The sequence below is a fragment of the Mustela lutreola genome, chromosome 3, assembly GCF_030435805.1.
Source record: "Mustela lutreola isolate mMusLut2 chromosome 3, mMusLut2.pri, whole genome shotgun sequence".
Classification (NCBI taxonomy): domain Eukaryota; kingdom Metazoa; phylum Chordata; class Mammalia; order Carnivora; family Mustelidae; genus Mustela; species Mustela lutreola.
The window spans coordinates 154,391,488-154,679,845 of record NC_081292.1 but is presented as its reverse complement, the minus strand read 5'-3'; the positions used below and the strand labels follow the sequence as shown (position 1 = coordinate 154,679,845).

The 288,358-nt window shown below is 37.1% G+C and overlaps 3 protein-coding genes across 13 annotated transcripts; 1 reads left to right on the top strand and 2 right to left on the bottom strand.

Annotated features, from left to right (window-relative positions):
- Nucleotides 1–51,741: 51,741 nt before the first annotated feature.
- On the bottom strand, nucleotides 51,742–53,781 carry LOC131827186 (septin-2-like). The gene is given in 2 exon segments (XM_059167264.1): nucleotides 51,742–53,525; nucleotides 53,528–53,781. Coding segments are annotated over 2 exon segments (1,074 nt in total). The 5' UTR covers nucleotides 53,721–53,781; the 3' UTR covers nucleotides 51,742–52,644.
- An 11,773-nt stretch (nucleotides 53,782–65,554) lies between these two features.
- Nucleotides 65,555–115,035, top strand: MARCHF7 (membrane associated ring-CH-type finger 7). Of its 9 annotated transcripts, none has more exons than XR_009351934.1 (11): nucleotides 65,555–65,741; nucleotides 84,164–84,328; nucleotides 92,982–93,177; nucleotides 94,798–94,965; nucleotides 97,704–98,811; nucleotides 101,096–101,265; nucleotides 107,281–107,390; nucleotides 110,640–110,753; nucleotides 112,337–112,385; nucleotides 112,869–113,049; nucleotides 114,908–115,035. XR_009351934.1 is itself a non-coding variant. In XM_059167252.1 (11 exons), the coding sequence occupies exons 2-11, from the start codon at nucleotides 84,176–84,178 to the stop codon at nucleotides 114,918–114,920; spliced, it is 2,106 nt and encodes a 701-aa protein (XP_059023235.1). In that variant the 5' UTR covers nucleotides 65,555–65,741; nucleotides 84,164–84,175; the 3' UTR covers nucleotides 114,921–115,035. The 9 variants fall into 9 exon arrangements, 5 of the variants coding, with proteins under 5 accessions (XP_059023235.1, XP_059023237.1, XP_059023234.1 ...); XM_059167252.1 differs by lacking the exon at nucleotides 112,869–113,049 and adding an exon at nucleotides 114,534–114,558; XM_059167254.1 differs by having other exon boundaries at nucleotides 112,995–113,049.
- A 1,278-nt stretch (nucleotides 115,036–116,313) lies between these two features.
- Nucleotides 116,314–249,527, bottom strand: LOC131827183 (CD302 antigen). 3 transcript variants are annotated; one of them, XM_059167249.1, is made up of 39 exons: nucleotides 249,349–249,522; nucleotides 243,420–243,791; nucleotides 237,092–237,262; nucleotides 234,282–234,446; nucleotides 226,814–226,924; nucleotides 225,539–225,682; nucleotides 222,945–223,136; nucleotides 221,699–221,856; nucleotides 219,980–220,090; nucleotides 219,337–219,425; nucleotides 219,018–219,187; nucleotides 216,502–216,701; nucleotides 214,684–214,826; nucleotides 204,954–205,035; nucleotides 203,848–203,916; nucleotides 201,094–201,208; nucleotides 196,608–196,643; nucleotides 196,051–196,226; nucleotides 194,744–194,811; nucleotides 194,391–194,470; nucleotides 193,663–193,802; nucleotides 191,372–191,477; nucleotides 190,985–191,145; nucleotides 183,453–183,582; nucleotides 181,836–182,062; nucleotides 178,020–178,185; nucleotides 176,180–176,344; nucleotides 174,265–174,381; nucleotides 169,108–169,302; nucleotides 166,673–166,899; nucleotides 165,102–165,270; nucleotides 162,611–162,760; nucleotides 159,694–159,816; nucleotides 157,470–157,637; nucleotides 133,063–133,173; nucleotides 126,784–126,900; nucleotides 125,344–125,517; nucleotides 123,950–123,976; nucleotides 116,314–119,182 (listed from the first exon to the last, which is right to left on the bottom strand). In XM_059167249.1, the coding sequence occupies exons 1-39, from the start codon at nucleotides 249,440–249,442 to the stop codon at nucleotides 118,980–118,982; spliced, it is 5,622 nt and encodes a 1,873-aa protein (XP_059023232.1). In that variant the 5' UTR covers nucleotides 249,443–249,522; the 3' UTR covers nucleotides 116,314–118,979. The 3 variants fall into 3 exon arrangements, with proteins under 3 accessions (XP_059023232.1, XP_059023231.1, XP_059023230.1); XM_059167247.1 differs by lacking the exons at nucleotides 116,314–119,182; nucleotides 123,950–123,976; nucleotides 125,344–125,517; nucleotides 126,784–126,900; nucleotides 133,063–133,173 and adding an exon at nucleotides 153,632–155,190 and having other exon boundaries at nucleotides 249,349–249,527; XM_059167248.1 differs by lacking the exons at nucleotides 157,470–157,637; nucleotides 159,694–159,816; nucleotides 162,611–162,760; ... (29 more) ...; nucleotides 243,420–243,791; nucleotides 249,349–249,522 and adding an exon at nucleotides 146,809–147,066.
- Between the last annotated feature and the right edge of the window lie 38,831 nt (nucleotides 249,528–288,358).

The following is a 288,358-nucleotide window of genomic DNA, read 5'->3' as shown; positions in this document are numbered from 1 at the left end:
AATTTCTTTAATTTTTCCTGCCTCCTTCACCTGTCCTCTTTTCCTATGATGACCATTTACATGTATGTAGGGATACTTAACACCGTTCCACAGTTCTTTGAGATTCTTTTCATTTTTCCTCAATCATTGTCTCTCTATAGGGTGATTTCAAATGATTTTCCAGTTCACTGATTCTATCTGCTGCTGAGCCCATCTAGTGAATTTTTCATTTCAGTTATGATAAACTGGAGCGCTAGAATTTCTATTTGTTCTTTTATTATACATTGAATTTCTCTATTTAGATTCCTTTTTTATTGAGTTCTTTTACTATGGTTTCCATTAGTTCTTTATTTTAAAAAAAATTTTTTTTTCTTTTTATTTGATGGAGAAATCACAAGTAGGCAGAGAGGCAGGCAGAGAAAGATAAGGAAACAGGCTCCCTGCTGAGCAGGAAGCCCAATGTGCACCTCGATCCCAGGACCCCAAGATCATGACCTAAGCCGAAGGCAGAGACTTAACCCATTGAGCCACCCAGGCACCCTCCATTAGTTCTTTAAACATAACTTTTAAATTATTAAAAAGCTGTTTCTAATAGTTGCTTTGAGATCTTTGTTAAATCTAACATTTGTGTCCACCCAGAGTCAGTTTCCATGGACTGCCTTCTTTTCTAGTATTATCATTCTGTATTTCTTTGCAAGAAGAAATTAGTTTTTGAAAACATTTTAGAGAGCATATGTCAATTATGGATTCTGTTTTATTTACCGTAAAGTTTTGTTAAAGCAACTTGCGTGGACTTAAACTGCAGAATGAATCTCTACAGCGGTGCATACCATTGATGACGCTGCTCAAATTTAAAACAAAATTAACACACTTTGTGGGGGAGCAGCTTTATTTTTTAAATTTTTTTAGAATTAATTAAAAAAATATTTTATTTATTTTTTTTGACAGAGAGAGATACAGTGAGAGAAGGAACACAAGTGCGGGGAGTGGCAGAGGGAGAACAGGCTTCCCTCAGAGGACAAAGTCTGATGCAGACCTAGATCCCAAGATCCTGGGAAGATGACCTGAGCAGAAGGCAGACGCTTAATGACTGCGGCACCCAGGTGCCCCTGGGGTGCAGTTTTAAAGAAAAATAAGGAAAAGTATAGAGCGTTCCCATATATGCCCTCATAACCTTCTCTAATTTCCCCTATTATTAATATTTATATTAATTTTATTAATACTATTAATATTAATATTTTGGATTACTATGTATATTTGTTAAAACTGATGTGTCATATTGATACATTATTTTAAACTACAGTCATAGAGTACATTAGTTTTCACTATTTCTGTTATTCATTCTATAGGTTTTGGGTTTAAAGTTTCTCAAATGTTAGCAACAGAATAAAAATAGGTCAATTGGACTGAATCAGTAGAAAAACTTTTGTACTTTAAAGGACAATATCAGGAAGGTAAAAAGACAGCCCATAGAATAGGAAAAACATTTTCAAACCAAGTATCTATTAAGAGACTTGTATCTTGAATATGTAAAAACCTCTTATAACTCAATAAGTAAGACAAAAAACTCAAATTGAAAAATGGAAAGGGATCTGAATAAACTTGTAGCGTAGCAATGGCTAATAAGCATACAAAAAGTTGTTCAGCATCCATAGACATTAAGGAAATGCAAATCAAAACCACAGTGAGATACTTATTCACTCCCACTAGGTTGGCCACTGAACAAAAAATTAAGAAAAAAGTGTTGGTGAGAATGTGGAGAACTTGGAACCTTTCATACATATGTTGCTGTTGGAAATATAAAATAGTTCAGCAACTATGAGAAACAGTTTGGCAGTTTCTAAAAAAGTTAAACATAGAATTACCATATGACATAGTAATTTCACTCTTAGGTACATACTCTGAAGAACTTAAGCTAAATATTCAAATACTTGTATACAAATGTTTATAGCAGCAGTATTCATAATAGCCAAAATGTAGAAACAACCTAAGTGTACATCAGTGGATAAATAGATAAGCCAATTGGCATACAGTCATATAATAGAATATTATTTGGCTAATAAAAAGGAATGAAGTAGTTACACATGCTACAGTGTCTATGAGACTCAATAACATTATGCTGGTGAAAGAAGCCAAACACAATAGGCCATACATTTATTTATGATTCTAATTATGTGGGATATCCACAATGGATTAAATCCAGAGACAGAAAGTAGACTGATAGTCACAACTGGTTCGGAGGAGGGAATACACAAAAACTACTTTGTATGAGATTTTATTTTGGGGTGATGTCAAGGTTTTCCAATTAAATAATGTGATGGTTACACAATATTCTAAATGTACTAAATGCCACTGAATTATTCCCCTCAAAATAGTTAATTTCACATTCTGTGAATTACCACAGTAACACACACACACACACACACACACACACACACACATATACATCAAGATGCCTCTACACAACAATTAGAATGGATAAAATTTGAGCATAGCAAGTTCTGACATGGTTGTGGAGGACTTGGAACATTCATTCACTGCTGATGAGAATACAAAATTGTGAGACCACTTTGGAAAACAGATTGACAGTTGTTTAAAAAGCTAAACATATACCTGCCACCTTATTTAACCATTCTACTTTAAGAATTTACCCAAGTAAATGGGTGCCTGGGTGGCTCAGTGGGTTAAGCCTCTGCCCTCAGCTCAGGTCATGATCCTGGGGTCCTAGGATCGAGCCCCACATCGGGCTCTCTGCTCAGGGGGGAGCCTGCTTCTCCCTCTCTCTCTACCTGCCTCTCTGCCTACTTGTGATCTCTGTCAAATAAACAAATAAAATCTTGAAAAAAAAAGAATTTATGCAAGTAAAAAGAGTATATATCCACATAAACTCTGGTTCTAGAATGCTCCTACCAGTTTATTTGTAATAGTTTCAAATTGGAAGCATCTGAAATGTTTGTGGATAACAGGCTAGTGGATGACCCAATTGTGATGTATTTATAAAATGGAATACTCCTCAGCAATATTTAAGGATGAAATATCAACACACACATGACAATACGAATGAATCTCAAAATCATTTTGCTAAATGTAGGAAGCCAAGAGGTGAGGGGAGGATACATATGATGTCATTTATATAAAACCCTAAAAAATACAGCCAAATCTATAGTGACAGTAAACAAATAGTTGCCTGGTGCCAGAGCTGCAGGCATACGGAGAGAGAAAGGGTTTCAAAGGGGATGAAAACATAATGGGGTGAAGGATATATTCACTCTATTGATTGTGATGATGGTTTCACAGGTGTATTCATATGTCAAGACTTATCAAATGGTACACCTTAGATATAAATATATATCAGTTACACCTCAATAATATTATTTTTATAATAACAAATACTGAGAAGGTTATGGAGAAATTGGAACCCTTCTAGAGGGGATTAAAAAATGGTATAACCACTTTAGGAAAGTTTGGCAGTTCCTCAAAAGATTAAACACAGATCTATCAATTCTACAACAAATTGAGAAGTGAAAACATGTGCCCACAAAAGATATTTCAAATATTCATAGCAACATTATTAATAATAGACAAAAGGTGTAAACAAGCAATTCTATCACATAATGAATGGATAAATGAATGTGGTATGTCCATAGGATGGAATATTATTTGGTCACAAAAATGAATGACGTATGATATGTGGTTCAGCATGTTTGACCCTTGAAAATATACTAGGTAAAATAAACTCAAACAGAAAAGAACCAATACCTCATTATTCCACCTATATGAGGAATCTAGAACAGGCAATTTCATATCATCAGAAAGTAAATAGAGGTTGCCAGCAACTGGGAAGAAGAGATTAGGACTTAATTTTTAATGGGTACAAAGTCTGTGATAATGAAAATTTTCTGGAAATAGAAAGTGATAATAGTTATGCAATAATGTGAATATGTTCAATGCCACTGAATTGTATACTTAAAATAATTTAACAAGAGAAATTTACGTTTGTTTTACCACAATAAAAAAGTAACACATGAAACTATTATAGCCTAATTAATAGAGGACTTTCAGTTATGGTTGATGCTTCCTCTCCACAAAAGAGGAATAAGTACAAAAGTGGAAAAATTACAGATATTCTCATCAGAATAAATAAATAAATATGTGAGGTGATGGAAGTAATAATTAACTAGATGGGGAAATCCATGTATACTTTAAATATATTATAACTTTATGTGTCAATTATATCTCAATAAAGGGGAATTTTTTTTAAGAGTAAAATTTAGACAAAAATCAATTTCAGGGCACTGGAAATCAACCAAAAGCATATAAAATATGAGAAACATTTATTCCTGAAAAACTAATGCAATTTTAGATATTAATACTGGAGGTCTATGGCCTTGTTATGTGGAGAGGTTTCTATTACCATTCCCCAACTTGGTGTAGAAGAATGGTAGTTTTACCATTACATATTGATCAGTCATAGAAACTACCACATTTTGATGTCAGAGTAGTCCTCAGTTACAGATGAGGAGTGAAAACTTGTGTCTTTGCCTGCTAAGATTATCAAATAAGATCAGAAATAATGGGGAGAATCCTTCATTTTGCTACCCAGAAGTTGTACATCCAGTTAGGGTGAAAGGTGGATCAGCCAGAAATTTGATGGGCTTCCCTAGAAATAAGATAGGTATGTAGGGGCTCTGCATAGTTCTTTGGTTAGCTCTACACACATGCAAGACAATTCCAGGAGCACTCGGTGAAAGGTGAAAAGATAAAGGAAACAAGAGAGTTAGGTCAAACATTAAAAGTGTTCTGCAACCCATAAACAGATTAATGGGCAAAACATACAGTTCTTATCAAGTCAAGATACCTGAACATAACCTCTGGCCAAATCATTAGCTGACCACTAAGTTATGCCACAACAGAGGCAACTTCTAGTAAGCCACATTACAAAATAATAATAGGAATTTACAAAAATATAACAGCATCATTCAAGTAAAAAATTATACCAATTCTACCCTCTCTTCCAAAAGACAGAAACAAAGGTAATATTGACTAACTCATTCTGTGAGCCTCACATTAACCAAATAACAAAATCCGACATACAAGTTGTAAGAAAGGAAAGCTTTGGGTCAGTGTGTTTGAGGAATATAGATGCAAAATCTTCATCAAAATTTTAGCAAATTGAATCCAGCAGTGTGTAAAAAGAATTATATATGATGATGAAGTGGGATTTATTTCAGATATGTAAGAGTAGGATTAACATTCAGAAATCAACTAATGTAATTCATCACATCAACAAGTGAAAGAGAAAGAAGAAATATCATATGATCATATCAATAGATGCAAGAAAGGAATTTGAGACAATCCTGAATCCATTCATAATAATAACTCATGGAACTAAAAATAGAAGGAAATTTGGGGCACCTGGGTGGCTCAGTGGGTTAAAGCCTCTGCCTTCAGCTCAGGTCGTGATCCTGGGGTCCTGGGATTGAGCTCCACATTGGGCTCTCTGCTCAGCGGGGAGCCTGTTTCCCTTCCTCTCTCTCTGCCTGCCTCTCTGCCTGCTTGTGATCTCTGTCTGTCAAATAAATAAATAAAATCCTAAAAAAAAAAAAAATAGAAAGAAATTTACTCAACTAGATAAAGAACACCTATTAAAAAGAAAAGAAAAGAAAAGAAAAGAAAAGAAAAGAAAAGAAAAGAAAAGAAAAGAAAAGAAAAGAAAAACCTACAGCTACCATCATACTTGATGGTGAGACATGACATGCTTTCCAATGAAGATCAGGAACAAGGCAAGTATATCCATTCTCACTACTCCAGTTCATCATCATACTGGAGGTCCTAGCTAATACAATAAGACAATAAAGGAAATTAAATGTATAGATTGGGAAGGAAGAAATAAAACTGTTTTTCTTCTCAGATCCAAAAGCAACCAAAAGCCTTTTGAAACTAATAACCAATTGTAGCAAGGTTGTAGAATACAACCCTAATATAAAAAAGCCAGTTGCCTTCTTAAACAAGCAATGGATGCTTGGAACTTGAAATTAAAAACACAATACCTTTCACATTGCCATCAAAAAACCATGAAATATTTAGATATAAATATAACAAAATATGTGAAAGATATATATGAGAAAAAACTATTAAACTCTGATTAAAAATATTAAAGATCTATGGGGCGCCTGGGTGGCTTAGTGGGTTAAAGCCTCTGCCTTTGGCTCAGGATATGATCTCAGGGTCCTGGGATAGGGCCCCACATTGGTCTCTCTGCTCAGCAGGTAGCCTGCTTTCTCCATTCTCTCTCTGCCTCCCTCTCTGCCTACTTGTGAACTCTGTCAAATAAATAAATCTTCAAATAAATAAATAAATAAAAATATTAAAGATCTAACTAAATTGAAAACTAGTTTATGTACATGGATATGAAGACTCAATATTGTCAAGATGTCATTTCTCCTTAACTTGATCTATGGATTGAATGCAGTTCCATCAATCAGTTATTTTCTGGATACTGACAAAATGATTTTCAAGTTTATATGGAAAGGCAAAGACTCAGAATAGTGAACACAATACTGAAGGAGAAAAAAGTTAAAGAACTGACATTGTATGATTTAAAGATTTACTGTAAAGTTACAGTACTCAAAATAGTGTGGTACTGATGAAAAATGATAAATTGAGGGGAACTTGGCTGGTTCAGGTGGTAGAACATGTAACTCTTGGTCTTGGGGTTGACTTTTGATCTCAGGGCAGCTGGTTCAAGTGCCACATTGGGCACAGAGCTTAAAAAAAAAAAAAAAGAATAGATAAACTGATAAATGGAACAGAATAAAGAACCTGGAAATAGGGGCGCCTGGGTGGCTCAGTGGGTTGAGACCTCTGCCTTTGGCTCAGGTCATGATCCCGGGGTCCTGGGATCAGGCCCTGCATCGGGCTCTCTGCTTGGCAGGGAGCCTGCTTCCTCCTCTCTCTCTCTGCCTGCCTCTCTACCTACTTGTGATCTCTGTCTGTCAAATAAATAAATAAATAATCTTTAAAAAATTTTTTTGGAAAAAAAAAAAAAAAGAACCTGGAAATAGTCCCACAAAAAATTACTTAACTGAATTTTGGAAAAAGGAGCAAAGATGAAGCACTTCGATGGCTCAGTTTTTAAGTATCTGCCTTCAGCTCAGGTGATGATCCCAGGATGCTGGGATCAAGCCCTGCATTGGGCTTTCTGCTCAGCAAGAAATCTGCTTCTCCCTCTCCCACTCCCTCTACTTGTATTCCCTCTCTTGTTGTCTCTCTGTGTGTCAAATAAATAAATAAAATCTCAAAAAAAAAGGAAAAAAGACTAGTCAGTGGAGGATAGTCTTTCAAAGGGTGCTGGGACAACTGGACATATGCATGCACAAAATTGAATCTAGACACAAACCTTATAATTTTCACAAAAATTAACTCAAGATGAAACAACTCAAAATGGATCATAAACCTAAATGTAAGATGAAAACTATAAAATTCCAAGAAGATAACATGGGAGAAAAATCTAGGTAACCTTGGGTTTTCAGTAAATCTTTTAGGTACAATAACAAAAGCATAATTCATGAAACAAAAAATTGGTAAGTTAGACCTTATTAAAATCTATGCTTGCTCTGAAAAATACACTGTGTTAAGAGTATGAAAAGACAAGGGGTATCTGTGTGGCTCAGTGTGGGTTAAGTGTCTGCCTTTGGCTCAGGTCATGATCCCAGGGTCCTGGGATCTAGCCCCACATTGGGCTCCCTGCTGAGCACGGAGTCTGCTTCTCCTCTATCTCTGCCGGCTGCTCCCACTTGTTGCTCTCTTTCTCTCTGTCAAATAAATAAAATCTTAAAAAAAAAAAAAAAGTATGAAAAGATGAGCCATAGACTGGAAAAGATATTTAAGAAACATGTATCTGATAAAGTACTGGTATTCAAAGTATACAAAGAACTTTAAAAAAAACAATAAGAAGACAACACAATTCATAAATGGGCAAAATATCTGAACTAACACCTTATCAAAGAAGGTTTATAGATGGCAAATAAGAATATAAAAAGGTGCTCAATATCATATCATTTAGAGGTTGTAAATTAAAACAATAAGATACTACTGCACACCTAATATAATGGTCAAAATCCAAAACACTACACCAAATGCTGACAAATAAGTGGAGCAAGAGTAGCTCTCAGACTATGGACTCTGCAGGACAATCTGAGGGTTTTGAAGGGGCGGGGGGTGGAAGGTTGGGGAAACCGGGTGGTGGGTGTTGGGGAGGGCACGGATTGCATGGAGCACTGGGTGTGGTGCAAAAACAATGAATACTGTTACACTGAAAAGAAATAAAAAATTTAAAAAACAACAACAAAAGAATAGCTCTCATTCATTGCTGTTGGGAATACAAATGATACAATTTTCCACTTTGGAAAATTAAGTTTGGCAGTTTCTTAAACAAAACTAAACATACTTTTACTGTATGATTCAGCAGTCACACTCCTTGATATTTACCCAAATTAGTTGAGAACTTATGTCTACGCAAAAACCTGCTTTCAGATCAACCAAGATGTCTGTTGTTCAGTACGGGAATGGATCAACAAACTGTGGTATATTCATACAATGGGATATTATTCAACATTAAATGGAAATGAGCTGTCAAAGTAGTAAAAGCCATGGTAGACACTTAAACACATATTGTTAAATGAAAACAATCTGAAAAGACTACTTACTGCATAAGAACAAAATATGTGACACTCCGAAAAAGGCAAAACTATGAAGACATTAAAAAAAAATAATAATCAATGGCTGCCAGGGTTTGGAGCCAGGAAGGCAGGGATGAATGAAAAGGTGGAACATAAGGAATTTTTAGGGCAGTGAAAATATTTTGTGTAATACTCTAATGGTGGATACATGTCATTAAACATTTGCCAACCATTTTCAGATGTGACTAAGCTACAACATTTTATGTGTCCACCAGAATTTAAGAGTTTTAGTTGCTGCAAATTCTAACCAATATTTAATTTTGATGCCTTTTAAACCTGAACAATATTAATGAGTATAAGAGGGGTCTCATTCTGATTTAAATTTACATTTCTCTGTTGACTAATGATTTGAGCATATTTTCTTGTGATTATTTACCAATTCATATATCTTTATGATGATATGACTGTACAAAACCTTTGCCCATTTTCATTTATTTATTTTTAAAGATTTTATTTATTTGTTTGACAGAAATCACAAGTAGGCAGAGAGACAAGCAGAGAGAGAGGAAGGGAAGCAGGCTCTCCGCTGAGCAGAGAGCCCGACTTGGGGCTCAATCCCAGGACCCTAGGATCATGACCTGAGCCAAAGGCAGAAGTTTTAACCCACTGAGCCACCCAGGTGCCCCCCTTTGCCCATTTTAAACTAGATCATTTTTTAATTAATAGGTTATAAGTGCTCCTTTTATTTCCTATAAGCAAGTCCTCTTATACACGTTTGTAGATATTTTCCTTCATAAACGCACTGCCTTTTCATTTTCTTAAAAGTGTTTTCAAAGAGCAAAATTTTAAATTTTGATTTTAAAAAGGAACTTATTATATTTTCTATTATAGGTCACGTTTTTTGAGTCCTCATTAAAAATCATTTTCCCACCCCAAGGTAGCAAAATTGTTTCCCCCAAAATTTAGAGTGCTAAGTTTACATTTAAGTCTATGGCTCATTTTCAGTTAATTTCTCCTCATGATATGGAGTGGATAGCCATACGGATGGCTAGTTAGCCACATCATTTATTAAAATTATTCTCCATTCCCTCACTGAACTTGGTACTCTTAATGAAAATTAGATAATTATGTATGTTTGGGTTTACTTTAAGATTCATTTCAGTTCCACATCCTCAGGCTGAGCATTTTACCAATAGCAGGTAGTCTTTTTAGTTTTTTAAAGATTTTATTCATTTTAGAGAGAGAGAGACAGAGTGTGCAAGTGGGGCAGAGGCAGAGGGAGAGGGTGACGCTGGGAGTGGAGCTTGACATAGGGCTTTCTCTCACAGCCCTGACATCATGACTTAAGCCAAAATCGAGCTGGACGCAGAAGCCCCAGAAGTGGTCTTGCTTACAGAAACTTTATCTGAAGTTCTAAAATCATTAGAGTAAAATGATCCTAATTTGTTTACCATTTAAAAATTGCTTTGCTGGGGTGCTAGGGTGGCTCAGTCATTAACCGTCTGTCTTCAGCTTAGGTCATGTTCCCAGTTTCCTGGGGTCGAGCCCCACATCGGGCTCCCTGCTCAGCAGGAAGCCTGCTTCTTTCTCTTTCTCCCCCTACTTGTGTTCCCTCTCTTTCTGTCAAATAAATAAATAAAATCTTTTTTCAAAAACTGCTTTGCCTACTCATGTTTTCTTCTCTTGCATTTCCATATAAGTTTTAGAATCAGCTTCTCATGTTCTACCAAAATAGTTGGGATATTAATTGAAATTGTTTTGATATACTGAAAAATTTGGTTAGAAGTGTCATGTGAATAATCTTGAATGCTCCAATCCATGAAGACTGTATAGCTCTCTATTAATCTTTAAATTCTCTCATCAATGTTTTGTAGTTTTTAGGGTAGAAGTTGTAAATGCCTTTTGTTCTATTTATTCCTAAGAATTATTTTTTGGTGTAACTGTAAATGGAATTTATTTATTTATTTATTTATTTATTTCCCTTAAGTAATTTCTATTCCCAATTTGGGGTTTGAACTCACAACTCTGAGGTCAAGAGTCGCAGGCTCTATAAGCAGAGCCAGCCAGGTACCCCCCGTAAATGGAATTTTAAAAAATTCTAATTATTTGCTATTAGTATATTAAAATACCACCAATTTTTTATCATAACTCTATATTTTGTAACATTCTTTTATCTTTTTGTTCTTTTAGATGTTTCTCACATATAGCACTTCATTAGCTTTTGATGTAATGTTCAATGATTCATTACATGTAACATTATTAAATTCATTTGTTTTTTCTAGTTGCTATGCAGATTCCTTCATTTTCTAGGAATCAATCTTATCATCTGAAAAAAATGTACAGTTTTACATCTTTCTTTATGAAATTTATACACTTGGGAGCTGCCCAAAGATATAATCATGCTGTCAGACTTCAGAGTGATCTAAAAATCCTTCACCTCATGTTTATCCCAGGAATCCTTTGCCTTGTGTTTCTGTATATAGTGTTATTATGTTAGAGTCAACATTACTAATTCACTTTTCATTAAAAAAAAAAAAACAACATTTTATTCTTTTCCATTGATCTATGTGTCTGTTTTTGTGCCAGTACCATGCTGCCTTGATGATGACAGCTTTGTAATAGAGCTTGAAGTCCGGAATTGTAATGCCACCAATGTTGGCTTTCTTTTTCAATATCCCTTTGGCTATTCGAGGTCTTTTCTGGTTCCATATAAATTTTAGAATTATTTGTTCCATTTCTTTGAAAAAGATGGGTGGTACTTTGATAGGAATTGCATTAAATGTGTAGATTGCTTTAGGTAGCATAGACATTTTCACAATATTTATTCTTCCAATCCAGGAGCATGGAACATTTTTCCATTTCTTTGTGTCTTCCTCAATTTCTTTCATGAGTACTTTATAGTTTTCTGAGTATAGAATAGAGAGCCCAGAAATAGACCCTCAACTCTACGGTCAACTAATCTTCGACAAAGCAGGAAAGAATGTCCAATGGAAAAAAGACAGCCTCTTCAATAAATGGTGCTGAGATAATTGGACAGCCACATGCAGAAAAATGAAATTGGACCATTTCCTTACACCACACACAAAAATAGACTCAAAATGGATGAAGGACCTTAATGTGCGAAAGGAATTCATCAAAATCCTTGAGGAGAACATAGGCAGCAACCTCTTCGACCTCAGCTGCAGCAACATCTTCCTAGGAACAACGCCAAAGGCAAGGGAAGCAAGGGCAAAAATGAACTATTGGGATTTCATCAAGATCAAAAGCTTTTGCACAGCAAAGGAAACAGTTAACAAAATCAAAAGACAACTGACAGAATGGGAGAAGATATTTGCAAACAACATATCAGATAAAGGACTAGTGTCCAGAATCTATAAAGAACTTAGCAAACTCAACACCCAAAGAACAAATAATCCAATCAAGAAATGGGCAGAGGACATGAACAGACATTTCTGCAAAGAAGACATCCAGATGGCCAACAGACACATGAAAAAGTGCTCCATATCACTGGGCATCAGGGAAATACAAATCAAAACCACAATGAGATACCACCTCACACCAGTCAGAATGGCTAAAATAAACAAGTCAGGAAATGACAGATGCTGGCGAGGATGCGGAGAAAGGGGAACCCTCCTACACTGTTGGTGGGAATGCAAGCTGGTGCAGCCACTCTGGAAAACAGCATGAAGGTTCCTCAAAATGTTGAAAATAGAACTGCCCTATGACCCAGCAATTGCACTATTGGGTATTTACCCTAAAGATACAAATGTAGTGATCCAAAGGGGCACATGCACCCGAATGTTTATAGCAGCAATGTCCACAATAGCCAAATTATGGAAAGAACCTAGATGTCCATCAACAGATGAATGGATCAAGAAGATGTGGTATATATACACAATGGAATACTATGCAGCCATCAAAAGAAATGAAATCTTGTCATTTGCGACAACATGAATGGAACTAGAGCGTATCATGCTTAGCGAAATAAGTCAAGCAGAGAAAGTCAATTATCATATGATCTCCCTGATATGAGGAAGTGGTGATGCAACATGGGGGCTTAAGGGGGTAGAAGAAGAATCAATGAAACAAGATGGGATTGAGAGGGAGACAAACCATAAGTGACTCTTAATCTCACAAAACAAACTGAGGGTTGCTGGGGGGAGGGGGTTTGGGAGAAGGGGGTGGGATTATGGACATTGGGAAGGGTATGTGCTTTGGTGAGTGCTGTGAAGTGTTTATACCTGGTGATTCACAGACCTGTACCCCTGGGGATAAAAATATATGTTTATAAAAAATAAAAAATTTAAAAAAAAAAAACAAAAATAAAATAACATTTTAAACTTCTGTATATTAGAAGGTTTTTAGTGGCAGGACGCCTGGGTGGCTAAGTCAGTTAATCATCTGCTTTCAGCTCAGGTCATGATCTCAGAGTCCTGGGATCAAGTCCCACATCTGGCTCCCTGCTCAGCGGGGAGTCTGCTTCTCCCTTTCCCTTTGCCCCTCCCCAGGTCATGCTCTTTCTCAATTTCTCCCAAATAAATAAAATCTTTAAAAAATTATTTAAAAAATCAAGACTTATAATTTTGAAGATAATGATTTTGAACTTCCAAAAACATTGAAGATAAAATAGTACAACAACCATGAATATATTTTAGAATTATGACCTACCTAACTTATACTACCCTATTAGTTAAACACACAAATTGTAAGCTTCTAATCAAGGAGCTCATTCTAATTCTAAAGAAGCTCATTCTACATAAATAATCTTCAATATCTGTTACTTATTTTTACTTTTCTTTTGTTATAAATCTTTCAGTTGGAAAGAGAATCACAGAAAAATAGAATTCTACAGTTTTCATTAAAATAAAAAAGAGGTAGATATTACACAACACTACATCTAGTACAGCATGTTGTGTCCTTAGAATCCTGGAGGAAATTCACAAGTGCCAAACAAAGTGACAGTTTTTCCAGGAATAAGCAGCATTTATTTTTGAGGAGGAAGGGGAGTGTTATAGCTTCCTAAGTTTTCCCACTGCTTGAGATTCTGGGGTATTTGCCAGCTAACTTGGTATAAGTATATGCCATACACCTAACATATTTCTGAGAGTTTACTGGGAGGCAGGTAATTTCAGGTCACATCTCAAGCTCCCCAGACAATTTTTTTAAAGCTTCCCCGAAAATTTGTCCAGATCAGGCCCCAGATTCCTTTAAAGATCTCTCAATATACTTGCAACCACACTTGTATTTGGGAGGTTCTTATATTAAGTATTGTCTAAGAACCACAGATACAAATTCATTACTCCACAGTCAGCTCCTTGATTCTTGGTGAGTTACCAGTTAGCTGGTAATTGTAAAATATATATTTTTCTATATTTTGTAACTGGAGATCATAGATCCCCATACAAATACATGTATGATTTACTGAATACAGTTTGTTCCTTTTGAACATAATCATGGACTTTTTACAGATTCAACTGGCTCATGAGTTTATTTTCTAAGTTTGAATTATCAAAATTTGGCATCTTTGTCAGTACTTCCAGACATTTTAGAAAGTATTTTTTCTCACAATAATAATATATTTCAGACTTGTATTATTTTTTTCAGACTCCATACATGAAAGCAGAATTCCCTAAAGAATTCTGGCTCCTTTTGGTGCACAATACTATTTGTAGAAGGCCAAATATTAATTCTACAAATATTATTCTATAAAATATAATTCTACAAATATTATTCTACAAAATATTAGAACTCAGTGGGCCTTCGAACACACACTGAGATACAGATAATGATTCTTAAATACAATTACCCATCAAAATAACCAGGGCTTCTTGGAGAAATGGCTCATTCTACAGCTAGGATGAAAAATGTATGAAACAGATGTAGAATATCTTAAACAGAAAGAAAATAAGTACTCAAAAAATGAGATGCCAAAGAACAAATTTAACAAAAGAAGAGGAAGATGTGTACACTTGAGTCTATAAAATATTGTTTTAAGAGATTTAGAAATAAATGGAAAGACATCCCATTTTCTTGGAATGAAATATCTGACATTTTTATAGTAGCAATATTCCCCAAATTGATGAAGAGATTCAGGACAATCTCCATCCAAATCCATGCTTTCTCATCACCCCCCTGCAGAGGTCAACAAGCTGATCCTAGTTTTCTATGGAAAACAAGGAACCCAGGAAAACCAAAGCAATCTTGTAAAGAAAGAATAAGGTTAGAGAACCTATACTTCTCATTTTTGAAGCTTACTATAAAGCAACAGTAATCAAGACACTGTGGCACTGGCCTAATAACAGACATATATATCAACGGAAAAGAATTCAAATTAAATTAAAAAGAGGGGTGCCTGGGTGGCTCAGTGGGTTAAAGCCTCTGCCTTCGGGTCGGGTCATGATCTCAGGGTCCTGGGATCGAGCCCCACATTGGTCTCTTTGCTCAGCGGGGAGCCTGCTTTCTCCCTCTCTCTCTGCCTCCCTCTCTGCCTACTTGTGAACTCTGTCTGTCAAATAAATAAATCTTAAAAAAAAAAAAAGATTCTCTTTCTCCCTCTACCACCCCCCCAAAAGAATTTTAAAAAAAATTATATATATAAAAAAAGAAACCTTTACAACGATGTTAAATGGATTTTCAGCAAGATTATCAATGAATTATCAATGTGAATTCAGTAGGGGAAGGAAGAGTATTTTTAAGAAATGGTACTAAGAAAACTGATATCCAAATGCAAAAACTAACTCAGAGTGGATCACAGACCTAAATATAATAGGTAAAACCATAAAACTCCTAGAAGAAAACAAGGTCATAAACATTTATGATCTTATCTTCTGCAACAGGATCTTAGATACAACACTGAAAAAGCACAAGCAACAAAATAAAAGGTAGATAAATTGTACTTTTTAAAAGTTTTATTTATTTAGAGAGAAAACATACAAGCTGGGGGGGAGGAGGATGGGGAGACAGAGAGAGGGAATCTCAAGCAGACTCCCTGCTGAGCATGGAGCCTTAAATGGGGCTTGACATGGGGCTCAATCTCATGACCCTGAGTCATGACCTGAACCAAAACCAAGAGTCAGATGCTTAACTGATTACACCACCCAGGCCCTCCTAAATTATTTTAAAATCAAACTTTTGTGTTTCAAAGAATACAAATAAGAAAGTGAAAAAATAACTCACAGAATGCAATAAAACATTTGCAAATCACATAACAAGCAAAGGACTTTTATCCAGAAAATACAAAAATCTTATCAGTCATGCTCCCACAGAAAAATGAGCAAAAGATCTAAAGAAACATTTCTCAAAGACATGCAACTGTCAATAAGCACACGAAAAAATGGTCATTATCCTCGGATATTAGAGAAATGCAAATCAAAACTAGTAATATACCACTTCACACCTACCAGGCTGTCCCTTTACCTCTCTTTATAGTTAATATAAAAACAGCAGACAATAACAAATGTCAATGAAGATACCAAGAAACTGAAACACTCATACATTGCTTGCTGGTGGGAAGATGAAATAATGTAGCTGCTTCAGAGAACAGTTTGACAGTTCGTCAAAATGCTAAAGGTAGCATTACCATGTGACACAGAAATTACACATACTCAGGAGAATTACAAACATATGCTCATACAAAATCTTTTCCACAGAAATATTATTCACAATAGCGAAGAAGTGGAAAAACCTAAATGTTCATCAACTGATACACTGATCCTCAAAATATGGTATATCCATACAATAGCATATTAGTGGTAATAAAAAGAATGTCATATCAATACACGCTTTGACAAGTCTGAACACTGAAAACATTGTTAAGAGAATGAAACCAGTAAAAAGAAAGAAAGAAAGAAAAGGAAAAAGAAAACCCCCACATATTTATGATTTCATTGTCTAGAACATGAAAATCCATAGAAATAGAAGTAAATTAGAAGTTGCCTAGGGCTTGGATGTACAGGATGGGGAGATGAGCAGGAATGACTGATAATGCCATTCAGTGGGTTAAAAATGTTTTCAAATTAGGGGCATCTGTGTGGCTCAAATGGTTAAGCATCTGCCTTAGGTTCAGGTCCTGGGATCAAGCCCCACGTCCGGCTCCCAGCTCAGCAGGGAGTCTGCTCCTCCCTCTCCCTTTTCCTTGCCCCTACTTGTGCTCATTCCCTCTCTCTTTATTAAATGAATAAATAAAATCTTTTTTAAAAAGTCTCAAATTAGCTAGGAGTAATGGTTGTACAAGTCAATATAGTAAAAACCACTAAACCTTACATGTTAAGAGGGTCAGTTTTATGGTATGTGAAATATATATTTTTTAATTTTCTATTATTTAAAGATTTTATTTATTCGTGTGTGAGAGAGACACAGCGCAAGCAGGGGTAGTGGCATGCAGAGGGAGAAGCAGGGTCCTGGTTGAGCAAGGAGCCCAAAGTGGGACTCGATCCCAGGACCCTGGGATCATGACCTGAGCCAAAGGCAAATGCTTAACTGACTGAGCCACCCAGGTATCCCTGTGAAATATATTTTAATAAAGATATGAAAAATGTATAACGTGAATTTAGTAAGGAAACAAGATAAATCTAATTTTAAATAAATTCTATAAAACCCAATTAAACACTTTAAAAATGTCCCTTCCATAAACATCAAAGAAAGACTAGGGAAGTATTCCACATTTTAAAAGACTAAGACATGACAATTCATGTAATGTGTGACTATACATGAGCAGACAATTGTTATAAAGAACTGGGACAAAAGTGACAGGGACTGCATGTTATTAAATACTAATATTGTGTCAATGGTGAACTCCTTGACTTTCATAATTATACTGTAACTATGTAAGAAAATATCCTTGTTTTTATGACATGAACACTGAAGTAAAGGAAAGGGGTCATAGTCCAGCAAAATCAATAATAATAGTAATAATGTATGTGTACAGAAAGAGAGATAAAGCAAGTGCAGAAGCTGCTAATACTTATGAATTGAGGTGAAAGGTATAGAAAAGAAAATTCAACAAATTTGAAAGTTGAACTTTTTATTTTTCAACTATTTACTATTGAATTTTGAAAATTTGAAAATTTGAAAATTTTGAAAACTATTTACTATTGCTATTGAAAATTAAGTCTTTTACATTTTATCTTCTAACTATTTACTATTTACTATTTGTGTCTATGTGAAGGTGTTAAAATTCTTTTTTTAATTTTTAAAAATTTAATTAATATATAATGTAATATTTGTTTCAGGGATGCAGGTCTGTGATTCATCAGTCTTATACAACGTCCAGTGCTCATTATTAAACATACCCTCCCCAATGTCCATCGCCCAATTACCCTTCTCTCCTCCCCTCTCCCCTCCAACAACCCTCAGTTTCTATCCTTTGATTAAGAGTCTCTTATGGTTTGTTGCCCTCTCTGGTTTCATCTTGTTTCCCTTTTTCCTCTCTTTCCCTATGATCCTCTGTCTCGTTTCTTAAATTCCACATACCAGTGATATCATATGATAATTATCTTTCTCTGATTAACTCATTTAGCTTAGCATAGTATCCTCTAGTTCCATTCACATCATTGTAAATGGCAAGACTTCATTTCCTAATGGCTGCGTGATATTCCATTACATACATACACTACATCTTTATCCATTCATCTGTTGATGGATATCGGAGCTCTTTCCATAGTTTGGCTATTGTGGACATGCTGCTGTAAAAACTGGGGTGCAGGTGCCCCTTTGGATCACTACATTTATATCTTTGGGATAAATACGCAGTAGTGTGATTGCTGGGTAGGAGGATATCTCTATTTTCAACTTTTGAAGAACCGCCATTCTGTTTTTCAGAGTGGCTGCACCAGCTTGCATTCCAAACAACAGTATATAAGTTTCGCCTTTCTCTGCATCCTTGCCAATATCTGCCCTTTCCTGACTTCTTAATTTTAGCCATTCTGACTGGTGTAAGGTGGTGTCTCATCGTGATTTTTAAAAGATTTTTATTTTTATTTATTTGACAGACAGAAAGTACAAGTAGGCAGAAAGGCAGGCAGAGAGAGAGGGGGGAAGCAGGCTTCCCGCTGAGCAGAGAGCTCGAAGCAGGGCTCGATCCCAGGACCCTGAGATCACGACCGGAGCCGAAGGCAGAGGCATTAACCCACTGAGCCACCCAGGCGCCCCTCATCGTGATTTTGAATTTGTATTCCCCTGATGCCAAGTGATGTGAAGCATATTTTGATGTGTCTGTCGGCCTTTTGGAGGTCTTCTTTGGAAAAATATCTGTTCATGTCTTCTGTCCATTTCTTAATTGTATTATTTGTTCTTTGGGTGCTGAGTTTGGTAAGTTCTTTATAGATTTTGCATGCTAGTCCTTTATCTGATATGTCATTTGCAAATATCTTCTCCCATTCTGTCAGTTATCTTTTGGCTTTGTCAATTGCTTCCTTTGCTATACAAAGCTTTTTATCTTGATGAAGTCCCAATAGTTCATTTTTGTCTTTGTTTCCCTTGCCTTTGGAGACGTGTCTAGCAAGAAGTTGCTGCAACTGATGTCCAGAGGTTGCCACCTGTGTTCTCCCCTAGGATTTTGACGGACTTTTGTCAAACATTTAGGTCTTTCAACCATTTTGAGTCTATTTTTGTGTATGGTGTAGGAAATGGTCCGATTTCATTCGTCTGCATGTGGCTGTCCAATTTTCCCACTACCATTTGTTGAAGAGACTGTCTTTGTTCCACTGGATATTCTTTCCTGCTTTGTTGAACATTAGTTGACGACAGAATTGAGGGTCCATTTCTGGGTTCCCTACTCTGTTCCATTGATCTGTGTATCTACTTTTGCTTTTGTTTTTTTTGCTAGTACCATACTCTCTGGATGATTACAGCTTTGTAATACAGCTTAAAGTCCAGCATTGTGATGCCACTAGTTTGGGTTTTCTTTTTCAACATTCCTTTGGATATTTGGGGTCTTTTCTGATTCCATACAAATTTTAGGATTATTTGTTCCAGCTCTGTGAAAAAAAAAAAGTGGATAGTATTTTTTTTTTAAGATTTTATTTATTTACTTGAGATAGTGAAAGCAGGAGGAGGGGAGGGTTAGAGAGAGAAACAGACTCCCTGGTGAACAGGGAGCCTGATGCAGGACTCAATCCTGGGACTCCAAGATCATGAACAAAGCTGAAGGCAGTCGTCTAACTAACAGAGCCTCCCAGGCACGCAAGCAGATAGCATTTTGATAGGGATTGTATTGAATGTGTAGATTGCTCTAGGTAGCATAGACATTTTAACAATATTTGTTCTTCCAGTGCATCAGCATGGAACATGTTACCATTTCTTTATTCCTTCTTCCATTTCTTTCATGAGTGTTCTACAGTTTTCAGAGTATAGATCTTTTGCCTCTTTGGTTAGGTTTACTCTAAGGTATCTTATAGTTTGGGGTGCAACTGTGAATGGGATTGACTCCTTAATTTCTTTCTTCTGTCTCATTGTTAGTGTATAGAAATGCAACTGATGTCTCTCCATTGATTATATATCCTGCCACTTTACTGATTTCCTGTATGAGTTCTAGCAATTTGGGGTAGAGTCTTTGGGTTTTCCACGTAGAGTGTCCTGTCTTCAGCAAAGAGAGGTTGACTTCTTTGCCAATTCGGATGCCTTTTATTCCTTTTTATTGTCTGATTGCTGCGGACCTCTACTACTATACTATACAGCAGTGGTGGTAGTGGACATCCCTGCCGTGTTCCTCACCTTAGGGGGAAAGCTCTCAATTTTTTCCCCATTGAGAATGATATTCACTGTAGGTTTTTAATATATGGCTTTTATAATTGAGGTATGTACCTTTTATCCCTATGCTGTGAAGAGTTCTGATCAAGAAAGGATGATTTACTTTGTCAAATGCTTTTTCTGCATCTATTGAGAGTATAATATGGTTCTTGTTCTTTCTCTTATTATTGTATTGTATCACACTGATATATTTGCAGATATTGAGCCAACCTTGTAGCCCAGGAATAAATCCCACTTGGTTGGGGTGAATAATCTTTTTAATGTACTGTTTGATCCTACAGACTAGTATCTTGGTGAGAATTTTTCCACCCACGTTCGTCATGGATAGTGGTCTGTAATTCTCCTTTTTGGTGGGATCTTTGGTTTTGCGATCAAGGTAAGAAGAACAGGTATTAATTCTTCTTTAAATGTTTGGCAGAATTCTCCTGGAAAGATTTCTGGCCCTGGGCTCTTGTTTGTTGGGAGATTTTTGATTACTGCTTCAATTTCCTTGCCGGTTATGGGTCTGTTCCTTCTTCCAGTTTTGGTAGGTTATACATGTCTAGGAATGCATCCATTTCTTTCAGACTGTCAAATTTGTTGGCATATAGTTGCTCTTATATTTTTTTTAAGTTTTTTTTTTTTTTAATTTATTTGACACAGAGAAGAGAGCGAAAGGTCACAAGTAGGCAGAGAGGCAGGCAGAGAGAGAGGAGGAAGCAGGCTCCCTGCTGAGCAGACAGCCCAATGTGAGGCCCGATCCCAGGACCCTGGAATCATGACCTGAGCCGAAGGCAGAGGCTTTAACCTACTGAGCCATCCAGGTGCCCCTGCTCATATATTCTTATAATTGTTTTGTATTTCTTCGGTGTTGGTTGTGATCTTTCTTCTTTCATTCATGATTTCGTTTATTTAGGTCCTTTCTCTTTTCTTCGTAGTAAGTCTGGTCAGGGGTTTATCAATCTTATTAATTCTTTCAAAGAACCAGCTCCTAGCTTTGTCAATCTGTTCTACTGTTCTTTTGGTTTCTATTTCATTAATTTCTGCTCTAATCTTTATTATTTCTCTTCTTCTGCTGGGTTTAGGCTTTATTTGCTGTTTTTTCTCCAGCTCCTTTAGGTGTAAGATTAGGTTGTTTGAGACTTTTCTTGTTTCTTGTGAAGGGTTTGTAGAGCTATATTCTTGCTTCTTAGGACCACCTCTGCTGCATCCCAGAGGTTTTGAATAGTTGTGTTTTCATTTTCATTTGTTTCCATAAGTTTTTTTTTAATTCTTTTTTTTTTTTTAAGATTTTATTTATTTACTTGACAGAGAGAAATCACAAGTAGGCAGAGAGGCAGGCAGAGAGAGAGGAGGAAACATACTCCCCACTGAGCAGAGAGCCCGATGTGGGACTCGATCCCAAGACCCCGGGATCATGACCTGAGCCGAAGGCAGAGGCTTTAACCCACTGAGCCACCCAAGCACCCCTTTTAATTCTTCTTTAATTTCCTGGTTGACCCATTCATTCTTCAGTAGAATGCTCTTTAGTCTCCCTGAATTTGAGTTCTTTCCAACTTTGTTCTTGTGATTAAATTCAAGTTTCAATGCATTGCGGTCTGAAAATATGCAGGGAATGATCCCAGTCTTTTGATACTGGTTGAGATCTGATTTGAGACTCAGGATGTAATCTATTCTGGAGCATGTTCCATGTGCACTTGAGAAAAATTGTGTATGCTGTTGCTTTAGGATGGGATGCTCAGAATATAACCGTGATGTCCATGTGGTCCAGTTGTCATGAGGGTGTTAATTTTTATAAGTTGAAGTTATAAACTGCTATTTAAATTCTCTTATTGTTTTACTAGGTTTTCCATTAATTTTTCTGGGTATTTTTAGATACAGAATCATACCATCTGTAAACAGGAGTGGTTTGCTTCTTCCTTTCCAATTACAGTGAGTGCAAATTCTGTCTTGTCTAAACCTTTCATAGCAATATTAAGCACCCATATCTTTTCCTGACTTAGTGGCAATGGTTCTATTGTTTTGTTGTTGTGGTTGTGGTAGTGGTGTGGTGTATTTTTGCTTTTGTTTTTAAATATGCTCTCTGCCCAAACTGGACTCTGAACTCATGACCCCAAGACCAGAAATCTTATGCTCTAGTAACTGAGCCAGTCAGGTGTCTCATAATGTTAATTTGTTAATAATGGCATTTAATACAAGGAATTAGCTGAATACAAACTACCGGAAGGGCTGGAGGAACAGATTCTAAAAAAAACTCTTTACCAATGACTCCCAGGGGTGCCTGGGTGGTGCAGTTTGTTGAGAGTCTGCCTCTTGGTTTTGGCTCAGGTTATAATCTCAGGTCATAGGATCAAGTTCCATGTGGAGCTCCATGCTCAGAGCAGAGTCTGCTTGATATTCTCTCTGCCTCTCCCTTTGCCCCTCCTGCTCATGCTCCCTCTCTCTATATAAAATAAGTAAGTCTTAAAAAATAAGTAAATAAAAATAAAAATGACTCCCAGAACAAAATCACTGAAAATTTTCCTGAACATGCTGCCCAGTAGTGACAGCCAAGAGGAAGAGAAAAGCAGCCTTCACTTAACTTCTTCCTTCTAAATTTTGTAGGAATGCATATTATTGAAGGGGCTTAATGTGTGTCCAGAACCCTAGAAGCCAAAGGATTCTGGAAATACAATTCTTATCTTTCCCATCTCTTTAGTACAGGAAGGCACAATATAATGTAATTTAATGGAAACTGAATGAGCCAAACAATTCAACAATTCCTCTGATCCTTCACTCAGGGATAGGAAAAATTTGTATGTATTAGTAAACTATTCTGCATTTATACTCAGGATATGAGGGAATAAGTGAAAAGTAAAGAATATCATAGCAACATAAGTAAAACATTATAAAGAAAAACCCTTCCAGTTATAGAATTATGAAATCCAAGAAAGGTCATCTCAAGAGATATTAAAAAATAGATCAAGTAAATTTTTCTGGAATAATTAAGAGTACAGTTTTACCTAAAAGAGTGTACAGAAAAATGGTTTCTCAGGTTTCCTCAACTGATTTAATCATTATCCAGTATATTTTTATATTTACCAGCATATCAGCTTATTACAGAAAATAACAAAATTTTAGCTTTTTAATTTTTTTATTTTAGCTTTTTCAAGTGAAAGAATGCACTTATCTCTATCACCAATGTTGTTCAATATACCCAGTTATAATATGAATCAAACTATTATACTTAGTATAGACATTTTTACAAGGATTCCACTCATTTGTAGATTTATCATGTATCTTTCCATTCCGCAACATCAAAACATGAAGCATTTTATTAAATTAGGAATCATCTAAATTCTTTCAGAAAATTCTAGGTGTGGACAGTTAATATTTGACCAGTCATTAAAATTCTCTATTTACTCTTGTTCAGAAAACTCCATTTTCATTGTTCGGCTTACAGTGCAAGCACGCCCGTCCTTTAAAAATAATTTTATCTGAGGGGCGCCTGGGTGGCTCAGCTTGGGTCGTGATCTCGGTGTCCGGGGATCGAGCTCTACATCGGGCTCTCAGCTCTGCAGAGAGCCTGCTTCCCCCTCCCATTCTGCCTGCCTCTCTGCCTACTTGTGATGTCTGTCTCTCTGTCAAATAAATTTTAAAAAAATATTTTAAAAAAATTTTTATCTGAGAGGCAGTTTCTTAAAAGATCAGTAAAAATATTTTTATGCTATTTATTTGCTGTTCATTTTGAAATTTTTCAACGAATGTGTCTTTTTTTAAAAGATTTTATTTATTTGACAGACAGAGATCACAAGTAGGCAGAGAGGCAGGCAGAGAGAGAGAGGAGGAAACAGGCTCCCTGCTGAGCAGAGAGCCTGATGTGGGGTTCGAGCCTAGGACCCTGGGATCACAACCTGAGCCGTAGGCAGAGGCTTAACCACTGAACCACCCAGGTGCCCCTCAACTAATGTGCCTTGTGTATGATTTGAAACAGTTAAATGGAAGAAGCTTTAAAATGAAATGTATTTTAGAGTCATTTTTCATTCTAATTCATATACCTCTATTTATTTTGTTATACTGTTTTATTACATTTGCCATCTTAGTGTGACTAAAATGAGGGCCTTAAATATATATATGTATGTATAGATGTATTATTTCCTGATTTTTGTCCCAATATGAAGCATGTCATAAAAATTAAATAGAGTTGTGAGTTCTCTTCTTCCTGAAAATACTAAGGAAATCCTAAGAATAAATAAGATGCTTAGTAAACTTACTGAAATAGGTAACTTGTTTCTTTGTTATGATTCAGAGCTATTTGTGTATTTGTATTAGTGTACACAGTACTTTATTTCTTCCAAATAACTTTATTTCTTCCTTCACCATAATTTCTAGTCATGTGGAAAAATTAAAAATGTAAAATTATACTAAAATCAAGTTTTTCAAGATAAACTCATAGAGACAGAAAGTAGATCAGAGGTTATCAGTAGCTGGGGAAAATGGAGAGTCATTGCTTAATGGTTAGAGTTTCTGTTTTTGGTGATGAAAACAGTTTTGCAAACAGCAGATGGTTGTACAACAGTATGAATGTAATAAATGCCACTGAATTGTACATTTGAGAACAGGGGAAAATGGTAAGATTTATGTTATATATATATTAAGCACAGTCTTGAAGTGATTATTCACTTAAAATAATAGTTATTCCCTTAAAAATTGCTGCATTTACTTAACTGAGATATAAATATTAAATAAATCATAGTCCCAGATCTTCATTTCTGAGCTGATTTTACCTGAGAATTTCACAGATATATAATAATCTCTAATTTATCCCTATTATCCTAGAAATTGACATACTTTCCTTGTTGAATAAATCATTTAAATTATAATACATTTGCTAAACCTTTTAATTCTAGTTGAGTCAAAATACTGATGATGAGTACTAAGCAACCAAAAATCTAAGATGGACTCCTGAAAGAAAAACAGGTGTCAGCCCTTATTGAACAGAAATCCTGTACCATGGTTAACAGTAATCTTCAACAGTGATATAATGTATACATACCAAAGCCCACATAATTATCAGTAATCATGTTCACTTGCTTAAAAAGTAATAAAAACATGCAGTATGAGAGAAAAAAATTCTCAAGAAATAAAAAGACAGTTTTAATTCCTGAAAATACAGCTTTCCTCATTTTAGAGGTGAAAAAGAACTTCTCATTCCCCTAATCTATTTTTTCTAAGCACTCTTAAAAAAAATGATCGCAACAGAGCGCAATGGTATTTTATTATAGAGCAATTTTTTAAAGATACTCTTAATGTTCTTAATGTAGTTATGTTTTTGCTAATTATATGTAGAAGACTAAAAGACATGGATGGGACTGGAGAAGATTAAGCTGAGTGAAATAAGTCAAGCAGAGAAAGTCAATTTTCCTATGGTTTCACTTACTTGTGGAACATAAGGAATAACATGGAAGATGCTAGGAGAAGGAAAGGAAAAGAGAAGGAGATAAACCATGAGACACTGTGGACTCAGAAACAAACTGAGGGTTTTAGAGGGGAGGTAGGTGGGGGGGATGGGTGAGCCTCTTGGTGGCTATTAAGGAAGGGACATATTGCATGGAGCACTGGGTGTGGTACATAAACAATGAATCTTGGAAAACCGAAAAAATAAAATAACATAAAATTTTAAAAAACAGTCATAAGACATGAAATTAACATAATTTTAAACATATCTTTAAAAGAGGTAAATGATCATTCTTTTTTATAGTATCAAAAAAAGTATTAAAAGACAGGAAATTATAATATACCTTATTAAATTTTATTTTATTTCATATCTATCATTAAACATGTATTAGAACAAAGTAAGCCCGTAAACCAACAAATATCATATATTGCAACAATGAGATGTCAACTAAAGAAACTGTGGTTTTAGAGTATGCTATTTCAGCACAGATGATTTTATTCTTATTTCAGGGGCTTCACTTTTCCCAAATCCAGACTACCATAACATTTAGAAATATAAAAATAACTTCTCTTATGGTTTTTTTTTCTTCCCTCTTTTCAGGGAATTACGCTTATGGCTGTACCCTATCAAGTTCTAAGCAGAAGGGAAATAACAAATGCTGTATTGTTTACATCCCCACCTAGTGGTCTTAAATTTTTAGTTGGCATAGTATTAAAAAATGAATACTTCAAACATGAAAACTCAAAAAAGTGATTTGACAAAAATTTAAAACAAACCAAACTTTACAGCTAGGATAAGTATTATTAAGGTCATCTAATTCTGTGCTATTCCAACTGGGGGATGTAATGCTGTCAGAAATTATGTGAAACCATCAGAAAAAAAAAATGGAGCATTTTCTCAGAACATCTGTTTTACTTAATGGTACAAGGCCAATGCATATTCTGGAGTAAAATGCTTCTGTATACCCTTTCCATTACAAAGCATAAACCAAGTTCATGAGACACTAAATACTAACCCCAACTGCCAACTTGCTATACAATGTGGGGTTTTTTTGCATATATAATTTCTTAGATATTTTTTCTAATCCTCAGAATTTTCCTTTCACTTCATATCATAGCACATATACAACCTGAAGCCAATTCAAAGTCCTAGTCTAGATACTTTTCTACAATTTATTTAAAATTTTAACTTGGTTTTTAGAAGGAGCAGATAGTTCTATGAATTTTAATGCATGTACAGAATCTTGTTACTATAAGCACTATCAGGATACAGAACACTTCTATCACCTACCGTCAAAATCCCTTTTACTATACCTTTGTAGTCACACATTCCCACAATCCCTAGCCGTTGGCAACCACTGATCTATTTTCTATCAATATAGGTTTGTCTTTGCAAAAATAGTTTATAAATGTAATCATACATAATGTAACCGCTTGAGAAGGGTTTCTTTATTTCACCATCCCCTTTGATATTCAAATTTTTTGTTATCAATAGTTCATTTCTTTCTATTGTTTTTTTAATGCATTTCTTACTCTTTTTATTTTTTTAAAAGATTTTATTTATTTATTTGACAGAGAGAGAGAGATCACAAGTAGGCAGAGAGGCAGGCAGAGAGAGAGGAAAGCAGGCTCCCCACTGAGCAGAGAGGCCGAGGAGGGGTCTATTCCAGGACCCTGAGAACATGACTGAGCTGAAGGCAGGGGCCCAACCCTCTGAGCCACCCAGGTGCCCCATCTTATTTCTTTCATTTAAAAAACTTAAAATAAAATAAAATAAAATAAAAATAAAAATATAAAAAAAATTTTTTAATCTTAATTCCAGTTAACATATAGTGTTATATTAGTTTCAGGTATACAATATAGTGATTTAACATTTCCATACCTTACCCGGTGCTCATCATGATGAGTGCATTCCTTAATCCCCATTGCTGTTTAACCCTAACCCCCTCTCTTTTCTCTTGTTGAATAGTACCCTGGAAAACAGTATGGAGGTTTTTCAAAGTTGAACTACCCTACCACCCAGTAATTGCACTACTGGGTATTTACCCTCAAAATACAGAAACAATAATCAAAAGAAATAAATGCACCCCTTTGTTTATTGTAGCATTTTTTACAATATTCAACTTATGGAAGCAACCCAAGTGCCCATCAATAGATGAAAGGATAAAGAAGATGTGGTATATATATACAATGGAATTTTACTGAACCATAAAAAAGAATGAAATCTTGCCATGTGCAAAGACCTGGATGGAACTCTAGAACATAATGCTAAGTGAAGTAAGTCAGTCAGAGAAAGACAAATACCATATAATTTCACTCATATGTGGAATTTAAGAAACAAAAAAGAAAAAAAGAAAAAAACAAAACAAAAGATAGTCTTACTATAGAGAGCAAACTGTTGGTTACCAGAGGGGAGATGGTTGGAGTATGGGTGAAATAGGTGAAGGAGATTAAGAGTATGGTTATCATGATGAACACTGAAGAATGTACAGAATTATTCAATCACTATATTATATACCTGAAACAAACATAACACTGTATGTTAACTATACTAGAATTTTTAAAAATCTAGAAAGGAAATGGTAAATAACCAGGCCACTATTACCTCTTCCTCTGCTCATGGCACATGTCAATAATCAATCAAGACACACTTACATTTTGAGCTTTGATGTGGCCTCAAAATGCTCAATGCACAGCTCTAAGCTGCCACTACTACATGAATCAGAGTTGGGACTCTAGTTGTAACAAATGTTCCCTTTTCTATTTAGGAAAAATTATTCTCAACAAACAATAATCCTTATAAAATTATTTTAACTTTCTAGGAAAAAAATAATCCCATTCTTAATCCTTGGCCTATTTACAAATGTGAGCTTTTTCACAAGACAGAGCAAGAGAGAGACTGATGGGGTAGACTTTTGTACCAGAACAAAATCCAAAATATACAGGGAAAGGAGCTAATCTTGGAAAATGAAGGAAGAGGAGGAGAAAAAAGAGGAGTAAAGAGAAGGTTACAATCTGTTGAGATATTGTTAAAATCTTATTTGTCACCTACTGTATTGAGCTATTCTTCCAGTTTTGCATTTGGTACTTATTTGTTAATAAGTTCGTGTTTTTAAAGTCTTCATACTACCTATTTGTTAGACATCTATGTTAGATTCTAATCGTGTAAGTACATACTTTGGTTCCCTTCCTATATCCCAAACACATAAAAATGGCAAATAAAATTTTAAAGAAAGCGGGGCACCTGGGTGACTCAGTGGGTTAAAGCCTCTGCCTTTAGCTCAGGAACTTCCCAAATAGGAATGGAAGAACAGGATGAGCAACCAGCGCCTCCAGCTCTTTGGGGCATGGTGTAAAGGTACTGCCTTGGTCTCATCCCACCAAGATCAGCAAAGATGACACTTGAGATAGTTAGGTACAAGGAAGAAAATCAGAGGCTACTATTAGTAGACACACAGCGGGAAGTGACCTAGGTTCAGAGATCTGCTCTGTAGACAGACTCAGCATATTTCAGCTAGACTAAATCACTGAGTGGAGAAAATCAAACCTTTGTGCACTGTTGGTGGAAATGTAAATTGGTACAACTACTATGGAAATCAGTATGCAAGTTCCTCAAAAAATTAAAAATAGAACTGCCATATGTTCCAGCATCTGATTTCTGGGTAGATATCTAAAGATGAAAACAGGATCTCAAAAAGATTATCTGTACCACCATGTTCAGTACAGCATTATTTACAATAGCTAATATATGTCAACTTGGTGCCTTAAAAACACAAATACTCCACATGTGAGAAGCTTGAAATGAATTTTTCTTTTTAAGATTTTATTACACACACACACACACACACACACACACACACACACTTATTTATTTTTTACAGAGAGCACTCATGTTGTGGAGGCAGAGGGGAAGGGAGAGAGAATATTAAGCAGGGTTTACACCCAGAATGGAGCTCAACATAGGGCATAATGTCACAACCCTGAGATTATGACCTGAGCCAAATCAAGAGTCAGATGCTTAACTGTCTGAGCCACCCTAGCACCCCTAAAAAATTCTATTTTAAAATCATCTTTATACCCAATATGGGGCTCAAACTCACAATCCTGAGATCAGGAGTTGAATCCTCTACCAACTGAGCCAGCCAGGCACCCCTGCAATGAGTTTTAAAGGGCTAAAATTAAGGTGTTAACATATCTATCTCCTTAGGAACTTTGAGGAAGAATCTGTTTCTTGCTTCCTCCAGCTTCTGAAAACTGCCAGTATACCTTTTTTCCTGGCCACATTATTCCAATCTTTGTTGTCCCATTGCTACTATCTCTTGCCTATATCTTATAAAAGCTCCTGTGATTACTTTGGGGGTTCACCCAAATGACCCAGGATAATTGCCCATCTCAAGATGTTTAACTAAATTACATTTGCAAGTCTGTCTTGCCATGTAAGGTAACATTTTTTAGGTTCTAGAAATTAGGATGTGAAGTACCACAGTAGTCAACTTCTCTGTCACCCAGCCACTGGCAACCACTGCTATTTTAACTTTTCCATAGTTTTACCTTTTCCATAGTTTTACCTTTTCCAGAATGTCATAAAAGTACAATTACTACAGTATGTAGCCTTTGGAGTCTGGCTTCTTCATCTAAGCATAACACTTTATGACATTCATCTGCGTCATTACATAAATCAGTACTTCCTTCCCTTGTATCACTGAGAAATACTCCATTCCATGGAGATTCCACAATTTGTTTATCGATTCATAAGTTGAAGGATATTTGTTTTGTTTCTGGTTTCTGACAAGAATAAATAAAACTGATAAAAACTCTCATGTGCAGTTTTTTGTGGGAAACAGTTTTCATTCCCTTGGGTAAATACCTAGGATTAAGATTGCTAGGTTGCATGGCTAGCATGTTTAACTTTCTAAGAAACTGCCAAACTGCACTCCCCTGTGCCCCTACTCCTTATATCTTTTCTTTCTTTTTTTTTTTTTTAAGATTTTGTTTGTTTGTTTGTTTATTTATTTATTTGATAGAGACACAAAGCAAACGGTGAGAGAGGGAACACAAGCAGGGGGAGTGGGAGAGGGAGAAGCAGGTTCCCCCCTGAGCAAGGAGCCTGATGTAGGGGCTTGATGGGGGGCTCCATGCAGGGCTCAATCCCAGGACCCTGGGATCATGACCTGAGCCAAAGGCAGCTGCTTTAATGGCTGAGCCACCCAGGAATCCCTCCTTATATCTTTTCTGATGCACATAGTTACCACATAAACAAAGAAAAAATGTTCATGAAGAAAGAGTGGAGGAAATAGTTTTTGGTTTGACAACACTATTTACCAAAGTGCTACACTGAATTCTCAATAGAGAAAGACAGAAATAAAAATAGGAAAACACATTTAAAAGACAGGATAGATAGTTCTAAAGACTATTCATATATATCTAAAAATAATTCCAGAAATTACTTAAGAGAATAATAGAGGAGCAATATTTAATAAAAAATAGGTGAAAATTTTCCAGAATTGAGGAGACATTTAAATCCACAGGTTGATAACGTAAAGCAGAATAAAGAGTCTTACCCAGACACATTATGATAAAAATAGTTAGGACAATAAGGATAATGAGAAAATTTTAAATTTACCAGAAAGAATAGATTACTTAAATGAATGAAAATCAAGACTGAAAAAAATTTTACCAGTAGCAGAAGCTAGAGGACAATAAATAAATCTATAACATTTTATGTGAAATATTGGGACCAGAAATATTTCAGAATTCAGATTTTATGAGGGGAGAAAGGATATTAGAAAATTAATAGGTCTATATCCTGTACATTACATGGCACCTCCGTTAGGACATTTAACCAGCTCTAAGGAATAAGACTTAAGTAGTAAGGTTAGAGAAAGGGGATTTTTATCAGGCTCCAAAAGCGTCCATGGAGAATATGAAGAGATACATCATGGGAGTGGAGATCTGACAAAATTATATTAACTTTGTTTTGGAAACCACAAATTGGATCACCACTTTGCATGGTTTTACCGTCTTCTTCTGTACTGTTTGTGCAAGAGTATAAATCAACGTTTTCAGACCTTTACTTTCCAAATCGCTCTCCTACTCCTCAGAGGTCCACTCTTAAGTGTTTTGGTCTACAATTCTAGAACCATATTTTTAAAAATACTTTTTTTGGCCTAAATTCAATATAAGAATGTATTTACAACTCTCAAATCACTTGCTCATACACATAAATACCTGTAACAAAAGTTTCTGTAACAGTAATTATATTATGTTGGCATTTTGTTATCTTATTTAACTTGAAAAAATGTGACTGACTAAGCTGACTTCATGACACACCAACTGCTAACAACCTGCAGACTGAAAATGATCTAGAAATTTTTTTTTTTAAGATTTTATTTATTTATTTGACAGACAGAGATCACAAGTAGGCAGAGAGGCAGGCAGAGAGAGAGGAGGAAGCAGGCTCCCTGCTGAGCAGAGAGCCCGATGCGGGACTCGATCCCAGGACCCTGAGATCATGACCTGAGCCGAAGGCAGCGGCTTAATCCACTGAGCCACCCAGGCGCCCCTGATCTAGAAAATTTTTACTCATGTTAAGTTTCATATAAAAATAGGATAGAACCATAGGGTGCATGGGTGGCACAGTTGATTAAGTATCCAACCCTTGGTTTTGGCTCAGGTCATGATCTCAGTGCTGTGAGATCAAGCCCCATGTGGGGCTCCATACTCAGCGCAGAGTCTGCTTGAGATTCTCTCTCCCTCTTCCGCTGGCCCTCCTGCTCATGTTCTCAATCTTTCTCTCTAAATAAATGAATGTCTTTTTTTTTTTTTAATGTGGTAAAAACATAAAAACTGTTATCTATGCTACATTGTATTTTTAAGTTTTAATTTAAATTCCACTCAGGTAACACTGCAATATCGGTTTCAGGTGTACAATATAGTGACTCAATACTTACATACAATATCCAGTGCTCATCACAAATGCTCTCCTTAATCCTCATCACCTATTTAACCCATCCTACACCACTTTTCCTTGGTAATCATCAGTTTGTTCTCTATAGTTATGTCTGTTTCTTGGTTTGCCTCTCTCTCTTTTTTCCCTTTGCTCATTTATTTTGTTCTTAAATTCCACACAAATGAAATCATATAGTATTTGTCTTTCTCTGACTGACTTATTTTGCTTAGCACAATACTCTGGCTCCATCCATGTTCTTGTAAATGAACATTGTAGCTGTCTTTATTCACATTCTTTTTGGATTATTTGTTAATATACTCTTAGTGTCACTAAGACCTAAAGCATATCTATATCCTCATTTGTGTTTTCCGTACTTGTGCTTATATTCAGGAAGAAATAATATATTTTCTAAAATGACTTTGTAAGGGGGAGCCCGGCTGACTCAGTCAGAAGAGTTATACGCAACTGATGAATTATTGAACGCTACATCTGAAACTAATGATGTACTCTATGTTGGCTAATTGAATTTAAATAAAGATTAAAAAATTTTTAAAAAGAGCATGTGACTCTTAATCTCTGAGTCATGAGTTCAAGCCCCACATTGCGTATAGACATTAGTAAAAACAACAAAAACAAAAACAAAAAACAAGACCTTAAAAAAATGAATTAAGATGATTTTCTAGGATATAGAACAAAAGTATCTGATAGATCAAAGGGGTATATCTTAAAACTTCCATGAGAGATGATATATTTTTATATGGAATTTCCTGTCAAATAGGCGAAACTGTCCACATCATGCTTATTCACTATAATGGAATTTGAGGTTGGAGGTATTATTACTTGAAAGAGTTATGAGTGATGTCAAGATCTCCTTCCTTTATGCCTCTGCTATGCCCTTTTATGTATGCATGTTAGACTAGACTGCTTAGTTATTAGTTTTGTTATGTAAATAGTTTCATGAATTTAATCACAGACCTCTATACTTTTCATAAGATATGGAAATATGACAAAGTATTTCTACTTTAAAAGAAGTACAAATAAGATGCATAAAAATGTTCCACTGAGTTGTATAATTTTTATTTTTTATTTTTTAAAAGATTTTATATATTTGACAGAAAGAGATCACAAATAGGCAGACAGGCAGGCAGAGAGAGAGAAAGGAGGAGAAGCAGGCTCCCTGCTGAGCAGAGAGCCCAATGCGGGACTCGATCCCAAGACCCTGAGATCATGACCTGAGTTGAAGGCAGAGGCTTAACCCACTGAGCCCCCAGGTGCCCCTTAACTCATTTTTTTAAATTATTTTTTATTTTGAAATAATTTCAGACTTAACAAAAGTTACAAAATAGTACAAACCACTCAGTGCCAAGACCTTGGTTTCTAGATACCATTCTTCAATAAAGGGAAGAAGTCTCTGGAGAAATAGCCCATTTAGGACCGGGATGAGGAAAATACAAGATAAAGCCAAAGCATTTTATAGTACCAGAAAACAAGGAAATGCTCACAAACCAAAAGGATGGGGACATGTCAAGAGGCCACAGGAGTCTACCAAGATTCCCAATGATTAAAGCTGGAATTATTTCAGTGATAAATAACATATTAGATTTAACCCAAAGAATAAAATAAATATACATGAGACCATAGAAATATAAAAAATAAAGAAGAGTCAAATATTCATTATAAAGGATATAAAAACTATTCTGTCTAGGAGTTGAGGCTTAACCTGCCCTCCTGCCCCTGCCTTTGAGAGTGGTCTGGACTTGGTGACTATCTCCCAGAGTAGGATAATTTGGAACTTTTTGTATACAGAGGAGAAACCTGGCAGATACTACCTTACCTAAAATAATCAAGATTTATATCACCAAAGGTACCCTGTTGATATCATCTACTCTCTGATATGATGTGATGAAAAGGGTACTTCACTTCTACAGTATTCTTTCTAAAAAGCCATAACTGTCATAGACAAACACACACACACACATACACACACACACCAAACCAAAATTGAGGAGCATTCAATTTCACCAGTATCCTCAAAACTGTCAAAGTCATGAAAAATAAGGAAAGATCGAGAAACTGTCACAGACCAAAGGAGACTGGAGAGCGATGACAAATAAATGCAATGTGGTGGGCTGGATTGAATCTTTGAGTAGAAAAGGAACATTACATGAAAAAATTGTAAGATGTTATTAAAGTCTGAAGTTTAAAAGTTCATAGAAAACAGATGAAATCTGAATAAAATCTGGGGTTATTTAATAGTAGCATGCCAATATTGGTTTAGTTTCCAAAAATGTACCACTATAATTTAAAATGACATTAAAAAAAATTAAATTGGGTGAGGGGTGTACTATCTTTTAAACGTTCCTATAACTCTCAAATTATTCCAAAATTTAAGTTTATGTTTTAAAAAATAGAATTTCCTTAAACCTTTCACTCAGATTCCCCAAACTTAACATGTGCTTTATCTGTCTCTTTTTCCTCCCCCACAGACTTTTCTGAATTTGAAAATTCGGACTGCAGACATCGTTTCTCTTTATAAATATTTCAATGTAGTTCCTTAAAAAGTACATTTATCAAAAAAAGGAAATTACTATTAACATAGCACTATCCAATTTACAGACATTCACATTTTGCTAATTGTTCCATTAATATCCTTTATGAAAAAAATAATAAGATAAAATAAAAACAAAACAATAATTGTTTCTATCTTGGCCAACGACTCAGCCCAGAGTCATACATTGTATTTTATTGTAACATCTCTTTAATCTTTGATCTGAAACAAGTTCCTTATTCTTTTTCTTGACCTTGATATTTTTTAAGAGAACATCCATTTTTTGACAAATTGTCCCTCAGTCTGGGTTTGACTGATGTTTCTTCATGTTTAAATTCAGGTTACATTTTTTTTTTTTTTTTGTAAGTTGGCTTGCATTTTATTTTCTCCTTAAAAATAACACACATATACACACAGAAGAAAGCAGATCCACTGAAGATGAGAGTGATATCCAGTCAATGCTCTTAGTAGGACGGGACAGGGTTTCCACTTCTGTGGCCTGAATGAGAAACGTTTTGCATTTGTCTGGCTGCATCAGTTTCACCATTTGGTGTTCCAGGTGAGTCTTTCAGTTTTGGTTTCTCCCTGAAAGAGACCCCTTTGGAGTTCACTGTAAGGCCCACATGTGTTTGTTTCTGCTGCTGAGCTGGAACTGCTCAGATGACAATATGGCAAAGGCTTCCACATTTCCAGCTGCCCAGAGTTTCTTTTTTTGTTGTTGCTTGTTTTTATTTTAATTCCAGTATAGCTAACATACAGTATTATAGAAGTTTCAGGTGTACAATGCAGAGATTCAACAATTCTATACATTATTAAGTACTTATCATTAAGTGTACTCTTTAATGCCCATTACCTACTTTCACCATTCTCCCATCCACCAGCCATCTGGGAATCATCAGTTAGTTCTCCATAGTTAAGAGTTAGTTTCCTTGTTTGTCTCTCTCTCTTTCCCTTGTTTGTTTTGCTTCTTAAATTCCATAAATGAGTGAAATCATATGGTATTTGCTATTCTCTGACTGACTGATTTCACTTAGCACTGTACCCTCTAGCTCCATCCATGTAGTTACAAATGGCAAGATCTCATTCTTTTTTATGGCTGACTAATATTCTATGGTATGTTCATACTACTTCTTTATTCATCTATTGATGGCTACTTCCAAATTTTGGCTATTATAAGTAGTGCTGCAATAAACATAGGTGTGCATATATCCCTTTGAATTGGTGTTTTTGTATATTTTGGGTAAATATTCAGTAGTGTGATTACTGGATAGTACAGTAGTTCTATTTTTAACTTTTTGAAAAACCTCCATACCGTTTGCCACAGTGGCTGTACCAGTTTGCATTCTCACCAACAGGGCAAGAGGATTCTTTTTTCCCATATCCTCACCAAGACTTGCTGTTTCTTGTTTTTGATTCCACCCATTCTCACAAGTGTGAGGTGATACCTCATTGTAGTTTTGATATGCATTTCTGTGATGTTCAGTAATGTTGAGCATCTTTTCTTGTGTCTGTTGGCCATCTGTACATCTTCTTTGGAGAAATGTCTCTTTGGATCTTTTTTTGAAATTTTTCATTTAAATTCGTTAGTTAACATACAGTGTAATATTAGTTTCAGTTGTACAATTTAGTGATTCAACACTTACATACAACATCCAGTGCTCATCACAAGTGTCCTCCTTAATCCCCATCATCTGTTTAACCCATCCCCCAACCCCTCCCCTCTGGTAACCATCAGTTTGTGCTCTATAGTTAGGAGCCTCTTTCTTAGTTTGTCTTTCTCCCTTTTTCCTCATGATCATTTGTTTTGTTTCTTAAACTCCACATATGTGCAAACTCATATGGTATTTTGTCTTCCTCTGATGTATTTTGCTTAGCATAATATTCTCTATCTCCCTCCATGTCAATGCAAATGGCAAGATTTCATTCTTTTTATGGCTAAATAATATTCTTGTGTGTGTGTGTGTGTACTGCTCTATCTTTTTACAAATTTACTTACTTTAGAGAGAGAGAGAGAGAGAGCAAGTGATCATGAGTGGGGGCAGGGGTAGAGGGAGAGAGAGAATCTCAAGCCCAATGCCCAGTGCAGAACTCGATCTCATGACTCTGGGATCATAACCTGAGCCAAAATCAAGACTGAATGCTTAACCAACTGAGCTACCCAGATGCCCCTGTACCACTTCTTTATCCATTCATCAGTTGATGGACATTTGGGATCTTTCCATAATCTGGCTATTGATGATAATGCTGCTATAAACATCAGGGTCCATATATCCCTTTGAATTAGTATTTTTGTATTCTCTGGGTGAGTAGTACAAGTGCCCAATCACAGGGTGGTTTTATTCTTAACTTTTTAAGGAACCTCCATACTGTTTACCAGAGCGGTTGTATCAGTTTGCTTTCCTATCAACAGTGTTAAGAGGGTTCCCCTTTCTCCACATCCTTGCCAACACTTGTTTCTCATGCTATTAATTTAGCTATTCTGACCAGTATGAGGCAATATCTCATTGTTGTTTTAATTTCTATTTCTCTGATGATGAGTGATGTTGAGCATCTTTTCATATATCTGTTGGTCATCTGTATGTCTTCTTTGGAGAAATGTCTCTTCATGTCGTCTGTCCATTTTTTAATGGAATTATTTGTTTTTTGGGTGTTGAGCTGGGTAAATTATTTATATATTTTGGAAATTAAGCCTTTATCAGATATGTCATTTGCAAATATTTTCCTGTTCTGTAGGTTATCTTTTAGTTTTGTTGATTGTTCCCTTCATTGTGCAGAAGATTTTTATTCTGATGTAGTCCCAATAGCTTATTTTAGCTTTTGTTTTTCTTGTCTTAGGAGACAATGTCAGGCCTCAGAATAAAATCAACCCTGCTGACACCTTCAACTCAGACTTCTAGCCTCCAGAAGTGTGAGAAATGAATTCCATTGTTTAAGTCACTCAGTCTGTGGTATTTATGATGGCAGCCCTAGTAAACTACTACATAAAATATACAATTAAATGGTTTTAGGTATATTCACATGTTTATGCAACCATCACCATTGTGTAATTCCAAAGCATTTTCATCACTCCAAAAAGAAACCCTGTATCCATCAGCTATCACTCCAAATTTCTGCTTTCCTCAGTCCCTGGCAACCACTAAATCTATTTTCTATCTCCTTACATGTTGATATCCATTTGTCCTAGCACCCATTCTTTTTTTTTTTTTTTTAAAGATTTTATTTATTTATTTGACACAAGTAGGCAGAGAGGCAGGTAGAGAGAGAAATAGAGAGAGGAGGAAGCAGGCTCCCTGCAGAGCAGAGAGCCAGGTGAGGGGCTGGATCCCAGGACCCTGGGATCATGACCCAAGCCAAAGGCAGAGGCTTTAACCCACTGAGCCACCCAGGCGCCCCCTAGCACCTATTCTTAAAAATACTTTTCTTTCCCTATTGAATTGTCTTGACATCCTTGGTGAAAACAAACTGACCATAAAGGTTTGTTTTTGTTTTTTGAGAGAAAAGAGGTGGCAACTGTGCTTGTGCACAAGTGGAGAGTGGGGAGGGGCAGAGAGAGAGGGAGAGGCTCCATAAGCAGGATAGAGTCCAACATGGGGCTTGATCTCATGACCCTGAGCCAAAATCAAGAGTTGGATGCTTAACTGATTAAGCCACCCAGGAACCTCTATTTCTGTAATTTCAATTCTATTCTATGGATGTGATGTATTCCATGTCTATCTTTATGTTTGGGTTTTTTGCTTGTTTTTTTGTTTTGTTTTGTTTTTGTGGAGGGTGAGGGGTAAAAGACATTTTCATCAACTCAATTTTTATTCTCATTTCCTTTTTTCTTTTGAAATTAGTTTTATGTAAAGTCCACATTGCTGTCACCTCTATAATTCTGTGAATAGGACTGACCAGAGAAGTTTATAAGATTCTTGTATCTTACACCAGATAGAATGTTCTCTGCTTTTAGTAAAAAATTATTTCTTTACTGATTGGATTTGGAGGGCGGGGCAATGTGAAAGGATTTGTCCTTCTGTTTTTAATATTCTTCTGGGGATGCTTGGGTGGCTCAATCAGTTAAACACCTGCCTTTCACTCGGGTCATAATCCCAGGGTCTTGGGATCGAGTGCTGCATCATTCTCCTTCTTCAGCGGGGAGCCTGTATCTTCATCTGCCTGCCATTCCCCCCTGCCTGTGTGCTCTCTAAAAAGTAAATAAATAAAATCTTTAAAAATTTTTTAAAATAAAAATATTCTTCTGTCTGGGGTACCTGGGTGGTTCAGTTGGTAAAGCATCCAACTCTCAGCTTTGTCTCAGGTCCTACATCATGGCTCCTGAGATGAAGCCCCTCGTTGAGTTCTGTGCTCAGCAGGAAGTCTACTTAAGATTCTCTCCCTATGCCCCTTCCCCCACTATGTTCTTTTTCTCTCTCTAAATAAATGAATCTTAAAATACATTAAATATAAATGTAAATATATATGTGTGTGTGTGTATATGTATATATATATATCTTCTGTCTTACAGGATCATAAATTTTTCTCTCATGCTTTATTTTATTCCTTTTAACTGTTTAGCCTCCAAAAGGCATATTTCCCTTCCTTTTTAACCCTCCCCCCTCAATGCCTTTCCAATTGCTTCTGTGGGTCTTTAACAAACATGTCAGTCCCTTCCCTATAGTGTGCTCTGATCTATAAGTAAGCTTTTTTCAGAACTACAGTGTTTAGGGAGGAACTCCTTTTCCTGAAAGTGATTTTAATCACTCTTATGCCTGTCACTAGCTCCTTCTTCTCCTCTGCAATTTTATGCAGACCACCCTTGCTCTCCGCCATGGCTTGCATAGGGGTATGAATGATGGCTTGTTATGATTTGGTATACACTTTTCTATTTACAGATAACATGTAGTTTGAACACTCTCTTTGTTCTAGTTATGTTAAAACGTGGGCTATGTCTAGTTTTATTTGTTCATCTTTATTGTTTTTCGGAGGATACGTGGGAGATTCATTTGTTGTTGCATTTGTTGTTACTCCAGTTTTCTAGTTCTTAATATTTTTGCAATTATATTATTTGTTTTTCCTGGATGAAGAACTATCAGGCTCTTAATGGTTTGAGATATGTTTACTCTAGTACCGCAGTAATACTGCTCGGAAGCAATACTACAAGTGACTAATCACTGACTCAGTGGTATAGTATAAGGAGAATTATAAGATACTGTGCTCTTAACATGGTATTCAAAGAATTCAGAAACCATGTGGTATGTAATTGGTAATGACAACTGTAGAAGAAACATTATTAACTAAAAGCAAAATAACACAAGTCTTACATTCAAAAGGAGATACTTTCTTTTTTTTTTTAAGGTTCTCTTTCCACCAGGAAAATTATTTTTCTTTAAACAGTTAAGTTCAAAAATTAGTAGTTTATCATAATTTCTATATGAGAGTATCTTATTCATAGTCCATATTACTTTTGGCTTTTCTTAGCTTTATTTATCAGAACACAGCCCATGTGAAAAATCTAATGACCATAATATTAGAAATAAAATGTCAAATGAAATTACTATTTCCTTATATTTTAAAGAATGTTTACCTACAATTAATAGGAATTAACCTAGAATTAGCTTTAGTGAAATCCATTTTGTTTTAGTTGTTGCTTTAATTCTGTGTCTTAGTATTTTGATTCTTGGAGCTACAATAGCATTCCTTAAGTGGTACTGCACTGATTTTATTTTATATAGGAGTTAGAACTGACCATTGGGAATTTGGTGCTATTGGAATATAGGTTTTATCAGTTAAATAATACATGATCTTAGGTAAATAACTTTGCCTCTTTCAGCTGTTGTTTTTTCATATGAAACATGTAATTAATTTGATAATATCTATTATGAAAGGTTGTGGAACTTTTAGTCTTTCCAAAATACTTCTAAATATTTGAATGAAAAAACTCAATGCAAATTAACCAATAATTATCATTTGAGCTAGTGTCTACTCTGCTAACCACCGTTGCCTGAGCACTCATTGCGGTATCTTATGAAACTAAGTGTATAAAAAACCTACTATTCCCCTCAGTATAAAACCATTTTACTAATAGGTATGGCTGTATCTTATATATATATATATAAAATACATATTATATATATATACATATACATACATTTCTTTCTATCAAATATCATGTACTACATAGTATTATAAACAGTCTTCTTTTTTTTTAAGATTTTATTTTTATTTATTTGACAGATAGAGTTCACAAGTAGGCAGAGAGGCAGGCAGAGAGAGGAGGAAGCAGGCTCCCTGCTGAGCAGAGGGCCAGATGCAGGGCTCTGATCTATAAGTAAGCTTTTTTCAGTGGGTTAAGCTTCTGCCTTCGGCTCAGGTTATGATCCCAGGGTCCTGGGATCGAGGCCCGCATCGGGCTCTCTGCTCAGCAGGGAGTCTGCTTCTCCCTCTCTCTGCCTGCCTCTCTGCCTACTTGTGATCTCTCTCTCTCTATTTCAAATAAATAAATAAAATAAAAAAAAAAAAAAAAAAAAGAGGGCACCTGGGTGGCTCAGTGGGTTAAAGCCTCTGCCTTCAGCTCAGGTCATGATCGAGGGTCCTGGGATCGAGCCCCACATCGGGCCCTCTGCTCAGTGGGGAGCCTGCTTCCCCCCACCTCTCTGCCTGCCTCTCTGCCTACTTGTGATATCTCTGTCAAATAAATAAATCTTTAAAAAATCTAAAAAAAAAAAGAGTCAATAGTATCTTAAACTAAAGATTTCTAAGTAACAATATTTATCTATTCAAAACATTTAGTGAATATGCACTACTACTAGATAGTTACCACTTAAGTTCTTTAAGCAACTTACAAAAAACAAAATCCCTAAACTTTCTTTTTAGCTCATTTAACATTTTCTGAGTGCCCATAATTTGCAAGGACTGTCTCTGATTATTCCAGATATTAGAAATAGCATGTGGTGACAAAGCAAGGAATATAGGATGGAGTTAGACATACCCAGTATACTCAGAAGGGACAAAGACACACAACCGAGGAACAATCTCCAGTATCCCTTATTAAACTGAGCATGCCATTCCAATGGACATTGTTGGATCATATAGATTAAATCAATATTTCAGTTGTCTCAAGCATATCAAAGCTATTATTTAAAAAAAAAAAAAAAAGCCATGGTTATGGGACACCTGGATGGCTCAGTCAGTTAAGTGTCTTTGTTCAGCTCAGGTTCTGATTCCAGGGTCCTGGGATCGAGCCCCATGTTGGGCTCCCTGCTCAGCAGAGAACCTGCTTCTCCCTCTCCCTGTGCCCCTCCCCCAATACCATGTGCTTAAAAAAAATCCATTGTTAGAAATAAACCCTGAATTTTCAGAGTCTATTCTTCATGGAGCATAGAATAGATGTCAGTGGATGAAAGAATAATATTTTGTCTTCATTCTTTGATTAATCAGTCACCACAACTGCTTCTCACGTCTATTCGAATTCTATCCCTACTGCTGGGTCCAGCTGTAACACCACATCCACAAAGTCTACAATGGATTATATTCATCCTGTGTTGTAATGCATCCTATCAACCTATGTATTGATCTTAGCTACTTATCTCAACTACAGGAATCAACAGTCCTGGGACTTTTACTCATATGGCATTACAATACAAACTCCTTACTGGTATAAAAAGTTAAACATGTAAAAATCCTAAGAAATTGTTAAAAAATTTAAAATGTGAAGTAAAGAAAATGTGACCACCTTCAAATTTTCGAATCTGAAATATATGAGCTGTCAATACTATCTTTCATTGCTAGTATAAATCACTTAATCAAGTTATCCTACAAAATTTTCAAAGTGTTTAAAATAGGAAACTGTTTTAAGATACTTTTAAAATGTTAATGAAAAGCATACTATATATATATGTTAAATTGTGAAACCACAACGCAGCATAGGATATGAGCATAAAGTTTTCCAATACTGTGTCTTACCAACTGCCTTACCAACTGCCTCAAAATAATGAATTTATTTTAAATAGGCCATAAATATAAGTAATCCCAGAGAGCTGTCTGTTCACCTTCTAGATAAATGTTCTTTTTAAAAAGGTTTGAGAATTTGGCATTAATATTGTATTTCTATGTCGTATCTTTAACATCTATGATAATTTGAATGACATGTAGAAAGTTTTATTCATATATTTTGAAAAAAATTGTATTTTGCATTTAAATACAAGGAGTAGACATGCAGGTTTCCAGTTAAGAGAATATAGTCAATAGGATTATAACAGCGTTGTATGGTGACAAATAATAGCTACACTTGTGGTGAGCATTGCATAAATACAGTTATTCAATCATTATGTTGTACACCTGAAAGTAATGTAACATTGTGTGTCAACTATATTTCAATAAATAAATAATGAAAAATACTGTACTGTACAGTTCTCCCAGGAAGAAAGGAAAAGAAGCAATAGGGCATCTGAAAAAGATCAGTCTATTAGAATAGCTTTTTATATGAAATTTAGAGTATGAACTACATCTTCAATGTAACTATTTAAAAGTCTTTTTCAAACCGGGTCCCTTTAAAATTTTAAATGTCAATTTCTTCCTTTTAAATTACAGGAAGATACTAAAACTCGATGAGTTGTTATTCAAACACATAGACAGTAAATATTTGAATAATGATTTGCTATTAAACTCAACAGTTTATTTGTAAATGGCAGTTTCTACCACAAACACAATCATTTAAATAATAAAGTCTGTTTGCAACAACATGGCTGGAGCTAGAGACTATAATGCTAAGTAAAATAAATCAGTCAGAGAAAGAGAAATAAAGTGATTTCACTCCTATGTAGAATTTAAGAAACGAAACAAAAAACAAACAAACAAAAAAAGGCAGAGGAAAAAAGAGACAAGCCAAAAACCATTCTTAACTATAGAGAACAAACGGATAGTGAACCAAAGGTTGGTGGGTGGGAGGATGAGTGAAATAGGTGAAGGGGATTAAGAGTACACTTGTTTATAAAAAATATATGTTTATAAAAAATTAAAAAAAAAAAAAAAGAGTACACTTGTCATGATGAGCACTGAGCAATGTATAGAATTGCTGAATCATTATATTGTACACCTGAAACGTCTATAACATTGTTAATTATACTGGAATTAAAATGAAAAAAATGACAAGTAATAAAGTCTGGCAACTCAAAGATTCTACTTGTTTCTTAATATCAGGCAGCAATTTACAAAATAATCATAAAAGAGTAAATTTTGTTAATGGTAAATTCCACTTAGAATGTTTTCATACTATTTATTTTATATTACTATTATTCATTACTACTTACCTATACCATTTTATTTAGTTAGCTGGAGTTGCTGTAACAAAAATACCATAGACTGGGTGGCTTAAACAACATCTATTTCTCATAGTTCTGGAGGCTGGGAAGTGCTAGATGAACGTGCCTGGTGAAGCTCCACTTCCTGGGTTATAGACTGCTGCCTTGTCATCATGTATTCCATGGTTCCCTCCTCCTCCTTCTTCTTCTTCTTGTAAGGGCACTAATCCCATTATGAGGGTTCCACCATAACAGTCTAAGCCTAATTATTTCCTGAAGTTCCTACCTCTTAATACCATCACATTAAAGATTAGGGTTTCAACAAATGATTTGGGAGGGAGGGCGGGCATGTTTATCACAAGTCATAACACTAATGGACAGGATGAAAAATTTCTCAATCTCATAAGCCGGTGTAGTCTAATTTTCTTTAGAAAAAGGATGTTCAGGAGCGCCTGGCTGGCTCAGGCTGGTTGGTTAAGTCTTTATCTACAGCTCATGAGGGTCATGATTCTGGAGTCCCTGGATTGAGCCCTGTGAAGGGTCCCTGCTCAGCGGGAAGTCTGCTTTTGCTTCCCCTCCCTACTACCTACTCCTGTTGTCTCTCTCTCTCTTTCTCTCCCCATGTCAAATAAATAAATAAAATCTTTTTTTTTTTAAAGATCTTTTTTAAAAAAAAATCTTTTTTTTTTTTTTTTTAGTGAGAGAGTTCAGAACGCAAGCAGGGGGAGTGAGAGAGGGAGAAGCAGGCTTTCCCACGGAGCAGGGAGCCTGAGGAGGGGCTGGATTCCAGGACCCTGGGATTATGACCCAAGCTGAAGGCAGACACCCAATGACTGAGCCACCCAGGCACCCTAATAAATATAATCTTAAGAAAAATGTTCAAATAGAATTTATATTATGTATACATATTGTGTTGCGTAGACTTTATGGTTAAATTAAACATGATCTGATTATGAAAAAAGTTAGAACAAATTTAACTAACAAACAAATTTCGATTAAAGTAGCACCTGGGTGGCTCTGTCACATGGGAGATCAGATTCTTGATTTTGGCTCAGGTCATGATCTCAGGGTCATGAGATCGAGCCCTGCATCAGGCTCTGTGCATAGTGCAGAGTCTGCTTGAGATTCTCTCTCTTCCTTTTCCTCTGCCCTTCCACTCTCTCTGTAAAATAAATAAAATCTTAAAAAATAATAAAAAATAAATAAAAATAACAAAAAACTTCATTTTGCTGTGAATAGACCAATGCTTAATTTTTTTAAAAAAAGTTTTTATTTATTTGAGAGAGACCAACTGAGCCCACAATACTTCATTTTTAATAAAAACTACAGATTTCAAAAATTTCTAATGAATGGCAATCCAAAATATTATAAAGTATTCTATAAGTTAAATCTAAATGTGATTAATGTCATAATCAGCCACCAAAAGACCAAAATAAAATTTATACATACATCCCACAGTGCAAATTTTTTTTTTAAAGATTTTATTTATTTGACAGAGAGAGATCACAAGTAGGCAGAGAGGCAGGCAGAGAGAGAAGAAGGGAAGCAGGCTCCCCGCTGAGCAAAGAGCCCGATGTGGGACTCGATCCCAGGACCCTGAGACCATGACCTGAGCCCAAGGCAGTGGCTTAACCCACTGAGCCAACCAGGCACCTCCCACAAATATTAAAAGAGAATGCATTCAGTTACAGATACAATTCTACTAATCTTTAAAATCTACTGATTTTTAAAAATCATTTATTTATTTATTTGAGAGTGAGTGAGAATGAAAGAGATCAAAAAGAGGGAGAGGGAGAAGAAGACTGGCTGCTGAGCAGGGAGCCCAATGTGGGACTCGATCCCAGGACCTTGAGATCATGACCTGAGCCGAAGGTAGCAGCTTACCTGACTGAGCCACCCAGGTATCCCAAGATTTTGTTTTTAAGTAATTTCTACACCCATTGTGGGGTTTGAACTTACCACCTGGAGATCAAGAGTCACATGCTCTACCAGCTGAGCCAGCCCAGTGCCCCTGATTATGCATTTTTATTTTTTTTTTTTTTTTTTTTTTTTTTTTAAAGATTTTATTTATTTATTTGACAGAGAGAAATCACAAGTAGACAGAGAGGCAGGCGGAGAGAGAGAGAGGGAAGCAGGCTCCCTGCTGAGCAGAGAGCCCGATGCGGGACTCGATCCCAGCACTCTGAGATCATGACCTGAGCCGAAGGCAGCGGCTTAACCCACTGAGCCACCCAGGCGCCCCTCTGATTATGCATTTTTAAATAAAACACCAAAGACATGGTCCATGAGAGAAATAATTGATAAGCTCGACATCATTAAAATTAAAAACTTTGGCTCTATGTAAGATGGTGTCAAGACAGTGAGAAAGTCAAGCTACAGACTGGGAGAAAATATTTGCCAAAGTCATGTCTGATAAACGGTTCTGCATTGGGCTCCTTGCTCAGCAGGGAGCATGCTTTTCTCTCTCCTCTGCCTGCCACTCTGCCTGCTTATGCTCTCTCTCTGATGAATAAACAAACAAACAAATAAATAAATAAAAATAAATAGATAGATAGATAAATAGGTAGATAAAAATCAATCTTAAAAAATAAAAGGCATAACCATATCCATGGTCTCTAGGTTTTTTCCTGTTTTGTCCTCTATAGTTGTATAGTCTTGCCATTTTATATTAGGCCTATGATCCATTTTTTTTAAGAGATTTTTTTTTTTAAGATTTTATTTATTTATTTGAGAGAGAGAGAGAAAGCATGAGAAGTGGAGGGTAAAAGGGAGAAGGAAGCTCCTGCTCAGCAGGGAGCCTGATGCGGGACTCCAGGATCATGACCTGAGCCAAAGGCAGTCACTTAACTAACGGAGCCACCCAGGTGCCCAGTAAAGTGTGTATCTAGTTCCCCCCCTTTTTTTTTTTTTTGGCATGTGGATATGCAGTCGTTCCAACACTATTTTTGAGGCAACTATCTTCTTCATTGTATTGCCTTTGCAACTTTGTCAAAGATCAGTTGACTTATTTATGAGAATCTATTTCTGGGCTCTCTATTCTGTTCCACCGATCTATGTTTATTCCTTTGCTAATAAAACACTGCTCTAATTACTGTAGTTATATAATAAGTCTAAAATTTTGCTTTTCTTCTCCAATACTACATTGGTTATTCTGAATTTTCTTTTCTTTTCTTTTCTTTTCTTTTCTTTTCTAAGATTTTATTTATTTGACAGAAAAAGACTGTGAGAGATAGAGGGAGAGATCATTAGCAGGGGAGATGGGTAAAGGGAGAAGTAGGCTCTCCACTGGGCATGGAGGCCAACGCAGGGCTCAATCCCATGACCCAGAGATCATGACCTAGGCTAAAGAGAGATGTTTAACCGACTGAGCCACCCAGGCACACTGTTCTGAATTTTCTGAATAAACTTCAGAATCAGTTTGTCAATGCCCATGAAATGACTTGCTGAAAATTTGGGGGGACAGCACTGAATTTATTAATCAAGTTGGAAAGAACTAACCTCTTGACAATACTGAATATTCCTATCCATCAACATGAGATCTTTCTCCACTTATTTAATTCTTTGTTGATTTGTTGACCAGAATTTTAAAATTTTCCTCATATAAAGCTTATATGTATTTTGTTAGAATTATATCCAAATGTTTCTTTTGGAGAGTATTTCTTTTTGGAGATAATGTCAATGGCACTGAATTTTTTATTTTAAACTCCACGTTTTCATTTATACTAGAAAGCAACAGACTCTTGTATAATAATCTTATGTTCTGCAACCTTACTATAATCATGTATTAGCACCAGGAGGTTTTTTTGGTTCTTTCTGATTTTTTACATAGACAGCCATATCATCTGCAGATGAAGACAGTTTTATGTCTTTCTTAATCTACATACCTTTCCTTTTCTTTTTCTTTCAAATTTCAGCTTTATTAAGGTATAACTGGCATATCATTGTAAGATATTTAAAGGATACATCATGTCGATTTTGTATACATATATAGCATGAATCTGTAAATTTCCATGGAATATGTAGTGATGTTCTCTCTTTGGTTTCTGACGTTATTAATTTGTATCCTCTTATTTTCCTTAGTTAACCTTAGCTGGAAACTTAGTGATTTTATTGAACTTTTCGAAGAACTGGCTTTTAGTTTTATTTTTTCTGTTGATTTCATTGATTTCTGTTCTAATACTTCTGCTTACTTTGGACTTAATTTTCTCTTTTTTTCCTGGTTTCCTAAGGTGGAAACTTACTGAATTTAGATCTTTTTTTTTTCCTAACATAGGAATTCAATGCTATAATCTAAGCATTGCTTTGTTACTTCCCACAAATTTTGATTAAGCTGTATTTTCATAAAGTTTAAAATTTTTTAAAAGGTTTTTTTTTTAAAAGATTTTTATTTATTTATTTGACAGAGAGAGAGACAGTGAGAGAGGGAACACAAGTGGGGGACTGGGAGAGGGAGAAGCAGGATTTCCTGCAGTGCAGGGAGCCTGATGTGGCGCTCAATCCCAGAATCCTGGGATTATGATACGAGCTGCAGGCAGACGTTTAACAACGGAGCTACCCAGGCACCCCATAAAATATTTAAAACTTTTTTTGAGATTTCTTCTTCAACTTCTATGTTTAGAAGTATACTGCTTGATCTCCATGTATTTTAAGATTTTCTAGTTATCTTTTTGTGGTTGATTGCTAGGTTAATTCCATTGTGGTATCCAAGCAGACATTGTATTTCTATTTTAAAATTTGTTACTGTGTGTTTTATGTCCTAGAATGTGGTTTATCTTGGTGAATGCTCCATGTGAGTTTGAGAAAATATTCATTTTCCTGTTTTGGATAGAGTCTATATATGTTAATTATACCCTGTTGATTAAAAATGCTGCTGAGAATGTCCACAATAGCCAAACTATGGAAAGAAACTAGATGTCCATCAACAGATGAATGGATAAAGATGTCGTATATATACACAAAGGAATACTATGCACCAATCAAAAAAGTGAAATCTTACCATTTGCATTGACATACACGAAACTAGAGGGTATTATGCTGAGCGAAATGTCAATCAGAGAAAGGCAATTACCATATGATCTCCCTGATATTAGGAATTTGAGAGGCAACGTGAAGGGTTTGGCGGGGTAGTGAAGGAAAAAATGAAACAAGATGGGATCGGGAGGGAGACAAACCATAAGAGACTCTTAATCTCACAAAACAAACTCAGGGTTGCTAGGGGAAAGAGAGTTAGAGGGAGGGTGGTTGGGTTATGGACACTGGGGAGGGTATGTGCTATGATGAGTGCTGTGAAGTGTGTAAACCTGGCAATTTACAGACCTATACCCTTGGGGCTAAAAAAAATTATATGTTAATTAAAAATTAAAAATTAAAAAAAAATGTTGCTGAGTTCAAATATGTCCTTACTGATTTTCTGTCTGCTGGATCTATCCATTTTTGAGAGAGGAGTATGGAAGTCTCCAACTATGATAATGATTTAATTCTCTTTGCTTCATGCAGTTTGATGCTCTCTTGTTAGATGCACACATATTAAAAACTGTTATGTCTTCTTGAAGAATTGACCCCTTTATCATCATGTAATCCTCCTCTTTATCCTGTAGCTTTATTTACTTTGAAGTCTGCTTATAAGCATAATGCACATATATTTAAAATGAGTATCTTGTCGAAAACATACAGTTGGATTTTGTTTTTCTATCCGTTCTGATGATATCCTTTAACTGGTGCACTCAGACCACAGACATTCAACATAGCTACTAATACATTTGGATTACTATCTATTACATTTGTTACTATTTTCTATTTATTGCCCTTGTTCTCTGTTTTTTGTTTGTTTGTTTTTTTTAAATAGCCAAACAATAGTGTTTTATTGATAAAAGGCTACCCCTTAGTAAAACAATTATCTCTAAGTGAAAGTACGTTTTTAGATTTGGGCAGCAAAACAGAGGGGGGCCATAGACGTGAGAGGATATAGGTCTGCCCACCCAAATAGCCCTTATCATGTGACTAAGGGCTGGCCCTAGCAGTTCTTGCAAACTTGGCAGGCGGGGGCTGCAGCCACCACGCACAACTTTTAAATGGCTTTTATTTTTTTTTTTTTTTTTTAAAGATTTTATTTATTTATTTGACAGACAGAGATCACAAGTAGGCAGAGAAGCAGGCAGAGAGAGATGAGGAAGCAGGCTACCCGCTGAGCAGAGAGCCCGATGCGGGGCTCGATCCCATGACCCTGGGATCATGACCTGAGCCGAAGGCAGAGGCTTTAACCCACTGAGCCACCCAGGCGCCCCTTAAATGGCTTTTAAATGGCTACCTTTTAAATGGCTTTTCCTAGTGTACTTAATGCCAACGTAACCCAGATAGATGGCCTTACACGGAGGTGCTTTAAAGTCAAACACTTTACGTTTCCTCTTGATGGATCTTTATATGACTGTACCTGAACCTAAGGCTTCTTTATGCAACAATGAGAAGACAAAATTCTTGAGAACACCCGATTACTGTCTGTAGCCCGCCTCTGTGACTAACCCCTTTGGACCACATCACTTTATTTTGGCCCAAGCAAAAACTCTTCCCATCTTCAGGTGAAGCATTTTCTGCATCTCTGCCCCTCCTGTTAGAGCTAAATGAAAACACAGAGTCAACACCTGCTCCCTCCAGGTGTCCTTTCACCTGTCACTTTCTGGGGACCAGTTTCCTAGTGTCAGTAGAAATGCTGAAAGAAGCAAGCCCCAGAGCCCCTCAGTGCCCCTTGGAGGGAAGGGAGCGGCCAAGGCCACAGAGCACAGAAAACCGATTGGACTGGTAGCATTGATCAGTCCCACACTATGGCACAGATTTGAAATGTCTTTCAGTCTCACCCGACACAACAAAGGATGTGATGGTAGCTGAAAATGTACAAAAGTCTCCACACAGAAAAATGATTGCTCCTATCTGCCTTTCAGAAAACTATTAAAAATTTTAGAGAACCAGTTAAAAGAAAGCCAACTCGGCATTCAGGCATTATGGGGTCATGAGCCTCAGGGCCCAGGACAGGTCTGGGTTCAGAGGGCTACCCTCCAAAGGACCCCGATTCTCACTGCTGAGGCAGATCTTACAAGCCTATAGTTACAGAAAGCACATGAGAGTGCCATAGAAAAATATAAAAAAGGCTGGTTTCTAAATATATCATTTATTAATTTTCCTTAAAAAAGTTACTTTTCATGTTAGTTGAGTAAAAATCATTTATTGGCTCTGTGTGGGTAAGAATTGTTGCTGTAATATGAAAACTGGAGCTCACGGACACTCGCTGTCATAGCGGGGTATTACCAGTATCAGTGGGGAACACTACAAAACGTGGCTTGTGGTGTTTTCTGCAGAGCAGCTTAAAAAATTACCTAGCACCAGAAGCCAAAGACTTAAAATTTGACCCTGATTACCTGTTTTTAAAAGAGCTATTTAAGTATACACATACAATATTAGATAATAATTCTGTTTTACTTGGTAAAAAAGCAAATGTGCAGATGAATTAACAGTACTGAATTACAGCAGCAAAACTGGTTTTAGGTATTGTGCTCAAAGCAAAGTGAAGCAAGGGAGAAGTGCCATCCTGGTGACCTGGCAGGTGAGTGCCCTGAAGATGCCAGCTCACCTTTCCCCATCACTGGGTCCACATTGCTAGCACCCAGGCACAGGCTGGCTACATCCGGATGTTCTAGAAATGAAATCAAGAGTGCTCCTCAACAACTAGTCAGGCCAGCCAAATCAAAGAAATTCAATGTTAATTATATATAATGACTGATCCTGGAAATCAGCTCCAACATTAGTGGTTAGTCAAGGTGGAAGAAATATGAAAAATGCAAGGTTCACCTCACAAAATATAAAGTATAACATAACAACGAAATATAAATGTTAAAAGCACTTCATACAAAACAACACATCAAAAGCTTTAAAAAAAATTAAATTCTCAGGCACTGGTACTGTAAAATGTGGATGGGCACCCTTCCAATGATCTCTCGGAAACACGCAGCTGTAGAATTCATGTGGAATGTTTTCTCTATCTTGTAAAGCGTTTTCTCACACATGATGCCCATGGGCCCCGCTGTCGCCATCCCCACCCTGCATTTGCAGCTGCATCTGCGCCTGCATCCTGGCGATCATCTCCTGCATGCAGCAGAGCTCTGCTTCCTTCTCCAGCAGGATCTGGTCTTTATTCATGTCCTCGTTTTCCACTTTCCTGCTGCCTCTCTTGAGCCTCTCAGAGTGGAAGTTTTCATAGTGAAGGTCCTGAGTCACCTCCTGGAGATCCTGCATGTGGGTGATGAGCATCGTCCGCAGCTTCAGAAAGTCACTGTGCTCCGGGTTCTCCACCTCCACAATGCCCAACGGGTAGAGGCAGCCTCTGACCTTCTTGCCCTTGGCTTCAATCAACTGATTGGATCCAACCACAGAGAATGGGATACTGGCCTTGAGAAGTCTAGTCTGCTCTTTAAAGTCCTCATCTTCATCTGATTCTGCATCAGGTAAATGATAGATTTTGATGTTATGTTCTTCAATTTCATCCAGAATCCTCTTCTTCAAGTGCTCCCGTTCCTTCAGGGTGAGCGTGTCAGCTTTGGCAATGACAGGCACGATGTTCACCTCATTGTGTATTGCTTTCATAAATGCGACATCTAAAGGCTTAAGTCCGTGTCCAAAGGGCGAGATAAAGTAAAAGCAGCAGTGCACTCTATTATCAATGATGTGCCGTCTGTTCAAGCCACTCTCGTCATGCAGTTCAAACTGCTCATCGATGTAGGAGATGATGGTCTTAAAACAATCCCTGCAGTTGGTGGCGTCCCCATAGCCAGGCGCGTCCACCACTGTCAGGCGTAGCTTGACCCCTCGCTCCTCGATCTCCACAGTTGAAGCCTCAATCTGGACAGTTCTTTCAATTTTCTCTACAGCTCCGGGGATGATTCCGGGTAAAGGTCAGTGAGGAACAGGCTGTTTATGAGAGTTGATTTTCTAAGACCCGATTCACTGACCACCATTAGTGTGAACTCAAAACCCTTTTTCACTGATTTTCGGTGAACTTGATTGGGAAGATGTGCAAATCCGACATAGCCAGGAGTTTCTGGATTTATAAACTGAGTTGGCTGTTGCTTAGACATCTTCAGTGAAGTTTCCTTGATCGATCCCGCCGCAGACCCGCCCAGTGCCCAAGGGACGCTTGGGCTCCGCTCTGTCCCACCTGGTGCTCGGATCTTGTTCTCTGTTTTTATTGTCTTTCACTGTTTTCTGCCTCTTTTAACTGAATGTTTTACATAATTCTATTTTCTCTTTCTTAGCATATCAATTATTCTTTTGTTTTCCTTTTTTTACTGGTTACCCCTACAGTTTTCAATATACATTCACAACCAATTTACTTTCATGTAACAGTCTACAACTTTAGAAGTAATGTATCTCATCATAACAAAATAATCCTAATTTCTTCCCTCCATCTTTTATGCCATTGTTGTTATTCATTTTGCTTACATATAAGTACACAGAAGCACTTATTTCACATACATAGACACATACATAAGTACATATAACAATATATTGTTGTTATTATTTTGAACAAACTGCTATTAGATTAAAAAGAAAAATAAAAGTTCATATTTTATCTTCATTTTTCCTTCTTTCGTGCTCTTTCTTTCTTCACATAGATATGAATTTCTGAACTATATTATTTCCCTTCTCTGTAATGAATTCCTTTTAACATTTTTTGTAAGGCAGATCTATTGTCAACAAATTTCTTCAACTTCTGTTTGTCAATTTCTCCTTCAGGTCTTGAAGGTAATTTTACATGGTATAGAATTCTGCATTAGTATGTTTTTTTTCTCTCAATACTTTAAATATTTCAGTTGACACTCTTGCTTGCTGGTTTCTGAGGAGAAATTTGGTGTAATTCTTATCTTTGTTCCTTATCTTTGCCTCTATGTTGTTCCTTTGGTTCCTATAGGGTGTTGTTTAACTCTGGCCTCTTTCAGGATTCTTTTATCTTTGATTTTCTTCAATTAGAAAGTGATCTGCTGGGCGCCTGGGTGGCTCAGTGGGTTAAGCCCCTGCCTTTGGCTCAGGTCATGATCTCAGGGTCCTGGGATCGAGTCCCGCATCGGGCTCTCTGCTCAGCAGGGAGCCTGCTTCCCTCTCTCTCTCTCTCTGCCTGCCTCTCCATCTACTTGTGATTTCTCTCTGTCAAATAAATAAATAAAATCTTTAAAAAAAAAAAAAAGAAAGAAAGAAAGTGATCTGCTAAGTTGTAGTTTCCTTGGGCCATTATCCTGCTTGGTGTTTTCTGAATTTCCTGGGTATCTTGTTTGGTGTCAATTTGGGGGAAATTTTCAGTCAATTGTTTTAAATATTTCTTCTTTTCTCTTTGAGATGGTCCCATTACACCTATGTTGCATCTTTTCTAGTTGTTCCACCACAGTCCTTGGATATTGTGTTCTGGGTTTTTTTATACTTTTTGTTCTCTTTGATCTTTGGTTTTTAAGAGTTCTATTGTCATACACTGTAATTCAGAGATGCTTTCCTCAGCCATGTCCAGTGTACTAATAAACCCATCAGGGATGTTCTTCTTTTCTGTTACAGTGTTTTTTTCCCTATCTAGCATTGTTTTTTTTTTTTTTTTTTAAAGATTTTATTTATTTATTTGACAGAGAGAGATCACAAGTAGGCAGAGAGGCAGACAGAGAGAGAGGAGGAAGCAGGCTCCCTGCTGAGCAGAGAGTCCGATGCGGGGCTCGATCCCAGGACCCTGAGATCATGACCTGAGCCGAAGGCAGCGGCCCAACCCACAGAGCCACCCAGGCGCCCCTCTAGCATTGTTTTTGTTGCTGTTCTTTCTTACTATTTCTATGTCTTTGCTTATTTTCCTTAGCCACTTTTGTGTGTTATCTAGTTTATTCATTAGATCTTTTAGCATATTAATCAATCATAGTTGTTTTAAGTTCCTATTCCGTGAAGAACATAGGTTAAGAATCTCAAACTTCAGAAAATGTGCATGATGTGAAATCAGGTTGCCATGTTAAAAAAAAAAAAATTACACACACACACACACAACAACAACAACAAAATTCCACCCAACTCCGCTATGTCTGGTTCTGATGCTCTCTTTAAATTGTGTGGTTTTTGTTTTTTGTTTTTTGGAATGCCTTGTAATTTTTTCTTAAGAGTGAGACATAATATGCTGGGGTAAAAGGAACAACTATAAATAAATCTTTAGTGAACGTAATGGTGAGAGCAGGGAAAGGAAGCACTGTATAACGCCATGACTAGGTCTGAGTGTTTTAGTGAGCCAATGCCTATGGGCTGTGAACTTCAAAAGAGCTTTTCAGTTTTGTTTTGTTTTGCTTTCTTTTGCCTTAGGTGGGACAGGATGGCTAGAGTTGGCTGGAGTGGGTATTTTCTTCTGCAAGGAAGGCTAAAGCTGGCTATAATGGGGTATTTCTCCTACCCAGATTAGTTAGGCTCTGATAATACCTCAGCAGGTTAGGTTTTGGTTAACTAGCTTTTCCTGAAGGCAGAGTTTGTTAGGAACACAGTGATCCGGTGTATTTTCAAAATGGTTCCTTTTCCCCTTGCCAGAAGTCCAAGAGTTATTTACTTTGGGAATCTGTTCTAGCTCCTGAAGGTGAATCTCACAATATTGTGGCAGCCTATGATTGGGTCTCCCTGGAGGTGTTATGTCTCAGAATTGTCTGCACTGAGCCTCCAGCAATTGTAACAATTACAATGCAGGTTTTTCTACCTAGGCACCTGTTCCTGTGGTGGTTTCAGCTCCTGAGTCTCTACTCCTATAAGTCAAAACTCACTGTATTTGTCTAGGATCTCCCATCTTAGGGGTAGTGTTTGCCTTGTATCCTTCTCTCTCTTAAAAAAATTTAAGAAGACTTTAAAATTTAACAGACTGCTGATTTTTCAGTCTGTTCAGGCTTTTACATGTTACGATGGAGTAGGGACTTCCAAATTCCTTACACATGTAACCAAAAACTATTCCTTGATTTTTAACAGGAATACATGGTCCTATTCTTCAAGACTAAAAACCTGTGTCATTTGTTTTTTTCATAAATAAAGGTAATTTATTCATTTATCTATATGAGTTGACAAGAATGCTAAATTAAAAATGTTTTTTTCAATTCAGGAAAAAAGGGAAATGCTCCCTTACTATGAGTTTAAAAATAACAATGTAATGTTTAAAAGTTGAATCTGTATTTAAAAACTTATTTATATTTTATTCTTAAAAGCATTTTTTCATCTACTTTATATTAATAAGGTTTTGTTCTTTTCCAAAACATTTTCCTGAATAAAATAAGTTAGAAACATTGCAAAGACAGTCTGTGCCAATTTTGTTTATGGACAAAGCTTAAATTCTTTTTTTTTTTTTTTTAAAGATTTTATTTATTTATTTGACAGAGAGAGATCACAAGTAGGCAGAGAGGCAGGCGGAGAGAGAGAGGAGGAAGCAGCCCCTCCGCTGAGCAAAGAGCCCGATGCGGGACTCGATCCCAGGACCCTGAGATCATGACCTGAGCCGAAGGCAGAGGCTTAACCCACTGAGCCACCCAGGCACCCCAAAGCTTAAATTCTATACATGGTTCTGCTAGTAAGAAAACAAAAGTCTTCTAAATAGGGTATGTAAACTTCTACTCAATATCTAAGAGTTGCTTTTCTCTCCCTTTAGCTGATTTAGAAGCAAATTCTGTTGCAGAAGTATATTTAGGTCGTTACATACATTTTTTTTTCCATTAAATTAAATAAATGCTAGTAGCTTCCATGTGGCTTGATTCCGAGCATAGGTAAGACTAAACACTAAGAGCTTTTATTTCTGAACATTATCAGGAAAAATTATGAAATTTAACTTTAAAGTCTTTATCAATTAGATACAATTTTCATCTGTCCAATTAATTTCTTAATGCTATAATCTGATTAATGTCTTATTTATGCAGATTAAAGATTGATAGTAAGGCCCATTAAAATCCTGATATATGACTTCATGAAAAAATTGTATTTTAGAAATACTCCAGCTATTTGTAACATGATGACTAGTAGCAAAATTGACATACCAAGAAAACATCTGGTTATCAACCTAAAGAAATGATGTCTAAAACAAAACAATCACATCAATATATTTATAAAACCATGAAGAGAAACCAAATATTCATTAAAGTTGTAGTTCATATTTTCATTCATATCTTAGGACCCTAATATGAAAACACATGTTCAAAACTTTCAATTGAAGAACTATTTGAGATAAAGTTCATAAGCTCTAATAAATGGACTTTAAAACAATAAAATAATTACTTTTCCTGAAAAAAGCCTTTCCATAATTTAAGCACAATTAACTGTCTACAAACAAAAAAATACTGAATTAGCATCTCCAAGAACTGAATTAAAATATAATGTTTTTAAAGTAGAGTGTTCTTTGGTTTAAAGAGAATAATAATCAAGCCACAATAAAAAACAACCACCAACAACAAAATGAGTACTCTGTTAAAGCTAAGAATTACAAACATCAACTATAAATGAAATATTTAAAGCATTGCACTGTTATCATAACATTTATGACATAATACAGAAAAATTTTGGAATCTTCTGTATTGTTTAAGGATACAAATAGCCCACTTGCTGTCAAGAATGGCCAATGCTACCTGGTGAAAACTGAGACTGGACTCTGGGATGGAAAACAGGGTTAAAAAGCTAAGTAGTATAGGGGCACCTGGGTGGCTCAGTGGGTTAAAGTCTCTGCCTTCAGCTCAGGTCATGATCCCCAGATCCTGGGATGAAGCTCCACCTTGGGCTCTCTGCTTAGCAGGGGGCCTGCTTCCTCCTCTCTCTCTGCCTGCCTCTCTGTCTACTTGTGATCTCTGTCTGTCAAATAAATAAATAAAATCTTAAAAAAAAAGAAAAAGGGGGCACTTGGGTGGCTCAGTGGGTTAAGGCCTCTGCCTTCAGCTCAGGTCATGATCCCAGGGTCCTGGGATCCGGCATCAGGCTCTCTGCTCGGCGGGGAGCCTCCTTCCTCCTCTCTCTCTGCCTGCCTCTCTGCCTACTTGTGATCTCTGTCTGTCAAACAAATAAATAAAATCTTAAAAAAAAAAAGAAGCTAAGTAGTATAAATGTGCTTATGTGTATAGTTTTTTAAAAAATTATTGTGAAATACAAAAATATTGATAAGGTGTTTGTTTTTTTTTTTAAAGATTTTATTTATTTATTTGACAGAGAGAAATCACAAGTAGATGGAGAGGCAGGCAGAGAGAGAGAGAGGGAAGCAGGCTCCCCGCTGAGCAGGGAGCCCGATGCGGGACTCGATCTCAGGACTCTGAGATCATGACCTGAGCCGAAGGCAGCGGCTTAACCCACTGAGCCACCCAGGCGCCCGATAAGGTGTTTTTATATAATGAAGTATATTCAACGGCTTTAGCAAGTTGCTGAAAAAAGTTAATGAATAGTGGGAAAATATTAAGATAAGTCCTAGGCAGGTTAGTAGTATAACATGCATTGTCTATAATACAAAGCTAGTTAGGTATCTTATTGGGTGATTCTGGAGGAAATAGTTACCATTTCTTATTATTGAATACTTGGGTGACCAAAATGCAGAACAGTATCAGTATGTGAAAAGGATTCAAAAGGGACCTAAGTGATAGTTCTCTGCACAGTTTCTAGTTCTGAATTGTTCAGTTTTCACAATAGGAAATCCAGAAATAAATCTGGTATAAATTTGAACATTCAGTGTGTGACTCATTCATACATAAAGATAGGATTATTTAAGAAATGCAAAACTGGGGGCACCTGGGTGGCTCAGTGGGTTAAAGCCTCTCCTTTGGCTCAGGTCATGATCTCAGGGTGCTGGGATCGAGTCCAGCGTTCCCCGCAACCCCCGCATCGGGCTCTCTGCTCAGTGGGGAGCCTGCTTCCCTTCCTCTCTCTCTGCCTGCCTCTCTGCCAATTTGTGATCTCTATCAAATAAATAAATAAATAAAATCTTTAAAAAAAAAAGATGCAAAACTGGCTATCCATTGAATAGAACATAAAATTGTAGCCTATCATCTTATTGCATATATAAATATTAATTTGAGTTTAATTAAACATAGTCTAGAAAATCTAGGATACTACACGATACAATCCAGGGATAGGTATTTTAAAAATAAGCTAGAAACCCAAAAGTTACTGAAGAAATCAGAGACATATTTTATCATATGAATGTATCTTTGGCAAAAGATACTAAATAGCAAGTCAAGAAAAAGATGAGAGAGCTGAAAAAACACTATGAAGACAGGACAGAGCGGTAATAGCTATCACAATTGAAAAGAAAGGATAAACAATATAAATAGGGATGTAGATAAGAGGTACTTTTGGTTGAAAAAAGCAAGATGAATATGCATATTTAAATGATGCTATTTTATAAAATAAATGGTTAAAAAAACTATGAGTTCTCTGTGTGGAGAGAGAGAAGGAGAAAGAGAGCATACCCGTACATGTGGGTTATAGAACTATTCTTCTATTTATTTATTTATTTAGGAAAAGCTGCACATGCAATGGGTGGAGAGGGGCAAAGGAAGACGGCGAGAGAGAATCCCAAGCAGGCTCCGTGGCCAGTGCAGAGCCCATCACTGGGCTTAATCTCAGGATCCCGAAATCATGACCTGAGCTAAAAGCAAGAGTCGCACACTTAATCAACTGCGCCTCTAAAACTATTCTTTTAAGACTGTGTGATCATGCAGAAAAACGTGCAGAAAGACACAAATTTTGTAAGGATATTTGTACAGTAGTTTAGAGGCAGGAGAGCCATATTATGAAGTAATGGGGAAAAAAGAAAGAGAAAAGGCCTGTACTAAAATAGCTAGTATGCATAATCACATAACTACATTGATATAAAATCATACACATGAAAAAAAATTAAGAAGGGGAATTAAGAAGGGGATAGTGACCAAACTTGCCAGAGGAAATACCCAAGGAATTTATATAAATATTTGGATGCTCTTCTGCTTATAGTCTTATTAAATGTAAACTGAAGTAGCCATAGAGGCCAAATATTATCATTCTGATGTGTATGTGTTTAGCTTGACTGTTACTAAAGGAACAGTCAGCTCAATATAGTTTCACAGTTAGTATAGTTTTACTGGAGAGGTCAGCAAACTTTCTATAAAAAAACAAATAGTAAATATGCTAGGCTTTCTGGGCCATATTGTCTCTATCACAACTAGTCAACTCTGCCACTGTAGGATAAAAGCAGTCATAGGTGGTGATGGTTATTTTTAGGAGTTAACTTAGTGAATACAGAGTATCAAGTTATTTAATCAAACATTGATTTAGGCATTGTTGTGAAGAGATTTTGTAAATGTGCTTAACATTTACAATATGTTGACTTTAAGGAGATTATCCTTGATAATACTATGGGCCTCATCTAATCAGCCTTGTGAGCAAAAATAGCTTTTCTGGAGAAAAAATTCAGCCTCAAGGCTATACTATCCATGCTTGTTGGGAGTTTCTGGCCTTCTGGTCTACCCTCCAACTGTGATAGCCAATTCTCTAGATACATAGATAGGTAGTACTATTATATACTATTTGTTCTGTTTCTCTGGCCAACTCTAATACACAGACAATACGTAAACATAGCCAGCCTGTGTTCCAATAAAACTATTTGCAAGAATAGGGAGTGAACCAGATTTGGCTTGTATACTATATTTTCCCAACCCCCAGTACTATTAATAATAAAAGATACTTGCTTTTGTTTAAAACCATGTTTCAGGCAGTGTGAAATATGCTTCACATATGAATTCCAAGTGTCTAATAAATTGGTTATTGCTTCTGATCAGCTCATATATTTTGGAGTAGCTATATGAGCAAAAATTATATTCCTAGAACCAGTGAGCTCTTGATCATGAGCTTAGGTATAAGAAAGTAAGAAAGGGTTTCTCAGAGAGGTGGGTTGTATCCACCCCCATTTTTTTTCAGTGAGGGTTTTAAAATGGTACTCTTTACTTGTTTTTATATTGTTTCATCTATCAGCTTTGGGGATTGAAAATTATTGCAGCAGAAATCAACCAACAAGTGTCTTGGATGTTTATTTATTAAATGTGGTACCTTTTGAAAAACTCAAATTTCTAAGATTACCTTTAATTTAGGGAAAAATTAAAATTCATGAAATCACTAAATCACGGGGTTATCATTTTTGGAATGAAAGGGATTCTTCACATCAAAGATTTAAAGCACAGAATCCTTAAGTAAGAAGAGTCCTAGGGGTGCCTGGGTGGCTTATTCATTTAAGCATCTGCCTTCAGCTCAAATCATGATCTCAGAGTCTTGGGTTGAGCACCCTGTGGGGAGTCTGCTTCTTCCTTTCCCTCTGACCTTCCTCCTGGCTTATGTTCTCTCTCAAATAAATACATAAAATCTAAAAAAAAAAAAAAAGGATGAGTTCTCAATCTATGATTAAATAATATTACATATTTAAAATTATCTATACCTTGGGGCACTGTGTGGCTCAGTCAGTGAAGCGCTCAACTCTTGCTTCCAGTTCAGATCATGACTCCGTCTTGAAATCAAGGCCTGTGTCAGCTCCACTCAGTGTGGTCAGCTTGGGATTCTCTCCTTCCCCAGCCCCATGCATACTTGGGTGCTCTCTCTCACTCAAATAAATAAATATAATCTTAAAAAAATAAAATTACCCATAACTTTTTAAAAAAAGAGAGAGAACATAAGAAGGGGGAAGGAAGCAGGCTCCCCACTGAGCAGAAAGCCCAAAGTGGGGTTCAATCCCAGGACCCTGGGATCATGGCTTGAGCTGAATATAGACATTTAACCAACTGAGCCACCCAGGCACCCCAAATTACCTGTAACTTTAAATAGTTGATTCCCAAATTGGTTGATGCTACAAGGCTTCCTTTCCAGGGATTAAGATTTCCATTTAGGAAGAAATTGGCATCCTTTCTCTTCAACTTAGGGACCTCCCTATAACCACTCTTTTCTCATCCCCAGTATTACCTCCTGTAAATCAAAAGTTTAAGAAATAACCTACATTTAAAAATGATTTATAAAAAGCAAACATGACCACACTTTTTCAAGATCACATTGTTTATTCAAAGTGAAGAGTATCTATAAGATTGCCCTCACATAGAGAAACTTCTTAGAAGGTTAGGTTGTAGAATGACAAAAAAGGAACACTGGAACTTTTTTTTTTTTAATTTTTTAAAGATTTTATTTATTTCTTTGACAGAGATCACAAGTAGGCAGGGAGGCAGGCAGAGAAAGATGGTGGTGGTGGGGGGAGCAGGCCACCTGCCGAGCAGAGAGCCTGATGCGGGACTCGATCCCAGGACCCTGAGATCATGACCTGAGCTGAAGGCAGAGGCCTAACCCACTGAGCCACCCAGGCACCACACACTGGAACTTTTAAATTCAATATCTGAAAGAGAATTTTCTAAGCTATTAGATAGTTGAAGAAACGTTTAACCATAAGAGGAAAGGGCTCTTATAACCATGACCAAATGACAAATTTATAAAGTAGAAGGAGGAAATTCATAATAGTAAATAAGACCCTAATTTAGAGAAGTAGCCAAGTTCAGAAATGGGAACCAATGAGTGGTGTGGGCAAGTGAACCAAGATCTTTAGATACGAAAACATATGTCAGAGTTGGTCCAAGGACAAAAACTTTAGCAAAGGAAGGTCAAGTAGGGGAATTTTGTGGGGGAAAAAAAAAAAAAAAAGACAATTATGGAGTCTAAATTGATCAAACAGTTCTGAATTCAAAAATTTGGCCTGTCAAATCATTTTGTACTGATTTTTAGTTCAGAAAATATAGTCACCATTGTAACTCATCTGCATCCACAATTTCCATCAAATTGTCTTTAACACAGGAAAATCTCAATGATTATTTGTTAATAATGATAATTACGTGGAAACTCAAATCAGAGAAGGTATTTTAAGAAACAATATCTAACCATTCTTAAGGAATAAAAACATAGTTATCAGTGATCTTTATCCAATTACTAGAGTCGCTAAGAAATTAGAGTCTGGAAGATATGTTTTGCACAGAAAACTGGTGCCACACTCACCTCTGCTGATATCATCAGTTCTGGGTGGGGAGGAAGCCATAATCTGCCAAAATCTGAACCATTCTTGCCAGGTTTGGGGATTCTGTAGAGAAGTTACTGCTATCAGGTCTGACTGCCATAGCTCAGGAAAGTGGTGCAGCCATTCCTCTTAGCGTAGAAAATACTTGAGAAGATGTTTAAGGGACCTAAAATATTAAGCCCCAGAAACACAGTATTAGGAGTGGTTTAGAGGCGGAATACAATAGGTAATAGTTATGGAGTGCTTACTATGTTCCAGGAACTGATGCCTATCTCATTTAATCCCTTCAACAACCCTACGGGGTACGAGCATTGTTATCAACCCCATTTTACAGAAACAAGTTTCAGCAAGGTTAAGGAATTGCTCAAGACAAGAAAGGTAGTAAGATAAGAGGCACAACTAGGATTTGTACTCATGCAGTCTGGTGCTTCAGGTGTGAGTATCAACAGCCGCAAAGCTAGAGGTATATTCAAACAGGCTGAGGAAAAAAATGTTTCCTAACGTAAATAAGACCCTAATTTAGAGAAGTAGCCAAGTTCAGAAATGGGAACCAATGAGTGGTGTGGGCAAGTGAACCAAGATCTTTAGATATGAAAACAAATTAATTTTGTATGTACTCTAAAGTAACATAGGAGGTGCTCTTTAATTCACATCCTGAAAAGATAGACTGGCATTTACCTGCCAACTTTAAATGATAATAAACTTTAAATCTTTAAAATTTACATTTTACAATTTATTTATAATAGTGAAGCATGGACAATCTGTTAGTCTCCCAGAGTGAAATGGGAGAAGTGATAGCGCGTTCCCTTCAGATGAAATGACAAAAAACAACAACAACAACAACAAACAAACAAATAAACAAACCATATAAAACTCATTGGTCATTAATTAGAATTACTTGAATGCAATGCATTGCTTAAAACCTAATAAAATAAGTCACTTTAAAAAATCAGGTGCCCTGAGTAAGCCTACAAGTTTCAATAACTTATCTTTACCGGTAAAGAACTTTTACGTTTGATAAATTACTCAAAATACGCACAATATCACCTGAATCCACGTAATATCTAAATCCACATAAATTGTGGCTTTCTTCTCTTACTCCCTTTTATTTTTTACTAAACCTTTATATATTAAGTTTACCACACTTAGAGGTTTTTGGAAGTTTCGCCTCATTTTAACCAGACCATTTACTTTACAATTTTCTTCCAAGTGAATTTTTACTGCAAAATCCTACACTATCAAGGATCGGTACCAGGATTTTAAAAGACGTAACTGTAAAAATACACCACCACCAAGACTTAATGACCACCAACAGGGAACGGTCCCGGAGAAACCCGCTCCTACCCCGAAAGGGGAGGGCTCGCAGACCACAGCAGGGCGGGAAGGGAGCGGGAGGAGGGGAGGTCGGATGAAGCAGTGCTTAAGTCAATAAACATTCGCTGCGCCACTTACCAGGAGACAAAAAAAAAAAAAAAAAAAAGAAAAGAAAAGAAAAAAAATAGCTGGGCGGTACTTCAGCAGTGGGTCCTGCAGCTTTGCGGGAGGGGGGCAAGAGCCTGTAGCGGGGACTCGGGCGCCTGGGAGCGGTAGGGCTGGATCAGAACCTCTCGCCAAGCAGGCGAGGGCGGCCAACTAGGGACAGGCCTCTAGCGCCCAGCTCCCGGCGTCCGCACCCTCACTGGCCCAGCCGCCAGCCCGCCAGCCGACCCGCCGCAGCTGCTTACCAGTGGCGCCTCGCTGCCTCCCCGGGGGCAGCCCTTCAACGGTTGCCGCAGTCAGAGCACCACCCCGCGGTAGGGTACGTCGAGCCCGCCCGCAGCTCTCAGGTCCCCGCAGCACCGCCCCTCTCGCGAGAAGTCGGCGGAGTCTGTGAAGTTGGGGGCGGGGGAGAAGAAGGGAGGGGCTTTCAACGGTGGCGGCTGGTTCTGCGCCGGATCCGGGCGAGGGGCGGGCGCCATTGTGCTTCTCTGCCGAGTGCTCTGGTTTATTTAGGAGCCCTGATCTCCGAGGAAGAAGGCAGTGGTCGCTTCGAGCAGGACGCGCCCTGTACAGTGCCAGCTTGGGAAGAGGGGTAATAAGCTGCGGCTCTCGGGCTTCTCCCTCTGGGGGAGTTGGTTCTAGCCAAGGCCGCGTGGGGGAGGGGAGAAAACGAAGTGCAGGCCTGGGGACGCGGAGGCTGCTTCCCTCGTCTTTGGTTGGGGCGGAGGAGCGTGATCGGCGCCGCGGTTACGGAGGGCGGCCGGGCGCCGGCCTCGACCGGTGGCCTTTTTGTCTCGTGGTGGAGTTTGTGACGGGTAGAGGGGCAGATTGTACGTCTTCCTGATGAACGTGTGGTCGGCGAGGGCAAGGGGCTTGGGTACTGCATTGGCCTTTGGCGGCCTCCTCTTGGATGGGGGTAAGGAGGATCCTCCGGAACCCTGCGGGTCGGGAGTGTCACGAGTGAGGTATTTAGTGAGCGCCGAGTGGAGGGCGGGGAGGGTTGGGACTCCGCCAACCCGGTCTCCAGTTGAAGGGACTTCGCCAGCCCTTAAGTTGCGGTGAAGATTTGGTCATTGATCGCTCCATTTCTTGACTGTCGTGTTACTTTGGGAGTTTTGTATCGTGGGAAATTGTATGTCCTTCAAATTGAAATAGTTGATGGTGTATTTGTAAAACGGACCTGTTGGCCTAAGAAGTGAAAATCTGAAAGGCATCAGTTGTAGATATTCTCTCATTTTGATGGAACCGCGTAGTGAAGATGAACACGTACGGAGAAGCACCATAAAATACTACAATTTTTTTTTTTCCCTACGTGCACATGTAGATAGTAATAAATGGGGGAAAATCTGTCCTGGTAGTGGATTCGTCACGACTAGTGTCGTTTGGCACTACTGAGAGTAAATGTGCTAAAGTGAAATTGAATTTAGTAAGGTTTTTTTTTTTTTTTGTAGGACTTTAGGTTTGTTTTGTAAATATTTTAAACTTCCCCGTACTCCTTTCTCACTTTTCTGTCAAGAGCTAAGGTAAGGTTAAAAATGAATTTTTGACTTAAAAACCAAACCGTATACTTTTATTAACAAGGCAAACACATGGTGTAGCTAGATTTTTCAAGAGGATAAACATGTTTCAGGAATGAGGATCAGTATTTCATTTACAGCTCTACAGCCTCTTGTGAAACAGTTGTGTCTGAGGGATTTAGAGTCAGAAGATCTGGGTTTGGGTCTTAATTTTGCCAGAATTATTTAACCTGTGTTTTCTTAGAAACATAGTACTTTTCTTTGAGTTGAGATGGGAATTAGATTAGGTGAGGTAGCTGATAGTAGTCTAACACCTAGGGGGAGTAATGCTCTGGGAATGAATTTTTAATGGATATAAAACAATTGGAATTGATACCTGAAGTCCAGTTGTTTATATTCTGGTCAGAATAACCTTAAAATTTTACTCTGCCTGTGGTACCCCTTCCCTCCATTAATATAAGTTCCATACTACAAATGTTTTTAGATAAGAACTTTTAAAACTTTTCCTTTGCTGTAAATTTATACCACAGATGTAAGCTTGTAAGCATGGTCTTGACTTTTTTCCAAAGTTGCATGCGGGGTCAGATGTCTTGAGTAAGAATGATTAAAAATTCCTACTTTCTTAAATACAGGTGATTACTTTTTTGCTGCACTGGCAAGAGAGCTTATTTTCCAAGATAAAGCACAGAGATTCCTTTATATAGATACACACCTATGTTCTACATGAAGATGTCAGGTAATCAACTGACACGTCATCCATGGCTCTTGTACAGCCTATTTTTAATGAGCTCTATATCCATTTCACACAACTCTTCATCTCGTGTATGTTTAGGAGTTGCCAATGTTTTAAAATTTTAGGAAAATAATAGTGCAGAATTATCAAATTATGTGAAACATTTTTTGATAATTTGTTATTGATTGTATTCTGGCTACTAGACCAAGGCTTCATGTTACAAGAATGCGCTTGACACAGCATCTGCCTTCCACAACTCACAGTTCAGTCATGAGACTAATGTATAAACAACTACTGCTGTTATCACAGGCTAAGAACATGGTAGTACTGTGGGAGCAAAAAATTGACCAAAGTTTCAGTCTTTGGGGAAATTTTTTACAGGAACTATTGCTTGAACTGAGATGTTAAGGGGACTAGCAGTTTGATAGGAAATTGCAAAGTCATGGTATGGTATTTTGTTTTAGGAATGGACAATTTGTTCCCATAATTGCAACAAATTAGAAGGTGACATGAAAGACCTACTGTTTCAGAAAGTGCTCTATGCTATGGGAATGCAGAGTTATTGCGTCTGTAAGCCCAATAAAAATGATTTTTAGATTATCTTTACTGACAGCATCCTTCTGTTACTGCAGATAATTAAGTGCCAGTAATGAAGAACAATGGGAAATGCACAAGTGGAATGCAGACTGAAATGCTTGTGTTAAACTTTGTTTTTTTAAGCAACAAATTTAACTTAACTAGTGAATGTTTTAGCTCTTAAATTTAAGAGAAGTAACTGATCACATTAGGATTACAACATAAAATAAGTAGATTTTGAATTATTGTAAGATCTATTTGAAATCACTAAAGCAAAATTCTGTTGTAATGATTTATAATAACAAATTATTTTATAGAGACTCTATCTTTAATACAATTGCTAATAGTAAGATAAACCCAAGGGTGGGTACAAAATTCTAATTTGAGCATGGCTGGGGTTTAATTTTCATTGATCTTAATTAACTTTTCTATTCTGGTCTGAACTCATGTGGTCAAAACTGGTTTTTCTTGCTCTCAAATACATTTCTTTGTAGCTCTACCAGTTTAACTACATGTTGAACATCTGGTTTTGAAATCACCTACTGCTCTACACCCAGTTTTGTCAACAGGTTTAGAAGAGGGCAAATTTTGAACCTTAAAAGCTAGGGTCTCACCTTTTATAGGCATCTTTGCACTTAAAGTGTTTCTCCCCTTCCAGAAAAAAAACCTTAACGTGGTGTCCACTCTGAATGAAGATTCAAACTTGACATTTACAGATTAAGTATACTTCAGAGGAGAACAGATTGTCTTATAAAGTAGCATAGACTTAATAGTCATATTTTCTCGTGAAGACATTAAACACTTTTTTCTGATTATTATTTCAGGCATGGGTATATCTTTGTTTTAAGGATCTGTCATCTAAAAACGCAGAGGCTTGGGGCTCCTGGGTGGTTCAGTGGGTTAAAGCCTCTGCCTTCAGCTGAGAGCATGATCCCAAGGGTCCTGGGATTGAACCCCACATTGGGCTCTCTGCTCAGCGGGGAGCCTGCTTCCCCTCCAACCCCCAGCCTCTCGGCCTACTTGTGATCTCTGTCAAATAAATAAAATCTTTAAAATTAAAAAACAAAAACGCAGAGGCAGTTTTTAAGAAGACTCTCTGTCTTCTTTTTTTTTTTTTTTTTTTTTTTTTTTTTTTTTTTTTTTTTTTTTAAAGATTTTATTTATTTATTTGACAGAGAGAAATTACAAGTAAGCAGAGAGGCAGGCAGAGAGAGGAGGAAGCAGGCTCCCTGCTGAGCAGAGAGCCCGATGCGGGACTCGATCCCAGGACCCCGAGATCATGACCTGAGCCGAAGGCAGCGGCTTAACCCACTGAGCCACCCAGGCGCCCCGACTCTCTGTCTTCTAACATAGCTTCCACATCTCCATATTCACTAGGATCAATAAAACACTTGCATTTCCCATTTAAGTATGTATCTGTTTTTTCCTCCAGAAGCAGATTTTTTAAAGAAAAGGCTATACCAAATAGAGGTAAATAATGGAATTATGTTCACAATTCTGAAAGACTAGTGGCTATTAGAATACATAAGTATTTTGTGTGGTAACTCTGGCCTTTCATGCCATGAATTTATTGTATAGTAGTATTGTGCTCTTGGTAATTCACTAACTTCAGCTCCCTTAGATGTTTGACAAATTCTGAAATAGAATCCAATTTTTCACAGAATCTGGGTACATAAAGATACTTTGTAGAAACATTAAAACTAGGGTGAGTTATGAAACTTTATTGCTTCATAGAAAACCACTTCAAAACCTAGTGGATTAAAACTGCTGTTTACTATTACAATTCTGTGTACCAGTTAATCAGTTCTGTTGGTTTTGCCAGGGTTCACCCATGTAACAGCATTCAGCTATAGGATTTCTCAGACTGGAAAGGCCAAGATGGTGTTACTCACATGTCTGATGGTTGGTATTGGTTGACATTTAGGCTTTACTCCATGTGGCCTACTGACACGTGGGTCCCAAGACAGCATTCCAAGAGAGTGAAAGTGGAAGTTATAAGACTTTTACAGCTTTTCAGATCATACAGTGTCACTTAACACTGCATTCTCTTAGTCAAAATAAATGTCACAAGACTAGTCCATATTCAAGGGGTGGGGAAAAGTAAGATTTTACCTCCAGCAACATCACAGTATAAAGAGGTATGTGTACTTGGGAGAAATTTGGAGCCCTGTTTTGTAATTTACCACAAGTTGCTTAGAACAGTTTTCAGTACAGGCAGTCTTACAGATGTCCTGATTGGGAATTGATTTAAAATGGAGGATGATAAAATAGATTATAAAATAGGTCAGATGTTGATAATTGTTGGAGACTGTTGATTGGTACATGGAGGTTTATTACTGTTTCTAGCATATGTTTGAAATTTTTTTTTTAAAGATTTTATTTATTTATTTGACAGAGATCACAAGAGCCACCGGCTCAGTGGGTTGAAGCCGCTGCTTTCGGCTCAGGTCATGATCCCAGGGTCCTGGGATCCAGGCCCACATTGGGCTCTGCTCAGCAGGGAGACTGCTTCCTACTCTCTCTGCCAGCCTGTCTGCCTACTTGTGATCTCTGTCGAATAAATAAATAAAATCTTAAAAAAAAAAAAGAAGAAGAAGACCAAGTACATTAAAGAAATTTTGGAAAACCGAATATAAAACAGAAAACAAAACCCAACCAGAGACAATAATAAAATAATAATGCTTATTTTTCCCAAATTTTTTCATACACTTAAATAGTCAAGGTATTTTTTTAGATAATAATCCTCCCATAATAAATCTGAATGACTTTAAAAAATCTTTTTACTATGTGTTAAAGACAATTTTTAAAAAGATTTTATTTATTTTAGGGAGGGAGAGAGCGCAGGGATCGGAAGGTTGGGGAGCAGAGGGAGAGGGACAAGCCGACTCTGTGCTTAGTGCAGAGCCCTATGTCGGGTTCAATCCCAGGACCCTGTGATCATCACCCAAGCTGAAATTAAGAGTGGAATGCTTAACTGACCCGAGCCACCCAGGCCCAGCAAGACAATGTCTACTAAACTGTATGAAAATCTTTAATGGTGATAGCATTGCCTAATAGTAGCGAGTATTTGCTGAATACAATACTGTGTGCCAGCAAAGTTCATAATACACCTTTGAAGTTGGTACTATTATTATCACCATCTTGTAGGTGAATAAATATTAGAGAAATTAAGCCTAGAGTCATACGAAGTAAAGGACAGATCTCATAGCTTGCATTCTTAACTGTCATTTTTGCAAATAGAAATGGGCTGGTGTGCTAAAAATTGTGCAATGCTTAATTTATCTTTCCTGGCCTCAGTTTCATACTTATTTCTGTTAGTTAAATTAAGTAATTAAAGGGAAGGTCTTAAGTGTGCCCATACTGTTTGTTACTGTAGATGGGCCTGGGGCCTGTTTTGTTAGTCTGGTTGTTTGGTTTATGACTACTGTGTGATTCTTGACAGATCCTGACCAACACTGTTTAATGGAAGAGAGTGGTCTAGAGAGTAATGGGAAAGGATACGCGTTGTTTGAGAGATCCCCTTATAAGCAGAATTAGCAAAAAAACTTAACATTGTGCTTTCATTTTTCTGATCTTAGTCATTAATAAGCTTTCTAAATTAGGTAACCAGAAATCCAAGTCATACTTCTTAATCTGTGGTAGTACCCGAAAAAAGCTTTACTGTTATGTAGGGAAATATGTAGAACTCCTTTAGTCTTAAGCGTTTCCTTATACTGCCTGAAGCTTTTCAATTCACTTTTTCATAGTGCCCCAGATCTACTCATTAGGCATAATCAGTGGAGAGTGACCTCCTTAGGCTGACCATACAGAAAGGGACAGTGAAATCAGAAGGCATGGGTGTATGGGTAGATAATGTGAGTGATTGAAAATCTGTTATCACCTCAGCTTGCTCTCTGTTTTCAAAACTGTTTCCACCATGCTTCTAGACCTCTTCTGTGTACTTCAGACTGTTTCTTTAAAACTCATGCTTCTCTGTGTTCTACTCTGTGAATTCCCTGCCAAAAAAGAAAAAAATGTTTGGTTTTCATCAGTATTCTGAACAATTCCTCCCCACCCCCATAGAATTCTTTTTTTTTTTTTTTTTTAATTGTATTTATTTATTTGACAGAGATCACAAGTAGGCAGAGAGGCAGGCAGAGAGAGAGGAGGAAGCAGGCTCTCCACGGAGCAGACAGCCCGATGCAGGGCTCTATCCCAGGACCCTGGGATCATGACCCGAGCCGAAGGCAGAGGCTTTAACCCACTGAGCCACCCAGGCGCCCCTAGAATTCTTTTTTATTTGACATACTGAATCTGCTTTCTTTCTTTCTTTCCTTTTTTAAAAAAAAAAAAAATTTATTTGTTTGTCAGAGACGGTGGGGGTGTGAGGGAGAGGCAGAAGAAGCAGGCTCCCTGCTGAGCAGCAAGCCCTATGCAGAACTCTATCCCAGAATGCTGGATTATGACCTGAGCGGAAGGCAGATGCTTAACCTACTGAGCCACCCAGAATCTGCTTTCTGTTTACTTTTGGGACCTCATTAATTTGCCTCAGAGCCAGTATATTTCTTCCTAATAACCTGTCCTTAATTGGGGACAAACTCGGAATTTTTTTTCTTTGTTTTTAGCTGTTGGTATCTCAAAATCTTGACTAGTTTCTGAGCCTATAGCCTGTAACATTAGGTTGTTCCCTATTATTCCACAAAGGTAGTAAAATTAGTTACTAACTTAATTCTAAGAAATGCAGGAATATGTATATGAATCTGTTATTAAGGTTAGGCAAAACTAGATAAATGTTTCATTTTCGAAAACACTGTTTGTCAGGAATATTATTTCTGGGGTCCTAAAGGAAAAAAATAATATTAGTGGTAGTAAAATTAAAAAAAAAATAGTGGTGGTAAAAGCTTCAGAACCATTACCTTGTTAAAGTATAAACTCCTGAGCTAAGGACCCGAGATTGCCTTTATATAATATGGGTCTGATTTTATGTATTCATTCCCTTCAGAGACCTTTCTGTTTCTCTCTCCTCTTCTATGCCTTCAGTTTTACTCTGACGCTCAGATTGTTTTCTTTTTTCCAGTTCTTTAACATGCTTTAGCAAGTTTATGCCTTATTCCTTTTTCTATTTTTATTCTTCAAAGGTCATCTCAGATGTAACTTCCCCTGAAGTCTTTTGCATCTGGAACTTTGGCTATTCCCAGTCAGTGCTCCCATGGCATTTTCAAGTTTTTGTTGTTTATAAATGAAATTTTCATAGAATTAAGACACAGGAAAAAGGGGCTCCTGGGTGGCTTAGTGGGTTAAAGCCTCTGACTTTGGCTCAGGTCGTGATCCCAGAGTCCTGGGATCAAGCCCCACGTTGGGCGCTCTGCTCCGAAGGGAGCCTGCTTCCTCCCCTATCTCTCTGCCTGTCTCTCTGCCTACTTGTGATTTCTCTCTCTGTCAAAAAAAAAAAAAAAAAAAAAAAATATATATATATATATATATATATCTAAAAAAAGAAACAGGAAAAAATAAAATAAATACAGTGGTGTATCTGATGTAGAAATTGGTATAATTGCTAATTCTCTTTGGTAATTATTTTAGTTGGGCTTTCTAACTCTTATCCTTTTGTCAGTTTTGAAAAAAATTTCAGGCAGTATCTCTTCAATTTTTTTCTCTGCCCTGGTCCTTTCCTTCTGTAAATCCAACTAAATGTACAGTAGACTTCCTTATTCTTCTCTCAGTGTCTCTTAAGCCCTCCCATCTGTATTTATTGCCATCTGTTCTTCCATGCTTCATTCTGGATTGTTTTTCTTTTAGCTTATTTCCCCTAGTTCTTCAGTTTTGCTTACTTTATTGTTAAATGGATCAATTTTCCATTTTGCTGACATTGGGGCCATATTTATGTAGTTCTGTTGACTCTTGTCTCTTGGCAGTGGGTTCATTTTTTTCCTTATATTTTTGTGTGTCTGGTAATTTTTGGTTAGTAAGTTTAAAAAAAAATAGAGGCTGAAATAAATAATATTTAAGCCTGGATATAGACATACTCTACTTCTGTCAAATTGTGTACTGTGATGGGTTGAGTTGGTGTCGACTAGTTGAGCCAGGCTTAAACTTTATCATCACTTTATTTACCTTCAGAGTTCTTCAGTACTAGACTGCCATTACTTAGTGCTTAGTGTGAGGCTGGGGTACTGGAGGATATCTTACAGTAGTATTCTTTTACAGTAGTATTCTTTTACTATCCTCAACTTCCTGCAGGCCCTGCGCATCTTACTATAAAAGTTTTTGTCTCTCTCTCTCCCCCTGGCTGTTGTAACTTCCTCAGCAGTAGGCTGTCTTTGTTTCTTATTTGAAGCTAAAGCTCATGGTAAAAGGGGGTGTTCTCAGTTCTGTATATCTTTCTTTGGTCTTAGGATGGCTCTCTGTGCCTGGTCCTCAGAGGTGGGGCTGTCTCAAATTTCTGTTCTACCTGCCTCTTGGAGTCCAGAGTGCATGCAGTCCCCTGCCATCCCTCCGCTCCCTCTGCACCCCAAAAGCAACTAATCTCTGCCTTGTATTGATGGAAGATCTTGGGTAAGCATTCATAGCCCTTCCTCAGTGGCCACAGACCTTTTGCCTTGTATTAGCATAGAGTCTGTGCTGGAAGTGGGTTTCATACCTTCTTTCCTAGCCACAGCCAATCCCACCTTGTACTCTTGCAGGTTCTGGAGCATGGCTAACCTTCTTCAAGTTCCCTTTTCTTAAGCATAGGCAGACCCTGCATGATCATACTATAGAGAATGAAGTTTTCAGCTCTTCTGTTTGTCCTCATTCTTTCTTACGAGTTTTCAATGGAAGCCTTTGGAACAAAGACTCAAACTTGTGTCGAGGCTCCCAGAGTTCCTAAACTGTCTCACACTAGCAAATATTTACCTTTCAGTATTTAAGAATTTGATCAGTTTTGGCTGTTTCTTATCAGCCTTTCTGTGACCACCTTTGTTTTATTTCTTCTTGTGGAGGGGCTTACCATTCTTTGTTGTTCAACTCATCTGTTGCCTTGTAGCCTCCACTCTGGTAGACTCGAGAAAAGTGATTTAATAGATTATTTGGCTTACCGTTATGTTAGGAGTTAGAGTGATGTTCTCTTATATTTTTCTATGCATTAAGCAGAGAGGGGAATATTTAAGCCCAATTTTTGTTTGTTTTGTTTTGCTTGAAAATACTCAAGCAAAGTTGGGAGACTAGTAAAATATCAGTATACACATAGACATGCCTTATGCATGTCTTGAACTTCGATTTCTTATGCAAGACTGGTAAAATTAAAATTTAAACTTTCTAGAAATTACAAGTGCTTCCAGGGCAGAAGTGGCTTTTGTATTTTCATATCTCTTAGAATGCCGTTTTCCCTTCATTACTGGCGTAGTAATTCTTGTCAGTAAGACTTCATTGCTTTTAAGAGGATGGTCTTTATATTTTATTTATTTTTATTTTTTATTTTTTTTTAATATTTCTTTCGTGGTCCTTGCCTTTTCTTTTTTCTTTTCTTTTCTTTTTTTTTTTTAAAGATTTTATTTATTTATTTGACAGAGAGAAATCACAAGTAGATGGAGAGGCAGGCAGAGAGAGAGAGGGAAGCAGGCTCTCTGCTGAGCAGAGAGCCCGATGCAGGACTCGATCCCAGGACCCTGAGATCATGACCTGAGCCGAAGGCAGCGGCTTAACCCACTGAGCCACCCAGGCGCCCCAAGGATGGTCTTTATATTTTAATCCAACATTTTTCATTGTTTTGAGGAAGGATTGCTTTGAGTAATCTGCTATCAAGAGCTTCTGGTTCTTGGGGCACCTGGATGGCTCAGTGGGTTGAGCCTCTGCCTTCAGCTCGGGTCATGGTCCCAGGGTTGTGGGATCGAGCCCCACATCGGGCTCTCTGCTCAGTGGGGAGCTTTCTTCCCCCTCTCTCTCTCTGCCTGCCTGTCCACCTACTTGTAATCTCTCTCTGTCAATAAATAAATAAAATCTTTAGGAAAAAAAATCTTCAGGTTCTTTTGCATAGCATTTTGTATATCTTTGTTATTTATATCACAGTTACTTATGTACTTGCTTATTTTTATTCCATTCCCTCTACCCCTGAAATACGAGTTTTAGGAGATAGGTTTTATTATTATATTTGTAGAATTCAGCATCCCACCTGGTATATTGAAAGTACTCAGTAACTTTTAAAAGTTTTTTAAACTTTTAAAGTTTTTAAAACTTTTAAAAGTTTTTTATTTTTTTGTTCTTGTTCTTGTTGTTTTCATTTTTTTGGTGGTAATTGGACATTAGGTGGAAACAGTAGGTTAGAGTTTTGGATGCTGGGCCAAAGAATTTAGATTTTTTCTATAGGTAAGTACTAGGAAAAAAAGTTTGATTTGACATGACATCATTGCTAGTAGAATGAAATAAAAAAGATGAAAATGTGAGTTCAGTTTAGATAGAGCCTAGCATGGTATTATTAAAGACTAACTATGTTGGTTTACCCACAGTAGCCCTGGTATCCAAGTAAAGTTTTCCTGAAAACATTGTAAAATTCAGCTTTAATTTGTTTGTATTCCAGCATAAGTTGTGATACAGTTTTTCAGTTGCACTTAATATGTAATTATGAGATACTAATAATTGCAGATAACATCAGGCACAGAATTACAGAATTTTACATGTCAGTTGATGATAGAGAATTCCTTTAGGCTTTTTATCTGAACTGAGAGGAGGCTTAAGGCAAAATTATTCCCACAGTATAGATTTGAATTGTGCTGTTTATAGGTAGAACACTTTTTTTGTCTGAAGATCCTTTATAATATTTAGCGGGTCACTGGAAAACATGAACTTGTTTTAAAGAGTGCTTCAGAGATTTTCAGGAAGCCCAGTAGAATGAAATTATCTTTAGGCGGGGAAGAAGTGCCAGTTTTCCTAGTAGGTAACAAGTCACAGGTTTATGAGATGAACAGACTACATAAATTGTAAAGTTGGTATGAATATCTCTTTTCCATTCCTGTTGCTTATGACAGTCATTTTTAAAATGCCTCAAGGTGAGGAAGGTATTCTTAACAGGCAGGGTAAAATCACAACCACTTAGGTAAACTAATAGTTCAATATCTGCTCCAGAGAATTTTTACCCAAGTGACCTCGTTTCCAAAGCCGACAAGTTCAGTGGAAGTCTCAAAGATTGATCAAAAGATTTTTGTAGCTCATTCTCTTCTTCCCATGTTCAAACCAAGTCTGAAGAATGGAAAATCAGCCCCTGGGAGCCATCAGTGCCTCAGTTTACTCAGATATGTTGATAAGGAACAAGAACAACTAATTCCATCAGGTGGCCCCTTGATGCCTAGAACTTGCATGAGGCTTAAAGAGAATACAAATGGTGTTGTAGAAATCTCACAGCATCATGAATGCTGTATACAACTTCAGTGAGAAGGCATGGCAGATAATCCCATTCCATTCTGCTCAAGCTCATGTTGCACTGTCCTATGTGACTTACAAAACACAAGTGCAAGGGTACGTACGTGGCTCAGTTGGTTAAGCATCCAACTCTTGGTTTCGACTCATGAGTTGAGTATGGAGGCTACTTAAGATTCTTGCTATCCCTCTCACTTCCCCCCTGACTCCCAAAATAAGAAAAATTAAAAAGTAAACCACAAGTTCAAGGATGAAATTATCAAGAATTTCAGGATGTCAGGAGCGAGCTTTCAGTCAAGTGCAGGGTCTTGTCCTGCATATGTCACACACCTATGAAGCCAGCCAGTTCATCTAATTACCAAATAGCTGTCTAACTCAAGAATCACATCTTAAGAAATTTAGATTTAAAGGCATACAGTGTTAGAAAAACAAAGAAACTATTCTAACCATTGAGGCAAGATTACTTAGGAACTGTTTTGTACTGTACTCTTTAAGTCTTGGTTAAAAGTATTAAGCTTCAAATACCTTTTCCTGATAGTTCTCATACGTTTCTTTTACAGCACTTAGAACAATTTGTGTGGTTTGTTTGTTCTTTGCCTGACTACAGTATTTTCCTAGTCATTATCTAAGTGTTTACATTCAGCACTGTCCTCTCATCTCCTCATGTTCAGTATTAATGTGCCTAGCACACACTAAATATGTAGGCTTGAAAAGATGTCTCCATAGTACTCTGTAAGTTTGGTAGCAGTCTTTCAAGGACTGCACATTTTATTTTTTTTCTACAGTTTTTTTGTGCTTTTGACCTACAACTTATGCAACCAAATTATATAAGTTTTCTGGTAACACCTACATTGTCAGAATTCAATCAGTTTATGTAGAGGAGTTTCCAAAAATAGTTTCATAGAGTATAAATTCTGTATCTCAGAGGACTCTGCCTCTTTGCCTTCTCCCAAGAGATTATTTTGAGCAGATTTCCTACTAGGTTAGTTTCATTCTGCAAGTAAGTCTGCAAGTAAAAATTGAGTATAAATACAAAGTAAACTATAAGGTATGATTAAGAAGCGTAATTGTTATAGAACCATCCTTAGGCCTGTATCTCTTAAAAAAACATTTTGTCTTTCTGTTAATACCCTCATCACAAATAGTCCCTTGTTTAGTATTTTTTTCTTAAGATTTTATTTATTTATTTGACAGAGATCATAAGTAGTCAGAGAGGCAGGCAGAGAGAGAGGAGGAAGCAGGCTCCCCTCTGAGCAGTGAGCCCTATGCGGGGCTCGATCCCAGGACCCTGGGATCATGACCTGAGCCGAAGGCAGAGGCTTAACCCACTGAGCCACCCAGGCGCCATGTTTAGTGATTTGTTTTTTTTTTTTAACCATCCTTTATTTAGTATTTTTATAACCATCTTAATAAAATAGTAAACCTACTACTTGTTGAATCATTTATGGGTTTTTGCATGTCAGTATTTAACCATTGATATTCTTGTTACTAATGTATACCTTCTTTGAATGTCCAATTCATAATTATTTCTTTTCAATGAAATCCTGTATGGATGTAGTATAAATGGTTTATAAAAAGCTGAAGATGGCCGGCGGGGGTGGGGGGTGCCTGGGTGGCTCAGTCTGTTAAACAAATGCCTTCTGCTCAGGTCATGATCCCAGGGTGCTGGGATCAAGCCCCTCGTTGGGCTCCCTGCTTCTTCCTCTCCCTGTGCCTGCAGCTCTGCCTACTTGTGTTCTCTTTCTGTCAAATAAATAAAAGCCTTTAAAATAAAAATTTTAAAAAATAAGTTAAATTAAAAGCTGAAGATAAGGGTGACTGGATGGCTTGTAGTTTAGGTGCCTGACTATTGATTTTCTGTTAGGTCCTGACCTCAGGGTCTTGGGATCGGCCCTGCATTTGGCTCTGTGCTCATTGGGAAGTCCCCTTTGGGATTTTCCCTCTGCCCCAACCCCGCTTGCTTGCTCTCTTTCTCTAAAATAAATAAATCAGTCTTTTAAAAAAAAAAAAGGCTAGAAGGTAGAAATGATTTATGTTAGGCAACTTTGTGTGCTTTATCATCCAAACCAGGCCACTTTTTTTTTTTTTAAGATTTTATTTATTTTGACAGAGATCACAAGTAGGCAGAGAGGCAGGCGCTGAGAGGGGGAGGGGAAGCAGGCTCCCTGCTGAGCAGAGAGCTGATCCCAGGACCCTGAGACCTGACCTGAGCCTGAGGCAGAGGCTTAACCCACTGAGCCACTCAGGCCCCAAGGGCTATTTATAATTGTCCTGGGGTAATGAGCACGAATTAGGACTTTTCTGGAGATACTAGACAAACCAGGAGATCTGGTCATCATATTTTATTTTATTTATTTTTGATCATCATATTTTCAAAAGGGAAAGAAGAGTACTTTGCCCACCCTTCATTCCCAGTGTCTTTCCAAAGGTACTGACCCTCAACTTTGTAGCTGTTCTGGGATTTACCTTAACATTTCTAGAGAATGTTTATACTGTTCATGATTTTTCATAGTATTTTCCTTATTCATGCTTGTTGTTACTTTCCTAATCATCTCCATCCCATAGCATGTTTGTAGCAAAATTGTTGATTCAATACCTTATTATAATACATTGTAATACATTATTGTAACTAGTAAATATTCACCCACGTTTCACCCAGACACCCTGTTTCTTTCTTTTTTTTTTTTAATTTAAAGATTTTATTTATTTATTTGTCAGAGACAGAGGGAGAGAGAGCGCAAGTGAGCACAGGCAGGCAGAGAGGCAGGCAGAGAGGCAGGCGGAGGCAGAGGGAGAAGCAGGCTCCCCGCAGAACAAGGAGCTGGATGTGGGACTCGATCCCAGGACCCTCGGATCATGACCTGAGCCGAAGGCAGCCGCCTAACCAACTGAGCCACCCAGGCGTCCCGTGACACCCTGTTTTTTGAACAATATCTGTTTCCTAACAGAAAATTTTCATTTGTTCTTTGTACTTAGCAATTTTTCTTCCCCAGTTGTATTATGGTCTCTGCCACATATGCCAAATAGTATCCATAGGAGTCTCCCCCAACCACTCTCCGAAACTTTGCTTTCATTATTCAGTCCTGCTGCTGTCCATCTTATCCTTCCTACCTACCTTTGGAACTATTTCCTGGGTTCTGTGTCTGGACTTCCCTTTCTTAACTGTTTTCTGGGTTCCATGTCTGTTTCTTTCATTCTTTATACTCTCAATTTCGTAGGACATACTCTTCATTGATCTTCCTTTGATATTTGTCTTGTTTTTTGATCTTTTTAAAAGATCTTACATGTCTGAAAATGTGTCCTATTCTCCACCTCACATTTAATTGTTAGATTAGAATTCAAGGGTAAACATTTTTCTCAGTACTATAGGCATTGCTTCATTGTCTTAAGACTTTTTACAGTTGTCATTAAGAAGCCAGGGCAAGATCTTCTCTTCTTTTTTGGTGTTATAAAATTTCAAGGTGTTAAATTGTGCTTAGTGTTGGTCTTTTTTTTCTTTGATCCTGCCGGGTTCTCTGGAGCTCTTCCAATGTGGAGATTTGTATCCTTCAAATATTTGTATCCTTCAGTCCTGGAAGGGTTCTTTTATTTCTTTAGTAGTTTTCGTTTTCTTTCCATTTTCTTTATTCTCTATTAACCATGGCTAAAGTAAGATGATAATTCCCCTGGTCAATTCTCCTATTTTAAAGTTGTATTTTCTACTTCTGAGAGGTTTCCTCAGTTTATTCCCAATAATTATGTTGAATCTCATTGTATCACCATTTTCAAAAAGAGTATCCCATTTTCAATGTCCACAAGCTCTTTATTATACTCCAGTTGTTTTCTTAAGCACCCTGTTATTTTATGAATGGATGTCTGTTGATCTCTGAGGGTAGTAGTTAGCTATTTTCCCCAAATTTTCTTTATGTTCCTTTCTTTCCTTTTTTTAATCCTGGAAAAAGGATTTGATTGGTTACTTAGTAATCCTTAATGTTTATCTGTTTGAAGGAAATGGTAAAAAAAAAAAACAGTAGAAAACTCTTGGTGACTAGTGGACTTTGCTGTGGGGGAGGATGTTCCTGTGGCAGTCTAGCTTGGTAATTGGGAGCAGTCCAAATACCAGTGTCCAGAAATCTTTGTCCATGTTTTTGTTTGGTGATCCAAGAGTAAAATCCCTTAATTTTATGGCAACATTGTAGAAATAGGGTTGGGAAAAGTTCTCAGGTCTCAACATTGAACATACAGATTTTATTTTTCACACTTAGTCCTGCAGATTTGATTATATACTTGGGTGGGATGGATTACATCTGAAATCCTTATTCTGGAGAGAATAAATACTTTTGGAAGATTGAAGCTAGGGGAAGAATTCGTTGGTTTACTGTTTGAACTACATATTTGACCTCAACTCACTTTTAACGCCATGCATCTTCCCTTTTATGGTGGTATCTGGTACCCTCAGGCTGCTTTTTTGTGTACTAAGGCCAAATGCTTTGCTTCTAGTTTCTACCTCTTAAGGGCCTAGGGTGTAGTTTTATCTTCTCTGTTTAATTATTGTGCCTTTACTCTTCCTTTGGATTTCCAAATACACATTGAAATCTCTTGCCTTCTGTGGCCCCCTTTGGATTCATTACCTATCGTTTTATCAGGGTTTTAGAAAGGGGCAAAACAGGTACATAAGGATAATCTCTTGTGTTTTAACTGGAAGTTCTAAACTGACCTTTTTTGATAAGCTTGCTTTGATTTAGTCATATTCATTGTAACTTTTACTGTGGTTTGTCATTAGGTGGACATTTTTAGTGGAATAATTTTAATTGATAATGAGTTTGTGTTACATCTTTTTCATGTTTGTTGTGTATCTCCTGCTGTAATATAGACCATATGTTTTAGTGTTTTTTTCCTCTTTTCAGTCTCTTTTCTGTTATTGCCTGATACCGTGTTTTTAAAGTAAATATCATAACGAAAGGAAATTCTTTTGTAGTAACTTTTAAGGTAGAAAATTGCGATTGATCCAGAGTTGGTGAGTTAATGAGATTCCATGCCAAAAATAGATTAGGTATTTTTACTTTAAATTTGAATTTTTTTTTCCTTTTTCTTTTGTGGGGAGTAGGGGTGGATGGTTGGGGTGGAGGGACAGAGGGAGAGACAGAGAGAATCTCAGCAGGCTCCATGCTCAGTGCAGGGCCTGATACAGGGCTCCATCTCACAATACTGAGTTCATGACCCGAGCATAAATCAAGATGCAGATGCCTAACTGTCTGGAGCCACTGAGGTGCCGTTGAATTTGAATGTTTTAATAAAGCACATACGCCTTATCCAAGTGGCATATCAGATAAGCGCCTCTGTTTGTAGTTACTTTAATGTCGTCCACTACCAGAATAAGAAGGAAATTTTTGACCCTTCTTGAAAGTGGGTAGGGAAAAGTTGAAGAGATTATTGTGATTTTTTAAATTTTTTTGATTATAAAAGTAATGTCTTCATGGCAGCACTGTTTGTAATAGCCTAAAATTGGAAACAGTTCAATGTCCATCTGCAATACAATGGACAAATAATTTATGTGTATTGATAACAATGAAATACTATATAAACCAGTTAGAGTGAACTTATTACAGCTACATGCTACAATACAAATGAATCTCAGAAATACAACGTTGAGCAAATAAACCAGACATAAGAGAGTACATGTTCTATCATTTCTTTCGTATACGCACAGGTGTCCACCCCTATCCAAAAGTAAGAGTATTTCTTTGAAACCTTTTGTAGGCTAGAATGATGTAAAGTGAAGAAGCAGTTATTAGTTTATATGGGAAAACTTTCTGAGTTTTCCCAGACCCAAAAATATCTCGTCTCAGACTTTTCTGTTACTGTACACCATATTGTGCAAATGGATACACAGTACACATTGAGATAAAGCACAGAAGCTTGCAGACAGTTTAAAGTTATGGCGGCTTGATGCTAAGATGAGGAGTGTAGTTCCTGGGGAAGGAGGTTGGTGTTGGCACTTGCTACTCAGGGTATACACTGCCTCAGTGCTACAAAACAAATGTTGAATGCTGTTTTTTCACTTTCCGTTCCCTTTTTATAAAAGCAAAAATTCTCTCTGGATTTCTTATGCTTAGCAAAAGCAGATACTATATATAGGTCTTTCATAAAAAGGGCATAATGTGAACTTTTGAAAAGTGGGAGGTACCTGTATATTTAAAAGATTACACATAGCTATTGTGACTCTTGGTCTAGGTTGAGGAATGTTTACTAAAGAAAACTTAGAAATTATCACTTTTGAAAAAGGGAAATAAAACAAATTATAGCATAACTTAGAGTGTCTCAAAGTATGTACAGAATAGAAGCACACAAAGAAAAATGATGAGTGTTTTCATACTATGACTAGGAATTGAATGGGGAATGTACAGAGTTTCCATGTGTGTACAAAGTCTGTGAAAGTGTATTGTGATAGGGGAGTGCAAATAGTATAGCTAATGCTCATGGTATGAGTATTAAGCACTAATAATAGGTAAGGATAGCAAGACAGTCAAGAACAAATTTGTGTTGGATTCCATAGAGACAAAATTGAGTAAGGAAAAGAGCCCAGGCTTTGGAAACAACCTCAGTTCTTCATCCCTCTTTTATCAGTTTGCTTCATTTTATGGACAGTGGGAAGCCTTTGAAGGACTTTAGACTTCTGCCTTAGAGAAGACAGGGTGTTGATAGTCTCATAATTCACCATGTCTGATATAGTTAATTTGCATGGTTAATTCTTGATTCGAGCTAATGATTAAGGAGGATTAAGAATCTAAGGTTTGCGTGTTTTTCCAAAGGCAATTATTCAAAATTTGCATTTCACAGGAAACCTCAAGAATGGATTCTAAACCGTCAAGGATTCCAAGAAGAATTTCAGTTCAACCCCCCACCTCTTTAAGTGCTAGGATGATGTCTGGAAGCAGAGGGAATAATTTAAATGATACCTATCACTCAAGAGACTCTTCATTTAGACTGGATTCTGAATATCAGGTAACATCTTAATTTGGAATATATGTACATAGTTTCTTTGAAAACTATGATTTTATGGTTTTATGGTTTTTAGATTTTAGGAAAGTAATGAGTATAATTAATAAGACGCTCAGATGGATCTGAGGCATCCTGTAATAAAATACATTAATATATCCACAGGAAAATGAATGATTATTCACACCAAGTAGCAAAAACTCAGTGTTTTTAGTCTTTGTGGATTTCAAAATTATGAAGGAGGCATTGTGGTCTTAATGTAAATCATTATGCTTTATTTCAAAGACTTGGAAACCCATTTACTTAAAAACATAAGTATCAGTTTAAGTATAAATTTGACTGCATTAAACAATGTGGATGACTTGGTCAAAGGATAGAAAGTGCATCCTTTCTTAACATTGTACGTATTCATCTGACTTTTTCTCTGCATGTACAAGGCAACAGTGGAGTAATGATTGTTAAGGGTTTTTTTTAGTATGGCTTCCAAATATTTTGCTTTTAGTGGCAGGTGATTATTAAATTGACAGACTGTCTTGTGAAGATGTATTACTAACAATCTTTTAGACATACTTTGGGACTTTATTTTCATGGTTAATCTAATGAGTTTGCAGATTTATAATGTACATTAGCTACTCTTATATATTAGTTTTCCTTTGGATTGATAGCACTTAGGGTTTTGAAATGGTTTATTAGTTATACTAACTGTTATACATATAACAGTTATGTTATAAACATAACAGTTGTAAAAAAAAAGTATAAATCTCAGAAGCATGATTTCTAGGTTTAATTCAATTCCTATTGTTCATCTTTCAAATTTCAGGTTATTGCATTGTTGACTAAAAAAGCTAATTAAATCATATGTGGACAAGTCTGATGTTAGGTAACTTGAATCTAAGAGAATCCTTCAGTGAGAATTTTCATTTACGCATTTATAAATGTATATAACATGTGATATTCTACATGACAGTCATTTTTTAAATGTTTCTATGCAGTAATAAGCATATTACAAAATACTCAGAGGAAAAAAATTCCCTAAAATGCATATATCACATACTTCCTCATTTTCTATGAACTATTACTGAGTCTTTTTTTTTTAATTTTTAATTTTTTATTAACATATAATGTATTATTAGCCCCAGGAGTACAGGTCTGTGAATCGCCAGGTTTATACACTTCACAGCACTCACCATAGCACATACCTTCTGCAGTTGACTGAGTCATTTTAAATGCTGGTTGATAATTGTATGTATTTTTTTTAATTCTGTTGATTGACAAAAGGACACTTGCCAGAGGTACAGAATCATGAGACTATCCTGTAGAAAAGTTCTGGGTTACATGATTATGACTTATTAAGAGCAAAGATTGTTTTTTCCCCCTGATTTGTCTCCATAAAAAATTTATCTGTAGATCTTTTTCTAATTTTTTCACAGAGCTTTTTAGTGAGGAGCAGACTCTGAAACCAGACTATACTGTTCCACTACTTACTGTGTGAATGTGGGCAAGTTTCTTTATTACGTCCTTGTTATTTTCTGTATTAGGTTGTTAGTGTTAGATGAATTATTACACTGAATGAGAATACTGCCTGTCACATGATATACTATATAAAGTTAGCTATTACATTTGTTTTTATTATAATTAATTACATTAGCTGCTAAAAGTCTTAGCTGTATTTAGAAAATTTATTGACATTCACTTTAAAAGACAAGAATTTTCAAGGCTATTTCTTCCAGCTTTTTCTTAAAGTCCTAGATTACTTTAAAAATCTCGGTTTTCATTGTGAAAATTAAACAAGTACAAGCATAAAAAACCACTTGATGTCTTACTGATTCTTAATAAGATAAATCAGCATTGGAGTTTTTCTTAGTTTTTCAGTTGCTTTAAATGGCATCCAATTTTTTTAATGGATTATAGGAACATTTCCAATCTTAAATCGGTTACTTCTAGCTTGCTTTGCTCTTTAGTTTTGATTTAAAAACAGACTTCTGTGTTCTTGTACAAATTATTTTATATCTGTGTTTCTTCTTTTTACGTGGTTTTCACGTGGCTTTTATTAAGCTTTTTTATTAAGCTTTTCACGTGGTTTTATTAAGATTTACTGAAAGAAATAACACATTAAAGCACCTAAAACAACTCTGCCTGGAACTTAGTAAGATGTGTCTGTTTATAATAATGATGATTGTGATTGCTATTGTTATCATTATTTCCCGACTTTATATTGGCTTAAATGGGTATTTTTAAGGTATAGTATAGTATGTTGTCAGAATATTAAAATTACATATGACATATTTAGTTTTATATAATATTCTTAATACTACTTAACAAAATATGTTTAATGAATGAGAACTTTAAATATCAAAGGGAATTTTTTTTTTAATCGCTGTTTCCTCACAGCTGTTTGCAATATAACACTCCCCTTCTCTCTGAAGCTTCAGAAATGAGGGTCAGGACTAGGCATGCTCAATTTCAGTTATGTTAAGGATTAAATAATAGGGAAATACTTTATATAGTGCTTAATATTTTATGGAACATTTTTTGCTTTTAATTTTAGTTAAGTAGGATAATACTTGTGTCATTTTGAAGATAGGATCTGAAATCTGGGAAGAGAAGTGGTTTCCTTCAGTCACATGATTAGTATATAAGTACCTGAGTTTAAGAATCTAAGACTTAGGGATAGCATTGTTTCTTTGGGAAAATACAGATTCTAAGTTCCGAACAATTGATTTCTGAAGATCTTTTGGTTCTCAGCCATTTGTAAGCTGGGCTGCCTCTGTTATTAATCCTACTGGTATTTCTGTTGCTTCATCTTGGAAGTTTTTGTTAAAATTTGAATGGTTGAATACTATGATCATCTTATCTCTTTGTGAGCAGTAAGTAGAAATTTAAATATTGTTTAAAAGAGAATTTAATTCCTTTAATTCATATTGTTAAAAGTAAAAATTTGGGAGCATTCTGTGAATATGTAATTGTTTATATAACTTTCATGTATATTTCTATAACTCAGTTTAAGAGCTGCTAATCCTGTTACACTTTTCCTTTCTTGCTTTGAGATTAATTACTTTTAATAAGAAATAATGAGAAGCTTTTTATTTATGTGTTTTCGAGTTTGTAGATAACTTACAGAGCTCAGTACTATTTGCATATTTTACATACTATATTATGTCAAAAATTAAAAGAACCGATAGTCATTAACATGTTTACTACAGGGTTAGCTTCCAAGGAACTAAATATATGCATGCATACATATAAATAAAATTAGATAAGAAAATTAGAATAGTTTTAAAATGGTATCAAGAAAAATACAGATAGAGTACTGAGTAGGTCAAATTTATAATACTGATAAGCATTTATAAGCCCTGCAGTGTTTTAGAGTTAACTTTGGACTTTTGTTTTGGGTATCAGGAACGTCACAGGAAAATAGAATCAGATCTATAAGGTGTTTTGTTCATAAGAAAAACCCAGTTCCTCCAAGAAAGCAGTGCTTGACAGTTTGGTCTGAAAGGGGACAGTGAATGATACAGTGAACATTGTCTTCAGTGTAATATTAAAATTATTAGTATATTGCTAGTTTACTCAACTTGTTTCTTGGTAAATCTCAGCGTAAGCAAAGGACCTGATGCCAAAGTGTACAGCTCAGTGAAAAACAGTTCTTTCAAGGAACAGTAGAGTGATCTGAATACCAATTTTCTGGTAGTCTTCATTTATTTATTGGGGAGTTTTGAGTAATGAATGGACTCCAGATCCTTCTCTCTTGTGTATGTATAAGGTTTCTTACCTGGATTTGGGCATGAGTGAATTCATAAATCTTAAAATCCACTAATGTCTTTTTCTTTTCTTTTTTTTTTTTTTTATTTTTTTTTTTTAAATATTTTATTTATTTATTTGACAGAGAGATCACAAGTCGGCAGAGAGTCAGGCAGAGAGAGAGAGAGAGAGAGAGAGAGAGAGAAGCAGGCTCCCGCTGAGCAAAGAGCCCGATGCGGGGCTCGATCCCAGGACACTGAGATCATGACCTGAGCCGAAGGCAGCGGCTTAATCCACTGAGCCACCCAGGCGCCCCTCTTTTCTTTTTTTTTAATGAGAATTGAAAAGACTACTCATTCTGAAGAGAAAGTAGAAAATAGTACTTCAAATTTAGTGTGGCAGTGGATGCTCTAGCATGTGAATATTCAGAAGAGGTCAAAGTTCCATGGTGTTGCCTATGGCTAAGATAATTTAGGTCTGGAAAATTTTTGAAGCTGGGATTAGCAGTCATCACAGTCACAGCATTGACTCATTGAAATGAGCCAAAGAATAGCATTTCATTCTGGATTTGCCTCTGTTACTGTGTATAAAATGATTTCCAAATGATTAAGCATTGTCCAGTGGGTAGCATTGGTTGTATTTTCAGTAATTGTTAAGGTTCTTTTTTTAAGAATAGCTTTATTGAGTTAAAGGTCACATACCATATGACTCACTCATTTAAAGTATACAGTTTGGTTTTCAGTACATTCACAGAGTTTTGCAAATCACTACCACGGTCAATTTTTAAACCTTTTTATTACCTCAGGAAAAAACTCCACTGCACTGCCCCTCCCTCTCAGCACTAAACAGCCAGTAGTCTACTTTGTCTCCAGAGAATTCCCTATGTTGGACTTCCATTTACATTGGTAGAAACATACACTGCAGTCTTTTGTATTAGCTTTTTTCACTTAACATGCTTTCAAGGTTCATCTGTGTTATAGCATATATGAGTACCATATTCCTTTCTACAGATGAACATAGTCCATTGAATTGGGTATACCTTTTTTATGGGTACATAATCCATTTTTTGGGTATATCACATTTTGTTTATCCATTCATCCACTGATAAGATATTTGTGTTTCCTTCCTTTGGCTATTATGACTAATAGTGCTGTAAATAATTACATGCAGTTTTTATATGCAGTCTTACATTTTCAGTTTCTTCAGGTTTATACCTAAAAGTAGAATTGTTCAGTCACGTCATATAACTTTGTGTTCAGTTTATTGAGGAGCTGCCAGACTATTTTCCAAAACTAGCTAGGCCATTTTATATTCCTACCAGCAATTCTGTGAGGGGGTTCTGATCTTGCCACATCCTCGCTTACATTTATCTTTACATTTTGATTCTAGCCATCCTGTCATGGGTGTGAAATGTCTCATTGCAGCTTTGATTTAGATTTCCTTGATAACTTGTGGTTTTAGAGCATCTTTTCATGTGCTAATTAGCTACTTTTATATCTTTGAAGAAATGTCTATTCAGATCCTTTGCTTATCTTTAAATTGGGCTATTTGTTGCTTTATCATTGAGTTGTAAAAAAATTTTCATTTTAAATTCCACTTTTTCATTACTGGTATATGGGAAAGTGATTGCTTTTTTTTTTTAATATATTAACCTTGTGTCCTGCAACATTACTCTGATCCTTTATTGGTTCTACAATGGATTTTGTTGTTATTGTTGATTCTGTGAGATTTTCTACATAGAGGGGGGCCTCTGCAAATAAAGATAGTTTTATGTCTTCCCAATCTGTGTACATTTTATTTCCTTTTCTTGCATTATGCATTACTTAGAACTTCCAGTGCAGTGTTATAAAGGAGTGGTATAAAGAAGAACCAAGTAAGCCCAAAGTTAGTAGAATAATGGAAATTAAAAAGATCAGAAGGTAAATTAAATAGAGACTAAAAGAGAATAGAAAAGATAGGTGAAACTAAGAGCTGGTTTTTTTGTTTTGTTTTGAAGCTAAATAAAATAGACTAACCTTTAGCTGGGTTCACTGAGAGAAGAGGAGAATTCAAAATCAGAAATGAAATAAACGATACCATAAAAATAACAAGGATCCTAAGGAACTTCTGTGAACAGTTATATTCCAAAAACTGAACAACCTATAGAAATAAATTCCTGGTAACACACTACCCACTAAACCTGAATCATGAAGAAATAGAAAATCTGAACATATCACTAATGAGTAAGGAGATTAAATCAGTAGTAGATAATAATAATTTTTTTACTATTTAACCTGTAACCCATGATACCATGATCTGAGCTGAAACGAAGAGTCAATGTTCAACTGACTGAGCCACCCTGGTGCCCCTTTTTGGTTTTTATGGAAGCTTCATTACAGAGTCAAATTGACTAAATCATTGGCCATTGGCTTCAGCCCTTCCCTTTCTGTTCCCTGGAGGTTGAGGAAACTGGTATATGGGAGGTATATGGGAGGTAGGACTGAAATCTTTCTTTCCCTAAAAAAAAAATAAAAAGAAAAGAAAAATTCTTAGTTTATTTAATTGTTAAAATAATTTAGAATGGTAAAAAGTAAATGATTCAGACCAAAGATACTTGAACAGTGAACCAAATTGATAGAAGCCAAAAAAGATTTTGGTTTTGAACTTAAGCCAGCAGAAATACTGGTCAGAACCTTTATTTTTCCTTTCCATATATTGATATTAACAAGCATTTTGTTTCTGGGATGGCATAATAGGCTGCATTTTAGAATTATGAGTCATGAAAATTGTTTTCTGAACAGTGAGTATATCTTTTTTCTCATCAATAGCCAATGCCTGAAAACTGGGTTGACTTTAGACCTTTTGTTCATTTCTCACTGTGTCTCTAAATTTTGATGAGTTTTTGTCTTACAGTTACTGTCTTCCCATTACTAGTGTCACAAGGACTATTTTCTGCTATTTCAGTGACTTCATGGTTGATTTTCTTTCTGTTCATTTCATTTTTTTCATCTCCACAATGCTCTAAGGATCTTTCTAAGAAGTAGTGGATCTGATGGTATTTTCCTCATTCAGTTTTTCCCAAAGTTATATTTACACAGTTTGTCTGGTCCATGCAAAAACAAGAAAAATAAGGAAAAGATTTTGTACAAGTGAAGTTTATTCACTTAAAAATCTCTTTTTTATTTTGTTAAATCCATCATGTTTTGGGAACATTTAAAATGCCCCTCTTAAAGGGACGCCTGGGTGGCTCAGTTGGTTAAGCAGCTGCCTTCGGCTCAGGTCATGATCCTAGCGTCCTGGGATAGAGTCCCACATCGGGCTCCTTGCTCAGCAGGGAGCCTGCTTCTCCCTCTGCCTCTGTCTGCCATTCTGTCTGCCTGTGCTCGCTCTCTCCCTCTCTCTCTGATAAATAAATAAAATCTTTAAAAATAAATAAATAAATAAAATGCCCCTCTTAAAAACTGGGGATGGGATTAGATGGCATTTGCTAATTTTGATTTACTTGTCAAAAATGGCAATTCTTGGGGCGCCTGGGTGGCTCAGTGGGTTAAAGCCTCTGCCTTTGGCTCAGGTCATGATCCCAGGGTCCTGGGATCAAGCCCACACTGGGCTCTCTGCTCGGCGGGGAGACTGCCTCTGCCCACCCCCACCCCCCACCTGCCTCTCTGTCTGTTAAATAAATAAATAAATCTTTTTTTTTTTTTTTTAAAGTGGCAATTCTTTCTAAATTATACATTAAAACAGTTTTTATTTTGGTCTCCAAACTTCAAAGGTCTTAGAATCACTGGCCTGTAGCATATGGTACCTAATAACCCTATGGCACATGTGATGGTTTGGTTTTGAAATACTTAATGAATTTCACCTCTTATGCTACTCCAGTTGATTGGTTGAAGACACATTCCGTTAGCAAAATACCTTCTGTGCAAGGGATGAATGAAATCCTGATCTGGTCCACTCTTCCTTATTCAGCTTTGCAGCTTCTGCTTTTCCATGTGTGCAAGGTTCATTCTGTAGAGTTACCATGAACTAATGTAGTTCCCTGAAAACATGCTGTATGCTTCTTGTAATTGAAGCATAAAAGAAAAAGACACTTTGAGCAGTTATGGTTGAAATACTGTGTTCTTACAACCTACATTTTTAAGGTAATGAACTAATCCTTACCCTTTTTATGCCTTATATTGAATAAATTGCTTAACTAATTAAAGAAATTACGCGGGAGTAAAATAGTTTGTACATTCTAAGTGATTTTTGTGTTAAGGATTGTTTGTGTGTATATACTTACATATTAAAGGAGAAAAATTTGAGCTAAGAGTTTTAATATGTACTGTGTTTAATATGTACTCATTTATCAGTTTCTTGCTTCACTGGTAAAAAAATTTTCAGGTCTGAATTTTTTTTAAATATCATTTATTAGTGATGTATGAAGCGGGGAGCATACTTCTCCTTCTGCCTGCTGCTCCCGCATTTGCTCAGTCTCTCTCTTTCTGACAGATAAAAAAATAAAATCTTTAAAAAAGAAAACAGAAAAATCTTGTTTTTATAGTAGTTTTCCTAATAAGTTTATATAATAGTATTCTTCTGCTGTTCTGTTCACTTTTAGGACTAGGAAACCAGTTCCACAGGAGTTGGAAATAGTAAACCAAGATGACAAAATGATTATAAGATTTTTGCTCTTCAGTTTTTCCTGACCAGCTGTTTATATATACAGTTACATGGAAGAATTAATCTAAATCAGATTGATAACCCAGCAACGTCCAATTACAGTATAAAGTAAAGGGACACATTGGTAGAAAGGAACAAAAACTACAAAAAAGCCTACATAGTAGAAAAATTTGTGCTTATGAGGAATGAATGAAATTGGGGATTAAATTTAATAGACCGAAAGCAAGCATTCTATTCTTTCATCAAAACACTTTTTTTTTTTTTTTTAAACTTATAGTCTACGTCAGCATCAGCATCTGCATCACCATTTCAGTCTACATGGTATAGTGAATCTGAGATAACTCAGGGAGCACGATCAAGATCACAAAACCAGCAACGGGATCATGATTCAAAAAGACCTAAACTTTCCTGCACAAACTGTACATCTACCTCAGTTGGGAGAAATATTGGACATGGTTTAAATGCAGTGTCAGGTAAAAATTAAATCTGTTTAAGAGTCACTATATATGCATTTTGGACTAAAGCCCTTTTTCTAAGACATAGTGGTATTAAGCAAGTAGAACACATGTAAGATAGTGGGTCAGATGTAGTCGAGTTTCTCAGGTCTTACCTTAAGTTAGTGCTACAACTGAAATAAACTCTTTCATTCTGGATTTATATTCTAAATTTGATGCAAATATCCTACACAAACAGGATTAGCATATTTTGGTTAATTAGAATAGCTGATATGTCTGATAATTGAATTGGTAAAAGTGACCTGTATTTTGCTGGTTATTTTGAGAAGTCAGTTTTTTAATTGTTATACTAGGAAAGACAATTTTACTGATAAATATATTAATATTTCCTAACCTAAGCTTATCTTTTGTAAATGTTGTAGTCTATACTTACTTTTCAAAAACAGAAATTCTTTAAACAAAAATAGTTGGTATTCTAGTAGTTCTGTATAAGGATTCTGAAAGAATTCTAGCCATCTAACTAGCTATATGGCTGTAAGTCAGTTAACCATTATGGAATTTAGATGTCTTATCAATAAAGCTCCATATGTGGTATTTTGTACTCACAGACACACATTTGTTGCACAAATTGAAAAGCACTTTCTTTTCTGTAGGAGGTCAGGAGGCTGCCTCCTCACTTACATCCTCTTCAAATGAAACACTGGTTTTAGGGTGAGACAGAATTTGTGATGACACAGTTGGAAGATAAAATTATTGAAATGCTTATGTATTATCAATCGAATTAGTGTAAGTGATTCCTTTCTATTTTGATAGGCAGCACCGCCTTGGGAAAGACACTGCCCATCTAAAGAATATTAAGAGTAGTGTGATGGGTAAGAGCAGACTGTCCTTAACACTGTAGAGAAACACCTTTGTGCACAGATATTTTTGGTCCCTTCTACCCTGTGAAGGCGTAGCATTACATACTTTGGGCCATTTCCCTTAATGAGTAGGAATCAATAAGTCTATTGGGACTAGGAAAGAAAGAACCAAAATTTTCAGGGTAAATAGTCAGGGAGGAAAGTTTTGAGACTTTCCTTTAATTTATTTTGTTAGATATGATTTCATTTAAAAATTTAGATTATGATTGCAATAGTACTTTAATTCTTAGAATAAGAGGAACCAAGTGTGATGTCAGTGGTAATATTTCCGATAAAATATCGTCAATGTCTGCAGCAAAACATTTTCCATTTTGAGATGGCTTGATTTGAATTTTGGCTGTTCTCTCTAAGATCACTTTCATTGACTTCAGGAAATTCTGCATCGTTGGCAAGCTTCACATTTTTGTTCTGTAATCATTTTACATTATACTTATATTGTGTGGTCAGATGTTCTAGAAAGTAACTGAGACATTGACATCACAGATGGTGTTAGGTTTTAGTGTTAGAGAAGAATGTGTTTGAGTAGGAAATAATATATGAGTGATGAGTTCATTGATGAATAATTTTATGTTTTGCTGAATTTTGCTTCTGATTGCAATTCTGTAACCTTGAAGATTCCTATAATGGATCACAATAACCTCCCTGTGTAATACTGAAGATTTGTCATCAGAAACCTTGAAAGCTTTCTCTGAATTAAAATGTCTTCAATTATTTTAAGATTCTTCATGGAGACATAATCAGGTTCCCAGATCTTCATCAATGGTACTTGGATCATTTGGAACTGACTTAATGAGAGAGAGAAGAGATTTAGAGAGAAGAGCAGATTCTTCCATTAGTAATCTTATGGATTATAGTCACCGAAGTGGTGATTTCACAGCTTCGTCCTGTAAGTGTAAATTGTATTGTTACGTATAACTTACCTAAAATGTTATATTTCTCTCTTTGTGTAAGTCATTAAAATCATAGTACAAATGAGTACATGAAGTGCATCTTATGAAGAATTCAAAATAGCTTAGTATGTATTCTAGTACCGTATTTGTTATATTTTAAAAAGTAAAAAGTTTAGGGGTGCCTGGGTGGCTCAGTGGGTTAAGCCTCTGCCTTCAGCTCACATCATGATCCCAGGGTCCTGGGATCGAGCCCCATACCAGGCTGTGCTCAGCAGTGAGCCTCCTTCCCTGCCCCCTGCTTGCCTCTCTGCCTACTAGTGATCTCTGTCAAATAAATAAATTCTTTAAAATTAAAAAAATAAATAAATAAAAAAGTTTAAAACAGATGTAAATTCGTATCTGGGGTCTTCTGGTAATTTTCTTACTTGTGCTTTTCCTTTTAAGAATGCATATATTCTAAAGTAAACTAAATAATTTTTATTATACCCCAACATCATTTGCCTTGTACAGTTGACCCTTGAACAGTGCAGGGGTGAGGGAACTGACTCCTATTTCCACCCCTCCTCCAGTATTAGTACTTGAAAAATCTGTGTATAACTTTTGAATCCCCCAAAACTTTAGTACTCAAACCGTACTGCTGACTGGAAGCCTTACCAAAAACATGAGCAGTTGACACATTTTTTTAATGTTCTATGTATTATGTAATGCATTCTTAAAATAAAGCTAGAAAAAGTGTTAAGAAAATCATAAGGAAGAGAAATTACATACATAATACCTACTGTGTTTACTGAAAGAAATCCACATGTAAGTGGACCTGTACAGATCAAACCCATATTGTCCGTGTCCAAGTATGTAGTGTAATAACTACTTATAGTTAAATTCTGACCTAATTAAAGCTTGAAATCAACATTTTTTTAAATTTATTTTACAGAGAGAGAGATCACAAGTAGGCAGAGAGGCAGGTAGAGAGAGAAGAGGAAGCAGGCTCCCTGCTGAGCAGAGAGTCTGATGTGGGGCTCAACCCCAAGACCCTGAGATCATGACCTGAGCCGAAGGCAGTGGCTTAACCCACTGAGCCACCCAGGCACCCCGAAATCAACATTTTTTTGAAATCAACATTTTAAGGCATAATTTTTTTTTTTTTTAAAGATTTTATTTATTTACTTGAGAGAGAGACAGTGAGAGAGAGCATGAACGAGGAGAAGGTCAGAGAGAAGCAGACTCCCCATAGAGCTGGGAGTCCGATGCGGGTCTTGATCCCAGGACTCCGGGATCATGACCTGAGCCGAAGGCAGTCGTCCAACCAACTGAGCCACCCAGGCATCCCAAGGCATAATTTAGAATTACTTTTGTTTAATGTGAATGTGCCTTTTTCATTCACTTGCCATAAAGACCCACACTAGTTCTGTCAGTGTACATTAAGCTTAAGTTTTTCAAAATTAAATACCATAAAACAAAAATGCTAAAAAATCAAAGAGCTTATTGAAGTTGACACATCTAGCAGGCAAAAGTAGAGTTTGATTTGCATAGAAGAAAATACATTTGTTCTTCAAAGGTGTGGGTTTTAGGGGCACCTGGGTGGCTTAGTGGGTTAAAGCCTCTGCCTTCGGCTCAGGTCATGATCCCAGCGTCCTGGGATCGAGCCCCACATCAGGTTTTCTGCTCAACAGGGAGCCTGCTTCCTCCTCTCTCTCTCTCTTTCTCTCTGCCTGCTTATCTGCCTACTTGTGATCTCTGTTAAATAAATAAATAAAAATCTTTTTTTAAAAAAGTGTATGTTTTATTAAATAAGCTTATTTTGGCAAGCCTTTGCTTAAGACCAGTGAAAACATCTTTTTTATTTGCTTGGGTTCAGATAGAGGAGCTGTTGTAGTATGTAGTGTCAATACCATCTATGCTTGGAGGTCTACAAGTATAGGACAGAATAGATTTAGCCACTAACAGTTTACTCCTTCATGAGGCTCCATGTTTTAGTGCAGCAGCATCTCACTCTTAAGCTAAGTGTATGCATAAGTATTCTTTTATAAAGGGATGCAAAAGTATTTCTCATCCCATTTCAAGATTTGAACCACCAGTGGTATAGTTTTCAAAACTGCAACTACCAGGACCCTATTCTAACTTAGAGCTCCCAGCAAGTTAAGAAGTAGAGGTATGTCTGATGAGTAACCAGAGATAACATCCACTGCTCTTACTTTGAAAGGAAAAAGATTGGAGAAAGTTTAGCTGTTAGCATGGTTTGCCATAAAATTATAAAGATGATAATATTTGTGTGAAATAAGTTTTATGCTTATTGCAGAGTAAGAATTTCCAAAAACACTGTCTCTTTAGGATGATTTTGCCTTTATTTGTTAGAATCATTTATGTTGAATTATTTGTCCCATTTAAAATTCCTTGTCCATTTAGATATTATTTTACCATATCAATTTCTGATTAACAAATTGTGACTGTTAAACAAACCTTCAAGAAGTTAGTAGATTTAAATGTTTGTTTCATAAGCTGTGACACATTTCTTCCTTTTCAGTTTACAGTATTGACTTAGCAGCAGTACTGTATTTTATCAGAGGTATAGAAAGAAGTATATGTTTTTTTCTATAATAGTTAAGATGTATATTATAATATAGCAGTATTTGGTTTGAATCCAGTTTTTCAGTTTACAGTAATTAATAAATGCAAATTTAATAATACTCCAATTTTATTTCATGTCATTGGTATCTTTCTTTTCTTTCAAAAATAGATGTTCAAGACAGAGTTCCTTCTTCATATTCACAGGGAGCAAGACCAAAAGATCACTCCGTGAGCACTTTACAGTTGAATACATCATCTACAAACCACCAAATGCCTTCTGAACATCAGACCATACCATGTTCTAGGGACTCCAGTAGAAATTCTCTAAGATCAAATTTTTCTCCAAGAGAATTGGAATCTCCCCAAAGCAGTACACAACCTGGATTTTCTTATATTTCAAATAGAGATGAAACCTCAACCATAAGCAGTTCAGATAGGGTTGGTTCATCTCAAAGATCATTTCAAGAATCTTCTGACAATGAAGGTAGACGTTCAACCAGGAGATTGCTGTCGCGTATAGCTTCTAGTATGTCATCTACCTTTTTTTCACGAAGATCTAGCCAGGATTCCTTGAATACAAGATCGTTGAGTTCTGAAAATTCCTATGTGTCTCCAAGAATCTTGACAACTTCACAGTCTCGTAGCAATGCAGCATCATCTTCTGATGTCCCTGATAATAGGGCATCTGAAGCTTCTCAGGGATTTCGATTTCTTAGGCGAAGATGGGGTTTGTCCTCTCTTAGCCAAAATCATAGCTCTGAGCCAGATTCAGAAAATTTTAACCAGGAATCTGAAGGTAGAAATACAGGACCATGGTTATCTTCCTCACTTAGAAATAGATGCACACCTTTGTTCTCTAGAAGGAGACGAGAGGGACGAGATGAATCTTCAAGGATACCTACCTCTGATATACCACCTAGATCTCATCATATGTTTAGAAGAGAATCAAATGAAGTGGTTCACCTTGAAGCACAGAGTGATCCTGTTGGGGCTACTGCCAGCAGATCACAGGCATCTGCGGCTTCGAGTAATGCTGGTACTGGTGGCTCCACATCAGATTCAGCCCACAGTGGAAGAAATACAGGAATAACAGGGATCCTTCCTGGTTCCTTATTTCGATTTGCAGTCCCCCCAGCACTTGGAAATAATTTAACCGACAATGTCATGATCACTGTAGATATTATTCCTTCAGGTTGGAGTTCATCTGATGGAAAAAGTGATAAAACTAAAAGTGCACCTTCAAGAGACCCAGAGAGACTGCAGAAAATAAAAGAAAGGTAAATTTGAATACCTGTCATAAGTTGATAAAGCATAGAGCAGATTAGAGGAAGGAGTCCTTTTCTAAAATGGCTTCTCATAACATTGGTATCTAAGGTTTCTTCTCCTTAAAATTTATATCCACTGAGATGTTAGGTTCTCAAAGGAAATGGATGAGAATTAATAATGAAGGTAGACACTGGGAGTATAGATGGCATCAATAAATTGTCTAAAGATTATTTTTAACCAGCTTTTGATAAAGATGCACAAAAGTCAAAACTCTTAATCTCTTACCTCTTTCTTGATATACCGCTGCTAAATGGGATTGGTAAAGGGGCCTCAGTGGTCATGGATTATCAGAACAATCTGTCTAACCTTTAGTAAGATTTATTTACCGTTTATTTTTATTATCTCAGACTGTTTTGGAATGAGGTAAAAATCATTTACACAAATTATTTTACTTTTGAAGTCCAGGTATATACTGAATATTCTTTGTATATTATGAATATTTGATGGAAATACTAGTTTAAATTCAGGACTTAGAATCTTCTTATGCAAATGTATCTTTGTAGCGTTGAAGATTGCTTAAAAATCTCTGGTAAAAGAGTAAAGATAAAAATGAGAAATTTTAGTCCCAACTTGATTATTTTGTCATGTTATGTACTTAGTTTTTCAATCTGTTAAGATAATTTTTATAAAAAATAATTTTCCTGATAAAAACAGATTAGGATAGTACATGTAAAACACACTTCTCAGAAGAAGAGACTTAGGTAAAGTGAAGGCTGTGAGGTATTCTGCGTTTTTGTTTTCTCTTGTTCATAAAGGCCTAATGTAATGGCATTGTTGGGAATCATAGTTGTTACTATCCTTTTAGATTTTTTAAAGAACAAATACATTCAAATCTAAACCTCTGGGGATAAAGGGGAGCCTAAGATGTTGGACATTAGGCCACTATATTCCCTTTTCTCTTTATGTAGGACAAATTGTACCATGGGACTATTCTCTTCCTGCACTTAAAGTTTGCTGTTTTTCCTTGGAGAACGATTCACTCACTGTCCTGATAGTGTTAGCTTTAATGTCATTATAGCAGCTTCCTCTCATTACAAGCTGTCTGCTGAGGAATTCAGCAACCAGTGGTATAAACAGAGAGCAAAGCGTTAGTTTAGTAATTATCAGAGAGAAATTAAGCCAGCATCACTCTATCTAATTAGATAGTTTATAAAGTAGCATTTGTTGGTTATTTTGTCATAAAAACTGTGTGTATTCCTTTATTATATATTTTGCTCATACCTGAAGATTTTAAGACACTCCACAGGTAAATGAATAAGAATCTAAAAAACTGAACCCCCCCAACTAAAAAAAAAATTGAAACTGTAAGCCAAAGAAGGTTAAATCTGAAGGTAAAACATAAATATTTATGGTTGAGGTTATATCTCTGGTTCAGTTAGAGCATGATAGTCACCTAATTGTTATGCATCTAATCCTCTTTCCACACATCTTTTTCTAAATTCATTAGGAACCTGTATAATCCACTTGTATTTCAGTAGCAGTTTAAGCATTCAGTTGTGAGTACTCTTTCATTCCAGCAATAGACTAAGGTAATGGGGATTTTAACAAAAAATTATATATATACACTATCATCTTGCATTAAATTAAGCAGTACATGTTGGCCTATTAAATAGAGAACATAGGTTAATGGAAAGTCTTCACACTTTAAAAGCCTGCCCTATAAAAATCAGGGTAATTGAATAACATTGCTGTGGGAGGGGGAAATGGAGAATTTAAAAGCCTGTTGTCTTTTACTGTGATTAAATACAAAAAGTTTTATCAGTTTAAATATATGTGGTTCTGATAGCATGTAAATGAAAAAAACAAGTCATTCTTTATTGACTTTTTTGGGGATGTGGGGGAGAAAAGTGGTAAGTATGTAAGTAAGTATATTCCTTTATACTGTTGGAATCGAAGGTAGTCTGATACAGAAATTAAAATCTCTTAGGTATGTTTGTAAAGTAATCATGAAAAATAAGAAACTTAAAGTGTGTTATCAAAGAGAAAATTACTTAAAGCATTTGAAGATAATAGGATATACCCTGTTCTGTTTATCTTTAAAATATAATTTTTATTCTTACTGAACTGTGTTTTTTTTTTTTTTTTTATGGTGGTTGCTGTTTTTTAAGGTTTTTGCTTTTTTCTACTCAGAACATGAGTAGAAATAACAAAGACGTTCGAGATAGGTATGTTTGGAAATGACCAACCAGGATGAGTTATCATAACTCTGTTTATGAAATGTTCCTTCTTTTCTAGCCTCCTTTTAGAGGATTCTGAAGAAGAAGAAGGTGACTTATGTAGAATTTGTCAGATGGCAGCTGCATCATCATCTAACTTGTTGATAGAGCCATGCAAGTGCACAGGAAGTTTGCAGTATGTCCACCAAGAGTGTATGAAAAAGTGGTTACAGGCCAAAATTAACTCCGGTGAGATTTATCTTTTTATGTATTTTGTTTTCACAGGTTTTCTAAGAGATATACATACAAATGTATTTTAGTTAGTAAATCTGATTATAATTAATTGTCAGAGTTACACTCTTTTCAAAAGAATGTTATTTTTTGAAGCAAAAGCGTTAAAGAGCACTCATTAGGGGCACCTGCGTGGCTCAGTGGGTTAAGCCGCTGCCTTCAGCTCCAGTCATGATCCCACGGTTCTGGGATCGAGCCCTGCATCGGGCTCTCTGCTCAGCGGGGAGCCTGCTTCTCTCTCTCTCTCTCTCTCTCTCTCTCTCTGCCTGCCTCTCTGCCTACTTGGGATCTCTGTCTGTCAAATGAAAAAATAAAATCTTTTTTTTTTTTTTTTTTAAAGCAGTCATTAGTCTTGCTTCATAAATTTTTCGTAGTGTTTCTTGTATTTTATTAACCCAACAAACTACTTTTTCATAGATGTTGGGTAACTATAATTGATTATCACAGTTGATCCTTATGTAAAATCTTTCTGAAAAAGTCATGCTTACTGTTTACCAGCTATGTGGCCTTGAGAAATACTTGTTTCTAATGCTGTTGTGGAGTAGTAATAAGGTTACTATAGGGATTCATTGTTAATTGAGTACCCATTAGGGAGCCAGGCACAGTTCCAGATGTGGGATCTAGAATGGTAAACAGGACAGACAAGGCACTTGCTTTTGTGGTGGTATGGGGCGTTAAAGGGATGCCTTGTTGAGGTGAGAACATTTGAACTGAACAAAGAGGAGCTAGCTGTTCCAAAATGAGAGCAAGAGCATTCCAACTGAGGAAGCTTTTAGTGTGAAAACTTTCAGGTAGTAGGTAATATGACAGGTGTGTTTGAGGAACTGAATGAAATGCAGTGTGGCAAGAGTATAATTAGTGGACAAGGAGAAGGGTGATAGTTGAGATTAGCAGAGGTTATGTCATTTAAGACTTTTAAAACTAATGTCTGAAATTTAGATTTTTGTCTAAGTGTGATGGGAAGCCACTTAAAGGCAGGGGAGTAAAATGATTTTATTTTGACTGCTTTGTGGAGAATGGATTTTAGGGGGACAAGAATAGAGGTAGGGAGTCCATCCAGGAATCTATCTTAAAAGAGATGGTGAGTGGAAATGATTGGATTCTAGTGTGTTTGGGAGGTAGATTCTGTATGACTTGCCAATAGATTGGATGTGGTGAAGGGGAAAGAACAGTTTGAGAAGTTGGTATTTTTGTGTCGAACAACTGAGTACATGGTGGGGCCATTTCCTGAACTTAAAGAGTAGGAGTGGAATAAGTGTGGGGCAGGAAATAATTCTGTTTTAGACGTAAACTGCTTATTAGAAAACCATCTAAAAATGTGATCTAGGCAGTTAGCTAGACAGACCTGTTGTTTCAGGAAATCATTAGTGCTGCAAGTTACATTTTGGAGAATTAGAGCACGTAAGTAATAATTTTAAGCTATGGGATTAAGTAAAGTCCCTAGAGCAAGAACAGGTGTCAAAGGAATAAGGCCAGGACAGAGGCCTGGGGCACCCACGTATTTAGTGGGAGCAGAGGAGATCTGAGAAGCAGGCACAATCTGGTAGGAAGAAAACTAAGAAAATGCAGTGTTGTGTAAGCCAGAAGAAGAAAGTGTTCTAAAGAGGGTATGATCAAACATACCAAGTATCCCAAAGAGATTCGAACAAAGAAATGGCAGTTGGTAGCATGAATGTCCTCGGTGGTTTCAGTTTTTGTGGAGTGATGGAATCATGAGCATGATTAATAGAAAACAAGGTAAGACAGGAAACAGCCACATAGACCCCTCTTCAGTAAGCTTTATTGTTAAGGAGACTGGTGATAAGTTGGAGGAATTAGGGAGTAAAATAGGGTCATAGGATGTGTTTTTGTTTCAGTTTCAAGTGGGAGATTTTAGGGCATGTTTTATTTTAATGAAAGATAGAATGGAAGGAAAAAAATTTTAGCCTTTAATAGGAAAAAAAATTACGTTGTATCTACAAGGCTGGTGTAGATATGAATGTTGATCAGTTTGTTGCTTTGATGAGAGGATTCTTGCTTGAATTCCTGTATAATTGCTTCTGTTTTCTTAATAAAAGGAGGTAAGGTCTTTAGCTGATTGTAGGACAGGTTAAGAGATTTTGATGTATAGGGAAAATAATACTTAAAGACATTTTTTAGGGTTCTGGAAGTACTAGTGTCCATAAAAATCTGTGGCTGTGAATATGATTAAAAGTGAGATGTACATTTTTTAGAAGCAGTTTGCAGATGGCTGGATATAGACAGGGATTTGGGGTCACTGGTGTTGGGACCTTTGTTAGGCAAATATGAAGGGAGTTAAGGATATTTGTAAGGACATAGTTGTGGTGGCCATGGAAATGAAAATCAAGAGGGGGAGTAAGGACATCAGAAAGTGGTGTAGGGTTAGAAGTCTTTGAGTCTCATTGACATTGAAGACAATTGCCAGAGTAGGTAAACTGGGCTGATGAGAAATTTTAGGTACACTGGAGAAAATGCCTAAAATACAAATTTAAGGGTAGTGCAGTAAACTATGATGACAAAGTCAAGGATATGACCATAGTGGGTGGCAGGGTGGGGAAGGGTGATACTTAGAAGCACAGATATTGAGGAAGTGTGTGTGGATATTGAAATGGCCAAGAAGTAAGTTGATAAAGTTGGAAAGCCAGGTGCTAAAGTTATTAAGAAAGAGGAGGGACTTAGAGTTTCAAAATAGCAATAGGTATGTGGTTATTTATTTCTACCTCTTGGTCCTGAGGTGTAAAGGGTTGTGGGAAAAAAGTATGTAATAGTCTAGAAGAGCACTGTGATTTAGGTGTGAAGTCGAAGAGATTAATCAAAAAAGAGACTGGTTATGAGAGAAGTTTAGACCATGAGTACCAGAGAACATAGTGAAAATAACTAGTAGAGTGAGTAGGTGGGAAATTAGATCAGATTAATAAATGGACACAGTATGAGATTGACAGTCTTGCAGTTGGTGACTTAGGAAAATCATTTGTGAAGTATGATGGCATTAATACAAATTTTAATAATCTTTTGAAAGCATTGGGTAACCTGTTTAAGCTAGAGATTATGAGGCTCCTGGGAAAATTTTGTTTGTGTGTAGCTAGGTAGCAAGGCCTCCATGGGGTAGGGGGTTTATGTTTTTGTTTTAAGGTAGTCTGATCGCAAAGCTGTGGGACAGATGCGTCTGATTTGTAGCAGCCTTTTCTTAGCTGTATGGTGTTACAACCGCCTCTTGGCTTTGTTATCACTGCCCTTGGGCCTTATTAAGATGAAATGAGTATTTGTCATGGAAGCGTTGGTTCTTGACAGTCAGGGCCCAGGAATGTTAGCCATTACCAGAATGAAAAACAGTGTGATTCACCTTCTGCTAATATTTGCAGTTAGATTGTTAGTGTTGTGTAGGCAGAAAAACAGATAATACAGTGTTAAGAACATTGGCATTTTGGAATTATACAAGCCGAGATTGGCATAATGGCTCTAACACTTAACCTGGAGGATCTCTAGTAAGTTTGTTAACATTGGTTCTCAACCCTGGCTGCTGGGTCACAATTACCCAGTAGAGTTTTTAGATACAAAGATGCCTAGATCTAGTTTTAGACACTCTTAAGTAGTTCTGGGATTGGGCCTCAGTTCCGTTATGAGTAGAACTACTAGTATTTACCACACAGGGTTGTTGTGAAGGTCAAATGAGATGATGTTTATAGTTTCTCACAGTACTAGGCATGTGGCAAATACTCAGTTTGATGGATTTTATCAGATTATAATAGGTACTTTCTAAGATACGGTCAAATGAATGTAAAGATCTCAAGATCTGAACCTTCCTGACAAATTTTCACAAGCCTTTCTCATACGTACATGAAGACCTGTCTGGTAGAATATTCATTCTGGTAGAGATTGATACAAACATTTATTAAGCAGCTGCCATGTGTGGACTGTTAAATTCTGCAGGATGTGCAGAGATGTATAAAGCAAGTTTATAGACCTATGAGTTTAGACAGATGCAGTCAGGGCCTACTGAATGAGGTGGGGTATATGTGGAAAGAGTCATGGACTAAACAATGTAGGTATAAATGGACTTTTCTTAGCTATATATGACCTTTTCGAATGTTCTAGAAGTCACTTAACTCCTAGAAGAGAAGAAATGAATCCCTAAGATGTGTAACAATTTGTACTACCTGGTCTGTCTCCAAGGTCCATATTTTATAATAATACTTGGCTTCTGAATCAGAAGATAGTTTTAGGAAATGTCTGCTAAATTTTATCTTTCACATTCTTTATATTCCTCTTCAGATCATAATACAAACTTTCCCTGAATTTAGTTGTCAGTGGTATAATACTAATTTTTTTACTAAAATATTCCAGATGGCATTTTAATTTCAAAATCTTTAAGTATGTTAGACTCCTAAAATAGCAGCAACAGTCACAACTAGTTTTTATTCATTCCTTGAAATACTGTGAATATCTTATGTAGTTTGACTACAGGACATTTTGAGACAACATATTACCTCACAATAGCACTCACTTTCTATTGAGTATTTTCAAAAGAAAATGCATATAAATTACCATTGCTGTCTTGGACTTCATGCCAAATTTACTGTTTTAAGAGGTTTGAGAGCTACTTGAAGACAACAGGGTTTACTACCTTTTCCTTCTAAATCTTAGCACATAACAAAGTCAACAAATGTTAGTTGAATTGAATCTAAACCTCTACCCTGTTAATAACGTGACTTCTTAAACTTTTAGGACATCTTTTTCGGTTTAAAGCTCTATCTAAAAATAAAAATGGTGGGGTGGAGGTGTGGAAATGGCTATGTTTAATTAGATTATTACCTATTAGACCCAGAAGCTGAGGAGTAACCAATAACTGAATGTATATGGGATAGAAGGAGCTTTTTTTTTTTCCTTTTAATTTTGATAAACTATATATATATAATTTTCCTTTTGACCATTATTAAGTGTACAGCTCAGTAGCATTGAATACGTTCAGAATGCTGTATGACCATCACCACTGCCCACTTGAAAAATTTTATCATCACCCCAAACAAAAACTGTATCTATTAAGTAGCAACTTCTACCTCTCCCTTCTCCTCAGTCCCTGGTAACTTGCTCATTTTCTCTCTGAATTTGCCTGTCTACATAATTCATATAAATAGAATCATATTATAATATTTGTCCTTTTTGTATCTGCTTTATTTTACTTAGCAAGTTTATAGGGTTCATCGGTGTTGTAGCATGTATCAGAACTTCACTCCTTTTGTGGCTGAAAGGACAGAAGTGGATTCCTTTTTTCCCCTCATTAGGGAAGGTACATTTCTTAGAGCTCAAAAGGTCTATATTGTGATATCAAAGATACTGCCCTGAGTATAGGGTAACTCATTTGTTTGGGATACTGTATTACTTAAAATTGTTTTCATGGCATCCTGTCAAGCTATTTGAGGAAGTGGGAAGTACAGACGACATTCCATTGTCAGCTTCCCACCATCAGGGGTGGAGATGTACGTGCATTTCTGGGAGGCAAAAAAACAATAGATACCTAAATAATGGGCTGGGCCTAAATACCGTAGATTAGAACCTGACAAGCATATCAGTGTTCTCAATGTAGTCTTACTTCCTTTCTATATATTGATTATATATATTGATACATAGAATATATATCTTAATATGTAGAATGTATTTATATTTTTATTATATATTGATGTATAGAGTATATACTTATATGCTAAGCTTAAAACTTTACAAGGAGGGGTGCCTGGGTTGTTAAGTTGGTTAAGCAGCTGCTTTTGGCTCAGGTCATGATCTCAGTGTCCTGGGATCAACCCCCACATTGGTCTCCCTGCTCGATGGGGAGTCTGCTTTTCCCTCTGCCTCTTCTCCACTTCCCACCCTGCTCAGGCTCTCTCTTTCAAATAAAATCTTTTTCAAAAAGAACTTTACAAGGAAAAATATTTGTGGAGACATAGCAGAACTAAACTTTACTTTTTATTTTACCAGGTTCTTCATTAGAGGCCGTAACCACCTGTGAACTCTGTAAAGAGAAGTTGCAGCTTAACCTGGAGGATTTTGATATTCATGAACTACATAGAGCTCATGCAAATGAACAAGTTAGTATATTTTGCCTAATTTGGTAAGTGTCTATTCTATGCTTAAAGGACAACTCTTGAAGAAAAGATTAAAACATGGTCAGAAAACCGACACTGAAATAATAATAGTAATGGTTTTAATATAATTCTCTGTTATTACATTAGGAATTATATGATTTTATAATTTTGTATTATTTTTCCTCTAACTTTTTAAAACGAAAGGCAAATAACCAAGTCACAGATTCTGGGTTTAAAATAAAATTCATCATACGTCTTTTAAATAAACCTGAAAATAATAAAAGCTTAGAAAATTAGTCCCAAAGTAGTAATACCAACCTTCTCTCCCCATAGCTGTCTCAGTTGTGAATGCCTCTTGAGTACTGGAAAATAGTTAAAACACCAGTCCCCACATCTGCATCCTAGTTCTATATTTTTTATGTTAGGAATAATTTTTTTTATGAATCTATCTGATGCCCCTTTTTCTTACTCCTGTCTGGTTCCCTCTACCCTTCCTATTCCCCACTTCCCCTGCCCTGTTCCCACTCCTACCTTTATGTTGAACAAGTTATCTTACATGAAATCATTTATTCCAAGTTCACATTGTTTCTCTTTCCTTCAGAATTGTATCACTACAGTCATGCTATTAATTATATAATGAATAATGTTGGGATTTCTCTGATCATATTAAGATTTTATTTCAAATATTTTCCTCATTTCTCAGATTTTTTTGGTATGTATTGATCACTCCTCCCCACCCCCACCCCCCATTGATTTGATCAGTTTTTTTTCTTGAAGCTTAGAGCTCAGTTTTTTCCCCTTTTTAAAGGAAAATTCAGGGGAAGAGGGAAGATGTTGGCAGAGATTACAAAGGATGGCTCTAGGGCTATATTATCCAAGTGTGCTTAGCATATTTTTGATAAAAAGATGATGAGAGAATGCATGAATGCTTGAAAAAGCACTTTTTAAATGAAGGAGTAATGAGCACCTTCCCCCCCCCCCTTTTTTTTTAATATTTTATTGATTTATTTGACAGAGAGAGATCACAAGTAGATAGAGAGGCAGGCAGAGAGGGAGGGGGGAGCAGGCTCCCTGCCGAGCAGAGAGCCCCGATGCGGGGCTCGATCCCAGGACCCTGAGCTGAAGGCAGAGGCTCAACCCACTGAGCCACCCAGGTGCCCCCCCCTTTTTTTTTTAGCTGAAGTGAAGTTTATATAACGAACTATTTTAGGGTAAACAGTTTATTGGTACTAATACATTTGCAGTGCTGTACAACCATCACCTCTACCTAGGTCCAGGACATTTTCATCTCTAAAAGAAAATCGTATGCCCATTAAGCAATTGCTCCTTCCCCCTTCTCCCATCCCCTGGCAACCACTAATCTGTGTTCTGTCTCTGGATTATCTGTTTTGGATATTTCATACAAATTGGATGAAATTTGGATATATTCATACAAATGGAAACATGCAATATATGATCTTTTATGGGCATGCTTCACTTTTTAAATGTGGGAATATGGATACCCTTTGAAAATCTGGATAAAACCAGAAACACACCTTACAAAATATACATATACACAAAATCTGTATATAATTTTAGGGATTCCCAGATCTCTTGAAGCTAATTGCTTACCTCCAGGTTAAGAGTCACTGATTTAATGAATGAAACATTAGGCAGTTCTGTAGTATAGATAGAACTTTAATGTTAATTATTGTTTTACTCTTTCTTGAAGCACAATCTAAAATGTACTCCAAAAGGAATATCAGTCTGAGTAATGCATTGTCTTAAATTCTTAAGACGTCTCTGTAGACAGCTGGACATTGGTATTTTATAGAATGGGCAGGGGGTGTGGAAAGGTGGAATAATGCAAAGAATTTTGTGGTTTTTTTTGTTCTTGGGTTTTTTTTTTTTTAATCTTCTCAAAATTAGTGTAGGTTTCAAAGGATGGCTTTCTCCTGCCATTCTTTCTTAGGTGCTCCATCATGTCTCTTGAAGGTGGTTTTGACTTTTCATATAGCGAGGAATGTTTTTATTGTTCTTCAAGAATTTTAATGACCCACTTCTTAAATAATTTAGAGGTGTTAGGAAATACTGGGTGGAGTCATTATAAAAATGACAGTTGTGATTAAGCTTCTTGGCTTTAACATCTTTGTTCTTTGTGAATCATGGATTCTAGTGGCCTGACAACTACCTTCATTTTAAGTACAGTTTAGTTTTTCATTATCCAGTGCCTTCATCTTTTTCAAGGTGATAACCATTAAATTCTTTTTTTAAATCTCCTAGATACATGATTACCTTTGAGTTAAAAATAAGCAGTTAATGAAGTATTTAGAGAAACTTTTTATCAATTTGAAATTTGTTGAGTATTCTGAAGAATCTCTATAATCAGTAACTCGCTCAAGTTCGTACTAAGAACATACAATTCTTAATTTCAGATAACTTTATTATGAGAAAATGATGCAATTTACAGATAATTCACTGTGTAGCAATTACATAACAGTTTAGATTTTTAATAATATTATATTCATGTTTTGTATTCTTACTTTCAAACAGCAGAACAACTTTAAGCCAAAGAACTGGTTTTGCCCACTGCAAATTTCTATGCAATATCTGGAAGTTACTTTACTATGCTTTTTTTTTTTTTTTTTCCTTAAGATTTTATTTATTTATTCATGAGAGACAGAGGGAGAAGTATGGACTCGATCCCAGGACTCTGGAATCATGACCTGAGCCGAAGACAGACAGATGCTTAACTGACTTAGCCACCCAGGCGCCCTACTGCCTTTTTTTTAAGTTCATTTTTGTATTTGTTGTTGCCTTGAAGTTAGTTAAATTGTATAAGAAACACTTGACCTTTCAGAATAGGATTTTAGTTATGTAATATATTGATACAGCTATAGATGAAATGCTAATTTTTAAGTAAACAGTTACAGCCATCTGTGCAAAGAAATCTATTTTGAGCTTTATAGGGAACCAGAGCATTTATTTTACCATCACATGATTTTTTTTCCCCACTTTTATATAAATAATTACATAACGGAAGACTATATGAGAATAAAGAACACCTATTTGAACACATTATATAACATTAGTAAAATTTTTCGAAACTAACGAGGGATGGCTTTTTATTTCTTTTTTAATAGATGGCAGTGTATCTCTTCCTAGAAACTGATTACAAATACATTTCCTCTAGCTTATCAGTATACTGAGTATCAATCTCATTCTACTAATTTTTCATTCTCCGTATTTTTCTCGTTTGCTTCCCTGTTAAAGGCTGAGTATGAGTTTATCAGCTCTGGTCTCTACCTAGTTGTGTTATTGCACTTGTGCGAGCAAAGCTTTTCTGATATGATGGGAAATACAAATGAACCAAGCACGCGTGTCCGAGTAAGTAATATTGGAGTGGGGGGGAGGGTGCGATGCTGCAAGTGTTTGCTTTGGAAAGCACTGTTTTATATGTTCACATTCTATTTTTGGGGGGGTGGCTCTTATATTAAAATGTATCTTAAAAATAAAGATATTACAGATTTAATAGTAATTGCTGTCTTCCTTACTTCTCTATCAAACAGCCTAATTTTTTTCATTAAGCTTTTTATAGAAGTAATTTCCTAGCTCTTGAAGGTAATTGGAATATATTTCAGTGAAAAATGGGGATGAATTGAAAACACCTAGAGGAAATGCTCTTTTTAATTTGGAAGGGAACATCCAGCTCATTATTACAACTTAGAAACCTGACATTGAAATTGAACTTCAAAAACCAAGAGTTTGGGAAATTAACTTCAATTTCATTTGTTAGTATCCTATAAAAGATTGCCAGTGAACTAATTTTTAAGCATTGACATTACAAACTACTGAAGATACGGACTATTGTGTGTTTACTCTGTTTACTCTTAACACTTGAGCTAGGTGTCTTTTAGGTGCTCATAAGTAAAGTGATATAAGTTACCTCAGTGTACCATAGGAAATTTATACTCTGCTGCCTGGCCCATTTAATGTGGCAGGGGCTAGGGTCTCCATCTCATTACTCTAGCATTGTGAACACTTCATATCTTAAAACATGTTCATAAAGATATTATTTCAGACTTTTTAAAATAAATGTTCACTCTGATGATTAAAAATAGATCCAAGTTTTTGGTGAAATGTAAATCTGCTTGTGAATAGATTTGGTAAAATGTAAAATCTGTTTTATTTTGAAAATTATCAAATAACCAATACATATACTGTTCCTAATTGGTTAAAAAATATTTTTCTGTAATCATTATGTGAACATTATTCTTGTGAGCCTTTTGGACAGATTAATATGATTAAGAAAAAAAAGAATGAGCTATCAAGAGCATTCAGAATTTGAGCAGAGCTGTCTTGATTTCTAAGGCCTTAAGAAATCATAGAACCTAAATTTAGTAAGTGCTATAAAATTATTTCTTAGAAGGTGACTTACCTTGTCAAAATGAGTAAACCTTATGTAATGCATATAATAAGATCTGTTGGATGCCTTTGTGAAAGATACAGACAAATTATATTAAAGGGGAAGTCTTCACCAGATTAAAAACACTTTTGGAGCTATCAAATTTAGGCATTATTGTTCTTGTTTTATTCTCCTTTTTTTTTTTAATTGACCACTAAAAGTGAATTCATTTATGTCCAAATTATAATGGTTTTAATTTTTTTCTCCATAATTTTTTGAGGTGTTGCAAGAAGACAGAATGCCATTGGATTAATTTATTGTATCTGTTTTCAGTTTCTACATGATTCATGATATCTACATGGCCATTTATATAATGATTATATACAACATTTAAAAGATAATATCCTAAGCTTGTAATTTGTGATGTGGGGGTAGAAAGACCCCTATTTAAAGGCTTAAAATGGTGTTTGGCTTTCTTAAGTAGAAATGAATCTCCTATACTAATCTCTTTTTAGATACATTTGCAACATTTAAACTACTATATTTCTTTCTGCATTGTTTCTAGTTTATTAACCTTGCAAGAACTCTTCAGGCACATATGGAAGATCTCGAAAGTAGGTGGAATTTCCCCTTCCCAGACTTGTTGAATTTACTTTTGCAAATTAAACCCACAGAGCAAAACCTAATTGTATATTCTTTCTATCAAATTAGAGCTTCATTTATAGGCTTAATAATAGCAAAATAATTGATTTGGGAAAGATGGGTAGAGCAACTGACATTTTCTTAAAAGCATATATTCTTTTAAATTCTATTTTAAGGTATAGGATGTATTTTAATATTTTAAATAAAATTTTATTTTTGAATGTCTTAGTTTTAAAACTTTTAATCAAAAAGAAAACATTCACTGCTCAAACCACACTTCTAAATCTGTTCAATTTGTGTGTGCGTGTCTATGAAGTTTTACTTGCTACTCAGCTTTGTTAGATCACTAAAGGTTTTCCCTGGGTTTGTTTGTAGTTCTAGGAAAATAAGGGTGAAAGATTCCTAATTCTGAGTCTATAACAGAAGCCATAGTTTTTTTTTTGCTCCTTGTTCAGGTCCTCATGGACCTTTAATAGGCAGCCAGCTCCGCCAGCAGCTCCAATCTCTTAAGATCACGTTCCAGCATTAGGACTTCTGCCTGGGCTCCTATGTGAAGGCACTTAATGCCCAAATCTTTACAGGCATCTGCACAGCTTAACCTCAAAGTCCTACAACCTCCAGGGTGCTTCATATCAGGTGGGCACAGATATCAGTAGCTGTGAAACAATCCCTGAGAATCCAAGATTACCGTACCTTTTGTACCTTTTCACCCAAAGCAACTGGCTCCCCACGGTCAGATTCCATCACACTCTTTGAAGTGCTTTAAAATATGTAATCTCCACTGGATTATCTTCTGTACTCATCTTCAAAACACTTGGGAGTGTTACCTGTAGTTTGCATAATGTTTTTACCTTTAGGGTAAGCTCAGCATCCTTTAAAGTTTGGGAAGGACTTGGTCTTCATGGGAACCTTTTAATGCCTTGAATATTCTAAGACCCTGATTTTTGTCATTAAGTCTGTATTGTTTTTAAGTTCTGAGAGGATTAGATAATGCATTTTCACATTTCAGTATTTGTGAAAATGGTATATAAAGGAGTAAATGGTATATAAAATGTGAATTCATTGGGTATAAATACTTTTTCTTTTATACCTTCTTAGTTTAGATCCCTTGTGTTGTCTAACACAACAGTCTCTTTTTTGGTAAATTATAATTAATACCTTGCCAGATGTGATGATAGTGATTTGTTTCACTGTATATTTTCCTCAGATTGCCTGTTTTGTTTTTTTAAAATTAACATTCTCATTTAGAATTTAGTTTCTTAAACATAGCAGTGTCTCCTCCCAGCATGTGAGAAAGATGGAGGTGAAATACACCCAAATTCAGCTGTGAGTGACAGATGTGGGTGCTGCAAGCTTAATCCTAAGTACCAAAATTTTCATGTTCTAAGAGCTAGTTCTGACTGAATTTTCTTCTTCTATGGCTTTAATCAAATAGAAAACATGAGAATTTCCCTGAAGAGCTGTTTTACTTTTTAGTTTGATATTTTCTGTGATACAGCATAAAACTTAACTGCAGGATCTACTCATTTATGAGCTGAGTACATGCTTGATACCATTTATTAAAAATGGACTTAAGATCTGCAAGATAGGTAGACTAAGGAAACTTAGGTTTCATCCATACATATAGCATAATTTTTTTGTTGATTCCATTTGTTGGGTACTCTTAAATATTGGGTCCAGTATTAATACAAGAAGAGTGTACATTTAACCTTTCTGCCCTTGATATTAGGGAAATGCTGGTTGGGTGTTTATTTTAGTGAACTTCCATTTTTCTGAACACACAACAGTTTATAGAATACGTAGTTTTTTACTTATGTCCTTCCTGTTGACATTCCAGGATGTGTATTTTAAACTTCTGAGCTACTTAATAATAAATTGATGTCAGAAACATTGCGCAAGTGATGTTTCCAATAATGTGGAGGCATAGGAATAATCTCAAAAAAAGGTTTTTATTGAATCCAATTATTTTAACTTGGGCTGTGTCTATATAAAGCTTTTTTGGCTAAATAGAGCTTTTCTTGGCATTGTATAGACAGAGCTTTGATGTAAATTGGAAGAACATCCATAACCTATTCTGTGTACATTTTTTTTCATTCTCATCGGATGCATCAAACATGCAGCAGTAATAAACCAGATTCTTCTCAGGTGTGTGAGAGCACTTGCCTTAAGTTCATTTTTTCTCTGGTGTCTGTATCATTAGCTACTATGAACACAGATTGGTCTCAGTTGTTTAGAAGATGTTTCTTGAAGCACATTTTAAGCATTTTCATTTTTATAAAAACTAACCTAACAAAAAGATGTGGGGGTGGGAACATTGTGGATGGGCATCGCCCACAGTCAGACCACCCCTAACCCTATCATTTACCATTTTGATCAAACAGTATACTAAATTGGGATTTTTATTTTACAAGTCATTACTATTCTGGCTTCATATTTACACTTCCATTCTCATCCCCCTAAAATCATTCTTGATCATCCTGTTTTCTTTCAACAGCTTCAGAGGATGATTCCGAAGAAGATGGAGACCATAACAGAACATTTGATATTGCCTAACTTCATATAAGACAAATGGGTGATCTGTGAACAAGTGTTTATTAAAAGTGGCAATTAAGTATGAATTAATTTTGTGGGGGAATGCCTATTGAATACATTGACTATATATATATATACACACACACGTGTATATATATATATACACACACAGATGTCTTGTGTGTGTGTGTGTGTGTGTTCATTCTCAAGTATTGTTTAATTAAAATTTTGCTGGACCTTTTAACATGGCCAGTGAATCTGATGTTTGTAAACTGGTAATCAAAAAGTATTTTTCTTTTAGGTGAGTGGGAAAGTGTTACCCTTGTTTTAGATATCTAAGCAATGCTGACGACTCTTTTTTGTGTTCTGATTACTGTAGTCATATTTATTAAAAAAAAAAAAAAAGTTCATGTTTTAGTCTCTTGCTAGTGAAAAAAGTGGGACAAAATATGCTTTTGAAATAAAATGGCAAATGGCACCTAATTATTTTTCCTTTCAAAATGCCTTCTGTTGCAGTCTCATTTTCATAATCATTTGCTTCCAGTGTTTCTAAAAAATCAATTGGGAATAAGGTATAAAAGCATTATATTAGGTTTCCAAATTTAATATGAATTCTAAATTCATTTAGCAATAAAACCTAATTTTTTAAAAGTATATAAATATGAAATATAAATGATGGATAAATTTTTGTATTGATTTGCAAAATGCAGATTATATTTGATAGGCCATAGTATGTAGATATTCCTTTTAGGAATATTTCAGCTGTAAAATATATCAGAATTGCCCATCAAATGTTATTTGGAAAAAATTATTGCACTCTCAAGTTAATGGAATATTTTTAAATCCCACACTTAAAGTTCAAAACACTGGTTTTCAATGTGTTTTTTAGTGTTGTCACTTCTTTATAGATAAATATATAAGTAACTTGTTTGGATCCTGGTCGTTTTTAACTGTTCCTTGGTAATTCTGAGCATTTATTTAGTGACTTAATGTTTTTCACTACTTTTGGAGAACAGGTGAACATTACCTATTCACCATGAATAGCTCTACACTGTGGTCATGAATTGTGTATACTTTCATAACACTGTATATTTCCTCTGTCACCAAGTGTATCTCTTAGGATACACTTCTAAACACCTTCAGGTGGTTTTCAGATTAAATAAAGTCTTATGTTATGGCAACGAACTACATTTTCCGAACCTAAGTAGAAACCATGTAATTTCTCAAACGTGAATCAGCAGTTTGCCCACACATAGTTTGTTGGTCTTAATGTAAAACCTTGGCTGGAAATAAAGTGCATACTGATTGATTTACTTTATAGTTTGAAATGTTTCCTTTTAAATTGGTGCTCAAAGTAGACGTCAAACCTTAGAGCCAAGAACTTTATTAAAAAGTAAAATCCGGTTTCATACAAAAATATATAACTCTTTCTAAAATATTGCTCAGCTCAGCAGTTACCTTTGCATTGCCTTAAAGAAAAAATACAAAATTTAAGAATGCCAGTTTGAATATCTTTCATCTGGGTCTTTAGGGATGCTTTGAGTTTGAAACAGTTTCACTTTGAATAGAACTCAGCATGAAAAATTATCTTCTTAACCCACAAAACTTTTTATTTAAAAAATTTAGTAGAAAACATTCCATTGGCATGCAGTTTATAGTTTTGTAATGACAGAGATACACAGTGGCTTGAGCTTTTATAGTATTCTTGTCGTTCCTTAGTACCACTATTTCATATTTCAGTATTGTAAAAGCTTCTAGTAAGTGTGAATTAGAGGGAATAAGGAAATAAGGAAGTCTTTTCATTGGTTATTACTTTTAAACCCTAAACAGAGACCATATCCCATTCACTACAAGAATGCAAATTACTAGGAAAATGAAGTTAAAAGTAATATTCTCTCTAGATACTTGCCAAATGTAAGAATTTATATTGTCCTTATTAGCTAGAACCAAGATGTTCAGAAAAGCCGTTTATACATTTTGAATATAAACAAGCACATTTATGTTATTCTTTATGTGAAAAATACAGATTTGAATGATCCAGTTAGCTGTTGACCACGGAATAGATACAAGGGCCTATTAACAGATGTCCTGATATATGAAGAAAATTAAGATTTAACACTTCAATACCAGGGATCTCTAAGAACTTACTTGAAAGATGAAATAAAATATGGAAATCAGGTTAAAAAGGCCATTTTGGAAGAGCTGCCACTGGGTAGAAGTTATCAAAATGAACAGAAGAAAATAAGTCCTATGGGAGTTAAGTAGGAAGAGGAGATTCTAGAGCAGCACTGTCCGATAAAACTTGGTAATAATAGAAATGTCTATAATTTGTTTTGCCCAATATGGTAGCTACAGTAACTACATGTGTTTTGAGCATTTAAAGTGTGCCTAGTGCTACTAGGGAACAACACTTAAACATTATATTTATTTAAATAGCCACATGTAGCCTGTTGCTGCCATATTGGGCATTGTAGAAATTTGACTATTAGAGGAATTTGACTATTAAGGAAGAGTTAAGATCACTCCCAGTTCTTAAAGGACTGGTAGAACTTGCATAGAAAAAGTAGGACTGGAATTGTCTGTTCACCATTTTTACCACTCTTAATAGCTTATCAATAATAAAATAAGACAATATCCAAGACCTCAGAAATTTAAAGCTCTTGTAATTGTTTTGTGTACTACAACTAGTGTAACATCTGCTTGTTTAGTACCAGTCCTGTCATCACTTCGTTTTTCCTGTGTCAGTAAACAATAGTGCCATAAGTTGTGATGAAGGATGTTATTCATAGTGCCAGAGGAAACAGATGGCACATGCTGGGACTTCATTGCCATTGGTCAAGCATGAGAGTGTATCTCCCCAAAGTATTCCCCATAACTGGTGGCATGTGGGTTAGGGAGAGAGAGGACGACTTTGAGCTTTCAAATTTACAAATACAATAAATCTGATTTTATGTGAACTCTGTATATTTTTTTTTTATCTTTTCAGATTCTTAAGCTGTAAAGGATACTAAGGAAAATCACTCTTGCTTCAGCTTCATTTTCATTTTTTATCCCCAAAATGATTTACTCTTTTCACCTTTTTCTTAAGACGTACATTTTACTGAAGACTTTGAGCATCACCACTGCAGTAGTATGTAGTGTTTTTCTACAGTTTTTGCTTACATAGTTTTCATGTCATTGAATGGCTAGTTCATAGTAGTGGAGAGCATAATACACCTTGTGTAGGAACAGTTCTGGTAGTAGGAGAAAGTCCTTAAACAGGCTCTCTGGTGAAAATGTTAGCCTCACTGCCAGCCTCCTCCACATCTTCCTAGTGTGGCTGTAATCTTATTGATTCAAAAAATGTATTTCATTGAAATTCTAACCATTTGTGATCAGTGCTAAATACTGTTTCTGGTCCAAAGTGATGTTCTAAAAGTGATGAAACTGGAAAGTTATGTGGAATAGGGGCTCCTTAAAATCTACAGTATTTTCTACATTTAACTCAAAAAGGAAGATAAAAATATTAAAAGAATTAACTGCGATAGTAAATGGCATGTGTGACATCTGAATGTACAGGATCTATTTAACAGTCTTTGATTTCCCATATCTTGTTTATTAATAAAGGAGCAAGACCTAGAAATTGGTAAAAACCTGGTGATTGGTAAAACTACAGCGGTATGTAGTTTTTGTTTTTTAATTCAACTGTAACCTATGGTGGTTCAACTAAATGGGAGGGAAGATAGAGGAGTAGACTGGGTTTTTATCTGTTTTACTACTTTGGCCTTTATTTAAACTTCTTCAAGTGAAAGGTGCATTTTAAGGAAGTGGTTAAAACTACTAAATTATATCTGATAATTTTTTAAAAATTTTGTTCTTAGAAGAACCTAAAGATCAATTTTTGTCACAGTGATTACATGAGAATAATGAATGCTACTGGAATAAGGAAATACACCATAAAAACTGTAATTTTTCATCGTCAAGTTTTACATTAAAGTCCTGCACAGGAATCACTGTCAAAGTATTTGATGTCTTAATCTGAGATTTCCAAAATCTTAGTCAAATTGAACAGCATACTCGTTTTCTTCTGCAACTACCAAAACACAGTCGTCATTATAAGGTGATTGGGGTGCAGTTGAAAAAACTGTGGTGAAACCGGCATCCGAATTTCTTTTGTACAGGAACCAAACGATTGCTCCCAAAACTGTTAAAATTACTGTGCTAGCAATCACCAAAGCTGATATTAAAATGTGGTTATCTGAAAAGAAAAAGACAAAAAATATATATAGAAATCACTTAACCTCTTTTGCGGGGGGAGCACAAATACAGTTTCATCATGTATGTATTTGCCTATTTTAAGGATTTTCCCACATTGATAAAAATAAAAATGAATTTATTATGTTTCTTAGCTTGAACAACTGTCATTTCAAGATTTCAACTAAGTTTTACAATTGCCACTTTACTGTAAGATTCTAAAATGGAAATTATCCACACTTGGCATACTACAGTTCTTTTTGTCTCCGTTTTTTACTTCCTGGTCTAAGACTTTATATTTAATGCTCTTTTCAAGGCTAGATGTCTTGAGAGGTTTGTTTACCTTAATGAAATTTATTGGCTCATCTGGTGTTTGGCATTTAAAATTTGTTCCACTGAAAAAACCAGGAATGGCAATAGAATATCCACCCCCCCCCCCTTTTTAAAGATTTTTTATATTTGAAAGAGCATGAGTTGGGGAAGTGGCAGAGAGAGGGAGAAGCAGACTCCACATGAAGCAGGAGTTCTGGGCTCTATCCCAGGACTCTGAGGTCATGACCACAGGCACCCCTGTTTTTTGTTTTAATTTAGTCAAGTATCTGTGTGTATTCCTTAATGATGTACAACCTTAACAGTTCTTGGCTTTTCAACACCCTTGTAATCTTTTAGTCAGTCAGTCCAGGGAAATTAACTCAGTTGAGGAGTTAGGAGACAAATGCTTTGGGGGAGGAAGGTATTTGTATTTAGTAGCATCCAAAAGACCTCATTATTTTCTGTTTACAGATGAGTTTTTACATTATGGTTATCTGAACAGACTTTGAGCTGTACTTTTAGAAAGATAAAATGTAAAGCTCAGTGAAGAAAATCTGGCCAAAAGCTACTTGTTAAAGTGAGGGAGAGCCATTGATATTTTTAAAATATTGACAGTCTTTAAAAAATAACACAGGAGGAGTTAGGTAAATAGCCACAGCTGAGTTCGCTCCTTTTTGGTCCTAAAATAAAAGTTTGTAGTGGTCACAATTTGTTAAGGTGTAGGTTGTATTCTTACTGGAGACCATCAGCTAAAAAAAATGTGTATCAAGAAAGCAAGGCACATAGTGGTTACACATATTTATGAAATCTTTGTATTTCATATATTCAGAGACCACTCTGGATCAAATGCTGCCAGATCTTTCAGCTATTCCTAATAGGGTTTTGAGAACCACTTAGACCTACCGACTCTTTCCTACACATTTCAATCTGCATAAATCCTTTCCCCCTCCAAGTATACATGTGTGTAGCTTAAAATTCATAGTTCTACAAGATAACATAACAAAAAGTACTGTGCTGCTCCTGCTTTACCACTACTACTCACCCTGCATTCCCAATGCTGTTAACTTGTACTTGCCTTCATGCTTGTAAATAACGTGCTTACATGGCTTTTCTTGATTCAATTTTTTGTTTTTAAGGTTTTTATTTGACAGAGATCACAAGCAGGCAGAGAGAGAGGGGAAAGCAGGCTCCCCACAGAGCAGTGAGCCCCTTGTGGGGCTCAATCCCAGGACCCTGAGATCATGACCCGAGAGAAGGCAGAGGCTTAATCCACTGAGCCACCCAGGCGCCCCTCTTGATTCAGTTTTTTAATGTAAAATACACATAACAAAATTTACCATTTTAACCAGTTTTTAAGTTGACAGCTTTACAGTTCACATTGTTACAGAACAACAGTCCACATTGTGCTGTGTCACCATCTATCCACAGACCTCTTCATCTTTCAAACCTGAGACTCTGTATCTTAAACAGTAATGCCCCATTCTTCCCTCCCCTCATCCCTGTCAATCAGCATTTTACCTTGTGTCTATGAGGTCAACTACTCCAGGTACTTCATATAATTGGAATTGTCCTTTTGTGACCAGCTTATTTCACTTAGCATTTGATGTCTTCCATTTTCGTGCACGTTGCAGGATGCATCAGAACTGCCTTTTTTAAGGCTAAATAATGTTCTGTAGTGTATATACACCATATTTTCTTATTCATCTGTCGATGGACACTTGGGTTGGCAACTGCCACCTGTGACTTGTGAATAATGCTGCTCTGAATGTGAGTGTACAAATCTCTCTTTGATACCCCTTTTCACTCTGGGTATATACATAGAAGGGGATCATAGGTATTTCTATTTTTAGTTTCTTGAGAAGCTACCATACTGTTGCCTGTGCCATTTTACATTCTTACCACTAATGCACAAATGTTCCACTTTCTCCATATCCTTGTGATCACTTGTTTTTTGTTTTCTTGCTTTTTTTTTTTTTTTTTTTTTTGCACATAGATACCCTAATGGCTATGAAGTGGTGCCTGCCTTGATATTTTAAGTAAGCTCTACATCCAGTGTAGTGCTTGAATGCACTACCTCAAGGATCAGATCCATGTAATCTGCCAACTGAGCCAGACAGGTGCCCCTTTGCTCTTTTTTTATTTTTTTGATATTTATTCCTCCTATGGAAGAGTGAGAACTTGATTCTCCATTATCTACATGAACTCTTAAACACGTTCATAATAGTTCTAGCAAGCCCCCAACTGAAAGAAAAAATAACGATATATGTGACAACAACTATCCAGAATTTTACAAAACTACCAATCAGAAGGGCAAACCAATTAGAAATAAGGACAAAAAACCTGGATATACCCTGGAGGTATATCACAAAAGAACACATTGAAATGTAAGTGTGTAAAAGTGCTCAACGTTATTCATCAGGGAAATGAAAATTAAAATGACAGATCACTACACATCTGAATGACTAAAATCAGGTTGAGTATCATGGGATGGATGTGTATAGCAAATAGAGCTTGGATACATTGACGGTGGGAATGTAACAGTTAAGCCAGTTTAAAAAATTACTTGATGGTTCTAATAAAGCTAAACATGTTAGCTACGCTATGACCTTGCAATTCTACTCTTCAGAAAATACTCCAGGAGAGTGACAAGATAGGTCCAAATGAGAATGTTCATAGGCAGCTCTTAACATAGTATAAAACAAGAAATCCAAATATATGTAACTAGAGATTGGGCAAATTGTGATATATTTATAAAATATTATGCAACAGTAAAATAGGTACAGTAGATACTCATCTTGGGTGAATTAAAAAAAAAGCTAGTAGATTTATATGTTAACAGCAAGCAACTCTATGATGAGAGAACTCAATAGTGGCTAAGTAGGAGACAATGGTAGGGGATACATGTACTGGGGAAAAAGCATGAGGGAAATTTTTAATGTAACAAATGTATTGTTTTATTTATTTATTTATTTGACAGATAGAGATCACAAGTAGTCAGAGAGGAGGAAGCAGGCTCCCTGCCGAGCAGAGAGCCTGATGTGGGGCTGGATCCCAGGATCCCGGGATCATGACCTGAGCCAAAGGCAGAGGCTTTAACCCACTGAGCCACCCAGGCGCCCCAAGAAATGTACTGTATCTTGACTTGAGAGGTAGATAGCCAGGTGTATACAGAGGCAACCATCAACCTGTACACTTAAGATCTACATTTTTTTTTTTTTAAAGATTTTTTTTTATTTATCCGACAGAGATCACAAGTAGGCAGAGAGGCAAGCAGAGAGAGAGGAGGAAGCAGGCTCCCTGCAGAGCAGAGAGCCCGATGTGGGGCTCGATCCCAGGACCCTGGGATCATGACCTGAGCCGAAGGCAGTGGCTTAACCCACTGAGCCACCCACCTCAAAATAGATTAAATGGGGCTCTTGGGTGGCTCCGTTGTGTCCGATTCTTCATTTCCACTCAAGTCGCGATCTCAGTCATGAGATCGTTCGTGCCCTGTTTCTGACTCCACGACAGCCATGGAGCCTGTTAAGAGTGTCTACCTCTCCCTCTTCCCGTTGCCCCTACTCCCCACCCCTGGTGCATGCACACACAGATTCCAAAAAAGACAGATTAAAAATTACACTACCAGTTGCCAAAAATCCACAAGTTTTGTAACACGTTTTTCTGCAAATGCAAAATGGTGCAATTCCTCTTAATATATTGATCCAAGTTCTATATCCATTTTCCACCCATTTACAGGGACTCTTATCTTTAGATAATATCTATTTGTGCAAGATAGGTTCATGCATTGCAGCACTGTAATAGCACATGTTTGGAAACAAAGAGATTAAAAAGGGTCTGGAGCAGGTTAAAGAACTACACATATCCATCCAATAGAAGAGTATTCGGTTGTAAATTCAGTTGTAAAGAAGGAAGTTCAATCTATAGGTAATGATTCGGAGAGATACCTAAAATATATTAGTGAATAAAAGGGGCAAAATAAGTCCTCTATCTCAGTTTCCTTATTTTGGCAAAAGAAGCGGACATTCAAAGAAGAAACTGAATGGGAGCCCAGTAAGGATAAAGTTAGAATAGGCTAGATGGGGGCAAGAAGGGAGACAGACTTTGCAGTGTTTGCCTTATTTTAATGATGCTTTTTGAGCTACATTAATATATTACCTGTTTTTAAAAATGCATTTAGTAAACCTTTAAGACAGATGCTGAATGAATTAAAACCATGAGGTCAAATTTTTTTAAATAAAAGGTTGCAGAGTGACTGCCTACAAAAACAAAATGGGAAATATTTTTTGGTGTTTAAAAAATTTATAACTTGCAGTTATATTTAGAATGTACTAAGCTGAGACCTTTTTAAATTCTTACAAAAATTGTTCTACTTTATGTTATACAATTAATTTTTAGGGAGTCTCTAATATTTTAACAGAATCATTTTTGGGAAAAATTTTAATAAAAGACCATTACTTACCTGATAAATATTTCTTTTCATATGGGACTAAAATACAAAAAAAAAAATAAAAATTAATATTCAAGTATGATTTATTCTAAGTTCACCTTTAAACATCTTCAGAATAGTTAAAAATGAATCCCTTATTTAATAGTTTAATATTATCCATATTTCTTTTGGTCAGTTGTGCTTTCCATTTGAACAAAGGTTTTGTTTGTTTTTAAAGAAGATATAGAGGTCTAATGTAATGCATTAGCTTGGCTGGTGGAAAAGGATTAGGTAACTCAAAAAGTGAGGTAAACAAGAGAGAATTTTGGTAGAGTCTGTAGAAAACAAAGCTAGGAAAATTAAAGTGTACACCTGTGACCTCCATTAGTATAAATTTGTAAACTTTCTGATGTTTCAAAGTTTTAAAAACATCTGGCTTATAATAATGGTGCCCTGAGACTTCATATATGAAAAGATCCAACTTTTTAAAAATCCTAATACTGGAGGTTGAATTCAGCTACCATAAAACTATGAGGAATTTAATATAGTCACTATAAACTGTCGTTAAGAACCCTGCTAAGACAAAAAAGAAAAAAATGTAAACTAAGATGTAAAGGGAAAAATAGCTTTGGTTTACAGAAGTAGAAGGGGGTAAATCCTAAAGAGGCAAAATGGGCAAATGGCCAGTGTGTCTCAGGCATCCTGGATTTTGAAGTTCTTATTTTGAAGTTTTAAGTGTTTTTAATGAGAACACAGTTCTAAAACTTAGAACATTGATGTTTAACAATAATATCAAAATACTGTGGGACACAATAATTATGTTCATTAGAAAGCATTCTGATGGGGAGGAGGGGACCGCTGGAGCCGGCGGGGGGGGGTGGCGGTGATGGATGGGTAGAGGGGCAGGGGCCAGATTCAGAGTTCACCCTTTGGGAAAAAGGAAAAAAGAAAAGCATTCTGATGGGTCAGAAGGAAAACTACACTTTAGTCCAGAACAAATTATAAACTACAATGTGGTTTTTCTTCATTTGTCTAAACAAAAGATGACAGTACTTGTACAGGGTCAAATTCTTTGTAAAGAATTTGAGTCAGGAGTCAGTATTCTTCACATTTCTGTTTAATCAAACCAAATGCAAGGAAGCTATGGTAATTCAAACAACAGAAGAAATTTTTAACTTCTTGCAGGCTCTTAAGTTTAGCAGATAGAATAAAAGTATGCCTGGTTCACATGATCTGGTCATACTTCTGAAGTTTAAGAGAAATACATTTGACTTCTGGGAGACTTGACAGCAAACCATCCTAATATGTTCTGAAGTCTTTCTTACTCCCTCTAATTTACTGAGGCATACCTGGCTCAAAATTATTTTAAAACCAGCCCTACCTTCCCTATCCTCCAGGAATGGAAAAAAGTCTTCAGTTATACTTACTAGCTGCTTTACAAAGGGTTCCTCCCATAGAAGAAATTTCACAATTTCTTTTTTTCCATTCACCCGTCTTGGTGTGCAAAAAGGCACAGGTGTCAACTAGGTCTTCACCATCTTCTTGGTCTGTCCACTTATCAAATGTCATATTTGACTTATCAAACCACTTGAAACTTGCATCTGTCAGTTAAGAATATTTTAATTATTATGAAAGTTTTAAACTTAGAGCCATAGAAAAGGGTCTAGGATTAAAGGTGGGAAGTTACTAAGGTATGTCTTATCAAAACTTGATTGTAGGATTTGAATTAGGAAGAGTATATCTTGTGTACAAGCAAATCAAAGGTATTGGTTCAAGAAGTGCCTGGGTAGCTCAGTTAAACATCTGCCTTCAGTTCAGGTTATGATCTCGGGGTCCTGGGATGGAGATCTGAATCAGGCTCCTTGCTCAACAGGGAATCTGCCTCTTCCTCTCTCCCTACCCCTAGCCCTCAACCCCACTCAGGCTCTCACTCTTTCTCTCTCTCTCCTGCTCTCTTTCAAATAAAATCTTTTTTTTTTTTTTTAAGATTTATTTATTTATTTGACAGAAATCACAAGTAGATGGAGAGGCAGACAGAGAAAGACAGAGGGAAGCAGGCTCCCCGCTAAGCAGAGAGCCCGAGGCGGGACTCGATCCCAGGACCCTGAGATCATGACCTGAGTCGAAGGCAGCGGCTTAACCCACTGAGCCACCCAGGCGCCCCTTTCAAATAAAATCTTAACCAAAAAAAAAAAAAAGTATTGGTTGAAGAAGGTCCATGGATGAGTGTATGGGTGGCTCAGTTGGTTACACATTTGACTCTTGATTTCAGCTCAGGTCATGATCTCAGTGTTGTTGTCAGATCAAGCCATGTGTTGGCTCTTTGAGGGGGATGGAGCCTGCTGGGTTTTCTCTCTCCCCCTTCACCTTCTCTTTAAAAAAAAAAAAAAAAAAGTTCTTGAAAAGAAAATAATACAGTAACATTTTCATGGGGAAATAGCCAAGAAAATTAAAATATTAATAGTAAACTTAGTAGTTTCATTTTATTATCTATGAGCTTTCTGTTTTCTACAGGGACACTAAATACATATTGTAACTCTGATAGTTCAGTTTAGCTTTATCCTGTTGCTGACACAAACACTAAGATTTATGACCCTCGCATATTAGAAAAATTTGAGCCTAGAACCATATTTTACGACAGACAAAAGAATCAACTTTGATTCTTCTGTGTGAAACACACTGAGCTCTTCAGGGAAAAGCTGCAGTAAGTGCAGGTCAAGTACTGGGTATAGGATGCACACTGAATATACTATACCTGGACACCACAGAAAACATCAACTTGAACTAGAGAACTAAAGAATCTCAAAGTCATCAATTTTAGTACCATTTTAAAAAAGTGATTTCCTACAAGGGTAAATATTACTTACCATCTGTGTCAAAAAACATGCCTAGTAGGATATCGTCTGGACCCTTCCATTGCTTTTTCAAAGTATCCAGTATAAAAGCATTTTCTTCTTCATTATGTATGCTTACCATGTCTGCTCCTGAAATTATTTTTAAAAGGGAAAAACAGCATGTTTCCAGAATCAATGAAAATTACATGAAGTATGTAAGAATTATGCATTGTTATAATGCATAATTATAATATAATGCTCTTGTAATAATTACACTTTTATACCTTTTTAAAAATTTAGCTTGAGAATATGCACATTTCTGAAAATATGAGAAAAGTTAAAATGACAGCATAAATTGGGCAGAATCATTCTATACTGTTTCATTCACACAGAGTTGGTAGGTATTTTACAGACAAGGGAACAAAACCTCGTGCAAAACTTGAGCAATAAACACATGTTCTGCATCTCTCAACTTTTCCCCATGACTACTGCCGCTAGCACCCATGGTTTCTCCTGTCCTCACTTCACTACAGTAAGGAAGACAAGTTCTGACCATATCCGGGAAAATTGAAAAGTTCAAGGGCAACTTGCCAGAACAACTCCAAGACCCTATGAAGGTCAAGCACCAGTCTCTCTGACCTGCCTTCCCATGCCTGCTGCCCAAAGCCTTGTGCCTTCCCATATTTGTCTGTGTGGTCCTTAAAAAGTCCTGGCTTTGGGAAGTGGACTGATAGAAGAGGTCCTCGTTCTCATTGGCTAGCTCATTCTTCCTGGGACTCTCTCACATGATTCCAGAATAAAGAGCAGCAGTCATCCATACTGTACGTCTCACCTACATGCGCTGCTGTTGTCCTCACAGTCTGTAAGCTACCTGTCCATATAAGCACCCTATAAATATCAGGAGTAACTACTTTTCTAAGAGACACTGAACCCTATTTCTTAACCTAGACAAAGATTCTCTTTCAAATTAAAAAGCATTCCACTTTAAAAAAAAAAAAAAAAGATTTTATTTATTTGACAGATGACAAGTAGGCAGAGAAGCAGGCAGAGAGAGAGGGGAGGTAGCAGGCTCCCGGATAAGCAGAGAGCCCGATGCGGGGCTCGATTCCAGGCCCCTGAGACCATGACCTGAGCTGAAGACAGAGGCTTAACCCACTGAGCCACCCAGGCGCCCCAACACATTCTATTTTCTATACTCCAACCAATACAACTACATGGAGAAATGAAGAAAAAATCTTGCACACTCTTAAACTGCATACTTCCTAAATCATCTTGACTTCACAAAGGCTCCTGAAATCATCAGACTCTTAGTTCACCTGGAGCAGGCATCAGTGTCACCTGGAGGGCTTGTTAAAACAGCGCTCCGCCACACCCCAAGTTTCAGGTTCAGCCAGTGTGAGATGGGGCCTGAGAATTGACATTCCTAACAGATTCCAGGTGATCCAGGGACCACATTTTGAGGATTATAGGAGCTTAAATCATAGTCTACTATATTTATGACATCACACTAAAGTTAATAATATTTTCCTAAGTTAACAAATGGAAAAGACAGAGCTCCTGTTACGTACTGATAATGGTTTAAAAAAAGAAAATTTGTATTAGGTGACCACTTCTACATCTTTTAAAAGAGGCAGACAGAAATATTTAACTACAGGGGAAAGAAAATTACTACAGGGCCAAAAAAATCTCCCCAAAGTTATACTGTATTATTAAGAATATCACAAACCAGCAGACTAAAGCTCCATTATAAACAAAGAAGGAAATACTTTAATAGAAGAAAAAAAATGGTTTCAAGACTGTAAAAAAGACAACCTCACAGAAGCAAATAAAACAAATGCGTAAAAATGCAATCTCACTGGTAAATCAAAATTAAAATAAGCAGACTTCCACGCTTACAGATTAAACAGTGCTGGCCTTGGGTATAACAAAACAGGAATTCAAAAGTGGTTAGGTGGAGTAAAAGTTAGTATAGCCTTTTTGGAAACAATTTGGCAAATGTGTCAAAAGTCCTAAAAACACATTAGTTGAGCCAGCAATCCTTCTGATCTATAGTTAGACACGTTATCCATTTTGCCACTGGCCCTCTTTGACCCAGCAATCCTTAACAATTATGCTAAAACAATCGTAAGCTCTGTGCTCATTAAACACAATTATTAATGGTCATCACATATTTCTGACAAAGACTGAAAATAATAGCCAATATTAGAGGATTGATTAAACCAGTTATGGAATTTCTATATACGAGATTAATGTACAGTTGTTAGGAAATATGCATTGTATTTTTACTGCCACAGATATTTTTAAGGGAAAATGCAGATTATACAGCAGTTTGCCAAATACGATCCCTTTTCTTATATATATATTTTTAAAAAGCATTTGATATAAATTTGCCTAGGGGGGAAAGTCTTGGATACTTACCAAAATGTTAACATTCATTACATTTCCTTAGAGTGGTGCAATTTAGGGTGATTTTGTTTTATCTTATTTTCAAGATTTATTCATTTATTTTAGAGGAAGAGAGAGTGCGGTGGGGAGGGGCAAACAGAGAGGGAGAGAGAACCTCTGGCAGACACCCCGCTGAGCAAGGAGCCTGACAGGCAGCTTGATCCCACAACCCTAAGATCACGACCTGAGTCAAAATCAAGATTTAGATGCCCAACCGAGCTACCCAGGCACCCCTGATTTTGTTTTATTTTTAAAATATCTGCACATGTTTTTCTCATTTTTTATAGTGACCATGCATAAACTGTGCAATTACCATAAATCTTTAAAAGAAGAAAAATAAGATTGACCTTTAAAACACTTAATACTTTAATCCAAAGTTAGGATTCAATGAGGTTCCCTGAGTCATTGCTTGATTTTTAAAAACTCTGTGATGGTTTTCTTATAATTTCCAGCTGCCTGTCTATTGAATGTCATCCAGACTTTTAATCTGTTTCACCCTGATACTTACTTGTACTTACTTGTGAAATGTGACCAGAATGCCACTCTAGAAAAATTCTCAAGGGAAGTATTTAACTAGGTTATAGTTTAGGCTTAAGTGTTCAGAGATGAGTTTTTCATCCTTTTCTTTGACCTTGTGGCAGCCAATGGAACTTTAATGATTCTTAACACTGTAATCTAATTAAATACTGTATAAACTTAAATTACTGTGTCAGGCAAATAAGACACACTTTCATTTTCTTTAACAAATGACAGCATAAGTCCCTGAAGAATGCATGTGCTCTAGAAAATTTTTTTTACAATGCATTACCAGTGACAGTACCTGCTGAGATGTAATTTGGGTCTTTAATTCTTTTTATATCTAGTGACATAGCTCACAAATCACAAAAAGGAAAGACTAAAAATATTTATTTTTTTCTATTATAATGATAACATTATAAATTAAAGGTAAATGTTGCAAAATAAGAAAAATTTTAGCTTCTTACAATTTTTTTTCCTCATTATGAATAATGAGAGGGTAATGTCAAGTAAATTTGCAAAAGCCCTGGGAATATTTCTAAATATAGCTCTCTATAGCCCAAAAGGTTAACAAGTCATTTGTTTTCTAAACCCCTAATGATAGGTTTAAGGATTTTATACAGCTGGGAAGATTTTATAAATCCAAATGTAAATATTCTAGTACTCCTTATGCTTTTTGTTCTTCATAGCAAACCCTGAATTCATGTCCACCTACTACTCTAAACCAAAACAGTACTCTAGCCAAAAATAAATATGAGCATTATTAATTAATTTTAGCTAATTGCCTAATTCATCAAAGAACTGGATATTTCCAGAGTGGAAATGAATACAGAGGATTATCAAATAAATGGTAAGGTTAACAGAAACATATGAGAAAGCTTAAAAAAATCTAATTAGTAAGACAAACTGAATTTATAAATTTTAACTGGGGAAAAGAGAGAAGTATTTTTTTAGACACAAGATAAATTTTATAAGCAAATTTGTACATAACAATTTAAAACCTCCAAATGGCTATCCTGCTTGGACAAGTAGAATTAATGGACTCCAAAACAAGTCACAAAGTTCCTGGGTGTTTCCAATTTTGTTTTGCTTTGTTTGCTAAAGAAAAATGGCAAATATGAAACAAAAGAAATACACCTCACTATACACTGAGTTGTAGCAGTCGGCCAACAAGTATTAATTATACCTCTATACTGTAAGCAGTTGCTTACCTGCTTAAAAGAAGTATTAAAGCCAGACAGTGAACCTTGTGCTTCATACAAGCATACGAGTACAGGAACGTGTCTCTTCTTGGCTCTCAGACTCCAATATAATTTGAATTATAAATCTATATCTAAGAATAACTAATATAAGTGATTTTTTTTAAAAGAGAGTAGAAAATTATTATGGAGGAACCCCATTTTAAAAATCCCTATTATTTGCAGCACCTGGCTGGGTAAGCCGGTAAATCATGCGATTCTTTTTTTTTTTTTTTTTTTTTTTTTTTAAAGATTTTATTTATTTATTTGACACAGATCACAAGTAGGCAGAGAGGCAGGCAGAGAGAGAGAGGGGAGAAAGCAGGCTCCCTGCTGAGCAGAGAGCCCGATGCGGGACTCGATCCCAGGACCCTGAGATCATGACCCGAGCCAAATGCAGCGGCTTAACCCACTGAGCCACCCAGGCGCCCATGCGATTCTTGATCCCAGGGTTGTGAGTTTGAGCCCCACGTTAGGTGTAGAGATAACTTAAAAATAAAATCTTTCCAAAAAAGTTCCTATTATTCAATTTCTTTAAAATGAAGCCATACTGGTAGATTGGAACTTTTGTCTTGTTCTTAAAGAATCAATATTCCACACCATTTGGCAGGTATGAGTTTCTCCAAGGGGAACAATATGTATTGAGTACTATGTGGCACTTAATAGGATTAAACACTTCTTTGCTTACATTCATTCCTTCCATAATTATGATTTGATATTCTTCCAAAATGTCATACTGGTTGGTTGTCAGGAATTGTGGCTTTTTTTTTTTTTTTTTTTTTAGGTAAAGGGCATTTTAAAATGCTGGAGTTATTAATAAGTCTAAGATAAAATTTAATGAAATGATCAAGAGATTTTAGATCTCATGCAGTAATAAAAAGCACTTCTAGAAAATCAAGGACTCTCCTATCACCATCAGAGAGATTTCCACCGAAGGAGATGTTATTTCACATCCTAGTTTCGGTTTGAACTTTTAAGAATCACAACAGTTGGGCGCCTGGATGGCTCAGTGGGTTAAGCCTCTGCCTTCAGCTCAGGTCATGATCTCAGGGTCCTGGAATCGAGGCTCGCATCAGGCTCTCTGCTCAGCGGGGAGCCTGCTTCCTCCTCTCTCTCTGCCTACCTCTCTGCTGACTTGTGATCTCTCTCTGTCAAATAAATAAATGAAATCTTAAAAAACAAAAATTAAAGAAAAAAATAAGAATCACAACAGTTTGAGGCTTAACAGCAAGGATGTACTTTTGGCCAAACAGCCAAATATATAAAGAGTACCCAGCACACGTTTTTTAAAAATGACATTTTCAGGGGCGCTTGGGTGGCCCAGTTGGTTGAGTGTTGGCCCTTGGCTCAGTCATGGTCCCAGGTCCCAGGTCCCAGGATCAGTCGAGGGCAGGCTGTCTGCTCAGTGGGGAGACTGCTCCTCCTGTTCACGTGCTCTCTCTCAAATAAATAAATTTTCTTAAATGACATATTTATTTGAAATATTTAACAATGTAACGTTGTAAATATATTTTCCAGGGAACACTGAGTGTATCTGCTAGCAAATAGCCTTTTGCTTCTTTTTCTCCAACATACACTTCGCTATCACAGCTTCCCTTCATGGCCCCATCGGACTTCCGCCCACACTGCACACCCGAAAAGCACTACCAAGGGCAGAATAGCAGCAGAGCGATTAACAGCTATGGCCCTAAAATCTGATCCGGACCTGGTTTGAATCCTGGCTCTGTCAATTACTATCTGCATGACTTTGAACAAATAACTGAACTTCATTTCTCCCCTTGATTAAAGGAGGCTAATATAAACCACCTGGTAGTTATGTAAGGATAATCAAACCCACCTGGTGCCTGGCACAGGGTACGCACGTGAAAAAGATACTGCTATTGCTAAGCTTCTATCACACAGCTCTGGACAGGACTGTCTAACAGCTGTCTTCCAACTCAAAGCTTAAATATATACCCAACTCCACAGTGTGGCTGCTGCATTATATAATAAAAATTGTTCATTTATTACAAGGACCCAGGTGTAAGTGAGATATGCCAAAACCATTTTTTGAAGAAATGTGTGAACACCATTTATGGCTGTGGAAAAAAAATAAGAAGAGTAAGCGCCTTACCATGGTCAGTACACTGATTTCTGACGTCCTCTATGCTTTCTACTTTGATGGCTTCTTTAAGAAAAACGTAACAACTGTCTTGGAACTGAACCCAGGCAGATGAAGGACAGTCTATGTGGAAAAAGAAACACTGTTAAATAACTTGGGAAGAATTCCGTGAATTCCTAAGGATACCAGATATTAAATATTGAAAGAAAAAAGGAATTTAGACACAGAGCTCTGTTAAAGTAAGAAATCGACTAGTGTGATGGGAATTTATTTTTTTCCATTCTACATTTGGGAAAAGAGAAATGTGCCAATGATTCTCTTCTGACTTGACAGAGCAAAGTTACAAGCCTTTAGGGTGTTTATGAATTCAGACTTGTAAATTACAGCATTACCACCAAGGCAACAAACTATCAAGAAGGACAACCAATCGGAATTACCAGCTCTTTTTGAAGGTTATCTTTGCAGTATTTAGTAACAATTTCAAAAGTCTCAAGAGTTCTGCAATAGCCTTTTTAAAAATTATACTTCCAAGAGCAGAGACAAGTTGCCAAATTATGAATAGACAAGTTTTCATATTGCACAGGAAAACAAGATTGATGTTCTTATGAACCTTCTTAGTTTAAAACCTCATCAAAGCAGATTCTTTGAATTAGTTCTATGAAACAGAATCATTTCTCTTCCTCGTAGTTGTGAGTAGAATGGCACCTCCTTCTCTATCTTCATCTTTTTGTTGTTGTTGTTCATTATAAATGTGTACATTTGTAAGCCATGGCTCTGAAATGTCATTAGTTAGCATGAGCTTACTTTCCAAAAGTAAGCCTTGAAGAGCTTGATTTCACTGACCAGAATGGAGAAAAGGGGAGGATTTTACTGAATTCCAGTGACTAAAAAAAGCTTAATCTAAATCCCTATTCTCCTAGGTCTATGTAGGAAAATCGCTACGACTTTTACCTACAATTGTAATTTTAATATGAACAAGTAAAAAAATGCCCTACTATAAAGATCAGAATTTAACCATCAGCAATGTTAATCTAAACTCCACAACCTTGAGTTTACCAAACTCAGAACATGGCAGAGACCATTAGTTGTCCCCTACTTGAACCCTTTTTCATGCCCTGGTGTATTTTTTCTATTTTATTTTATATTTTGGGGGGAGGTTTTTTGATATCAGCTTCTCATATAGCACAGAATACATGTCCACCAAGCTAAATTGTTTTCCAGTCTTCCAGTAACTTCTGGATAATGAGCTGTGAGCTGAAGCAAACCATGCAAATTGCCTTTAAAAGGAAGGAGTATGCTCCCTGGATCATATATACCCTTTCCCACTGGCCAAAATGTACTCAGCCATCTTCAATCATGTAAACAATGGAAATAGCCTAGGAATAACAAAGCAACAAGGATCCTACACGGAACCATCATATCATACTCAGATTAATGAGAGAAAGAAATAAACTGATTTGTCAAGTCGTCATTAATTCAGGTCATTGTTGTTACAGGAGGTGGGTCCACAACCCGATACTAGAGGCTACTTAAAACTGTCCCCATGGTGAGACCTGAATTTTCCCCAGCCTCATACTTCTACATTTAGTGGTTAAATCCTCCAAGGTGGGGGCTCAATCTGTGGAACACGTCATTCCTGATCGCGTGATTGTAGGTTCGAGCCCCACCTTTTATGTCGAGGATACTTAAAAATGAAAACTAAATCATGCAAGATGTACTGAGAGTAGGCATCTCAAGTTACAATTTATTTTGTATACAGGTTTTTTCCTTCCTGCTGTCCTAGAAGTACTTGCATTACACATGTGACTACCTTGGCTTGAACTCTGGTTGGAATCTAGAACTCTCTCAGTGTGGTGGCTTAAAGGTAGTTGTAGGGATATTCCAAGAGCATTTACTTAATAAAACACTAAGTTAAAAAAAAAAAAAAAACCTGGGTGTAAAATATATGTGCAGTACAATCCCAGGAGTTAAAAAGCAAGGAAGTCCAGAAATGGTTAGATGCTGGAGAGGCCAGACACGTCTGGAGGCACAGGGTTCAGGGAGGGTGAAAACAGGATGTGCGGGGCAGCTAGGGCCTTGGACTCTCCTCCTGAGAAACAGCACTCAGCCATCGTGCTTTCACCTGGGCTGCCCTCTTGGCAAATGTGGTCCTTACTTAGAGGAACTCTTTTAGATTTAACAAAGAAGTGAAATCATGGTATTTGTCTTTCTCCGTCTGACTTACGTCACTTAGCAGTGTACCCTCCAGGTCCATCCATGTTGTCACAAGGGGCAAGATCTCGGTATTTTATGGCTGAGCAATATTCCAGGGCTTGGTGATGTATTGATCTTTATTCACCTGCGGATGGACCCTTGGGCTACAGCCATATCTTGGCTACTGTAAACTATGCTACAATAAACACAGGGATGCATACGCCTTTTCAAATTATCTTTTGTTTTGGGGGGCTAAATACCCAGTAGTGGAATTACTGAATCACAGGGTAGATCTATTTTTTATTTTTTGAGGAAACTCCATACTGCTGTCCACAGTGGCTGCACCAGTTTGCATTCCCACCAACAGCGCATGAGGGTGCCCCTTCTCCACATCCTCGCCAACACCTGTTATTCTCAAGGTATTTTTAAATTTCCTCTTTGGTGTCTTTACTGACCCATTGGTTGTTTAGTAGCATGTTGTTTAGTCTCTAAATGTTTGCAGGGTTTTTTCCCCATTTTTTTCTTGTACTCGATATCTAGTTTCATACTAAATATTTGTTGGAAAATATGCTGATAGGATCTCAATCTCTTTAAATGTATCGAGACCTGTTTTGTGGCCTAACATGAACTATCCTGGAGAAAGTTCCACGTGCACTTGAAAAGAATGTCTGTTCCGCTACTTGGTTCCTTATATGTCTGTTAAGTCCATCTGGTCTGATATGTTGGTTAAGGCTGCTGTTTCCTCATTGATGTTCTGTCTGGATTTCTTTCTGTTGATGTAAGTGGGGTGTTAAAGTCCCCGTCTATTATTGTATTCCTGTCAATCTCTCCCTTCAGGTCTGTTAATATCTGCTTTATATATTTGGGTCCTCATATATTGGGTGGACAGGTATTTGTAATTGCTGTATTCTCTTGCTGGGTGGATCTCTGTCTCATTATGTCATGACCTTGTCTCTTGTTATACTCTTTCTTTTAAAGACTGTTTGGTCTAATAGAAGTATTGCTACCCAGCTTTCTTTCCATTTGCATTTGCATGTAATATCTTTTTCCATTCCTTCACTTTCAGTCTACATGTGTCTTTAAGTCTGAAGCGAATCTTTTAGGCAGCATATAAATGGGTCTTGGCTTTTGTTTTTGTTTCTTTTAAGTAAGCTCTATGCCGGTGTAGGTCTTGCATTCACAGACCCAAGAACAAGAGTTGCATGCTTTACCAACTGAGCTGCCAGGCAGGCGCCCTGGTCTTGTTTTTTTAATTTTTTTTTAATCTAGTCAGTCACCCTGTATCTTTTGATTGGGGCATTTAGACCATTTACATTTAAAGCAGTTCTTGATAGCTACGTACTTACTTACTGCCATTTCTTTCATTGCTTCCCGGCTGCTTTCATAGTTCTCTCTGTTCCTTTCTTCTTCTCTTGCTCCTTCCCTTGTGACATGACTCCCTATAATGTTGTGTTTGGATTCCTTTCTCTTTAATTTTTTGTGTACCTGTTATAGGCTTTGGGTCTGTGGTTACCATGAGGCTCATATATAAGCATCCTATGTAAACAGCAGTCTATTTTAAGTTGATGTTCGCTTAAGTTGGGACACATTCTAAACACACTACATTTTTACTCCCCCCACCACATTTTATGTCTGACACCACGGGGTACAACTTTTTATTTTGTGTATCCCTTGACTGTGGATATAACTGACTTTACTACTTCTGTCTTTTAACCTTGGTACCAGCTCTTAGTAGTAGTTGATCCCCTACCTTTACTCTGTATGTTTCCTTTGACCCATGAATTTTTTTCTTCATAATCTTACTTCTATTTGTGGCCTCTCCTCCCTAAAGAAGTCCCAGTTTAGTGGGACTTCTTCTAAGGCCAGTTTAGTGGTGATGACCACATCTCGGCCCTTCCTACCCTTCTCAAAATGGCTTTTCTCCCCCATCTTTAGTTGGGGAAAGGTGCTCTACTAGTCTTCAGGTTGTTGACAGAGATGGTTGATCTGCATGTTGTTGTAGACTTGCTGTGCCCGTGGAAGGGTTGAGCTCAGGATGCTCCGACTCTGTACCTTGAACTCCCAGCCTCTGGTGTTTCTTTAAGTCGTTCTTTAAGTATCTATTAAAAATTCCCTCAGTTTTTTATTTTCTGCAAATACCTTTATACTGCCCTCATGTTTTAAGGATATTCTTGCAAATACAGAATTCTAGATTGTCAGTTTATTTTTTTATTTAAGATGAATTTTATAGTTTTGGGCTTCCGTCATTCTTATTGAGAAATCAGCTGTCTGTCTGATGCCCTTTCTGACTGCTTGCAAGATCTTGTCTTTGTATTTTAGCAGTTTGAAAGTAGTATGCTTAGTGTTGTGTGTGTGTGTGTGTGTGTGTGTGTTTTAAATCCTGCTACTAATTCAGTGCACTCATTGAATCCATGGCTTATTTTCATTGATCTCTTTTGGAAAGTTCTTGGCCGTTATTCCTTCAAATAACACTTCTATTCCATTTTCTCTCTCCTCCGTTTCTGGGCCTCAAATTATGTTTATGTCAGACTTTCCATCATGTCCCAAATATTCCCGTTGCTCCTTTTCATATTTTTAATACTTCTGGCTCTCCATACTATTATCTTGTTCTTTCTGGTTTACTAATCTACTCTTTAGGTTTTAACAAATCTGCTGTTATACCCGTCTATTGAGTTCGTAATGTCAATGCTTCTTCAGTTACAGAATTCCAATTTGTTTGTATTTTTGTAGTTTCTGGACCTCTGGTGAAGTTCTTAATTTTATTATCTATATTCTTGAACTTCTTAGTTATTTTAAAGTCCATTTCTGATAACTTTAATTTCTGGGTTGCCTTCAGTCTATTTTTGTTTCTCTTTTCCTTTGGCCTATTTCTTGTTCTGCCTGGTATATGTTTGGTTTATTTTTAAATCAAGTACCAGACACTGTGTAGGAAAAAATGCAGAGGCTCTAGATGATACTATTCTCCTCTGGAAGGGACTCCAGTAGGAAGGTTGGGTATTGACAATTACCTTAACAGAGTCAAGGTCTGAGCTGACCTGAGGGGGTGTTAAAGCCTTTAGGAGGCTCAATATCCATGGATTCCAAAGAAAGCCTGGATACTAAGTATAGCCTCTCTTCTTTGGCAAGTTAAAACTCAAAATTCTATCTCCTTAACACCATGAGAATGCCCAGAACTCTGTTCTTCCTTTCGTTGCCTAAGATTCTGGCAACTCTCCTAGGGGGAAAAGTTAATATACACAATGTTGGTCTCACCTCAACAAACAGCCAGAGCAGCTCTCTGCTGCCTGCAAATATGATTTCTATGGAATTTTATCTAGAACTCCTAGTTATTCTCCCCACCTGGTTATAGCCAGAAGCAGAGTTCCCTTTTTCACATCTTTAAACAAGTTATTAATAATTGTTCATCCATCTACCCATTTACTGACCAACTCCTTTATGTCAGATATAATGGTCAGTGCTAAGGGGTAAGGAGAAAGGGATATAAAGAGGAATGAGTTTTTCACGTAAAGTGGTCACTCTGATGGGAGAGTTAAATACACACACATAACAGATATTACAAAGTTATGATGGATAAAATATAACACAAGGGGTGCCTGGGTGGCTCAGTGGGTTAAAGCCTCTGCCTTCAGCTCAGGTCATGATCCCAGAGTCCTGGGATCGAGTCCCGCATCGGGCTCTCTGCTCAGCAGGGAGCCTGCTTCCTCCTCTCTCTCTGCCTGCCTCTCTGCCTACCTGTGATCTCTGTCTGTCAAATAAATAAATAAAATCTTTAAAAAATATATATAACACAAGACAATAAAGAGTAAATAACTTATAAAGTTAAGAAACACTTCAAAAAGAAGGAAGTAATTTGAGCTACAACTTACAGGATAAAGGAGTTTGCCATCTACGAAAGGAAAAAGGAAAAGAAATCCCAAAACAGAAGGAGTACCACAGAAAGCACAATGATAAGCACCTACTAAGGAGCCAACACATAAACTATTATCATTATCAGGTAGGAGGAAGCAGAAGAGGGAGGAGACTGCCTACTTCACTCATTCAGTATAAGTGCAAGACATGATAGACAAAATAAACAGTTATTTCCAGAATGAAACCCAAATAGTCACAAGGGGAGATACTGTCAACTGCAAATTTTGATTTTCATCTTTTTTTTTCTTCTGTTTTCTTCCGATTCCGTTTGTTGCCTTTTCTTTATCCTTATAAAATAAAAAAAAAAATCTTAAAAGGAAACAGACTCCATTAGCATGTTTGATGACCCCTAAAACGACTTTCCGTATCACTGGAAGTTCTTGAATCACTAGCTGACAAAGGCTGTCATATTATTTCCAGTCAAAGCTACACATAATATTTTCTACTGATAATACATAAGAATATAAAAAATAATTTTTGCAATATGCTTTATATGGAATAAAGCAAGTCTATTCAATACACAAAAATATAATCAACACCAAATGAGGTCAATTTATAAATTACTTCTTTGTACACTTGTAGTTCCTATGTTTTATGAAAGCTTTAGAACTCTGCTTTCTAAACCACCTATTGATTAAAGTATACTCTTACTTCAGGGGCAGCTTGTGGGTCAGTTCTCTGTGGAGTGTCCAACCCTCATCTTCCTGGAGCCTCAGACTCCTCTGAACTTCGAACTTTCTGGACTTTGCATTACACCATGGAAGAGAAACCTTCCTGGTTACAAGGAGTAAAGACCTGCTCAGGTTACCTCAAATGATAGACATTTACTGTATGGATACATAGGATAACAAGACATCAGAAGACGCCATCTCATCAAATAGGCCTCATAAGGTTTTTTATACTAGGAACTCCCTTGAGTGGCCGCCTAGCCTAGAATAATCATCCTTTGATTTAGGTTAATTATCCCTCTTTTGATTAGTTGTGGCCCTGGCAGTGAGGCTAAGATGACACGAACCACGAGGACCTATGCATAAGAACCACAGGTTGCCATTATTCTTGGAAAAGGAGCTGCGTTGCCTTTGATAATCAACACTGATCAAATCGCCCTCTATGACAGTTATCTGATATTTACCCAGTTTTCCCAACTGGATTGTTAACTGCATGACAACAGAGACCATTTCTTAAATCTCACTGTACCCTCAATAATAACTATCATAGCACCTTACACATAATACAAGACAGAACACAGAGAACTAGAACAGGGTAGGGTTCTGGTAAGAACGTTAAGCTGCAGAGAAGTCTGGCTCTGACCACATCATCCCAGATATGTTACTTAATCTCACTGTGCCCTAGTTTCCTTATTTGTAAAACAGGGATAATGACAGTATTTATTCTCACAGGGGGTTGTTGTGAGAAAGGTGTTCTAGGTTCTAGATGCCATAGTGAACAACAACAACAAAAAAAAACCTGCTGCCATCCTGGAGCTTATATTCTAGTTGAGGCAGATACACAAAGGCAAAATATGTTAGATGATGTTTTATATTCAGATGATATATTAGCGAACTATTGCTATGTAACAAACTAGCAACTCAAGACAACAAAAAAACCTTTCATTATCTCACACAGTTTGTCTGGGTCAGGAATTTGGAAGCAGCTACCCAGCTGGGTGATTCCGGTTTGGGGTTTCTCATGAAGCTGCAGTCAAGCTCTTTGCCAGGGCCGCAGCCATTTGGAAACTGAACTGGGGTGGGAGGAAAAGTCTCTAAGAAGGCTGCTTCATATGGACAATGCGTAGGTGCCGGCTGTAGGTAAGATGCCCAGATTCTCACCATGTGGACTTCTCCACAGGGTTGCTTGAGGGTCCCTGTGACATGGCAGGTGGCTTCTCTCAGAGCAAATGATTCTAATCCAGCCTTCAGAGTCACACTGTTATTTCTGCAATATCCTACTGGTTACATAGGTCACCCCTATTTAGTGCTGGAGTAAGCTACACAAAACTACGAATACCAGCATGAAAAAATCATTGGGGCCATCTTGGAGACGAGCAACCCAAGATGGTGATAAATACTGAGGAGAAAAGTTAAAACAGAGAAGCAAGATCCTGGGTGTAGGGTAGATGTGACGGCTGCAATTTTAGAAAGGTGTCTAAGAAAGATCTCATCATCAAGGTGACATATAAAAGTCTGCATAAGCCCAAGGAGAAAAGCCATGTGGAAATCTGGGTCAGACAGGGAATAGCAAACGCGGACCCCTGAGATGGGAATGAGGACGAGGATGGTGACGATGATGATGACAACGACTCAAAGACCACTGTTCAATAATTAAATAAGCAATACGTGGTAAGACAACAAAAGTAAGACTCTATAGGCAGAAGAATACAAAACAAACTGTTAACTTCACTACCTCAAAATTTCAACTGCCTTGTCCTTAGGTTCATTTTAGCATTAGCAGTGACCTTCAGTTAATTCACCCCCGAACCCTCCTTCTCATGCTATCGGTCAGTGGGTGCCCTAGAAACCAGCTCTAAGCACTACTCAAGACATATATTTTTACTTTGAGAGGAAACGTGTTCAAGCAGAGGCTGGATACCTCTTGTGAGGAAAGCTGTTGAGGTTCATGCACTTCATGAGCAGAAAGCTAAGCTAAGCCTCCTTCGATGCGAAGTTATCTCTGCTATAACCCCATTCTCATTAAAATCTTGTTTCCATCAAATGAATAAGTAAAATCTTTAAAAAAAATAAAAATAAAAATAAAAAACCTTGTTTCGCTAAAATACTGCTGTAAGTTTTCAATTAGAGGTTCTATAATATCTTCTGTAAAAATATATTTCAACATATAAGCTTCACACACACACACACACACACAGCCTGCCCACAATGCTCTCTGCAAAGTGCTTTTCTATGACTCTTACTTCTTCACAGCTGTCCTGAAAGATAGGTAATTAATAATGCACCTAAGTGACTCTTTATGGATTTTGACTTTATAATTCTGTTGACTCCATATATATAGAAATTCAGGAGCCTGATGAAAATTTTAAAAGCTTGTACTTAAGATTCTTAAAGTTTCTATATAGATCCTCTGCCTAAAATTACCATGTGCTAAAGAATAAAACGGCGTATCTACAAGGATATTTGGCATTACCGATCAGTTCTAGCAGAACTCTCTGTTCCCTTATAATTTCTTAAGCAACCAGGCACAGCACAAGAGGAAGTGATCCTTGGAAACACTTGTTCTGAATGTTAACAAAGTGAAGGCAAAGACTGCATTTTTTCCCCTGGTCAATAATAAAACCTTTGCCCCTCTCCCACTAAGATATGAGTCACAGTGACTTAGCTTCCGCAAGAACAACTGTGGCAGAGAGACAAAGAGGACGAGCTGTTTATTATGTTTATTACGCAAGGAGGCAGGAGTGGGGCTCCAAGTCCCTGACTAATCTAGAGGGCCTGTGGCTGTACTCTGGGTTGCAAGATCTCCCTGAAGCACAAGAAAATTCAGACACTCTTGACATTCCATTCCCTCTCCACATCACCCTCCCCAACTCACACTCCCTGATGTCTACCTCCATCTTCTCCTCTCCATCCCTTTGCAGAAGAGCTATCATGAGATTTATTTATACAATGGGGGTGCCAGTGTTACTCTGCACCTTTCTCCCTGGGCATCTCTGGTCCATTTTCTTATAGATTCAGTCTCGAGATCTGCCCTCAAAATCCAAAATAATCCACAAAAGAAATAAATACTTAATAGGTATCATAAAAAACTGTGGACACTGACCCTGTTGCAAAACTAGCTTTCAACAGAGAAGCACATTTTTGAATACTTCTCAACAATGAAAGAAGTCCTGAAATAATACCTAACTGTAATTTCACTTTCTCATTAGAAGAAAAAGAAACATTTATTAATGTTTCAAAATTTACAAAAACTATCTGAGATAATTTCCCGTAAAACATCACTGTGCCATTTACAAGAATTAGAAAAAGTTAGGGATGCCTGGGTGTCTCAGTGGGTTGAGGTCTGTCTTCCACTCAGGTCCTATCCTAGGATCCGGCACTGCATCAGGCTCCTTGCTTGGCTGGGAGCCTACTTCTCCCTCTGCCTGCTGCTCCCCCTGTTTGTGTTCTCTCTTTCTCTCTTTGACAAATAAATAAAATAAAAAAAAAAAAAACCAAAAACAAAATAAGAATTAGAAAAAGTCACATCAAAAGATTAAATGATTTGATGCTTCAAATTCAATTATGATATCAGTTCATGACAGAAGTAAAATAATTTGAAAGAAACTGAAATCTCATTATCCCCCTTATTTTAAAAATCATTCATTTAAAATTCTTGGTCCTTTTGGGGCGCCTGGGTGGCTCAGTGGGTTAAGGCCTCTGCCTTCAGCCCAGGTCATGATTCCAGGGTCCTGGGATCGAGCCCCGCATCGGGCTCTCTGCTCAGTGCAGAGCCTGCTTCTCTCTCTCTCTCTGTCTGCCTGTCTGCCTACTTGTGATCTCTGTCAAATAAATAAATAAAATCTTAAAAAAAAAAAATTCTTGGTCCTTTTATTATAAATTACAATAAAGTGCAAAGATACAACTCAAAACAAAACAAAAATTCCTAAGACATTAAAGTCTCTGCTATTATGTATCTTCCTTCTGGTAAGCGGAAAAATAAGCATAAGATGATGAATAATCGGAAAGATAAGCAAGAAGATGATGAATAAACAAGATGCATTCAGACAGCATCGAGTGCTCTGAAGAAGATACAATATGGACATGAGAATGCGGGGCATTCAGGGAAGGCCTGAGGAGGTGAGATTTGAATGATGTGGGTGGGGGCAGCCATGGCAAGGACAGGGGAAGGGGAGGACAGTCTGGGCAGAAGAGCCTGCAGGTGGTTGAGTCCCCAGGGGCCCAGTGTGGATAAACACCAAACGGCTAGAAGAGCAGTGAAAGATAACCTCAGCAAGGAAGGCGGGGCACCCTCATCCAGGGCTTGGAGGCTACGGCAATTCAAAATCCATATCCTAGATTCTGACCCACATGATGACCAGAGAAAGAAGACTTACTTTCACCAAGCTTATATCCACTCATCTCATGGGCGATCACCTACCTAGTAAACACAGTGATCAACTACTATGTGAAAAGTCACCATTACAGAAGAACTTTCGAAAAGGCATGCCATGGAACCTTACTTGAGAATTGAAACAACAGTTTGTTCATCGTGCTTTTCAAGATAATGATGAAGAACATAAGATCACTTACACTAATGAACTCCAAAGTAACAGAGAACAGTAACAATGATTTCCACTTCACTGTTAAATTTACACTTCATGCAATACCATGGGAGCTTTGCTGTTAAGATCTTGCCACTCAGCTAATTCTGTGATAACCTTGAAAAGCTCTTTCTTCACTTAGTTTTAAATGTAATAGGATTCCTGATCTTGTCTGGGTAAGATATTGTAAAGCACTGTGATGAAATCATCAGCATGTATATGAATGTGCTCATTAACCAGAAATATCCAACCCACATAAAATGGCACTCACAATGTCTTCTAGTCACAATAATTACCCTTCATTTTGTATGAAGAGAACAAAAGGAAGGACACCACAATTTAGCATGCCTACAACAGGTAAGAGCCAGAGTTCTCCCTTAATGCTCGTTATAGTCCAACAGGGTATTCTCTCCAAGTGCAATGAGTTAGGTAACTTTTTCAAAGCCATATGGTTTGTACCTAACTCCAAAGCTCATGTTCTTTCTTTCTTTTTTTTTTTTTTTAAAGATTTTATTTATTTACTTGAGAGAGAGACAGTGAGAGAGAGCATGAATGAGGAGAAGGTCAGAGAGAGAAGCAGACTCCCCATGGAGCTGGGAGCCCGATGCGGGACTCGATCCCGGGCATGTTCTTTCTAAATTAATCCTTAAAGCCTCCTGACTGATAGAAACTGGTTAATTACCTGCATTAATTTATTCAACATGTACTTCTTAAGCTCTTGAAAAGCCTATTTGACTGTACTGGACTTATAAAAGGAAAAAGAAGACAATTTTTCAAAGAGAGCATGACCTGTTCTACTGTTCAAAACAACTTCTCTCTGGGGCACCTGGGTGGCTCAGTGGATTAAAACTTCTGCCTTCAGCTCAGGTCATGATCCCAGGGTTCTAGGATCAAGCCTTGTATCCACTCTCTGCTTAGTGGGAGCCTGTTCCCTGTACCCGCACCCCTCTCTCCCGCCAGCTTGTGATCTCTGTCAAATAAATAAGTAAAAATCTTTAAAAAAGAAAACAAAAAACCCAGCTTCTCTGAAAAAGAGAGATACCAACATCTAGAAATTTTTTTTTTTTAATGTGACAACAAAAGTAAATTTTGGCTAACCTGAAGTCTGAAGGCATGGCAAACCCAGAAGGTGGGTTAAAGGACATTCAGATGTTAATGGCCAACATATGAGGGTGTGGATGGGGGTGTGTGTGTGTGTGTCTCAAAACCGTCCAGTCTTGTCTTAGACAAATCCAACATGCTCAGTATGAAGTGTGAAAATGAGCACATCTTGCGTGTGGCTCCTTCATATGCAGCAGATGGCATAACCAGTCATAAATGCTGACCCACAAGGCCTTCCAGGAAAGGAGCTTTGAGTTAGGAAGCAAGTTCTGAGCTGCTTACTCTACTGCCACCTCCAACAGAGACCCCTTACAATGTGCCTGCCTGTCAGCAGGCTTCCAGTAGGAACTTATAATATGACAGAGAAATTCAAGGGAGGGAACCCCCCCCCAAACAAAAAACAAAACACTCGCATAAGCATTTTATTCAAACCCACACAAGTATTCACTGAGTTCTTGTTTATTCTGTTCTTTAATTCCTAGAATGGTTTAATCAATAATGTTTTTGGATGGAAGTCTTTCCCCCATTCAGTACTTTGGACATGCGTGTTCAAAAAACTTGTTAAAAACAAACAAAAGACCCACCTCACATATTCAACAGATTTGTCTATTTTCCTCAGGAGTCATTTGGGAAATGCCTGACTAACCATGTGTAACTTTTTTCGGGTGACCCTTGCATGACCGCAGAGCAGACTTAAAGGCTTTTTCAAATCACACGACTTAGGAGGAATCGAAGCTTCGCCTGCTCGCGTCCCACTTCGATCCAGGGGTTATTTGGCTGAACTGTTTTCCTGTTTCAACAACTCGAACGCCAGGCAGCGGGACCAACAGGGCGGCGAGCGCAGGAGGGCCCGCTTCCTCCCACCCCTGCCCTGCCCCCGCCGCGCAAAGGGGAAATCTCCGCAGCCAACTTCCCCGCTCCTCATCCCCAAATGGCCCGGAAACTGCCCCGGTGCGCGGCCCTGAGTCCCTCTGCTCTGGTCAACGAGCTCCCCGTTTGGAGACCGTCCCCGCGAGCGGGGTCTGCGCGGAGGCTGGGGGCACGGTGGGGGAGCCAGGGCGGGCTCGGGTCCTCGGCGACCCTTCCCGGGGCGCTCTGTCAGAACCCGCTGCCCGGGGTGGCGCGCGGGGCGGGTGGTGGCCGGACGCAGGGCCCCGGGGGCGCACGGGGGTGGGCGCGCAGGGCAGGGCGAGACCCTGGGGCGGCCGGCGGCTGCGGAGTCACGCGGGGCAGGGCCTGAAGGCGACCGCTCGGGGTCGGGCTCAGGGGCAGGGAGGGAGGAAACGCGGCCGGGGGCAGCTCACCCGCGACGGCGGCGGTGACCAGGCCCAGCAACGGCAGCAGGACAGCGGGCAGCGCGGGCCGGGGCATGACGGCGGCTGCGGACGCCGAGGGCGGCGCTCGTCGGAAGTGCGGGGCGCGGACCAACCCTCCCAGGCGGCCGGCCCCGGGGGGCGGGGAGGGTACGAGAGGGGCGGGAAGGGGAGGGGAGGATACGTGAGGGGAGGGAAGGGGAGACGAGGGGGCCCGAGGCGGGCTGACCTCCCCGCCCGCCCGCGCGCCGCCTCTTCCACGTCTCTCTCTGGTATTTGAAACTTGTCATTTGACCTGGCCTAATTTCGGACTCTCAAAAATGTTACAAAAAGAGTCCGAAGAATTTCGTCACCCTCAGCTAGCTTCTCTAAACGTTAACACCGTGGAGAACTCCAGCAGAATGGTCAAAGCTGGGAAATTAAAACGCGTGTGATACTGTTCGCTGGTCTTCAGCTTTTGCAACGTCTCGTGAATTGTCCCTCCGGTGGCCTTTTCTGTTCAAATCCAACCCGTCGTTATCCAGGGCGCTGAGATGTCTTGTCTCCTGGGTGCCCTTTAATGGGAGACCGTTACTCGGTCACTGTCTTTACGACATCTCCTTTGAAGAGTACTGGACGATCCTTCTGTAGAATGTCCTTCAGTTTTGGTTTGTCTTAGGTTTCCTCTTAAGGGAGATTGGAAGAACGGGATTCAGGTTTTTTGTTTGTTTGGCGAGAGTACCACAGAAGTGATGAGTCCTGCTCAGGAGAGACACCGTGTCAATCTGTCTCACATTGGTGATGCTAATTTTGATCACTTGGCTCAAGTGTCTGTAAGATTCCTCCTTTGAGGCTAATGGTCAGAAACCTTTTCAAAGGCTCCTCCAGTTGGACTATGTCCCTTAGACAACATTGTTTTTTAAAAATATTTTATTTGAGAGGGTGAGAGAGAGTACCCACGCACAGGGGTAGGGGCGGAGGAGAGGGAGAAACAGACTTCTTGCTGAGCCCGAGCCCCAAGTGGCTGGATTTGAGAACCCAGAGATCATGACCTGAGCTGAAGTCAGACACTTAACTGACCAAGCCACCCAAGTACCACCCTCAGACAACTTCTGTTACCATCATCTTGGATGAAGGATCTTTAAACTCTGCTTGCACAGCCCTTGAAGGAACCAATTCTGCCCATACCTTGATCTTGACCTTCTAGCTTCCAGAAATGTGAGACAACAAAGTTCTGTTGTTTAGGACCCCCCCCTCCAAAAAAAAACTATGCTTGCTATATGTATAAAGTAGAAAACTGTAAATTGGGGAGGACATCTGGAACCAGCCAACACAATTAATAAAACAGGGCCAAGTAAGACCCTGACACAGTCTTATGTCATTAGAAAAAGGGTGCTTTTTCTTATTTATTTTTTTTAAAGATTTTTAAAATTTATTTGACAGAGACAAGCAAAACAGGGAATACAAGCAGGGGGAGTGGGAGTGGGAGAAACAGCCTTCCTGCTGAGCAGGGAGCCCAACGTGGGGCTTGATCCCAGGACCCTGGGATCAGACCAGAGCCAAAGGCAGATGCTTTGCAACTGAGCCACCCAGGCAACCCCTAAGAGTGCTTTAAAATTGAGTCTAAATTCAACAATAAAAAGCCAAAGAACTCAATTTCAAAATATGCAAATGATCTAAATAGATACCTAACCAAAGAAGATATACAAATGGCAAAAAGGGTATGAAAACACTCGGCATCATATGTCACTAAGGAATTGCAAACTAAAACAAAAATGAGATACCACTGTACACCTATTGGAATGGCTAAAATCCAAAGCACAATGCCAAATGTTGAAGATGAGGCGTAAAAGGAGCTCTCATTCATTGCTGGTGGAAATGCAAAATGGTACAACCACTTCAGAAGACAGTTGGCAGCTTCTTGCAAAATTAAATATATTTGTACCATATATTTCAACAATTGTGCTCTAGTATTTACCTGAACAACTGCATAGGTATGTTTATAGTAGCTTTATTCACAGTTGATAAAACCTGAAAGCAACTAAGATGTCCTTCAATGGGTGATGGACAAACTGTGTTATCTCCATACAATGGAATATTATTCAACATTAAAAAGAAATGAACTATCAAGTCATTAAAAGACAGGGAAGAACCTTAAATATATAGTACAGTATTATTAGCTATAACCACTATGTTACACATTAGATCTCCCAAACTTAATCACCTTATAATTGGAACTTTGTACCCTTTGTCCAACATCTCCCCATTTCCCCCACCCCCAAGCCCCCAGTAACCACAGCTCTATTCTGAGTTTGGCTGTTTTCGATTTCATATATAAGTGATACCATATGGGATTTGTCTTTCTTTGTCTTACATTTTTTTTTTGTATTGAGATATAAACTGACATATATGTTTATTTCAGGTGTACAACATAATGACTTGATGTCTGAATATATTATGAAATGATCTCCATGAGTTTAGTTAACATCCATTGCCAATATAATTATAAATTTTTTTATTGGGACAGCTGGGTAGCTCAGTTGTTGGGTGTCTGCCTTCAGCTCAGGTCCTGATCCCAGGGCCCTGGGATTCAACCCTGTGTATGGCACCTTGATCAGCGGGAAGCCTGCTTCTCTCTCCCCCACTCCCCCTGCTTGTGTTCTCTCTCTTGCTGGGTCTCTCTCTCTCTCTCTGTCAAATAAATAAATAAATAAAATCTTAAAAAAATTTTTTTTTCCTTAAAAATAAAGAAGTTTTTTCTTGTGATGCTGACTTATTTCACTGAGTATAATGCTCTCAAGTTTCATCCATGTTGTCACAAAAGCAGGTTCCTTCTTTCTCATGACTAAATAATATTCCATTGTGTGTGTATGTGGGAGATATATGTATATACATAAATTTTTTTTTATCCATGTATTCATTGACAAATACTTAGGTTGCTTCTATGTTTTGGCTATTGTCAATAATGCTGCAGTGAACACGGGAGTGCAGATATTTCTTCAAGATCTTGTTTTCATTTCTTTTGAATATACACCCAGAAGTAGGATTGCTGGATCATATGATAATCCAAGCCCTAAAGTGGGGCTTGAACTCATGACCACAGATTAAGAGTTGCATGCTCATGGCCACGGTCACCAAACTGTGGAAAGAACCAAGATGCCTTTCAACAGATGAATGGATAAGGAAGATGTGGTCCATATACAGTATGGAGTATTATGCCTCCATCAGAAAGGATGAATACCCAACTTTTGTAGCAACATGAATGGGACTGGAAGAGATTATGCTGAGTGAAATAAGTCAAGCAGAGAGAGTCAATTATCATATGGTTTCACTTATTTGTGGAGCATAACAAAAAGCATGGAGGACATGGGGAGTTAGAGAGAAGGGGGTTGGGGTAAATTGGAAGGGGAGGTGAATCATGAGAGACTATGGACTCTGAAAAACAATCTGAGGGGTTTGAAGTGGTGGGGGGGGTGGGAGGTCGGGGTACCCGGTGGTGGGTATTATAGAGGGCACGGATTGCATGGAGCACTGGGTGTGGTGAAAAAATAATGGTACTGTTATGCTGAAAATAAATAAATGAAAAAAAAAAAAAAAGAGTTGCATGCTCTACTGACCGAGCTAGCCAGGCACCCCTGGTGATTCTATGTTTAATATTTTGAGGATGGGGTCTTTTCTTTCTTCTTCACAGATCCCTGTACCTCAACTTTACTGAAGTACCCAAGGACTGGTAGGGGAAACCAATCAATTTTCTTGATGGTTGTCAGTACAAATAATACGGCTTTTAATTGTGTCTGGGCCCTGTGTGCCTTTTCTGTGATCCTTTTATTTGTCTTGGTCATTGCCCTTTCCCATCCTCTAATCAGGTATTTCAAATTTTTTATTTTCCTCTTCAAGCTGAGACCCACTTTGCTACTCATGTTTCTCATCAGAACACCTTGCTTTCTACTCAGTAGAGACAGGAAGACCATCATGCGTAGAAGAAAATCTTCAATACTCTTCCCTTCTCTTCCGTGCAGGTCTTCCCTGTGTGGCTTCAGAGAGGAAGGTAGGCTTCCCCAATCCATCCAAACTTAGTTCCTCTTTCTGTGGGCTAGGACCTGCCCCTCGCCTCCATTTTCCCCAGTATCTTCTTCCGTGACTTCATCTCTCTCTCCCCTGCATCATTACCTCCTCTCAGTCCACTCTTCGGGGGTGTTTTGATTTGTTTTGTTTTTTTCTCCTGTCAGCTTCTGAACCTGTGAACCTCTTTCCCCCTTTTTTGGAAAAAAACCTTCTTCAACCCTCCTCCTTCTAGCTATGACCCAATCCCTGTCCTTTCCTTCTCCGCCATACTTTTTCACAACTTCACTTTCCCCATTTCCTTGTTTCCCTTTCACTTCAAAGCTCACTCTGGATTCTGGCTCCACTAGCTACATTTCCACTAGCTTAGATCATTAATGGTTTCCTAATTTCCAGAGTCCAGTTTTATCGGACTTTGCTTTTCTGTTGTTGGTAATTGGAACAATGTTGACTTGATCTTACTGGGCATTAGCCAGGAAACCTAAGCCCTGGGGCTTCCTGGGGCTGATTGTCAGCACACATAAGGTTCTTGGGGAAGGTGCCTGGGCTGAGCATTGCTGAGATCTCTTTTGGCCTGAGATAGGGAGGAAGACTATGTAACATTCGGCCAAAACACCGAATGAGACCTCTGTGTATTTCAGCTTCTGTACGCCCAGGGGTGGGAAATATGGGATGAAAAGGAAGGAAGGGCTGATGAGGAAGACCACTGAAGAGACTGCTGCAAATCATCCAGGAAAAATGATAAAGGCCTGAAATTAGATAGTTGATAATGGAGACAGCCACTCTGAGAAGACTGAGGTAGAATTGACAGAATTGTTGGATTAAGGAGATGAGAAAGAGAGTATTTGAGGATCAATTATGGGATTCTAGCTTAGGAGAAGAGGGGTATGGTGTCTTCATATTGTTTGAAAGAGAATATAAGAAGTAGAACTGGTTGGTGGAAATGGAAAAAACTTTCTAAAATTCTGCTTGTGATTAATTTAGCTTGGAAAAAAGAGAAGTATGTATATTAAATTTGTTGAAATGTAATATTGTAAGAATTTTTAAATTTAGAATATGCAGGGAAGTAAATATAACTTTGTATAGATCATGAGGTCTAGTAAAAAAAGTCTTTGAGATCTAGTTAAAATTTTCTTCTTAAACAAAATTATTGTACTAATAACAATTAAGGCTTCATTTTTCCAAAAGGGTTTTAGGATTAAATGAAACTAAGATAAAGGAATCTGAATCTCTTTCCCTAGCCTAAACTCAGCAGTGGCGTGAGGATTGGGGGCTACCAAACTACTGCAGTCATTTGCAGAGGGGAGCTCCCAGATAATGGCAGCATCTTGCCCTAGGATCAGGGAGGGGAACATGCTGTGTGGGGGGGGTGCAGGGAGGAAAAAGAGGTTGACTGTTGGTATCACTTCTACATTTGTCCCCTGTACCTGATCATTAGGTGTATTTACTTGCTTTTTTTAGGTACTTGGTTTTGAGAGCTCAATTTTGTTAGATCACGTGCGGGGGTCAGATTCACTAGGGAGGACTGGGAAGGGCTGTTTTCAGTTCTTCTGACACATCCCCAACAGTGAAATGGGAAAAGGAACACAATATGAGCATTTCTGGTCATGAGAAGGACTGATGTCGATAGTCCAGTGGAAGTTAGAAATATGAGTCTGGAACTGAATATGTGACCTATTGACTTAGAAGGAGGTGACAAAAGCCTTGGGTTAGGCAGTGGGGGTGGATCTCCTGAAGAAGCACCAAAAAGAAGAAGTAAGTGAGCCATAGTTGGAATTTCTGCTGATCCATAGTTAAAAGACTTGTTAAGAATTGCTGAGTCAAAGGATCTGAAAAAGAGACTCAAATCAAACATTCAGAGTTATAGGATGATTATATTTTTTTAAAAATAATTTATTTATTTATTTTGAGAGAGAGAGAGAGTAGGGGGAGGGGCAGAGGGAGAGGGAGAGAGAAACCCAAGCAGACTTTGTGCTGACAGCAGAGCCTGATGTGGGGCTCCATCTCACATCCCATCAGATCATGACCTGAGTCAAAACCGAGTCAGATGCTTAACTGACTGAGCGACCCAGGTACCCAGGTGCCCCTGATTGCATTTATTCTTTAAATAAAGGATACCTCTCATTACAACAACTGCACACTTTATTTTTTGTTATACTATATGCCTAACATTATAAACCCCAACCTAGAGATTTTTTCCTACAAGGATCAACAACACTTTTACTTAAAAAAAAACAACAACTTGATTACAGCATCACTACTATATACAACTTTACTTTTCTTTTTTAAAGATTTTATATTTTATTATTTATTTTTATTTTTATTATTTTTTTAAGTAATCTCTATACCCAGTATGGGGCTTGAACTGACAACCCCAAGATCAAGAGTTGCATGCTCTTTTGGCAGAGCCAGTCAGGCACCTTGTTTTGGTATACCTCTCACATCAAACTGATTTAGTTCTTTGAAGAAAATCTTTAACAACTAAAATTTTACAGATCACAGGGCAGAGGAATAGTCTAACAAAGTCAATAAAAATATTTCAGGATAACTGCATTATAGTTTTTTTTTTTTTTTTTAAAGATTTTATTTATTTATTTGATAGAGAGAGATCACAAGTAGACGGAGAGGCAGGCAGAGAGAGAGAGAGAGAGAGGGAAGCAGGCTCCCTGCTGAACAGAGAGCCCGATGCGGGACTCGATCCCAGGACCCTGAGATCATGACCTGAGCCGAAGGCAGCGGCTCAACCCACTGAGCCACCCAGGAGCCCGCATTATAGTTTTATACTACACCAGAACTGCCTTAGAAAATTATAAGTTTCTCATAGTATAAACACTCTAAATCTTAAAATAAATCTATGAATATTATGTAAAATATTATAAAGTATAAATATAAACACTGAATAAACATTGACCATGTCCAGTGGAAACTATTATTAAAAATATATTCTTGGTGATAAAATTTAAAGTGATAATCATAAAACAGTGTTTCCTTAATCATTTATCATCTAAAATACTTTCATAGTAATCACAAGGTTTAGAATTTTACAATAAAATTTTCATTTTTACAAATGCAAATATACAATTTCCTTCATAGACCCCTTTTCTCTAGCTCACAGAAAAAGGCAACAAAGTAACAAAAATTTTAGTCAAAATTTGACATATATAAAGAATAAAAATTATGGAAATTTCAAGAACTTGTATTGTTAGCTGGTTCCCTTTATGAGGAGGAACCTTTATGGTTCCCTTTAAGAGGAGAGAGTTATATGCTGTACATAAGAAAAGACAAAAGCACACTGCTACAGTATATCTAAATCAATCCACAAGCAATGTTCCCACACTTTAGGAAAATGTTAAGTACTAAATCTCCTTTAAAAGCCACTGTTTTATGAATAATTATGACAAAACAAAATATTTGCATTTAAACAATTTTGGTATGAAATATCTCTGGAACAGTATAAGAATCATCTTTTCAAAAGCATTAATGTGCTCTGTTAAAAAGTAAGCATATCTCATTGTTTAATAATCTCTCCCAAATGCTACAAATGACTATTTTGAAATAATATAAATATTATTTACAGTTATGTTTTGACCTCGAGGTACAAATTTCCCATTAAGCTGGATTTTTTTTTTTTTTAAGTAGGTTCCACACCCAGCATGGAGCCCTATGCAGGGCTTGAACTCACAAGCCTGAGATCAAGACCTGAGCTGAGATGAAGAGTTGGACACTTAACTGACTGAACCACTGAGGCGCCCTAAACTAAATATTCATAAAAGCTACAAGGTAGTTTTGTGACCTAGCAACATGCCAATATTAAGTCTCTAAGCAGTTGTGCCATTCATATATACATTTCCTAATTACTAACTACATTCTTACAGAGAAAATGCCCATTATATCTGCTACCCTACAAATAATTTAGAATTTAGTTCTAGCTTTGGTTCTTTTCCATTCTATCAAAGTTCTCTATTCTATTAAGTAAGGTTTTAAACATGGCACTTTGTGGGTAATTCACTTTAGATACCAGCACAGCGATTAAGAACTGAGAAAGTACTTACGACTTCTACTTGAGAACAGAATAAATACTGACACTGGGAAAAACTGAAATGGCTCATTTTCCTTAACACATTAGTGCAAATTAGCAAACTTTTAGAAAAATTTAGTCATGGAAAGTGGGAAGCATAATCTCATCCTCATTCATTCCTTGTTCATACCGAACAGAAGAGAAGCCCACCCAGTGCAACCGGTTCCTTTGGAAGAGGAACCAAATCAGGGCACTGACGAGAGCTAAGACACTTAGCACAGCAAATGTGATAGCTATTCCTCTGTAATCAGGGCCTAGAATAGAGAAAGGTTTGACATTAGAGGAGAGAATATAAAAGTCATCATTACTGATTTATACATTAGCCTGTGCATCACACGTGTAAACTCTGTACAAATCAGACACAATAAGCACATGACCGTTTCACAGCATTAAGACAGAAAGCAAACTGCATCATCACTCGAGTGTTTTCTTTTCAGATTTCACTCTTTTCTATTTCATTTAAATTCTATTCATTGTTTTAGCAATTTTCTTCTTCTTTTTTTTTTTTTTAAACTGGATTTATTTTTTTTTTTTAAAGGTTTTATTTATTTATTTGACAGAGAGAAATCACAAGTAGATAGAGAGGCAGGCAGAGAGAGAGAGAGGGAAGCAGGCTCTCTGCTGAGCAGAGAGCCCGATGCGGGACTCGATCCCAGGACTCTGAGATCATGACCTGAGCCGAAGGCAGCGGCTTAACCCACTGAGCCACCCAGGCGCCCCTAGCAATTTTCTTCTAAAGAAGTTAAAAAGATCTTTATTTTCACTTTACCCCAACACCCTTTCAAGAACATTACTCTCAGTTTATTACTTTACTTTGATAGCAAATTGCTAAATTTGACTTACCAAGGGCCAAATGAAGTGTTACTAGCTTTAAAGCAAATTTAAGGTTTTAGGATGACTTCATTCAGTGCCTAGCTATTCAGTTACAAATGCTATCCCAGACACCTTCTTTGCATACTGCTCAGATGGGCTCATTTTGTCCCCTTGCTTTATTTATTTTTTATTTTTTTAATATTTTATTTTTATTTATTTGACAGAGAGATCACAAGTAGGCAGAGAGGCAGGCAGAGAGAGAGGGGGAAACAGGCTCCCAGCTGAGCAGAAAGCTGATGTGGGGCTCGATCCCATGACCCCCAAGATCATGAACTGAGCTGAAGGCAGAGGCTTAACCCACTGAGAGACCCAGGGAGACCCATGTCCCCTTGCTTTAAATACTATCTCTATGCTGACCTCTCTCCTTTCTCATATGTCCCATTGCATGCTAGACATTCCATATGAATATCTCTTCTCCACATGGATAGCTCAGAATGCCAAAGCAGAGCTCTTGGTTTATGTATGGTAACCCTGCTCCCCAGCTCCCCCTCCACAATCTTCCAGTTGTTATCCATTTCACTCAGCAAAGAACCTGAACCCTTGTCCCTTGCTTCCAGAGCCCTAGGTGCCTGGTGCCTGCCTACCTTTCAGCTTTTCCTTGAGCACTCATCAAGCTCATTCTTCTCTAGGCTCTTTGTTCCAACTGGTAGCTCTACCTGGTGTATCTCTTCCCCTGATCTTTGCTTGGCTGGTCTTTCAGATCTCAGCTTCAGTGCCTCCTGTTCTTAAATGTCTTCCCTCATAACCTAATTGAAAGAAGCCATCCCCCTACTCAGCACACAGAATAGGGCATGAGATATAGTAGATACTCCAAATACTTGCTGAATCAATGCATGAATACACACACACACACACACACACACACACACACACCCTACAGATACCAATCATCTAGCATTGGGGTTTTATCTTTAATATTTATACACCAAAAGGACATTTTTATGCTAAATCTTCAAAAATGTTGCAGTGAAAAATTTAGAGCTCATTTCTCTAGAAATGAAATTAAGATGAGATTTTTATGGTTATTTTATATATCAATTCATGATGAAATCTAAGTTTAAATTATGACTTCCTATAGATGTTCCTTCCAGGAAATTTTTAAAAAATTATTTTTATTAACATATAATGTATTATTTGTCCCAGGGGTATAGGTCTGTGAATCATCAGGCTTACACAATTCATGGCACTCACCATAGCACATACCCTCCCTTCAAGGAAACTTTAAGTAATTAAATCCAGTTTGGCATTGTTGCTAAGTTAATGAGTTTTATGGGAATGAGGAGAAAGGAAGCAAACTAACTGCAGAATTAGACCTTTGAGCTTTTACATATTTGACTGATAGAATCAAATACATCTCAAGAACATATTCAAAGAAATGAGTTCCCCAATACTCTGGTAGCTTCCATTTTTCTTAGGGAAGAATTACAAAAACTTTAGTCTGTTTAGTAGTTTCACCTGGGAATCTTAGCCATCTTGGCACTTCCATCTCTTACAATCTATTTTTCTGGCAAAGAATCTGCATGGCTTCATCATGTTTTTTGGATATATTGAAAGGACTAAATAAGGACTTTAGGACCAAGTCCAAAACTTTGCACATAATAGAGTTGCACATTTATTTCCTGACATGTTCTGCAAAAATAAGGACAGGTTCCATACTTACCCAGAGGAACTTTGCAGACAACTCTTCCGTAGCCATGTGAACATTCAACTTTTACCCAAGTTTCATTTGAAGCTAACAAAATGCTACATTTTCCACCACCACTCTTACTTTTATTTGCCCATTTGACAAATGTCACTTTTGATCCATCTAACCAATTCCAAGACTGATCTAAAGAAAGAAATTAAGTTTATTGCCTCTAAATTTCTTTTGTAAAATTTAAATTCAATTAGCCAACTTACCATATATCATTAGTCTCAGATGCAGTGTTCAACAATTTATCAGCTGCATATAAAACCCAGTGCTTATCACATCACATGCCCTCCTTCATGCCCACTACCCAATTACCTCATCCCCACACATGCTTCCCTTCCAGCAACCCTCCATTTATTTCCTGTAGTTAACAGTCTCTCATGGTTTTTCTTACTGTCTGATGACTTCTCATTCTGTTTTCCCTCTCTTCCCTTACAGTCCTCTGCCCCGTTTCAGTTTCAACCACATCAAGGTAAATGGTTAAGTAGCCATACTTTTGGAGGGCTAAGTAATATTCCATTGTGTGTGTAAGTGTGTATGACATTTGACATCATCCTTATTCATTCATCTGTTGATGGAAATCTTGGCTCTTTCTACAGTTTGGCTATTGTGGACATTGCTGTCATGAATATTTGGGTGTAGGTGCCCCTTCGGATAACTACATTTGTATCTTTGGGGTAAATACTTAATGGTGTAATTGCTGGGTTGTAAGGTAGTTTCCTCTAAATTTCTAAGGTAAAATGGCATGCAGATCATACAACTCAATTTACTTAGAACTATGCTATGCCATGATTTAAAATGAAACTTATTGAAAGTGAAAAAAATAAAGAAATTAGTCCTTCAGTTGCACTTGTCACATTTCTTTCTTTCTTTCTTTCTTTTTTTTTTAAGATTTTATTTATTTATTTGAAAGACAGAGATCACAAGTAGGCGGAGAGGCAGGCTGAGAGAGAGGGGGAAGCAGGCTTCCCGCTGAGCAGAGAGTCTGATGCGGGGCTCGATCCCAGGACCCTGGGATCATGACCTGAGCTGAAGGCAGAGGCTTAACCCACTGAGCCACCCAGGTGCCCCACACTTGTCCCATTTCAAGTGCTCAATAGTCGTATGTGGCTCGTTACTACTCTGTTACACAGCACAGATACAGAACATTTACATCTTTGCAGAAAGTTCTATTAGATAGTACTGATATAAAATGTGGTATCTTGATTAAAGTACAGAATGCTTGCACTTTTATTGGGCGAGGGATAGATTTCTAAATGCCTGAATCCCCATCAGCACCCTCACCCCCAACTTAGAAACTCATATCATTAAAGACATGGTGGGGGAGTAAGGGTCAAGAGGGTTCAGGAGTGTCTCCCCACCATGACTCCATTTTTATTTTCCAGCTGAGGTAGCACCACCTTGTGGTGATAGTGTAAACAAAATTTAGAATTCATTTAGATGGCCAACTTCGAATCCATTTCACTTCTTGACAAGTACTTAATATTTTGGGATTCACATTCATTTCAATTACTTAGAAATCAACTTGACTTAAAATGTAAAACACACTTCCTATTTTTCTATTGAATTTGTGCTTTTAGTTCACTCCTTATCAATTCCAAGTTCACTCAAATCTTTTATCCATTGTCGCTTGAATTAATCCGTCATTCCCTAAAAATTTGTTCCACAAATCTTTTTTAACCCATCTCTGCAACTTTGCTAAGCTTGTTTGAAAAACAAAGTTGCCATTAATAATTGGTTTTTCTCTATGGTAAAAATGTTTCAAGAGGGAAGAGAACAACAAGAAGAGAAGCTTCTGAAAAACAGAGTTTTAAGCTACAAAAACACAGGTGATAGATCCTAGAACTCTAAGGGAAGTAAGTCATAAGTTCTTTGTGAGAGCATGGGGGCACAAATATTGCTATAGGAAAAAGAAATATGTTGTTGATCCAAGTATCTTAAACCTCTAGACATCCCAATTGATTTTACCCAATTTTCTATTTCATTAGTATTTTCCATCATTACTAATAAGTTACTTGCATATTCATAGTCATTAGGAATTTATAAGTCTCCAAAACAGCCAGCAGACCTAAGCTTATTCATCAATAGGAAGCATTTCAATTAACCACCACCTGACATTCTTTAGCAAGGCTGACTTGGTATTAAGGACAATTTGGAACTCTTTGCACACTGTGCACACAAATATGTCACTTACCGGCAGAATATTGAGATAATCCAAGCCAAACTCTCATGGTAATATTATTATTTTCCCTCATCAGTCTGCTCACAAATTTATTCTCATCTTCATCCTCTATGGTAACGATAGTTGCAGAATGATCTGTTGAAGGAAAACAAACCCTAAACTAATTAGCTTTATGCAAACTAGGGAAGTGGCTTATTCTCAACCAGCTGTTTGGGGAAAAAAAAAACCAAAAAACTACCATGATCAAGATCATTGAGAAATTCAAGCTTTACATAGAGAATACTTTGAAAATCTCATATTTGTGTCAGATTTTTAAAAAGTATAGCATTAATAGATTCCAGGAAATTAGAAATATTTCTAGATTGAAAGTTTAAATAGAGAAAAATTTTTTAAAGATTTTATTTATTTATTTGACAGCTAGAACACAAGTAGGCAGAAAGGCAGTCAGAGGGAAAGGGAGAAACAGGCTCACCGCTGAGCAGAGAGCCCGACGTAGGGCTCGATCCCAGGACCCTGGGATCATGACCTGAGCTGAAGGCAGCCGCTTAACCGACTGAGCCACCCAGACGCCCCTACATAGAGAAATTTCATGTTTCTTCAAAAAAACCTGCCAGCAAGACCATTGTGTATGAATAGCTATATCATTGTAGAAAGATGTATTTCAGCATGCTCTCCTCAACAACCATTTTTGTATAATAACTCAGCTTTAATTTTTTTCTATTAAAATGATAATGAAAGCAAATAGGTTTGGGATATTGGGGAGCATTAGCCTTTCCTTTAATATTATCTTATACATAAGCATACTTGGTTATGCCCACTGTAAGTTCCTGAATATAGTATGGAATTGAATACTGTCGAAGCTTGATAAATTGCCCTAAACCCACAGAGAAAATAGTGTTATCACCATCATCAGGCAAGGGATAGAAATAAAATAATAATTAGACTTGCAAATCAATCCTAAGTGGAATCATAAAGTCTTCAGTAGTGGCAAGCCTATCCACACTTGAATAAAGCATTTCTTTTGTGGTGGTGCCATTGGAAGAAGGGCAAAAGCAAGTCTTTATTCCTTTAGAGATGATCACAGTGTGCACATGCTTGTTTAATATATTATAATCCTGTAGGGGAAGATATTATCACTATTTTACAGAGGAGAAAACAAAGGCTCAAGGAGATTAAGTAAATTGGTCAGGTTTATGCAGCTAGCCAGTTATAAAATTAGAAAGCCAATCTCAATCTTTTCCCATAATAAGAATAGTTTGCTCACTATTTGCAGGATACACTGTGCTACATTTGCATACATTATCTCATTTTATTCATTCCTACAACAACCCAACCTTTGAAATAAGTGCCATTTTCATTCTCACTGTTCAGATGAGAAGAGAGAAGCAATCATGTAACTTCCATACTACCACTCAGCTAGTAAGTATGGGAGTTGGGAGTTAAAACTTAGACCTGTCTGCCTCCAAAGCTGACTGACGTGCATAGCCCCCACACTACAGTGACAGTAAACCTTTCTATTTTTTCCTGTAGGAGCAAGAGGCTTCTGACTTTCAGAATGTATATATAGCTCACAATAGTTGCCGTTGTGTGTGTGTGTGTGTATACATGTATAACACATGAGAGTTCCAACACAAAAGTTTCCATCATGTACTTAGCAGTAACAAAGAGATTTTTAAATCAGCCAAATGTCTCCACAACAGTTAGCAAAATAAATGAGGTAAATGCCATCAGTCTGGCTAAATTGCTACTCAAGGATGCAGGTCTTTGAAATACTCTTGGTAGTCTCCCTAGAAGTCATTTCACAGTTTAACCATAGGGTAAATTTATCATGGGAGAGATCCGGTTACTGCTGCCCTTTCTAAAATAGTTAAATCTAAAATAGTTAAATCAGAGGATGTGGGCCATTTCTATTGCAGAATGGAGGAACAACCCGTGCTTCCTTGGTTACTCTGGTCAAGATAAACTTACTTATTAATAATGAAGTAATGGGGAAATCTATAATTTTATATTTAATACTTAACTTCTACAAAAAATTTGCTTCCTAATCCCTTCATCTAAACATATCTAGCTTTATTTAAAACCATTTCATTTGTCATTTTCACATAATGGATTTCTTAGCAATTTTTTATTCTACTTCTTTCCACTTACTTTTATTTTCCATGTACTTCTTCTTACATTGGTCATTATAATGGCTATTCCAATATTCTACTTAACTCATATATCACAAAATACTTAACCATTTCCTTGTCACGAGGCAAGCAGGTTATAAAATGCTATTATAAATATTGAGTGTTTTAAAATTTTTTTTAAAGATTTATTTATTTGAGAGAGAGAGAGTGTGTGTGTGTGTTGGTGAGAAGAGGAAGAGGGGGAGGAAGAGAGAGAATCCCAAGCAGACTCCCACTGAGCCCAGAGCGCAACTCGGGGCTAGATCCCATAACCCTGAGATTATGACCTGAGCAAAAATCAAGAATCAAACAGAGAAAGACAACTATCATATGGTTTCAGTTATTTGTAGAACATAAGGAAAAGCATGGAGGGCATTAGGCGAAGGAAGGTAAAAATGAAGTGGGGGAGATCAGAGGGGGAGGTGAACGATGAGAAGACTATGGACTCTCTCAGGGTTTTAAAGGGGTAGGGGGATGGGTGAGCCTGTGATGGGTATTAAGGAGGTCACATGTTGTATGGAGCACTTGGTGTTATACACAAACAATGAATCATGGAACATTATATAAAAAACTAATAATGTACCATATGATGAATAACATAACATTAAAAAAAAAAAGAATCAGACACTTAGCTGATTGAATCACCTGGGTGCCCCCAAAATATTTTTAAAAATATAATCATTATTTTAAATTATTTCCTTGGAAAAGATTCCAATGATTAAATGATCGAGTCCAAGAAAAATCAATACATTGTAACTCACCAAGTTTTGAACAGAACTGTTTGGCTTCTGAGAAATTGTGCAATGCCCGGTCAGATGCATAGCAATGCTCCTTGTACTGGATCCACTGTGACTCATTCCCTTTTAATGTTGGACATCTTGAAGAGTATGTATGAGAGGATACCTCTTTAGCTATAAAAATGTTAGACATGAATGTAAAGATGCACAGAAAAAATATCTGACTTAAAATCTCACTAACCCCTATTTGAAACTGTGGCTCCTGTGGATAAGAAGCATTCAACTCAATACCCACATCAGAGAAAGCTACAGCCCACACTCTAAGAGTATACATTCTCATTAGCTTTTTGCAATACCATTTTTAAAACTTAGAAAGAATTTAGACCTCTAAGATGCAATTACCCTAATGCAAAAACAACTGGAGAGGCAAAGACAGGCGCGGCAGGCCTGTAACTGCTTTGAAATAATCCTTAAAATTGTTTTTCTTTGGATTCTTTTTATCTTGATAATATAAAACTAGTTTTACCTTGCCATATAAAAAACCATGTTTAAAATCATATCCACAAGTAAAAATTGGGTAATCTGTTTACAAAATATGCATACATAGCACAATTTGTCCCCTACAGAGAGTAGCTATGTCTTTTATACCCATTAAATAATAACTCTCCATTCCTGCCTGACCACAGAAACCACCATTCTACTTTCTGTTTCTATGAATTTGATAGCTCTAGGCACCTCATATAATTAGAGTCATATGGTGTTTGTCCTTTTGTGTCTGGCTTATTTTGCTTAGAATAATGTCCTCAAGATTCATCCATGCAGGTTGTATCATGTATTATGTGTCAGAATTTTCTTCTTTTTAAATGCTGAATAATATTCCATAGTATGTATATAACACATTTTGCTATGCATTCATCTGTCAGTGGACAACTTGGGTTGCTTCTGCCTTTTGGCCACTGTGAATAATGATGCTGTGAACACGGTTGGACAAATATCTATTCTAGTCCCTCTTTCCATTTCTTTTGAGTATATACCCAGAAGTGGCTCAGGCCATGAGTCTGGGTCTTTTTTGGGCTCCCCGCTGAGCTGACCCTGCATCTCCCTATCCCTCTGCTGCTCCCCCTGCACATGCTCTCTCGCTCTCTGTGTCAAATAAATAAATAAAACCTTTAAAAAAATAAAATAAAAATTTGCTCTTGTATTAGTTTCCCAGAGCTGTCATAATAAATTACTATAAACCTGGTGGTTTAAAACAACAGACATTTATTCTCTCATAGCTCTGGAGGCAAGTCTAAAACTGAGGTATCAGCAGGATTGGTTCCTCCTGGAGGCTCTGAGGGGGGATCTGTTTCAGGCCTCCTCGCTTCTAGTGGCTTGAAGCTGCATCACAGCAATTTCTGCTTCGGTCATCAAAGGGCTTTCTCCCTCTTTGTCTGTTTTTCTCCTCTTACAAGGACAGCCATCACTGGATTTACAGCTCATCCTAATCATGCATTAGCATTACATGACCCCTCTTAACTATTATATTTGCAAAGGCTACTTCTAAGTATGGTTCTGGGTAGTCATGAATTCAGGGGGAATATTATTCAATCCTGTACAGCACTGAATTTGTGTTTGTTTGTGTTGTCATTCTCCTTGATCCTATTAAGTCTGTTTAGCTAACACAGCTGTCCTTTCCGTTTTTGTATACTTTACCACATTTCTCATGTATTCCAATTGTTTTTCAAAAACATTACATCTACTTTCTGTACCAAACAAGTGAGATGTCAGTTCTTGGTTATCTGTTCATTCCTCATTCTTGGTATCATTCTCCCTTTCTTGTAGTCACTTGCTTCTCTGGATAAGGTTTTCACATTTTGTTCTTTTGAATCTGTTTAATTCCAAGTGTTGACTCTTCTCTTCTGTGGAGGATTCTTTGGAGCAGAAAGCATGGCAAGTGCTGAGAACTGCCACTGCCATCATATCTTGGCTTGTCCAGCAGGCCTCTGCAGCTCCTGGGGGGTCGTGGTTCTTAAGCTCTTCCTCAAGGCTCCATCTGTCAGGATAACCCTGAGAGCCCCTGATGGAAGGGGCTTTTTCCTTAGATTTTTAAGTGTCATGTAAGTTTGGAAAATGCTTAGTGACACAAAGTTAACTAGATTTCTTTACTATAGAAACTTCCAGAGCCATCAATATGGTAAATCAGACCTACAGTATTTCTCAAATTTATATGCTGCTGAACTCTTTTTTAAAAGGAGCATTTTAGCCTTTGAAAACCATTGCAAATTAAAATTAAAATTCACAAATTCTAGAGTAATATGTACCCAGTGACAGAGGAATTGAAAGTCTTTGGAAACATACCCTGAATGGGTATATCATATTTGTTTTTCTTCACAAAGTATCAAAATTATTTTTATAGGATTTGTGAATAAACCTTATTTAAAAACTGGCAAAAAATTCCTTTGTGTATTTAATCATGTGCACAAAACAAAATGTCATATTTTAATAAATATAGTTATTCAAAACCAAGTCTTACATTTTGTAGGTTTATAACAAATAGCACCATCATTAACAGACTTGCATTTTTCATGTCTCCAAATTCCTTTTGGATCCAAGACAACACAATTTCCAGCAGATTGTTTATCTTTCCATGGGATGTAGTCAAATGTACTGCCATCAGACCATTCAAAACTTGATTCATTTCCCTGTTTTAAGAATAATAGAGATAAAAAAAAAGCTTAGGACTTTTTTAGCAGAAGAATTGATTTTTTTAAAAAAGAATAATAGAGATAACGTGATTCCAGAGAAAAGAATGTTCAAAAAGAACATTAAGAAGAATACACACACACACACACACACACACACACACACACACACACATGCTTTAAGAAGTATTGGAATGGATTGTTAATTATTTGCTTGTAACTGTTATGGGTCTGGACCTATTTGTAAAATCAGGGATTTACTTTTGATGCTTTGATTTGAGACATTTACTCTGGTGCAATTTAAATAGAAGTTTAAATTTACAGACAGAGTTACCATGCTCTGTCTCCAGATTTATTTATTTTAAGGATGAGCTTATATAACACTTGAAATTAAATGACATGCAAATGGCTCCCATTTGTCAGAATTACAGATTTACAATCCTAACCTCCATATTATTCTGAATATTGTTTTTTATGTTTTAGAATTCTGTGGTTTGTGTCTCTGGCTACATTTTTTCATACTATGAAAGCCATCAAGCAGCAAGGGACTGGAAGAAAAAAATATTTCCCAAGAAACTCATGGGAAGATTACTTTTGGTTTTCCCCTGATTCTATAATCTTAATTTGTCATCCTTTCTTTCATGTTCTTCACTTTGTTCTAAAGATTATTTAAATTAGGCTTTCAATTCTAAACTCAATAGATGCCTATTTGTGGAATACTGGACATTATATAGATATATGAATATACTAATTAATAAGATTCAAATAGTGGCACAAAAGAGATGTTTACTACCAAAACATTATTCTAAAATAGTGCAGTTTGTAGGGGGGGAAGTGAGAAGAAAACATGCATTTATTAGTCCTAATATTAAGAATTTTATTTGGCATCTTATATAAATTTATGTGTTAATATTCACTATAATCTTATATTAAGGAAAATATTATCACCCCAGTTTTACAGATGAAGAAGAAATAAGCTTGCAAAGGTTAAGTAACCTGCTCACAATTCCCGAACATGTAAATGGAAGACCCATCACCAGTACTAGAACTCAGGTTTTTCTGATTCTGTGCTATTCCTGTTTTCCCTGATTTTCTATTGGTTTTCCCCAACTAGGTGAGAGAGAAGTGATGTTGAGATATTCATCTCCTGGGTCCTTGGGATGGCCTGGCAGTGTCTAGGGCAGCTGCAATCCACCATTTGCCCTACGGCATTCTACATATATAATTTTCTATTTGCAAAAAGATAAAATTTTCTATTTGCAAAAAGGTAAGAAAGCATTATGCTATGCAAATTGAGTCTCAGTACTTAATCCAATGTCTTACTTTGCATTAATATATTATGCTCAAATTTCCAACCTTCTAACACATTTGGAAAATTTCTGTAAAATAAGACAAGACTTACATCGTGACTTGAGAGCCCAACCCATAGTGGAAATCCGTCACGTTTTACGATGTCTTCCAGAAAGAGCTGGCCATTTTGGTCATGAACACTTGCCAAATAACCTCCACTTTGAGAACACATGTTTAATGCTTCATACCATGTTACCCTTTTTTGAATTACGTTATAAATACCATCTTCATAAGGAATAAACTGTGGCAGAGTAGCATTATATTCTTCCTTGTAGTCAACTACAACATTTAAATTAAAAGTATTAGTGATATTATTTAAATTATTTAAAATACGTATTTTGGGTAAGACTGGAAATGCAATCATTTCTAAAGTTAAATAAAACTGGATTTCTTATTAATGAGGGAAGTAAAATGCAGACTTTATTTTTCTTATAGCCACAACACATATAATAGGTTCTGAAATATTACAGTTGCCTGGCTGATTAGAGAAACGTATAAACATTGTCTTTCATGTAAGGAGCTCACAAAGGAATTGGGGACAGAAAACAACAATACCTGAAATGCAGGCCAGACAATTAACCATTATATGATATGCGTGACTGAGTAGAGAAGGAGCGATTCCTCTGAAGTAAGAGAGTCAGAAAGTCTGCTTAGCAAATTTGGTTTGCAGAGTTTAGGTTAGATGAAATTAGGACTAAAAAGAAGTAAGGTAACCAGATGGTAAGCTAAAAACAAATGAAGAATAGCGTAACAGTAACAAAACCACAATGATGAGGGTACTTCAAAGAGGCACACGGACCAAGTGAAAGAACTCCCAACGGCCACAACTAGAACATTGAATTATAACCCAAAGTATAAAACATATAACCATGAGTCCATACTGATATAAACAATTGACTGAACAAATTTAAAACTGGGAGAGAATAGACAAATCTCTTGTACAGTAGAATTCCAAATAATTTACATAGATATGCCCCCTCAGGAAGATGAATAACTCTTCAGTCTATGAGTGTGGGCTGATTATAGTGACTTCCTTATGAACAGTATGGTACGGAAATAGGGAAAAGAGTAACTCTGCAGTGGAGAAAGCTAACAACCATCATCTAGAGCCAGGTCATCAAGGTTAAAATCAACAGTGGTAAGTCTTATTCGTGGCATATACCCTTCCTAGGATGTGATAAAAAAGACATTTTACCTCTGTGGTTTTTTTCCCTAAATCTCAAACTCACAACTGTAGTCTAATCACGAGAAAAACATCAGTCAATCCAAAGTGAGGCATGTTCCACAAATACATGACCTATGCTCCTGGAAACTGTCAAGGTCATCAAAAGTTAAGAAAAGTCTAATAAATTTTCACAGCTAAGAGAAACCTAAGGAGACAAGATGACTATATGTAATATAGTATTCTGGATAGCATCCTGAATAGAAAAGGGACATTAAGTAAAAAATAAAAACAATCTGAATAATGGATGGACTTCAGTGAATAGTAATCTATCATACTGGTTTATTAGTTGTGACAAATGTACCATAGTAATATAAGATGTCATCAATAGGGGAAATTGGTTACAGTGTATATGGGAATTTTCTGTACTGTCTCTGTAAGTTTTCTATAAATATAAAAATCATTCTAAAATAAAAATTTTGTTAAAGAAGTAAAAAAAAGAAGGTGGAAGACTTCTTGTCCATAAAAAACCATACATAAGGTGCAAATGAGGATCAGCATATACTGTGCATGGGACAATTAAGAGATCAGCCTGACACAAAGAGAGCCTTATTGAGCCAAGAATGGGGGAAGAAACGGGCTGGAAGAAAGCCTAGAATTTTAGAATAGACAGTTTTTCTAAGAAGTCTTAGAGGCTTACATGTACTCAAAGTAATTGGTAGCAGGGAAACACTGGAGATTGCTGACTGAAATGATGCTCCAGAAAGTTATTCTGTGGCACTCTGAAGGGAGGTCTGGATGTTAGCAGAGGCCTTACACCATAGTGGCCATTATAACACTTTCTAAACTGTGAAAAATTTAAAACTGATATGCATTTAAAAATAGATTTACGCAAGGAATTAGGCAAACTTAAGAGACATTTATTTTTAGGCTAGAATATCAAAACTTTACACTTTCTTATTTATAAAAATCTTATCCAGTCTTCAAGACCCAACCATGTCTTGCCTTGTCCTCAAAGCATTTCGTTTTTATTATTCCTGTTTTCACTGATCTCTTTTGACTTTCCAACAAACGTAAGCCAGTACCAAATAACCTAAAACTAACCTATGCAAAACAGAGCTAAAGAGTTAAATGCTATTTCCCCAACTACATTTTACTCCTTAATTTCAAGACCATGACACCATGGACTGTGTCTTTTCCCTCCTCTTTCATAGGACAGAAAATAGAGGAGGCACTCAAAAAATACAGTTGCATAATTCCCACTCGTGGAGGTGATGGCCTTAAGTTCTCTCTCCCTGGTGGAAAGTCTACATTAGCATACTTACTCATTTCAATTTTACAAGCAAGAATGCTGTTCTGGGTATAGTGAAGTATTTCTTCAATAACATTGAAGGTTTGAATATCCCAGAAGCCATCAGTACTCAAGCCAGCAAAAAACTTGTCATTTTTTATATCTGGTCTTCCTCTTCTCCAATTTGTGTATGACAGCATGGTCTTATCAGACCACAGAAGAGAATTATCTAGGGAAGAAACATTTTTTTCTATGTTTAGAGATTAAATGAAGACTTGAATTATACTTAATATTTCAAGCTCAGCTGATTTTCTTTCTTCTTTACTTACTTTCTATAAAGCTATATGATTATGTATATTCTTTAAATTGTTTTCTTATTATAACAGTAAATCATGCTTATTTTTAATTTGGAAAGTATAAATTATAAACATAAAAATTAAAATTTGCTTATAATTTCACCATCCTATAGTAAGCTTTATGTTTTGTTATTTTTAAAGTCAAATTTTCATTTCTCCTCTATATATGTTTAATTATAGTGAAAATGAATATAATTATTTTATTTAAAAATTAATACATTATAAAACTAGTAATAGAAATCCCTTCTCTGGACCTAAAACATGCACAATTGGTTTTTTTTTTTTTTTAAGACTTTATTTATTTATTTGACAGAGAGAGAGAGATCACAAGTAGGCAGAGAGAGAGAGTGGGAAGCAGGCTCCCTGCTGAGCAGAGAACCTGATGCAGGGCTCGATCCCAGGACCCTGAGATCATGACCTGAGCCAAAGGCAGAGGCTTAACCCACTAAGCCACCCAGGCACTCCAGTCAACCGATTTTTGACAAGGGTGCCAAGACAATTCAATACAAAATAGTAGTCCCTAGGACAACAGGATATCTACATGCAAATATATATATATGATTTATATAAACTTAAATATACATATAAACGTATTTACATATGTACATATGTTAGAACCTTTCCTTTTACCATATAGAAAATTATAAACCCATAAACACTTGCTCTTGCAAATAAATAAATAAAATCGTTTTTTTTTAAAGATCTTATTTATTTATTTTACAGAGAGAGATCACAAGTAGGCAGAGAGGCAGGCAGAGGGAGAGAGGAGGAAGCAGGCTCCCTGCTGAGCAGAAAGCCTGATGTGGGACTCGATCCCAGGATCCTGAGATCATGACCTGAGCTGAAGGCAGCGGCTTAACCCACTGAGCCACCCAGGTACCCCTAAATAAATAAAATCTATTTATTAAATAAAATCTTAAAAAAAGTTTTGCGTTACAAATTCTACTATCAAAGTGATAGAGGGGGACACTTGGCTGACTCAGTTAGTAGGGTTTTGACTCTCTATTTTGGGGTAGTGAGTTTGAGTTCCATGTTGGGTAAAGAGCTTATGGAAAAAAAATAAAGAAAGTAAAAAAATTTAAAAATTTAAAAAAATAAAGAAAGTGATGGGAGAAAATATTTACAAATAGTTTGACAAGGGACTTATATCTAGAATATGTAAAGAATGTTTAAAGAATGTTTATAACTCAACAATAAAAAAGACAAATAATTAAAAAAATGGGTAAATGATCAGAATAAAATTTTTTCCAAAGATGATATACAAGCAGATAATAAGCACATAAAGTTATGTTTAATATCTTTAGTCAACAGGGAAATGAAATAGAAGGAAAGTAAAAACCTCAATTAGATACCACTTCATACCTACCAGGATGGCTACAATAAAAAAAAGGAGATAAAAACAAGTGTTGGCATAGATGTGGAAAAAATTGGAAGGTATGGAAAATGGCATAGCAGTTTAGGAAAACAATCTGTTAGTTCTTCAAAATGTTAAAAAAAAGACCCAGCAATTCCTCTCTCAGGTATATACCCAAGATAGATGAAAATACACATCCACACAGAAACCTGTATGTCAATGTTCATAGTGGCATTATTCACAACCAAAAATGTGAAAAGAATCTAAATGTCTATCAACTGATGAATGGATAAAGAAAACATGGTATATCCACAGAATATAATATTATTCAGCCATAAAAAGATACTTGCTACAGTGTTACATGCATAAGGCATTATGCTAAGTAGAACAAGCCAGTCACAAAAAAATTCACATACTGTATGATCTCATTTATATGAAATGCCTAGAATAGGTAATCTGTAGAGACAGGAAATAGATCAGTAGTTGATCAGTGGATCAGTAGTTGGGAGTTAGGAGAAAGACAGAGAATCAGGAGGGAGTGCTAATGGTATGATGTTTCTTTCTGGGGTAGTGATAGCTAAACTCTGTGACTATATTAAAAGTCAATAAATTGTATACCTTAAATGGCTGAATTGTGTGAGGGAATATATTAAAGTTTCTGAAAAATAAGTTGCTAGGCCTATTAAAATGATGAGTTGGCATCAAGAGTGAAGTCACTATAAAGTATACATACCCATTGTTGTCCTGGTTATTTGTACCTTTCGCTGATGGCCATCTTCTGAGGTGGTATACCTAAACATGTGCCTTGGGGCACCTGGGTGGCTCAGTTGGTTAACCAACTGCCTTCGGCTCAGGTCATGATCTTGGAGTCCCAGGATTAAGTCCTGCACTGGACTCCCTGCTCAGCACAGAGTCTTCTTCTCCCTCTGACCCTTCCCCTCCTAGGGTTCGCCCTCTCTCATTCTCTCTCGCGCAAATAAATAAAATCTTAAAAAAATAAATAAACATGCACCTGCAGCAAAGACATACTAGAAACACTGTACACGTGATCCGGTTCTTGCTCACTGCTTTATATCCACCTCATGTCTCCCAGGCCCTCCTTGTTAAACTGACAATTTTCTGGCTAACATGATGGGTGATGGTGTATTCCTAAAACTGTTATACAAAGGCCCACTTTTTCATTTGGCTTGAAGCATCTTTCAGTTGACAAGTGGCTTCTCTTAGTTTCTGTACATAGTCTTACTTCTGAAAAGTCAGAACTTAAAAAAAAAAATCCTTTGTACCAGTGGTATTATAATTAAATATTATTTAAGTACACTGAAATAAACAAATCTTTGGATACGAATTAAGCCAGTAAGAATTAGATTTAAACCAAATTTGCTATTTGCTTGAGACATCTTTTTTTTTTTTTTTTTAATTTATTTGTTTGACAGAGACAGATCACAAGTAGGCAGAGAGGCAGGCAGAGAGCAAGGGGGAAGCAGAGTCCCCGCTGAGCAGAGAGCCTGATGCGGGGCTTGATCCCAGGACCCTGAGATCATGACACGAGCCGAAGGCAGAGGCTTAACCCACTGAGCCACCCAGGTGCCCTGAAACATCTCTCTGTATCATGTGAATTCATGTCTATATACTTCAGTTGAAATTTTGTTACACATACAATTTATAAAAAGAAGTTATAATGCTTAAAAGGAAGTCTATTCTGAAAATGTTTTTTAGAATACAGAATATTTTTCAGTTGTTTCTGACAATATAACTAACAGTATATCAGAAGGTAAAATTGAAATTTCTATATCCTGGATGTGGTCTCCACTGGTCTCTTCAGGAACACTGTTTCCTCAGTCATTTCCAGATAAAGCCTAGAAACTTTCCACCTATTTTCTCTCCATTTTTTTCCCCCCTTCTTAGTTTTAAGGGTATTCAAGTGTCATTGGAGAAAGGTTTTGGGACCTTAAGTCCCACTATGATGAACTCATTTTTGATTGGCAACCTAAGTCTTACCTATTGCCTGATAGCTTAATTTTTGTTAACTCATCTGTATGCCATAAATATTTAAGAAAAGCTTCAGCAACTCTAAAAAAGAGTCAGGTTAGATAGCAAGGAGAAAGCTATATATTTTTTTAAAGACTTTATTTATTTGAGAGGGAGCACAAGCAGGGAGAAAGGCAGAGGGAGAAGCAACTTTCCACTTACCAGGGAGCCAGATATGATGCATGGCTCTTTCCCACAACCCTGGGATCATGACCTGAGCCAAAGGCTGATGCTTAACTGACTAAGCCACCTGAGTACACCAAGAAGGTTATTTTTTAAATGGTCATATTTGAGTAATTAAGCTTCTACCTTTGGCTGTCATTGCTCTATGCCCCTTATTAAGACCCACCACCCTTTTCTGGCTAAATGTATGCTTTTGATGTGTGATGTTTCAGAGTGAATTTTTTCCTAATTCCAAAACTTCTATGATTTTCAGGATATCTCTAATTGAGTATTTTTCTAAATTGGTCTTATTTCTGATATTATTAGGGTCTGTGTTTTAAAAAAATTTTATAGCAGGGTGCCTGGGTAGCTTAGTTGGTGACTGACGCTTGATTTCAGCTCAGGTCATGATCTCAGTGTCGTGGGGTTGAGCCCCTGGGTGGGGTTCCCGCTTAGCAGGGAGTCTCCTGGAGATTCTCTCCCTCTCCTTCTCCCCCTCCACTGCCACTGTGTGTGCATGCATGCACCCTCTCTCTCCTCCCCCTCTAAAAGAAATGAATGAATGAATCTTTAAAAATTTTCGTAGCAATTATGCCTTGGACTAGTGGCATTTAGTCCCAATTTCAAATAATCTATCTCATTGTCAAACTGTTTCTCATTTTTCTAACTCATAGTCCAAGCCAACGCTGTAAACCCAAAGGTGCAAGGTTAATGGAAGTATAATTCCATTCTCATTTATCCCATATACATAGTAGAGATACAAGGTAAATATTAAAGATTTCTATGGCATGTGGTCATTTTTAGTTAGTCTTGAATAGGTAGGAGAGATAGTGGAGAAAGGAAATTATTTTCCACCATTTAACTCTAACCTTGGTGGTAAAGGCATTTTAATGGCAGATTTGAGATCTAAAAATTGTCTGGTATTTATAGATATTCTTCTGGGGTGCCTGGATGGCTCAGTCATTAAGCGTCTGTCTTCGGCTTGGGTCATGATCCCAGGGTCCCGGGATGGAGCCCCACATCTGGCTCCCTGTGCAGCAGGAAGACTGTTTCTCCCTCTCACACTCTCCCTGTTTGTGTTTCCTTTCTTGCTGTCTCTCTCTCTGTCAAATAAATAAATAAACATCTTAAAAAAAAGAACGTATCAAAGAAAAGAAGTTCTGCTAAGTACATAATTATAATTTTGTATATCTGTAAACATATCTTGAAGAACTATATTTTGTGGCTTGATAAATAGTGTATAATGAAGTATGAATATAAATAGAGAAAAATCAGCTGATTCACAACTTACTTTCATAAGTTATACTTAACACAACCCATGAAGCCATATTATTGTAGTGCAGAAGTTGCTCAAGAACAAAGTTATTCTCTTTTTCATCTCGAATACTCAGAACATGTGATTTTGGATCTGTTAAATAAAAAACAGTCAATAATTTTAATAATTACTTATATAGAACACTTTATTTTGATAGATTTAGAAAGTTTTATTTCCCAGCTAAATAAACTCAAAAACAATATTGGAAAATAAGACAGACATGTAAATTAAACTATCTCATTGTACTGGGGCTCCTGAGTGGGTCAATCAGTTGAGCACCCAACTCTTGGTTTCAGCTCACATCATGATCTCAGGGTCATAAGAACCAGCTCTCCACAGGGCTCTGTGCTCAATGGGGAGTCCGCTTAAGATTCTCTCCCTCTGCCCCACCCCCTGCTAGGGCTCTCTCTATCTCAAATGAATAAATACACTAAAAAATGATTTCATTGTATTCAAAGGAATAGATTAAGAAGTTTTCAGACACTGATTTTTTCTTTTTCTTTTTTTTAAAGAGAGATAGCACCTGGGAAGGGAGGGACAGAGGAAGAGGCAGAGAGAGAATCTTAAGCAGGCTCCATGCTTAGCCCTTCACAAAGTTGATCTCACAACCCTGAAACCACAACCTGAGCCCAAATCAGGAGTCAGGTGCTTAACCAACTGAGCCACTCAGGTGTCCCTAACATTTCGATGTTAAATTTGGTCTTAGAGAATAGTGTAAAACTAGCAGATGAATAGAGAATTTAAAACATTGATTCACTTCACTTTTCCCCGTTTAAGGCTTATTTTGAATTGGCACAAATTTACCCATATTAATGATACACTTCCAAAGACAATAATAAACAAAACCTCTTGGATGATCAATAAGATAGATCTTCACTTTCCTTAGATATCGGTCTTTATAGTAGGGTTAAAAAGAGTTTAATATTTCCCAAAAAGTGTTCCTCAGGAAATTAGCAGGAGTTTCTCAGAAAAAGACTGGGTAGATAAAAGCATCACAAACATTGTTACATGAAGTTAAACTATTTCATTTATGACAGTACTTCTTAAAGGATATGCTGATGTACATATGACAATGTCTAACCAGAAGCAATGGTGTATTTCTCAACCTTTTTCTTTTTGTAAGGATCCTTTTCTTAGACTACCTCTCAAGACTAGTTTCTAAACAGCACACTTTCAAGAATAATGGTTAGGTATTATCCAAAGAAGCTTCCCACAGTTCACAGGTCCACTGTTCAGAAGTCATAAGTCCTCAGTGGATCTCACAGGGAATATCTAAAGAATCCCAAGAGTTGAAAGTGTGAAATACATATTTCTTTGAAGCAGAGCTGTTTCTTTGTTTTTGACTACCTATCTGAGCTTTCAACAACCCAATTCACCTATTGTCACTTTGTCTACAGTCTAGCTTGGTTTAACATCCAGTTCTCTGCTTGCTAGAGTCATTTCTTCTTGCTTTTTAAGCAGAACTAATTTTGTTTATACATATAAAGACAGACTAGCTCTCTAATGGATGGGTAAAGAAGTAACTCTTACATTCTCCATTTTTTTTTTTTAAAGATTTTATTTATTTATTTGACAGAGAGAAATTACAAGTACACTGAGAGGCAGGCAGAGAGAGAGAGAAGGAAGCAGGTTCCCTGCTGAGCAGAGAGCCCGATGCAGGACTCGATCCCAGGACCCTGAGATCATGACCTGAGCCCAAGGCAGCGGCTTAACCCACTGAGCCACCCAGGCGCCCCACATTCTCCATTTTGACTAAACACAAATTTTTATACTTTTTTTGTTCATAATGTAGAAATTAGGAGATGAATATTTTTCCAATCTAGTGCTAATTATAAATACTTATAACACACTTTTAATGAACATACATGTAATGGCTATATAAAGTACTTACTGAGTTTCTGGCATTTAGAATGAATTTCACTTGGTGTTGCAGTATATTCAGTCTTTGCTATTATGAAATTGTAGCAAGAGTTCTGAAATGGTATCCATGGAGTAAATAAAACAGGAGATGGACACTGAACACTCTCAACTGTTCTGACCTCTTTTTCAGTCTCATCTAAAAAAAAAAAAGGCAATGGTATGAATTCTAACTTTAGACATAAATGTTAAATCCTGTTCATGGTAATTAGGCTTGATTTGTAGGGAATATTCCAGAAGCCAATAAATAATAGCCTAATGATACTTGTTCTGTTTATAATCAAATATAATGTGACCTCTTAACTGGGTTTCCGTTGGAAGAAATTTATTTAACACAGTTTCCTTCTACTCCTGCTGTGAAATGAGTGAAAGAATATAAAACATGAGTTGCTGTTAGGTTAAATGTAGTTCCTGCCTTTCTGTGTCACCAAACCTCAAATACAAGGGGCAACCTCAGAGATGATACAACGATATTAATAACGGGCACCTACCTATAACTTTGGGAATTCATCTTAAGTTTCTCTTTACCAATATCTTCTCTAATTTCAGAGGTGCATTTTATTTTTATTTTTTTTATTTTTTAAAGGTACATTTTAATGAAATATGTGCTGTTCTAAGTCATTGCTTTAGGAATGTTTCCTCTATCCCTATACTTTGAAGCGTTTTAATCAGGAACGGATGCTGGATTTTGTCAAATGTTTTTTCTGCATCAATTGAGAGGACCATGTGGTTCTTCTCTCTTCTCATATTAATTTGTTCTATCACATTGATTGATTTGTGAATGTTGAGCCATCCTTGTGGTCCAGCTTTAAATGAAAGCAAATAGAAGTAGTTGAAAATCTGACATCTAGAAAATCTGGCTTTTAAAAAAATTTTATGAAAAAGCCATACATTTAAGAAGATGCAAACATAGATATGCTCTACTCGAAGCCAATCAAACAGATTTAATATGCAGTAGAGACCATTCAGAATCTTTCCCAGCTCACAACTCCCTTTGTCTGGAAAGTAGATGTATCTTCTTTCTACTGCAAATGCACAAATGTGGGCCCCTGGCAGTTGTTTAACCACTTTCTTCTGACTAGGCTAGAGATCGTATACCTTACTCGATTGAGTCCATGAGATTCTCTCTAAGAATTTGGAAAGTGGATTGCAGGGATAGTCAATTCATTTCCAGTTACAGCTATAATCGAAAGCTACAGAGCAGCTGTGTTTCAACATGGGCAGAGAGAAGCAGAAAATACATGAAAAGAAGAGTACAAATCCACAGAGAGAAACAAAAGGAATAGGTGGGACACAGTATCTCTGGGTTCCTGATTCCATCCAGTTTCTGATTCCCACTCTCATGAAGCTCAGCGATAACCTAATTTTTGGGGATCTAAATTTCCCTTTTGGCTTAAGCTAGCTTGAGCTGGTTACTGTTACTTACAAACAAATGAATCTTAACAGTGACTCTTAAAAAGAAACTGTTGATAAGAATTACCAAAAAAAAAAAAAAATTCCCACAAATCAAGTTTCCTATAGAATATAAACATGAAATATATACAAAATGAGGGAAGTAGGGACTTAAAATTGAAAGACCAAGTACCATTGTAAGCTGACAAAAATAAAGATAGAACATGTCTAAAATAAATCAATGACAAAGTACCCAACACATAATAATTCTACTTTAATACAAATTTTCATGAAAAATTTTGTTATAAAAAAGGATATGATTATAATTTCAGAACCAGATTTTACAAAACTACCCCCCCTAAATCTCACTATTCATGAGACTGATAATAACTGAAGAGTTAAAATATTTAAAATTAGCATACTTCCTGGATAGTAACAAATAGCTCCTGGTTGCATATGATCACAATCAGATGTTTTCCAGAATCCATCAGTGTCTAATATTACACAGTCTTCAAGTTGCTCATTATTTTCAGCCCAGCGACTAAATGGAAGATGTTTTCTATCTGACCAGCCGAAGTTGAGTTCATCCTGTAAGCAGCAGAAATACATTTCAAGTGGCAATACTTCGTGTTATCCATTTTCTATTATTTTTGTCCCTCATCAACCTAATGACTTTTATTTATTTTTTTTTTAAAGATTTTATTTATTTATTTGACAGAGAGAGATCACAAGTAGGCAGAGAGGCAGGCAGAGAGAGAGAGAGGAGGAAACAGGCTCCCTGCTGAGCAGAGAGCCCGATGCGGGACTCGATCCCAGGACCCTGAGATCATGACCTGAGCCGAAGGCAGCGGCTTAACCCACTGAGCCACCCAGGCGCGCCCCCTAATGACTTTTAATTTTACCATATATATATATATATATATATATATATATATATATATATGTTTAAATTTTACCTTATATTTAACACATAGTTACATAGACTTACCATGCACCAGGCACAGTTGTAAGGGCTTTGCAAGTATCAGTTTACTTAATCTTCATAACAACCATACGACATAGGAACTATTGTACCCATTTCACAGATGAGAAACGGAAGGTATGTTGTGTACGCAGTGCTGGGATTCTAATCCAGGCCATCAGACTCTAGAGCCTATGGTCTGAGCCATTAGACTGCGCTGCTTCATACATAATTGGAACTATGGGTTGTTGCAAGTCAGAGAAACAACATGCAGGAGTGGAAAGAACATGGGCCATGGAGCTAAAGCATATCTAGTTTGGAATTCTGGTGCAGTCATGTATTAGATTTTGATTTTACTTTGCCATGTTTCCATCCCCTCAGCTATTAAACGGACGTGGCACTTATTAATCTCAGGGCTGGAATTAGTGGGGTGATGTGTAAAACACATAATGGCCAGCAGGTACACATGGCCACATAAATATTAGCTCCCTTCCTCTTAACCGTGACTCAGGCTGCTTTCACACTTGGGTTTATGGAGAATCTTCCTCATTCACTCTATTTTATTGTGCACTAAAAGACTGTGAACATCTGTCCGTCTTTACATTTTGCCAAGGGCCTGACCACCCACCTATCCTGAGAGAGACTTTACAGAATAGGTACAAAGTCCAAGGGACGGGCTATGGGGATACAGACTTGTCTGTGCTTCTCCAAGGTGCTGACAGAGCACCAGGCCTTGTACACTGACCCAATGACATAAGCTGTCCTGAGACCCAAGACAATTTTACATCACTGGTTGATTTGGATATTGGATAAAGGCCACACACAATATCCTTAGTGACCCATAAATAGCAAACATGTTTAAGCTTCAACACCAACAACTGTTTTCATTCTGAAATTGTTCTCTACCAGGGTTCCAGCTGTAACTTTGTGGCCAGTTAATTCCCAAGCCCCTGTGGCCTCAGATGTGGCCCTTTGGCCATGTGATGTTAGCATTACCCTGGATTCCTTCACCTCTGCTGCCTTCACAACTAACCCAGGTATCTGGTCCTTTGGAACTTTTATTCCTTGTAGATAAATCCCTGTACCCTCTATCTCTGCTGAATACCCTCTTTCTTTAGTAAGACTGTAAGTATCTCTTAACTAAATTCTTGACCTTAATTGATCTTAATTAAAACCTATCTTTTCTACAGGAATAATGTCCTTTCAATGCCCACTGGGAAGATTGTTTATTTTTCCATTCTCAGATACCACCGGGCTATGAGAATGGGATAAGTATTTTTATTTCCTTCAATCATTTCCTTTAGGGTTTATGCAAACTCCCAGATTCCTTGCCTCTTTTTTACTTTCACTTACAACTTGGCCTCCTTGTTCCTCCCTGACATTCACTAAGGTGATGCCTCATGTCTTGCTCTGTCCTCCTCGTTGTATCATTGACTTACGTCTCACCAGTTCCCCAGCCTTTGTGACTTCCTCTATTTCTATGTATTTCCACTTCTACATACTTAAGTGACCTGCTCCTGCAGACACACTCTGGACTTTATATAACCCAGAACTGCCTCAGGCATTAGTTCAGACCAGCATCAGCTCCTGCATGAATTTTTTGCAAGAAAGCTCAAGATTGCTCATTTCCTCATCTGCCCTCTGCCAATATAATTCTTCTTAGGTAAAAATCTGTTAATGTTACTACCATGTTTAAAATCTTTCAATACTCTTTCACTGCTTTCAATGTAAAGTTTTATTTCTATCCTGTCACGTTCCAAAGATTTAAGGCAGTTTATACAGATATGTAATAAACCTGTTAAAAGAGTGAAAGGAAAAAGAGAAACATAGGTGAAGACTGAAAATAGGGTAAGAGGATGCCCTGGTGCCTCAGTTGGTTGAGACTTACACACTTTAGCTCAGGTTACGATCCCAGAGTCCTGGCATCAAGTCCCATACTGGGCTCCTTCCTCAGTGGGGAGTCGGCTCTTCCCTCTCCCTCTGCCTCCTCCCCCAATCCTCCTCTTCTTTTGCTCACTTGCTCTCTCAAATAAATAAGTAAAATCTTTTTTTTTTTTTTAAGATTTTATTTATTTATAGGGGTATGTGGGTGGCTCAGTGGGTTAAGCCTCTGCCTTCGGCTCAGGTCATGGTCTCCGGGCCCTGGGATGGAGCCCCACGTCAGGCTCTCTGCTCCGCGGTGAGCCTGCTTCCCCCCGTCTCTCTGCCTGACTCTCTGCCTACTTGTGATCTCTCTCTTTCTGTCAAATAGATAAATAAAATCTTTTTAAAAAAAGATTTAATTTTTTAGATATTTATTTATTTATTTAGATAAATTTAAAAAGATAAAAAAAGATAAATAAAAAAAGATTTTATTTATTTATTTGACACAGAGAGAGAGATAGCGAGAGAGGAAACACAAGCATGGGAGTGGGAGAGGGAGAGGCAGGCTTCACACCTAGCAGGGAGCCCGATGCAGGGCTCGATTATAGGACCCTGGGGTCACGACCTGAGCCGAAGGCAGCTGCTTAATGACTGAGCCACCCAGGCACCCCAATAAATAAAATTTTAGAAGAGAAAATAAGATAAGAAACAATATCAAAATCCTTAAGTGATGAAAAAAAGCTAAAAAATAGTATGATCCTAAATGTCTTAAAAATATACGTATGTACATAGGAAAAACCTTGAGAGATATATACCAAATTATTAAATCATATTTATTACTAGGTACTGGAATTACAGGTGATTTTAATTTCCTTTAAAAAAAATCTACTGGGTACCTGGGTGGCCCAGTCAGTTGAGCGTCTGACTCTTGACTTCTGCCTAGGTCATGATCTTAGGGTTGTGAGATGGAGCCTTATATTGGGCTCTGCACTTGGTGTGGACACTGCTTGGGATTCTCTCTCTTCCTCTCTCTCTGATCTCTCAGCCTTCTGCTCTCCCTCAGTTCAACTCTGATTTTTAAATTCTTTTCTTCCTCTCTCCTTTGCATTGGCTGGAGAGGCAGGGCAGTTCCTGATTCCTACTCAGTCTTTAACTAGAATAAAAAGAATTGTTCAGCTACACACGTCCACTTGAACTTTTTCTTCATCTAAACAATAAAGCACCAGACCTTTCAATAGTAGAAAGATGACGGCTACTAAAAATGACACACGCCAGGAAATTTACTCACTGTCAAGTAAGAGTAAGTAAGACTTGGCAATCTCTAGGTTCTTTCAGTTTGATATGAGAAATGCTGTGTAAAACAAAAATTTCACATTCTGTCACCCAATCTGGGCAGTTGGGACTGAAAACTTACGTCTTGACTGGAGAGTCCAATCCATAGAGAGGAGTTATGAAGAACACCCTGCACAGTTAGGAACGCCTGCTGGTAAGGGTCTGTGATGCTCACCAGCTGCATGTTATCCTTCTGACACTCCCTTAGAGCATCAAACCAAGTCATAGGCTTCAGGATGACTTTGTACAGATTATTTAGATACTTCACTGTGTCTGAAGTGTTCTGCAAGGTTTGTTTGCTTTCAACTTCTATTTGTAAAAGGAAAAAAAAAACACACAAAAAATCACCCACTCTGTAAGTCATGGGACATTTCCTCAAGGTTCTCCACAATAAGTACTTCAGATATTACTTATCTATTCATTTGTTTTGGATTTTGGTTAGGCGAACTAGGTATGTCTGGCTGTATACCTTAGGTATATGTGTGAGCCACAACATTTGTTTTCTAAAATTAGGATAAAATTCTGTTTTTGTTGATCTGATTTAGGAAGGAAAAAAAAGAAGGAAGAAAAAAAAATTAGGAAGAAAAAAAAGCTGTAGGTAAAAGTAGCCTGCAATAAGATTACCATTTCAGGTTGGTGTCAAATACCTCCTTTGTTTAAACTCCTTCAACAAGAGAAGTGTTAGGTGTTCCCTTACAAAGTTTCCATCTGGGAGAGCTCCAACGAAAAAAATGTACAAAACAACCCACAAAAGGCTGTGCTGAACTACTGCTTTACAGTACTTCTCTGAAGAAAGCAGTTACTAAACAGTATGAACAAATGAGCATGGTTTAATTTAACAAAAATTTCTTTAGAGGGGCACCTGGGTGGCTCAGTGGGGTAAAGCCTCTGCCTTCGGCTCAGGTCATGATCCCAGGACCCTGGGATTGAGTCCTGCATCGGGCTCTCTGCTCAGTGGGGAGCCTGCTTCCTCCTCTCTCTCTCTGCCTGCCTCTCTGCCTGCTTGTGGTCTGTCAAATAAATAAAAATCTAAAAAAAAAAATTTTTTTTTCTTTAGAAATACGTGGATTATCTACTTGGGCTTTTCATTACATGAAAACTTCTTTTTAACCATTTGTTAAAAACATTGTAATCAATGAAAACAATGTAATTAATACGTCTAAAAACATCTCTTTGAGAATATGGATGATTCTTATTTTTAGCACACATTTTATTTTTATTTGGATACAATGAGGTATACACAGTGATCCGTTTATAATGCTTCACACCTTTTTGTATGTGTGTGATAAACTTAATTGTGAATGTTTACCAAAGTCAATTAAAAACATTACACTTTTAAAAAACATTACACATTTTCTCTTTTCTCCAAGATAGAAAGTAATAACTGAAAAATGTCAGAATAGAAAAAAGAACAAAATTCAACCATAACTTACTATAATTAGACAACTCTTTTAAGCAAATTCCATCTGATACTTAATTTTGATATTTAATTAAGTAAAGCAATGTTAATTGAAAAAAAAAATCACATTCCATTTGAGATAACCTGACTTACTGAACCAATATGGATTTAGCCATGTTGAAATTTTAAGGAAGCTGTATTTATAAATTAATATTAATTCATTTATAAGATTTTTGTGAAAAAATATTGCATATCTCTAACAGTATAAAGTACCATAGTTATCTAGATAATAATTTATACCTGAATATTTCTGACAGAGAGACAGAGTGTGGTGTTCACTGCAGGAAGTAACATTCCATGTCCCAGTATAAGGTGACTTTTGGAGGTTGAGTATTAGTGCACAGTGGTATTGGGACTCTTCCTCAAAAATCTAAACAAAAAGGCAAACATGTATAAACAATCATGAAACTATAACTGTCTGAAGATCCTAGCAGGAGAACTTTATATTCCAAATTGGATTTTTACTCCTGTAAAAAATTCCATTGAAGAGTTGACCATGAGGGCGCCTGGGTGGCTCAGTGGGTTAAGCCTCTGCCTTCGGCTCAGGTCACAATCTCAGGGTCCTGGGATGGAGCCCCACACTGGGGTCTCTGCTTGGCGGGGGGCTGCTTCCCCCTCTCTCTCTGCCTGCCTCTCTGCCTACTTGTGATCTCTCTCTCTCTCTCTGTGTCAAATAAATAAATAAAATCTTAAAAAAAAAATAAAAGAGTTGACCATGAAATCACAAGAAAACCTTCAAAAATTTCCAAAGCATGGGAAAAGGGCAACTAACTTTAGAAATTATAAAACAGTGGCAATATTATTAAATATAAATCCTAAACAGATAAAGAAAAACTGGTAGAAGTAAGATGAAAACACAGTTATAGTAATATCTAACACTATGCTATCATTCTTCACATTTCAAAGCAAAAAAAAGTAATGATTGTCAATTCAATTTATCAGATGTTTATAAAAGTTTTATGATGACAAGCTGTAGATACTACACAATAGTGAACTCACCTTAAAGATTTGATCCTACACTAGTCACTCCAAAAACATCTAGAAATGAAAGTATCTATTTAGAGTTCATTCCCTGACCACAAATCAATAATACTAGATATAAAATTAATTCAAGTTATATTGTTCCTACAGTTTTTGTATGTTTGAAACTTATCACACACTTAGAAAAATAAGACAAGTAAGCTTATCTCAGAAGCTACAGATTTTTAAGAAAACACATACATACATACATGCTTCACAATAAACACTGACCCCAAAATGAAACAAAATAATTATAGTTAAGAATAATAAGGGGAAGGGGCGCCTGGGTGGCTCAGGTGGTTAAGCCGCTGCCTTCGGCTCAGGTCATGATCTCAGGGTCCTGGGATCGAGTCCCGAATCGGGCTCTCTGCTCAGCAGGGGGCTTACTTCCCTTCCTCTCTCTGTGATCTCTTCCCTTCCTCTCTCCTACTGTGATCTCTCTCTGTCAAATAAATTAAAAAAAAAAAAAAGAATAATAAGGGGAAGAGCACAAGGGATATGAGTAAAACTTTTTACAGAGGCAGACATGTATTCTTCTTCTTCTTAAGTTTTTTGAGTACAGTTGACACACAATGTTACATTACTTTCAGATGCGCAACATAGTGATTCAGCTTCTCTGTATACTATGCTGTGCTCACCCCAGTGTAGTTACACGCAATCCAATTATAGTATCATTAACTATATTCTCCACGATGTGCCTTTTATTCCTGTGACTTATTCATTCTGTAACTGGAAGCCTGTACCTTCCACTCCCCTTCACCCAGTTTGCCCATCCCCCCACCCCCTTCCCTTTGGCAGCCATAACTTTTCTCTGCATTTATAGGTTTGATTCTGCTTTTTGTTTGTTTATTCATTTGTTTTGTTTTTTCACATGAATGTTTTCCACATGAGTGAAATAAGATGGTATTCATCTTTTTCAGTCTGACTTACTTCACTTAGCCGATAATACAGCCGATTCATGTTGTTGCAAATGGCAAGATCCCATATGTCTTTATGGTTGTGTAATATTTGTGTGTGTGTGTGTGTGTGTGTGTGTGTACCACATTTTCCTTATCCAGTCTCTATTGATTGATACTTAGTTGCCTCCACATCTTTGCTATTGTAAATAATGCTGCAGTAAACATAGGGGTACACACATTTTTTGAATTAGTGTTTTAATTTTCTCTGTGTAAATGCCCAGTAAAGGAGTTATGCAAATATGTATTATTAAATATATTGTTTTTAAAAAGAAAGATGAACTAAGAATTGAACACAGGAGATTAGAAAATGAACAAAAAATATAACTCCAAAAAAAAAAAAAAAAACCAGGGTAGAAATGTAGTAATATTTGTAAATATATCTCAAGCAATAGAAGTAGAAAGAAGGTGGAGAAGAGGGAGGAGAAAACCAAGAGACACCAATTTTGTAAAAATCTAAATAAGAAAAAATTAAAACGCAACCAAAATAAGGTATGGAGATTTAGAAAGATAACAGCATACACAATTTTATTTGAATATATTTGAAAATCTAAAAGAGGGGTGCCTGGCTGGCTTAGTCAGAAGAGTGTGTGACTCTTGATCTTGGGGTCATGAGTTTGAACCCCATATGGGCTGTAGAGATTACTTAAATTAAATAAAAAAAAAACTTTAAAAAGACCCGAAAATCCAAATGAAATGGGGAACTTATCTTGAAAAGCACAAATTAGCATAACTGTTGTAAGGAAAAGCAGAAATGTCAAAATGTACTAGTAACTTCAGAGGAAATTGAAAATTAATACTAACAGTTCATTTTAAGAACTATGTGTAAGATAGCTAAAAGCTTTACATGAATTACTTTATGTAATTCTCACATTGTATTGTAGGTATAATAGTATCAGAATTTACCTATGAGAAATTGAGGCTTAAGAAAACTTAAGTGAACTTCTAAAGGCATACTAAATGGCTGAATGGAATTCAAACCCAGACAATGTGATTTTGGCATTTAGGCATTTGAACACTGCACCAAACCTCTTTAGCATTAAAGAATGATCTCTGAAAAGGGTTCTAGCATCATATGACTTTATAGGTAATTGCTTCAAACTTTCAGGGAAAGATAGTTCTCCAGGCTGAGTCATTATTTCAAGACACAAAGGCAGAAAGCTAGCCACTGTATCTTCTGAAGCTAACATAATCAGAAAAAAAAAAAAATCAGACAATATAGCATAAAAAATTAACTCTATGAACAGAGATTCCCAAATACAATTCTAATTAGTCCAATTCCATATACTAGTAAGTTAATAATCCATTCAGAGCAACTAGATTTTATGATAAGATGAAGATGGTTTAATATAAATATATGACAGTTTTAGCAGATGCTGGAAATAAGCTTTAGAAAAGTTAGTATTTATTCCTGAATAAAAGCTCTAAATAAGCTAGTTACAGAATTATATAACTGAAATGGAGTTGGCATTGGGGCACCTGGGTGGTTCAGTCAGTTAAGAGTGGACTCTTGAGGGGCGTCTGGATGGCTCAGTGGGTTAAAGCCTCTGCCTTCAGCTCAGGTCATGATCCCAGGGTCCTGGGATGGAGCCCCACATCAGGCTCTCTGCTCAGCAGTCTCTCTGACTGCCTCTCTGCCTACTTGTAATCTCTGTCTGTCAAATAAATAAATAAAATCTTTAAAAAAAAAAAAAAAGAAGATGGGACGCCTGGGTGGCTCAGTTGGTTAAGCAGCTGCCTTCGGCTCAGGTCATGATCCCAGCGTCCTGGGACCTGGGATCGAGTCCCACATTGGGCTCCTTGCTCCGCAGGGAGCCTGCTTCTCCCTCTGACTCTGCCTTCCACTCTGTCTGCCTATGCTCACTCTCGCTCTGACAAATAAATAAATAAAATCTTTAAAAAAAAATAAAAAATAAAGAAGAGTGGACTCTTGATCTCAGCTCAGGTCTTGATCTCAGGGTCATGAGTTCAAGTCCCATGTTGGGTTCTGTGCTAGGTGTGGAGCCTACTTAAAAAAAAAAAAAACAAAAAAACAAAACCCCAAAGAGTCAGCATCATATGTAACAATGAGATAGTCCTACAAAATCCAGATCACGTCTAGGATGGTGGTTATTCCTTCTGGTACTACCACAGTTCTGGAAGTCCTACCATAGGTAATAAAGCATAAACTGGTATTTGACGATTATGATTATCTAATTAGGAAACCCCCCAAAATCTAGTGAAAAACTCTGAGAAGTAATAAAAGATTTTAAGTAAGATGGCCAATGAAATAAATACATAAAAATACTAAAACAATAACTTTCTACATGTCAGTGAGAAAATCAAGAAAAAACCTGCCACTCTTAGAAGCAATGAGATACGGAGGGCTCTAAGGAAAGACTTGAATAAATGGATATACTATACCATATTCTTGAATTGAAAGATTAATAAAAAAATGTTAATTCTCCCTAAAATGTTAAATTTTTATCAGAATTTTTAAAATTTGTTTTAGTTGGAGATTGACCAAATAATTATAGTTTGGAAGAATGGACAAGAATAGCTAAAACTATTTTTAAAGGTATATATAAAGGTAACTATTTTTATTATATTTTTTAAATATGTAAAATTATAGTATTTAGATCAAGGTCATAGCTATGTAAGAGTATTTAACTCATACAAACACACAATATATGATAAAGGAGGCATCCTGTATTGCTTTTAACAAATGGAAATATATGCAATAAGTGATGTTAGACAAGATTAGGGAAAAGCATTTAGTATTCGCTGACAATATATACCATAAACCACAGCTGTATCATGCTGTCAGAAGACAAAGGCAAAGAAAATACACACATATATTTAACTAACATTTATATGATGAACTTCCTAACCTAAAAGAAATGGAGGAGAAAAGGAAAAAAACAGATTTGAATGTACACCTGTGCAAAAAATCAAAACCTATTTCTATAATATCTTCAGTATTCAGCATTTAAGAAAAAAAAACTACAGGACTATTTTTAATAAACACAAGAAACAGAGTAAGCAGGGTTTGATAAATATTGGCAAAGAATAAGGACATTCATACCTGATGAAATTAAAATTACTATTGAACTTACAGAAGTTTGTTTTCATTTGATATAGAGAAATATAAACAAAAACATGATTGATATATTTAAATTACCAAATTAGCAAAAATTTTTAAAAGACAATGATCCTTAGACATAACATAGTAGAGATACTAAGAACACTGGTTCTGCAGACTCATGGACCTAGATTTAAATGCCAGCTGCATGTGTGGCTGCATAACTGGGGGCAAGTTACATGACTCCTGTTTCTACATTTTTTAGAGGTGAGTAACAGACCTTTTCACATCTACTGTGCAGATTAAATGAAATAATGCATATGATGGATTAGCAAAGACATATTAGCTGCTCAACACATGTTAGAAATTATTAATATGCTGGTATGGATAGAATGGCAATCATAATATATTACTGACAAAAATATAAACTCATAAACCTTTCTGGAAAGCATCTGGTGACCAAAGCTTTTAACTACTTATATCTTTTGATTGGGCTATCGACTTCCAGAATTTATCTTAAAGAGGTAATCTGAACAATAACGAAAGATTATGCACAAAAATTATTCACTGTAGCACTATTTATGATTATGCAAAAATGGAAACAGCCTGAACACTCAGCACTGGTTAGATAAATGGTGGCATACCTATCAAGAAATACTGCATTAACTATTAAAATGCTTATCAAGTACCTCTTTCAATGGTATAAGAAACTACTTATGATAGAATACTAAATGAGAAAAGCAGAATACAAGGTCTTATCTATGTCCGAAAGATAATGTATGAAAAAGTCCTAGAAGAAATAATGCTGAAATACTCATCGTGATTTCCTAGATTAGGGTTCAAACATGGTCTTGAAACATGGTCAGACTCCTTTAGTTGACTCACATATGTGATAATGAAATAGAATAAAATAGGACAAGGAGAATAGACTAGATAGAGTAGGATAGAATAGAAAGAAAATATCAGTGTGCACACCCTGTAAGGGCAAGTATTGTTTCCCGAAACATCTGTTTCAATTCAATATTATATTTATATTCATGTACTAAATAGTAATTTAAATATATTTCTTACAATGGGTTACAATTACAGGTTTAAAAGCTACTAGCCTAGGGACACCTGGGTGGCTCAGTCAGTTAAGCAGCTGCCTTTGGCTCAGGTCATGATCCCAGGGTTCTGGGATCGAGTCCTGCATCAGGTTCCTTGCTCAGCAGGGAGTCTGCTTCTCTCTCTGCCTCTGCCTGCTTGTGTGCTCTCTCTCTCTCTCCCCGACAAATAAATAAATAAATAAAATCTTTTTAAAAGCTACTGGCCTAAGTGGGATCAGGGTTGATAGTTTTCTGTATTGTGCTAACTCTTCTATAACTCTCAAATTTTCTGTAATAACCAAGCATTATTTTAATATTTACTTTGTACATAATTACACATTACTCAGAGTTCTCTTTGCCACCAACATCTACCTTGAGCAAAGTTATACTGCATCAGGAACATTGGCTGATTATTGTCTAGGGCATATCTTTGGAATCTGAGTCTAAAGTTAATTTCATCTTTGCCACTGTGCAAAAGGTGGTCAGACAGAGCAGTGGGCAGCAGAATCACGGTTTAGGGTCGTTATTGTTAATACAATACTTTTTCCCCTTTCTTTATGTTTGGCTGTTAGGGAAAAATCATCACTAATCATCAATTTTGTACTATTGGCCTCAGGAGAGAGCCTTACATCCCAAAATGTTAAGTAAAGCACTTTTATTTGCTTCTATTTGCATTTCACTACCTGATAGCTTTTTTGTGGTTGTGAAGTAACTGCTATGGAGTCTGGAGCTGGTGTGAAAACCTGGGGCACCTGCTTGAATGCCAGGGAACTCCTGTGGTTTTTCTTGGGATAATTTTCCTGAGATGGGAATCAGATGAGATACAAGTCACCCAGTTAAAGCACACATTCTATAGTTCTTAGTATGTTCAATTCTGCAACCATCATCCCCAATCTCTCCTTGTACCTTAGCCTCTGGCAATCCCTAATTTACATTTTATCTTTGAAGATGTGCCTGCTCTGAACATTGCATTTAAATGGATTCATAAAATAGACCCTTGTTCTTAATCCAATAATTTATAGGAGACTTGGGTATTTCTCAGAGCTATATAGATTTTTTTTTTCTTTTAGAGAGAGAGAGAGAGAGAGCACGCAAGTGTGTGCACACATATATACACGAAAGCAGAAGTGGGGAGTGGAGGCAGAGGGAAAAGGAGAGAGAGAATTTTTTTTTTAAATTAACATATAATGTATTATTTGCCTCAGGAATACAGGTCTGTGAATCATCAGTCTTAACACATTTCACAGCACTCACCATAGCACACACCCTCCCCAATGTCCATAACCCAACCACCCCATCCCTCCAACCCCTCTCCCCTCCAGCAACCCTCAGTTTGTTTCCTGAGATTAAGAGTCTCTTATGGGTCGTCTCCCTCCCTAGTCCCATCTTGTTTCATTTTTTTCCCTCCCTAACCCCCACAACCCCCGGCCCTGCCTCTCAAATTCCTCATATTAGAGAGATCATATGATAATTGTCTTTGGAGAGAGACAATCTTAAGCAGGCTCTGTGCCCAGCAAGAGCCCAAGCAAGGCAGGGCTGGATCTCACAACCCTGAGATCACGACCTGAGTTGAAATAAAGAGCCTAATGTTCAACTGACTGGGCACCCAGGTGCCCTGATCTATATAGATTTCTGATTAAAAAAACTTACATGTGTTGGTATTTGCAGCCTCCCACCAACTAATAATGGGTGAAAGTTACTGTATGTCAGCTCTCGGTTATCTGTCCATTTGCTTATCTTTTCATAGGCGGTCCAGCGCAAACCAATCCATAAAGTAGCTTCCATTTCTGGAAGCAAGGATGTAATAAAATCTGTCAGAAAGAGATTTTTTTTTAAAGCATTTGACTTATTCAAATTAAAGACACACTAAAAATGTCAATGAATACCTCTGGCTTACCTATAAAGAGATTCTTTCACTTATTCTGTAACAAAGTAGTTTAAGAAGACTTTTTTAATATGGTAATTCCCCAAAGCCTCTCAGAACTGACTTGGCCCCCAGTTCAGAATAAAACATGTTTTCAAAAATAATTCCATTACCTTGCTCTCTCTGGCTCAGCACTGAAGGAAGGGTACCACCATAGGTATGACAAGTATCACTCGCTTGGGAAAATGTGAGAGACTTTGGTTTGACTTTTAGAAAACACTGCAAACAAAAAACATGTATGAAGCATAAGATTCTAGACACAGGAAAGCTCACATAGGAAATAAACACCTCCTCTTTATGAGGGCTGCTAATTTTTGACCTGGGAGAAATGTAAATCACAAAGTGGGTACTATATGAATGCAGATCTACACCCTCAATATAAAAAACTAGAGATTGTTCTATTAGTCAAACTATTAAAAAAAAAAAATCTCCCATTTATTGAGTGCGTCCCATGTGCTAAACAGTAAGCATAATACTATCTCATTTAATTAATCTCACAACAAATGCAGAAACTGAGGCACCGGGCAGAGCAGTAACTTCACCCACAAGTGAAATAGTCAGACAGCGGTATGATCAGCATTTAGATTCTGTTCCATCTGATTTCAAGGGCTGCACTCATAATCCTCACCTCCTTATATAAAAACACACATTTTAAAAGAAATCATCCCCCTTGCTTTCTTTTTTCTTTCTTTATTATGTTCAGTTAGTCAGCATATAATACATCATTAGTTTTTGATGTAGTGTTCAACGATTCATTAGTTGTGCTGACACCTGGTGCTCATCACCGTACGTGCCCTCCTTAACACCCATCACCCGGCTACCCCATCTCCCCACACTCATGCCCCTGTCCTTGGGCAGGAGATTTTAATTCGAATTTACATCAACTATGTAAATTAATTTAGTCCCTGTATCTTTGGGGGAAAAAAAGATTGTTCTAATTTTAAAAAGCCAAAATATGTCCTTACTATTTTAGCTTTGGTACAGACGTCATAGCTTCCTTTCTCTTTTCGATGTGATGATCATGTTAGTGTGGAGTGGTACACCCTAAATAGTGTTCCTCGAACCATTCTACAAAATGCTTTTTTTCAGCCTCCTTAGACACTGGAGTGGCCAATGAGCTATATATGTCATTGGGTGGCTTCTAGAAAAGACCCTAGACAGAACACCCTGAACTTGAGCTTGGAAGTTTTATTATGTTAAAGATGATAGAGCAAAAAGACAAAAGGAGTTTGGATTTGAAGATGTCCTGGAGCTTCTGTACCAGCCCCAACCTACTTACTGTCAAACTTCTTTCGTGTGAGAGAAGAGACTTTTTTCCACTTTTTTCTTTTTTTAAAAATTAACATATAATGTATTATTTGCCCCAGGAGTACAGGTCTGTGAATCATCAGTCTTACACATTTCACAGCACTCACCATAGCACATACCTTCCCCAATGTCCATCACCCAGCTACTCTATCCCTATCACCCCACCCCCCCCGCAACCCTCAGTTTGTTTCCTGAGATTCAGAGTCACTTATGGTTTGTCTTCCTCCCCAGTCCCACCTTGTTTCATTTTTTCCTTCCCTACCCCAAATGACCCCTCACCCTGTTTCTCAAATTCTTCATATCAGGGAGATCATATGATAATTGTCTTTCTCTGACTGACTTATTTTGCTTAGCATAATACTCTCTAGTTCCAACCATGTCGTTGCAAATGGTAAGATTTCCTTTCTCTTGATGGCTGCATAGTATTCCATTGTGTATACATACCACATCTTCTTTATCCATTCATCTGTTGGTGGACATCCAGGTTCTTTCCATAGTTTGGCCATTGTGATGTTTTAACATAGAATAGCGATCTCTTACTTAGCAGCCAAATGCATTTCCAAAGAGATACATTTACCAATATGGATTATGCATTTCAAAGATGCAGATATGGAAGGTAGCATTTCCCAAACCTATTTAATCATTGAACCCTTTTGGAGGCAAGATCAATGACTGATATTTTGTTAGCATATGTGTAGTGTAGTACCTCAAAAAGTTTGGGAAATATTGGTCTAATTTAATTGGTAGATGCTGTTTGAATGCTTTCTTTCAAGTGGAAAATACATCATCCAGAAATTATCAGTTTCCTTCATGCTATACAATTTTATTATTTAAAGTATTATAATCCATTGACCAATTAACTTCAGCAATTTAAGTTTACTAGCACAGAATAGGAACATAGTTCTTTGAAAGACCTGTAGGCGTTACTAACTTGAGACCTGACTTGGTTTCTGGCACTCTAGGGGATCAGGCGAGTTACTGAGACATGCAGAGGCTATCTTAGTGAAGTTATTTGATGGGCTGCAATTCTGCCACAGGCCACACAGCCATCATGAAAGCAATAATCATTTGTACAATGTAGCAATTCTCTCTTTACCTTATTCTGAAAAGTAATCCAATCCCCAGAGCACTGTATTTTAGCTGCAGAATCTGGACTGTATTTTTCTAATGAAGAGACATTATATTTTTCACAGATGAAGGGCAACTTGGTACCACAGTCTGTCGGTTTATTTAAGTCTGAGAAATGAAAAGCAAGATTACAGGGGTGAGAATTTTCCATTCAGCACATTTTAAAAACAATCCAGTAGTAAAGAAAATCTCAATTGATCTTTCCCAAACAGTTAAAATACATTCCTTTTCTTCTCTAGCCCTTTCTATCTTTTGTTATTACTCACATCAGTAGGTTATAGCATATCAGCATTGCCTGTAAAAATGCACACATTTGGTGGAAGGACCACAGTTACCTCCACAGTGGCCGATGGTGGGAGATAGGTTGAAAGCGAAGGTTAATGAAGGGGTAAGAGACCTAAACTATATTTAGAATTGCTACCTGTTTATCTTTGTAAATTTGTCTATATGCTTCTCAGTAATGAAAGCAGTAAGCTTATTTCTACGTAACAGCTTTAGGATAAAGGAAGTCAAAATATTCATAGTGAAAAGCACTTTTATTTGCACTTGGAATTTGAGCCATGGCCATTAGCAGTAAGTCAAAATAAGATGAAGCAACAAAATGTGTAATCAAAAGGAAAGCAAGGTTAAGCTGGTAATTGAATCCGAAGTTCACATATTACATAATCAACATTAAAGGATTTGGAATTAATTTACCGCTAAACCAAGTCTTGGCAGACATGCACAGGCATTCCTCCCGAAATGTTATAGGAAAGTGAGGCCATGGGTATCGTGAGCTGAAAGAAAATGAGAGATTTCACAGCTCATAACATAGTTACATGTTCTACTCTGTTTTTTTTTACTGTAATTTTATTTCTAAATTTAATGTTATGCCATTACTTTATACCACTTATTTCTTGATGCTAATATGCAAAAGGACTTGGTTTCTGTAGTCCATGCAGCTTACGGATTAATGTTCAAAACACATTTATAAATAGCATTTTCTAAAGGGGAATTTGGGATGGCTCCTCCAATGTCTTTACAAAGGCAGCATCAATGGTGTCACATACTACATAGAATGACGATCTACTGGCTGCTCCGCTGTTCTCACCCACCACTTCTGTTCATCACCAGATATCTGAAAAACAAACCGACCAACCAACAAAATCACCCATCCTTGTGTGTGCTGAGTTTTCTGGAAAAGTTTCATTTAAATGCCCAGTCCCACCATAACCACAACTGCTAACATTTCCAGACATTCCATTACTTTGGTCTCTAAATTATAGGGTCCTTTCATCAAAGAAGTAGCTGAAAACTCTTTGGATAACAGTATGCACTATTTTGCATAAGAAAATATGGTCACTATAATTATAGGCATATATTAATTGGATATGGAGTGTTCTATTGCAAATAATTATAAATTTAAAAATATAAAATTAGGGATGCCTGGGTGGCTCAGTGGATTAAAGCCTCTGCCTTCGGCTCAGGTCATGATCCCAGGGTCTTGGGATCGAGCCCCACATCGGGCTCTCTGCTCAGCAGGGATCCTGCTTTCCTTCCTCTCTCTCTGCCCACCTCTCTGCCTACTTGTGATCTCTCTGTCAAATAAATAAAATATTAAAAAATACATATATAAAATTATTTTTCCTACAAAAAACTGTTTTACAAAGTTAGTTATTAGAAGAAACAAAAACTCACATTAACTAGGGGTGCCTGGGTGGCTCAGCTGGTTAAGCATCTGCCTTTTGCTCAGGTCATGATCCCAGGGTCCTGGGATCCAGGCCCACATTGGGCTCCTTGTTCAGCTGGGAGCCTGCCTCTACCTCTCCCTGCTACTCCCCTACTTGAGCTCTCTCTCTCTCTCTCTGTCAGATAAACAAAATCTTCACAAAAAGACAAAAACTTAATTTTTAGTACAAAATCCACCAAAGAATTAGAATATTTTATATTATCTAACTACGCTCTTTGACACTTATAATTAATCTTGAATATTTTAAAACATTATACAGTTCTTTTTTTTTTTTTAAGATTTTATTTATTTATTTCACAGACAGAGATCACAAATAGAGAGGCAGGCAGAGAGAGAGGGGGAAGCAGGCTCCCCACTGAGCAGAGAGCCTGATGCAGGGCTCGATCCCAGGACCCAGAGATCATGACCTGAGCCAAAGGCAGAGGCTTAACCCACTGAGCCATCTAGGCACTCCTATGCAGTTCTATTTAACTTCTCTGACATGAAATGAATTTGGATGTTGTTAGGTAAATTTTACTTGAAAGCAACATTAATTTCTATAGATTTTGGTAAGATTTCTGAAATAATTTCTAATGGAACAAATATAAAAATAAGAAAAATATTTTAAAATATATTCTCTCAAATTACATTTGCTATTTTGTTTTTGATGGCTTTTAGCCCTGCAAGAGATGTCACTGTAGCCAGAGAGCTGTGATTGCTAGCACAGTACAGGACAGCTTCTTCATAGTTCAAGTGAGGATCAGCAACAAACCAATATTCACTCCCTTCAATTACAACTGGAGGTCCGTGAATTCCAGCACGCTCTAAAGACGAAGAAAAATAATGGAGTTACGCACAGATCAAACTGCACCCTCTCAGCATCAATTAGTGTTTGAAACTATTTATAAGTAGTAATGCATTAGATTTTTGACTAGCTCTGGCCAGGCCAGTGCTGCTTGCCAAGCACCAAGGATTTCAGAGCCAGTGAGAGACTTTGCCACCCTTCTGTACTCACAGAGGGGAACAAATCCAGGCCCAAAGCCTCATCCCCCACCAACCAATTACCTTTCCTGCTTGGAGGTATTTCATCTCCCTTGAAGAGGTAATAGAGAAGCTGGCACTTAGGCCTGGGCTTCAGTAATTAACTAAGTACATTACTGAGAAGGTAGAGCAGCTTTGGCTAAGTTTCAGTTTTCTTAACTTACCTGGATTGTACCAGTCTGGTGTTTTTGGAATACGGCCTATATAAGAAAGAAAGCAAAAGGCTCAAGATTAGTATCCAATTACAGATAATGTCATACTATAAGTAAGTGCCTTTAATCTAACTCAAGAGCACTTGCAGGATTGCTGAGTTCGACCATTTCTGGCCAAACCATTTTCTTTCATATGATGATTGCTTCGGTTTGAATTCCTGTGGCTTAAGCTAAAGCTGCGTCAATGACAATAAAAAAGGCAGACCCGTTAACTATTAAAGTATTCCTAACAGTTCTCTACCTTATATCACAGAAGCCACAAAGGAAGACTAGATGGATAAATTACAGCTAATAATTAGAAAGTGTAAATAAGTAAATGAATATATTATCCACATTACATAGAAGCAGTAAGGAGTAGGCACCAAGATAATCATCACTGCAGGATGAGGTTATTCAAAAACTACTTCTTCCTCTAATACAATTTGAATAATTGTTCTATAAACCTGGGTCGCTAGAGTTCATTGTCCCCCAGGGTATCTTTGTGAACAAGGGATAGTAATTGAGTATTGAAACTTTTGAGGAGGTGAGAGACAAACAGGAAGAAAAATAATAAAAATCACCCAGAATTCCTGGTTGGAAAGAGAAAATATGGTACTTTATAAAGAATGATGGGCCTTGAAATTGGTTGGGTCAGGTTCCAAATGCCCGCAGACCTTCACTGCTGTGGAACTTTGATCAGCTGCCAAGGTCCTTGAGACTCAATTCTCTATTCTATTAAAAAACAAGACTCGGGGCACGTGGGTGCCTCAGTGGGTTTTATAAAGCCTCTGCCTTCTGCTCAGGTCATGATCCCAGGGTCCTGGGATCAAGTCCCACATCAGGTTCTCTGCTCAGTGGGGAGCCTGCTCCCCCCTCTCTCTCTGCCTGCCTCTCTGCCTACTTGTGATCTCTCTCTGTCAAATAAATAAATAAATAATCTTTTAAAAACAAACAAACAAACAAACAAAAAAACAAGACTCCACCACCTATCTCATAATGACTGTGAAAATCACTTTAAGATGACCTCTACAAAAGCACCCAGACAATCCAGGGCTGAACATCTCCCCACAGGATGCTAGTTGCCTTCCTCTCCCTTTTCATTCTGGTTGTAGGTCATATGGCTTTCAAGGCAAAGACAAAGTTTGATGACTATTAGAAATTACAGGGTAAAATAGCTATTCTTAATTTTGCTGTTGTATCTGGGCCTAATGCAGAGAAGATCCTACTCAGAGGACTGCCTGTATATCCAACATCTTGGTTTCTCTCTGTGAGTCAGTGTTTTGTATATGGGATAATTTCTATCAACAATGGGTTAAATCAATTAAAAATATGCATACTTTCTTGTTTGTAATCTTGTCAAAAACTTTTGTTCAGACACATGAAAAAATGCCCAACATCACTTGGCAAATCAAAACCACAATGAGATACCACCTCACACTGGTCAGAATGGCTAAAATTAACAAGACAACAAATGTTGGCAAGGATACGGAGAAAGAGGAAGCCTCATACATTGTTGGTCGGAAAGCAAACTGGTGCAGCAACTCTGGAAAATAGTATGGAGGTTCCTCAAAAAGTTAAAAATAGAACTACACTAAGACCCACCAACTGCACTACTAGGTATTTATCCAAAGGACACAAAAATAGTGATTCAAAGAAGCACATGCACCCCAATGTTTATAGCAGCAACGTCCACAGTAGCCAAAATATGAAAAGAGCACAGATACCCACAGATAGATGAATGGATAAAAAAGATGTCGTATGTATATATGATATTTTATATATATTCCATATAATGGAACATCACTCAGCCATCAAAAAGAATGAAGTCTGGCCATTTGCAGCACTGCGGACCTAGTGTTCTTATGCTAAGTGAAAGAAGTCAGTCAGAGAAAGACAAATACTGTATGATTTCACTCATATGTGGAATTTAAGAAACAAAAGAGATGAACATAGGCGAAGGGATGGAAAAATAATATAAAAATAGAGTGTAAGGCAAACCATAAGAGATTCTTAACTGTAGGGAACAAACCTAGAGTTGTTGGTAGGGAGGTGCGTGGAGGAGATGAGATGACTGGGTAACTGGGTGATGGGCATTAAGGAGGGCACTTGATGTAATGAGTACTAGGTGTTACATGCAACTGATGAATCACTAAATTCTACCCCTGAAACTAATACAGTATATGCTAAATAAATTGAATTTAAATAAAAATTTTTAAAGAATCTGTTCATTTGTTTTTTGGAGGAAGCTATGTCTAACATTGAAATTTCTTTAAATTAGTGAGAAAAGCAGAATATAAGGCTTTTGTTTGTTTGTTTGTTTGCTTTTATGAGATTATGTATGTGTGTACAAGATACCAAAAAGTATAATAAAAGAATAGGTGCATTTGGGTAGTGCCATTATAGGTGATTTTCCTAAAAACATTTTTATGAGCTTTATTTTTGATACTTTTTCAATTTTTTCAATTAAAAAACAATATTTTTTAAAACTATGTATATCTATAGTGGTTATGGTTATTTAAAAAATTTTAGCTTGTCAAAATATCCCTTGTAGAGAAGAGGACTAATTAGAACCAAATAGGTCAGGTAATAAGAAAGGCAAATACTCTGGTTTCTCTTCAGATCATATGAATCTTTTTTGCCTTTTTTAAAAAGGCAAGAGCTAGAAAAAAGACACAGTGATTTAGGTTACTGAAGAAGTAAACTGTTTTCAAAAAACCAGAAAAATACAGATTGATACAGAAATAATCCAGTTGAGCAGACTCTGGTGGCTCTACTGACTGATATGACACACTGTAACTTAGAATTTAGGGACTATCAAAGAAGAGTTTACATAACATTTAAATTCTGGATCCAACAATCAGTGATTGCTTCAAACCACTGTGAATAGGCTGAGACAGGAATTTCCTTAGTTTTGGAATTTTGTTTCTGTATGGGGAAGGCAGGGGTGTCATTATTTAGAAGATTTATTTATTTAGTTAATAGATTTATGCTTGCTAAGTTAGTTAATTCCTTTCTTTTTGTTTAAAATAAAAAATACATAACAAGAAAAAAAAGACAACCACATGCTCTTTGGAATATTTCCTGTGGTTACTGGTTTGTAATTCGTATGGTTATGCTGGTGTGAACTCTTGGGTCTTCCCCACCACTCAAACAGGAGGCATGCGGTTGGGGTAGCAGCTACTAATGAGGCACACTTTGGAAGGAGCAATGACACTCTCTGTGCCATGTTAGCAAACATCAAGCCTAATGGGAACATCACCATTACTGCTTCAAACCAGAGACCTTATCCAAATTAGTTACTTCCCTGCTTATTTAAAGGATACCCAAACTGGTTTCCTTTTATTCCTCTTAAAGGTTTAATCAAGTAATCAGAAATAACTAAAGTTATCAACACACACACAGAAACACACACAACACACACAACACACACACACACAAGTTTCCTCTTTTATTAGTAGGCTACCAGTTGCCTTTGTGAAAGAGACTTTTCAGTTCCTATACTGGATATCATGTATTTTAAAGGCAATATGGTGATGGCCTTTTTAAGGAAAAAGAACAATCTTCTAATAGGTAGTGGCATGAAGGAAACTTCTGGGTTCTTTAAGAGCTTAGAGGAGGATATACATTTAGTTTCAATGATCTACATTCAATTCAGAAATTTAGTTTAGAGCCTTCTGTGCAATTATCACTAATTAATTTAATATATCTAATAAAATTATTCAAAATGATTTTTAAGTTATTAAAAATAATTTGGCTGTTAAAAATCTAAACATTTTCCTTTTTTCCTCAGTATTTCTTTAACATTTTCCTAGTAACAAGCTGAGTAAAAGGGTATCTCTTTATTCTTCTTTATCTTCTTTTTGCCACCAAGCCTCTACTATTAAGCGAACTAGTTTCCTGAATTTGAATTTGAATTTCATAAACTACTAGCAGTTTGGGGGTTCAGTGCAAACTATTTCTACCTGCCAAATTTTGCTTTCTTGACTTTTGCCTCATTCTTCCCAAGCTTATCTTCATTTTATCCTTCATTTTGCATCAAAATAAAAATTGAAGTGATTCCCTCCACTACATATCTTCTTTTAGTTGAAATAACCTTTCATTATCTAATCCCTCTAAATTCATCTTAAATTTTATCTTCCATACAAATTCTTTCATGATCAAAGAGGAAAGTACCATCTAATAACCAGTCTTGTACTTGGGGTAGGAGTCAAGCAGGATGGAGCTTAATATACAAACTATATGTATATGTAGATATATATATCTACATTGATATATATATATTGATAGATAGATATCTACATGTATATATACATATAGATATATATACATATATATAACTACATCTTCATAGGCTTTTTAAAGTTATAATTATAGACTAAAATGCTCTCTTAGGTACTTTAGGCTCAACATTTACAATGATCACATGAGAAGATTGTGAAAAGGAAGAAGTATCACTTACCTTTTGGAATCTGGCATACCCATTCAAGTTTTGTATCACAAGCAAAAGGTCTTAAGTAAATAAATTCTCTGTCATCATAGAAATGCCAGCTTCTTCGCCATGGCCTCTGAATGACCTAAAGGAGGAAGAGGATTGCAGAATACTTTCACCATGATGCAGCTTTATAAAACAGTAAAGTATAAGTCCTATAGTCTTTAATCTACTTTAGCCCTAGTACCTAAGATATTTGTTCAATGAATGAACACTGTTTAAATAGTTAACAGCCTCATCAAGAATCTTCAAAGGGGCTGATACAGCAAATTTTTTTTTTTTTTTAAGATTTTTTCTTTATTTATCTGACAGAGATCACAAGTAGGCAGAGAGGCAGGCAGAGAGAGAGGAGGAAGCAGGCTACCTGCAGAGCAGAAAGCCCGATGTGGGGCTCGATCCCAAGATCCTGGGATCATGACCTGAGCCGAAGGCAGCGGCTTAACCCACTGAGCCACCCAGGTGCCCCTGATACAGCAAATTTATCATAAGGTCATGTTTATATCCAAAATGTAAACTGTTTTTTTTTCTCTCTTTTTGGTGATATGAAACTATAGATTGTATCTTTAAATTTCAGAAAGCTCAGGGCACCTGGGTGGCTTAGAGGGTTAAAGCCTCTGCCTTCAGCTCAGGTCATGATCCCAGGGTCCTGGGATTGAGCCCTGCATCGGGCTCTCTGCTCAGCAGGGAGCCTGCTTCCTCTTCTCTCTCTCCCTGCCTCTCTGCCTACTTGTGATCTCTGTCTGTCAAATAAATAAATAAAATATTTTAAAAAAATTTCAGAAAGCTCAAGCTAAAAAAATGTTTACTTCAGTGGCTTCCCAACACCAGACTATGATGAAAGCAGATCTTTGAAAATGTGACATAATGGTCTGACATCAAGGGCCCAGGCTCCTGCTCTGGTGTTGCTCTGTACTGCTAGGATGTTAATTAACCTCCTCTATGTGATCTGAGATAGCTCTCTACAAACTCCAATTAGTAGGCAGGCAAGAAAGAAAATGGGAGGGCATAATGTGGGAGGAATCTCCCTCACTTTTTGGACTACTCTCTCTTAAGGTCAAGATTCTGGTGGGTACTAACGCAAGTGAGGGGAGATTCTCCTTCTAGGACACTGCCTGGCTAGCCTTGTTCCTGACATTGGCTGCATCAGTGTCTCTTTTATTTAGTTTTTTGGGGGGTAGATTTTCTAATCTCTTTACATGTAAGAACTCTTATTTACATAGAACATGGTTTTTGCATCAGTGTTTGGAAACTTTACAAGCTTCTCCGAAGTTTTCACCTTTTCATGTGTTAAGCTGAGAGTTCTATAAAAATGGCATGATACTATTCAGTTTATTATTAGAACAATTGCTTTGAAAATAGTGCTTTCCAGTGGCCTTCTCAGTTCTTTGTATCAAGCTTCCTGCAGCATTTCTGGAAAATCACTCTCTTGAATCTCTTTCGTGGGCTTGCATAGCAAAGATATAATATATATGTCTCCCGACTTCCTCATCTTACATTTTATGTGTTGACAGTTCTAAATCCACTTTTGGCCCTTTGTACTTTTTTAAAATACATTTTTCCTTCCTTCAACTCTGATCTTTTGATTTCAACTTACTATAGGATATTTCTTACTACTAGCTTGAATTCAAAATATCTAAACTAAAATGTTAATATTTTCTCCATAAACCAGTACTTTTTCTATTTCTATAAACACCTAGTCATACTGCAGAGTAAACCCAGACACTTGGGTTTCAGTTCTGTAACCATGTATACTTACTCAGAACTTAAATTTCTTCCTCAAAAAATGAATATGAAATGGTCCCTACCTCACAAGGTCACGTATTACGTAAAATAAGTAGCTAGCTCATGAGTTAACAAGTATTAGCTGATGCCGCCATCATCACCATTACCAGTGTTAATCATCATTACCTCTCATAACACTCTTGTTCTTGCATAAAATTTATACCCCATCTGTCATAGCTCCTGCAATTGCTTGTTCACTTATCTCCTATTAGACGTAAGTTCTATGAGGACAACTCTTTTATACCTTATCTTTGGTGTATCCCCCAGAGCATCAAAGACTACTTAGACTACTTTATGGAATCAATAAATTAATGAATTTTTCAAAGGAACATGCCTAACTGGTCTTTTACATCTTCTGGTCCTACTTGCTGCATCTTGAAATCTGACTTGAGATGAATCTTCTTCATACCTTCTTGGTTCACATCAGAAACCATTTATAATGTTGTCACCTACCACCAATGTAATTTCCTAAGTTTATATTCAACCATGGCACCAAAGAAAACTTCTTGATCTGTATTCTGTCCTCCTCACAGCCTTAGTCTATTCCTTCCACTCTCTGTTTACTTGAGGCCACCTCCTCATGTCATCCCCCATTAGAAAGACGTACTCTAACCTATCTGTACAAAAGCACAGTACAATCCCACCTCCTTCTGGAAACAGGTCACAGGAATCATTTCCTCTTCTGAGTTTCATTAGCTCTCCTCAGCCTACTCATTTGGAGCCTATTACTGTACAATGATAAGAGCCACCTTTCTTGAATATGAATTTTCTCTTCTCAAATTAAGTCTAAGGTAGCTTGAGGTGGGGCCATAGTGTTCTTACGTCCCATTACATCTAATATCATGCTCCACACACAAAAGGCACTCTGTGGATCTGTTGCCTGACTGCATACAATGCCAAATTTATTTTTTAAATATGCAGATTTTCCAGCATTGGACTGACCTTGACAGCAGCACAGTCTCTGATATCATAATCCTGCTGAAACTCATTTTCCATAAGAATAGTAGACACCTTAAAAAACAAGAGAGGCTTGAGACCATAAGACTGATGTACAAATATTTGCAATTTAGATGTAATTTAGGCAGCTCTAATAACTCAAACACATTCACATGCTACAGAAGGAAAACTTTTTCATCTTTTCTTCAGTATCAGGATGCTAAATTATGAGATGACTTAGAAAATATCATACTGTCATCAGTTTCCAAACAAAGGAAGCTACAGTTTCAGAAGTGGAGGTTAATAGTGTATTAAGTTTGCAGCTGGAATCACAGAGAATAAGGAGCTTGCAGAAGAACTTTTTTTTTTTTGCATGGACTGAAATGCTAGTTATTCAATTAACTAATTTCAGATTTGCTCCTATTTGAAAATAAAAGCCAAGAAATTTTATATTTGGAAAGAATATATGATGAATTGACACAATGGTAATATGAAGGAAATATTTAATAAATTTGAGACTAATGTGCTCCTCTAAGTGTTACCTAAAACCTCTCTTTAGGATAATATAAACATTTGAAATAGTACTTAAGGTCTTCTTGAGGTTTCCCCAAACAAATTATTTCTCCCAATAAAGATACATTCTTTTTTATGTAACTTTTATATTTTTAGATAATAAAAGTAAAAACTTCTCATTGTGACAAAAGGAAATAAAAAACAGCACAAAGAAAAACACACTTTACCATCCAAAGATGCCACTATATCTATATAGCCATATTTTTCTATTTTTAGGCCTACAGAGAAACTATCTATATGGTTATTTTTTAATTTTAAAAAATATTTATTTATTTATACATGTATGGTTATTTTTTAAAATAAAAGTAAGGCTAGTATTCTTTTCCCTCACTGCATATATGTGAATGTATTTTCATTTCAATAAAGATAGTTCTTCATAATTTTAATGGTTATATGGTTCTATATATATATAAATATATAAAATAAAAATAAATATAAATATAAATAAATATATTTTTATAACCATTATATATATATTATGGTTATAAAGGTGCAGATGTATGGAAACAAATAATCCCTACAAGAAAGTTTAAACTTACTGGTGTATGATCACTCCACTCCCAGGATCCTTGTAAATCTGGGCTTCTTTTATTCAAACCTATCCACAGCCAACGCTGGTCACTATGTAAAAAGGAAGTATTAAAAAACAATTTGAGCACAGATTTGGCAAACATATATAGCATTCACATGTCTAAAATGCTTAAGACATATAACTGTTTTGGAAAGATATCAAATGATACAAAATTTGTATAAATTTTAAACGTTAAAAAATTCAGAGAAAGAAGGTCATTGTGGATGGCAGGAAGTCAGGAAACATTTTCTGAGGCTAGCAGGACAATAGACAGTCATCAAAGGATGGCTAGTATTTCTTTTAGAGTCATAATCCAATTGTTTAACACATGCCAATTTTCAGTTTGACTGAGAAGAGGGACAGACATTCCAAGGAAGGATACATAAAATAACATAGAAGCAGAGACATATATTGTTAATATCTCTTTTCCTCAATTAAACTCATTCTTTAGCTAGGAAGATACTGATAATATAAATAGAAGTGATATAAGCATAAAAACATTTTTTTCACCTCTAACTCCACTTGAAAATATTCTCTAAAATGTTACGCTTTTAAAAAAATTTTATTTATTTGAGAGACAGAGAGAGTGTAAGAGTGGAGAGGTCAGAGGGAGAGCAGACTCCCTGCCAAGCAGGGAGCCCGAGGTGGGACTCGATCCTGGCACTCCAGGATCATGACCTGAGCCAAAGGCAGTTGCTTAACCAACTGAGCCATCCAGGTGCCCCACACTTTTTAGTATTTAAAAAAAAATTATTATTATGCTTAATTAGCCAGCATATAGTAAATGATTATTTTTTGATGTAGTGCTCAATGATTACTTTTTAGGCTTTTTAAGTGGACTTTTAAGGAGACAATTTTTAAGTAGACTGTTATCCATGTAAATTGTTTTTTGGTGATGTTGATTACGTTCCAAATAATTTAACCTTCTAATTGCATGTAGTATGTCTGATCAGTACATATGAGTATATATTACATATGCATAAATAGACACATATATAAGTGTTACATGCCTATAAATATAGCGCATATTAGAGAAGGGGTAAGTTCCAAACCTAAAATTAATCCTTACTCTCGAGCTCAATAGAATGTATGGAATATATGGAATGTATAACTGAAAAATATGAGTCTGCATTTCAAAAAATTTGCTAGCGAGTCAAGGTTAGAGTAAACTTGATTTTTTTTTTTTTAAGATTTTATTTATTTACTTGTGAGAGAGAGAAAGCACAAGCAGTGGGGAGCACGAAGGCAGGTAGAGTGATAAGCAGACTCCTTGCTGAGCAGAGAGCCCAATGCAGGACTCAATCCCAGGACCCTAGGATCATGACCTGAGCTGAAGGCAGATGTGCAATTGACGGAGCCACCCAGGCATCCTGAGCAAACTGAATTTTAAAGTAATTTCTCATGTTTTAATAAAATAATTGATTTCTTTTACCTCTTTCCCCTATTCAACATTCCCTTACACTTAAATATAAATAAATACTTTTTATCTTTTCAGTCTTAAGCTTTTCAACTTATTGCAATGGAATGAGGGCAATCCCCTTTCAGTCTTTATTGTTATACTGTTTTCTTTCAGACAAAGATGACCAATTTGCAGATTTCAGATAATCCAGTGGTCAATTAAGTCCAGTCTGAATTTAGCAGCTATAAGAGGAATTTGCAATTTGTGTCTTCAACTATTCAGAGCTTTCTAACAGGCCTCCAAATTTATCATACTTCCCAACTGCTGAATTTCTAAACCACAGGGTCTAGATAATTGCCATATACAGTATAATTAAAGTCAGATAGGTAAAGTAAAGAGGAGGTTAATTTTGCTTTCTCATTCCTTTAAGATGTGAATTTTTTTCTTTCAAATCTGTGCACATAATGTATTAGAGCCTGGGGAATTTGCGCACATTTTGTGTTTCCCTAAAGTAAGCCTTAGTTAGCCTATCTTCTTTCTAAAATCAACAGTACAACCATGAAGATAGTCAAAGGTCATTTGTCACCTGCATTTACTGAATAGTCAGTTCCCACAGAAAGCCTCTTTAGAGATCTGTCTCTAATCTTTTTACCCAGTCCTCTCTTAGCTCCATCTCTGCTCACTTCGAAACCTCTGCTTTCAAGCTCAGTTCTGCCTCCTTGGTGGCATCTCAAAAATAGTTTCCTAGAAAACACAATTTGCCGCATTGTCTACAATTTTTTAATCTTTACTACCTTCTGAGATTGAACTTCATTTTAATGCAGACATTTATAGTTTTTAGCTCCTAATTCAAGAGATTCATTAGTATGTTATAAATATAGAAAATAGAAGGTACTTGTGTTTTTTTTCTGTGTGTGGCAAGAGGTGGAATATATTTCCTCAATTCTAATTTATTTCTGATTTATCTATAAGCAGATAAAGAGAAGAAATTGAAAATCACATGAATCATTGCACACCTCTAATGTGGATTTTAAAAATTTGAGGGAAAAGATGGATCATAATTGGAGAATTAAATCAAATGGAAAATTTCTCTCTTTATAAATTTTTCTCCTACAAGCACTAAGTGTATGAATTTAGGGTATTAGGTTAAGAAGACACTGCAGGAAAGGTTAATATGTGTATCTGTGTTAAAATTCCTGCTCTTAGTCAAATTTCCTGCTGCAACTGGTTTCTAAGGAAAACAGTATCTCAGCTATAAACTCCAATAAATACTATTTGATGAGGGCATTTAGTCTGCAAAGCCTTAGATTTATATCTAAATCCATTCATGCCACATCACAGGAGGTAGTACACACAGCAGCAACAGCATTGCAAACAAGGCTTTCTCCTTTAATCCTAAAACTATTTTTGTTCCACAATGGCTTTCCCTGGTGGGCTGCCATTAAGAGTTACAAGGATCTTAGAGCCATAATGACTTGGTACACCATGAATCCTTTTCACTGAAATACAAATAGAGACATGGAAATTAGATTGCAAGATATAAGCAGTAATCTGACTTAACTCCTTGGCATGCAATACACAATTTGGGCAATGGACATCTGAGAAGGTCAATTCCTGCAATAAAAAGGTAAGGACTTCAAGGAGTAAGCTTTAGAATAATTTTCTGATATAAATGAGTTTATCTCCTACCTTCCCTTCAAGCCAGGGTTACAATATTGGTTTTAGAATACATTGTCTTTCTAAGTATAGCATGGGCAAATGATCTCTTTATTAATGGAGCACCTAGTAAGCAGACAACAGTCTGCTTAATAACCCAGCATATATCAGCTGGTAGGTTAAGAGTACAAATAAAAAATAAAAAATGGTGCCTATGAATGAAAGGATTATGGTGATTTGGGTTTTTTTGCACTCTTTTGTCTTCAAAATTAAGTATATATTACTTTTGTGATCAGAAAAAAAATGAAACATTGTACATTCTTTGGAAAATAAGCTATATGCATAGGAAGAAAATGGAAAGGATTTACATTAAATGCTAATTATTTTTATAACAGAACTATGATTTGAGGTGATTTTTATTTTTTTCATTGTCACTTTTATATTCCCCAAATCTTACATAATGAACTTGTATTAATTTCTTAATTGAAAGGAAAATCAGCAAGTGTGATCAGAAACAAAGAAACAAATCAAGAAAATTCCTTCATTACCTCACACTCATTTTATTTTGTAGTATAATATATATTACACTTATATGTATATAAAAGCTCTTAGTGATCATTTATATCACATATGATATTCCATTTTCCATCAATTGATTCCCACAAATACCTACAACCTCATCGCTTAGTACTTATCCATGGCTCCCTGTTCCAGTTAAAGATTTCTAACCTCTTGCTTGGTATTAGCCAAAATCCATTTTGTTTATGTCAGTATTTTACTTAAAAATACTTTGGCCTAGACAGTTGGATGCTGTGTGTGTCAAGCTTGAGATCTAGGGGCCAGTAAGGTGCTTTGCTCAAAATTCTCACTTCAGGGAGGATCAGGAGGATATCAGAGTATGTTCCAGAGGCAGCTACCACAAGGATGTCTATTATCTAAAGCCACACCTGAGGTTTTGGTTATTGCAGAGAGAATATCAGAAATAGGTACATATCAGCAAAAGTGGAAGCTTGTTAATCAGCCTGATGTTAGAAATGGGCTCTCAATAGTGTAACTGAAATTATTTAAGATATGGGGAATAGCTAAAATATTTAGGGACACTCACACCCATATGAAAGGTTACTACTTTCTGGTGAGGCTGGTAGCCAGTACCATTAGAAATGGATCTGGGGCTTGATCTCTAAATCGTGCCATGTCTAGTCATTGGGTCAGGTGACAGGAACTGCCTGATGCCAACTGTAATGGGAACAGAATCCTGCCTCAGGAATATTGTCAAATAAACCTAAAATGAACCTTCCTTGCAAAATGATGGTTGGAACACTTAGGATAGACTGCTGGGATGTGGGAAGCTTATGAAACAGATTGTATGAAATAAGTATTGCGTCTGCTTCAATGAATGCTTAATAAATGTTTGTATATGTGGAAAGATTTGATCTGAATTTTCTATTCATTATAATCTACTCTCAAGGTTGTGGGGAGTAGCTAAGAAACACTAGCCTCAAAAGGAAATTAAGAGTTTGGGTATCTAAATTAGCTCAGGTTAGTGTGCAATGAAATCTTGTATAATAATTTCTAGGGCTAGAAATGAAGTCCAGAATGTCTGCACTTCTATGACAGATGCTTAATAAATGAGTATTTATGGAACACATATACTATATTTTGGATCAAGTTTCCAGCACATTGTAGTGAGACTTCCCTTTTTTTAATGAGAAAAACACAATAATAGGTATATGAATGTAAATCTGGAAAATGTGGAAAAATGTTCAAACATTTCAAAAATCACTCAAAAATCTTATCTTCCAGAGGTAACAATGATTATCTTTCTTTGATGGATTTTTATAATCTACTTTTAAATGTAAATAGCATATTTTTTATTCTTCCATAATTTGCTTTTCCTCCCACTTAATATATTGTAAATATTTGCATGTTATAATTAAAAAAAGTCTTAATGCACAGGTATAAATTCCAAACAAAGATCAATAACAGTGATGATAATAGGAATCTTTACCTTTTTTCTGACTTTTACAGAAATGCATTTAATGTTTACTAATTAAATGTAATATGGCTATTGGTTGAACTATCCTTCTATTCTTTTTTGGGTAAGATTTTATTTATTTATTTATTTATTTGAGAGAGAGAGCGAGCGAGCGAGAGAGCACACAAGCAGGGATTGGGGCAGAGGGAGAAGCAGCTCCCTGCTGAGCAAGAAACCTGATCGTGACCAGGGATCAAGGACCCTAGGATCATGGCCTGAGCTGAAGGCAGACACTTAATCAACTGAGCCACGCAGGTGCCCCTAACCAATCTATTCTTACTTTACCAATAATTTGTACGTTAATTATGTTAACTTTAAGATATATTTACATGGTAAACCAGGAATGAATAGTGAATTTTGCCAGATGTATTTTTAGCACCCAGTAAGATGCTCATATGATATTTGACCTGATATACAGGGTTCCTAGCACTAACCCAACCTTGTATCCTTGGAAGAAATCCTACATGGTCAAGGTATGTTATTTTGATGTACTATAATGAAGTGGGTGAAGAAAGTGGGCTCTAATGGGTTCAAATATTGGATCCTTATTATTTATATAACTATGGGCAAATTGTTTTACTTCTCTGTATCTGTTTTCTCATTTAGACAAAATAGGCATTGTATAAAGTACCTACCTCATAGGTTGTTGTAAGGATTAAATGAGCTAATAGAAAACGTTTAGGACATTATGTGGCACATAATAAGCACTGTACCAGTGTTTGTTATTCTATCACTGATCAGTATTTACTTTTTCAAGTCTAGTCTTGAAGTTGGTCTGTAATTCCTTGTGCTCTTGTTGATAGGCTTTGATATCAGAATTAAGCTAGTTTGCGAAATAAACCAGATGTATATATCAGTTTCTATATAATGGAATACAAGCTCTTGCTTGTACTACTGAAATACAAGGTAATGATTTCTTCTTTAAAATGTGAAGAAATTCACATATACAACCATATATTATACTTCCTATCTCTTTCTTGGAAGAATCCTTGTCAATTTTTTCCATTTCTTTCATGGTTATTAAATTACTTGGTTGTTATTTACCACATCAATTGTATAGTAATTTGTATCTCTCTAGAAATTATTCATTTTAACAACTTCATCTGTAACAGCATAGAATTTTGCATAGTATTCTTACCAATTAAAAAATTTCTCCATGAAATGGTGTTATAATCCCTTATTAAGTCTTCATTTTTAAGTATCTTTATATAAAATTTTTTAGGTTCTTTCTTATGGTTTTCTTGTATTTATATTGAAATTTATTTTTACTATTAGGTGAATGCTTTTTTAAATTATTTTTGTTTAATAATTAAAGCTCTTAGAGCTATTAATGTACATCCAACTATAGCCTTGGCTATATCCCATGAATTTCAGGATAAGTGTTGTTATTATCATCTATACAGTTTTGATTTATTTGCCAAAAAAGCTACTTAAAAACATTGAATTTAAAAGTGGATAGGATTTGACTTCACTTCTTATGTACCCATATAATTTCACCACTTTGGAATTTTAGATTTTCTTTTTAGCCTAATAGGTCAATTATTTTAAGTGACAACAGGCAAAGAGCCTAAAGAGAAAATATATATAGACTTTGTAATATATGAACAAAGAGGATATTGTTAAATCATTCTTAATTATACTATTTGTATATTATTTCCTTTTGTCTTTCTCACTGGTTGATGAATCAGACAAGTGTTAAAGTCTCTCATTATTGTTATTTATTGAAAGATTTCACTAATATAATTAATATTTTTGTTTTGTATATTTTGATGCCAATATTTTAAAAAGTGTAATGGTTCTTGACTATTATAATGTCATTGTAGATTGTATCTTTATTCAATATGAAAGAGATATCATTTCCCCATCTGGTACATTTTACTTCACTTGTATTTTATCTAATATTAATACTGTGACTCCAGTTTTGTTCACATTTGTACAATATTTTTGCTCATTCTTTTAATTTTCCCATTTTAGTTACTGTATTAAGTTGTGATTATTAACTTAAATGTTCTTTAGGTTAAAACGGAACAAGAATATAATATAAGTAAAGTGGGTCAAGGAGTAAGAAATTAGAGACCACCACAAATTGTAGAGTAATGCCCTATTTTGGTGGGCCACTGGCTACTCGGGACTAACTAATTATTACTACAATATGAAAATGTATCCTGTTGTTTTAATTTTTAAAGAAGTGTTAAAAATGTGGATTTTTATCAAAATTTCTCAACTTTGAGACGCTTTGTAGCTTCTTCCTTCTAGGAAAAGAACATCAGCATACTCTTTGGGCTGAATAGGTACTTACTGGCAAGATTTGTTTGAGTTATCTTTCAGCATATAGTTGTATTTCATTACTGAAGAAATTCACAGACTTAGACTATACATAGCTGATAATAGATAAATTTGGTTTTCTGCCATCTTGCTTTATATTGATTTCATGCTTTGCTATATCCTTCATAATTTACTACATAAACTTTTTTTTCACCCATTACATATTCAGTAGATAAACACGCTCTGTTTTAAAAATGCATATAATCTGTGTTTCTAACTATGACTTCTTGGTAAATGAGGAATTTATTATACTTTCATTATTTACAACCATTTTATCTCTTTATATCCCAGTTTTTGTTTATAAACAGAGTTAAAAATCTGGTCTAATTAAAATATTCTAATGTTTCTCTTTCAGGATTTAGGATAATTCCTATTTTTATTACTATGTATACATGTTGCATTATTTAGACTGGGGGTGTTTTACATTATATGTTCTTCCTCCCAATTCTTTTAAAATAAATTACCTATTCGTGTGCTCTTGATTTTTAATTCATCTCTCAGCTGGAATGTGTCTTTGAATTTTTTTCAAGAAGGAAGCTATAGGGTTATATCAATTATAATCTTCACAAACAAAAAGCAATGTAATTGAGAACTATAATTAATATATTGCAAACATTTTCCACCTCAAAACTCTGTTTTTTAAAAAGATTTTATCCATTTATTTGATAGAAAGAGAGTGTGCACAAGCAGGGGTAGTGGGAGAAGGAGAAGCCAGCTCCTCAAGCTGGATGTAGGGCTCCATCCCAGGACCCTGGGATCATGACCTCAGCTGAAGGCAGATGCTTAACTGACTGAGCCACCTAGGTGCCCCAACCTCAAAACTCTTTAAATGTCAGTTTTTAAATGCCTTCTTAGACAACTATCATATGATCTCCCTGATACGAGGAAGGGGAGATACAACATGGAGGGTTTGGTGGGTAGGAGAAGAATAAATGAAACAAGATGGGATTGGGAGGGAGAAAAGCCATAAGAGACTCTTAATCTCACAAAACAAACTGAGGATTGGAGGAGGGGGTAAAGGGGAGGGTGGTTGGGTTATGGACATTGGGGAGGGTATGTGCTATGGTGAGTGCTGTGAAGTGTGTAAACCTGGCGATTCACAGATCTGTACCTCTGGGGCTAATAATACATTATTTGCTAATAAAAAATTAAAAAAATTAAATGCCTTCTTACATTTAATATCCTAAAGAAGAAGACTACCTGGGTTTTGTGTTTTGTTACCTGTTTCGTTTATTTAATTTTTTTGCTGTTTTTCTTTCAGGCTTTTGTTTGAATCAAAATGGTAAGGAAAGTATTCACTAGAATATGTCTAAATGGTAATTTGTTTTCCGTAATTTTGCCTGGTCTACCCTGAATCCTTGATTTACAGACTTGGGTCTACTTATTGGTTCATAAAAATGAGGGAAGAAAAAAAAATAAATTTGTGAAGTTGAAGGCCATCATACTCATGTATTCTCCCAAAGCTTCAGGGAAATTTTCTCCTATGATAGCATCACCTCATCCATATTCCTCCACATTGTCCCTATGGACATCAGGAAAATCATCCAGGAATCCTCCCATCAAAACATCAAAATCACAAGGGCTTACTGATTCTGTCTCTGTAGCATCTCTATCACCTCTCTCCCTACCCATCTCAAAGTACTTTTCCACAAAAGGGCTGTAATATCCTTCTAATTACTTGCCCCACATCTACTTACTATTTCTCTCTTTCTCCCTCTCTCTCTTTATATATACACACATATAAATACACTTTATTGTTTTGCTTATCGACTAAAGGTCAAACTCCTTCCCTAACAAAGGATGCGCCAACTTCATATCCTTATCTCATTTTCTAGCTAATGGTAGGACTCGTTTCTCCCTGACCATATCTATATACTCTGGTCTCACTCGGTACCTTAGCTAATGTTCTGTTTCCTCTGGCTCCTTCTCCTGGTCTTATCTTTCAAAATACTACCTTACCTTCTCAGAACCATCCTTTCCAACATTTTTCCCAATTATACCTCCCCAAAGCATTTCATCCATCTTTAGAAATCCCATGGTCCCTACTTATCTTTGTTCTAGATTTTCACCATACTCTTCTTATCCCCATTGTTGGACTTTATCATGCTAGATAAAGGATGGGGATTCTATCTCCCACACTATAAAACACTTCTTATAATGTTTTGCACACACACAAAAAACTGCTTAGCACTGAATGACCCTTTTACAAAATAAAACATGTCAATTCTGAATACCTGGAGGACATCAAATTTAGCATAGAAGATCTCATTCTAAAAGTATTACCTGAACCGGTCCGTTAAAAAGTGAAGAAATTCCTTTATTTCATCCATATGAGTGAAGCTAGGAAGGTGTCCTCCAAGAGCTTGGCAGAATCTCTCAGCTTCTTCCCAGTTCCTTTTTCTTACAACTCTTTCTATATGAAACAGCTTAACAAGACACAATGTGAATCTTTTTTCTGGCATAATCATAAAGTATTCATAATTTCGAAGTTTATTTTGGTCAAATGTGTAGGTTTTTAAAGTGGGTTTATTTTAATTCAAATATAATTAACATACAGTGTTATATTAGTTTCAGGTGTACAATAGAGTGAGTCAACGATTCAATCCATTACTCAGCGCTCACCGTAAGTGTACTCGTTAATCCCCATCACCTATTTCACCCATCCTTCCATCCACTTCCCCTCAGTTTGTTCTCTACAGTTAAGAGTCTGTTTTCGGTTTTTCTTTTTTATTCCTTTGCTCATTTATATTGTTTCTTAAATTCAAATGTGTAGGTCTCTGAAAGGGATTCTTACAGGTATAATAACAGGAAAATGTTTTTATTTTTACCTGTAATTAAAACAGGTGAAAAAAAACATATACCGTGACGCAAACAGGACCCGCTGAAAGTGTCAACTGAAGGCCAGCACAGGTGCCAGCTACTGCTGTCAGTAGAGTGAATGAGCGACTTTCCTCACCAGGATGGGGAACCGCTCCAACAAGACACCTGCAATTCTCCTGCATTCCTAGGACCATCCGGTAAAGTTATGAAGGATACACATTTATACTTTGGGAGTAGACTTCTGCAGAGAAATGTGCTAAGAACATAATTATGGACATACTACACTAAGACCTGTGCAAGTACAGACCTATTTTCTGATGAAGATGAATCAAAGGGTAATATTGACAGAGAGTGGCAAAACAAAACTTGCCACTTCAGACTCTTTGGTTTGTGATGACTAAATTTTTTCAAAAAAAAAAGAAGAGATTATACAATGGTAGATTGAATTACTGATCCTAATTCTTCAGTTCCCTGTGATATAACTGTACATTCTTGCTATGGCCTCCTGGCGGGTGACGTACACTCCTCTATACCTTGATTTGGGGCCTGGCTATGTGACTTTGCTGTGATCAATGGCATATTAGAGGAGGTACAGTGAACAGAGGCCTAAAATGTGCTTATATGCTTAGGCTTGCCTCTCAGGCTCCAGCAGTTGACCATGAGAAGAACAAGCCCCTGATAGCTACTGTCCCCTCAGCCCGAAACTTAGTCAAAAGGCAGCACACCCCAACACACAGCCTGGAGCCCAGCAGAGCTGACCCTCAGTTGAAAGCAGAGTTTACCATTTAAGCCTAAACTAAAACAGTCAATCCTTATTTGGCCCAGAGATCTGTGAACATGAGACGAAATGTTTGTTGTTACAGCCAGTGAATTTTGGGGGATGGTATGTAATGGTTTCTTTGTGGGAACAGCTGACTGATGCAGGCCTGGAAATTTTTTTTTTTTTTAAATGTAAGAAGTGATAGAATTCTTCATTAGACAACAAGGATTAGAGGGATATGAGAATCATAAGCAAAGTATCAGCATGGCATGTAGCTTACTTAACTTCTCAGAACAAAAGAACAGTAAGAATGAGCCAGTTCTGGCTCTGGCATTGTTCTTTAGGGTAGGACATGAGTTCATGTGAGGATTAGCTGTCTCATGACAAAGGTTCAATGGCATTCCCAAACACGCTGGTAGGTTACATATGTGCCTACAGAGAAGCATAATTTCTACAAGCATATGAACTAGGATAGTAGAAAGATAACCTCATTAAAGAACTGAATTAGAATGTTACTTTACCTTATAACAAGAAAGACTTGAAGGGAAACTATGCCAGCCTTCAGGACAGGGGTCTTCAGGCTTGGGAGCTACTTCTTCAGGCTGAATGGGCCCACTTATTTTCTTGCAAACTGAAAGTGCTCTGAAGTTTCTGCAGTCTTTCACCTCCCACTTTCCAAGAGACTTTCCAGTAGCCATAGCCACACACCCGCCTTGATAAGCTGGGGTTGAAACATAACATTTGAAAATTAAAGTCCAAATATTTTCTAGTGTCCTTACCCTTTATCTGGGCCAAGGTCTGGAGAAAGAATATAAAAGACAACAGAAGAAAGAAATGTGTGGTTAGTAATAATGATGACGACAATGATGACCATGATGGTAATAAAGAGAAGTGTTTATAACTTGCCAGGTACTATTCTTTTTTTTTTTTTTTTTTTTTTTTTTTTTTTTTAAATGATTTTATTTATTTATTTGACAGAGAGAAATCACAAGTAGATGGAGAGGCAGGCAGAGAGAGAGAGTGGGAAGCAGGCTCCCTGCTGAGCAGAGAGCCCCATGCGGGACTCGATCCCAGGACCCCGAGATCATGACCTGAGCCAAAGGCAGCGGCTTAACCCACTGAGCCACCCAGGCGCCCCGCCAGGTACTATTCTAACAGGATCGAGTTAATCAGTCCTTACAACAGACCTCCAGAGTATCATACTAAGGTGCAGTGAGGATTAGTGACTTGTCCAAGGTCACATGTTAGTAAGTAGTTGATCAAAACTGGAACTCAGTTGGTCTGTATCTGCAGCTGTAGCCTAAACCACTAAGCTGCTCAGCATAGCCTAAGGGATTCATATTACCTTAACAATTTTAAACAGTTTTTAAGGAACTTAGTAACCCTCAAAATGAAACTCTTTCACATTCAGATCAAAAGGAAAATGCGGTACAATAAAGAGAAGGAGGTGTATAGTAACACACATTTGTTTTCTACTTATTTTTTGGCTGCCAGAATTTTATTTATTCACAACATTAAGAGATAGCTTATATTATCAGATCCATTTTTCAGATGAAGAATAAGTGACTTGCTACCAGTGCCATGTTCCCTTTTATATTCTACCACACTGCCTGAAATGGGCAAGAGACAAGAACATAGGTTGGAAAGTAATAAGGACAACTTCTGTTCCACCAAACAGACATGGTCTCATGTCTCATACATGGACAGCAATTGGACCAAAGGACTGGGAGAAAAATGCTACGTTGCCCTGGTGGGGTATCTTATTTTCCCACTGTTCTGCCCCTACCCATGCCTTGTCCATGATGGACCATGCTGGCCGAAGCTGGGAGTAATTATGGTAAAGAGAGCTCAGTGATGGTGTTTCTGACTATAGGACTGAGAGAATAGTCATTGTGGCTACTTTCTGAGCTCCTCTCCAACCACTGAGGCTTTTCTATGAAGAAGATGACATTGACTCTAAGATATCTCAATGTCTATAAAAGAAATCCCATGTTTTGTATATTAGAACATTATAAACATTGTAATCATATATATATTTATAACATACATATAATTATAATCATATATAATTATAATTAATACATAATTTAAGGCAAGATTTAACTAGGATTATCACCTGTATCCTCCATCTTCCACAAGTAAAAAGATGACTTTGTTATCAATACCATTCACATTTATGGTGGTGACCATTTATTTCAAATTTTGTGGGCATTCTCTATTTCAAATATTATGTTTCGTTATGCACTCATATGGTCTAGTTACTGGGTTATAAAAAATGGTCTTCATGATCACATGGTACAGAAATAAGAAAATATAAATAATCCAAAGGAAGAAAAGTTGCATACTTTCTAACTCTAATGCAGTCTACCTCTGGTCTTATAGAAAGCCAAAATCCTTTACAAAGCACTGGACTGAAATCAGGGCATCTGGATTTTAGCGATTCAATAACCAGGTAACATTTGTTACCTTTCTGAGACTCGGTCTTTCAACTCTAAAATCAAAAGGGACCTCTGAAGTCTTTTTTGGTCCAAAATGTTCTAATTTGATGGCTAATTATGTTCAATGCTTTGAGCTGGTTGAAGAAAGATGAACTAACCTTCAGAATAAACCAAACCTACAATACCTACAATATTACCTCCTTAATTTTCACCCATTTGGAATAATAGAAATAAACACATTCAATTTTGAAAAGGTTAAGAAGCAGAGAGATGAAAACGTAAGGCACTTCAAGATGAAGCTTCTAGATTCTGTTTGAGACTTAGATGGAAAAGATTAAAAAAAAAAAAAAAACCTTCACATTGATGGTTCTAGCTTTGTGCCATTAGAGAGTGGTTTCTGAGAACTGAGTCTTTTAGCTCCTTTTTGGGGATTATTACCAAGGACTTCATAAGGAAGACATAGTCACTGCTTCCATTTATGGTTCCATAGACAGACTCTTATCCTGAAGATGATCATTTCCCTCACATTTCAAAGCTAAGTGAAGACCAAATCTGGGAGGTATACTGCATTTCACAAATCTTCATATTCCACTACTTACCTGGCTCAAGAAAATTCCAGTTGGAAAAGGTGACAGCTTGCTTTACTCCCCCAACACCTGTCCAGCTATACTCTCCATGTGAATCTATATCTCTCAGGCCAGTCCAGAAGTATTTTCCTGGAGATTTAGTATACTTTTTAATCATGTCATTCAGGTACTCTTGCTCAAATCTACAAAACAAGAGTTAAATTAGCAGGTGCTTTTATGGTGAATGAATTACTATGTATATTAAATATGCAACTTTTTCTTAGGAGACTTATTTAGTAAAGCTAACCCAGAGTTAAAAGCTCACAAGGTACATGTTTACTGATGGTCGTACCTGCTAGTTATAGTCAGATTGCAGTTGGTTCCAAAAGGGACTTCATCCTTATAAATCTTGTAACAGGTTTCTCCATGTCTTTTCCAGCCCTAAATCCAAGGAGATGTATCACACTGTTCAGACTTAATGTCCCCCCCAATAAGCAAGATTCTACTACACTGATAACAGCTCACATTTAGAGAAGTCAAAGGACATGGCCTGTACATTCATACACATGATGAAGGTGGGTTACAACTTCATAGATAACTCCAACAGGATTGTGAGCCTGTGTCAGACAGGAGTGTCTTATTTCTCCTTACCTCCAGGACCTAGCTGCTCATAAGACTATAATGTTGTTGGTTGAACTATTTTTGGAGAGGGAAAAGATAAATGGGGGAAGTAAAGACATCAGCATTAAGGATTATAATCACATAGATTTTTATAGAAATCATGAATAGGTAACTCTTTTTCCTATAATGTTTTTTCTTCTGTAAGAATGCTAATATGTAATGATTCACTGATCTCTGATTTGCTCTAATGTAAATGAACAGAAGGTAGTCATTACTTCTGTTTCCCAAGTCTGAATTGTTTCAGTCTTACCTATCATCCTTAATGAAGAAGGTGTAATACTGCTTAGAAAAATTTATGCAGGGACTTTACATACCTCATCTGGAGGACACATCTTGTCAGATGTCGTATCATTCATTTGTTCTCCCTTTTTCTTACATACATATTTAAGTTTCTCTTCACACGACTGGACTTTCCACTGACCTAGCTTTTTAAAAATAGAAAAAAAAATTTTCCACAGAGAAATTATTTGCCATATATTTAGAGTTGAACTCTGACTTATTTTAAATCAAGATAGCTTCTTCTCACAATACTGTGAGCAAGGGGCACGGGGAGGAGGAAGGGGAGAAAAGAGAAAATAAATGACTACATCTGGGAATACACTCCTAGAAAATACTACCCAACATGCCTGCAAGGTTGTGGCTCACTGTCTGTTATTTTAGCACCACCTCAAGATCATAGTGGAGATGAATTCCATTTTCTTATAAGAGTAACAATAAAACCATTAAAGGACATTAAGTCCAGGAGTTGAAGAAAGAACTCAGCCTACACACAGTTGACAGTGTTCAAGCCTTCTTCCACATGACAGGGCCAAAGTCTGCCCATTGATGAAAAACTTTTGGATATGTCAACCAACCATGCTATTTCAATCTCCTCATATATAACATAATCATGATAGTTAGAACAGCTACTCTCTAAGAATCCCAGAATCAAAAGTTCTTTCCACTCTACTTCAGCTTAGACTTCAAAGTTCTCTCTTTCAAATATGCTACTTAATATTAATTTTGCTTAAGTCACTCTGCTTTCTTCAAATTGAATTTCAACAAGTCAATTGTGATAAGGATCAATTTTGAACACTGGAATGCTATCTAGGTATGTTATCAGTGTAGTCTTGTCTATGGAATCTCATTTCTATCTTTGACCTCTACCAAAAACATCTTAAAAATCCTTTAAATAGAGCACCAAATGTGACAGCCCTCTAAATTCATCTTTGACACCTTTCTAGATATCTCTTTACCTTTGAAACACTACTAAATATGCATAACATTTGCTACTTCCACTTAAGTCTCTCTAAAAGTCTGGGGGGGACACAAGCCCCCTAAATAATTAGGAGTCCCTAGGAAAATGATACAAACAAAATATAAGGGTAAACATGTCTTTTCTCTCAACATACAGTCTATTTGGACTATTAACTAAAGCATGTTCAATAAATAGCTAAGCATTCCACATAAGAAAGATGTTCTCTGAAAAACATTAGACCTAATTTTAAATTAATTATTAATTAATTAATTTTAAAAGATTTTATTTTTTTAAGTAATTTCTATATCCAATGTGGGGCTCAAACTCACAACCTAGAGATCAAGAGTCACATGCTCCATTGACTAAGCCACCTAGGCACCCCTAGATCTAATTTTTAAATAAAAGTATTTTTTTACTTCTTAAAGTAAGATTAATATGAAAATCTGAACATGAATTCAGAAGATGGGATTTTCCCCTTAAGCTGTGGCTACATGTTAAATATATTGTTGGTCCAGAGAGAAAGCAGCTTATCAGAACCAATCTGGCACAAGAATTGAGTACTAATAGGATTTCCTTCATGTGTTTCAGACTAGAGCAGATACTCTCATACAGGAAGTGCACTGCTTATTTAGTTGTTTTATTTGCTTCCTTTTTTCTAGTAGCTTCCAGAAAGACATTCTACCGGGCTCATACGTTTTATTTTCTTTCCAGGCTTAAAAAAATATCCCAACCAAAGTCATTTTAACATCATTTGGTATATAGTAAGAATATAAATAAGCCATAGAAAGTTTCCTACCTTTCCTAAATAGGAAACACAGTTGGGAGTCTTATTGTAGGGAACATTTGGCTCATTCTTACTCCAATACGTTAGAGTAACTTCAGTACCATCAGACCACTGAAATAAACTTGGAACATTTTTGTTCTTAAGACCTATCCATATTTCCTCTTCGGCATCTAAAAGAAAAATATTTTATTTATTTGGTTTTACTCAATTACATATGTAATTCAATATGTACATTGTCACTGATTTTTGCATTCTGATAATGGGGTTTTAGGAGCCTCAATGGTATTTGTAATGAATCTATGAAAATCCTGATAATTTAGGCAGGCCAGGAGTCAAGGGCTTTTCAGGGCACTTATGCAGTCAAGAGTACATAATGGAACAGCCAAGTTGTGATCTGCAGGTTAGGTGTTCCTGATACCTGATTTAGATAAACTTTGCTTTATGGGGTATACAGGTTTCCTCTTGCCCAAAAGCTCTTTCTGTCACTTCACTTTTATGAAAGATATATGTACCTATTTTCCCTAAGTGAACAAAATCTGAGGTGGAGTTTTGCTTTTATGAAATGGTGTTTGCTTCTTTGTTTTATGCCATTTTGGTTTATCAAAGATTTCACAAGAGCAGTCTATCTTTGGACAACCGGGGAAAACTGCAATGGAATTCTACAAATTACAATCCTAGATACTCCAGTTAGAATAGGATGGATGTCCACCCTTGCCCCGGGATGATGCTGCTGCCTTCCCAGGGGAAACAATACCACGCCAACACAGAATAGGTGTCTATTGTTAGCTAGTACTATTAGTGAATCCTAGGAGGCGGATATGATACTCGCATCTAGTGTATTTTTGTTCTTCAGTCTTTAGCTTTTAAATAAATACAAAGTGAAATAATCATCACAAGCATCTGTAGCAACTTAAATAGGTTTTAGCTTATGAGATGAGGAAAATTATTCAATCACTGGCTATACTGTCAAATTGACAGCTACTAGCTATGTGTGGCTATTTGTAAATTAATTAAAATTAAATAAAAATAAAAGTCAGTTCCTCAGTTACATTTCATGTCCTCACAAGCCCCAAATGGCTGGTGGCTGCAGTACTGGACAGTGCAGATTATAGAACATTTCCATCATCACAGAAAATTCCATTGGACAGTGCAAATCTGTAAGGATCAAACTGTAAGCTTTCATTCCTACCAAGAATCTAAAAATAGGGGCACTTTAGAACATTTCAAACCTCTCAAATAGGATATTTTAAAAACTTACCCCCATTATGGAGTTTTGTGACAACCACCTCCACATCTGCTAAAGAATGAATGCTGATGAGATCGCCGTTCAAGGCTTTGCATTTTGTATGTGCCTTATCCCAGGAATCACTTTCATTTACCAGCAGATAGCAAAACCCATTATTTGACAGCCAGCCTGCATCACAGTGTGTGTCTGAATATGTCCAAACATCTGCAGGAAAAACAGCTATTTATATTCCAGTAAAGATACATCTATTTTGAATCAATAACATTGCAAATTCTTCCTTCTTAAATCATGAGATTTTGGAAAGCTGGGGAATGGGATGTCAAATAGCACAGGGACATGAATTTATATGGTGCTTCATTCTACATCATTAGATTGACTGCAGGGATACAGGTAGTTATATGACTGTAATGTGATACAAACATGCTACATGATTAGGCTCCAACTATTTGAGAAGGGGCTGCCTTTAGTCCTAATAGACAGGAGGATGGTGTCGGGTAAGCCACTTGTTAACAAATCTCTTCCTTGGTTTGGGACCTGTTAGGTTCCCTTCCAGTCTCTGACTTTGAGAGGTTATGAAGTCCAGCCTCGTTTCATGTATGGTCAGATCAGCAAGGGGATGTGGTTTCATGCCTACTGTTGCACATGGGGCAGAGATTTAAAGAGTAAGTAGAACATTTATAAACTCTATATAAAAGAGAAGACAGAGATGGAGGGAAAGAGCACAGGACCTCTCTGGACCTCTCCTTTCCTTCCCACTACTAGATCTACATCCTTAGGCAATTAGTGATTCTTTGTTTTCACCACATTAAAACTTACTCAAATGATGGTCAAGAAAGACTGGAGAAAAAGACAGGTATAATACCATAGAAAATACTTATGTCCTTCTTAATAGAATTAGAAATTAAGTCAATTACTCAGACTTCATGGATTCTGGACTGTTTGGAATACCTGATGTATAAAATACAGCATCTTAAAAATGTGAACAGTTTGTTCTTCACTTAAAGATAAAATTCAGGTCTGATTAGCTTCTCACACTTGCAAGGTGACTCAGTTTCACATTTCTGAAATAGCACTTGCTATTATTATTATTTTATTTTATAATTATGATAAAGGAACAGAGGAATAAAACACCCATAACTGAACTTAGGACATTTTCCTATTCTAGTTTTTGTCTCTATGAATACATATTTTTACAAGATTAAAATGATAAGTAGGCATATCATTTTGTTCTGCTCTTGTATCTGCCTGCCAGCACAGTTATTTTAATAAATGCATATTATTCAATCATGTGGAAACATTATATTTACTTAATAATTGCTACTACAGCATATTTATTTGATCTATCATCAATCACCCAGGTTTATTTTCATCTGTGCTATCTTTTCTATTGTGCTTTTTGTTGTGTGGACTAAATTTGGTTTGAATCAACTTGGCAGATGAGTGTTCATTTTCCCCTATTATTTTAATAAAACATCTCCTAACAATCCTCATTCTATATATTTATTTTTTAGTCTTAAAAAAATAGCTTTATGCTACCATGTGGATAAGAAATTTTATTCCCTTCCCCCAACATTCTTTTTTTTCTTTTTGAAGATTTTATTTATTTATTTGACAGAGATCACAAGTAGTTACAGAGGCAGGCAGAGAAAGAGGAGGAAGCAGGCTCCCTGCCAAGCAGAGAGCCCGATTCGGGGCTCGAGCCCAGGACCCTGGGATCATGACCTGAGCCAAAGGCAGAGGCTTTAACCCACACTAAGCCACCCAGGCGCCCCCCCCAACATTCTTTAAACAAGACATTTTAAGCCCCCCTTTTCCCCTTCCAGTTTTGAGTACCAGTTTTTCTTATTCAGGAGGATTTAATCAAATACCAGGTATGTGGTGAGGCTTGTGCCAGACAGAGCACTCCTCTTATCCTTTCAAAAGCTTCTGAAGTTTCCTTATACCTCAGAAACTTCAACTGTTTGGTGTTTCTCTTATCCCTGAAATCCCTTGGGGTAAAAAAACCTTCCTTGTACATGTTTTTGTCCTTCTGCACCTTCCCTTTTCTACCTGATTTATCAACACAACAACCTAAAGGAGCAGCCTGGCAAAGAAGGACAGAACGGAGATGGGCATCATTGAGAAGGAGCTAGAAACCCTAGAAGAGTTCCCCCCCCATCCATCGTTTTTTACTTCTCAGATGCAGGTCATACATAAGAGCTGAGTATGCATCAGCATCTCCAGGAAGGCTCCTTATTAACACAGGTTGTTGGGGCCCACAGAGTTTTTGATTCAGTAAATCTGAGGTGGGTTCTAAGAATGTGTTTTGAACAGGTGCAGGTGATACTGATACTCTTGCACACTCTGAGCACCATTGCTCTAAAGAAAAAAGAGCCATCTGTGGATAGAAATGTATTTCTTACCTAGAATACCTCTGCCTTCTTATGGGGCTTTACCAAACCAAAGCTTTAGGCATATAGAGTTAATAATATCCAGCTACAAGTCTAAATGAAGTAGTTTTTGGCACTGGCATTGGAAAGGTAGAATTAGATATCTGAAATGGATTTACTCAACTTCACAAAACTGTAATTTTAAGGCCAGCTTGCACAAGGAAGTGAAAAAGATACCTGTTATCTCCACTGTGTTATTTAATCGTTTCTTGCAGACATACGGCAATTGAGCTTCACAGGAAAAACTCTGCCATAGACCAGACATGGCATCCATCCTTGCACAGCTTGATCCGCCTATCATCATAGGTGCGCTAGGCATATCTTAAATGGGAGAATTTTCAAAGAGTTTGAAGGAGAAGGTTAGGCCCAGAGTGGTGGTTAGAAAAAATAACTTGTATTCCTAATTTTCTGCATTTATTGGAACTCATAAAATAGTTAAACTTTCTACTAAATTGAGATGTATAAGCCTCAATGGACACCCATGTGTTTAAATATGTCTTCCTTTTAAAATACAGGATATAGGGCAAAATACTATGATATGGTATAGTTAATTGAAAAAACAAAACCAAAAATCAAAAACAAACATCTGCTCCCAATCAACTTTCATATCATATTCTGTGGACAATAGCTCCTAATCTGTTATTCTATATAATAAATATACTATATTATGGTTCTATAATGCCCTTAAGACCTTGAATTAAAGGTTAAATCATCTTTAAAGATTTTATTCACTGAGATAACAGAGAATTTATTCACTAATAATGAAATTTCATTAAACTGAAATGACCTCTTGGTATTTTATTGCACTTAGCCCATTTTTCTTATATGTGTACAGGATATTTTGTACTGAAGCTAGTGTTAACTCTTAGGTTCTACCTTTGTCAGAAGCCTAAGATTTTATTTTTTTTAAAAGGTATCTAAACTTCTTTTGGGGAGAAAACTCTTTTGGCTAAGTAGGATTTTGTTTGTTTTATTCATTATAAAATTTTCCTTAAGGTATTTATTTGTGTAATAAAATACAACCATTATGTTGTTAGGACTTGAGCACTACTGTGGGAAACCCCAAGAGTTTTAAAATGAGAGCATACTTCTGAATGGAGTTAAGCTGCAGATAAAACAACATGGGTTAGTCATAGACATGTCAAGTCACCAATAGGACACAGAAAAGCTTCTAGGCCATATGATGGGGCTTATTCTGCTATTACTTAAAAATGTAGGGTTGCCGTAAGGGTTAGAGACAAATGCTCAGTTATCTGTGATATGGTTCAACTTGGCTATAATGGTATCATAATAAAGAAGGAATTAGGGAAAAAAATTCTTTTGAGAAATAACCACAATAACAGTTGCCAAGATTTGAAATTTTTATAAGCTGTCAGAGAGTGGGATGATTTTGTTTATTTACTTTTTTGAAGTTTTGCTCTGGGCATAGTAGGTAGAAGAGAGAGCAGTTACCTGGGTCCCAGTTGAGAAAGTTTAATGGCTTATGGTCTGACCATTCCCAGCCTCTAGCAGAGTATAGTTGATTTAAGCCAATCCAGAAAATTCTTGGAATGCCTTCTTTTTCTGTAAGAATAACATAATTTTAACAAGCGACAAAATTACCTAAGTTATTATCTAAGTCAGACTTAAGTTTCTACTAATACCAAAAATATTTAAAGGCCTTGATGGTAAGGCAGGAGTCCTTGTAGGAGGCTGTCTCTCCAACAAAGGTTAACTAAAGGCTGGTAAGTTAATTCATTTCTGCTTTCTTACTAGCTTGTCCCTTTCTTCTAAGGCAAGAACAGAATCTTCTCAGAATAGCTGTTTCACTATTTTCAACCTTTTTTACTGATACAGATGAAAACAGTTTCCATTATATATCTAGATTTGAAGAACTAATTGTATTCCAGACTGACAGTTTAAATTCATTAAGCACATATTATTTAACTGGTACTAGGGCAAAAAAAAAAAAAAAAAAGACAAAGTCCCTGCCCCCATGATTATTTCAATTTAGTGAACAAAACAGATGTGAATCCCCTAAACAGTAAAGTGTTACCCATACTGCTTCAGAAATATGTACAGGAGCTGTTTGGTAGGCAATGGAATATATAGCTTTAGAGTCCAAAGGAGATCTTTAGGATGGAGTCACAGAACAAGACACACACACACACAAACACTACAGGGGAGATGTGTCATTCAAATTCATTATTTGGCAACCAGAAGCCATCAGCAAAAAAAGTGAGAGAAAGATAGAGAAGCAGAGATAATTTAAATAGGTTAGTTGTGGATAAATGACACTCAGTATACATATGCCCACAAGCAATGGATGCAATTATGCTTGCATGGGCCCATGTATTGGTAAACTGGATGAAAAGATTATAAGGATTTTCATACCAGTATCAAGAAAGTCAACAAAATTATACAAGAGCCTGGTTAAGTCTTCATCAACAACGTGATAAGAGAACTTGAAGATTCTGAGGGCCAGGTAGAACAGATAGAACAACTGATGAAATGGTCTACAGAAGACAAGGACGTTGCTGACAAATAGGAAGAGCTAACAGGCTGGAATCTATCTCTCCCTAAATATAAAATATATTTATAATTATAATAATAATAAATTATAAATTATAATTTATAATTATAATATTTATAAAATATTAATATTTAAGATAACCTTTATATAAATTATAAAATATAATTTATAGGATTTTCAAATAATTATATTTATATTAATATGTTTTATATAATTTATGTGTACACTATTTACATAAAAATTCTTAAAATAAGGATATGTTTTCTATATGTAATTCATACAAATATATCTAATATATATCATTTTGTTCCTTTATATATATCAGATATATCTATGTGATTTGCATATAGAAAACCATATCCATACTCTAAGGACTTTTTGAGGTTAATTTTGACTACATAAATGCCTGAGCAGGTGACTCCACTAGAACTGACACCCAAGGAGTGAAAAAGCCCCTCTGTGTAGAGCAGAAATAGAATCAGCAAAGATGGAAGGGGCCAAGAACAATACCCAGAGACCAATGTTAAAGGGATGGGCAGGAGACTGGAAAAGGGTGGTAGGGACAGGCCCAATTACCACTTCACTGAGGAACAGATGTGAATGTAGGAATGAAAGATACACAGTGTTTTCCAAGAGCTTGTGTGTGAAAGAAAGAGGCAGATATTCAGTATCTAGAAGAGGGATATAGCTACATCTTTATCTATACCTATATATCTACATCCATCCATCTATATTTTTTAATGGTAGAAATTTCAGTAAGTTTATGGGCTGTTGGGGAAGAGTCAGTAGAGTGAGAGTCAATGAAAATATTAGAGAGAGAAGAAATAGCTGGTGTGGATGTAAAGAGCTTTGGGGAAGGAGTTAACCTTGAGCAAACTGGAGAGATGACAGATACAGATAAATTTTTAAGTATGAGGAAGGGAAACTAAGGGTTTGCTTCACTTTGCTCAAGAAAATAGATGGTAGGGATACTCTATGAGGAAGGAAAAGGTGGGTATTTGGGTTAATGGTTTGAGGAGACTGCTGAAGGAAACTTTGAATTCTCCTTTTCTTTCACCTTGTTAGCAGAAGCGCTGGCATACAAATTGAGGATTTAATCCAATGTAAATTTCTCATTAGTAAAAGTAATTGATCCTCCAGCCTTCCTAAAGAAGTTCTATAAACTGTGACATATTTATGGCATTCCAGACTCAACCATACAGGACATTCAGAATTCCCTTTATTAATTTTTAACTACGGATACTATGGAGGACCAAACTGTCCCACCCATCATCCCAAGTTCAATAACCTCCCTTCCATGAAGACTTTTCAGATATCCCCAGCAGGACATCTGAATAATCCTATCACTTACCTGAACATGGTAAATACACATTTATGAAGAAGCACAATGAACTTTGGAAGCTGTTAGGTTTCTAACTTGTTTCATTACACTGTTCTATTTGTGAGCCATACTGATCACTTATTCTTCAATAGAATCATAGGAATATAAAACAAGAATGTTCTTTATGTATTTTATGCAAGGTTAATGTGAATGGGAAATGGAGTCTAAAAATCCAGGTTGGTCAAATACGAAAGGCAGGGATTTCTTTTTGGCATGGACAATCTGAAACTAGACTTTTTTTCTACATACAATCAAAGCAAGAAACTGACCAGTTTGAGGCTTTGCTTACTTCCATTTTGCCATCAAGAAACAGATGATTGCTAGTATAAATTCCCATACCTTATCAAGTCAAATAGATGAGTTCACTGAAGTAGAATATTTGCCACTGTCCTTAAAACCTGTTCAGACCAGACCCTCTGTTTCTATTCTCCCCACAAGGGAGACTACAGGCCTGACAATGATCATGCTTCTGGAATGAGACAGAGGAGAACTTCTAGCCAGTAGGGTCCCTGATTTATAATTAACTTAGCCTTAGGGCACCTGCAGAAGCCACTCAAAGTGAATAACCCCTCAGGCTGGAGGAAAATGAGGAAGAATGGAAATGTGCTATTCCTATTCTGGGGACTGTTGAGTCCTCTTTTGTAGCTCTGGGATGAATCTGTGGTTAGAGGTTTCCTGGGAAGGCCAGAGCCATGGAAAATCTAACTTCCAAAAAAAAAAAAAAAAAAAAACCAACAAAACAAAAAACCAGTGACTATAAGAAAACCAAATCCCTCATTTCCAAAGCCCCTGTATTAGTAAAACAAAATAAAAACAAAACTAAGTGCAGAGCAGGCAGAAAGAAAAAAGAAAGGTCTTTTAGATTGCATGGGGACTTATTTTCAATGGACAGTGTCTGCCTTTTTTTCTAGCCGTAGATTCCCTAGCCCCATCCAACCACTAGCTACCAAACCAGAGTCATTTGGGAATACATTCTCCATTTTGCTCTGCATATGTACAACTCTCATTTCCCCAAGTAGATCAAGCACCTGGATCACAAAATCTCTGTCTGATTCACTTTTTTGTTCTCATTCTCCTATCCCAATGCTTACCCATAGCAGTTTTCAGTGAGGAGGGAAACTTTTAAGAAATTGTCAAGATTTGGATACTCTGAGTTTCACATGTTAAAGTACAGCTTGGGTCTTGGAAAACCAGCAATTTTAATTAGGTTATAATAATTACGATATGCTTAAACAGCAGTCACAGTGAAAGGAGCCAAGAACATTAGAAAGGGTGTATCTCTAAAATTATTGATATACATAAAATGTAGGGAGTGTCTGGTCTGGGACAGCAGTATCATTTAATGTATTATCTCACTTTTATGAGTCATTAAAGAAAAACGATACATAAAAAAATCACAAAACATTCATTTCTCCAAATGCATCATTAGATTGTTAGGGTTTTGATAGTCACACTTGGACACTTTTATTCTTCACTGAAAACATCAGTTTTCAAATGTCAATATTCCAGGAGGCTTAAATTCATTGGCACTTTTCACTTTCAACAATATTTTTTTGTAAGGTTCAAGGAGTTCTAGAAAAGAATTCCACTGACAACCACTAGCCCCTTAGGAATGGATAGATTTCCATTCCAGAGGTCTGATTATTCAAGTACCAAACAACATAGGAAAAGGGGAAAGCTCTAAGTAAGAAAGGAGGACTGAAAAAAGGACTAGCTAGAAAGCATGACAAAAGACTAGTGGACTTTTAATGATGAAAAGAAAAAAAAGAAAACTATGTAAGAGCAGAAAGTATATAGTAAAAATGTAAGGGCTCTGGAATCATATATGTTGGTATTTCAATGCCAATTCCGGTACTTCTCGCTGTGTGATGTTGGATACTTTATTTTTAAGCACCAATTTCCCATCAGTAAATGGGAAATACTTGTCTTATGACATTGTAATGATCATTAAATTATTTAATTTATCTGGAGATATTAGGGTTTTGCTATTAGTTTGAATTTACCGAATATTTATAATTATTACAAAACAGTGTGATAGGATTTATCGGAAATTGTCAGTAGATACTTGTTTTATACATAGCAATAATACTTAAAATTTTATGCAAAAGGAAAAAAAAAAAACCATGAGACCCACCTCTTCCTGTAAAGAACTTACTAGTCTTATAAAAAGGAAATACAGATACATGCCTCATACAATTTGTTTTCAAGTCTCACTGATTATATTCAAAATTTGGCTCTGCTAATTACTTGTGGGTGACCTTGAACAAGGTACATTTTCTCTCTGATCCTGACATTCCTCATCTGTCAAGTGAGCATTGCAATCAAAATACCTGTATCTTGTAGTGCTGTTATATGGTATTAAATAAGACAATGTATGAAAAGCATTTAGGACTCAATGTGAAGCATCATTGTCATATATTATGGTTATTTTGTCATTCAAATCATCAAAGACTCAATAACTTGGGTTTCTTGATTTTTTTTTAAAAAAGATTTATTTATTTTAGAGAGAGAAAGCAAGAGTGGGGGGAAGGGCAGAAGGAGGGGGATAGAGGCAGACATCTCACTGAGGATGGAGCCTGATGCAGGGGTTGATCCCACAACCCTGAAAGCATGACCTGAGTCAAAATTAAGAGAGAGAGTCAATTATCATATGGTTTCACTTATTTGTGGAGCATAACAAATATCATGGAGGACAAGGAGTGTTAACGAGGAGAAGGGAGTTGGGGTAAATTGGAAGGGGAGGTGAATCATGAGAGACTATGGACTCTGAAAAACAATCTGAGGGGTTTGAAGTGGCGGGGGGGGTGGGAGGTAGGGGTACCAGGTAGTGGGTATTATAGAGGGCACGGATTGCATGGAGCACTGGGTGTAGTGCAAAAATAATGAATACTGTTTTTTCTGAAAATAAATAAATTAAAAAAAAGAATAATTATAATAATAACAACAACAACAACAAAAGAGTTGGTCAGTCAACCAACTGAGCCACCTAGGTACCCTGGGTTTCTTGATTTTTAAAAAGAAAATAAAACCTTTCTGTTTATAAACTTCCTAGTAAAAAATGTGCAATACTCTGATGGAAAAAGATATATAATTTTACTGAATTTGTAAAAGATGTCACAAATAAGTAGTAGAAAGGCATACCATTTTCATGGATGAGAAGACTTAATAATATAGTGATAGCAGTGCCTCTTTAATTAATCTAAAATTCAGTGCAATTCCAAAGTCTCAACAAAGTTTTTCACTGAGATTAATAAGGTGATCCTTAAATTCATAGAAGAGAATAAGTGGTTAAAAAAAGCCAAAGCAATTCAAGAAAAAATATAAGAGGACTTGCTCATCCATATTTTCCATACAGCTGGCATAATTAAAACAGTATGGAATAGACACACAGATAGAAAATTAGACCAAAGGAATAGGATGGAGAGCCTAGAAATAATCCACATGTAATAGGGGAGTTTATATTTATTAGAGGTGGCATAACAAATCTGAGGGAAAAATATGAAATAAATAGTATTTGGAAGAAAAATGAGAGAATATATTTATCATATTAAGGCTAAGAAAGAATTTGCTAAATAATATAAATAAGCACAAAACATTAAGGAAAAGATTGACCAAATTAAAACTAATGTATTTTTAAATAATAAGAAGCAACAAATGTAAAAAGACCAAAGACTAGGAAAAGATTTTTGTAATCCCACAAGATTAGATAAGTACATATAAAGAATTAAACAGATCAATAAGAAAAATTCAAACAACTCAATAGAAAACAGGCAAAGGATATCAACTTTATATCTGATTATAAGATATAAAGATTATAAACTGAAAACCTGAATGCCTAATGAACATGAGATACAAAACCACACGAATTATCAGGAAGATATAAAAGAAAATTAAATACCATTTCACATTCATCACTTTGGCCAACTAAGTCTGATAACATCAGGCTAGCAGAAGTGTAAATGAAGGCAGCCCTTTGGAAAACAATTTGGAATTTTTGGTTAGTGGTGAAGAGATGTGCACCCCATGACTCAGCAATTCCTACTCTAGAGAAACTGTCCTACATGCCTGCCCCAAGATGCACACATGAGGATGTTCCTTGCAATAGCAAAAGCTGAAAATAATCTGTTTCTCAATAGGGGAATGGATAAGTTGTGATTTATTCATACAATGCAATACTTTACAGCAGCAGTTGACAATGGATTAACTTACAAAAGGGCACATAAGTATTTATATCATATAAAAACAGAACAACACTATAATGAAAACATATATAGTATTTATACATACATATGTTATAAAAGTACTCAAAGAATGGTAATTTTGAGAGATGACATGGGGCTTTAACTCCATTAACATTTTCTTTAAAGGGAGGGAAGCAGGGAAGGACGGAGGGGATCAATCATATAAAGAAATATGACAAAATGTTAGTGTATAAAGAGTGTATAACATCAGGGTGGTGGTTACACAGGTCTCTTTCAGGTCTTTTCGTATTTCTGTATATATGTTTTCATAATTAAAAATTTAAGAATTCCCACCATCACCACACACACAAATAAAATAAAACAAAATCCCATCCACTCAATGGGTCCACTGATTAAATCCACTTTAAGATTTCTTTGTCTTCTCCTTGCCCCTGAGGGTCAACACAAGGACCTTTCCCTGAGGCCATGTACTGTTACTCAGCCACCTTCTTCAGCTTCCTTGATTTCTCTACTCTTCGATGTTCAAGGAGTTTAATGTTCACCTTTTTAAAAATTTCGTCAATTAGGCTTAGGGCAGCAGTTGAACCTCACTACCTCACTCCATTTTCTGAACATTACCCTCTTTTCAGTCTCCAATATGAAATGCATTTTCAATGGATAGAATAGGATTATATTCATACCATTCTGCCTGTAGGTTTCAGTGCTGACATTTAAGAGAAGAAAGAAAAATATATACAGGAAACAACATACCTGGATATGAAAACAGAGGTAGACAGATGGCATCTGTATAATCCCAGCAATTTGCTTTAGCACATGTAAACCTACCTTTAAGATAAGTTAATTCAGCAGCACTGCTGATGCTCAGTAAGTCAGCTCCTTGATTATGACACGAAACATAAGCTTCCTTCCAAGAAAGAGCTGCCTGAGTGTTATATTGGTAGCAACTTCCAATCTGCTCATTCTTTTCCCAATTATCTTCACAGCCGTTTTCTGTTGATAGAAAGATATGTTAGTGATCATAAAGTAAGGATATAATGTTTTATATTACTAGCAATGTTTACTAATACTGACACTCAATTTCCATACTCTTAGGATACACTAAAATTGAAGCTCATTGTTTGACTAGGCCATATTTTGATTCTTTGGTTACACAAAGAAATTGAAGTCATGAGAACTAAATGACTTTGGCTGATTAAAGCTTCCACTTTCTTATCCTCTACTCTACCTTTATTCCCTATCAATTACCATGCCATATTTTAGCCCATGCCTGCCCTCTGCTGAAATGTAGGAGTCTTCAAATGTATTCACATTGTCAACTCCTAAGCTGATGGAAAACAAGCTTACTTGGAAAAAAACAAAACAAAACAAAACAAAAAACAAGCTTACTTGAAGATGGTGGCAGACTGCAGAGGGGTTTGCCTACAGCCTGCAGTGAAACTACTGTGTGTATGTGGGTGCATGTGTGTGTGTGTGTGTGTGTGTGTGCAGACATGCTGCTTAAACACCCAACAGTGATTGCCTTATTTGAAAAACTCAGCCCAAATTTCTCTTAATGTTTTAAGAGATGATTTAATATATAACACATAATTAATATTATATGATCAATATTGCAGATTAGTCTATGTTGACATATGTGTGCATATATATGTATATGGACATACATGTTTATTGCATAAGGTGCATATTATTTTCTTTGACAAATATATAAAAAGCATGTATAATTTCAAAGACCCTTCAAATTATTTCTTAGATGAGATACATAGGTCTTGACACAACTGATTCAAAAATATACTTAGAGACTCCTGTGGAAGAGGAAATGCAATATACACTGTAGCAAGTGTGTCCCAGGTTCCACTCAGGGACTTTTCCAAAGGGCCTACCATAACCAGTCACACATCACATGTTAGACTCATGGCCTTTCAAGCTGGAAGGGACCGCTGAGATCCTCTTGTCTAATGCTTTCATTTCACAGATGGAAACAAAGATCTAGAGGAGTTTGTGGCAAAGCTCTCATCAGAGCACTGGTCTCTAAATCTGGTCTTGTTGATCTCCTGAATGTCATACACTGCTTCTTCAGCCACTTTTGAATGGCCTAAATAGCAGCAGAGGTGGATGTGACTTTGGTGAAAACAAAATACATAGATTTGCTAGTATATTGCCTAAAGTTTCCTTATTACCACTGGGGTCTTATGCCTGTAAATCCAGAAGCTTCCAGTGGGATAGCAGTATGTTTGCTATAAAATATAATGTATATGGTTTAGCAATCCTTGGCTTTGAGAAACTCAGTCTTGCTTTTTCCCTAAAAATAACTCAGAGGTCTATGAATACTGCCATTCTTACCCCTACCACTCCCAAAGGAAGCTAAAGACACTGAGACCAATGACGTCAAGGAAGCAAGGTAGAGTGGAATGAGTACACCATGGAATGAGGGTCAGGAATCCTGGAATCTCCATCAAACTCCATACTAATGTGGTCTGACCCTGACAAGCCATGTCATCAATTTGCATCTGCTTCCCCTCACCTGAGCAATGAGGGTTTGCAACTGGATAACCTCCAAGCTCTATTTCACATCTAAAATTTTGGATCCAGACTATAGTGAGGTTTAAATGAAATCAGTGCCTTGTTGACCAAACTCTGCCTGATACTAATTGTAGCTAAAGCAAATACTGGCTTTTATCTTTTGGTGGGTTCTGGGTATTGAAAAGCCTGTGCCTCTACCTAGAACAGTAATTCTCAAAGTGTGGTCCCCAGACCAGCATCATCAGCATCACCTGGGAACTCAATGAACTACAAATTCTTGGGGGCTCACTCCAAATCTACTAAATTATAATTTCTGGAGGTGGGCCCCCAGAAATCTCTGTTCTAACAGACTTTCTAAGTGATTCTGCTACAGAACCATTGGCTCAGGATAATGAAAATATGTCTCAGTTATACACCAGATCATGATGCAACTGCTACTTTGGTCTCTTTTTCTAAAGAACAGTGAAATCTTTATCACACATGAGTAGTTTGCTTCTAGTAAGAAGCAATTAGAAAAAATGCTCTGCCCAACATAAAGAAATGGCAGGAGAACAGTGTCACCAATTTTGAGAAGACCAGGGATATAGGTCTCTTTGGTCCTTCTTCACTTCAAGCCATAAATATACTCAAGTCTGTACCACTCTAACAGTTTTTTTTCAACCCATCTAGCCCCCAAACCACCATCTTCACTCTCTTTCTATTCCATAAAACTTAAGAGGCTTTCTCTCCTTCTGTTGACACTTCTAGTCTACTATAGTCTGGCTTGTATGACCACTGGTCTTTAGAAACCGCTTTAGCAAATGTCAGCAGCAATTTCTTAACTGCTCATGCCTTTTCCACTTCTTCTTCCTGAGGTATCTGTGCTACAGAACACTCCCTCCTCCTCTGTCTTCCATGGCACCATCCTGTCTTGGTTCTTTCTTCAGCCTACTTCTGAAAGCAAGTTCATAGCTACACATTATTTCCTTCTCTCTCCTCAAATACATATCTTCTCTAGGATAATATTTGTTGCAGTCATTTTTGAGTTATCTTGGACTCTTCCTTCTCCCTTTTGCCTTACATAAATGGTTATCTATTTTCTTTCCATATATAAAAGTCTGCTAGCCCATACATACCTGGTTGTAAGCAGATGCCCCACCTTTGATCATATTCATAATCTAAGGTGGTTGCACACCATGACCCACCATACTTTTCATCAAAAATGCACTCATGATGCCAGGTCCCATTAACTAAGAATGGAAATTCACAAGGTCTTCCATAGGAGTTCCCATTTCTGGTATAGATCTCTGTGGTGTGGGGAGGAAGTAGAGGAAGGAAAATTAAAAACTGGACAATCACCTTTAGTTAACTGATTCCTAAATTTTCTGTGAAAGAAAGATTACTGTTTTCACGTAAGAGAATACAGTATCTAAGCAGGCTGCATAGTGTGAAAATTCAGAGCATAGATGCAGCATTCAGTTCTGAACTAAAATGCTGGCTCAACTGTGTGGCTGTGGACAAGCTCTCAGACTTTTATTAGCCTCAGTTTCTATATTTGAAAGTTAGGAATCATAGTATCTAGCTCATAGGTTTGTTGAAGAGAATTCAATGAGATAATCCATGGAAAGCTTCAGTTATAGTGGTTGTGATGAAGAGCTAAATGGTCTCGGCTTGATCCAGCACGGATAAACTGATGACCATGGGTGGTAGAAGGCAGGGGTGTCCTGCCTGAGAATAAATTTACATTCTCTTTTCTTTTCTTTAGTAAGAGTGGGGCCAGAAAAATACCTTGGAATCACTGAAGGTGGGTGTGGACTTTGGAACAAACTGTAGTTAGACAGATTGACACATAGCCCCATTGTTCACAGATTGTTGATAGGATTGAAGTTGTGTGTTTCAAGGAAGTGGGAGAAAGAACAGCTGGATCTCTGAGAAGGTTCTTGGAGAGGAGCAGGGCATGGTAATTCAGGTTATAAAAGAACCAGCTTTAGCTGGGCAGTCAAGGGACTAGCTGGTGGCCAGCAAGGTAGCAGAACTAGTTTTTCATTTTAAAAATTTCCCTGGTACGTGGAGAGGAGCTGAAAAATTATTCCAACCTCAAGCATGCCTAGAAATACTAAAGGAAGTGCTCAATACTTTTTCGGGTAACAGTTCTCTTGGAAAGGTGTTTTTATAGAACAGCTAACTGTGTAATTATTTTGGTTACCTTTATCCATATCCTTAATTTGTTTAAAACCAAGGTCATTATCAGGTCAAATAATGGCTATTAGGTAAAGAAAGCATAATGATCGGATCCTATCTCTACTTATCAGGCTATCAGGGTCCATTAAAATGTCTCACAGATTTGCTTAAAAGTGTGCTTAAGATGGTATTTAATTCCACATTCTTTATCATTCTCAAATGTTTATTTAACTGAAATATGATACTTAAAAGTTTCAAATATATTAAGCAGCAGCAGAGCAAAAAGTAAGAATAATCTAGGTGCTTTTATTTGCAAACTATCTTTTAAGGAATATTGGTTTTGTTTTCCTCTGACATAAATGGTTTTAGACAGAATATTTCTGTTAAAGAGTAATTTGATCTTGTATTTTATAGGGAACCTGCTTATTACCTATATTTCATTTTTTTAAAGATTTTATTTATTTGTCAGAGAGAGAGAGAGTGAGAGAGCGCGAGCAAGCACAGGCAGGAGGAGCAGCAGGCAGAGGGAGAAGCAAACTCCCTGCTAAGCAAGAGCCCAACGCAGGATTCAGTTCCATGACCCGGGGATCATGACCTGAGTCAAAGCAGCTGCTTAATCAACTGAGCTACCCATGTGTCCCCCTATGTTTCATTTTTAATGATAACTAAGCTCCCAAAAGCTCATGACCACTTCTCTTCCCATATCATAGCATTTAAAAGGAGTCCCTGAGCCCAGCAACCATTACTTGAGGAACCATCAGTTTCTTCCTAAAAATCCCGTTTCTGTTATACCAAGCGTTTTCACATACATTTCTTTCACTTCCTCTTTACCATAAACCTGTAAGATTAATATGGCAAGTATTACACTTTTTTTGTGAAATCCCCATTTTTACAGTGAAGTTAAGTAAGACATTCAGTAAACTGTAAGTGACAGGGATGAGAACTGGCTCTCTTGTTAGAGTACTTGACATGTTAAGGACAGCGTGTGACTTTAATGGCTGCCTTCTCAGGTTTCAAGTTATGTTTCATAGCTCAAAGCTGAGCTTCAATTAAAAAGCTCTCCTAGTCACAACATGCTTTGAAGAATGATAAGCATATAACCGCCACCACATCAGTAGCAGCTAAATTATGCTAACTATTTAGGAAGAGTTTTATTCTCACACATTCTTCACTGTTATTGGACCTCTTAAAGCCATGTGTTTCTCTAGGGTGACAGGCTTTTCCTGTCTTCTTCCGTCTTCTGTGTGAATTTATGATGATAGCACTCTTAAAACAATAGCATATTCTGCAGTACAAATTTGTGAGTTGAATCACTTATATAGAAAACTAACATTAATTTTTCCATTGAGGCAAAGTGGCTTCAGTGGTTCAAGAGGTGGGCAGGCTCCTAAGAGTTGTTCAAAATGTAGATAATTCAGTCAATTTCCTCTGGACTTGCCAAATATTCATACTTGAAGAGTATGAGTGAGCTCAAGATATCTTAATGATTGATATAAGCACGTATCTGGATGCTAGTCAGAAGCAATCCCTTTGCAACATTTATACAACTGAAGTTTTCTCTGTGATGAATATGGCTCACACAGGGTGGGGGTTGGAGAGAAAGGCAACCCAACACAATGACAAATAATTTTTCTTATATTAGAAATAAAAAATATAGAGCAAAAATCAAGGGAGAGATTTAAAAAGCTGCATTTGGGGAGTTCAATCACGACTTTGATCGGTAGCTTTGCTCTAACAAGCTGGATAACCTTGGACTTCACTCTACTGGGACTCAGGTTATCTTATCTTTCTTATCTCTACACAGCTAGACAAAAGGTGGGGCAGGAACCAATACCAGGAGTCTGACACAAAGGGTCCCAGATAAAGTCCTTGAAACAGCAGTCTGTAGGGGCACCTGGGTGGTTCAGTGGGTTAAGTCTCTACCTTCAGCTCAGGTCATGATCCCAGGGTCTTCGGATCAAGCCCTGAATCGGGCTCTCTGCTTGGAGAGAAGCCTGCTTCTCCCTCTCTCTCTCTGCCTGCCTCTCTGCTTGCTTGTGATCTCTCTCTCTCTGTCAATTAAATACATAAAATCTTTAAAAAGAACAAGACAGTAGTCTCTAATCTAAGAAGAGGAAGGGACTATGTAAATTTAAAAGAGTAAAACTGCCAGGACTTAATATGTTTTTTAATTTAAATAATGAGAGAGGAAAGCAGGACACTCTCAGGTGACTTGTAGATTCCTGACATTCACCACTTAGATGGTACTAATCAATCACCTGGAAAGAAATGGAGAAAAGGAGGCAGGTTTGACACTAGCTTTTGTGCAAATTAAAACGTGAGTATGTGGTGATGAATCAGAGCTGTGAGCCTTTTCTCAGAAATCTCTAAATTTCTTATTTGAAAATTCAGTTTTCCAAATATTTGGTAAGGTCAGGAAACACTTTCTGCCTGTGGAATCTTGCTGTGGCATTGCTGTTTTTCTCTTTGGGGTGGTACCCTAGGTAGAGTCTTAGACTTTTTTGTGCTACTGATCATTTTGGCAGTTGTGTGAAATGAGAAGATCCCCTTGTTGGGAGAATATTACAAATGCATAAAATAAAAGCAGGATTAGAAAGAAAACCAGTTAGGCTGAAATTTGGGGGACTGAAGGAATTTACAATTACAACCACATCCCTCAAAAGAATTTGGGGCAGGAGACAGAAAGAGCCCTGCCAAGAAAATTATCCTTTCTGATCTTTCAACAAATACAATGAAACAAGTCAAATCCAGTTCAAAAGGCATTTTCCTTTCATTCCATGTTCTCTCTTAGCTGCCAAGTTAGAGAAAAACTTTCAAAGGGCAAAATTTAAACTTGCCATTAAGTGGTATCCAGAAAGCAATTGCTTCTTTTTTTTCTTTCTAGGTTTTATTTAAATTCATTAGTTAACATATAGTGTATCATTAGTTTCAGAGGTAGAATTCAGTTTCATCGCTAGTATTTAACACTCAGTGCTCATTAAAGCCCTCATTAAAGAGGGCAAATGGCCTCTTTAATGCCCATCTCCCCACCCATCTCCCCTCCAGCAACCCTGTTTTTTCCCTATAGTTAAGAATCTCTTACAGTTTGCCTCCTACTCTGTTTTTATCTTATTTTTCCTTCCCCTATGTTCATCTGTTTTCTTTCTTAAATTCCACATATGAGGGAAATCATATGGTCATCTTTTTTGACTGACTTACTTTGCTTAGCATAATACATTCTAGTTCTATCCATATCATTGCAAATGACATTCTTTTGATTTTGATGGCTGAGTAGTATTTCATCGTATATATAGGAAGAAGCTGACTAGCATAAACAGACTTGTTCAACTACTCAAGAACTGAGGATTAAAGAAAAGGAAATCCCCATCTCTAATTCTCTAATCTAATATTTTCCCGTAAGATTAGAACCTGACATCTCAGAAATGGATGCATCTTCAGTAGGAAATAGAAATAGTTACTGTATGAGAGAAATTTGTGCAGATAACTGGAATTCTAAGGGGCCAAATTTAGCTTAAATGAGCTTTGAGAGAAAAGAAAAATCTCTGTAAGCTAAGTAAATTTACAAAGAAGAGCAAAGATGAGATAATAGTTAAGACTTAGAAAAGCTGATTAAGTATATATTTATATATCAACATTACATGTAATGTTAGAGCAACATGATAAAAAAGATTTGCTTGGGTGATAATTAATTACATTTAGAGGTTTAAAAAAATAAACCTACTTATTTTTTTATTTTTTTAAGTTGGCTCCCTGCTTATCATGGAGCTCAATTCATGGAGCCCAACACAGGGCTTGAACTCATAATCCTGAGATCAAAACCTGAGATGAGATTGAGTTAGACATTTAACCAACTGAACCACCCAGGAGCCCCAATTGACTTATTCTTTTTAAACTTGGAAATTTGTTATAATCTAGTTTCTAGACCCAGCAAAAAGCTCATGATCAGCTTCCTCATAGGCAATATTCATATATAGTTGACCCTCAAATAACATGGGTTTAAACTGCAAAAGTCCATTTATATGTGGATTTTTTTTCTATAAATACAGTACAGTACTGAAAATGTATTTTCTATTCTTTTTTTTTTTAAGATTTTATTTATTTATTTGACAAAGAGAAATCACAAGTAGATGGAGAAGCAGGCAGAGAGAGAGGAGGAAGCAGGCTCCCTGCTGAGCAGAGAGCCCGATGCGGGACTTGATCCCAGAACCCTGGGATCATGACCTGAGTTGAAGGCAGCAGCTTAACCCACTGAGCCACCCAGGTGCCTGTATTTTCTATTATTTATTTATTTATTTGAGACAGAGAAAGAGAAGGCACACCCACTCGTATTTGAGTGGCGTGGGAGGGGCTGAGGGAAAGAGACAGGGAATCTTAAGCCAACATCCACGCTCAATGCACAGCCAGACCGAGGCCTCGATCTCACCACCAAGAGATCCTGACCTGAGCTGAAACCAAGAGTCAGACCCAGGCATCCCTCCTTATGATTTTCTTAACAGCATTTTCTTTCCTCTAGCTTATCTTATTTTAATACTTCAGTATGTAATACATATAGCATACAAAATACACGTTAACCAACTATTTACATTGTTCCTAAGTCTTCAGTTAACACTAGGCTGTTAGTAGTTAAGTTCTGGGTGAGTCAAATTTTTAACTGTGTGGGGGGGGGCAGTAACCCTAAACTTCAGATTATTTAAGGGTCAGGTGGACTTATTTTTGAAAGCAATTGAGAAAAAAGTCCACTCTTAAAATCATAAATACAAACATCAAAGTGTGACAGCCATGCCAAAAATAAAAATAAACTCACATGAGGTCTTTAAGTTTTTCCATTACATAAAAATCTGTAGACAAGGAGAAATACAATTTCCTTTCTTTTTTTCTTCTTTTTATACTTTGAATAGGTTTGACTTTATTCGGTCATTTGAATTTCATCCTGCGTGAAGGAGTTCTTGTTACTCTAACATCTTCTTTGCTCTGGAGTTCAGAACGTAATCACAGGAAATACATATGCTCATGTATCATAGAGATTCCAAATCCCAGGTTTACTACAGAGTGACTGTGTAACCTCTGACAAGGCACCCAACCCCTCTAGCCTTACCTGTAGAAGGGGAAAAGTAGCACCAATCTCACATAGGCAGCTCAATGATAATGCACAGTGCCTGGTATTGAATGCTAGCTCACTGCCCTTACCAATGCATGACTTTATTTGTGATCAGTTGTGCATGTTCAATGTCATGTTTACCAAATACAACGGCAAATGAATCAAAGTTCCTCTCCAATACTCACCATGATAAGGCTGGTCACAGAGGTTTTCCTCTGTGCCTCCTTTCTTCCACACATCAGATGAATTTGTACTTGCTATAGCATGTCCATTCTTCAGAGCCAATCTGTACTGGGCAGCTCCATACAGAGAGTGGTGCTCACATTTCCACCACAGTAAGGCCCTGGAGTCGCAGCTGAACATTCTCAAGGAATCTGTGGGTTTGGTAATATCTAGCCCAAGGCACTTCTGGGATTGCAAATGAAAGAGTCGATGCTGGGACACCCACTTCCATAACATGTCCCTACTTCCATCACAGTCTGTTGCTACTATCCAGTCATTCAGTGGCTTGATGCACTTGCCCATGTTTTCATTGACGATGGTAAATGGATCATTACCTGAGTCAAGACAGACAGTCAAAGAAGACATTTCAGAATTCTTGACAGTGTGGTTAGCCTTGGCCCCCTGCTTGCTGAGGAGAGTCTCAGCACCACTGGACTATTCCCACCCTCCAACCTCTATAAACCGCAATGCCCTATACAAAGTCAGAGGACACTGGTATGGGTTAAGAGCATGAGCTAGTCTGCCAGGTTCATAGTCTGTCTCTGCTACATATTTACCATGTGATCAGGGCAAGGTATTTAACCACTATGCCTGTTTCCTCCTTTGTAAAATAGGACTTCATATGGGATATTAAGTTAAAATGAGCTCATACCTGTAAAGCACTTAGAAGAATATGTATATTTGTTATTGTTATTCCTGAAATGCCCCCCCCCTTTATTTAATGAGATGAAGAAGCTCCTTAGTTTTCTTCTTCCTTAGACAGGTGGTCAATGAAAAATATCCTGAACTTATTCAGGACCATAGTTCTGTCTTGCTTATGCTGGCTACTATGGTAGGGCAAATTATTACATGGCATTAATGTGGCTCAGAGGAGATGGGGGGGACTTCTGAGGGCACCGAAGTAGAATAGTGGGGTAAAGGGATGAGAGGAAATGAAGGTCTGGATACTAAGGATAGAAGAGAACTCTGGTCTCCACCATAGCACCTTCAGGAACATGATGGGAAGCCCGTGGGGAGGGGCTAGTGGGGGAGGCTGTTGACTCTGTGGATCACCTAGGGAGGTTGAACCTGAGCTCCAGAAATGACCTGAATACAGAATTCACCACCCAGTAGGTTTGGACAGTAGGAAACTCAGAAGCAATGAGTGTAAGCTGAAAGCTAAAGGAGGACCTCCCTGAATATTTTCCTGGCAATTTCTCATGAATTAGAGAGAACTCAGTGATGACAGAAACTGAAGTTCTGCTAACTTGGTGGAATGGGGCTGCGGAAAATATTTATTTTGATTTTATAAAAATGAAGTAATGCATTGTTATTGCACACCTGAGTTTGTGGAACAAGATTCACATCTGCAACAACAAATTACAATTGAATAATTTGGCCAGTGCTTTTACAAAGAAGCGTTTTTTTGAAGTCATAGCACAAAAGTCCATGTTGATGAGACAAAAACTGAAATATCTTAAACAAATTTAAACAATCATTGCCAATAAACCAAAGGGTTCAGCAAAAAGCCCTGTAAAACTTTAGTTCCCAGAAGGCACTTTCATTTTGACGCCAGCATCCAATCGCTGATTTTACTGATGAAAGATACCTTTTCTAATAATAATTCACAGGCTTTTAGAGTTAAAAATTCTCATGCTAAGGACTTGAGGGGAAATTTCATTATGTAAATAATAACTATAAAATTAAGTCAAGTTTCAGCTTGAACTTTAAAGAGAATTCTTTTGTTGTTTTAAATAGCAGCAGCTGCAGCAGCAACAAGAGAAATAATAAGAACCACCACAAAATCCTGTAAAACATTAAGTTACTTTTGCTCTCCTATCTGTATTTTTAAATATTACATGGAACTGCAGCTAGGTGTCCTTATCATAGCAGCTTCCATCCCTCACTCTTCCTTCCTCGACATCTCTCTGCCATTCTCCACTTTATGGACACCATTTGGGAGGACAGGTAATAAGAAAAGGAAAACATACTATCTTAGAGTATCACTCACAGTTTCTCCAATGCCCTCCCACATATTCAATATCCACTCAGACCTATGACGGTCTTTCAAACTATTCTCTCTTTCCCAAACTATCCTCTCTCACTTCTCCAAAAATATCTTGCATTCCAAAGTATCAGTAATTACTGAAGAAAAAAAGAAGTCTGCTGCTGCAGGAGAAGAGGCATCCACCACCCTTCCTGGGACCTTCCCCTCCCTTGCCATGTGGTTTCATTGCTCTCTTTTCTGGGCACTTTGTTCTGTGCCCTTTGAACACGTGAACTGGGTTAGCAGCAACTTTGCTACCTTCGCAGTTCAGAGTCCTAGACTTCTCAAGTTGCCACTGCAGAATCCAATAGATTAGCCATAGATGTTAGTATAGTGGAATAAGCAGTGAAATAAGGAGTTAGATGTCCTAGATTGAAGACCTACCTCAGCTACCAGTTAGCTGGGGACCTTAGGGAATTCACTTAATCTCTCCAGGGTCTTTGTATCTCCAAATATAAGATGAAAGCAGAGAAATAGAAGATATCTATGCCACTTCCAGTACTCACATCCTGTGCTTCCACAAGATAACAGTTCTCCTAGCCTTGCAGGTTTTCCCAGTCTTGCAAGTTCATTGTATATTGTTCTTGAACAGATGTTCATAATTTATTATGCCATGCTAATGCTAGTAGCATTTTAGGTCATTTGAATCCCATTAGTATCAAGCATGTGCACTTAGGTAACAGTGATGCTTTGTAAATACTTTTTATAGAAGAGAAAAAAAATTCACCCTTTCCCATTTACTATATGCTTTACTTCTAGGATACCCATAGACGTAATAAGCTTGTAGAAACTCTGAAAGACTACAGGAGAGATGTGGAGTAGCATGGAGAAGCTATGTTAAAGAGGAGTTGCCAAACTTACCTAATTGCAACATCTATGGTCACAAATACTTGCCTTATTCTAAATCTGTCTTTTAACCAAACTAAAATCAATATGTATTATCAATATGTATAATCAATGTTTGACATCTATAGTGGTCACTTAGCACAGACATTAATTATTGATATGATTTAAGGAAACTTGCCATTAGCCTTCATACATAATGTATGTCTAAGCATTCATACATAATATGTAAGGTAGGGAGAGGCTTGTTTTCTCCTGATTTTCCCCCTCTCTTTCCATACTCTTAGCAGAAGCTATTCAGTCTGCCTCAGTCCTGTGACCCTATTGGGATGGTAGATTGAAGAGTGGGAAGGACTGAAAATAATTCCTTTTTAAAGAGAACTTATTAAATAAGGGTATATAATAATTAATATAATTAATATAATAGTTAATTTATAATATAATTATATTATAAATATAATTAATAATTCCTTATATTATTAATATAATTATATTAATTATAATTAATAATTCCTTTTAAAGAGAATTTATTAAATAAGGGTATATAAAATATTTCAGAAATGTATTACACTTTGAAAAGGTAATTACACAGCAACTTATAAACAGATTCCTTATTGATAACCTTATGTTGCATCTTGTTCATCTTATCTTATATTGGTCCTAAATGGAATTTTAATGTTTATCTCCACATACAATATTTGGGCAAATCTAAAAGGCAGAGGTTGATGAGAAGAAGCCTCATCATCCCTAGTAGCAATTTTTATATGCTTCATTTTATATAAACATTCTAGTGGTGTCTGAAAGGAAATAACCAAGTAACATTATCATATACTGAAAATGAATTTTTAGTATGCCGCATCCGTCAAAAGAAAACCATCTCCTATTGTCTAATCATTAGGTAACTTCTGTCTTTCCTAAACCAAAGAGCTTTGCACGTTCCAAAGAGAACCTGGACATCAACATTTTATAATCACAGACAAATGGAGAGGGAGACAGAGGCAGAAAGATGAAGACTGCAGTATTTTTAGTTTCAGGGGTACTTCTACAGCTCACAATGTTAAGCATTTCGTGGAGTCACCACATATGCAGAGTGTACAGGTGGAGTAGGAAAGAATCAGAATCTGGGTTTGCCAGGTCGAAAACAGATCCTGAAGTGACCTTGGGTTTATGACAAACTACTAGAAGAGATAGAAAGCTTTGGGGTTCAGATTGGGTGGTGTGGGCTGGTGAGAACCTAGGAGTGCCAGAAGGATTGTTTTACTTCAAGCTGTTAGCTCTCCAAGGAGGCAAAAAAGTAAACTAAGAAATTGGCATTTCCCCAAGGACACAGAGGAATTCCTACAGCACCTGAGCAACCCAGACCATCTGCACAAACCTAGCTGCATACATGTGACAGAGTGCATGCCATTACCAGCATCGTGAAGCTGACACACAGCCAAACAAGTACTGAAAGGGCTGGAGTTTCAAACTTCCAGTACTTCCCCTGATGGGACCGCAGGTCTGTCTGAGGGTGTGTGTAAGCTGGCCAGAGCAGTTGCTATGGGTGAGGAAGGATGTAGGAAATCAAATACCTACGAGGACCTAGTGCAGGGAGAATGGAGTTAAGCTGGTGCTCTTTGCTTTTGGTTGATGAGAAAGGGCAGGGATTGCAGAGATTGCAAAAATTAAGGAAATCTTGAATTCCATGGGGGGAGACAAAACAGTCAGACTAAAGCGTAAACAGATGGAAACCAAGGCTTCAGTGACAGAAAGGTTGGTGTGTTTTGACTGTCGTTAGTTAGGGCAATGTAATTTTTCGCCCTGGATTGTGGGGCAAGTGGAATAGAACTCTCCCAGCCAGTAAAAACTCCCTGTTGGGAGTTTCCAACAGGGAGGGTAAAAGAAGAACGGAGAAGGGTGAGCAACCCAGACCATCTGCACACTAAAAGATCCTTGATGTAGATAGGGTGATGTCACTCACACTCAGGGAAGCTTTTCCCCAACACTCTCTGAAAGAAGTCTAAATCTGGCAGTAACTTAGTTTAGCTGCCACAAGAAAATAAGAGCCACAGGGGGGAACCTACAGTTTTCAAAAAATTGCCTTGCAATTTTACTTCCTCAAACGGGCAAGGTAACAGAAGTGGTAGGTGGTGAAGGCTCACTGACTGTCCCCCTGTGCAGCGCAACTAAGAAAGTCCTCGGGGACCCCTTTGCCAAGGCGAAAAGAAAGTAAAAGCAAACTCCGGTTGCTGCCAGGGGCCACGGTGAGGCTGACACTACCCAGAGCATCAGCGAAGGGAGGGAGTCTATTCCTGATCCTGCTTCCGCAGTTAGAGGCAGGAAAGTGGTCCTCGGGCAAGCGACCCCGCGCTCCAGCGGGTGGCCCTAGGCCTCGAGGGACTGTTCTGGAGCCGATAAGCTTAGAAGAAAGGATCGCTGCTTAAGGCTTTCGGGGAGGGCATCGTAACAGAATGATGATCACGGTCACTTTGGGAGACATAGCTCACGCGGACTTCTTTCTTGACGTGCACCTTTGGCAACCGTGCAGCGAGGTCGGGCGATCGTTAATCACCCTTGGCGCTGTGATTAGACAGTTCCTCTAGACACTGAGTGGCCAAGGTGGCCAAGAGGCGAAGGAAGGGCGACACGGGCTAACTGGAGTTTGAGGGGTGCTGAGGAGCCTTTTACTCCCGGGAAGTGAGACTTTAGTGGCGAGAGGATCGGGAAGGGACAGGGGACCGGGAAGGGACAGGGGACCGGCGCAGAAGGCCGCGCGCCTTCTCTAAGGCGGCCTCTTCTTCCTCAGCTAGAAGAAGGGCCTGCCCCTCCACGACCCACCCCGCCGTCCGCCCGGAGTCCGAGGGCCACGGAGTGCCTTCTCCCCAGACCTCCCCTTCGGCTGGGTCACTTGTTGGGCTCCAGACCCCCGAGGCAAGCAGAGGTGACGAGACCCGGAGCCCTGCCGGACCCGAACTCAGGAAAGCCTGCAGACTCCACAACGTCGAGAGCCGCAGCCGCCGGCGGGCTGGCGCGCCCGCTGTTACCTGTACGACCAGAGGGCTCCGCCAGACCGAAGCTCCTGAGGAGCAGCACGAGGAGCTCCGCGGCGCGGCGAAGGGTCGTCCAGCGCCTCCTCATCCTGAGCCGGCCCGAGCTGTCCAACCTGGTCTTCAGGCGCACGCGGCACCCTCCCCTCCCGGTGCGTCCAGCCTGCGCTTTTGCCGCCAGCCTCCCCGGGGGGTCCTGCCCCGCCCCCTCCGCCCTTGGCCAATCAGGCGCGGCGGGGCGGGGCAAGGGCGTGGAATTAGTGGCGGGAAGACAGCCAGCTGAGAGGCTCACCTTCTGGAGGACCGACCCGCGGAGAGGCAGGAATTGCGCGCGGGGCGAGAGGGCGGGGGTCGCGCAGACTACCGGGCTTGGGGGTCCTGGCTCCCGCCTTTTCGTCAGTAAAGTTGAGGAGACGCGGCACTTGCTGGGACTTGACAGCACCGTGCTGGTGGGTTGGGTCTGTTGAGGACCTTGTTCTCTGTGTAGTTCACTTCCGTGTGGGAGGACTTCATTGCCCCGCAGGGCTGGAAAGGCAACCACATCCTCTCGGTCCCCAAAGCGGAAGTCTGCACCCGTAGGGTTGCTCCCGCGGTCAAGCTAAAGAATCCAGGTGTCCTTGGTTGCGTCTCGTGAGTTCCGAGAACGCCAACAAAGGCGCAGTAATGGCACGCTGCAGTTCCGCCGCAATTGTTAAAGAATTACAAGCAAGAGCTGTTTGAGTGACCCTACCATCAACACTTCCAACGATTTAGGCCTTATAACCATCTGATCTTCGCACGTAAGCTCTTTTCTTAATAATTAAATGAGAACCACCACCACCACCATCATCATCATCTGTAGAAATGTACAAGTCTGCACCCCAAACCAGCAATGTGAGAGTAATACTTATCCTCTCCCTGTGGGATCTGCAGTCATTACCAATAGGCTGACCTAAGTTGCCTGGGTGTGAATGCCTTCTAATTTCAAACCTCATAAAAGCACACGGTGTGTGTCCAGAATCACCTTCGTTGCTGTCCCCCAAGAGTGAATTCTTCCACAAGCAGAGGAGCATCTAGGTTACCTTTCCTGATTCCAACCACCAAGGCTTCGCTGATGGCTCCCAAATCTGCCTTGGTCGGTTCTCTACCTCCCTATCTGGACCTTTTAGTTCCGTAGGTATATTAAGCACTTGGCCATTATAGGGATGGGCATCTCCCAGGATAAGATAAAAATACAACATCCCTGCCTGCTCAAGTTTACTGGGTACTGGGGTAGACTGAGGCACACACAGTTTAACTCAGGGCAGAATGAATGGGGAGACTGGACAAAGCTTCAAGGAAGACAACACCTAAACTGGGCCTTGGGCAGTGGGTAGAAATTTGATCATGCACAGCTGCTTAGAGAAAAATAATGACAGAACGGCAGGAAATACAAAGCAGTATCTGAAGAGGTCAGTCCAGTATGGCCACCCTGCAGGGTGCACGTGTGCACGTGTGTGTGTGTGTGTTGAAGGTAGTTGTGGTGGAGGCTTTAGTGAAAATGACAACAGAGAGGTGAATTGTGACTATTTTGTGAAGTGCATTGAATATGATGTGAAAGACATTGGTTTGATTCTCTAGAACTGGCTGGTGGAAAGTTCTGAGTAAAACAATCTGCATTTGTGACTGCTTGCCTTTCTGATCCTGCCCAGCCTGGAGCTAGTTGAGGGCAGGGGTTTTACCTTCTCATTATACCTTCTTACATTGAGCACCAGGCCTGACCTCAGAGTAAGCTCTCTATACATATGAATTTACTTAATTAATAAATTCCTATAATCACCACTTTAAGGTAGGGCTGCAAGAGCTCCTGCTTGCATTATGTTGCAGTAATTTCTCAACTGAACTTCCTGCCAGCAATTTCCCTCTCAGGCAAAGGAATCTTTTTTTTTTTTTTTTAAGATTTTATTTATTTATTTGACAGAGTTTACAAGTAGACAGAGAGGCAGGCAGAGAGAGAGGAAGGGAAGCAGGCTCCCTGCTGAGCAGAGAGCCTGATGCGGGGCTTGAAGCAGGGCTCGATCCCAGAACCCTGGGATCATGACCTGGGCCAAAGGCAGAGGCTTTAACCCACTGAGCCACCCAGGTGCCCCCAAGCAAAGGAATCTTTTTTTTTTTTTTTTTTTAATTTTTTATTTTTTATAAACATATATTTTTTATATACATATATTTTTATCCCCAGGTCTGTGAATCACCAGGTTTACACACTTCACAGCACTCACCAAATCACATACCCTCCCCAATGTCCATAATCCCACCCCCTTCTCCCCAACCCCCTCCCCCCGGCAACCCTCAGTTTGTTTTGTGAGATTAAGAGTCACTTATGGTTTGTCTCCCTCCCAATCCCATCTTGTTTCATTTATTCTTCTACCCACTTAAGCCTCCATGTTGCATCACCACTTCCTCATATCAGGGAGATCATATGATAGTTGTCTTTCTCTGCTTGACTTATTTCGCTAAGCATGATACGCTCTAGTTCCATCCATGTTGTTGCAAATGGCAAGATTTCATTTCTTTTGATGGCTGCATAGTATTCCATTGTGTATATATACCACATCTTCTTGATCCATTCATCTGTTGATGGACATCTAGGTTCTTTCCATAGTTTGGCTATTGTGGACATTGCTGCTATAAACATTCGGGTGCATGTGTCCCTTTGGATCACTACATTTGTATCTTTAGGGTAAATACCCAATAGTGCAATTGCTGGGTCATAGGGCAGTTCTATTTTCAACATTTTGAGGAACCTCCATGCCCAAGCAAAGGAATCTTAAACACTGTTTGGAACATGTCACCTTTCTTCTACTCACATCCTTTCAGTGCTAACTGGGAGTTCAGGGGGGACTTTGAACCCCTGAAATAACATACTGCTTTATGAATACACTTTAAAAATTTTTTTTGAGAAAGAGAAGAGGTCCAGGGCATCCATGAGAGTCTCAAAGAAGCCCAAAATACAAGAAGAAAACTTATGTAGGGTAAAGCAAGCCCCCCTACAATTTGAACTTTTACTTTTAATTACCTTCCTATGTCATGCCTTGGTTCAAGCAACCTGTCTGATCTGTCTTGCCTTTTCCTATATCTTCCCATTTATCCATATTTTCTCCAATCTAGAATGCCTCTTTTCCCTCTATCTTGTCTTAGTCCTACCCTTCCAGTTAAGACTCTGCTCAAATCTCATATTTTACATAAAATGTCTCTCAGAAGATCCCTAACCCTTGGGATTCCAAACATCTAGATAATGTTGTACACTGTGTTCATTTGGCATTTAAAATGTATGTCTCCTGCTGCTTGAGTAGTTGCCCCTTACTTGCGGTTTTGCTTTCTGTGGTTTCAGTTACCCTCAGTCAACCACAGTGCAGATGATCCTTCTTCTGATGTGTGGTCAAAAGGTCAATAATCATGTCACTACATCATTCAGCTCATTTCATCTTATCATGTAGTCATCTTATAAGTTCCCGTCATCACTAGGAGGATGAGTATAGTATAATATCTTGAAAAAGAAAGAAAGAAGAGAGATGACATTCACGTAATTTTATTGCAGTATGTTGTTATAAGTGTTCACTTTTTATTACTAGTTACTGTTATTAATCTCTTAATCATACCTAATTTATAAATAAAGCTTTATCATTATTATGTATAGGAAAAATATAGTATATATAGGGGTTGATCCCATCCTTGGTTTCAGGCATCTGCTGGGCTCTTAAAACATATTCCCCATGGATAAGGGGGAGACTACTGTACTTTTTCTGTAGTTACATGTGCACTGATCTCCACCTAGCATATATGTCTTAAATAACTATTTATTGCCTATGGTGACAATAACAACCTATTTATCCTTCAGGTCTCACCTTGAATGTTACTTCCTCAAGGAAATCTTTCTTGACTCTGCAGTCAACTTCCCTGTGATAGGTTCTCAATGCGTCCCACACTTTGTCTTGATAGTATTTAGCATAGCTGGATTAAACAGTTATGTACTCACTCACTTGTGTAATGTCAATCTCCTTTTCCAGGCTGCAGGATGCATGAGGGCAGTGTCTGTTTAGATACTTCTATGTTTCCAGTAACTGGACTGTGATTTGTTGACTGAATGATTGAATAAATATATAGTAAGTGCCCCTTAAAGGATAAATAAATAAATAAATACCTGGTAAATGCCTGGTGCAGGAGGTCTAGGCATTTTTAAAAGGGAAAAATCAGCTGGGTTGGATGGGTGGGAAGGTCTTCAAGCACCAGGATGAATGTCCTTGGATGAGTAACAGTCAGTAGATAGAGGTGTTGGGGAAGACACCACATGGCTGAGGCAATGATGCGAGCAAAATAACAGACATCTGCCAACCGCCAGGTGCCAGGCCGTTGTGCTGAGCATTTCCTGTGTGCTCTTGTATCTGATAATCAGCCTATGAATGAAATATAATCCTTATTTTATAGATGTGGAAACTGAGACAACATAAACAAGATTGATATAACTAGGCCAAGGTCAATAGATAAGTGAGAATACCAAAATGGAAATCTAACTATAGAACTTCCATGAATGTGTGAGAGTGTTAGTATTATTTTATTCCTAGTCATAGTTAGGAAGGGGGAACATGGGCTTTTAGATTTCTTTTTTTTTTTTTAAAGATTTTATTTACTTATTTGACAGACAGAGATCACAAGTAGGCAGAGAGGCAGGCAGAGAGAGGGGGGAGAAAGCAGGCTCCCTGCTGAGCAGAGAGCCCAATGTGGGGCTCGATCCCAAGACTCTGGGATCATGACCAGAGCCGAAGGCAGAGGCTTTAACCCACTGAGCCATCCAGGCGCCCTGGGCTTTGGGATTTCTAAAGTGAAGTTTTTAATTATAAAATGTGTCATACCTATAAAAGAGTAGCTAGACTCTGGGCCTCCTCCTGATCGTGTCCACCTTACTGACACACAGAGGTAACCCTTCCTCAGAGTTATCATTCCTTTCTTTATAGTTTCCCCCTATATGATTCATTCCTTAAATCATCTATACAACTTTGCAAGTCTTTGAATTTTATGTAAGTAGAATCATTTCACCTTTTGGGGGGTACTTATCTTTTTTTGCTCAAAATCATGCCTGTGACATTCATCTATATTGGTGTGTGTAGATACAGTTTGTTCATTTTTATGCAATGTTCCTTTATAAGAATAAATCACACTTTATCCATTCTCTTGCTGATGGACATTTGAGTAGGTTCCAGTTGGGTAATGTGCTATAGTTAGCAAAGCTTCTGTGAACATTGTTGTATATGTCTCCTGGTGCACATGGCTAGATTTTCCTGAGAATGTGTTCTTAGAAGTGGAATTCCTAGAGCATATGGTATGTTCAGCACCCACACCATTAGACAATGCCAATGTGCTTTCTAGTTTGCGCTCCCAGTAGTATGTACAAACATTCCTGCTGCTGAATATCCTCAATACTTGGCATCTTAATAGTTTTGGCGGGGAGCAAAATGGTATCTCATTGTAGTTTAAGGTTGGATTTTTCTGATTACTAATGCCATTGAACGTGTTTTCCTATGTTTATTGGTTATTTGTATTTAATTTTCCAGTTTATACTCAGATTATTTGCCTGTTTTCTCTTAGATCCGCTTTTTGCCCTCCCCTGCTTTGAACCTCAAAGGCCTACTCTGCATTCTCAGGCTCCCTTTTTCACTGCGTTCTGGTTAGGTTCAGCCAATCAGAGTTACTGGCAGGAAATGGAAGTTTGGGAGGGGGAAAGCCCAAAGTGTATTCTCCTCTATGCTTTGGGAGCATGTCAAGCAGTGGCTGTGTCTCTTCTATAGTTTTAGCTCATACCTGGCAGCCCCACCCTTTGTGCTCCAGTTCCTATCAGGCAACCGTGCTCTGCTTCCAGCATGTTTGGGTGGTTCCTTTTCCAAGGTTCTAGCTCCCACAGGGTAGCCCAAGCTCCTATTTGGATAACACTAGCGCTTCTCTTTTCCTCAGGTCCCAGGGGTAGTAGTAGCTTCTTGTAATTGGTACTTTCTAGATAACCTCACTGGCACTTATTTTTAGGTCGTTCAGTATCTCTGTAAGATGTTATTTCATTATATTAAATGTCTTCTATTGAACTACCTCACATGGGTTTTGTTCTCTTTACTGGACCTTGGTGATACTGATTTAACATACGAAAGAACTGTACCTGAGACAGCATCCAAAACTGAGTAAGATGTGAACAAGAGAAATTACAAATGGAGCGTATTCAACTACATGAGGAGTCGTGGCATAAAGAAAGCTAGTATGGGGACATCTGGGTGGGTCAGTTCATTAAGCATTTGCCTTTGGCTCAGGTCATCATCATCCCAGGGTCTTGGAATCAAGTCCCACATTGGGCTCCTTTGCTCAGCAAAGAGCGTGCTTCTCCCTCTGCCTGATGCTATCCCTGCTTCTGGTCTCTCTCCCTGACAAAGAAATAAAATCTTTAAAAAAATAAAAAAGAAAGAAAGAGAGAAAGAAGGCCAGGCAGTGTGGGATGCATTTTAACTGCAATTTTGATGATGCACACAGATGATCCCAGGTGTAGTAAGGAGGCCCCAGGGGGCCCAAGCAAGGGCTTGGTCTAAAAATAAATTTTAAATAATTCCCATAGTGCTGTGATAATAAAGATTTGTATTTATTCCTAGTTATAACTAAACTCATGAGGACTATAATCATGGATACAGACCCCAAAGGGCAAATATAAGGTTGTAATTCACCCACTTAAAAAACAAAAGACAAAATTAAACAATTGCTTTTATTAAAATAAACAACTTACTTGGCAGACTTTAAATTGTAGAATTCTCAGATGAGGAAATGTTCCATCAGTATGTCTACAGAACATTGACAGAAGGAACTGGAAAGGAGCCAATGATTCCTACTCATTCACTTCCTCAGCTTAACCTCACGCACAGACACCAAGGAACTATGGAATTACAGAGTTCACAGATAATTCTGGAGTCCATCATCTGCCCTCCCATTTTATGGACAAGGAAACCAAAGTTCAGAGGGTTCAGTGACCTTTGTTGATATTAGGAGCGCAAGAGAGGTTAGATGCAGACCCCTGAGATTCGTGAGAAGACTCCCAAAACACCAATGAGAGCACCTTAGGGCTGCTTACCTGTCTCTGATAGAAGCAGGGGTGAAATTTTCTTGTGAGGTGATGATGCAAGTGTGGGTCATAGGTTAAGAGGACGCTGGTGTTGATAAGACTTGTGTACTTGGTAGGAGAGTATTACAAAGATCTGTAGTGTGTTTTGATCAAGAGTACAACACCTCAAGCACGGTGGGAATTCCCTAGGAAACATTTTTATCAAAGGTGTGTTCTCTGGAAAATAAGGAAATAATTTTAATGGTACAGACGATTTTCTAGATGTGGGAAATGTGATGAAGGATTAAGTTTTTTTTTTTTTTTAATTTTATTTATTTATTTGACAGAGAGAAATCACAAGTAGACGGAGAGGCAGGCACAGAGAGAGAGAGAGGGAAGCAGGCTCCCTGCTGAGCAGAGAGCCCGATGCGGGACTCGATCCCAGGACCCTGAGATCATGACCTGAGCCGAAGGCAGCGGCTTAACCCACTGAGCCACCCAGGCGCCCCTAGGATTAAGTTTTGATATTGGCGTGCATTCACTCTGTTTTGGCAGGGAGGCAAGAATGAGGGTGATATGTTTGCTTTTTACTTGTGTAATTGGAAGTTCTTTCCTCAGAATAACCAAATCCATTGCTAAAATCTGTTCTAAGAAAACAACAGTACAAATGATAAATAACCTACGCCCGGGAGTCCTTGCTCCTCAGGGAAACTGGTCAGGTTTATACTTTAGAACAATTATTTTCCTGACTTTAGCAGAAGGTAGTGAAGAAACCAGAGTGTGATGTGACTCTCCTTCAAAGCTGACTCATAACTCAGGACCACCTAACTTGTTAGTTAAGGGTAAAGTTAAGATACCTTACCTTAATTAAGGTTACCTTAGTTTAGGTAAGAATGCTGGCTGACTTTTATTTATTTATTTTTTGTTATTGGGTTTTTTTAAATCTTTTTTTTTTAAATTTCTTTTCAGCATAACAGAATTCATTGTTTATGCACCACATTCAGTGCTCCATGCAATACACGCCCTCCATAGTACCCACCACTTGGCTCCCCCAACCTCCCACCCCCTACCCCTTCAAAACCCTCAGATTGTTGACTTTTAGAAACACTTAAGAAGTTTGATAGTGTGACTCCTAAGAAATTTTAGTACTGAGAGCTACGACACTATTTAGTACTGAGAGGTATTACTGTATTTACCAGTTTTACCATTATTCACCCTTTGTCAACTCACTATCTCCATGAAGCAGATGGGCCAAATTTCTCCTTTCGAAGACCTAATTCCATCTCCTTGTAGGCCTCCTCCAGGAAGCAAAATGTGCCTCTTACTTTGCTGGTAGGCTAGAGGCCATTTAATGTGAGTTCACCAGGCTCTATTTTTCCTCTCTCTAACTCATCTTTATCTCAGCCTTGGAGGAAAAGTCAGACCTCTTTTTCTTAACATAACTTCTTTTGTGTTCCCAACCACATTCTTCCCCTGTGTAGTATTTTTTAGTTTCTCCCTTTCCATGAATTATAAGAAGAGAGACTCTGAGCATGTTTTAAACTTCTTATTTTTATTTTTTCTTTTAAATTTTAAAAAGATTTTATTTATCTATTCAAGAGAGAGAGAGAGAGAACATGAGCAGAGGGAGAGGGAGAGAGAGAGAGAAACAGACTCTTTGCTGAGTAGGGAGCCCAATGCAGGGCTTAATCCCAGAACCCTGGGATCATGACCTGAGCTGAAAGTAAAAGCTTAACCAACTGAGCCACCCAAGTGCCCCCTATTTTCTTTTTTTTAACTATAGAATATAAAAACTATACCCGGAGTAGAGAGCATAGTGTAATGAATTTACTGTTCCCATCACCTTCTTCAACAGTTATCAATACATGATCAGTCTTCTTTCATCTCTACTCTGACCCACTCTTTACTCCTTTCAGATTATTTTGAAACAAATCTCAGACATCAAGTATTTCATCTGTAAACATGTCAGTATGCATCTCTAAAAGATAAGATCTGGTAAACACATAGCCACTATACATGATCTCACCTAAAAAACAATGACAAGATTTCTTTAATACTGTTTAATACCTAATTGGTGTTCACGTTTCCCCAATTATCTTATAAATGTTACCGTTTTGTTTTTATAATGTGTTTGAATCAGGATCTAAATAAGGTTTTAACATTGATACTGGTTGAGATTTCTCTTAAGAATATTTAAATCTGGGGCGCCTGGGTGGCTCAGTGGGTTAAGCCGCTGCCTTCGGCTCAGGTCATGATCTCAGGGTCCTGGGATCGAGTCCCGCATCGGGCTCTGTGCTCAGCAGGGAGCCTGCTTCCTCCTCTCTCTCTCTCTGCCTGCTTCTCTGCCTACTTGTGATCTCTCTCTGTCGAATAAATAAATAAAATCTTTAAAAAAAAAAAAAAAAAGAATATTTAAATCTCTAGGCACCCTGTCTTTCCATTCTTTTCCCCTTGTAATTGTGTGAGAAAAAGCTGACGTGTTTGTAGAATTTCCCAGAGTCTAGATTTTGATTACTGTATCAATGTTGTGTTAACATGTTCCATTATCCCTCATAGCTCTTATACATTAGGAGTAGGCTTTATGAGACTCAGATTCAATATATTCTTGACAGTGCTATTTCATATGGGCTGTGCTTTCCAGTCAGGAGACCCATAATGTGATTTTTTTTTCATTGTTTGGTGGTATTATCAGCCATTGATGATCATTACTGGGATCATTAAGAGTTAGAAAACAGATATTATATTCTAACATTTTTTCTTCATTTATTAGCTGGATGCTTCTATAAAAAATAACTTTCCCTTATCAACAGGTTGGTTACCCAGAGGTACAAATCATATAGGAAACTTGATTCTTCCTTTTATTGATCAGTTTTGAAAGTATAAGGAAGTGGTTCATTCATAGCAGCTTCTAAAGGCAACCAATGAGGTTTTATTTTTTTAATTATCATTTATTTGTATTTGCTGTCTTCCAATCTTTCAATGTGCAGTTTCATTTATTATATTTATTGATGCTCTACTTTGGCAGGGGGAGACATCCATAGGAATCTTTCATGGTTTCCTCATGAACTAAAAATAACAGGATGTCTCAGTCTCAACCTGTATGTTTCTTGTCCCAGACCTGGAATCAGCCACTTCTCTAAAGATGTTTGCTTCCTTTTAGTAGGAAATGGTAGAGACCACAACTGGGTGCTGGGACTATTCTTTCTTGATAGGTTGGTCCTCATTTCCATCACGAGTTTTGAAACCAGACATGTGGATTTGAGTCCTCACCCCACCTCTTGCCAGCTGGGTTCTTAAGCAAGATACTTACTGCTGATGGTAGAAATGCTCTTTTATTTTTTTATTTTGAAATGCAACATATATGAAAAAATATGTAAAGCATAAATGTGTAGTATAATAAATACAAAGGGAATATCTATGTAACCACCACCTAGGCCAAAAATATATAACATTTCCACAGACAATGTCTATGTCGCTTTTTTTTTTTTTTTAATCACATATCCCTTGATCCTCTCTAGAGGCAGTCACGATTTATACTTTTATGGTTATAATGTCCTTACTTTACTTTATAATTGGATCTCTTACAAATAGACCCCTTAGGGTTGCCTGTTTTGGAAGTACATATAGGTGGATTCATGATCTGTGTATTTTTTTTGTATCTAATTTCTTTTGCTCAACACTGTACTTGTAAGATTTATTCACATTTTGTGTAGCTGTGTTTTTTTTTTCATTTTTGTTGCTATATATATCTCATTGTATGAACATATTGAAATGTGTTTATCTGTTTGATGATTCCAGTTTTTGAAAAATATAAATAAGGCACTTTGATCATTGTGCAAATATATTGTTTAATTAATTAATTAATTTTTAAAAATAAACATCTAACGTATTTTTATCCCCAGGGGTACAGGTCTGTGAATCGCCAGGTTTACACACTTCACAGCACTCATCATAGCACATACCCTCCCCAATGTTCATATCCCCACCACCCTCTCCCGTCCCCCCTCCCCACAGCAACCCTCAGTCTGTTTTTTGAGATTGAGTCATTAATGATTTGTCTCCCTCCCAATCCCATCTTCTGTCATTTTTTCTTTCCCTACCCCCAGCCCCCCCACATTGCATCTCCACTTCCTCATATCAGGGAAATCATATGATAGTTGTATTTCTCTGATTGACTTATTTCGCTAAGCACAATACCCTCTAGTTCCATTCACGTCGTCGCAAATGGCAAGATTTCATTTCTTTTGATGGCTGCATAGTATTCCATTGTGTATATATACCACATCTTCTTTATCCATTCATCTGTTGATGGACATCTAGGTTCTTTCCATAGTTTGGCTATTGTGGACATTGCTGCTATAAACATTTGGGTGCATGTGCCCCTTCGGAGCACCACATTTGTATCTTTAGGATATATACCCAGTAGTGCAATCGCTGGGTCATAGGGTAGCTCTATTTTCAGTTTTTTGAGGAACCTCCACACTGTTTTCCAGAGTGGTTGCACCAGCTTGTGCAAATATTTTGATGTACAAATGCATGCATTTGTTTTGAGTATTTCTCTGCTCAGCGGGGAGCCTGCTTTCTCCTCTCTCTCTCTGCCCTCCTCTCTGCCTGCCTTTCTGACCTGAGCCGAACTGTTTTGCTAGTTTACTATGTAAGAAAAAGACTCCATTGGGCTTTCTGTTTCTCTACTTAAAGACAAAAGAAAGAGCTAAGATGTGCAGGGGTTACTTTAACCTGTGTAGTGAAAAACTGCAAACACAGGAATAAGTCCTTGTAGTTTCCTCTTTCCTGCCTCTTCTTTTGGAAATCGTATTGTTCTCTGAAATCTATTTCAAAGAAGCCTCTTCCTTGAAGCCAACCCTGATTCCATTAGCTAGAATGAGAATGCTTGATAGGTTTCCCTTTGTATTATAATTATGTTCAGACTTATCATCCCCATTGGAGCAGACACCAAGTCTTTTTTTTTTTTTTTTTTTTAAGATTTATTTATTTATTTATTTGACAGACAGAGATCACAAGTAGGGAGAGAGGCAGGCAGAAAGGCAGGCAGAGAGGCAGGCAGAGAGAGAGAGGAGGAAGCAGGCTCCCCGCTGAGCAGAGAGCCCCATGTGGGGCTCGATCCCAGGACCCTGGGATCATGACCTGAGCCGAAGGCAGAGGCTTTAACCCACTGAGCCACCCAGGCACCCCCAGACACCAAGTCTTAATGGTTTTTATTCCTTACTCTCTGGTACAATTCCTTTGAATGCAAAGAAAAGAAGCCTGTCAGGAAATAATGGATGATAATTCAAGAATAAAAACTAAAACCTTCATTTGGTTAGTAAAGGACACTGGGTTTTTCCCTTCCTTTTTGTGGGTAGAGTAGACCACTATGTTTTGTGAGGTCACCACCAAAAAGTCTGGGTAGAATATTTATGGCTACTTCTAATTCCAGTTCCTTCAAAGGTGCCTTGTATGTTTTGTGATTTCATTTATTGTATGACTGTTTTATGGTGTTACTATTATATTGTGATGTCTATGTGTAAGTTAAATAGTTATTGAGTCAAAGGGATTTTTAAATATTTTATTATTCTTACAGTAAAATAATATAGTCTGTAAATCACCTACCAGGTTGCTATATGCAATTTACAGAATGAAAGACACCTAACAATTCAAAAATTAAAAAACAGAATACAACCATAAATAAAGGTGTATACTGCGGCACCTGGGTGGCTCAGTGGGTTAAGCCTCTGCTTTTGGCTCAGGTCATGATCTCAGGGTCCTGAGATTGAGTCCCATATCAGGCTCTCTGCTCAGCAGGAAGCCTTTGCTTCCCCCTCTCTCTCTGCCTGCCTCTCTGCCTACTTGTGATCTCTGTCTGTCAAATAAATAAATAAAATCTTAAAGAAAAAAAGGTGTATGCTTCCTACTTTGTAAATAGCTGTAATTGGTCTCTGCCCCATAAGTGGTTAGACTTCCCCCTGTGAGTTAATAGAAAACCAAGGAAACACTGTTAAGGTTCTTAAATGTAGTTCAGCTTCACATTGCTCTTAGTGGAAAGGGTTGATTTCTGGAGCCTTTGTGTGTATGCACATGTGTGAGCAACATACGTGTGTATCCGTAGGTGTCTTTTCCCTATTGATACTGTCCTGCTAGGTTTGTTTCTTATATCTTTGCTTTTCTTTCTTTTTTTTTTTTATTAAAAAAATTTTTTTTAAAGATTTTATTTATTTATTTGTCAGGGATAGAGGGAGAGAGAGCAAGCGAGCATAGGCAGACAGAGAGGCAGGCAGAGGCAGAGGCAGAGGGAGAAGCAGGCTCCCTGCCAAGCAAGGAGCCCGATGTGGGACTCGATCCCAGGACACTGGGATCATGACCTGAGCCGAAGGCAGCTGCTTAACCAACTGAGCCACCCAGGCATCCCATATCTTTGCTTTTCATATTTTAGATGCTGCTTTATGATTGCAAATGGCACATCATCATTTCCACTCTGGGTACATAGAGCACTTTAAGTTCTCCAATTTGACATAGGGTTTGCAACTTTTGCCTTCACTTGTTATCCCTTTGCTGTATTTATGCCTAATAGGCATAACTCAGATGAATATGAATGTACTCTGGTCTAAGCTTCTACTTCTCACCCTCAGAGAGGTTGCCATGGCCTTGGCCAAAGCCCCTGTTAAAGGGCATACACAGGTTATGATCTTCTGTTCCACATGATCCTGTAACTCTGATCATAGCTGATTAAAGATGAACTCCTTCCTCAAAGACAACCAGTCTTTAAGTGGCTTAGCAGAGTATGAAATAGCATTTTCTGAGTTGGGTTCCTCAGAAACAGGTCTTAGGATGATTTGTCTGAATGTGCCCTGGTGAAAATCTGCAAATAAATCTAGAATTTGTTTACTGTCACAGGACTCTTGAGATATGAAATGTTTTCAGGAAAAAGTAGAGTAGTGGGCACATGGGACAGGGAAGGAAAGTAAGACAGAGAAGATGGATATCAAGCAAAACCCCACAGAAGATAACTTGAAATTCTGCAGAGCGGATTGGAGAGAAGTGATCACAGCACAGACAAACCCATCGGGGTGAGGGAGCTGAGGTATTTATACTCCCATACTCATCTATCATTAGTTAAGGGCTGAGCCTAGGTATATAAATTTCAAGGCACTGTCTGTTCTCTCTATACATGCAGAAAAAATTGTCCTCATGCAGCCTGAAGACAGCTCTTTGACAATGAGATGCAGGTGTTGGTTGTTGAGAGTTGTTAAAGCACTCCAGGACTGAAGTATACTAACATAGCACAGCCCTTAAAGGGGATCCGCACAGAGCACTATCAATGGGCCTGGTACAGGCCTGGTGTGAGAGGTTGCTGAACAGGGACTATTGTGATTCATGGAGCTAATTTGATCCTCTGTCTTAGGGATATGGATATGACATATACGGAGTCAGTAACAATTGAACAGGCAGCAGGATCCAGGAGCAAGAAGCAGGAGAATTGAAAAGAATAGAAACAAGTTTATAGAATTCATGCTCTTTGTGGGGGGACATGTGCTCTGGTTTCACTCAGCTTTACTCTCATTTCCCTCAGGAAGTAGGTATTTCCCTATTCTTTTTTTTTTTTTTAAGATTTTATTTATTTATTTGACAGAGAGAAATTACAAGTAGTCGGAGAGGCAGGCAGAGAGAGAGAGAGAGAGAGGAGGAAGCAGGCTCCCTGCTGAGCAGAGAGCCCGAGGCGGGACTCGATCCCAGGACCCTGAGATCATGACCTGAGTCGAAGGCAGCGGCTTAACCCACTGAGCCACCCAGGCGCCCAGGTATTTCTTTATTCTATCATTGCTCTTTCTAATGACAGAATACCTGAAATATAAAATAAAGATAAAAGAAATGACTCCCTCCAAAGAAACAGATGGCCAGATTCTTGGGTTCAACTACCTTATTATTCTGCTTCCTCTTTTCTCTCTTTTCCTCACTTATCCATGTTGGGTGAGGTGTGGATTTCACTTGGGATGACTAACTAGATTATTATTGAACTCATCCTTCTGTGATTTTCAGTATGAGTTGTGGGTTTCTCTGATGAATTAGTCTAGAAATTAAAGATGTGTTTGTAACATTTCTCTACCTCAGCAGGTAGTTGTTATAAACTGTGATTTGGCATCAATCCTTGGACTACAAATACCTCTGTCTCTCACACCCAGTCCCAAATTCCCCCATTTCTTATGCATTTGAGGTCAGCACATTGGAGTTGTTAAAATGAAAATGTTTTCTGGAAATAACCCATATCAGTTAATAGTCTATCCACATTCATATGCTCATGGGCAGTGATGTAGCTAAAGAAGTGCAAAACTGTACTTCTAACAGAACAATTATTTCTTACAATCTGAGATAACTCTCAAATCTGTCTCAGTAATGTGACTTGCTAGAGAGAGAACTTAAACGAGATAAATACTAAATTAGCACAAGAACTGCCCACTTAGTATTGAGGTAGATATTTTTGCCCCCAGGCTTGACAACTTTATTTCTGTGTCTGACAGAAGAGTAATAGTAGTACTATTTCTCTAGATAATGGTTAGGTATAAATGAGATCAGGGAAGGGGAAAATGATTTACAAAGCTAGTATAATCTGTGGAAACAAAAATAAAAACTAAAACAAAGCAGTTCATCTTGAAGTTCTTTATATGTGGAGTGGAATTCAGAATGTCAGGGAATCATGTCTCTCTAAACCAAATAGCTATACTCATGCCATTGCATATACTTTACCCAAGGCATCAACTTCCAATTGCAACAATATCTGAGAACTCTTCGGAGTAAGGATGACATGACTACATTCATTTTTTAAAAACACAATAATATTCATTAAGTAACATTTATTAAGCACCTACTTTGTGCCTTACTTTTCTTATGGGGCTTTAATAGTACCTACTACACTAAGATATAGTGAGAATTAAATGGGGGAGACATTTAGATTAGCACCTGGAGTAGTTCTAGTGTGTAATAGCTAAAATTTATTATTAAAATTGTTGGGTACTACAGTCACTACTGGAGATATTAAAAATGGACAAGATATGGTCCTTCTCTCCAAGGAGCTCCAAGACTAATGGAAATTGGACATGTGAAGAAGCATTTATGATTTGGTAGGATTTAGTGCAAAATAGAGACATGTGAATGCCAAGGTATTAGCTTAAAAGAACAGTTAATTTTGCATGAGTAGGTAATGAAGATTTTCCAGAATTAGGAGGCCATGGAGTAACATTTGATATTGCGCACTGATAGAGGCTGTCAAGTGAGAGTGAGTGGAGAGCCTTCTGGTAGTGAGACACAGTACAGTACATTTGGGAACTGGAGTGGATACCCAGGAGTGGAGCAAATTCTGTCTGCAGAAGAGGATACTGGATGGTAAGGTGGAGCTATGTCAGAAAAAGTTTCTCTGTGTAACATTGAGGAGCCTAGACTTTATTGTCCACTGAAAGGGTTTGACCAAAAACAATATCAAAAAAGATATAATCAGATTGACATTTTGAAGAGATGACAAGATGACTCTGGCAGATGTGGACAAATTCCAAGTTGGTAAGGCTAAACGAGCTGTTAGGAAAGTCCAGGCAAGAAACAGGAGAGTGTTAACGAAGACAGTAATGATGGGAACAGAGAGGAGATAAGAGATAAGGCAGCTCATATAGGGAGACAGAATATAATAAGCTGCTATTGAAAGGGTTAGAGATATCATTGTTATTTATGGGACAGGTAGGCCCTCCCAATTATTCTAAAGAAACTTCTCATTTTAATGCCTGCCAGTCCATGTATTGAGATTCTTTGCATTTCTCTTCAAATTGTATACTGTAGTGTAGGGTTTTGTAGTTTCTATCCAAATTCATCTCCATTTGAATTGTAAATATTGGAGGAGAAGAATAAAACCAGCAATAAAGCAGCAATGGTCATTATGGGTTAACTAGTGTTTGCTGTAGCTCCTCAACCCTGGAAAGTCTCAGAATGAATAATTTAGGGATATAGTCAAGGTAAAAATGTGAAATTCTGGAGGTATAAAGATAAAAATGGGATAGTGATGGTAATATGTAAGGATTATATTGATATATGTTAGTGAATTACTCTAATAGAATATTAGTACTTTTTGGAAAGCTGTCAATGTCATCTCATATTTAAACTATTAAGTGCATATTTAAGCTGTGCATATCACTTGCATTCATTTCATGGCTAATCAATCCAGTCGGAAATTGTTTGCCAAATGGTAATGGGATTTTCTCTAACAGCCAGATACTTAAGTCACTAACACCAAATTATGGGATAAAAAAAATCAGTTCCACATCCCAGATAATTATTGGCTTAAAACAATATTGTGTTGAGTCCTGGCACATGCTCTCTAACAGCAGATGTCTTTGTTTTGGACCATTTTAATGATCTTAGTAACTCTAGCATGATAAACTAATGATGCAAATTATTTTTCATTTTAATTTTACATTGTAGATGGAACTACTGGCTTTCAATGTAACATATTTTCTGTTGCAGCCAAGGCCTAAATTAGAGTAATAACAATGGTGAAAGAGAGCAGGTGACATATTTTAGAGCTATTTGGAAGTGGAAAGCAGGAGTTGAAAGAATAAATTCCAGGCTTCTGAAGTGGGTGACTGGCAAATGATGGTGCCATTTGCTGAGATAAGGAAGGCAGGAGGAGGGGGAAGATTTAAGGAGAAAACAGATTCTGTCTTAGATTTGATGGATTTGAGATAACCATGGTATGGATATGGAAAAATTTACTAATCCCTTAAATCTAGAACTCAGGAGGGATCTATCTATGTTGGTGACAGAGATTTGAGAGTCATCAGTGTACAGGGAGTAGATTAAGTTACATGAATGACTGAACAATGAAGAATTCTAAGGAATACTAACATGGAAGGACAAGAACAGGAGGAGAGGGAGAGAGAGGAGGCATGAAGCCAGTCAAGAAGAAAAGGTAGAAGAGGGACACAATGAAAGAATATTACTTATAGAGAGATGGTTTACATCACTGGTTTCCAAACTTGTTAAAGTATGTATTCAATTAGTAACTTGTTGAACAATCCCCATGTATATTTACTTATGGATTATATGCATATAATATTTTCATCTACATAATATCTACTAATAGATAGACCCTAAGATAATGACCTGACCTGAAACAAAGAGTTGGACCCTTAACTGACTGGACCACCCAGGCATTCCAAAGTTATTATTATTATTATTATTATTATTGTGTTTTTTGGCATATGAAAATTTACTATTGTCACAGTTTTCATATGCCAAAAATACAACAACAATAATAATAAAACAAAAAGCATTTTTTAAAAAGTCCAAAAAAATTTATATATCTAATTCTATTTAATTCTAATTAGTTAACATACAGTGTTATATTATTTCATGTGTACAATATAGTGATTCAATAATTCCATACATCATCCAGTGCACATCAATGACAAGTGCACTCCTTAATCCCCATCATCTATTTAATCCATCCCCACCGTCACCTACCTCCCCTCTGGTGACCTTTGGTTTGTTCTTGATAATTAAGAGTCTGTTTCATGATTTCTCTCTCTCTTTTCCCTTTGCTCATTTGTTTTGTTTCTTAAATTCTACATGAGTGAAATCATAGTTATTTATCTTTCTCTGACTTAATTATTTCTCTTAGCATTATATTATCTAGCTCCATCCATGTTGTTACAAATGGCAAGATTTCATTCTTTTTTATGGCTAAATAATATTCTATTGTGTGTATGTGTGTGTGTATCTGTAGATCTATTGATAGGTACCACATAAAATTCATATTTTCCTCACTTTAATGTCTGTTCATCAGAGAGCTGAAATCACTGTCCACACTTACATGAACTTAGTCCAAACCAATCATATTGCCATTATTTGTAGATTTAAATAAATGTTTAAGTAAATCTAAAAGTGTTTTTGTAATACATATTAACTGAACTTTTAAACCTTTTAAACTTTTTTTTGAACATTTTAAACGTTTTTGAACTTTTAAGTGACAAGGAACCTGTGTCATATCTATCTGGCAGTGTTTTACTTTCTATGCCTATGGTTCATGGAAGGAAATATGATGTACTTTATAAACAATATAAGTTGCAGTGTTTTCTTCTATCACCTACGTCAATCATCCTGTATACCCTAGTTTGGAGATTGGCTTTAAATTAAAAGGTAAGGGTCAGTTTTGTGGAACATCCTAAACTGATCAAGTAAAATATTATCTTAAAAAATAGAAGAATGTTCATCACTTTTAACAACATGGGCACTGGAGGCTTTGGTGGGGGCAGTATCAACAGTGGTTCAAGGAACATTTAAAGCACACTCACTGTATGCCAGACACTGTGCTATTTAAGCACTTCTCATATAACCCTGAGAAGAAGTTATGATTATTTTAAATTTAAGAAAATAATCAGAGACTTGCAGAATCTAAGTGATATATAGTAGGTCACCTAGTTAAGTATGTAGTCCTAGCAAAATGTGAATCCATGTTGAGCATTTTAAAAGCTAAGCTCTTAAATAATATGCTATCATGTCTTCTGGCATGAGGTTAGTTAGTGGAGATAGAGACCGAGTGCAGACAACTACTTTTCCAGGGATCTAGGTATCTAGTTATCTTGCCAATGGATAAGAACAGAAAGAAAGGGAAATAAATGGCCGAGTATAGGGCAAGAATTGAGCATTTTTATAAGGTGCAGGGAATGAAGCAGGAAAGAGAATTTGAAGCAATTAGGCAAGAGAGATAATAAGGATAACAAAATCCCTAAGGATCTGGAGTACAGGAGGGAAGTTCAGCCTTGAGCAACAGGAGGTTGCTTCCTCCGATTAAGGGAAGAAAAGTGGTAAGAACTGGAGTCAAGTGCAAAGAAGTATGCAGGTTTTGCGTGGGGAGGAGGAAGAAGAGGCCTGGGAGATTCCAAGTTCACAATATTTATTTTCTCTGTGGAACAGGAGACAAGGCCATTGCTTAGAGTGTGTGGAGGGTGGAGAAAAAAAAAAGTAGCGGTCAGACCTGATAATACTATTACAAAGCTTTAAGCAGTTAACTGTGGGGAGCTGGTACAGTTCTGGAGTTTTCACTGGCTCTCTATGTCCACTCTCTAAGTCCACTGACTTATAGAGAGACAGTGGTTGGAAGACAAGGAGGCAAGGGAGTCAAAGATTCCAAGAATGAAGAGGGAGCTGATAGACTGGAGAAAATTGAGATATCTGAATCCTGGAAATCTCCATGAGGTTACTGGCTCTGCAGATATAGTGCCATAGCAGAGTGCTGAAGCTCAAAGAGAGAAGAGAGTTGGAACCTGGCATCTGAACCCTCACAGAGGGACACTTATCTCCCATCTTTCCAATGACCATCCTTCTAAATGCCCTCCTTTTATGGCAGGACTGGAAATTTGGAAATTACATTTCTCAGTCTCCTTGTAGAGAGGCACTAGGTTGAGATTTGCAAAGTAGAAGAGGTGAAGCCATTTTTCTTCAGCTGCAGCTCCAGACAAGTACCTGAGAATCTGCAGATGGCAGACATCTCAGCAGCTGTGCCAGGATTTCCAAGCGTCCTCCTGAGAACCACCTACATGGGTGCTGCAGAGGACTGAGATCCTCAGTACACCTTTCAATACAATGCATGAATTTCTAAATTTCATGAATTCTAGCAGTGTCTTTTCTCTTTTTTGCTTCCCTAAACCTTCAGAGATTGTATAAGCCTCATAATTGATACATATCTACCCTGTTTTTTTTAAAAAAATAAAATACCCTTTTACTTGTGCCTAGAGAGCTTTCTGTTTTCCTGACATAAGCTCAGCTAGTATGCAACCCCCTGCCCAATTCTGCATGCAAGCTAGATTATGAACTTTTCCATGATCATATCAATATTGATTAGGACTATCATATCTGTTTACTGGGATTCTTAGATGCAAGCAACATAGAGACTATATGGTTAAATGAAAAAGAGAAGAAATATGTTGAAAAGATTTCAAAGAGTTTGTGGAATTGCTAGGAGGATGGGACAACCAGGCTCTAGGAATGAATCTAGACAGTGTAGGGGAAACACAAAACTATGCCACAGAGATGAGTGCAGTGATGGCCACTGCAAAACTCAGAGACAGGTTTGCCTACCTGATGAATCCATGCCCTTCTGTCCTAGATATAAAGGTGTCAGGGAGAATGAGAATCTGGACTTCCAGCTAATAGAGTGACAGCTCTGTCTCATAAGATGGAATAACCTCAAATAAGAGATTCAGAAGCTGGGAAGCCTCATCATTGATACATATCTACCCTAACATCCAATCTTTCATGTGAGCTATAGTTAAGACCCTTCTGTTTTATCTGGCATACCCTCCAAATGTTCATTGTCCCTGCTATGTGTAATTATCCTTTAAGGGCCTGCTTCCTCCTTGAAACGTTCCCAGCTGGAAGTGGCTGCTTCCTGCCCCGACTTCCTACAGCAATTTGTATCTTGTTTGGCCTTTTTAAATTCTAACTTGTTCTTATTGATATTTGCAGTTGACAATATTAAAGTTACAGCATATATTCAAGGCTGAATGAACATTAGAGGTCATTTAATGTGACTAGCTCATCAGTTCCTTGAGAATCATCACTTGCCTTACCAATATTGTGTGCCCACCGTTCCCAGCATAATACTCACTTACGATAGGCACATCATAAATGTGAACTTGAGGTAAAGAAACCACACCAAGAGTTGCTTGTCCCCATTTCCATTCTCTCTTCTAGCTACCTCCCTCTGCCACCACCTGTTTGTGTTTGATGCCGGGCCCTCCCACATCCTCTAACATCTTATTTCACTCCTTTAATTTCTCTAGAATTTTCCATCACCCTCTTTTCAGATTTCTGCCCAGTGAAGTATGCTCAAATACCCCTGTTTTATAATAGCCTTTCTTGGTTATCTTGCCTTCTAGACCTACACTTAAAAAAAAAAAAAAAAAAAAAAAAGAATAGTTTATATGTAGCTTCCATGCTGTCACTTCACTCTTGTCTCTCTCTTCTTAAAGTCTGGCTTGTTTCCTCTTAAAGGTGCCTGATCTGGGAACTGTTTGCCCGCATCCTCTTTGGCATCCCTGGTTGTTTGCCACTGTTGACCATGTGACCACTGCTCTCTCTTGTCCTTTGAGACTGCACTCCTGATTGCTCTGCTGCCTTTCCTCTCTGGTTGCTCTAGTGAATATTTGTCATTTTGGGGGTGCTTAACATCCTGAGCGCTGTCTGTTCGGGGAAATCACTGTGGCAGGGGTGTGGAGGCAGGCAGAACCCATAGGTCGGTGGAGGCTCTGACTCTCCTCTTCCTCCCTCCCCTGATCCAGCTGCTAGTGTGCTGGCTTATGGCCCGTGCCCTGCCAGTCAGAGGCTCCTGTCCAAAACAGTCAGGAATTATATTTCTGCAGCTGGAAGTAGCATGGAACGTCTCCTACCCAGAGCAATGGTGCAGCCTCAGCACTGCTGGACACGTCCTGCAGGCAGCACTGTGTTGATGTTCTCATCACTTACTCCTATGGCCTGTGGGAGCTTGTCCTGGCTAACAGCTGCTTGCCTCATGTGGTCCCTTCTTGTTTTCTAAGCCTGCTTCTCCCGTACCTGCTTTCTGAGAGCTATGCCATCAGTAAACTCCTTTTCTGCTTGGGTAAGAGTTAGTTGGTTTGTGCGGTTTGCTCTCAAGATCCCCGGCTAGTATATTTCCTTTTCTTCCTCCCACTACCTAAGTGAAGGTATTCCTCCTGTCTCTTTCTGTGTCTGTCTTTTTTCACCATCCACACTCTATTGCCTGTGTGTCAGTTAACACTTTTATGCCAATTTCTCCTAAATCTTTTTCCAGATTCTACTTCTCTCCTCAGCATTGATCTAAGGGCAAGCTTCCAAATGCACACCCTCGCATATCCTTAAGATGCATAAAAATGAACAGCAGACTCACCAGCTTTTATGTTACTTCTAAATCCATTTCTCCTCCAAATTTTTCTCTTTCTTGCTCAACACGCAAACTGGATTTTTTCTATCTATGCCATCCCTCACATAGCCAAACAAATAGTATCAAGTTCTTTTTATTTTTTCAGGACCAGTACCTCATATTCTTCCTTTCCCTGCTACTTTCTTTAACTTTTGCCTGAACAGTTGACCTGTGCTCCCTACTAAGCTCCTCTAGTTGTTCTCCTGAATCAACTTGACACATATGATCAGATTAAATTTCCTAAAACACAGTTCTGGTTATATCACCGTTTCTCCTGCCTCTTCATGCACCTTCGGTGCTTCCAGGCTAAAGTGAAAAGTCTAGAACCTGACTCTCAAGCCACCCACAATCTGATTCTAACCTAATTCCCCTCATTTATGCTATAAGTGGGATTTTTTCTTAACATTTAATGACCTGTCGTCCTTTTCCCACCTTGAAGCCTTATGTTTTCTTTACATCAGGTGTCTTTCTCTGTAGCTCAGTCCAAGCACCAACTTAAGTACCAAATCAAATGCCATCTCCTCCAGGAAGTCCTCCTCCTGGTGCCCATATGAAGTGCTTCTCAACCTTTAATATGCATATGAGTCACCTGGGCATCTTGTTAGAATGCAGATTCTGATTCATTAAGTCTAGGATTTGATATTTCTTTTCTTTTCTTTTTTTTTTTTTAGATTTTCTTTATTTACTTGACAGATAGAGATGACAAGTAGGCAGAGAGAGGGGAAGGGAGGCAGACTCCCTGCTGAGCAGAGAGCCCGATGCGGGTCTTGATCCCAGGACCCTGGGATCATGACCTGAGCCGAAGGCAGAGGCTTAACCCACTGAGCCATCCAGGTGCCCCTAGAATTTGATATTTCTAACAAGTTCCTCCTTGATGTTGGAAGCTCCTGGGCCACTCTTGGAGTAACAAGACCCTAGAGAGAAGCATGTTTTTTCACTAAATCGTAGGGCAAGAGACCAGGGTGAGAGCTGTATATTATTCATTTACAATATTCCATCATCTTTTAAGTAGTCATTTTGCCTCCTCATCATTATGAAGCTCATCATTATTTTGGTTGAATACAGTGACTCAATCAATTTATTCTAACAGAATTAAATGTGCTCCCTGTATCATTTCCTTTTCTTTTCTACTCCATGGTTACCCTTACTACTTAGTGTAGCTGGATTTTACATGGACAGATCTATGGGAAGAAGAGAATGTCCCATATGTGACCTGCTATAGGTAAGGATGGTCCAGCCTCTTTAAGATAATGTTAATTTAATTGTTGTTATAGATCCATATCTTAAATGCCAACAACTGAATCTACTGAATCTGTCTGCTCCTGAGCTGCAAGGGAGCCTAGGGAGCGAGCCTGTCAGGAAAGGTGTTCAGAGATGATACGTGGCCAAAATATATGTCAACTATCAACTACACTAGTCTCCAAAACTTCATCAAAATTAACCTTGTGCCAGAATCTTTAGGCTAAAAGAAGCTACTCATTGCTGAATGTTTTGGGCACCAAATTTCAAGCCTTGCATCTGCTGACAAGGAAAACCACCAGTTTAGAAAATCTTTTTCTTTGACTTGGGGCGGGGGATGGCAAAACAAAATACCAGGTATGATTTGGGGGCTGTATTGCTCTTTTGATCATAGGAAAAATCTGCCCCAGGACCCTAATATGAACAATTCAGTTAGATCCAATATTTCATTAAGAATTATATTGGGTTATAATATCATGGTAAATTCCATTTCTTATTGAGTCTAATGTATATCACTTCTGTGATGCCTAACATTGTCCAGTAGATTTAGGGCAGTAAGGACTTGGGCACCAAGAGGCAGACAACATCTGTTTCTTCAACTCTCTGAAATTTTATTTTCAAACAAACCAAAGGGTCTTTCTTGGACCTCCCTCCTTTTCCCCAATGCACATATGTACTTCCATGTCAGCAATTAATCTTCCCAGCGTACCTGTGCCCCTGCTAGAAATAATGGTGCCAACTCTTATTTTCCTAATCATTCTGCCCCGCCCCCCATTTCCAATATTCTGTTAGAATGCCTTAGTAATGTAATAGTGATGGTAGGCATCTTACATGTTGCCCAGTGTCCAAATTACTATGGTGGAAACATTAATTCTACATTTTGGGATATATGTGTATTTAAGAAGGAGAGAGAACCATTAGAAGTTATTGAGATTAACATTCATAGCAACTTCATAGATGTCAGTGAGTCTTGGGCTTTTCTGTGTAAATAATCTTCTGAGAACATTGTTTTTATTGTTGACACTTTTCTGCAGGTTTCTAAGACATACTTAAAATTAAATTTGTTCCCCTGTGTGTATTTTGTGAATCTGACAGCATAATAAAAACTTTCTTTTGGAAGTCCCAGAATCAAAGTGATGAAAAAAAATTAAAGTTGTGGGGAAAAAATAATTTCTTTCTTTAACCTCTGAGGCTTCCTATTTCTTTTTTGAGAGAGATTTTATTCAGGAAGGGACTGTAGTGTTATGATCTGATTGACAGTGATCCCAGATGCCCCAAACACTAGTGGAAAGTTTGGGGCAAATTCCTGACCCTTTCTGGTACTCCATTTCTCATTCTGAGTTGGAAATAATAACCATGTCACCATCTTGTTTTCCAGCGCCAGTTGCTTTCCTCTTTCTTAGAGATGATTGGCATTTTCAGAAAAGTATATTTCAGTGCTTGTTTTTCTCTTGGGTTCTAGAGTGGTTTTGTGTATACCAAACATCCACAGAAATTTCTATCTCTCTTTTGTCCCCAAACTCCCTGATCTGATGTGACCTTTTTGATGGGGGTTGCAAAGATGAAGGAGAATTGTAGAGGTTTTGGAAGCTTCACTCTGTGAATTAATACTTCTGCTTCAGCATAATGTTGGTATTTGATCAAACATAAAAAGCTTCAAGCTTTTAACGTCCTGCTGACACCAGTATCAACAAAGCATTGAAGCGGAAGCTTTCTGGTGGCTGATTAGAGGGAGATTTTATTTAACTAGCTTTAAGACTAAGTATACCTTTTAGTAGATCTTTCTCAAGGATAAGCTACATCATGCATTATAAATCAAATTCAAGAGCTTTAATAAAGGACTCTTGATAATTTGGTAATATATTATCACTATGTTTTGGAAAGGCAATAAATGACTGCTTTTTATAGTGTAATTTAAAATAATAATATGGATTACAGTTGTGTTCAGTCATGAAATTATAATTTAACAGTTTGGGCTTATAATAACCCTTTTTCCCTTGACAGTGTCCACTCTTATTTTAGCACAAGAATGGCTTACTTGGGAATGATTTACTATGCTTGCTTTTAGAGTTTGGTAGGGCTGAACATGTGCTTAATTGGAATTTTATGTTGTTGTCTTGGAAAAGCTTCACACAAAAATGAAATTGAAAGCTGGAGAAAAAAGACTGCTAAAGTGTGAGCCACTCCGATGTCAAAAGCATGGCCCATGTTTGCAATCTTGCTATTTCAGGGCCTTCCAGGAAAGGAGTGGCTCATGAGATGCGGAGTTGAAGAGAGTTTAACAAAGGAGCTATATTATAAAGGCATGGGAAGGTTAAAGGAAGCAACAAGGGACAGTGAATCACCTAGGAACTCCATGCAACAGGGAGCCGTTACTACCTGAGGCCTGAAGAAGCAAGCAGTTCTGCTGTTCCTGGCTTTGGAATACACAGTAGCTGTGGAAGAAGAGAGGCAATGAAAGCTGTGGACTCAGTAGAGGAATGTGGCCACTGTTAAGTTACTTTAAACCAAGAGGGAGCCAAGGTGATTAAAATTCAAACCTTTCTTCTTTCTCACCTTCGAATTTTTTTTTGGAGTGTCCCATTGAGCTGGACCCAACAGAAGCTAGATGGCAAGGAAGTCCAAGAGATATATAGGTTGAGGCACAGAGCAGGGTGAAGACAGGCGTGGCATGGATTTGGAGGAATATCCAGTACATATGGAAGACTGGAGCAGAACTGATGTTAAGAGGTTGCATTTATATCAGATATGAATATGACCTACTAGAATTTATACTCAGTGGTCTTGCAGTTCCCATTCTTTTGCTTCTTAGTCATTAATAATGAAAAAGTCTTTGTCAACATTCTCTTTTTTTCCCCTAAGGTTATGTGACTTTCAGAGCTGTTTGTTTGATATTTTTAATCAGTTTTGAATGCAGCTTACTAGCTTTTAATAAGAATGCATCAGTCTTTGGAAACATGGAACCAAACAGAAACAACCCAGTCTCACTACTGTTCAGGACTGCAGGAGGAAGTCTTGCCATTCATAAGATTCATCAGAAAAAAGAAATGGTTAACTTTGCTTTCAATTGTTTGTCAGGTGATCTGCAGAGCTCCTCTGGGATTCCTATCTCCCCCTCCTCCCCTCCTTTCCTTCCGCTCCTTTCCACTTTTAGAGCTCTCCTTGGGGCTCCCTCCCGGTTCCAGAGACCTGTTTGGATTCCAAAGCAGAGTAGCAACTATGTCTCACCTTCCAAGGTATCTGAGTTAGCTGAGAAACCGATTTGCCCATAGTCCAGTGGCATGGTCTCTTTGGTCCTGTCTACCATGCCCTCAACTTCTCTAACCTCCTCTTTTCTTATAGTGCCCTGTGGTTAATCAAACAGCAGGCAGCACAAACTACCGACAAAAGCTAGAAACCAGGAATCATGAGATCAGGTTCTGAATCCAACTTTGCCACAAACTAGCCATGTATCATTCGGTGGTCAAATTAAAGAATGTTTCTAAGCCCATTTTCATCATCTGAAAAACAGGATGCATGACATCAATCTGTGATCTTCAAATACTACTGTGAAATAAATAGGATGAGAGCTGGTGGAATATGCCTAGTTGTCGTCATAGAAAGTGGACGCTAAGTGGAGATGGGTTGGACCTTGAAGATCGCAACTGTGTCCCAGGACCTGGTTCTTAATTTTAAATCACAGAAAGTCACTATTGTTTAGGACCAAGGAATGTAATGCCTTAGTTCCCCCTAACTAAACACCCACAGAAGCCAAGCTAGAGATTGTAATGCCAATCTAGGATTGTTCTGCCATTCAGGTAAGCACTATACATGTGTTCTTCCATCTTTGCACCAGGATGAGTTCCTTGGGTCAAGAGCCCCTTCCCAATGAGATCACCCATACCAGAGCACCTCCAACAGTGACAATCTGGGGCCATCACTGCCCATACAAAATCACACAGGAGACTAAAGTTGCTATCACAATGCTATTGTGTTAATTTACAATTAAGAAATGTCAGATGAGTACTTGCAAAATGAGCACCTTCTTTTAGGTGCATGGGAATTTAATCACAGTCACAAGCCATTTCTTATATAATAGGCAACCCCTCTCCTAGAACCTAATATATTCAAGTCTGGGAGATCAGACATTCTCTCCATACTTGGCAAGCCTACACTGAGGACCCAAATCCTAACTAGAGATTTTGGGCATAGAAATGGAATAAAGGAAGTTATGCTTATAGCACAATGTAAGATGGTTTAATAATATATCCATCTCACCCAGGGATGACTTTGTAACCCTAAAATTCTTGGGCCATTCCCCCAAGAACCTTGCCATTGGAAATAGAAATACACATTGTCTAATACTAAGTACATTGTACAATACTTTCCCTCTAAAACTGTTGAGGATGTCTTTCTGTGAGCCTGCTTCCACAGGGGAATAATACCCCTCCCTACTCCTTTATTCAGAACGGTCTTGCTTTCTTTCCTCAGGCTTGTCTAATCAAGTTACCGTGTATTCAGGTAACCTGGGGAGCTATATTCTCTCTTGAAATAACTTGCTTATTTATGCTCAGATCCATTCTGTATGGATTTCAGAGTTAAGTTCTGAGGGAAATTCTTACTGCCTGTGTTTGCTGCAAACATTAAACACTAGTAACTGAAAAGCAGTTTTTGCCTGCTTTTGGTTGCTTTTTGGCTGCCATGCTGGGCCAGCCAAGCCCTCTGTGAAATGTGCTGTTTAAGCGGGATGTTGGGGGTCAAGGCTGTTGCTCCTACTGATTCCTTCATAGGCTCCACATGAGTTGGTTGTGTTTGTTCCCAAATTTAATCATGCCAATTGGTACTAGGTATTGTAACTTTATAGTTTAGATAAATTTAAAAACATAAAACATGAGTATAAAAAGAAAATTCCATTATGAAAACTCAGCTAAAAGCTTTGAGAAGATTCAATACAGGAGGCGAATAGCTAATTGTGTTATTGAGCAAGACACCTATAAATATTGTGAAAGTTATAAAAATTTAGGGCTTTGCACTTAGATTGGCCTACAGCTATCTTTAAATTTGCACTGCACTGAGGACACTGAAACTGGAGATTGTGGACAAAACCCTATGGGTATGCTTTATGCATGAGGCCAACAGGAAGCCATATTAAAATGAATGATACTGTCCATATACCAAAAAATCTGTGAAAAATGTGTCTTAATGTATCCTAATAGAAAATAAAATGTTTTTTAAAAGATTTTATTTATTTGACAGACAGAAATCACAAGTAGGCAGAGAGGCAGAAAATAAAATGTTTATACTAAGTATGCATCTATCAATTCCTATGGTTCCTTGCTCTAACTGATATTTTTGATTCCCTGAGTCCCACCTGAGTTTAGATGAAAGTGCTTCCAATGCAGTATGAGGAATAACAACAGTAGGATGATTATGATGGCTGACATCCATGAAAGTACACTTCTTAACAAATGTAGTTTATTACTAAAGTGTAACATTAAATTTACTTATTAATATGCAATTGAATTACAGATTATCTTCTAAAGCAATTCATAAGCAAGTAGGCCTTCCTGCTCACTATTTCTCTTTTCTCTCTAAACTTCCCTTTGGAAGTGTAAGTTGTAGTATCGACTTGGAGTTTCTATTGTGAGTAACAATGTTACTAGCTCTCCTATCCTTCCCCGTGGCCAAGAGGCACCACTTCATTCGGAGGTGCCCCATGTTGGGCAGTGTGAGTGGCACTGGTTTTCCTTTGTACTTTGAGGTGTCATCTGGAGGAAAACAATCTCTTGTCCCATCAGATAAGCTTTTGCTTAAGGACTATGTGTACCTATGGCCTGGGTAAACACAATATTTATTTAGACATGTTAATTCTTTAAAAAAATTTTTAATTCCAGTTAATTAAATTCCAATCAGCATACAGTATTATATTAATTTCAGGTGCACAATATCATGATTCAAGAATTCTATCCATTACTCAGTGTTCATCATGAAGAAGTGTACTCTTAATCCCGTCACCTATTTCACACATCCTTTCACCCGCCTCCCTTCTGGTAACCATCAGTTTGTGCTCTACACTTAAGACTCTGTTTTTGTATTTGTTTTTGTTTTTGTTTTTTTTTTTTTAAGATTTCATCTATTTATTGATGGAGAGAGATATCACAAGTAGGCAGAGAGGAAGGCAGAGAGAGGAGGAAGCAGGCTCCCTGCCGAGCAGAGAGCCCGATACAGGCAGGGCTCGATCCCAGGACCCTGATATCATGACCTGAGCCAAAGGCAGAGGCCTAACCCACTGAGTCACCCAGGCACCCCTTGTTTTTGTTTTGAATCTCTTTCTCTTTGTTTCTTAAATTCCACACATGAGTGAAATCATATGGTATTTGTCTTTCTCTGACTGACTTATTTCAGTTCGATTGTACTCTCTAGATCTATCCATGTTGTTGCAAATGCAAGATTTCATTCCTTTTTATGGCTCAGTAATATTCCTCTGTGTGTGTGTGTGTGTGTGTGTGTGTGTGTACCACATCTTCTTTATCTATTCTTCAATTGATGGGTATTTCCATAATTTGGCTATTGTAAATAATACTGCAATAAACATAGCAATGCATATATCTTTCCAAACATCCTCATTCTTGAACAGATTTCTCATAGTCTCCCCAGAACTGCATTTTGAATCAAGAACTCCAAAGTCCTTGGTGACAGCAATGTAATGTTTCCTTTTAAGTCCTTGCTCCTGCCTACCTTTTTAGTGAGTATTTCCTGGTTCTTCCTTCTGACTCTAGGTCTTACACTCCCCTCAAACTCTCACTCTCCCCTCAAAATCAGTGGGCAGGAGTCCCACTGATTCCTATGTATCTGAGTTGGGTTTCCAGCTCCTACCGGCTCTCCTCTCTAAGCAGGTAAAAGTAAATTTTAAATAACCCCCTTGAGACATGACCTCATAAATTGGGTCTTAAGAAGTTCAAGTTAATTCACAAAATGCCATGTGGAAACAATAATAAAGTTACAATTTTAGGGTTAGGGGAGGGGCAAGAGAAAATATCCTTTAATATAAGTCCTTTAGTAGCATACCATATTAAATTCAAAGTATATTTATTTGAAGAATGCCTAGGAAAATATATAATGCTTGAATTTAATGTAAATGAGACTCTTCATGGGAGGAACTGAAAAGGACACTTAATATTCATTTTTAAAATCAATTTCCATTATTAAATAGAAGCTGAAACAAATTGAAAATTGCATGGATCAGGATTTTTATTTTTTTTGCAAAAAAGTGGTATGGCTACTTATAATTACAAGAAATGGATGACAATATTTTAAATGAGTTAACTTTGGCCCACCATGCTCACTTCATGGTGTGAAGAAAACACACTTGAGTGATTTTTTTCCCCTTAATTTGTTCTAAATTACAGTAAAGTGCTCTGCAAGAAGCAAGTGCTTGTGTTAATTAACTCTGAGTAAAGAAGGTCACTAGTATACATGGGACTCATTTTGTGGTTTTAGTTATGGATTTTCTTCTGCAATTACAATTCTTTATTAAGCATTATAAGCACATGTAGATTTGCAATTTTTAATCTAGCATTTCAGATTTAGGCAAATTTGTTGATTTTTCTTTTTGAAATTTAAAATGTAACAGCAATAATGGAATTAACTTAAATGAAACATATGGTTCAATGTATTTATAAGTATACCTAAAATATTGGCCATTTACGTAGACCTGAATATTACAGCTGAAAATTTTTCCTTTTTGTATTTTTAAAAGTTTTAATTCCAGTGTAGTTAACATACACTATTATATTCGTTTCAGGTATACAATATAATGATTGAGCAATTCTAACCAGTTACTCAGGACTCTTCAGTATATGTGTACTCTTAATCCCATTCACCTTTTCACCCATCCCCCACCTACCTCCCCTCTGGCAATCATTAATTCTCTATAATTAAGCATCTGGTTTTTGATTTGTTTCTTTTTTCTTCGTTTTGTTTCTTAAATTCCACATGAGTGAAATCATGTAGTATTTGTTTTTCTCTGACTGATTTATTTCACTTAATGTAATATTCTCTAGATCCATCCATGTTGTTGCAAATTGCAAGATGTTATTCTTTTTTATGGCTGAGTAATATTCCAGTGTGCATATATACCACATTTTAATGCATTCATCTATTCCTGGATACTTAGGCTGTTTCCCTAGTTTAATTATTGTAAATAATATTGCAATAAACATAGGGGTTATAGCTGATTTTTAAAGAATTTTTTTATAAACATATAATGTCTTTTTAGACCCAGGGGTACAGGCCTGTGTATTGCTAGGTTTACACACTTCACAGCACTCACCATAGCACATACCCTCCCCAGTGTCCATAACCCCACCATCCTCTCCCTACCCCCCTCCCTCTAGTTGAATTTTTTTTGACCACATGCACTATTGTACTTCAAGTTTTACAACATAAAAAATGAATGAATCTGAGTTTTCAGTCAATTTATATTGAATTGTAAAATCAGATATAAAATTTGAAATGCTATAAATTCTTGTAAATAATCCAAGATACCCTAAGTTTTGTCAGGCTTTTGAGAACCATAAACCACTAAGTCAATATTTCTAAAATATACTTTACTTTTAAATGTTTATTTCTCATATTCAATTATAAAAGCTTTAGTTTTTTTTTAGTGTAAGCCATGATTTTTATGCCTACAAATTATAAGAAAGCCATAGTATATGTTAGTTATTTTGTTTATGTAACACATGCTATATAGATTTTTAAATTAAAATTGTTTATAGAATTTAATATTTGAATGCTGTGGTATGATCAGCACTGCATACTTACTTGCCTCCTCCAATCCACTGCTGTAATAACTTGGAATCACTATAAACAAGTTGGCTGTAAATGGATTTAGCCACAACATAAAGGTAGTATTGACCATTTTTGTGACTTTTTTCTGAGGATTCCAAAGTTAACTACACGATAATTTGGGTCCACCTTTTCTTCATTTTTAGTCCCAAACTGAAAGCTTTTTTCCAACCTCAAAAAGATAGCAAAGAAAGCTATTTTATCTAAAATTTTCTATTTAGTAGGCATCATTCTCCATGTTAAGCCTCCTTCTCTGACAGAATTAGTGTCCTTTTATTTTTTTCTGATTCTGTTCCTCCTGTTATTATTTGTATCACATTGTATTGCACTTATTATTTACATATTCCTCTACCCTTGAGACCCTGTGAGAACAGACACAATTTTATTCAGATTTCTAGCACCAGAGACTAGGATTCTCCCAGGGCCATAGTAGGCTCTCAATAAACGTTTATTGATCAGAACTGCTTACCAATATGTTGAAGTACTGCCCGTATATAAAATAGTGCTTACTAAGACATATCCATGTATGTTGGATTGCCCGTTTTAGGTTTTTAATTTTTTAGATCAGGGTCAGCAAACTTTTCGACTAAAGGGCTGGATGTTAAGTGTCATCGACTTTATGGGCCATTCAGTCTGGGTCACGACCACTGAGGTCTGCTGTTGCATCCTGGAAGTGGTCAGACATGGTGTGAAAATGAAGGAGAATGGCTGTGTTCTGATAACTTTGTTTACAAAAACAGGCAGCAGCCTGGGGTTAGCCTTGCCTATCTCTGCCCTCAATCACTGTTTTGAGGGGTGGAGGAAGAGGGAATGGAAATGCCAGTCATGTATTGTAAATAATCACTATAGTCCAAGTGTCTTATAAATGTTGGCAATGAGTATTATGATAGACATAACATTTTTGAAATATCCATCATTATGACAAAGCCATGAGGTGTCGTGGATAAGCAGGAGTAAGAGAATGAGAAATCCTGACAAGACCTGGGTCAGGAAAGAGTGTAGAGAAAAAAGAGCAAAAAGCAGGTAAATGTGGCTGACGGCAAGATGTATGTCAGTGCAAAACCTTTGGTAGGAGGGCTGTTAGGCAGGTTGAAGAAAAGATGAATTCTGCTTGTTTTTCATTTGGGTCAGGAGAGAAGAAACATCAAACAGCAGCGGTCCTCAAATGTTTGTGTTTGCATCGTTCCTTTTATGACGTAGGGGCTTTGGAAGTGGTCAGTTATTTTGTAGAAGTTCCTCAATTTAGATTTGTATGGTATTTTCTTTTATTAAATTAATATTATGCCTTATTGAAGAGGATACCAAAGAAGTCATGTGCCCTTTTGAGGGCATCATACTAGGGAGTACATGATGCTGGTACGGCCAATTACTACTCATATTAGCTTTGATCACTTGAATAAAGCAGTGTCTTTACTGTAAAGGTAGTACTTTCCTATTATAATTAGTTACTGTCTTGGGGTGATACTTTAAGGCTATGCAAATTTCCTGTTTCTCCTCAAACGGTGACCCACTAATTTTAGCACTCACTGGTAAATCTTGCCTATATAAATTATTACTGTTGTGTTTGCCTAATGGTGACTTTTGTTTCTCTCATTTCTTTTACACTTATTAATTGTAATTCTTCTGTAGAAAAGAACTGCTGTTTCTCCTCAGTTTATTTATTCATTCATTCAGTTTATTTTTTATCAATATGGACTTATACATATTTATTCTTATACATATAGTTATACATATTATTGGGTTATAATCCAATACCATCAATATTTTTTTGCTCAAATTGTTCAAATGTTGGCCATTGGGAACTCCATATTGTTAGTTTCTGTGTTCTGTGGACATGACCTCATCTTTTGGGGATCAATTGACTTTCTGGGACCACAAGATAATCCACTTTTATCCTGCATTTTTCCTGCCCCAGACCTGGAATCAGCCACTTCTCCAGGGAGCCCTAGTTCCTTTGATTGGAGATACCTTAACAACTTGAATTCCATCATAATCTACTTAAAAATAGAAATACACACAAACTCCTGGCAGTCAGAGATTTTGCATTGTTTTTTTCCTTAGTCTTGTATTTCCATTCCAATCTACCCACAGAATTTTATCCCAATGTAATATACTTATAATCTTGAAAATATTTTATTCATCACCTTGTCATGTTAACCTATAGTAAAAAATATGAATATAAATTAAAATTATTTTTAAAATTCTCTGTGAACATAGGCTTTAAGTATTATACATTTTCTTCTATATTGAGCTGTCACTTCAATTTTTATTAGTACAGAGTTGATCAGAACAACATAAATAATAGTCTATATCAGACTAAAATGTTATAATGTATCTCTTAATGAAATGGATGTATCACAGATAAAATTAATTAATATTAATTTAAAATTGCTATAATGAGTCAGGATTTAACATGATTTCTATTATTATTATACTCAACTGTACATGCCAAGAAACTCTGGTAGAGATTGCTGGTGCTTGTTGTAGTTGGTTATCTTCTCTTTCCTGAGCACACTGAAAGACATCTCAGACATTCTGCAGTTAGGTTGGACCATGTGACTAGTCTGGCCAATGATATGTGAGTGGAAGTGCCACTTAAAGATGCAGAAACTTAAGAGTTCTCTACTCCTTTTTTGTGCCATAGTATCACTGAAAACCCCATATTCCTGAGGTAGGGACATGCAGCCTAGATCTAGGAGTTATTGTTTGGATGTGAACTCCCCTGAAGAACCAATGGAACCACAGCAGGCTTTGCATGGCCAAAAAAATTAATGTTTGAGTTTTGTTTTGAACCATTAACATTAGGGGGTTTATTTGTTTCTACAGCATGCCCTAACCTATCCTGACTAATGTAAAATCTTTCTTCATATAAATAAGTAGATGGGAATGAAAGTGTTGTTTTAGCAATGTAATTTCATTACTTGAATTATTTTCTCATTTGTGTCCAAAGTCACAGTGATTCTACATTAAAAATCACTTTTCATCATCTGACAACTGATAATTTGATTATGTCCTTCTTGAGTTTTGCTTAAAGCAAAGAACTGGAAACAGTCAAGTTGCAAAAGGATTTGTTACCCAGTCATTAAAATGATTTACTTTGTCAGTTTCCTAGAAGTAAAATTAATAGACTTTACTAAGACTTTTCAAATGACTATTAATTATGCCTTTTACTCTTTCACTCATAGGCACCTCTTGTTTTATCTGATATACAAAGTAATGTTGGGAAAAGTGATATATTGTTATAGTTTTGTCAATACCATTTTCCTATTAAAATGTCTTTATCTTAATAACTGCTTTAATCATGACACTGGAGTTGCCAATTTAGTTTATTCAGGTAATGAAAAACATTCATCATAAAACTTAATAGGTAAGGCCAATCATCATTGTCAAATCCCCAAGCCAAATAAGACAAGTAAATGATCAGAAAAAAATCTGATTCGGGTTTTCAATTCAATGAGCATGTTAATACTCACCTTCACTTAGAAATCTTCTAAGACAGAGCACAGATCTTTGCCTTAAACTTTTCATTAGGATAAGGTAAGGTGTCAGGTTCTTATCAATATCTACACTTCCTTTGCTTTCACCAGAAATTTCTCCAGAAATACCTTCTCTGACAATAGTTAGGGGCTGCACAAGATAGTCTTAAACAAAGAGTAGTAGTTATCATTTCTCTTGTTCCACTGTATAATGCATATTAACTTAGAATATCCTAACATGGAATATCTCATTCATCACTTCATCCTTCATCAAAAAATGTTTGAACACAGGGAAAGACATGAGGCTCAACACTGGTTTTAGAATTCTTTTACTAAAAGAAGCTTCATTGACATCATGACTTTGAATTTTTTTTCCATTTGTTTGATGCCATGGAGAATTTCCCCAAGATCATACAAAGATTTGGAGTGAAAACCATGGGTTTTTGTTTTTGTTTTTATTTTTGTTTTAAGGTAGAGATAGACATTTGTACAAGAGAGGTGGAAAAGAAGAACCAGCATGACACTATGATCTCACATGTGTTCCCATGCAAGTTAGTTCTAAGGAAGAATATATATGAAGGTTGAAGAGTCTGGAAACTGAGCTCCTTAAAAAATATCCATGCCCTTGGAAATCTTTATGTATCTTCAGGGTATGCATCCTTAGTATGGAGACTGTTAACTTAAACAATGTATTTCAATAGTCCCTGAAAGCTACATACTTAATCAAAGATAGGTCCCAAGTTAGCTTCTGTCAGGTAGAAGTAGGAGGTCCATTGGAGGACCCCAAGGCCTTCTAAGTTGGAGGCCCTCCTATATAGGAGATGCTTGGACCCATGAATGCAAAGTCCTACTGCAAACCCACTGTCTAGATATAAACCTTTGCTGTGTTTAGTCACTGAGATTTTGGGATTGTTTGCTACAGCACTTGGCCTTCCCTAATAGAGTAGCTGATGATGCTAGATAGGTCTCACTACTGCAGAGGTGAAGTGGCCTTGTATAACTGAGTGTCCAGGTAGATAATTGAATGGGAGTCACAGCCAGTATATTGGGGGTAGGGCAGTGACAGGGAGAGCCAGAAAGGAGACAAATCAAAGAGAATAGACTACAGGTTGCCCCAACTACAGGCTTCATATCTGATGCCAGTAAAGTTTCTAGGAGTGGGGCCAGAGAGCTATCCTCAGTGGACACAGATAACACACATTTATGGTGTCTTATCACCTTCTCTTCCCCAGTATTACAACACAAGTTCTCATATATCCAACACCATTTTGAGGAGGAATAGGAAACTCCAAAAATCTGTTTATCTAAAGAGACCACCTATTCCATCCTTGAGAGGAAGTGGAACTTTCAACTGAAGAAGCATTTAAACTGAAAGAAGACTGTTAGAATTGGAAAAGTGCAAGATATCTTTAATTGAAAAATCCAAGATTTCCCATTACCCAGAGTCATGGATAATTACTGATTTTTTTTTTTTTTTGAGATGGGCACATTAATTATGTGTGGATGAGTTTGTGACCCTGATACTTTTTTGCTTTTTATGCTATAGTTATGAAATCTAGTTCAGATTAAAAATAGATGTGCAAAAGGTTTTTTAAAGTGCACATCTATAAATAAAACATAATATTTCAGTACTTTCTATTTCTGAAATTTCAGTAATGGGAAGGAGTGCATGATCCTGTCCATGGGGACAGATTCCCCAGAGATGTAGCTCAATACTAAATAGCAAAGTACAGAGCATTGACAAACAGAGCAGTTTCTTTCTGCAAAACCACTTCATTAAAGACATACTTTGTCAAACTGTTATGTGTGACTCTTCCACTTCAATATACGTTGACTAGGAGGATAATTGATTAGCAGTTTTTACCAAGACCACTGAAAAGAATAGAACTTTAATTTCACTTGACAGATTGTTAAATTGGGCTTTTATGTTACCTGGTTAGTTCAAGCCAATTATTCTCATGAATTATAAATATATAACTGCTACATAATATGATATCTTTTAAAACATGAAGTCTCAAAACTTCAAAAAAAAAAACTATGGAAATAAATTGTCCTAGTTTGTGAGCTACACACCAGGAGCAAAGAGCTGCACTGGAAGCTTTTTGGAAGCTTTTGGAAGCTGTATTAACTGTTTCAGGCCATGAAGACTCCCTTCTTAGGGTATGCTCATCAAATTCTGTTTCTAATGGTGATGGCTTTTCACTTAGAGATTCACTCATACTTTCTCCCAGAGCTCCACCTTGTGACTAGTGACCACTAGTTTCAAGGCAGCTGGGTGTAATAATTAAAAATGCACACTCTGGGGAGGCCTTGAGATTTTCCCAGTTCCTCTCTATCACAAGACCTTACTTAATTTTCATAACCACCTGGTATTTTCCACTTCTGAATTTACTGGATTTCTTTCACTTTTCTCTCATCTGGAAATAA

What these genes read in the sequence shown, in the direction of transcription:
- LOC131827183 (XM_059167249.1), bottom strand. Translation starts at nt 249,442, where the DNA reads ATGAGGAGGCGCTGGACGACCCTTCGCCGCGCCGCGGAGCTCCTCGTG. An exon ending in CTGTGACCAGCCTTATCATG is followed by an intron (nt 237,263 to 243,419) that starts GTGAGTATTGGA and finishes CCCACACCACAG; the next exon opens with AGATCTATACCAGAAATGGG. An exon ending in AGTGGAGTGATCATACACCA is followed by an intron (nt 203,917 to 204,953) that starts GTAAGTTTAAAC and finishes TTGTTTTTTAAG; the next exon opens with GTGTCTACTATTCTTATGGA.
- MARCHF7 (XM_059167250.1), top strand. Translation starts at nt 84,176, where the DNA reads ATGGATTCTAAACCGTCAAGGATTCCAAGAAGAATTTCAGTTCAACCC. An exon ending in GACTGGATTCTGAATATCAG is followed by an intron (nt 84,329 to 92,981) that starts GTAACATCTTAA and finishes TTAAACTTATAG; the next exon opens with TCTACGTCAGCATCAGCATC. An exon ending in AACCAAGCACGCGTGTCCGA is followed by an intron (nt 110,754 to 112,336) that starts GTAAGTAATATT and finishes CATTGTTTCTAG; the next exon opens with TTTATTAACCTTGCAAGAAC.